A 255,051-nucleotide genomic window follows, 5' to 3' on the forward strand; every position below is an offset into this window, starting at 1 on the left:
ACACTGCAGTGGCTGTAAAAAAGCTGGATAGCTTTGAAAGAAAGTCCTGCCTTTGGTCTTTCTTCTTCTTTTTATAATAATAATAATAATACATTTAATTTAGAGGCGCCTTTCAAGACACCCAAGGTCACCTTACAGAGCATATAGTCATCATACATTTTTTAAGAAATAAATAAAACAAAAACAAGACAAAACAAAACAAAAAAACAATCAAAACAGTGATCAGTTAGACGTTGTGTGCGAGTTTGAACAGGTGAGTTTTGAGTTGTGGCTTGAAGGTTGTAATGGTGTCTGATTGTTTTATGTCTGGGGGGAGGGAGTTCCAGAGTCTGGGTGCTGAACAGCTGAATGACCGGGCACCCATTGTAGTGAGTCGTGATGTGGGGATACATAGTAGTCCAGCTGAGGTTGAGCGGAGGGAGCGGGAGGGAGTGTATTCTTGGAGGAGGTCGCAGAGATAACTGGGGGCTAGGTTGTGGAGAGCTTTGTAGGTGAGGAGTAGGGTTTTGTATTGGATACGGTAGTGTACTGGGAGCCAGTGAAGTTGAATGAGGACAGGGGTGATGTGGTCAGATGATTTGGTGCGGGTGATGATCCGGGCGGCTGAGTTCTGAATGATCTGCAGTCTGTTGATGAGTTTGGTGGGGAGTCCGGTGAGGAGGGCGTTGCAGTAGTCTATGCGTGATGTGACAAATGAGTGAACTAGGATTTCAGTGCTGGATTGGGTCAGTGATGGGCGGAGTCTGGCGATGTTGCGGAGGTGGAAGAATGCAGTCCGGGTGATGTTGTGAATATGGGGTGCGAATGAGTGGGTGTTGTCCAGGATGACGCCGAGGCTCTTGACTTTGGAGGAGAAGGGTACTGGGAATCCATCGATAATTATGAGTGGAGCTGGGGTGTGCTGTGATTTAGTGAGGGTGGATTTGGATCCGATGAGCAGGGCCTCGGTCTTGTTTCCATTGAGTTTCAGGAAGTTCCTGCTCAACCAGCTCCGGATCTCTTCCAGGCACGTGATGAGGGAGGTGGGGGGGATGGCAGCGGTGGGTTTGGTGGAGATGTAGACCTGTGTGTCGTCAGCGTAGCAGTGAAAATGGACCCCATGGTGACGGAGGAGTGTGCCGAGCGGGAGGAGGTAAGTGGTGAAGAGGAGTGGTCCCAAGACTGACCCCTGGGGGACACCCAGTGAGACACCTGAACACCCAGACTTGTGGTTGCTTAGTTGAACAAATTGTTGACGGCCGGTGAGGTAGGATGTAAACCAGGAGAGTGCAGCACCAGTGATCCCAATACCAGCTAGGCGCTCCAGGAGCAGAGGGTGGGAGATGGTGTCGAATGCTGCGCTGAGATCGAGGAGGATGAGAATGGTGAGTAATCCAGAGTCGGCTGCAAGGAGGAGGTTTTGGTGATTTTGACTAGGGCTGTTTCAGTGCTGTGTTTTGGACGGAAGCCAGATTGGAACGGTTCGTGGAGATTGTTAATATCGAGGTGGGACTGTAGTTGTGCGGCAACCACCCTTTCAAGTGTTTTGGAGATGAAAGGGAGATTGGAGATGGGCCGGTAATGGTTAAGGTCAGATGGGTCAGCACCAGGTTTTTTCAGGATGGGAGTGATGGCAGCCAGCTTGAGAGTGAGGGGTACAGTACCAGTAGTGAGGGAGGAGTTAATTATGTTGGTGATCATGGGGGAGATGGACGGAAGACATGCTTTGACAAGGGAGGTGGGAAGAGGATCGAGCTGACAGGTGGTGGTTTTGGCTTTGCGGATGAGTTCTGAAACAGTCTGTTCTGTTACTAGGGTGAAGTCAGAGAGGGAGTTGATGAGAGGTTGGCCAGAGGTGATCATCCAGGGTGGGTCATCAGAGGGGGTGCGAGATGAGGCCAGTTGTTGGTGAATGGTGTTGATTTTAGAGCTGAAGAAGTCAAGGAACGCATGTGACCCGCTTTCGTACGATCGCTCTCCCTCTTCAGTTTGCTTACCAGCCGAGACTAGGTGTGGAGGACGCCATCATCTTCCTGCTCCACCGTGCCTGCGCCCACCTGGACAGTCCGGGAAGCACTGTGAGAATCCTGTTCTTGGACTTCTCCAGTGTGTTCAACACCATCCGGCCTGCTCTGCTGGGGAGTAAACTGACGGCGATGCAGGTGGACCCTCCCCTGGTTTCCTGGATTAAGGACTATTTGACAGGTCGACTGCAGTATGTCAGACTGCAGGACGGTGTGTCTGATACTGTGGTCAGCAGCACTGGGGCTCCTCAGGGAACTGTTCTTTCCCCCTTTCTGTTCTCCCTGTACACCTCAGACTTTCAGTTCCTCTCTTTCAGTCCTGCCACCTGCAGAAGTTTGCGGACGACTCTGCAATTGTTGGCTGTGTTAGTGAGGGGAATGAGGAGGAGTACAGGAGCGTTGTGGACTCCTTTATCGAGTGGTGTGCAACTAACCATCTGCTTATCAACCCCACCAAGAGCTGGTGGTGGATTTCCGCAGGAGGAAATCTGCCCCTACACCCATCTCCATCAACGGTGTGACTATGGATGTTGTCCAGGATTACAAATACCTTGGAGTATTACTGGATAACAAACTGGACTGGGCCAAGAACACCGAGGCTGTTTACAAGAAAGGCCAGAGTCTACTCTATTTCTTGAGGAAGCTCCGGTCATTCAAAGTATGTAACATCATGCTGAGGATGTTCTACCAGTCGATGATAGCCAGTGCCATCTTTTTTGCAGTTGTGTGCGGGGGCAGCAGATACCAAGAAGATCAGTAGGATCATCAGGAAGGCTGGCTCCATCCTGGGGGTCCAGCTGGACTCTTTGGTGGTGGTGTCTGAGAGGAGGATGCTGTGTATACTGCACAATATCCTGGTCAACAATGCTCACCCTCTCCACCAGGTGCTGACCTCGAGCAGAAGCACCTTCAGCAACAGACTCATCCTCCCCCGGTGTAACACAGAATGCCAGAGGAAGTATTTTCTTCCTGTGGCCATCAGACTGTTTAATGCATCTACCTCCGGCTGCAGAAAAGGACCGTGGAGACACTATGCCCTGAGACCAATGTCACTTTATTTATTTATTTTTACCCAATTTATTTATTAATATATTTATTTATTTTTACCAAATTTTCAATTAATCACTTTAGTTAATTTATGCTGCCAACAATTGCTGCTATAATATTTATCACTTTACCACTTTTACCACTAATACCACTTTTATCCAATCGCTCCTTTTCACTTATTTAGTTTGTACTTATTTTATTTCCATCTATTTTATCTATTTTGACTCTAACCCTGTATTACTTTCCCACCTTTGTATTGTAACTGTTGCACAGTAATTTCCCTCGGGATGAATAAAGCACCTTGAATCTTGAATCTTGAAAACAGCACCGCTTTTTCTTCTGACCTCCGATGAACACAGGCACCAACGCTAGCATAGTGCAACCTGCCGGTGTGCTACCAATTTCTGCTCCGTTGTCAGTTCTATTTCATGTAGGCTACGCCGTCTAGGCTTCACCTTATGGGTTTGACCCATAAGGTGAAAAAATGTAACTATGCACCAATCAACGTCCAACGGTACCGTGCATAAGGGGGCGCAAACCGCCGCCCATCCTCCCTTTTCTTTCAGCAATTTGTTCTGATCAACGGAAAACTAAGATATGACTTCCAACCTTAAGATGGTGGCAGCGGCGTGGGCGAGGCCACGGACCAACAGCCCTTTTCAGGGCCACTGGAGAGCGCTCCTATAAGAGCTGGGGGGCCCTTTTCAGGGCCTCAGTGCGCCTCCTGTTCCGCTTCCCTGGGGCCGGGTGACGTGTTTCAGGTGCCTCGGCGCTGAACACGCCGCGGCTGCCTTGGTTGCTCCTCTTCAGGCACCTCTTTTTCTCCCCGTCGGTGGACCTCGCTGAGGCCATCGACATCTTCAGGGCCAGAGTTCCGGACGCCCAGGACGCCGACGACGAGCACTTCGAGGTTGACGACGTCGCCTCCTTGGACGACGTCTTTGCTGGTTCTGCGTCCGAGTTCTCCCGCTCAGGGGCTTCCACCGAAGCCACTGTTGTCCCGAGGGAAAAACCACGCCGGATGGCCGATCTCTTCGGCGAGATCATGGGTGAGGCGGCGGCCATCAAGGGCATCCCTATGCAAACCCCGCCTCTCACCCCCATGTCGTATGACATGCAGGGCGAGTGTTTTCGCACCCTGCCTTCCTCCCGGCGGGCTACCTAGTGCCCCCTGTTCCCACCGGTTCAGCACCTTTTCACCGATGCGGGTGGGGACCCCTCTACTCTGAAGGCCCCGGTGAGGGCCTTCACTGACTTCACCAACGTGGAAGGGTGGGCTGATACTCAGCCCATGCCTGGAGCATTCCCTAGCAGCGCTTCTCTGTCTGGGCGCCGGATGGCGTTCTAACGAGAAGCCGCTGCCCCCCGACCGCCTCCAGAAGCAGATTACCGGCCTGACGGACAGGGTGTTCGTCTGTGCCTTGCAATCTACATCGCCCTGCTCTCCTCTGCCCTGGTCACCTTGTCGGCTGGCAGGGAGGCTTACGGCCCGGAGGACGCCGCGAGATGGCTGACGGTTTCCCGCTTCTCCAGCGACATCCTTCAGCTATGCCAGCCGATAGCCCTTTTCGGCCGGCCGGCATATGGTGTGGGCCACCATGATCCAGAGGGCCATATGGGTCTCTGACAATGCGGTTCCGGAACGAGAGCGGGCCAGCCTCGTCCAGGGCCCATTAGCTCCGGATGGACTTATTGGGCCCCGGTTCTCGGAGGTGCTCGCTCACCAGCATTCCGTCTGTGAGCATCATTCCCGGTTCAGGGCGATTCTCACGGGCTCCTCCCACCAGCAGGCCGGGAGGAAGCGGGGTCCAGGCTGGTTCCAGAGCTCCAGGGGGCCGCCTCCACCTCCAACCCCGATGCCGCAGCAGCAGGCGCAGCCGCAGCAGCAACAGCAGCTGCCGCCGCAGCCGGGGAGAGCAGCACCGCAGGGCAAGAACATCCGCAAACCTGCTCCCTCTTTTTCTTATCCCAATAAAGAAAAGAAAGACCGTTCGACCGAACGGCAGTACATACTCCCTAAAGAGCGATATTCCTTTAGATTCCCTCTTTCTCCCCCTCAGCCAGATGGCTGTAGAGTGGCGGCCGGACGGCGTTTTTACATAACCTCTGGTTCACTTGCTACCAAGAAGCGGCGTCCCTTTGAGCCCACGCGGCGTCCCCGTGGGCGGACTGGAGGCTCATTACACGAGCCCGAGGATACGGACGCTTGTACTAGTTTCCTAGTTTCCCACATTTTCCCCTCTACCTCCCTTCTACAGTCTGTGGAAGGTGAGAAAACGGGTCTGCGCGCTGTGGTTACAGCCAGCGGACAACGCGCGGTCATGAGTGCTACGGCTAGACGGCTCGTTGCCTGTTCAGCGGACACGAGCGCGGAGTCTAGACAGCTCGCTGTTTGTACAACTAGCTCAGTAACGTCTACCACGCTCGCTGAGCTTCCTCCCTTTCATGGGATGCCCCCCTTGGTCCATACACTGTGTGGAGGCGGTTGGGGCCGAGGAATACGGGTTATTCCTGGACAGCGTTCCTCAGCTGTCAGCTCGCCCTCTCTCCGACCGCTATGCGTGTTGGCTAGAGCGGTGCGTCCTACCATCGTGGTTTGACAACAAGTATCGTGGATTTTAACCGAGATATAAAACACTTAGACTTATTTAAGAGAGAGTAAAAGAAATCGAGGGGTCCGGAGCAAGTATTGACAAAAACCTTTATCGTGAAGAAAAACAACAACGATAACAGCCGAATGGGTCTGCAGAATCACTGCAGGACCATGGATCTCAGCTTCTTCTTATCCACACACATACAACAGTTTCTTTGTTGAGGTTTCCGCCCACATCAATCCTGAGTTCGTCTAACCACATTTTCAACTAAATAATTTAGGACACCAGTCTGAGGTCAGCACGCATTAACCCCGTAGCTTCCTGCTCATATCATGGGTTCCACCATCTGTTCTGACCCCAGACTCACAGGCACCGTGTGTCTTCTACCATTAAGATATACAGGCCTTATAATAATCATAGTTTGCCATAGAATATAATCATTCATTTCTACCACACAAGTTGAGATGGGGTCATCCCATACAGTTCAAGCGCCGTCCCCCACCCTTTATGGGGTTGGTGGAGACCAGGCTACGGGATCCAGCGGCAAGTGTTGAAGATTTATCGAGATATAAAACACTTAGACTAATTCAAGAGAGAGAGAGTCAAATAAATCGAGGGGTCCGGAGCAAGAATTGACAAAAGACTTTATCGTGAAGAAAAACAACAACGACAACAGCCTGAGTAGATCTATAGAGTCACTGCTCGAACATCGATTCCAGCTTCTCTTTATACACACATACATACAAGAATTCCTTTGTCCCAATGGAGGTTTCCGCCCACATCAATCTTCATCTTAGCAAATTTTCAACAAAGTGATTTTGGACACCAGTCTGAGGCCAGCATGCATTAACCCCGTAGCCAAAATGACCCAAGGCTGAAGGCTGAGGCCAACATGGCTTAACCCTGTAGCTTCCTGCTCATATCTGTGTCCCAACATCTGTTCTGACCCCAGGCTCTGCAGGTATCATGTGTCTTCCACCATTAAGATATAAGACCTAATAATAATCATGGTTTACCATAGAATATACTCATTAATTTCTACCACACGCCGACAGGATGGTGTCTCGCCGAGGAGGCGAAAGCATCGCAGTCATGGTGGCTGAGGCTAGGCCAGCGGTTCCCAAACTATTTTTCATAAGCACCCCCTTCTACGTCCCAACCGGGTTGGCGCACCCCCAATCCCCACTTCAAAAAGAATGAAAAAAAAACGCATCAAAGCTTTGTTTTATTGCCATATAAAAACTCATGTTTAATCATGCGCAAATATCCATAACACGCATGACAATAACAACATAAACAAAGTTTCAATATAATGCAGCAATAGGCCTATTAAATGACCGTGCAGCTAGCATCATCATCATCATAACACAACGGTTATGGAAATGAAAACGACAGTATATTCAATTAAATTGCAATGAAGTTACAAACGATCCACAACATTAAAGAGAATAGGCTCCGAAACAGATAATCTGTATCGCCGATCCAAGTGAAGCCCAGACCCAGATAATTGTCATCATATTTCCTTCTTTTTTTCCCTGTCTGGTGTTCACCCTCATGATCTCTTTTTTGCCATCTCCTTCCCTACTCTTCAGTTTCCTCCGGCGCATCGTCTGACTTCCGCTCATTTTCTTTCTCTATTCTCTCCGTCTCTGTTCCCTGCAAATCCTCACTCTCTCTTGGTCCCTCTCCTCCTTCGTGACCAACAACTTTATCACAGTATGTCCCACTTGACAGTTTCCCTGATTTCAGCCAGTGAAGCATATTTATATATAATACATAAGGAATGAATGAAACGAGTTGGCGCGCATATAGCCTAGCCTGCAGTGCAGGCAGGCTTTTTGATTTAAAATAAAAGGGATTACAAAGGATATGTTTACTGTTCATGTTTTTTTATTGCATGGAAAAATCCCACTTAATAAACAGCACTGTAATTGTGTAATATTACACCAGACCGCCATTACTTTTTTCATCTCACGGGCCCCCTGGTGGCAGCTCGAGTACCCCTGGGGGTGCGAGTACCACACTTTGGGAATCCCTGGTCTAGGCAAAAAAGAGCGGGGAGCTCTTCTCCCAGTTGATGGCAAAACCCAGGAAGGAGAGATGGTTTATCACCAACATGGTGTCCCTTCTCGCGGTCGCCTCTGAGTTGCTCAGAATAAGCAGGTCGTCTAGGTAGAAGAGAATCCTCTTTCCCTGACGCCTGAGCGGTTCCAACGCCGTCTCCACACACTTCGAGAAGGTGCGCGGAGCCAGGGAGTAGCCGAACGGCAGACACTGGTACTTGTACGCCATCCCCATAAAGGCAAAGCGGAGAAACTTCCTGTCCGCCTGCCAAACAGGGAGGTGGAAGTAAGCATCCTTGAGATCCAGGGATGTGAACCAATCGCCCTCTCTCACACACCGGAATAATGCTCCGACAGTGAGCATTCTGAAACCAGGAAGTAGCGGGAATAAAACCCTGGGTGAGACTCGTGGGGGGGAACGACAGTGATGGCCCCCTTCACCAAAAGACGGGCCACCTCTGCTGCCAGAGCCGTGCTCGCAGCCGGGTCCCGTAGCGTGGTCTCCACCAACCCCAAAAAGGGTGGGGGACGATGCTTGAACTGTATGGGATGGCCCCATCTCAATGTCTTGTCCAACCACGATGGTAGAACACACCGCTCTTGCCAACACGCATAGCGGTCGGAGAGAGAGCGAGCAAAACAGCTAAGGAAGACCGTCCAGGAGTAACCTGTATTCCTCTGCCCCTACCACCTCCACACTGTGTTTTAACCAAGGGGGGCTTCCCATGAAAGGGAGGAGGCTCAGCGAGCATGGAGACGTACCAGAACCAGCCGCTGTAAAAACAACGAGCTGTCTAGACGTCGCGCTCGTGCCCGTTGAACAGGGAGCGAGCCGTCCGGTCGCCGCACCTGTGTACGTGCGCTGTCCGCAGGCTGTAGCCACAGCGCGCGGACCCGTCTCCTCACCTTCCACAAACTGTTGAAGGGAGGTAGAGGGGATAATGTGGGGAACCAGGAGACCGGTACAAGTGGTCTTAACCACGGGCTCTGGTCCGTCCACGAGGCTCCAAGGGACGCCGCTACTTAGAAGCAGGTGAACCAGAGGCCATGTGAACACGCCGTCCGACCGCCACCCTACAGCCACCGGGCTGAGGGGGGGAAAGAGGCAACATGGAGGAACGCACCACAAGCGTAGGACGCAGGTGGCCTAAGGAATATCGCTCTTAAATACCATGTACTGCCGTTCGGACGGTCTTTAATTGGGAGAAAAAGTGGGAGCAAGCTTCCGGAACTTCCCGGTCCGTGGCGCTGCTCTTCCCGTCTGCGGCGGCGGCGGCTGCGGCTGCTGCTGCTGCGGCACCGGGGCTGGAGTTGGAGGCGGCCCCTTAGAACGCTGGGACCGGCCTGGACCCCGCTTCCTCCCGGCCTGCTGGTGGGAGGAGCCCGTGAGAAACGCCCCGAACCGGGGACGATTCTCACGGACAGACTGCTGGTGCGCGAGCACCTCGGAGAACCGGGAACCAAATAGGCCATCCGGCGCTAGAGGAGAGCAGGGCGAGGTTGTTGACCGCCGCCGCGGATTGAGAGGCACAAACAAACACTCTGTCCGTTAGGCCGACAATCTGCCTCTGGAGGCGGTCGGGGGGCAGCGGCTTTTCGTTAGGGCGCCATCCGGCGCCCGGACAGAGAAGCGCTGCCAGGGGAGGCTCCAGGCGAGGCTCCCCCCTCGCCTGAGTATCGGCCCACCCCTCCACGTTGGTAAAATCCATGTAGGATTTCACCGGGGCCTTCAGGGTCCCCACCGGCAGCAGTAAACAGGTGCTGCACAGGCGGGAACAGGGGGCACTGGGTAACCCGCCGGGAAGAAGATGGGGTGCGAAAGCACTCGCCCTGCATATCGTCAGATACGGTGGCGAGAGGCGGGGCCGGCATGGGAATCCCCTTGATGGCCGCCGCCTCACCCATGATCTCCCCGAAGAGATCGGCCATCCGGCACGGTTTCTCGTGTTGGACGAAGGTGGCGGTTGTAATCCAGGAGCGGGAAAAACCGGACGCCGAGTCACCGAATGATGCCGTCGTCGTCGTCCAGATCAGGGCCGGCCCAGAACAGGTCGATGGCGTCAGCGAGGTCCACCACAGGAGAAAAGAAGAGATGCCTGGAGAGGATCCCCTCTTCAGGCAGCTCCCGGCAGGCAACACAGGAGACGGGGGCCACCATAGCAGCTGCGGCATGGTCGGCGCCGAGGCACCGAAAGCACGCCAAGTGCCTGTCACCCGGTGCCAGGGAGGCAGGACAGGAGGCGCATAGGGGTCCTGAAAAGGACCTAGCTCCAGGAGCGCTCTCATGTGGCCCTGAAAAGGGCCATTTGTCCGAGGCCTCGCCCGAGCCGCTGCCACCGGCTTGGGAGATCCGTGTCGAAGTCATTGTATTCTCGATTTTCGCTGATAAGCACAAGTGCTGAAAGAAAAGGGAGGATGAGCGACGGTATACACTGCGTTATATAGACACGATACCGTGGGAAATGTGGGCGGTGCCCACGCTGATTGGTGCATAGTTTGAAATTTTCAGCAAGCACGCGCACGGGACAAGCCCATAAGAAATGAAATAGAACGGAGTGTTACTCCAACGCAATTGCAGCCTCCGCCTGCGTTTCTGTAAGCCTGCAACATATACACGGTACCGTGGGGAGAAGGTCCCTGAAATAAGCCAGCTTAATACCAAAAAAATAAGCATCATCTAAAGTTGAACATGACAATAATACAATATTAACGGCACTATTATAATGGATAAGTTTGGTTAAATAAGTGTAGCCTACCTCATCCTGGTTGTAGGAGTGCAGCAGAGTGGACTGTCAGAGGCTAAGACCCGCCTTCCCTTCATACAGAGGGAGCGCTGAGCGCCTCTGTATAAAGGGAAGGCGGGTCTTAGCCTCTGACATGAAATAGAACGGAGTGTTACTCCAACGCAATTGCAGACTCCGCCTGCGTTTCTGTAAGCCTGCAACATATACACGGTACCGTGGGAAATGTGGGCGGTGCCCATGTTGATTGGTGCATAGTTGACATTTTTCAGTGCGCGCAAACGTTTGTTAAATGAGAAATATGGTCTGGGTCACATTGAAACAGTAACAGTTGTATAACAGTAATTATACAAACATTATACCAACATTGCAACAGGCAAGTTTATTCAAACATCTCACTAACAAGAACACAATAAGAACAGTAACTAATAGTAAATAATAAAAAAAGGAGAAATGATTTAACAACACTGAACATACTGTAGCGGGCCAGTGGGTGTGGGGTTTCCACGCTACCAAGTTGAGTAGACAAATGACACAACACACAGAGCAGTTCCAAGCACAGAATGGTTTATTTACCTTGTAAATGCAAACCAGGGTGGGAAAGGGTCATCCACCTCTTATATGCTAAAGTTCCAATGTCCGTCCAACCCCTTCCACCTATCTCTCTCCCTTAAGGCGTACCACTCTGCCAGGCGATCACACAGATCCTGCCTGTCCTCACCTAGCCCTAGCTCCTCTTCCAACTCCAACTTCCCCACATGTCTGTTGGCTAGCCCTCTTAAGCCCCAGCTACCCTGCTTAATGATCCCCAGGCTCGCCTCGTTAACGTGAGGAAGTCCATATATGGCTTGGGGGTGGAGCCAGCAGGTTGCCGGACCTACCGCTCCCCTCACTCCTCCCTGGCGTCTGCCACACACCCTCCACCTCAGCTCCGACCGAGAGGGAGGGGCGGTCCAGCTCCCTAGAGCAACCCCCATGGACAGGGCCTCTGAAATCCCCTGTACTGGGTCATCTCCGGCTGCGGGGTCGTCTCCCGCTGCGGCGGCGGTGTCTCCCGCTGCGGCGGCGGTGTCTCTTCTTGCGGCGGCGTCTCTCGCGGCGGCGGCTGCGTCTCTCGCGGCGGCGGCGGCTGCGTCTCTCACGGCGGCGGCTGCTGCGTCTCTCGCGGCGCCTGCGGCTGCGTCTCTCACGGCGGCTGCGTCTCTCGCGGCGGCTGCGTCTCTCGCGGCGGCTGCGTCTCTCACGGCGGCGGCTGCTGCGTCTCTCGCGGCGCCTGCGGCTGCGTCTCTCGCGGCGGCTGCGTCTCTCGCGGCGGCTGCGTCTCTCGCGGCGGCTGCGTCTCTCGCGGCGGCTGCGGCTCTCGCGGCGGCTGCGTCTCTCGCGGCGGCTGCGTCTCTTGCGGCGGCTGCGGCTACGTCTTTTGCGGCAGCGGCGACTGCGTCTCTTAAGGCCGCTGCATGCTTCAGCGTTGGTGTTACGTTGTTGCGCAAAATTTACTCAAAGCAATTCATGCTCCCTTTTACGTTGCGCGTGTTGCGCGTGTTGCCAAGCAATTCACCGCCAGAACAGTAGGTGGAGTAATATGTGGAGTAAAGTTTTTCGTTGAAGACGACCTCGAGAATGACGTCTTTGTCTGTGGGAGTCGTTGGTTTGTTTATGTGCCAGATCGTGTTCTCCCCATACACAGTGAATGATGGCAACAGACAGGGGAACAGGGGTGATGAAGTTGTTGATCATTGGGGTTGTATAAATGTGCATATCTCTCTACATTTTAAAACGACATAATGTGTTGGCAGCAAAGTTAACTTCACTTCACGTTAATGCTTTTGTATATGAGCCTGCCGGGTTCCATTCTATCAAACCACCCACCCTCCTTCCTCCTACGGCAGCGTTTCTCAAATTGAACCATGAAAAGGAGATTTTCCTGGTATTGGTCGAAGACGACCTAAGTCAAGCCTATATGGTGTATTTGTGTGTGGGCGTCGTCGTCGGCTGTATATAAACCGCCTCCCAGTCATGTTCTACACATTCAGTGAACTATGGCAGAGCGGTCAATCCTATCCCAAGGACAGTTGAGGGCGTTGGAGGTGCTACTCATTGAGGAGCAGCTTCTTATCTTGAGGCACCAGCAGAAGAGAAGACGGAGGCGGAGGTGGTCTGTACGGCCACTAAATCAACCAAGACCAATGACGGGCGAATATCGTATTCTTGTCCAACCTATGAGGGCTATCGATGAAGAGCACCATTTTAAGTACTTTCGTATGTCGGCTTGCCGATTCGATGAGCTGCTTCGTCGTGTGCAGCCGCACATACAACATCAGGGCACACACAGCGCGCCAATCGATGTCGCCCAGAGACTGGCTGTGGCGATACGAATTTTAGCCTCGGGTGGAACACAACAGGCTGTAGCTGACAGCTATAAACTGGGATCCAGCACAGTGTCCCTCATTCTATCCGAGGTCTGCCAGGCTTTGTGGAAAGCGCTGCAGCCAGACTACCTGCCCGTTCCTTCGACCAACCAGTGGGCATCCATAGCAGCGGATTTTTGGAAACTATGGAACTTCCCGAACTGCGTTGGGAGCCTCGACGGCAAACACGTGAATGTCAAGGCACCACCTCATGCCGGGAGTGATTATTTTAACTATAAGGGTAATCACTCCTTCGTGCTGATGGCAATTTGCGATGCCAGATATCGCTTTACAATGGTGGACATCGGAGCCTATGGACGGGAAAGCGACGGCGGCGTTTTCAAAGAGAGCAGTTTTGGCAAAATGCTGTTCGAGCACAAGTTGAACCTGCCTCCATCAGCTTTCCTTCCCGGGACCACGACCAAAGCCCCACACTTTATTGTCGCTGATGCTGCTTTCCCCTTGCATAACAACATCCAGCGTCCATATCCAGGTATGTCGCAAATCATAATAATGAATTGCATAGCACGTTGCATACATATTTGGCAAAGCTTTGTATCTGGTCTGTGATTGTGGTGCACGATGTTTCGTTATGTTCTATTCAGTAACACTATCCTTGTTGTATTATCAGGGCATTTAAGCGGAGAGCAGCGCATTTTTAACTACAGACTCTCCAGAGCCAGGAGGGTCATAGAAAATGCGTTTGGAATCCTGGCTGCACGGTGGAGGATTCTCGGGAGGTCACTTGAGTTCCATCCAGAGAAGGCTGTGGATGTGGTGAAGGCATGCGTTGTCCTTCACAACTACCTGGTCGACACCGATGAGGCTAACGACCCTGTCAGCCGCTACATTCCTCCCAATTTCATTGATGCACCCGCAGGAGGCTCCCAACAGCCTGGTGAGTGGCGCAGAGTGGTGGGTGGTGACTCCAATCTCCAAGCAATCCATCCATCACAGATGACTAGGAGCCGTGCCACCAGAGCTGCTGCAGGTGTGCGAGATGCATTGGCAGGGTTCTTTATGGGACCAGGAGCGGTGTCATGGCAGAATGACATAGTGACCCGTGGCACACTTGGCCCCCAGATGACCTAGAAGTGTTGATCCGTTCATTTTATTTTTTTCTAAATTCTGTTTTTTCCGTTTTAATTTTCATTAATTCCGTTTTTACAGTGTGGTGTATTTATGCAATAAACTGTTTCATTACTTATTTGCCATTTTATTTATACAAGTGTAAAATAAGAGTGCAAAGTACAAGAACAGTAAGTACAAAATATGAATAATAAAAATACAATGAGCAAAATCCAAACAAGAGAACAAAAGTATAAGAACAGTGCTGTACAAAATTCACAACTATAAATAATAAAATAAACATGCAAAATCCAAACAATAGAAGAGAACAAAAGTATCAGAAGAGTGCAGAACAAAACAAACCAATTATGAATAAAACAAATATTTACATAGTGCTTAGGGGCATTCTCTTAAGTTTTCTACGCCCTGTGCCGAAATCAAACATTGCAAAATCCTCATCATTAAAGGGTGCCTACTCTCCTGTAATGCAGTCCTCGCCAGGTCCCCCACAACCTGGCCAAATCTCGCATACTCATCAGGGGCAACCATGCTCTCAAGTGACAGCACAGTCTGCCTCCGCTCCTCCAAATCTGCCACCCTTTCACTCATGAAGTCATCCAGCTGCCCCCTTCTTTTCCTCTTCCTTCCTGTGTGGGAAGGAGGAGATGGTGACATCATGGAGGCTGAAGGGGTGGATGGGCTGAATGCTGGCAAATTGGGCCGGGGAAGAGCTGTTGCCTCAAAGAAGGCCTCTGGCGAGGATGGCTCAAGGGAGGCTTCCGATGAGGACGAGGTGGATGGCTGGAGGGAGGCTGCCTGTGATGAGATGGATGGCTGGAGGAAGGCTGCCTGTGATGAGATGGATGGCTGGAGGAACGCTGCCTGTGATGAGGTGGATGGCTGGAGGAAGGCTGCCTGTGATGAGATGGATGGCTGGAGGAAGGCTGCCTGTGATGAGATGGATGGCTGGAGGAAGGCTGCCTGTGATGAGATGGATGGCTGGAAGTTTGCAGGTGACGAGGTGGATGGCGATGACGCATTGCTGGCAGTTGAGGGCTGTTCATAATAATAGATAATAGGGCTGTTCATGATAATAAAGGAAAGTATTAGTTGTATAAAGTATTGTATATACCCACACAGGAAGGAAGAGGAAAAGAAGGGGGCAGCTGGATGACTTCATGAGTGAAAGGGTGGCAGATTTGGAGGAGCGGAGGCAGACTGTGCTGTCACTTGAGAGCATGGTTGCCCCTGATGAGTATGCAAGATTTGGCCAGGTTGTGGGGGACCTGGCGAGGACTGCATTACAGGAGAGTAGGCACCCTTTAATGACGAGGATTTTGCAATGTTTGATTTCGGCACAGGGCGTAGAAAACTTAAGAGAATGCCCCTAAGCACTATGTAAATATTTGTTTTATTCATAATTGGTTTGTGTTTTGTTCTGCACTCTTCTGATACTTTCATTGTATAAAGTATTATACAATGGTAAAAGGACATAGCTACACAGTAAAAATACTACATTCATACCATTAACACTGTGGGCACTTTGAGAACAGACAGTTGCTCTGTGCCCATGAATTTAGAGTCTATGACCTGACTAACGTTTGCTTTCAACATTTGCAATATGTTGAAAGCATACTCCCAGCTGAACTATCCCACCCTGATTACACTGCTAGCATACTAGCACGGCTGTCAAAACAACAAGACCTTCATATATACCTTGTCGTAGTTTGAGCAGGTCGCCCGATGTTTTATGTGCACCCCCAACCACGACAGCGATATAAACCAGGGAGAAACCCCCTTTCCCCCAGCATCGCCACTGCTGCTTTGCATCGCCTTCTTCTCTCGGACATATTTGTCCCGTATGATTTTCCACTTGTTGACACACACTCCGACCGGCATGCCCATGTTGGATGCCATCTCATCCCACGAATTCGAGCACTTCTGTGTGTCTTTGTAGCCCACCAGCGATGGGTTGTACAAGTGCTTGTATTGACGCACTGCCTCGCTCAAGAGCTCTTGCTGTCGATTCATCTTGATGTCGGAAATGGAAAATCGTCCTTGCCTTCTGGCTTTTAAAAATGGCGGTATGAAAACAGGAAATGTGATACTCCAGACAGGAAGTAGTAACCAGACCAGCAGACCAATCACAGCCTTGCAGGCTGCGCGGCTCGCGTAAAAGCTTACGTAAAAAATGACGCAAGTCTAGAAAAATGGCCCGACGCACGCAAGACGTGAGAAGTCGCGCAAGGGGTGCGCAAGGGCGCGCAAGGGCCTCTTGCGCTTGCGCTTACGTATCTGAGCATAAATCGGCCTTTACGGCGGCGGCGGCTGCGTCTGCGTCTCTTGCCATGGCGAGACAAACCTGCTGGGGCCCAGGACAGGGCACTGCCGCACCTGCAGCCTTGCCGACCTGACCGGCTGTCAGCACGCCGAGCAGCTCCCGGCTACTGGCTAGCTGTGCCCTGTTCGCCTCCAACAGTTTTTTCAACAGTGCTTCCATGGTTTCCCTGTGTGTTGGTCTATCTATTCAACTTGGGATCAGGTTACAAGCACGCATTCTCCACCATGTGTAGCGGGCCAGTGGGTGTGGGGTTTCCACGCTACCAAGTTGAGTAGACAAATGACACAACACACAGAGCAGTTCCAAGCACAGAATGGTTTATTTACCTTGTAAATGCAAACCAGGGTGGGAAAGGGTCATCCACCTCTTATATGCTAAAGTTCCAATGTCCGTCCAACCCCTTCCACCTATCTCTCTCCCTTAAGGCGTACCACTCTGCCAGGCGATCACACAGATCCTGCCTGTCCTCACCTAGCCCTAGCTCCTCTTCCAACTCCAACTTCCCCACATGTCTGTTGGCTAGCCCTCTTAAGCCCCAGCTACCCTGCTTAATGATCCCCAGGCTCGCCTCGTTAACGTGAGGAAGTCCATATATGGCTTGGGGGTGGAGCCAGCAGGTTGCCGGACCTACCGCTCCCCTCACTCCTCCCTGGCGTCTGCCACAATACTGAACAGAGGCAGGGAAAAAGGACAGAGGAAGAAGACTTGTCTGTTGTCACAGCATCAAGGTCCAACTGTAGAGATCAAGAAAGGAAGAGGCATGAGGAGGAGTACAACAGAACACTGCTCTCTAGGAGATTGTTTACTGATGTAAACTAAGTTGATGCAGTCTTAAAATTATGATTCTAATCCAGGTTTCTATTTCAGGAGAAAGAAATGGCTCATAATCGTTACTATAAAAAAAGTTTTATCATCGCCACTAGTGAGGATTAAAAAAAACACTCTGTAAGTAACATACATATGTAAAACATTCGCACATTTCTTTTTTTTACATTAGCTCACTAAAAGCAAAAAAAAAGCCTTACCTCCAACAGCTGGTGTTATCGTTGCGGGAAATGCGGAAGCGCCGAAGTGCTTCAGAAACTGCCGTAAAGCAGTACCTCTGACAGTATGACAATGTGTGACGTCATTGCATGTTTTTAACGCCTTTTTAGAACAGATACGTGACCTTAAAAAATGCAATATTCAGCTGAGTTTATTATCTTAGCCCCTCCTTTTGAACTTTCAAATTACTTGACAAAAAATTACATCTTGAGAAAAGTGGATTCCGAGGATAAAACCCCATAGGCTCTCATTACTGCAACCAGTCCAGAAAACCGGAACTAACCAGCGAGTGCCCATTCTCCTCATATTAGACAATCTCTGGTGAAGCCCTCAGGTCTACTCTGCATGTATTAACTGTGGCTAAACATCAACTGCACTGAAGTCATCATATCTTAATAAGTTCTCATTTTCAAATGATTATGAATACTATTATTGTTATTTGAAGCCGTGTCAGTCTTGACTGTGGGTGGTGTGGTCCTCTGTGTCTGCTAGTGTCTAAAATACAGTAATATCTTTGTCGACATTATCAAACGGAAGAACTTCGATTTTGAGGAGCACAGGGCAACGAAGCACATTAGCCAATAAGAGGACCGAAAACGAAATGAGTGGTAAATTTGTTTTGTTAAAGAGGACCTATTATGCTTTTTCGACTTTTATGACCTATAAACGTTGTTATAATGATATAGAATGATATAATGTCATGTTTAACCATATTAAAGTGTCAAATAATGACGTACATGCATTTTGACGTATTCCCTGCTGACTGTCTGGGGTGGCTGTGCAGAGCATAGATATATATATTATAATATAATATAAATAATATAATAATATAATATAATGCAAATAATGTAATATAATATAATATATATATCTATGGTGCAGAGCGCTAAACACCGATTCACTTGTTCACATTTCTGGGAAATCATCTACGTAGAGGTACTCCTGCCACGCCTCCATATGCCTGGTCAAATCTGCCTGCGTGTGGAGCTCGACTGCCCTTCGCAGGTCTTCCGGAAGCTAACCAATCACAACGGAGTGGGGTTGGCAGGAGGGGGTTGAGGGGGCGGAAAAGGACGAAACCGAGCGTTGACAGAGAATGCTGAAAGCACCCAGATGAGAGGAGTTTCCCCAAAATCGACATCGTTTTTTGTGCTGTGATTAGTGTGAGGTTGCACTATAGGAGTCATTAATAAGAAATTAAGACCAGAAAAGTAGTAAAATAGGGTCCCTTTAAGTTTGAACCAAAAAACGAATAAACGAGCTGAACTATTGATTTTAACGTACCTTGCTCCTCTAGAATCAACATCAGAGTTCATGTTGATTCAATGCTTTAATGTTGACAACGGAATGTTGATGTAACAAAGTTTCAATGACTGTTTGCTATCTGGGTATTGGCCTGTATTTAGGACTTACTTATTCACATTAGGAGGAGCATTTCTAAGTTTCGTTTCTGAGTCGGTTCTGAGTTTCGTTTTTGAGTAGGTTCTGTTTTATCAGTAAACGGGAAGCGCTCAGCGCTCCCTCTGTATAAAGGGAAGGCGGGTCTTAGCCTCTGACAGTCTACTCTGCTGCACTCCTACAACCAGGATGAGGTAGGCTACACTTATTTAACCAAACTTATCCATTATAATAGTGCCGTTAATATTGTATTATTGTCATGTTCAACTTTAGATGATGCTTCTTTTTTTGGCATTAAGCTGGCTTATTTCAGGGACCTTCTCGTCAAAGGATGCCTGCTACTTCGACGTTCTAGACTGGGCGTAGTCCTAGAATAAAATATCGATTAGAACAGTGCCCTGTACCACGAAGCACGCTTAGAGGGTTAGCGAGGTATGTTGAGCTCCAAGCCTGGGTTAGTTGTACCACGAAAGTCGATCTATTTTAGCGTCGCTGTATCACCATGGTGACTTATGCTCGCAACCAAACCTGGTCGGGAGCTATGGCGACACATTAGTGCCATAATTCACTAATGTGATAAAAGATGCATTCGGGCGTATTATATTATTCCACACGCGTAGATATTAACTGCGAGCGCGCAAATGATCTCTGCGCGCGCGCAAATGACCTCTGTGCGCGCAAAACAGCCTCTCGCGCGCGCAAATTACCTCAGCGTGCGCAAAACAGCCTCTCGCGCGTAACAGCCTCTCGCGAAAGATGTTTTTACTCTCGCTCGAATTTAATTTTGGCACTATGGGGGAGGGAACCAAGGCAGGGCGGGCTTTCCTATGATTGGCCGTTTCTGAAGCGCGATATTTGATTGACAGCCCTCCTCAGCCTTCCTCTCATTCAATTCTGAATTGTACAGTAAATGGCTGAAACGATAGTTACGTATTGTAACTCTAGATTCTATGAGTATATAGGCACAGCCCCGGCTATTGCCATTGGGTTATCCCTAGGCGTGAGCCGTAGCACTGAAAAATGTGTAATCCCCGACCACCAATAGCGTGGGCCTCAATTACGTCCGCGTGCGGCGTGCCTCAACGACGTCCGCATTTCGCAGATATAGTCGGGCGCCGGCGGACGTTCTGCTCCCAATAAACAGCTTTTCTTCAGCTATTTAAAGGACAATGAGGCCGACACTTAAAAGGTTGCGCCTATACTCATAGAATCTGGAGTTACAATACGTAACTATCGTTTCAGCCATTTACTGAACAATTCAGAATTGAATGAGAGGAGGGCTGAGGAGGGCTGTCAATCAAATATCGCGCTTCAGAAACTGCCAATCATAGGAAAGCCCGCCTTGCCTTGATTCCCTCCCCCATAGTGCCAAAATTAAATTTGAGCGAGCGTAAAAACATCTTTTTCGCGAGAGGCTGTTACGCGCGAGAGGCTGTTTTGCGCACGCAGAGGTAATTTGCGCGCGCGGAGAGATCATTTGCGCGCTCGCAGTTAATATCTACGCGTGTGGAATAATATAATACGCCCGAATGCATCTTTTATCACATCAGTGAATTATGGCACTAATGTGTCGCCATAGGGAGCAGTTCTTCGGCTTAGTCTAGCCGGAGATCGGCTACTTAAATCGGCGTGCGCAGCTTCCTAGCCCCTCCTCTGACAATGGCGTCACCATTTGTGGGTGTTCCCGTGGACCCCGGCGCACTTCTCGTACAGGCGTCTCTCCGGAGACCGAGGTTTTACGGGACAGAACTCGATCCCTTGGCATTGTCTGATGATATTCAGATTTCAGACTTTATTGTCATTGTGCAAACAACGAAATTGGGGTTCTTCATGAGAGATACAGATTCTCATCAGAGGGTGTTCGTTATTTGATCGTCCTTGTTGGACCTTATGTAGACAATGGTTACTGTTGCGCATTGTGTCTCCGTGACAGAGTGCTAGAGTGGAGGTAGCGCGTCAGTTTTGAATTTCTGCGCGGGGGGTTCGACTCCCAAGTGACGCGAATTTATGTGAAGCTTAAAAAGTCCCAATTCTCATGCATATGGAATGCTTATGGAATTATATTATTGTGCTTATTTAGAACTTGAACCCATATTTTCAAGGCCGTGCTGGCACCACACCTATGGGGGTAAAATGCATGATGATAGACCGGTGTAAGTACCATATTGGCTCGGCTACCAGATCGACTCGGGGTCCGTCGTCTGCTGATTACGTTACACAATATCATTGGCTGTACGCTTGAATGGGCGTAGGCTACATTGTGATTGGCTGCTAAGGGACAGTTGTGATTGGCTGTTTTCAAATCAGGCTGAAAATGTGCCCAATCTGGCAACACGGACGGCTTATCTTAACAGCCAAGATGATTCCGAGGGATGTTTTGTTTTTAGAAGAAAACTATCCATACAGATAGGTTGGGAATGGTCTATGTTCAAAATGAAAGATCATTACAGGCTCTTTAATTTAAGCCATAAAAGACCTTATTGCTGTAGATAGCGTATTGTTTGACGTAATCAGCAGACGACGGACCCCGAGCCGATCTGGTAGCCGAGCCAATATGGCACTTACACCGGCGAATTTGAACCCCGGTCGCTGGCGTTCGGGTCTTATAGGCCTACTAATCCACAACGCTACAGCCGCTACGTTTTAGCGGTTGAAAACATGCGATACATTTCTTACATAGGGTGTATTTAAAGTGAATTCCCTAAATGGGAATAAGGCAGGATGGACGTTGCTTATGCATTTTTAAATCATCATCATTCTATTTGGATTAATGGCGAACAATTCTGCATTTGGCATAGTTATTTTATAGACAATATGCAGAATCTTTTCACTTATACGCATATAGACTGCTTGATCTATCGTAAAGGTGAGAAAAATGACGCAAAAAACGCCCCTTTCACGTGAACGCGCACTGAACCTATAGTCGGAAAACCTGGTTCAACTAATTGAATCTAAAGTGAGCTTCGTGGTACTGTCACACTAAATTTGTGCCGGCTGCCAAATTTGTACCGGGCGCGTCATCCATACGTAATCCATTCCAAACCTGCCTGTCAGCAGATGATCGCGTCGTCCGTTACCGGGCAGGTTTAAAAAAACATTCGCGCTCATGTTGCCAAATACGAAATAACATAATACAGTTAACGGATCGCTAGATAATGTAATGTTTTGTTGGGTTCCTTAATAAACACACGATGTATCTTGGAACAGACATCAACATGCAGCGCGCCAATCCAACTGCGCATGCTCCGTGTGACGGTCTAATAACTGATGTTGATATCAGTAGGCCTACAGATAACACTTGTTTTTACTTTATATTTGTATTGTATTTAATTGTTTAATCAAATTTAGCAAGTAAACTGAGTGTTTAAAGCAGGTCAAGGATGAAAAAGCACAATACAGATAACGGATCGCTAGATAGAAGGTTCGCGAATGTTCACGTCATTCGACGCGATCGTCCGTTGCCAGGCAACGGACGAAGCGATCATCTGTTGCCAGGCAGATTTGGAGTGGATTACGTATGGATGACGTGCCCGGTACAAATTTGGCAGCCGGTACAAATTTAGTGTGACAGTACCATTTAACTCTGATTGCGAGTTGCGGCTTTGTCGAGCCAGGTTTTCCCAAGAAAGCCTGGGTATGTTCAGCGAGCTTCGTGGTATAGGGCACAGGTCTACTACCTGGACCCTAATACATCATAACCATAAATATGTTTATGTGTGAGTGTGCGTGGGTGCGTGTGTTCGCGTGCGTGGTTGGGTGCATGTGTGTGCGTGCCTTTGTATTGAATAATTATTTTGAGTAAAACTGATTATAATCAGCCATCATTTTAATTCTGAAGGCAAAATGAGGACACAATAAAGCAGAATCGGGCACTAAGCAGTTAACTTGTAACATCCATTAACCCATGAGGAGTTGGTCACATGAGGTGTCGGATTCCGACGCTCCTATTTGCTCGTGTTGGAGTCACCTGTCCCTAGGTGTTCCCGCCAAGATCGCTACCTATTGGTTGATTGACCTCATCAACCATAACACTGGCTGTCTCTTTATTCTGTTCCTTTTGACAGGAATCTCGACAGGAACCATGAGTTTTAAGAGGCCCATGGAAACTCGGTAAGTTGGATCTGATATCTCTTTTAAAATATGTAAGTGGCCTGAAAACGCAATGCATATACAATACAATTACAGTACACATCATGTATTGCTGTGGTGGTGCTTAAGGGGGAGTGATGAATGATCATATACACGAAGAGTTTTCAGGAAATTTATCTGGGCATGAGAATGTTTGAAAACTAAATGGACTACATTTTAGTATAAATACAATAATCACACAACTATGTAATGTGGAAACCCCCTCGTCGTCGGCTGGGATTTCTCATTGAGATGCTCACACAGGGTTGCGGTGCAACGATTTATTTCGTCCCGCTCAAGAAAAACGGAAAAAGGAATAGAACTTAGGTTCTTCCACAATGGGGAATAAGGGTGCAGGGGCCGCCTGGTCAGGTCCGTTCTCGGGGTCGGCAGGGAATCCGCTCCCGACGCCTCCGGCTCACTCCTGTAGGGAAACGTTTGTGGTTAGACTCACAGCCGGCATTCGTTAGCTACAACGTCTTTCTCCGACCCGTTCCCCCGGTGTCCCCAATGCCCGTGATTGCCCGTGTCCGCTTGATGAGCGATCCAGCGCAGCTGCGCTGAACGGTAGGTATCTCCCGTGGACTACCTGCCCACGGAGAGGGCGCTGTTCAGGGTGCTGGGGCGGCTTGTCCATGGCAGACGGCGTGAGGTTGCCACAGTAAGCTGTAATCATTAAAATCTGATATGATTAGAAGAACATAATTTACATACATACTTGAAATGAAAACACAATGAATAGGTTGCAACTCTACCTATAGGTCGCAACTCTACCTTAAATTCATTGATTCTAAACATTATTACCCATGATCGATGAATACACACAACCTACAAACCCATCCTGAGAATTCAGTTTTGTGCAACCAGCTATCAAAGTCTGAAGGCTGGTTAATTTGTCATTTGTCGTCAGATCCGCCACCTCCAGTTATTCAGTGGAGTAGTGCAAGGATAGGTTTCTTTAGATTACAAGTAGCCTACTATGCCCATCACTTACTCCTGTGTGTTTACTTTAGTACAGACTACATTCTGATACTTGAGTACAGGCAACATTCTGATTCTGCTCTCTGCACCACCTCATACACCACCTCTACATAACCTCATACACCACCTCGTACACCACCTCATGCATGACCTCTACACCACCTCGTACACCACCTCTACATGACCTCATACACCACCTCTTCACCAACTAATACATGACCTCACACCACTTCATACATGACCTCATGCACCAACTCTACACAACCTCATACACCGCCTCATACACAGCCTCATACACCACCTCATACATGACATACACCACCTCCAAATACCACCTCATAACCAACTAATACATGACCTCACACCACCCCATACATGACCTCATACACCACCTCATATATTACCTCAAACACAACCTCATACACCACCTCATACACCACTTCATACATGACCTAATACACCACCTCATACACGACCTCTACACAACCTCGTCACCACCTCATACATGACATCATACACCACCTAAAAAAAAAAACTGGTACACCACCTCATGCTCCACCTCATGCACCACCTCATACATGACCTCATACACCAACTCATACACCACCTCAAAAAAAACACCTCGTACACCACCTCATGCTCCACCACATACACCACCTCATACACCAACGGCATGCTCTGAAATAATATTTTAAGTAAACTTGGGTAACGTTAAATACTTTTCTAAAGATGGATGAAGGATTGGGTGGCGTGTCAATGGATGGTTTGACCTGAATTTTGACTTGCTTGACCATGGGAAGGGCCTCGACTGGACTTGGATTGGCAGTGACTTGAGACTTGCTTGTGACTTCAAATGTGTGCCTTACTCCCAGCTCTGAACCCTACACATAAATATGTACCACTTCAATTGACAACATTCATAAACAAGCAATTTCTGGAGGAATTTCTTTATAAAGCGCACGTCTGTTTTATACTTGCACGTGCGCTTTACTAAAGTGCACCTCCCTTGGGTAACGTTGGGTAAGCGCACACGCTTTAAGTAAGTGTCGTGGCAATTTCTCTATCAGATATTGCGTCTAAGACAGATGAGATATTTAGATGCAAAAAGCACACAATACTTGCAGGCAATTGCTGGTCATATATGTTTGTAATAAAAGTACGAACAAAGATACATCACAACATGCATAAACAAACAACATAACAGGCATACAATATAATAATCTGAGGCCTCAGATGGGAGTTCGCCCTGCGTGTTACTTCATACTCTAAAGGTACGCTCGGGAGAAGTCCACCGATTGTTCCGAGTCGTGAGTTCTTATTCACTTGGGTTGGGTTCTGGAGGGGGTGTGTCCCCCAATAAACCAAAAGCCTTTGTTTACCAGATGGTAATCTTTACAATTGAAGCTCCCCTGGATGCCATTCAAGGGGGTGGCGGCCGTGCCATGTAACCCTTTTGCTTACTCAACGCTAGCCAGGGGGTCGAGGAACAGGCCCATACATCAAAGGATTGCATGGAAACAGATTACATCACACGAAAGGAGAGGAAGAGGCAGGCAATAAAATGCATCACACGACCCTCGAAGGTTCACACTTTAGATGACCCACAAGGAGAGTAGAAGGCAGGCAATATATGCATCACACAAAATAGTAACAAAACTTAAGTTCATAGATAGACCAAAAACGTAACAACATGTAGATTTTCCATCACAATCACCCCTTTGATTATTTATGATCACAAAATCATGTAACCCTTATGATTAAAATGATCACTTAATCACAACATGCATATGTTCACAATCTACTAGAGCTGGGAAAACTGGTCGACTTAAAAAATTTGTCGACATGAATAATTTGCGTCGACGCGTCGCCTCCCCCCCCCCCCCCCCCCCCCCACACACACACTCTCACTCCAGTCGTGGCGGTAAATATGCACAAGAACGCTAGTCGCCAATCGTTTAAATTCATAACAATGGCGGCGGCAAGCAGTAGCGGGAGCCCAGTATGAAAAGCCAAGAAGGCCACAATCCGGCCCTAGAATGGCGCGGTAAAAGTGCAAAACCGCACGGAATCCGTATGGATTCCGTGGAATCCGTATGGAATCCATACGGATTCCGTGCGATTTGGCAAGATTATTAGTCAGCCCCGTTTACACGAGGACGCTTGCGGGTAAAAACGACAAAATATTTTATCGGAAGTGCCTTTCGTTTAGACGGTGACGGCGTTTTTGGGGCATGAAAATGCATAAATATGAAACCACCCTCCAGAGTGGAAAAGTTGAAAACCCTCCGCCGTAGCGTTTCCGTGTACACTGCCAAGACGCAAAACACTGCTCAGATCTGCTCACGTCGCGTACGCGTTTACGTCACATACATGTGCCAGTACAAAGAAATAAACAAACATGTCAGATTATTTCCATGCGTCGGACCTTCAAGATGCTCTGGCAGCTCTAACTAGTGTACAGGAGCCTTTCCACGAAATGTACAGGATATGTACAGATAGTGTTACTGAACAGAGAAGGATCTTTTTGGTATTTGCGGCACGGATAAGAGAAGAAGGAAGATTCTACGCATGTGCTCAGACATGGCGGTGTTGTGTGATGTATCACAGCACCACCTAGCCGCCTGGCATGCATACCCAATCGAATTCCACACACTTTTGCGTCACCGTATGCACGCAGATTTCCTCCCGAAAACGCTTGTCTAAACGCGCAATAAAAAGTGAAGACGCAACGCCACTTTTGCGTCTTCTGTTCAGACCGTCATCGTGTAAACGTAGCCTCACTCCGACTATTAGTTATTCACTCCGGCTATTAGGTATGCAGAACGAGCCCCTCCCTCTTCTTTGCTTGACCACTAAGTTTGAAGGCTGTCTAACCAATCAGTGAAGAGAAATACCAGACTAAAGTAACGCATTGTCGAGACTAGAGCTGCAGTGCCTCCATGCTTCGCCGTAACATAAAGCTGTGTTGACTTTACTAGTTTCACTACAATGTAATGACCACCACTAGCTAGTGGAAAATACATTTGTGTCTAGTACAGGGATATATTTGTATATGTTTAGGCTATATATTGAGATGGCAGTGTGCGAAATACCCGTCAATATTCGGGGATGCCCTCATCCCCAGATTGTTCTCGATATGCAGTAGGCAGCTAGGCCATAACATTACAATATTTCATAGATGCAAGCAAGCCAAGACAATCAATCTATATCTATAGTCTACATGACAACACACACACACACACGCACGCACACACAAACACACACCCTTTAAACACACTGGTAAAGCAATAGGAGCATTGGCTAAAGTTGTTGGGATGCACGTTATTTTATAACAGGGAGGGGCAAAGTTGTGCATTACAATGCAAACACGACAATAATTGGCAACGTTCTTGCGCACTCAGAAGAACATGAACTGAATAAATGCCAGGTATATAGCATATCGGAGACGGGCACACAATCAGTGCATTTGCAAATGAGAGCCTGCAGTATAACCGATCTTGTGACATTATTTAACCATCCATCTAGAGCTAATACGATCAGACAGATACATCATTGATCACATATAAGCCCACAACAAGCCCAACATCACCACGGCAGGTGCGCTCTCTCTCGCACATTCACACAATCACTCCAACTTCTCCAACTCCAAGGCAAAGCTGTTTCACTAAGACCACAAACAACCACAACTAACCAGCCTACATATCCACAACAATCAGTTCTATACAATGCGTCTATCTTCTGTTTGGCGCACATGGCTAATTTGCATACTTGCACAGGACTGTCGGCTCCGCTTGTCAAAAAAATAGAACGTATTTGTGAATAAATGCTTTGAATTCTGAATAATGGACTTGGTGAGCTTATAGGCTATTAAGTGACCTTTAGTGAGATGGCCTAAAACGGAATACAAATGAATTATTCTAGGACATGGGCTTTCAGGATCAATTCAGAGGTTCAACTGTTCGGGATTCATTTTGCTTAGCCAGTGAAAGTGATCAGCTGTAGATTCCACACACTGTCAAAAATACTTCACTACAAGTAGGCTATAAGTCCTCCAAATAATTCAGCAGAATTGCATTAGCGGGTGCTTCCTCCTTGTTGTGAAGTCTGGATAGAGGTTGAATGATGGAGCGCCGTTCTGGGCGTTTTCGTCATACGGTGGAGGGGAAGGAGGATTCGCACGCGGTCCGCCGGTGCAGTCTAGGTCCGGGTATACATCTCGATCCTGGCCCTCTCTTTCCAAACAATAAAAGGCACACCAACATAAATTAAAAAAATATTTTCCTTCTCTGACTCCAACAACCGTTTAAGCTAAAACTCCCCATCTCAGGAAAGCCCAGTTTATACCAATATTTTAAACTCTCCAGAGCCGCTTCACCATGTTTCTCCCGATCTATTATCAATTTTTAGATCCATACACACTATTAGTTACTATTATCTAATATCACCCTAACCTCCTTGTTACTACACATAGGCCTATATACATAGGCTATATTTTTTAATGAATGCCTATTATTATTATTTATATGACACCAACCGCGCTTCAACGGGTTTCCCTTTACCGTCCCCGACAGACCCTAGCTGCCCTTTCTGTTACATATATAACATATATTGACGGAACCGGAGCTTTACCGTATGTTCCTATAACAGAGTTACCTTGAACGAGGCCTATCGTTCAGATATAAGTTTACGTTTACTGAAACATCTATGTACCGTTCCTGTAACGGATTTCATTTTGAAGCTTTAAACAGTAGCCTATTGTGATCTCACCTGCTCGAATTCTTTGGCAATTTCAGATTTTGCGTCTAAGACAGATGAGATATTTAGATGCAAAAAGCACACAATACTTGCAGGCAATTGCTGGTCATATATATTTGTAATAAAAGTACGAACAAAGATACATCACAACATGCATAAACAAACAACATAACAGGCATACAATATAATAATCTGAGGCCTCAGATGGGAGGCCTCAGATTATAGGCCTACTCTAAAGGTAGGCCTACGCTCGGGAGAAGTCCACCGATTGTTCCGAGTCGTGAGTTCTTATTCACTTGGGTTGGGTTCTGGAGGGGGTGTGTCCCCCAATAAACCAAAAGCCTTTGTTTACCAGATGGTAATCATTACAATTGAAGCTCCCCTGGATGCCATTCAAGGGGGTGGCGGCCGTGCCATGTAACCCTTTTGCTTACTCAACGCTAGCCAGGGGGTCAAGGAACAGGCCCATACATCAAAGGATTGCATGGAAACAGATTACATCACACGAAAGGAGAGGAAGAGGCAGGCAATAAAATGCATCACACGACCCTCGAAGGTTCACACTTTAGATGACCCACAAGGAGAGTAGAAGGCAGTCAATATATGCATCACACAAAATAGTAACAAAACGTAAATTCATAGATTGACCAAAAACGTAACAACATGTAGATTTTCCATCACATAAGTCGCACGAACGCTTTAAGTAAGTCGCACGCACGCTTTACTAAGTCGCACTCGCGTTTTAAGTAAGTCGCATGCACGTGCGCGTAAGTAAGTCGCACGTGCACTTTAGTAAGATGCACTACCGCTTTAGTAAGTTACACGGACATTTAAGTAGATCACACGCATGTGTTAAGTAAGTTGTGCTTGTGCTTTAGTAAGTCGCACGCACGATTTTAGCAGTGTTTGGGTTACTCAAAAAAAAGTTTTTCTTTTACTAGTTAGGCTACTTCTTTAAATTGTAATGACATTACTTTACTAGTTACGGCATTTGAAAAGTAACTTCACTACTTATTACTTTACTTTCCCGATTCTTAATTTACTGTAAATACATAGACAAAAATATCCCTGTCTGCACAAAGAAATATGCCTCCCTGTAAAATCCACAAACAACAGGATAAAGGAGTCTATGGTTAGGTCAATCAGTAGCAACACACACGTTTCAAAACACAGGCTTTGGGAAAGATGAGAACAAAAATTAAGCGGTCAATGAAAAATGTTAAAATAAAGGTCAGTTCATCCCATAAAAACAGAAATGCACTCAAGCGACGGTGACACATGCTGTTACTTTATGTGATAGTCCAAAGGCCGAATGAACCTGGGCCCCGTTTCCCGAAAGCATCGTTAGCCTAAGTGGATCGCAGAGTGGGTCGTACGAGCATCGTACAGTTTTCGGACCTTTTCCCGAAAGCATCGTTGGTAACGAACGTCTTGAAAACGCTCGTAGCTAACGAGTGCTCCAGGGTACTCGTAGGACGCTAAGAGCGTCGTTAGCCTACTATAGAGTGAACTCATTATTGCATGCGGGTGTCTTCATTCATAAAAAATGAATAGCCTACATTCGGGAGTATGCAATAATACAAATTATTCTAAAGAGGTCAGAGACTCCGTGCACAGCCCCGCCTTCCCCAGTGAACCAAGAAACCCCGCGCCGTGACGAACGGAGGATTTGACACAGGTAACTTGAGATAAGAAGGTGAAATCGCCGGGCGTGCCAAGCTGCGAGCGAACCGGCTCGGCAGTGTAGAAAGACCTATAGCCAGGGTTCGGGTTAGGTGGAAGCCAGTGGGAGCTGAGCTCCCATAGAGAGAAGTCTGGCTCCCATGAAAGCAGTAAACTCAAATATATGTGGGGGTCTCGGAAAATACAGCAGCATATTATTGTAATTACCAATAAAGCTATTTTCCCTTCCACATGCAGAGTTATATTGACGTTAAGTGGGATAATAGAACGCCGGTCATTATCGGGAAAATAGCCCCAGACAGGGTGAACCGGACACCGATTCGAAACGGAGGTGCTTCGTTAATTTATTATTTATTTTCGATAATGAGCGGCTACTTGCCAAACGAAAAAATAACTTCACAAGGTGTTTTTTTTTTTACAATTTATTTGTTTCCAACTTACCATACGTAGTGTTGATCAGCAGAGAAATAGTTAGCCAAAGACGTTGACGTCGCTTAGCAACCGAAGAAGCTGGCGTTGTTGTGAAGGGCACATGCAAGTGAACGGAGCGTTCCACGGCATTGAGAAGAGCCGTGTCATAATAGCCACCACTTATACCACGGTCTGCGGGAATACTCGATTCTGATTGGATGCAGGGTGTGCATTAACTCCTGATATACGGACACCTGGACAAGTAGTTCCGCCAAATTGTCTGTTTACCGTTCTCAATTAATGCGCTAGCTGGCGTATCGTCTCTAAAATTAGTAACCATAGCAATGGGAAACAAAACAAAGCTGAGCGGACTATAATACCTCCCGCTACCTCCCGTTCTAAAGTCGTAGCTATGGTCCATCCTAATTACTGGAGGAGTGAACAACGTTTCCGTTGCATGAGAACACAACGGGCGTGTAATGGTGGTTCCGGGTATTAGTCAGACCCTCAGGCGTAACCAGGGAAACAAAGTTATGTTTTGTGGAAAACTTTATATTTGGATTGTAAAACGCATGAAAATATAAATTAATGGTCTTAATTTGGTCACAGTTGGTAAGTGACCGTGGTATAAGCGGGATAATGCCCTTCGAGGTGTCCATTATCAGGAATTAATGGACTTCGCGCCTCCACATCGTCCATTAATTCCTGATAATGGACACCTCGTCGGGCATTATCCCTTACATATTTACGTCCTATATCAGATAAAGTCGGCTCTCTTGCTGCGCAAAATATATTTTTAAAAAATCAGCACATTAAGGTAAATGTAGTTGTCACACAAGCTATTTTGGATTTTTGTAATATGGAATTATTTCAGGGGGGGAAATGCCGTGAATAAATGTATGCACAGTGCGTTCAGGATTAGGACTGATATATATGTCGGCCTAGGCTTAATCAATTGTGTTTTAATATCTTTAGCATTCATATTATTGCAATCTATTCTTTTCGTAGGCTACTCTGCGATTGGCCTTGATGGGGAGATATTTTAACCCTTTTTAACCCCATTTTCCTCCGACATTCCTGCGTCTCCCCCTGCGTCAGGGATGGGCAACTGGCGGCCCGCGGGCCGCATGCGGCCCGCATCCTCACTCAGTGCGGCCCGCATCCTCACTCAGTCAGGCCCGCACATAATAAAAAAAAAAAGAAGAATAATTGATCGAGTTACAGAAAACTCGGTCAAGAAAGATGAGAAGAATTCATAGAATTCGAAGGCAAACCCATGCGTCTAGTTTGCTTAGTAGCGATATCAGTCATTAAAGATATCCACTTAAGTCGCCACTACAACTGCTTGTTGGGTTTGAGTTCATTGAGTTGTTGCACTTAATGTTGGGCCACTGTTTTTCAGTATTTTGACTTCATTGAATGATGATGTATGTGAGCCCTTTGCACTGATAAAAATACTGACCATTCATGTGGCTGTTTGAGCATGGAAAACATGAAATTAATGTATGTTGGCAGTGGCGTGCACAGGTAGACCCAAGGTGGTGCTATAGCACCTGCCCTTTGCCCCCTGGCCCAATGAACTGCCCTTTTGAAAAAAAATAAAAAATCAGAAAGTTCGTTTTTTTTATTTTTTTTTTACAGTATGTGTCTGTATGAGGCCCATGCCGACATTATCATCTATGAATTGTCGACAATTCTAAACGTGTGATAATAATGCCCCAATAAATATGACCCGCCCCCCACACTCCCCTGCCCTGCCCAACCAGCAAGGTAACACATAAATGAATTGAGTCTAGAGTGTATTGTTTGCCCCCTAAGCCTCAGTTGCCAAGCTATAACTTGCATTTATGTGTCACTGTTGTGAAGTAGCCTCTCTCATGCAGCTCCACACAGCTGAGCATAAATTAGCCGACTGACCGGCTTAACAAGCTAGCCCAAATCAATAATAGATATGACGTGATGACCACCACACAACAAATGTCGGTAGAGTTTGTCATTGGTACAGCATGTGAATCAGTATGCTGAATATTTAGTGTTGTGTAGGTTTACATTAGGCTACATACTTGCTGTCATTGGTTTGCTAAATGACTAACAGGCTATTCCCAATAGCCTGCAGGAAAAGTAGCCTTGTGCCTTGTTGTAATGTAACCAAGCAGTCTTATTCATATGGTTGGTCCCTTTTCATTTACCAATTGCAGTATAATGCCTAGAAAGGAGAGGTTAAAAGAGGAAAAAGAAAGGGAGCTACAGCAGGCAGCCCATGGGAGCGGCTCTCTGCTCTCCTGGATGAAAGCATCCACCAGCAGCAAGGAGGAAGATGAAGATGAAAGACCAGAGTCATGTCATCTGGTCAGGGCCTTTTAAAGCTCAGATTTCAATGTTGAACTGTTCCTCCTATTTTATTGAAATATCTTAAAAGCTGTTATTTAAAAGCTTAAAAGCTTTTATTTTAACTACGCAAGGTGGGTTGGTGGTACTAAATCAGTCATGAGGCTATATCATTTAATTATATAATTTAGTCCCAACCATAAGTTATTTCTATGTTACAAGACTTGCAGTAATCTTGTATTTACCTTAATAGGATATTATTAAAACAATTATTATTTTATTCTAGGCAGCTACAGCAGGGAAGCAGCTCAGTTCTGTCCTGCAATAGGGCCAGCCTGGCCAGGGCATCTACCAGCTTGGAAGATGAGGGAGATGAATCCCCAGGATATATAGATAAAGCAGAGTCCAGTGCAGCAACAGGTTCAGAAACAGAAACAGTGCTCTCTGATTACCAAGATGAGGGAGAACAAGAAAGGTATGTTGAAGCAGCTGTATGTGAAAGTGATGACACAATTAAAAAGATAGCTGTTATGCAATATCCAACAGATGCTTCACATGTTGACACATTTCATATCAAGTGCAATGACAGCTACATTTCAATGTGCTGCAGTGTAGGCCCATCTCAACCAGCTGTGCCTTTCCCAAAAAATGCTGAGGGGCGGTCATTCCAGAAACAATGGTTTCTGGGAACGTGTGGCTGGAATACTCTCCCACTACTAATTCAATCCACTGTTTTAGTTGTCGGCTTTTCCTTTTTGAAGAGAAGTATAAAAACAGAACAGAGTGGACAATTGATGGCATAAGAAAGTCGAATGCTGCTCTTGAAAAAAACAAGCAGCACTCCATCACAGAGATGCACATGACAAGCATGGTTAGATGGACCAACGTCCCTCGTCAGGGACAAGCATTCCGAGGTCATGATGAAGGCCAGTCCAGTAGCAACCGAACCGTGGAAACTTCCTTGAACTGGTGGATGTGTTTTCCCGGTATGACAGTGCACTGAATATATATGGAAAAAGTTGCCAAAGTTAAAGTAATGTCAGAAAAACATGGACGCCACCCAGATAACTATTGTCGCGGTAGCATTTGAAGAATACCAGGTGCTCCGAAATAAGTAGGCTATAGGCCATAGGCAGAGATACGGACGCAGTAGGGTATTGCAGTCATACGAGTGCTTGAAATTGTCATTTAAAAAAACCAAAGTGGTCCAAACACAATGAAAAAAGTTCATACTTCAAGTCACACTCGGCGCAGTCATCTTGAATTCTGTCTCGAAATCCTTGCTCGGCCTCCTCTGAGTTCATCCGAGCAAGCAAGTTCGCCGTCCGAGGAAAAGGGGCATGTTCATGCGTGCCGCTAGGCAACGTCCTCGTACCTCCGAGACGGATGGATAATAAAACGCACCATAAGAAAGTTTGTTTCTAGTCAGGGATAGGCTACGTTTTGTTTTTTGTTTTGGCCCAAGGATCACCCTGAAGACAGGCGCTTGAGTTTCGCAATAAACACCCTTAACTTGGACTACATGACTTCTACTGTTTTTGACATGGTACTATGTTACTCCCCTTACGGGACGTAACACCGCACAAAGTGCCCTTATTTTTCACTGAGCACCTGCCCCCCAAAATATCTGTGCACGCCACTGTATGTTGGTTCAATTAACATACCGTACATAGGTTATGATTCTGGATGATTTTGTAGGTAGTGGCCATCCCCAAAATGCACCAGAATACAGGAAATCATGTCTACGAAATTCAAAATTGTGTAGCTTCTCTCAGCTCACGTTTAGTTGAAGTGTGGCCCTCCGATGGTTATGATGCAGGCAAGAGCAGACTTCTCAAGTTAAAAACTAATGCTGTCTATCCAGTGCACTGTCATTCCTAAGTAACTTTTGTTGTTGGCGGACCAAATGTCTGCGTGATGGACACATGATCCAGGGACTCTAAAGTTTTTTTGAGCCTCGATTCCCTTTCGGATGTTGGCTTGCGAGTCGCGAGTATTTTTCTAAATCTTGGCGATTCAATGGTCGACATGGAAACCTTGTCTTATACAATGAACCCTGCAACCAGCCTGTTAATGTCTTTCTGTGTTACCTGCTTCTGCGCTCCAACACTTGGACTCTCCTTCGCACAAGCAGCTACGTCACTCAAATCGATCGCTATGGCAACGTGCCGAGGCAAGCAGGCGAAGCACACACAAAGGCAGCACGCATGCACCCACCACAGATCAGGGGTCTCATTTATAACCGTTGCGTACGCACAAAATGGGGCTGAAATTGGCGTACGTGACTTTCCACGCCAAGGTTGTAATCTATAAAAACCAACTTGACGGGAAAATGTGCGCAGCCCTAAGCAAACTCTGACCCATGCGTACGCATGGTTTGGAGGAAAAGGAGAATTGGCGACACAGACGGTGTGGTGGTGAACTGAAGTCAGACCGAAGAATTGCAGAGTGAGAAGAACGATTATGTTTTATCATCGCCCTTCATAAATTTAATTTCAACCCGTATCATGCATTAAATCCTAATCAGAATAATTTAAATCCACTGCGTTATTTCTCAGTTATAACTCCAGAAACATCTCCTTAGTATAGAAATAAAAAAAAAATCTCTATATTTAATCCCGTCACTCCATACTGTCCACTGACGGCGCGACTGCATGGAATAAAGCATCTGTCCAACATGTGTCAATAGCATAATATTTTTATGTGACACTGTAAACACATAATCAAATGTCAAGTAAATCCCAAGTGTGAAAAACCAAGCCACACTCCTCATCACAATCGTTGTCCGTTACTCTTGATGCTTTTCATGACAAATCAGGCATTAAAAAGGGGTTATGTTCATGAACATTTTACGTGGGTGAAACAAACTGATTATCCAAGGTGTTCTCGGTCAGTCTTATTACCGTAACCCTATAAATACAGAGGTGAGCGCCGTGGTAATGCTGCACCATATGGCACTTCTGGCGGACCATGCAAATGGCAGGATTCGGAGGGAGAGGGTATTTAGGGACCATAACAATTTATTGGTAGGCTACATAAAAATATGTAACTCTATGTCAGACCACTTCTTTTTTAATTCTGGGACTGTGCGCTCCGTGCTACTGACAGAGTTCACTGCTACAGCAACATGTTGCCACTCACTCTGCTTTTTGTTGTTGGCGATCCCAATCCCGTGACCGCCGAACAAAACTACCTTTCGGGCCTCCATCTAACCCACAAGTGTCTCCACTTCAACCTCCGTGAAATTTCACTTTTTTGATTTTCTCAGTACTTCTGCCATTGTTTCCGACAAGACATAATACTTGCATCTGAGTCTGTTTTATATGCAGATTGAATTCATGAGGTCATTTGCATTGACCATTTATGGTTAAAAAGGGGCGTGTACAGGGCGGAACGTGAAGTTGATTCAGCTGCGCACACTTGTAGGCACTCTGTGGTTTATAAAGCAAAGATTGCGTACGCACCATACGCAGGGTTTTATAAATCAGAATATTTTTTGGCGCACGCAAAACTTGGCTTCTGGGCGTACGCACATTTTTAGTAAAGATCCCATGCACAGTTTTATAAATGAGACCCCAGAACTTTACACACAGGCAAACACGGCTTGGGTAAAGCATGAAAGCGCGTTACTATAATCTATTAAAGTAGTGTAGTTACCGATATTTTTAGTGCAATGCATTACTTTACTTGGTTACCCAAAAAAGTAATATCGTTACTGTGATCCGTAACTTTGTAACTCGTTACCCCCAACACTGGATTTTAGTAAATCGTCACACGGGTTACCTGTTGCTTCGATTTTAATGTATAATTCCTTAATATAAATTCTTCAGCTTAATTATTATTTAAAATCTATTTAGTTTTCATGTCACATGAAGTTTGTGATTTTTGTTGCAGAAAGTCCTTTGGGGCAACAGCACCACCATTCATTGACTACCTGAAAGATATTCTGAGAAGATATCCAGATGGTGGACAAATTCTGAAGGTAAGTGCGAATTTATTGTATTGTTTCAGTTGTATTTACGGAAGACTGATATCCATCTTTCCAGAAGGGGAGCTTGCTGGTTAGCATTCGTATTTATTATCAGCTAGCTGTCTGGTCGTCTACACTGAGGGTAACCTGTCAGTTCTATGAACAGCTGGTTCTGTCTGGTCGTCTACACTGAGGAGGTTAACCTGTCTGTTCCATGATCAGCTGCTTCTGTCTGGTCATCTACACTGAGGAGGGTAAACTGTCAGTTCTAAAGACTCATTCACCAAGAAATAGGAATCAAGATTTATTTCAGATGATAACATAAGAGAGAATGTCTTTGCATGATAAGTCTTTGGCGTAAGCCCCGTCACGGATCGAGGACGTGTGGACTCTGCATAACTTGCCAGGACTAGCAGGGGCGGAGCCTTCCCCTGGACAGGTAGACTGGGACAGACCTGTTGGTGGTGGGGTGGGAGGGCAAATACCTAAGCAGCAAAGAAGGTGTGTTAGGGTACACTCACACTAGGCCATCTGCCCGTTGCCGTTGGCCGTTTTCACACCTAACCGTGCTCAACTGGCCCCATTGTTCTCTGGCCTGAACTCACACTAGGCCATCTGGCCGTGGCCGTTGGCCGTCGCAACTGTGGCCTGGCCACGGTAGGCTCTTGTACATACGTCATCACGTCGTAACACGTCATCACCAAGCGTCTGCTGCATGGACCATAATAAAGTCTGCCGCCAGTCAGAGTTTTAACAACAATGGACAACAACACAGAGAACACAGTTCGCACTTTGCTGAGTCTGTTGCTTATTTGGAGCCCAAATGCCCAAATGGCTAACAGAGACTCGACTTCTCTATGGGACCAACGTGAAACAACAGTTGAACCGCTTGACGCCATGTTTACCGTTTAATGGGAAAGAAGGCTCATCGCCTTTATTATGTCCATGGTCGTCGTATGGACTATACGTCATCCAGCTCAGGTTGCGTAGCCGTGCGTGAGCCCTGAAGATAGTACCAAATTATATTTTATTGTCTTCAACTCTGGTTGTGTTGTTACTAACCATGCAAACTCCCCTTTTCGAAGCGCAATGATGAATATGGATTTAATCCACTCCTCTGACTTTGAGTAAGACAGGCAAACGCTAATTTATCGATATCTCGGTGTGTCTCTTTAAGCAGCAGAGGTCAGAGGGCTCCTGACAACAGCTTGATAACAAATAACTGAATAACCCAACAACATCTTAATTTGTATTATTCCTGTCCCCAATGTTTACACAGGAGCTGATCCAAAATGCTGATGATGCCGGAGCCACAAGAGTTGTTTTCATCCATGATAAGAGGAATTATGGTCACGAGAGTATTTTGACTGATGAATTTGGAAAATATCAAGGTATGTATTATTTTCCGAAAAAAATATTTGGTCAACTATTTATCCATTATACATTCCCAAGAAAATGGTTTAATTAGGGGGCCATGTGTTTTTATTATAATCCCGCCACTCTCTCATAACCACTCAGTCGCCTACCACAAGGTAGAGCGCAGTGTTTCATTTATTCCTAAAACAATTTTAATGTATGAGACAAATATGAGAATATGAAGAATGAGATGAATAAGAAAAATAAATCATTGAACAGTTATCTACCAATTGTACTGTTGCCATGTAATCATAATAATATATGAACATATTAGATAGACTTAACAAGGGTTGTAGTAGGACATCTGTTCCCAACAAGTAGTGTGGTCTGAAGCCTAGGCCCTACGCTCACTTTCATTTGCTAAACCGTGCACTGGATACACACCAACATTACGCACTTCCCTATTCCCCTCTGCATGTTTGGCCATTTTGTTCAGGTTTACCTCTCTACTCTGTATTTGAGGAGCAAATAAACTGAATAAGTTAAAGTTCTAGCACAAAACTATATTGTTACGTTTGCTTGAGCAATTTGACTTTGGCTTGGCGGAAATTCTGGAGCTTTTATGGTGGTGTACCGTATACGGCACATACCTCGTGTCACGTGCACTGGTGCAAAGAAGGTCCGAATGTACACTGATTGAAAAATGATGGCGCTATAGAGCGCAGTGTGGTTCCAGAATTAAAAATCATTAATTTTCTCCATAGAGGTTTTGATTAAAAGCCATAATGTCGTTACCATCCTTAGTGCTTTTTAGTTATTTTGGTAGCATAAAAGCAGAACACATAATGTTGAAAGAATAGGTAACTGGAATATGAGACTGAATTCACGTATGTTAAAAACGAGTAACGTTATCAGACCGTGATTGCAGTCAGGAATGAACGAATGTGCCATGTAGATGACAGCGCCATACAATATTTGACACACTATACACACACACATAATATATATCCCACAACTTGTATTAACAATATAAAAACAATATAATAATGACAAGGGTTATAAGATGCAAAAATGCGCTAAACTTTTGGGTTGTAATAACCATTGTGAAAATGTTCGCAATTGTTTATGGGATTAGTAGTTCCTTCACACTTTCACAAAAATAATGTACACAGTCTTGTACCTTTGCCTTTTCTTCTGTTTTTCAAGTAATTTTTTCCCCGAATATAATGTTTTATGTCACGACTACCTTGATTAAAGGTTTAAAAATCTTTATATAACGATTTTGCAAAGGTCAATTGAGAAAATCAATAGGAATTTACTTCTAGAACCAAAGCTGTTCAAATAAGGGGTCACTGTTGCAATCTATAGTAATTGTCTCAAACTGAATGCATATCTCATGACGTGAAAGTTTGAAGCCATATGTGTCTCCTTGTGATGAACAAATTCAGTTTTGTGAAAATCTTCCGTAGGGATCCTAGGTTTTTATGACGTTTGTACAAAATCCTCTCATCCACACCATCTACAGACCAATATCTACCATCCCACTATGAGGGAAGTACCAGTCTGTACCATAAAAAACAATGCCACTAGGAGCCAATGAAAAAAACAATGGGTGTGGGTTAAAAACAATGTACATAAACCCTTACATCAAAATTCATCCAGATTGGACAACAGGAGGCACTATAGCAGGGGTGCCCAAATTCTTCCCATAAGTAGACTAAAATTGAATCTGGGGGGAGGGTCATGAGACAAAATGTTAATTTTGCGGTACTTTAAGTTAAATATGGGTATGTATAGCATGCGTGTGCAAAATAAACATTATCACAAATCTTGAGCTTCACATTTATGCCAAATATTTACTGAACATCTATCTGGCTTCATTAAATTATAAAAATAATTGAAGTACTATGAAATATTCTAAGATTACCAGGCCTTGGGCATATATCCTCAAATACAAAGACATCTAGTGCAATAGGCAAAGTAACATGGGACAAAACCCTAACCCCATTAATCATACAGAGCAGAGCATACTCCAAGGTGACACATTGGATGCGTAGGCCTACACATTCAGCCTGAAGTAGGCCTATTAGTTGGAGACATGAAGCCTGTCCTTGGTTTAGAGCCCATGCCATTAAAATCACATTTTTCCTATTGTTTGTTAAATAACATAGGTCTGAATAAGTTTGTGAGCTGTGGTAAGTTTGAAATCTATGCAGTTTGTCTGCTGAATGCAATAGGCAATGAAAGGAAAAAGGCAGAAGAAATGAGCCGATCTGGATAAGGTGACACTGTGACGTAGCGTTGTCAAATTATTATTCATGGCCCTGCCCACTTGGTTGGTTCGTAACCACCCACAAGAATTCTGAAGGAGTCGTGATTGAGCTAGTGCTAAATGCTAATACGTGTACGGTAGTTGCTTAGTTCGTAGTAACAGGCTAGTTACAGTATTTTGAATGCAATGGCAGAACGACATCGAACTACATGAACTGCGACATGCTGCCTGCCGCAGGTTGCCGCGAGGCACCACCGCCGCGAAGCACCACCGCCCGGCAGCGGGCAGCCGGGCGGTGGTGCCTCGCGCCGGCAGCAGGCAGCAGGCAGCGCAGGGTTCTGTCTACTACAGATTGATGTGGAAGTGGAAGAACCAGAGAAGTCGGAGAACCCGACGAAGTCCTTTGTGATTCATTATGTCGTCTGGACGTGCACACAGCTTTTGGCCGTGATAATATGTATTATTTGATATAGATATCTATGTATTATATGATATTATTTAGATATAGAGCTCCAGGACTGTAACGCAAGTGTTGTACACTTCCTTGTTATTTGGATAACCGTTCTGCTGTTGGTGTGATGGCGCATAACACGTCGGACTCTCATCTATGGTATTTCTACAACTAGACCCGTAGTGGGGGTTATCTCAGCCATGGTTGAGAATGAATTGGGGGAAAGGAACTTTGGCTTTGACTCCCTGAAGTCATGAACCACGACATGGAGGAGAAAGGGATTGTTGACCGCGGTCGTCTCCCGCCGGAGCCTCGCTGCCGATGGACCACCGCCTCGGCTTCAGGATGCGGTGATTAGCGCTGACCGCTGCCGAGGCGGCGGGAAGCAGGGCTCAAGCGGAATACATTCGCGGCCAACAATCCCTTTCTCCTCCATGTCGTGGTTCATGTAGCCTACTTCAGGGAGTCAAAGCCAAAGTTCCTTTCCCCCAATTCATTCTCAACTATGGCTGAGATAACCCCCACTACGAGTCTCGTTGTAGAAATACCAGAGACGAGAGTCCTACGTGTTATGCGCCATCACACCAACAACAGCAGAACGGTTATCCAAATAACAAGGAAGTGTACAACACTTGCGTTACAGTCCTGGAGCTCTGCTCTATATCTAAATAATATCATATAATACATAGATATCTATATCAAATAATACATATTATCACGGCCAAAAGCTGTGTGCGCGTCCAGACGATATAATGAATCACAAAGGACTTCGTCGGGTTCTCCGACGTCTCTGGTTCTTCCACTTCCACATCAATCTGAAGTAGACGCGGTCGTTTGAGATTCATAATAACCTATCGTCTGGAGGCTCACACAGCTTTTGGCCGTGATAATATATATTATATATTATATGATATAGATATCTATGTATAATATGGGTTTCTAAGAGCCATTGCGATACATCCACCGTAAACAGAGCGCATGGTACTGTCAGTGGCTACAAGCTGCTCAGGGCCACACCCCCACCCCCCTCCTTGACCTGCCTTGACACGCCCACCGTATACAGAGCTCATGGTAGTGGCTACAAGCTGCTCAGGGCCACACCCCCACCCCCCTCCTTGACCTGCCTTGACACGCCCACCGAAACAGCGCGTTTGGGGGAAGCTCAATGTGCGACTGTTTCGGAGTGACTGTAACTCTGCAACACGGCTGAATTTCGGGGACGTCTTTGAATACTGTGTTTGTGGCCCACTAATACCTATATTAAAGCATCATAAAATAGAATGGCATGGGATCTTTAAAATCCTCTCAATATCAGGCTCAAGCTGACTAACTGACAATTTTAGAATGTCAGTTAAATTAGTGTCAGATAGAACCCAAAAAAAGTAATAAAAATACCGTGGGCCAAATATAATTGGTCGTGGGTCAAGTTTGGCCCGCGGGCCCCAAACTGGGCCGCCATACAATATAACAATCGACCTGAAATGCACATTTTTAACAATATCTGCTTACCCATTTGACGGTCATGAAACTTTGAACGCATCTCATCAGACCTAAGCTGAGGCTGTCCCTCCTTTATTAACCCATGACAGCCTTGGCCCTTTCTTGAATTCATGCTTGTCTACGCATATCAAACTCGTGCATGTTGCAGGAAATGTGCAACAGCGCCCCCTGGTATCACACATTTTCGGTGGGTTGCATCTAGGATCGGTTACCCTTCCTTTGGTCCCCTGATGGTAACCCTGAATTTCATACATTGAATTTTGCAGCTGAATTTGGCATGTTGAATTTGGGGTAGTTGAAAATATTTAAGTTGAACTTTATTCATAGAATTTTGCATCTTAAATTAGCACATTCAATTTTTTAACGTTGAATATTTAGTTAAATTCAGAAGAAAATAATCAGATACGTTATTTCAATGCAGAAATATTCAGTGCTATAAATTCAATGGCTTTAATTCATTGGCGAAAAACCCAGGTACGTTATTTCAATGCAGAAAGATTCTGTGCTTAAAATTCAATTGCTTTTTATTCTCTAAATCCGATGAGACAGATTTACTTCCATACAGAGAGAACTTTAGGGCAGTTTTCTGTAACGGCTTGTCTACATTGAAGCTACTTCTTGCAGTCTGTCTCTTCAGAGAAACTACAGGAAACTAGAAATGCATTTACTGCAGAAAATGCGGTGAGTGCTGTAGTACAAAGTGAGGTTGAAAACATGTTTGAATAAAGCCACATAGAATAAGACATAAAGAAACATTAAATGGCATAAATCAAGTGAAGGGAGTAAACAATGTAAACATGCACACCATTTACATTTTTTTAAATTGTTGGAAACAAATAAAGTGACAGCTGAATGAAAAGCAAAAAGCTTGCTAAAAATGCAGAAATGTAAAAGGAATTTCAGAAGAATCTGAAAGGACAGATGTATTGCCCTGCGCTGCTGAAAAATCTGAAAGGTAAAATGCTGAAGTAGAGGTAGTAGTAAGACTGAATAATAGAGTGGGAGAAGGCCGATAAAACAGCGGAAGAAGAGTGAGAAGGACAGCGGGAGAAGAGTGAGAAAGACAGCGGGAGAAGAGTGAGAAAGACAGCGGGAAAAGAGTGATTAATACAGCGGGAGAACAGTGAGAAAGACAGCGGGAGAACAGTGAGAAATACAGCAAGGCAGAAAAGAGACAGACAGAGTGAGTCGGAGACAGAAAAATAACTCCACATGGTGCTCTCTAGGAGGAGAAAAGTGGACAGCGAAAACAGAGCCTTCAACCCAGAATGGACAGACTCATTCATGTTCATTCTTTCCACTGGAAACACAAATTCAGTCTGTCTCATATGCTCAGAGACAGTGGCACTCATAAAAAGTGCCAACGTGAAACGCAACTATGAGACAAAGCACAACGTTTTTCACCAAACATACCCACTCAAGTCTGAACTGCGGTACCAGAAAATAAGCAGTCTCAGAGCCCAATATGAACAATCCACCCGAATCCTGACCCATTCATTCACTCCCAACAACGTGCTAATGAATGTTCCCATCATAAGGTACCATGTGTAGGCCTAGCTGTAGATGAGTCCACTGATGTTAATTTATGTAAGGTTCTTCAACCAAGAAAATAAAGAGTGTGTTAGGTGTAACTCCCCTTAAGACCAGTACAAGAGGAGAGGACATCTCCCTGGCCATTAAGGAGATGCTAGTCGCACGGAGCTGCTAGTCTGCTGGAGCTGCCGCCTAGCTTCGGCGCCAGTTCAGCTCCCGGAGTACACTGCGGCGCACATAGCTTTTGGCCATGATATTAGATAGATTATATAAATACCCGTATATAATATTAGTATTTTGTTATATTATATATTATATAGATATAGAGCCCCTCGAGTCAGCAAACGGCAACAATCCCTTCTCCTCCATGCTGTGGTTCAGTCTGACAGCTCATTGGTCAATGGGCAGCAGCTAATTTGCATCAATGCTACAGACACCAGAAACAGCGTATTCTGAAGGGACTGAAACAGAGGGGAATGGTGGTAGACGATATTTTTTTTCCTAAAAGCTATTTCCAGCAAGTAGCTTCAAAAACATGTTTTCTAGAACTCAAATACTATTTTTGTTGGGAAAACACAATAATATGTTTCCTTTAATGAACTTAATTTGAAGCTATAGGGCAAGGACAATACAGCTTGTGAACTGATGAAAGCTGTCCGCTCCTTTCAGAGGAAACTTGAGGTGTTCAGGGAAGACCTGCAGGGATTTTGTGCACACTTCCCAGCACTGCAGGAACAGGTTCAGGGACAGAGAGATGTGTCTTCTTTTGGTGACTTTGTCGATAAGCTGATTCTTAACTTCTCCAAACGTTTTGACAGCTTCCACTTTGGGCAGCAGCTCACCTTGTTCATTCAGAACCAATTTCTAATCACATATGTCAGTGGGTTCTCAAAGGAAGTCACACAGCACTTCAAATGGGCTAATGCTGGGCCTCTCCAGATGCAACTGATTGATCTCCAAGCAGATGTGGCGCTGAAAGAGCTGTTTGGAATAACCGACCCCGCCACTTTCTGGCTCAAAATGGTCTCTGAGACAGCTTTCCCAGGTCTGAGGAAAGTAGCCCTGTACACATTGACCATGTTTGGCTCCACATACGGCTGCGAGGCAGCTTTCTCTGCAATGAACATAATTAAAAGTAAATATCGATCCAGGCTCACCAATGAGCACCTGCACTTGTGCATGCGAATGGCCCTGACATCATTCCAGCCTAGATTTAAACTCCTGCCAGGACAAGCTGGAGCTCAGTTCTCTTACCGAACAACAGAAAGTGGGGGAGTTGGATAAAAGAGGGAAAGAAAGAGAACCTAAAACTGTTAAGATGCATTGAGATATCTGTTTTTGAAAATTGGTTGAGACTGTTAAAACATTCACAAAGAAAAAGGGGAAACTCAAGCTGCAGCTATACTTTATTTTAAAATGAAGTATGTATTTTATCTTTATTTTAAGATTATTATTTAAATGCAGCCCTTCTTTTCCTTGAAGAGATTAGTTTCGGTTGAGTCAGTTGAACCTCCTTAAATAATACATATCTTCAGTATTATCTGTCTAATTGTATAAAACTGACAGTAAATATTGTCAAACTGTTTTTGAATTGTTCTTCCTATATTGATCTGACAGTCGTTGATTACATGCAGACGTTGATACAACTACTAGGCTACTCCAATATATATCACACTAAATCATAACGCAAGTTAGACATTATGATGTTCCGGACCTTTGCTTGAGGACATTTTCTCTAACTGGACCTATTTGAATTTTAGTTTAATACCCCTGATAGTGGTACTAGCTGCACAAATGATATGACTTATGAAAGGTATGGTATTGATTGATGTTTGTAGAAAGAATTATAATAATCTTTGTTTTTTTTTAACCAGCCAAAATTGTATGTACTTGCCTAATGCAAATTTTTCCAGCCTAACGTTATTAAATTCAATTGAGCGAGAAAAACTGCCCAATCTGGTAACACTGCCTGTACGTCCTCGAGCTCTAACATCAGTGTAAATCAATGAGACCAACTGAAAACAAGCCGACATGGAACTTAAACTGATTTTGAAAAAAGTATAAAGGTAATCGAAATTCTGTTTTCAGATTGTTGAAGATACAAGTGTGTTGTAAATGTAGAATATCTTAAAAAGTATAAACAATTTTAAAGGTCCCATGGTATGAAAATCTCACTTTATGTGGATTTCTAACATTACTATGACTTCCGCTAGCCTGCCTCTCGTCCCCAAGTGGCTAAAACTTGCGTTCGGCGTAAAACGAGCACTAGGTATCCTGCTCGCCTTTGAAAAAAAGGAAGCTCAGGCGCGCTGATTTGGAATGTGGCCCCATATGTCGTCATAAGGTGCCAAGTTACCTCCCCTTTCTCTGCCTTACCCGCCCAGAGAATTTGGCCCGCCAATGAGACAATGAGCTATGACCACGCGTGCGCAACATGTGTGCGTGCGTGTGTGTGTACACACACTGTACCACAAGTGTCGTACACTTCTTTGTTATTTGGATAACTGTTCTGATGTTGGTGTTTTGGCGCATAACAAGTCGGACTCTCGTCTCTGGTATTTCCACAACGAGACTCGTAGTGGGGGTTATTTCAGCCATGGTTGAGAAGGAATTGGGGGAAAGAAACTTTGGCATGACTCCCTGAAGAACATGAACCACGACATGGAGGAGAAAAGGATTGTTGCCCGCGATTGTCTCCCGCTTGAGCCCCGCTTCCTGCTGCCCGCTGCCGAGGGACCACCACCTCGGCGCTGGTGGTGCCTAAGCGCTGGTGGTGCCTAAGCGCTGGTGGTGCCTAAGCGCTACCCGCTGCCCACTGCCGACGCGGTGGTTCCTCTTCATCGAGGCTCCGGCGGGAAACAATTGCGGGCAACAATCCCTTTCTCCTCCATGTTGTGGTTCAGTCTAATTCAGATTGATGTGGATGTGGAAGAACCAGAGACGTCGGAGAACGACGCAGTCATTTGAGATTCATAATATCGTCTGGAGGCGCACACAACTTTTGGCTATGATAATTTATATTATATAGTGCTGTCAAGTGATTAAAATATTAAATCGCATTGATGTCATAGTTAACTCACGATTAATCGCAAATATTTTTTCTATGCTAAATATCCCCAGATTTCTTTGTCCCATTAATTTTTCTAATTTTAATGCTCTTATCAACATAGAGAAGTGCATCGGCTTGCCTTGTGCAAATGTTCTTTTATTGATAACAACATTGGCATATACTGATCAAAAGCCTATAGTGCAATTAAACGATGAACATACAAACATACTGCCTTGAACATAGCAGTCAGGCTACTGCTTCTTTGTTTTAAAAAAATGCACGCCGTTAAAATCGGTTTGCGTTAACGCCGCGAATAACGCGTTTAACTGACAGCACTGTTATTATATGATATAGATATCTATGTATGTTATGATATTATTTAGATATAGAGCTCAAGGACTCCCGCCGGAGCACCCGGAGTGTTCTTGAATATTTATAGAACACGGCCAAAGGCTGTGTGCGCCTCTCCATTGCGATACACCCACTGTAAACAGAGCGCATGGTACCGTGGCCGCAAGCTGCTCAGGGCCACACCCCCACCCTCCTCATTGACCCGCCTCTCTCCTCCTCATTTGCCTTAAAGCTACAGCCACCGAAATGGCGTGTTTGGGGAAAGCTCAATGTGCGACTGGTTCGTAGTGGCTGTAGTACTGCAACACGGCTGAATTTCGGGAACATCTTCAAATACTGTGTTAGGGGCCAACTATCTATATTAAACCATCCATATATAAGCATGCCATGGGACCTTTAAAAATCTGAAAAGAAGCGTTGATTCTTTTTTTTTTTTAACTGAAGCAAACGTTGATAGATAAGCAACGTTTGCTTCAGTCCACTTGGTAGGCTGGTAGACTGATCTATCCAGCAAAAATCTAGGTGGACATGCCCACTAGTGATGTCAGAAGACGCAGATTTTCAAAGCGGCTTAGTAAGATGACAGAAGGTTGAATTTCGACAGTGGCTCTATTACTTGAAGTGACCTCTAGCAGTTGTATTGCTGAATTCCCCAAATGAGGGCTGCATGCCTGACAACATTTAATGCTGTTCGCAGCTGTATTTATAATTATTATTATTATTAGGCTGCAATGCACAAAGTGTGAGGCACCCTATTTTAATTGTTCATGTTTTTTATGTATTATTCTTCAGCGTTTTCCTATCCAGCCATAACTGTCCGATAGCATTTTATGAAACCGGACCATAATGGTAGAGGGTGATTAATGATGCTCCCTCTGTTTTGCTAAATGGTCGCACCAATAGACTGAAACTGAAAACTTCAAAACAAGCAACTCTCCCTTTCCCCGAGAGCCATGAACTTTGCGTACATGTGTGTGTGTATCTTTATGTTATTATGATGAGAGCTATATAATGGATCATTGCTTTATTCATTTAATTATTTTGTCGTTTAGGTCCTGCTCTCTTTGCCTTCAACGATGCAAGGTTCACTTCAGAGGACTGGCAAGGTATTCAAGCTACAGGAAGAAGCGTCAAGCGAAAGGACCCAAACAAAGTTGGGCGCTTTGGGATCGGCTTCAACTCTGTGTACCACATCACAGGTACAACGAATCAAATGTGCTAAATTTGCCCCACAACTTCTGCAGGGTCAGCAGTGTTTTCTATGCATTCTACAGTATATTCTATTTCTATATAAACTATTTAATTTCCTTTCATTCTCAGATGTGCCATGGATCTTAAGCTCAGACCATCTAGCCGTGCTCGATCCCCATGAAAAACTCTTTGGACAAGGACATGGGGGCTACCAGTGGTCTTTAGCCGATAATAAAGACCAGGAAACTTTGAAGACTATCGAGGATCAATTCAGGCCATTTCAAAACATTGTCGAATATCTATTACAAAAGAAGTGGAAGGAGGTCCTCGAAGACCAGCACTTTAATGGGACACTTTTCAGATTTCCTTTACGCAATGAGATATCGAAAATCTCAGATACTTTGTATAATTCTGACAAAGTTGCCCAGCTTTTTGACAGCTTCATTGCAGATGCAGAGATATGTCCTTTGTTTTTAAAAAGTGTGCAATCCGTGTCTTTAATTCACATCACGGCAGACAGCTGTGTCAATGTCATGCTCGAGGTGACTAGCTCATGTTCTGAAGGAGCAGTTTTGGAGTCAAGTGATGGATCAATCATCAAGAGCTCAACACACTTTAAAGACATAACTGTCACATCAGAAGACCGTGAAGAAACCAAAAATTGGCTCTTGACTACTTGTTGTATGAAAGAGGGCAATGTGCAGAAATTGGATTCACTGGCAGAGAAGCTGAGTTTTCTACCACAAGTTGACTTGGCGTTTCCATGTGGTCAGAATAAAGACAGTGGTGACAGTAGATTGAGTTGCTTTCTCCCACTTCCTAACAATGAATCCAACAAGACTGGACTTCCAGTGTATGTAAACGCATGCTTCGGCCTCACAGACAATCGAAGACATATCAAGTGGCAAGAAGAAGATCAGAAACACGACGAGGGTGCCATGTGGAATGAATTGCTGGTCAAAAAGGTGCTTCCACAAGCATATCTCATGATCCTTAAAGATGCCATTGAATTATCCAAAATCTCTGAGCTCCCTCTCTCCTCTGTGTATGGTCTTTGGCCAGACTTAACACACCTTGAGCATAAAGAAAAATGGCATTCAGTTGCCCAGAATGTTTTACAATGCTTATTTAGGGAGAATATTGCTGTGCTCTCTCTTGCTGCAGATGAAAAAAGATTTGTCTGTCCTTCAGAAGCTGTGCTGCCCTGCGATTCTTCAACAAGCCCTAAAGTATCAGCTGCCATTCAGAACGTTTTGATTTCTTGTGGAGTTAACCTTGTGAAAATCCCAGAATGGGTCGATAGAGCGATCGAGAGGGCATACCCACATCCTGAATCCCTGAAACGAGTCACTCCAACTTTTCTCCGGACTATTGTCCACAAAGCAGATTTGCAGAATGTAACAAAAGAGGACAAGGTATCTCTTTTAGAATATGTTTTAAGCGATGGAACATACGAAGAACTCCAGGGCCTTCCACTGCTTCCTCTCAGTGATGGTACTTTCAGATCCTTTACGAACAAAGAGGAAGACGTCGCTTTCATCGATAGCCAAGACTTTCCAAGGTAAAATACCCGTTTTGCTTGATAAGGAATCTATAACCTTCCCCTGTGTCTGTAATAACTATGGTTTGATTATTTGTAGAAATAGCACATAGTAAATAGCAGTTAGCACAATTCTAACAGCATTCTTCCCGAAGTGTTTATTAATAACTTAAATTAAATCATTAACCCCTTTCACACTTGCAGCCACATGCTGGTAATTAACGGCAGCTGAGCATTACATTGGACATTCATTCTTTTCAAATTGCAGTGATTCCGGGGCAATGGTAACAAGTTATTTCCGGGAAATTACAACAGAGGTTTATAACTGCTGTTTGAATGATAGCATTCCGCTGAAAAGAGAGATGTGTCTTATGCGAACGCAGACACTGCTATCTTTTACCAGTAATCCTTATCCGTTAATGTAACATATCTATGTGTGAAAAGGGCTAGTGTGCTGTTGGAAGCTGTCATCTATACTCTTAGATGGTTCACATGAAAGCCAACTCATTCCTCGACAGGTCCCTGCTGCCTGGTTGCAAACACTTGTTCATCCCTCAGGACCTGAGCACCACCTGCCAATCACACCTGAAAATGCTGGCCACAAGAGGTAGGCATGTTGTTTTGTGTATCATGTATTTACATTAACACCCAATTTGCATGCATTTAATGCTGTTTTCCAATGGTCTATTTTCCAGATATATTCAACATCATCAACATTGATGCAGACAAGGTCACTGACCTGGCAAAGAGGTATTTGCCTACGGATTGGAAACAGGGAATGGAGCATGTTACCTGGGAAATTGCAAACTGCGGGCATCCGCCAGCCGGATGGCTTCAAGAGTTCTGGAAATTCCTTAACACTCATTTCAGAGAGTTAAGTGGTTTCACTGGAATGCCTTTAATATCCATTGAGTCCCAAGTGGACCCCACGCAGCCCATGTTACTGGCAAGAATACAACAGAACACAACCCTAATTTTTCAGAGAAGCAAACAGAATAGCTTGCCACAGCAGATTGCTGAATGGGTGAGAAAGGTTGGCGGCACTGTTGTGAGAGGAGGAGAGTGGCTTAAACATGAAGACATAAACTCTTATGTGCTGCCCCCTTCTCCACGGAGTGTCCTTCAGGTCTTCGTGAACACAGATTCTGATCATCTCATCAAAGTAATTCACTCAGTTTCTCATGATGACAGAGAGGAACTTAAGAACTATATCTGTCGCCTGGATTCTCTCTCAGCCAGAGAGCAAGATGTTCTCTCAAAGTTACCTTTGTTCCAGACCATGAAGGGATCATGTGTTGATTCTCAATCAAAGGAGGCTGTGATTTTGGGTTCCCGGTTAACGATCCCGACAGAACTCACTATGCCTGACCACGTGATACAGTGTGTCACTGAGGCCGACCGCAGACTCCTACAACTACTCAGGATTGATATCCTTGATACACCTCAAGCAGCTAGTCTACTGATTAATTGTGTTCAGTGTGATGCTTTTGGAAAGGATGCTACAGAGAAAACAATGACATGGATTTTAGAGCATGGTGGTAACCTGTTCTCTCAAAATAAAGCCTTAAAAGCCAAATGTAAGGAGCTGAACTTCATTCAACTCAACGGAAGCTGGAAAAAGGCATCACAATTATTTGATCCTAGAATTGAAACCTTCAAGGATCTTTTTCCTTTGGACTTCTTCCCACCAGCCGTGTACACACAAACAGCACAAATGCTTCAGAGTTTAACAGAACTTGGATTGCTAAATAAGGAAGCAGATATCACTACTTTGCATTTGTTGGATGCTGTCAAACAGATTGAGAATTTGCAACTTAACTCTTACAAGAAGGCTGTCAAAAGGGCTGAGGTCATTCTTTGCCTGCTCAATAGCAATGATGTGCTGTCCAAATTCTCTGAACCACAGCTCAAAAGCCTGTTGATGATGAAATGGGTGCCATGTGTTGAACCAGGACAACAAAACAAGGAGAGACTTGGTTTCTTCTGTCCACATGAAATTGGACATACAAAGTATGAGGACATTGTTGGGCATGTAATGCCCCTGAAAAAAGAGTTTAGTGAGAAGGTACGCAATGAACTCGGCATCACACACTTGCCCCCACCTCTTAAAGTGTTGGAAAACATGTCAGTGATGTCATCAATTGCACATACACTAATCGATACAGATCCAGATGTGGATTTCAACAGGAAGCTGCATAGTACTTACAAGTATATGCAAGGTCACATTTATGAGTTTGCAGAAATTGTGACCAAGGACACAAAGTGGTTATGGGCACACAACAAGTTTGTTTCTCCTGTGGATCTAGTTCTTGACTACCCTCCAAATCTAGATCTAAGTTCTTACATTGGGAAAATTCCAAAAGAATTTCTTCCTTACCAGATGTTGCTCATCCATTTTGGATTAAGACAGTGCCTTTCAAGAGAAGAAATAGTTGGCATTCTTAATCAGATCAAAGACTCCATTGAAGAAAGGCACATACCAGTTGGGAGTCCTGGTGAGCTAAAAATGGCGGTGGATATACTCAACTGGATGCGGAGAGAGAAGAGAGTTGTTGAAGAAGACATCCCTGTTCCAGTCATTACCAATGATGAACATTTTACCTTAAAGCCACTGTCAACAACGGTCTTCTGTGACATCAGCAGAGATGGTTTGGAGGCACTCAATAATCATCAGGAAGAATTCTATGTCATTCATGCAGAGATACCAAGAGCCACTGCTGAGTGGCTGAAGATCCCACTGCTCAGCACACGGATACTTAGCCCTGAGATGATAGGAATACAACAGTGTGGACAGTCGGAACCAATAACAATGCGGATTAAAAACATTCTGAATGAATATGACGAGGAACATGACATCTTTAAAGAGCTGATTCAAAATGCTGAGGATGCTAGAGCAAAGGCATGTAGGTTCATGGTCGATTTCAGGGTGCACAAAGAACCACCAGAAAGTCTTATTGACCCTGGAATGAATGCTTGCCAGGGGCCCTGTCTTTGGTCATATAATGATGAGCAATTCACAGAGGATGATTGGACCAATATCGTCAGAGTAGGATCTGCCTCAAAAGAAAACATGGTTGATAAAATTGGAAAGTTTGGCCTCGGGTTCAATACAGTGTATCATGTGACGGACTGTCCCTCCATCCTTAGTGGCAGTCATCTCCTAATGCTGGATCCAAATGTTACACACCTGAAGAAGCACATAAAGGAAAAAACTAATCCTGGAATTAAGCTGGACCTAACCCACTGTGATCTCTTCAAGTGGTTTCCAGGGCAGTTCAAATCGTATGAAAAAATCTTTGATTGCCATTTTAGCAGAATCAGCACTTATAAACCCTACCAAGGTACTCTCATCAAACTACCCTTCCGAACACAAGAAGAGGCTTTCAAGTCAGAAATAAGCACTAAAGTGTATGACAGGGTCAATATTGTTGGTTTCCAAAATAATTTCATGAGCAATTCACAAATGTACCTGCTCTTTCTAAAAAACATAAATACAGTTTCTCTACAAAATATCACAAGCAATGCCTCAACTCCTCCACAAGATGATCAAATTCAGACTAAATTTAATGTTTCAAAGACCATTGTGAGGAGCATGAAGATACCAGACCAAACGTTAAAAGAGCAAATTGAAGGAGTTGAAAGCCTGGTCAGTGAAAATAAAAAATGCTACGAATTAACTGACTGTCACACAGCCCAAATTGTCCAAATTGAACAACAAGAAAGTGGATCAGTCAAGTTCTGGCTCCTATACAATTGCTTTGGAACACAACAGTGCCTCAAAATGATTCATGAGAAAAACAAGGAAGCCAAGTTCACTCTGCCTGTTGGTGGAATTGCTGTGCCTCTCGACAAAAATCCCAATTCAGAGAAATGGATGCCATCAAAAAAAGAACTAATTGGTCAAGCCTTTTGCTTCCTCCCTCTCTCCATTCGAACAGGTCTTCCAGTGAATCTGAATGGGTCATTTGCAGTGACTTCGAATCGGAAGGCTCTATGGGCAAGTGGAGTGAAAAATGACTGGAACAAGGCTCTCCTTCAGGACCCTGCAAAATCAGCATATATCACTGTGCTCTCCGTGTTGAAGAACATGTCTCAAGACAAAGACTTGGAAGGCTACTGTTACTTCATCTATTGGCCTGATAGGGAAAAAGTGACAAAACCATTTCAACCGTTGGTGGATGCTTTTTACTCTGCTGTCGTCCATCAAAATGCACCAGAGATCTTCAGTGATGGCGAGCACTGGTGTTGCTTCAACAAGGCCATCTTTTTACATGAAAGCATTGAAGAGAACAAGGAAATTGGTGGACTTGCAATGAGAGTAGCGCAAAGCCATGTGAAAGCACCCAACCATGTGGTTCCTCTTCCAATTTGGCTGAGAAACAGCTTCAAACAGGCTGGCTTCCAAAAAGATATAGAGAGCAGAACATGGAACTGGGAGACATTTTATGAAGAAGCTGTGTTTAGGAATCTAGCTACCATGGATGCTGAAAATAGGAATGCTCTTGTGCTGCATGCCATTGACCTCGACTTGACTGAAATTGATGACCTTCTGATGCACCATCCATGCATTCCTACAAAGGGTGGACAACTTCAATGCACCAAGAAAGTTGTTTATCCTACTGGAAAAGTCGCCTGTCTTTTTCGACAGACAGAAGGACGCTTGCTTGACGGAACCAAAATTGACTTTAGTGCCCCTAGAAGAGTGCAACGCTTGTTGGAACTTGGAATGTTGAGTGACTATATCCCATTGGAAGAGATTGCACGAAAAGTTGGTAGCTTCAATTATGTTTGGAAAGAAGACAAAAACAAAGCATGTGTACAATTGAAATGTATTATGGAACAGTTGAGGGGTCATCTGCCTGACAAGGACTCGCTCTACTGGGAATCAATCAGGAATACTGCATTTCTTCCAGCCTTTTCTCCAGAGTCGGGAAGGGTCACACTTCAGAAGCCCATTGATGTTTTTCATGAAAAATACCACCACCTTGTGAACATGACAGAGCATGTGCTTGATCACACCAACTTGGAAACATACAAAGTTGATCCAGTCTTAAACATTTTAAGAGTTCGTCAGAGTCCACCACTTGAGACAGTGCTACAACAGCTGGAAAGCACTAGTTTCAAAAACCAGAGCTCCAACGAAACAAGGCTTCACGAGATAGTCAGTAAATGCTATACATTTCTCGATCAGTGGCTCAAGCAGCATGGAGATACCCCACTCATTTCAGAAAGGGCACATTCCTTTCCGTTCATTCTTGTTGGCTGCAAGTTTGTACATGCACAATGTGTGGCAGAAAATGAGGACTTTGAGGCAAAGCCATACCTTCATGTACTTCCATTGGTCTTTGCTGGTTTCAAGAGCCTCTGGGAGAGTGTTGGCGTTCAAAAGAAATTCACAAGAGGTCAGTATCTCACTGTTATCGAGGGATTACATGCCTCACATGGACAGAAGCCCCTTTCCAAGCCCGATCTCAATATCTGCCTCACAGTATTGAGGGGTTTGTATGAGAAGAAAGAAGAAATAAAAGACTGTCTCATCCCCAATGAGCATGGGGTTCTGCAACCTGCAGCAGAGTTATCCTTCAATGACAGTCCCTGGATGCCGCTAAATTTGGGGGTGACACTGTGCCATGAGGACTTTAGTCGAGTGATGGCACGCCATTTTGGAATCAAGACAACCAAACATCAAACTCTGGAAAATTCCTTTGTTGCAAACATGTCACCATTTGACTTTGAGTTTGAGCAGCGAGAGGAACTGACAGTGAGAATAAAAAACATTATTGAGGCCTATCCATCCAAGAAAGATATCCTGAAAGAGCTAATTCAAAATGCTGATGATGCAGAAGCCACAGAAATCCACCTGGTCTGGGACAAAAGACAGCACGGAACAGAAAAAACCTTTGGAAAGAAGTGGAACCATCTGCAGGGCCCTGCATTGTGTGTCTACAACAACAAGGTGTTCTCTGATGCAGATCTGAAAGGCATCCAGCAGCTGGGAGAAGGTGGCAAACACAACACTCCAGGCAAAACAGGAAAATATGGAATTGGATTTAACTCTGTGTATAACATAACGGATTGCCCTTCTATCTTAACTGGAGATAAAATACTCTGCATTTCTGATCCAAATCAAACATACATTGAACAAACATCAGGGAAAACTGCTGGCTGTGGGTACAAGCTTGATTCAGTTTTTAAAGAGACATACCTTGATGTCTACAAGTCATTTCTGCCCAAGGAATTTACTCTTGAGGAAGGAACGATGTTCAGATTACCGCTGCGAATTGGTAAAATGGCAAACAACTCTAAAATCTCAGCCCAGGGTATCACTGCCCACGACATTGAAGATTTGTTCTCGGCCCTTCTTGATGACCCAGAGGGTTTGATTCTCTTCTCAAAAAATATTCAGAAAATACAACTCCATAAAATTGAAGACTCTGGAAAACTAGAAAATGTCTTCCAGGTTGAAAAAAGCATACAAGACCAAAGCTGCAAGGAAAAAACTCATTTTCAAATGAAACTGCAAAATGCCTTGAAATCGGACGGTTCTGTTACACCATACCAGGCAATTTACAGAATACGGATTTCAACGTCCTCCAACAGCAAAAGTGAATGGGTAATTGCAGATCAGTTTGGATCACTTAGAGGTGACACTGGTAGACGGTTCGACAAGCTGCCTCAAGCATCAGTTGCTGCATGTGTGGACTACAAGCCTTACAAAGAGGCGAATTTCAAAGGTGGAACCTTTTGTACCCTTCCTCTACCTGTTCAAACTGGCCTTCCAGTCCATGTGAATGGGAACTTTGAGGTAGACTCATCCAGGAGGGACATATGGAAAGAGGATGGCAAAAGTTTGAAAGTAGATTGGAATGGAGTATTGAAAATCGATGTCATAGCTCCCCTGTACGCAGACCTGCTTCATAACATCTGCCGAACCCTTCCAGATAGGAACATGTGTTCCACAAGTCGAGACAGTCATCGTCTCCACAATTATCTTCGTTTTTTCCCATTTGTTTCACAAGATATTGCTCCGGACTGGCAAGAAATGATACATGAAGTTTACAGAACAATTTGCAACAAGGCTCTTGATGTCATTCCAGTGTCGAAGAGCACAGTAAGAATCACTTCATTTAGGTCATTTAAGGAGTACTCTTTTGAGTGGTGTAATGTCAAAGAGGCAGAACAAACTGATGCACCTCATTTGTCCCTAGAGGAAGCCACAGAATCCATCAACCCCATGTTAGAGAGGCTTGGAATGAAATTGGTTCCTTTTTCTAGCGATATGGCAAACATTTGGGAAAGTTTAAAAGCTGCTGGGGTGAAAGTTAGGTCTGTAAGCCCTTCAACTGTGAACGATTTTCTTCGAGAAAAGCCACTCAATGATCCTACCAAAACCACGAAGGGTTTACCATTGCCAATCGAACAAACACTAATTCAAGATGGAAAAACATACGCCAAACTGTTGAGTTTCTGCTTGAAAGACAAGGGCTTGAATGTTAAGAACAAACCTTGTTTAATTAGTGGACTCCCTCTTCTTCTAACAAATGACCAAGTTTTGAGGGTGTTTGATTCCAGCGATCCTAAACTAATCACCAGACATCGTTCTTTGTTTTGCGGATATGAAAAGGATTTTGTTGATTATCGGACCATTGAAATGCACATTCAAGTTCTACAACCCAAATATGTTAAAAAGTTAACAATTCCTCATGCAGAGAAGTATCTGAAAGCTATACTTCCCCGTCTCCTCAAAGACTGTGAGGTTGATCCACTTTTTGGTCTCCATGTACCAAACGCAGTAATACAGAAGTGGTTGATAAGTGCTTGGCAGTTTTTCACAAGTGAAATATCCGAATGTATGACATTTAGTACAGTTCGGGAGCTTTTTGATGGCTGTCAAATGGTGCCAGTTGTGTGCCCAAGGTCAAATAACAAACCCTTCTTGCAAACAATGATGAGCATGCCAAGTGTGATTCAATTTAGCTTGAATGAGGGCATACCAAGCATCCTGTTTAAACTCGGATGCATGAGGCTTGACACTGCACTCTTCTTAAGGCTTGGATCAAAAGTACCAACACAGCTAGACACTGAATTATTGAATACAAGGGATCCAAGTGCTGTGTTGGACTTGGTTGCCAAACTAAATCCTTCCGAGTTTTGCAACCTTTCTAATTACGAGCTAAATGAGCTACAGAGGTTTCTACAGTCTGGACTATTGAATTCAAAGGACAAGAGTCAGTATCAGAGAAAAGTCAAATCTTTGCCAATCTTTGAAACACTAGACGGAAAGCGAGTCAGGATTGATGGACCTGAAAAGGTATTCATTGTCAAAAGCTTTCCAGACTTGTTCAATCTGAAAGAGAGCAGCAGCACTTTTCTCAAACAAAGTTTAGTAAATGAGCAACTCTCTGAACAATTCCAGATCCCAATCCTTTCTCATCTTCAGTATTTTGTTATGTTCATCCTGCCTGTCATGCATGCACTCACAGAGGAACAGATTCTTCGCTCCATCAAAATGTTGTTGTTACTGCAAATCGATTCGGAGTATCCTAAACATGAAGCAAACATCATCTCCTCAATGAAGGAAGTGAAGCTGATCCGCAGCATCCAAGGAAATTCAGAGATGGCATCATTCTACTTTGATGACCATGTGAAGTTGTACACCATAATGTTGCCTCAAGGGAAATTTGTGCCTCAGAGATTTTGGAAGGCAATTTGTGTCACATCATCCATGGAAATGCAAGCAAGAGAATTGGTTAAGAAACTGGGAATGAGGCATTTTGTATCAAACAATGAAATCATTGCTTTTGCATACCAAATCGAATCTGAGTCTAAAGGGAACTGTGAACTGGCAGTCTTAGAACTAAAATCATCAAAACTTCTGAGTGTTGCAATGAAAAAGGCAGGAAATGACAAGGCACAAAAAATTGACAAAGAACTTATGAAGTCCTTGGCTGACATCAAATTCATTTTACCAGTGCAAATAAGAAAAGATCTATGCACCTTTCAACGTCCAGCTGCAGTTGAGAGAACTGTAGCTCTCAGGGGGTCATTGATTGGAAATAATCATCAGCATTTGATTTGGACTTCTATGCCAATCATAGATATGCCACATTGCAACCCAAATGACAAAGAAATTATAGAAATGGCTGGAGCCTTTGAAGAACCACCCATGCTGTCTGTCACTACAAACATGGCGAACGTCTGCCAGGTACCTTGTCAGTCTGATGATCTCAATCAAATCAGGGCTGTTGTTTTCAGGCATTCATATGCCTATTTACAAAACACCACATTTCCAGTTAATAGATTTACTGGCCTGCCTGTTGTGTTAGTTGAAAATGACACACAACTTGTAAAAGCTGAAGAGACTTCTCTTGGACTGCCCAACGACTTGGACTTCAGGCCCTACTTGTACAAAATCCAGCCAAAGGATGCAATGTATGCAGAGTTCTTTAAGAGAATTGGTGTGACTGAGGTACCAACAGTAGAGCAGTATTGTCAAACTCTCACAGCGGTTTTCCACGATTCCTGTGAAAAACAAACACCAAACTCAAATCAAAAGAACACCATCAGGCGAGCTGTTGAGCAGATATTCCTCCTACTTAAGGGACAGGAAAAAGGATCCCCCCTTACATTTTCGGAGATGTTGTACCTCCCGTCAAAAGAAGGGAAACTATACCCCTCAAATAAACTCTACTTTAATGACACAGTATTTCAGGCAAGCAGGTTGGAGAAAGCATTGGAAAATAAGTTGCCGCTACTTGAGAGCCTTAGGATATGCCATTTGGGGGACGATATGTATCAGCATCGTCAACTGGTACAAATGTTGCCAGAAAATCTTCAGCCCAAAATGCTCTCTCAGTGTACCGAGGAGCGTTTGGGAAAATCAAACATGCACATTTGTCAGTACGGGAAAAGCTGTGAATTCAGTGGATGGTTTGAGAAACATCTGTCATCTATAGCCTTCCGACATGGACTTATCTGTCTCCTGAGAGAACAGTCAAAAGGCAAAATCACACAAGAAGATGCTGGCAACATGTGTGAGCAGACTTTTGGCTGTATTCAAATCATCTGCTGCAGGAGCCTTGAAACCGAGCTGTGTTTGGATCAACAGCCACTGAACGATACAGTGGCGGAGGCTGAAGTCTACGTCAAAAAAGGACAACAAGGATGCACCTTTTATTTGAAACACAACGATGACATGGCTCCAAAAGTGATGAATGAAATAAACTTGACAATGACAAAAGAGATAAACGCTCTATTAGGGAACAAACTTGCCTCCAATCATCTACCTGTCCTTGGGGTTCTTTTGATGTGTGACAGCCTGCAGGAGGTCCAGCAAAAGCTGGCAAAGCACGGAATTCATGACAGCGCAGAAGCGGACCACTCTGCTCTCTACCCAGCAGAACCTGGGAGTGTTATCCCAGATGAATGGCTCGACTGCCTTGATATGAACATGCTCAATAATTTTGAAGAAGGCGAACATGTTGGCTATTTGAGCAATGACATCTACATTTATGCAGTTATTGTCAAGCAAATGCCTGGAGCCACGGGCGCACAACTGTCACGCAGGTATGAAATCCAAACCAACAACAAAGAGTTCATCGAAGTGAGTTCGCTTGAGCTCTATCAGTTCATACGAGAAAAGAAGCCCAAATTGAAAAAGATGAGCATTAAATCAGGAGCATCCTGCATGGTACTGGAGCTACATGAAGGATCAGAGTGGAATGGAAAAGGGGAGTTCTCTGAGGAAACATCCTCACCTGGCAGGACGTTGCCAGCATCTTTTGATGAAGCCAAAAGGGAAATTGACAAATGTTTGGAAGAAATCTGGACCCTTTCCAAGGAGGAGAAACATGCAGCCATAAAAAGACTGTACCTCAGATGGCACCCCGACAAAAACCCAGAGTGCATTGAGATTTCCACTGAGGCATTTAAATACCTGATGAACAGAATTGATGAACTGACAAACGGTAAAACTGCAGATTCCTCAAAGCCTAAATGGAACGGAAACTTCAGGGATTTCTATGGAAATTGGAATCAGGAGGCCAGGCGGCACAGGAATGGCCGGCAGCGATTTTATCAACAGTATCGCTCTTATAGTTACAACTTCTGGACACATCAAGAAAACGTCCCAAGGCCAAACCGAGCAGAGGCCCAGCGTTGGCTGCAGCAGGCACGCTGGGATTTGGCGGCAGCTGAGAATGACATTGGCAGTGGGAGCACAGAATGGTGTTTGTTCAAGGTTCACCAAATCATGGAAAAGGCTCTCATCGCTGCAGAGTACAAAAAAAATGGGAAACGTTCTGCTAACTGCACCATCTCCATTATGGCGGCACGAGTTGCTTGCTTCGATCCTCGATTAAGGGAGCTGACTCAAATAGTTGACAGTGTAAAGTTGCTTGGAGTGGATGCAAAGAAAACTCAATACCCTGACAATGCTTCCCCTATCATTCCTCACGAACAGTTCAAGGAAACGGACGAGCGGCCAGCTGTGGATATGGCTTCAGAGCTTCTGTGCATGATAGAGGCTTATGTTCATTAAGAATTTGTGATTAAATGCTGTTTTTGTCTTATTTTTTTTAATGGTTGGTTTTCCAGAGCCATATAAAAAAAAACATATTTTGTTTTATTTCCATAAACAAAATGTGGAAATAAATCCTGAGAGTGGGATCAGATATCTTTTTTACATTTGAGATTTTTTTTATATATAGGTATCATTTAATTAGGATAATTTTATAATTATATGCATCGCTGTATGAGTGTTATGGTCATGTGAACACACTTTTCACTCTTTATTATTGAACAAACCTGTCAACAAACTTAATGATTCCTTAATGACCACTGAAATAATGTACTGCTTTGCAGTTTTTGTTTCCATATACACTTCTATTATTTTACTGTTAATGTAAAAATTGTTATTTTTGATGCATTTTTTGATTTTATTAAATCCTTTGAGGATAAATGAATTGCTCTATATACACATTGAAATGGAGGCATTACCTTTTAAAACTTCCTCGATATGTGAAATATACCAATCGTCTTTCTATAAATGTTACTGAATAATAAAGGGAAACAAACAAAGGATTCTCATCACATTGTGTATTTGAGCATTCTTTCTTCAACAGTACATTGGAGTAGAAATACTAGAAAATACGAATATAAATATGTTTCAAAAAGAGGAATTAGCTAATATCTTGAGGCTCAGGTTCCTAACATCAAGTCAGTAAACACAAATGAAACACAAAACATTCAACTTGTATAAGTAAAGTTTTCTTTTAATAAGAAATTATGGTATGAAAAATAATGACAACCAACCACACGCCAGACAATTGCATCTTCTCATGGTCCAATGAGGAGTAAGTCCTCTCGGAGCAGAAGCATCCCAGAGTCTGCATGGAATCTTCTTTATTTGACTGAAGCCATAGGACACAGCCTGAAGGTCATTCAGTAGAAAAACACTCCAACCATGTCTGCAGTTCAGGTGAGCGGGCAGTTCATGGTTCACTAGATCCAGTCTTTGTTATGAACCTACCAGGAGTGTCCGTCGATAGTCTCTTAATAACTTACACAAATCCTGTACATACTTACAGCAGGCCTGAAGCCTGTCTTCAAAGTGGATTTAAAATAAAAAATAAAAGTTATCTTACATATTTCATATTCATTAGATATTATGAAGGGGGAGGGGGGGGGGGTCTGGTGCAGCCTATCACAAATCGGACTCATAAAGCACATGCAAATCAAGAACAGAACAAAATCAAACTTTGTTGGCAACATCCAGAATGACTGATGACTGCGGAGAGTTGAGACATCCACACAACATATCTGTGACAAACCAAGTGGGACGAGGTTAACGACAAGAAGAAATAAACAGTGTTGTACACAATGATCCCTATGTATAAATATATATCTTCTATAAACATCCTTATATAATGGATTATGGTATTGAATGCATTGCTGTGATCTTGCAACTTCCATATTGGTTGTATTGCATTTTATTTGATCAAATCATGGGACTATAGGAAAGAATATAAAGCAAAATCGATAAACTCATCCGCAGCAGAGGGTTTTCATTTTCAAAAAAGTGTGTTGTGTTACGAGAACAATCTGCGGCACTTTTAACATGAAGAAATTCACGAGATATATCAACTCATCTATCATGAGAAACCCAGATCCTTTAACATTAAGAAACAGGATTGATGATTGACAAACATGATGATCAACATTAGATAAACACATGAGGACAATTTAGTCAAACCTTATTGGGAACCAAATATCGTAGCGTTTCAATTAGCGTGTAGCCTTTCGCTTGATAGTCTGTAATAAAATCTTACTTTAAGAAAACACCCATTCTTCCACATGAATTATCACTGACTCCAGACAGAACGAGTTTTTCATAACATTGGGAACCAAATAGATTTCAGAAAAAACACAGATGAGAGTCAAACAGATTTAGGTTCAAGGGGCCCGACGACAAAACTGATGGCAGAACACAGCCGTTCTAAACCACAGAGCAGACATGGTGTGGTGTGAACGGCTCTGAGAGCTACTCAATGCTTCCCCTGACCATGGGAGTTCTGCAGCACAAACACATCCCAGCTGAACCCCAACCAAAAGCTGCTCCCAGTCCTTTAGAGGAGTTTGGGCCTGTGATGTTCAGCCTTCTGACCTTTCCCTCCCCCGTCTGATGACCCGCAGCCCTCCTAACCTCGTCCTCCTGCAACGCTGGACTTCCTGAAGGGCACAGGCCTCTACCGGTGGCGCCACACTGCCCCAACGCCTCACATGTTGTAGGCCACATAGATGGGGTCCAGCTGGTCGGCCAGGAAGCCGTCCCTGAGGTGCATGCGCTGCTTCTCCCCACGTGAGTTGATGGGGATGACGCCGGGGTCCACAACCACCACCACGCCCACAATCAGGTAGTGCTCCTCCAGCACCACGTTGGTGACCAGGGCCACCAGGTCCAAGGCCTCCTGCTCAGAGCCCTCCAGCTCCACCACCACCACCAGCAGGTTGGTCCAGGTGAACACCGCGCTTGAGAGATGGATACATACATTATGATTAAACTCACCTTGCCAAAAGGCATATTCACACCTCCACCCTTCTACTGATAGTAAACCAGTTCATACAAGCTACTTCCACTCCCCCCTGAAGTGGATCTCCCTCCCTGGGAGGGTTCCAGAGCATGGGCGGTCCTCACCACTCAGCGATGCTCTTGTGGGCCCTGATAACGGAGGTCTCGATGTCGATGGGGTGGTACCGCATCCCCCTCAGTTCCAGCGTCTCGTCCAGGGAGCCCACCACATAGAGGGCATCGTGGCGCTCTACAGCAGACAGGGGGACAGACAGGCGGCGAGACAGACAGGCCGACAGACAGGCAGACAGATGGAGAGACCGACAGACAGACAGAAAGGAAGGAAGGACAGACAGATTGAGAGACAGATCGGCAGACAAACAGGAGGACAGACAGACAAAGAGGCATACAAACATATAGACAGACAGTCAGGCAGCCGTACAGATAGATAGACAGACAAAGCATGATTGAATTATGAAAATAATAATAGTAAGTTCAGCAAAACAAAACCCGATATTAGTTATAGTAGATTCCAGCGGCTGTCAGATACCAGAGGAGGAAACACACCTCCTCCTGAAGCCTCTCTACAGCGCTAGTGTTCAGAGTGGACACACACCTCCTCCTGAAGCCTCTCTACAGCGCTAGTGTTCAGATTGGACACACACCTCCTCCTGAAGCCTCTCTACAGCGCTAGTGTTCAGAGTGGACACACACCTCCTCCTGAAGCCTCTCATCAGCCTCTCTACAGCCGCTAATGCTCAGAGTGGACCACACACCTCCGCTGGCGTCGGTCAGCTCTGTGCGACGCAGGAACCCCAGGTAGCCCGTCCTGGCCCAGTTGGTGACTGTGTCTCCAAAGCAGAGTCTGGTGTTGAAGTGGTCCGTGTGCAGCGCCTCCTCTCCGTACACGGTGTAGTACCCCGTTGCATTGTGGGGGCTGCTCACCCAAATCTGACAAACGAAAAACACACACCCAGGCTGCTTCAGGGCTTACTCAGGGACAGACCCTTATCTCAGATGACCTGGGCCATCTGAGATAGCCCAGGCCCAGGTCTTACTTAACATAGTACTGATTTGCTATACTTTAAAGACAGAAAATAACATACAGGGGCATCTCAATAAATTAGAATGTTGTGGAGAATGTACTTAATTTAAATTATTCAATTTTAAAAGGGTAAAGTCATATATTATATAGATTCATTACACCCAACCTGAAATATTTCAAGCCTTTATTTGTATTAATCTTGATGATTATGGCTTACAGCTCAGTATCTCATAATATTAAAATATTGGGTGAAGTTCAATATTGTAGACTCAATTTGTCACATTAATCTGCTAATTACCTAAAAATACCTGAAAAGGATCAGTAGGCTTCACAATCATATGGAAGACTGCTGACTTGAAAGTTGTGCAGAAGACAATCATTGACAGCCTCCACAAGGAGGCTGTGCATCCAAGCATATTCATAGAAAGTTGAGTGGAATTGGCATCTTGGCACCTGCCCACATTTCCCCAAGTACCAATTCCTGGTTTATTGTCCAAAGGATTACTGTGCTTGATTGGCCAGCAAACTTGCCTATTCTGAACCCCATAGAAAATGTATGGGGTATTATCAACAGGAAGATGAGACACGAGACCCAACAATGCAGACGAGCTGAAGGCCGCTATCGAAGCAACCTGGGCTTCCATAGCACCTCAGAAGGGCCAAAGGCTGATCGACTCAATGCCACTGATGCAGTAATTCATGCAAAAGGAGCCTCAACCAAGTACTGAGTGCATATACAAGAACATACTTTCATATCTGTTTTTCTTATGTCTTATTTAATATTCTAATTTTCTGAGATACAGAATTTTGGGTTTTCTTGAGCTGTAAGCCATAATCAAAGAATACAAATAAAGGCTCTACAAATTTCACTGTTTGTGGAATGAATCAATATAATACATGAGATTCACTTTTTAAAAGGAATTATTTGAATGAATTAACTTTTCCACAATATTCTAATTAATTGAGATGCACCTGTAGTTTAGTAATTTTTAGCAGAGAAATCAAAGTATGTGAGGCTGGACTGACCTCTCCAAGGTGGGAGTCCCCGAGGGGCCCCTTGGTCTCTGTGTTGGCCACGATCACCTTAACGCCAGGCAGGATCTGAGGACCACATGAAGGGGGGGCCCAGTTAGTGGAGCCACCGTTTTATAGAGTTGGTTGTTAAGTGACATTTCCTGGTATGAAAAGGTGTGTGTATGAGGTGGTGTGACCACGCATGTACCTTCCCAGACTCCATCAGTGGAAGGCTGTGAGGTGACCCCCTCTCTACCAGACGGACCCTGCAGGTCATGCAGAGAAACGTCCAATCAGAACTAAAACACTCCTCACCCATTCCATATCATAACGGACTGCTGATATCAATACTAAACATATGGAAACAGAAACATGAATCCTGATTTGGTTTGAAAGCCACCGAGGTAGGATATATACTGTATGGATATATGTTGTTATACATTATTCTGCTGTTATACGATATTTGTTCTGAAAGTCGATGATCACCACAGAGATCTCCATGGAGACGAGGTGCCCTACCTGTCGTGCCGGAGGGCCCTCATGTCCACGTAGACCGTGGTGGGGTCCGGTCCTGCCGTGCCCTGGAGGTCAGACAGGGGTCAGACAGGGGACAGTCAGGAGTCAGACAGGGGTCAGACAGGGAACAGTCAGGGTTCAGACAGGGGACATTCAGGGGTCAGACAGGGGACAGAGACCAGAGTGAGACCAGGATCCACCTCAAGGATAATGTCACGTGTGTGTGTGTGTGTGTGTGTGTGTGTGTGTGTGTGTGTGTGTGTGTGTGTGTGTGTGTGTGTGTGTGTGTGTGTGTGTGTGTGTGAGTGTGCGCGTGTGCGTGTGTGTGTATGGTGCTGGTGGTGGTGGTGGTGGGGGGGGGGATCTGGAAGCCAAAGCCACAAAACTAAAGTAGCAAGCGAGTATTGGAAGCAACGGGAATGACATGGATGGATTTGTGTTGGATTGTTGAAGCTAGAGAAGGTTGTCATGCTGCTGTCACACCTGAGGGTACGCTAGAGCAGAGCCAGTACAGACCTCCTTCAAAGACCAGGTTGACACTAATAGGAAAACTAACAAAACAATTGATTGAATGATTGTCATGATCTGGGATCAAGCAGTCCGACTAATGGATAGCAGAACTTCTGGGGGGATACGGCACAGAGCATGGGCCATAAACCAGGAGAGGCAAGGGCCGGAGTTCCTGGTAGCTATGAGAGGAAGAAGCTCTCTGTAGGGGATCTTAATGAGTGTGTTCTACAGTGGTACTTCTACAAGCTGTTGATCTGAAATCCTTAACCTGTTTGTTACAGTTTACCGCTGCTGCCTGAGTTTCTGGTCGTCACTCACGCTCTTGAAGGGCCAGGCCACCAACAGCATGATTGATCGAAAACAAATACGAAGCGAAAGAAAGTAGATCAAGAACCAAGATCTGAGCTGGTCGGCCTTCTTCTGACCTTACATTAATATGTCCAGTCTGATGACTACGGTGAGCATGAAGCACTGTTCGATGCTCTGAGGCTCTGTGGAACATAGTTCTCTTCTCAACGACTAATAACAACCAATCATGTGATGTCAAACCAAGCACATGTCTGGGTTATGTGACACATGGAATAACCCGGACGTCAAGCTTAGTGAAACTACATGGGTTATAGCAGATCACTCATTCACTAAACATTACTGGTGCAGCATGTGACTTTGACATTCTGAGGTTCAGCCACACTTGTTATTGTCAAAGTTAAGGACAATAGAAAATAAGATAGTTAGGGGGACAAACAAGAGGCATCCTTGAAACGTCCAAATTTTTTGTTGACGCCATCATCAACAAACAACGACAGCAACTGCTCCAACACAGAGGCAGCCCGACGCAGCAACAGAAGCCATAGCAGCATTAGCACGCAGCTGCCCCACTGGCAGTTGCAGCCCCACTAGCAGGGGGCAGATACGCTTAGGGATGGGAATCGAGAACCGGTTCTTGTTCAGAAACGGTGCCGAGTAAACCGATTCCTTGGAATCATTAGCAAGCCTGCTTAGAGGGGACCTATTATGCTTTTCGACATTTATGACCTATAAACGTTGTTATAATGATTGATAGTCATGTTTAACCATACACAAAAAACGATGTCGATTTTAGGGAAACTCTTCCTCTCATCTGGGCGCTTTCAGCCTTCTGTCAACGCTCCGTTTCGTCCTTCTCCTCCCCCTCGCCCCCCTCCTGCCAAACCAACTCCGTTGTGATTGGTTACCTTCCTTGGAGCGCGCGCGCGGGCAGATTTGACCAGGCAAAGGGGGGTGTGGCAGGAGTACGTCTACGTAGATGTTTCCCGGAAATGTGAACAAGTGAATCGCAATCGAGGTCCCGAGCGTTTAGCGCTCTGCACAGCCATGGGCGTAGCGGACGCGGGGTACACGGGGGACATGTCCCCCGCACTTCCCGTATCTGTGCCCTCTGTCCCCCGCACTTTTTAAAGCCATTACAACCATTCAATTCATTTTACACGTGGAAACACGTTTTTCCGAGCCGCTTTTGAACGCACCATGAGCAGGTGGCGCCAGGCGGCAAACACCGCTGTCGTGTTGTGATTTAATCACAGAGACGTTGATTCAGATCTGTTTCAAGCATGTTCAGCAAACCAGCAGCCGAACATACCGAACACGGTTTGTTTTTTCGAAGTTGAGTAATGCTGTTGCATGTTGTTTAACTAAATGATGACCAACTAACTAAATGATGGTTGCAGATGTCAATATATCAAGTTAAGCTAGTTAACAATTGTTAACTGTTACCTATGTTAAATTGCTTGCTTGGTGCAGAGGTGATAGTAACTAGTTACATTTACATTTACAGTTACATTTACTTGAGTAACTTATTGGATAAATTGTACTCTTAAGAGTTGTTTTACTGCAAAATACTTTTTTATTATATTATTCTAAAGTAACAATACTCCTACTTGGCTACTCAACCACCTAGGAATAAACCCACTCCTCGCATTTCTGCACATAACTTGTGCTCACGGTTGTTTTGCACATATTTTTTAATCTTCATACAATAGAAAGAGCAGGGTCAGGGAGGAGACCAGAGTCCAGCAGCAGCAGGAATGAACAGGGAGTCTTCACAGCAGTTGAGGAGAAACTATCGATAGGATAAAAGTGACTTTGCGATTAATTTCCACAGCTACGTCACCATACTAAACTTAATACTATTTATAAGTTTTGCTTTGAACATTTATTATCTATATCAGGGATGGGCAACTTTCATGATAAAGAGGGCCACATTTTTCATCATAACCATCGGAGGGCCACACGACTGCACACTTCAACTAAACGTGAGCTGAGAGAAGCTACACAATTTTGAATTTTGTAGATATGATTTCCTGTATTCTGGTGCATTTTGGGGATGGCCACTACCTAAAAAATCATCCAGAATCATAACCTATGTACGGTATGTTAATTGAACCAACATACATTCATTTCATGTTTTCCATGCTAAAACAGCCACATGAATGGTCAGTATTTTTATCAGTGCAAAGGGCTCACATACATCATCATTCAATGAAGTAAAAAAACGGAAAAACAGTGGCCCAACATTAAGTGCAACAACTCAATGAACTCAAACCCAACAAGCAGTTGTAGTAGTTGTAGTGGCGACTTAAGTGAATATCTTTAATAACTGATATCGCTTCTAAGCAAACTAGACGCATGGGTTTGCCTTCGAATTCTATGAATTCTTCTCATCTTTCTTGACCGAGTTTTCTGTAACTCGATCAATTATTATTATTCTTTTTTTTTTATTATGTGCGGGCCTGACTGAGTGAGGATACGGGCCGCACTGAGTGAGGTGGGCCGCCAGTTGCCCATCCCTGATCTATATCATTGCAGGAGAAATTATAAGTGGCTAAGGAAATGTCTATAGGATAAGAGTGACTCTAAGATTAGTTTAGTTTATATTCAAAGAGACTTTTTGTTTATTATTTATTTGCTGATATTATTTGACTACTGCACTATTTCTGTTTTAAAGGAAGCAGGTATAGGTCATACCATTTGTCTTAGTCTTGATAAATTTTGCACATCTGTGTTGTACTAATTGACGACGGCAAATGTAAAATAGCTACATCTTCAATATGTTTATTGTCGTCACTTTCACTTGTCACTTCTTGCCATTCAATTAAATGATGTGGCTTATTACCCTGTCACTTCCATTCCATTTTGGCGCTGATAATTTGAAACAGGAATGGCGTTTTCCAGAACTTTTCGTGTTCAGTGTTGGCACATTTGGCACTTATTATCTGGTTACTTTACCTGTAGATGCTCGAGGGTCATTCTGTGTCAACTCAACCAGAGTTTGGCAGCTTTAGATTTTAACTTTAGATTTTGATAGTAGCCTACATCATCTTAAAGAACTAAAGTCGGTCCCCTGGTGCTGTGCTGTTTGTGGTTATGTAGCCACTATGGAAGTGCAACTGAATGCGAGAGGATGATAAATCACTCAATAGACCTCTGAACAATTTGTCCCCCTCACTTCTGAAAAGATGGCTACGCCCCGCACAGCCACCCCAGACTGTCAGCAGGGAATACGTCGAAATGCATGTACGTCATTATTTGACACTTTAGTATGGTTAAACATGACTATCAATCATTATAACAACGTTTATAGGTTATAAAAATCGAAAAAGCATAATAGGTCAGCTTTAACAATTCCGCTTATCGGTTCCGGTCGCGGCAAATGCGTCATGACGTCACACATGGCGCCGCCGAGGAAGAAGCGCATTGTGCGTTCACACCAAACGCGACGGGGCGACAAGATCCCATACAAAGTGAATATAGAGACGGGTATCGAGCGAATTTTTCGCGAGAGAAAACCGGCGACAGTTTTTGTCGTGATGACAGCCAATCAGCGTTCAACAGCGTGACAACTGAGTGACATGTGTAACATAACAGCCAATCAGCGTTCAACCGACAAACTCAGTGCAGTGCAGTCCGGGGTGAACTGCAGCATGGAGGAGATAGTGATTGTTGCAGTTTGCGACTCCCGGAGCTCTATATATAATAGTATATGATATAATATAATTGTATGTATAATATCACGGCCAACAGCTCTGTGCGCCTCCGGATGGCCGTAGCGTGGGGGGCTCTCATAGGGATTGGGCTTCTCGGGGTTTGTTTACCGGCGTTGTTATGGTTTGCGGTCTTGTGTGTTCGAACGGTTTATTAGGTAGGCCCATCTAATTAATCTCTGTCTAATCAACACTTCATTTTGTTTATGTCAGTTGAATTTTGTTACAAGTTGAATGCAAATGAGCACTGTTAGCATTGCAAAAGGCACAAGCTCTTTACTGTGTTTTTAGTTTTATGGCACATAATGATGGCATTTTTGCTTAAAAAGCCAAACATATATTTCTTTGTCTAGCAGGGTTGTTAAAGGTATTAAAAGGTAGTAAATGAAATTAGCCCAAATTAAGGCCTTTTAAAAGTATTAAAAAGTAATAAACGTCATCTGACGAGGTATTACATTTCCAACAAGGCCTATGAGTTTTCCAGGCATATCTCTTAAAATTTCTAAAACTTGCGTGGATTAATTTTTATGTTGCGATTAGGACCTGGGAGATATCAATGATGTCACGTGGTGCGTGCGCTGAAACAAACTGGCTGGCTTGTTCAGACCAAAGATTTGCGTCGCAACTCCTTGCAACTCCTTTTGACGAGAAGGGCTGCGACGTTCTAAAACTGGGCAGTTCACACTGCTGCAACGGGCAGAGACGTCAGGTGGTTTATTATGTTGCCAGTTTCCTGCCATAATTCAAACCTGAAAAAAAAAGTTTCAAAGGCTTGTAAGTCTGGGTTTTAAAACTCAACACCTGGTAAAAAAGGTTTTGCAACACTGAAAAAAGAGATTATAACCTGAAAAAAATTCAAACAAAAATTCAAACATCTGTAAACATGATTTTGTGTTCTATTTTATCTTCTTCATCATTTTCACCAACACATTTACAAAGTATTTATTTTTTCGCAAACATGTTTTCAAAGTTCAAACAATATCACCAGCGCATTTGCAGAGTTTCAAATCTGGCACTGTTCTAACAGTGTATTTCATTGTTTCCCGGTTTTGAAACCTTGTAAATGGGATTCTGCAAACAGGTGTTCATACATTGAGAAATAAGTTTTGAACGGTTGAATATTTATTTTTAGAAACTTGTAAAGGTGTACATTTACGCCATTGCAATGTATTTTTTCTGAACTGACTTTTCGGCACTGACTTTTCAGAGATTTGACCACACAGGCGCAAGCTTTGAGTCACGTGAATATTGGCAGTGTTCTGTCGCGCATTCGTTTTGAAACTCCTGACACTCAAAGTCAGAAGAAAAAAAAAACGTTCCTGGGGGCGGGACCATTTAGCTCTAAACCTATTGGTTGCTCTCGGCTGACGTACATTCCAATCACATGTGCCGTTCACCGGGCTGTGCGTGATTGACAGTGCTCTGCCGATGACAAGAATGTGATTGGAATGTACGTCAGTACATTCCAAGGGGTCAGACAACTATCATACCGTCGCAGTCCACCGCCCAGACTCCCCCATCCGCCAACGACCGCATGGGGATAAGGGAGGGACGAAGGATGTACATGTGCCGTTCACCGGGCTGTGCATGATTGACAGTGCTCTGCCGATGACAAGAATGTGATTGGAATGTACGTCAGCTGAGAGCAACCAATAGGTTTAGAGCTAAATGGTCCCGCCCCCAGGAACGTTTTTTTTTTCTTCAGACTTTGACTGTCAGGAGTTTCAAAACAAATGCGCGACAGAACACTGCCAATATTCACGTGACTCAAAGCTTGCCCCTGTGTGGTCAAATCTCTGAAAAGTCAGTGCTGAAAAGTCAGTTCTGAAAAAATACATTGCAATGGCGTAAACGTACACCTTTACAAGTTTTTAAAAATAAATATTCAACCTTTCAAAACGTATTTCTCAATGTATGAACACCTGTTTAGAGAATCCCATTTACAAGGTTTCAAAACCGGGAAACAATGAAATACACTGTTAGAACAGTGCCAGATTTGAAACTCTGCAAATGCGCTGGTGAAATTGTTTGAACTTTGAAAACATGTTTGTGAAAAAAAAATACTTTGAAAATGTGTTGGTGAAAATGATGAAGAAGATAAAATCTAACACAAAATCATGTTTACAGATGTTTGAATTTTTGTTTGAATTTCTTTCAGGATATAATCTCCTTTTTCAGTGTTGCAAAACCTTTTTTACAAGGTGTTGAGTTTTCAAACCCAGACTTACAAGCCTTTGAAACTTATTTTTTCAGGTTTGAATTATGGCAGGAAACTGGCTCCATAGTTTATATCCACTTCGCGAGTTTGCTTCTGTTAGTTCAAAGTAATTTGAAAGAATGGGGAAATGCAAATTTTCGGACCTCTGGCTGGAGGAATCGATCTTTAAGAATGAGCGCAAAAAGAACATTTGTTTGACCGGTTGCCACGGTTATCTCCGTGTGGTTAATTTGCAGTTGCGGTGTTAATTAGCAATGTTGTCAGCTTACTGTTACATTAAACTGTAATCAGAAAACGCGGTTATATGCTATAGACCATATAGTATCTGTGGTATAAAGGCTGGGACGAATTTCGAATTATAAATGTAACGTTAGCTCTCTAGCTCAGCTGACTAAAATACCTCCCAGGTCGTAGCTAAGGTCCGTCCTATTTATGTGAAGATGTTTATATTTGGATTGTAAAACGCATGAAAATATAAATGAATGATCTTAATTCCTTTTCTTTGGCAAGTGACCGGTATAAGCGGGATAATGCCCTTAGAGGTGTCAAAAACCTGTTTGATCAATCGTAATTAAAGGGGACTACTTTTTGAGGGAGATTAACTCAAACAGAGTATACATTTAATAAGCATGCAATACGAATAAGAAAAAGCATGATCAGTGAAGTATTTGAATTGTTTTATTATGTTGGCAAGCAAGAAGTAGAATAAATGGGATAATCAGTCTTATTAATACGGTTGGAAGTGCAATTTCTGTGGAAGAACAGCTCAATCAGAATAAAAAATTATATTATAGGCCTATACGGCTCAATCGGAATACAATTCTCTGATCGGAACAGAATTCCATGCGGAATAGAAGAAGTGGTGTAGTCCGCTATAGTCGACATGTATATTCCGATTGGTTTGGGGTGGCTTCGGCTACTTTTTAACTTGGAGAGATGGTAAAAGCAGCTGCTGTATTTCGCAATAGGTCAGTCGGTACTTTTATGCATACCGAACTTGACCACTGTCAAGGAAAGTGGATTTTTTGCCTGATTCACGTCTTACTTCTCACTCTGTAAGTCTGGTAACTTATCAACCCCAGCGTGTCCAGTTTCTAAGCGAAGTCGACGTCTTTGGTGGACTATTTCTCTGCTGTTTTGGCAAGGAGCCGTGTAATAATGTATAGAACGTCGCCGGTCATTATCGAAAAGAAGACCCTTCAGGGCGAAGCAAGACACCTTCGCTTCGCATCGCGGTCCGGTTCGCCCTGTCTGGGCTTATTTACCCGATAATGACCGGCGTTCTGTACTATAACATTATCCCTTACATATCATATAAGTCCAGACCAACACAACGGTTGTGTGCGAGAGATATACGAATGTAAGCTTACCACTTTTGTAAATGCCATAGGCCTATATACAGTACATTCTGATTGCAAGATATGAATAGATCTATTCCGATTAGAAATCGAATCGGATCTGAAGTGTCCATGTTAACCCGGCTAGTGTTGTGTGTACCACAGTACTACTTGGTACTATTTCATGCAAAACCTTAACACTGTGATAACAATATTAACGAGGTAATTATAACTTAACTTCAACACTTGACACAAAAACTCTCTCTCTCTGACACTCTCTGTCTATGTCTACTTTGTGACATATTGATTAAAAACTAGGGACCAAGTCCCGTTGTGACATTAATCCAACTCCAATGGATTAATGGATCAACTCCAATGGTCTCTCTCTTGAAGTCATGCTGGTATTAAAGGTCCCATGACATGCTATTTTATGTATTCTTTAATATAGGTATTAGTGGGCAACTAACCCAGTATTCAAAGACGTTCCCTAAATTCAGCCGTGGTGCAGAGTTACAGCCACTCTGAGCAAGTCGCACATTGAGCTTCCCCCAAATGCGCTGTTTCGGTGGGCGTGTCAAGGAGGAGGGTGGGGGTGTGGCCCTGAGCAGCTTGCAGCCACCATGCGCTCTGTTTACAGTGGATGTATCGCAATGGCGAGGCGCACACAGCCTTTAGCCGTGTTCTGTAAATATTCTAGAACACACGGGAGTCCTGGAGCTCTATATCTAAATATTATCATATAGCCTACACAGATATCTATATCATATAATATATATTATCACGGCCAAAAGCTGTGTGAGCCGATATTATGAATCTCAAACGGCCGCGTTGGGTTCTCCGACGTTCCTGGTTCTTCAACGTCCACATCAATGTGAATACACACACTGTAACGCAAGTGTTTCTTGTCGGTTCTTTGACGTGTCTTGTATTTCCACAACGAGACTGTCGTGGGGGTTATCTGAGCCATGGTTGAGAAGGAATTGGGGGAAAGGAACTTTGGTTTGACTCGATGAAGTACATGAACTGCGACATGCCGCCGGTTGCCGCGAGGCACCATCGCCCGGCAGCGGGCAGCCGGCAGCAGGCAGCGCGCGGTTCAGTCGACTTCAGGTTGATGTGAAAGTGGAAGAACCAGAGACGTCGCAGAACCCGACAAAGTCGTTTGTGATTCATAATATCGTCTGGAGGCGCACACAATATGTTATATGATATAGATATCTATGTATTATATGATATTATTTAGATATAGAGCTCCAGGACTGTAACGCAAGTGTTGTACACTTCCTTGTTATTTGGATAACCGTTCTGCTGTTGGTGTGATGGCGCATAACACGTCGGACTCTCGTATCTGGTATTTCTACAACGAGACTCGTATTGGGGGTTATCTCAGCCAAGGTTGAGAATGAATTGGGGGGAAGGAACTTTGGCTTTGACTCCCTCAAGAACATGAACCACGACATGGAGGAGAAAGGGATTGTTGGCGGCGAATGTCTCCCGCTTGAGCCCCGCTGAGGGACCACCGCCGGAGGCGGAGGTGCATAAGCGCTGCCCGGCAAAGATCCCTTTCTCCTCCTTGTCGTGGTTCATGTTCTTGAGGGAGTCTAAGCCAAAGTTCCTTCCCCCCAATTCATTCTCAACCTTGGCTGAGATAACCCCCAATACGAGTCTCGTTGTAGAAATACCAGAGACGAGAGTCCGACGTGTTATGCGCCATCACACCAACAGCAGAACGGTTATCCAAATAACAAGGAAGTGTACAACACTTGCGGTACAGTCCTGGAGCTCTATATCTAAATAATATCATATAATACATAGATATCTATATCATATAACATATTGTGTGCGCCTCCAGACGATATTATGAATCACAAACGACTTTGTCGGGTTCTGCGACGTCTCTGGTTCTTCCACTTTCACATCAACCTGCAGTCGACTGAACCGCGCGCTGCCTGCTGCCGGCTGCCCGCTGCCGGGCGATGGTGCCTCGCGGCAACCGGCGGCATGTCGCAGTTCATGTACTTCAGCGAGTCAAACCAAAGTTGCTTTCCCCCAATTCCTTCTCAACCATGGCTCAGATAACCCCCACGACAGTCTCGTTGTGGAAATACAAGACACGTCAAAGAACCGACAAGAAACACTTGCGTTACAGTGTGTGTATTCACACACACACATGTGGCGCTCGCACGGTCGAGTCTCATTGGCGGGCCAACGTCTCTGGGCGGGCCAGGCAGAGTAAGGGGAGGAGCTGAGATTCCTGATGACGTCATGAGCACAGACATTCCAAATCAGCGCGCTTGAGCCTCCGTTTTTTCAAAGGCGAGCAGAACAGCTAGTGCTAGTTTTACACCAAACGCAATTTTTAGCCACTGGGGGACCATAGGCAGGCTAGGGGAACTCATATTTATGTTAGAAAACCTCCCAAAGTGAGATTTTCATGTCATGGGACCTTTAAAAAATATGGTGAAGGTACTAAAAATGATATTAAAAGGTAGTAAATTCAACTCAAGAATTTCTGTATAAAACCTGTCTAGACCAATTGATTTGAAAATGTACAATTTCCTAATACTAGACGCACTTCTGATCAGATATTAAAGAGATTTAATACAAACAAACACATTTGTACTTATTTTCTCACCCAATGAGAATCGATAAGAGAATCGATAAGGAATCGGATCAATAAGCAGAATCGGAATCGTGAAATTCTTATCAATTCCCATTCCTAGATACGCCAGCAGTTGCAGCCAAGCTAACAGCCAGTAACCCGGCTAGCGGTCAGCGGCCCAGCTAGCAGGGGGCAGCCCAGCTAACATTCAGTAGCCCCGCTAACAGTCAGTAGCCTGTCTAGCAGCCAGTAGCCCAGCTAGCAGTCATTAGCCCAGCTAGCAGTCAGTAGTCCAGCTAGCAGCCAGTAGCCCAGCTAGCAGCCAGTAGCCCAGCTAGCAGCCAGTAGCCAAGCTAGCAGCCAGTAGCCAAGCTAGCAGCGAGTAGCCAGTAGCTCATCTAGCATCCAGTAGCCCAGCTAGCAGCAAGTAGCCAGTAGCTCATCTAGCAGGCAGTAGCCCAGCTAGCAGTCATTAGCCCAGCTAGCAGTCAGTAGCCCAGCTAGCAGCCAGTAGCCCAGCTAGCAGCCAGTAGCCAAGCAAGCTGCCAGTAGCCAAGCTAGCAGCGAGTAGCCAGTAGCTCATCTAGCAGGCAGTAGCCCAGCTAGCAGCGAGTAGCCAGTAGCCCAGCTAGCAGCCAGTAGCCCAGCTAGCAGCCAGTGGCCCAGCTAGCAGCTTGTAGCCCCGCTAGCAGCTAGCAGCCAGTAGCCCAGCTAGCAGAAAGGAGCCCATTTAGCAGCGAGTAGCCAGTAGCCCATCTAGCAGTCAGTAGCCCAGCTAGCAGTCATTAGCCAAGCTAGCAGTCCGTAGCCCAGCTAGCAGTGTGTAGCCCAGCTAGCAGCCAGTAGCTCAGCTAACAATCAGTAGCTAAGCTAGCAGTCAGTAGCCCAGCTAGCAGCGAGTAGCCCAGCTAGCAGCGAGTAGCCCAGCTAGCAGCTGCAGCCCCATTGGCCCTCGGTACCTGCTCAGCTAGTTTCCCCAGCCGGTTGGGCTGCCCAGGGGGACACAGGTACAGGAAGAGACCAGAGATATACACGTGGACACACACACATGCAAAAGTACATTCACACACACACCACATTTATACACGCACACACAGATATACACATACAGATATACACAATACACATAAATGCATTCAGACACGCACATTCATCATGGAAATGATTAGAGTTGGGCCGTGACAAATTAGAAACAAAAGTAGGATCACAAAAGGAGAAAGAAATCACAGAAAAAGAGAGAAGATATATACAGTCAGACCATGGGAGTGAAAAAAACCAAACCACAGGACAGAAAACCATCAAGAGAGAACGGGCTGCAGGACATGGACTCTCATTACCAATACTCTTAATCAATCACCGACCTCACTCTTGCCCACTCCTCCTCCTCGATAACCTCACCCCTCTTCCTCCCTCCTCCACCTCCTTCCCTTCTGCCTGTCCGCCTGTCCCTCTTTCTGCTCCTCCACCTACTTGTTGCCCCTAATTCCTTTCTTTCTACCTCCATCTCCCCCTCCTCTCGCTAAAACCCTCTCCTCTCCCCACCAACCTCACCCCTCCCCACCACTGTCTCCTCTCCCCCTCCCCCCCCCCACCAGCCTCTCCTCGCCCTCCTCTCCCCACCATCCTCCCCTCTCCCCCTCCTCCCCACTCCCCCTCTACTCTCCTCTCATCTCCCCCTGCTCCCCCTTCCCCCCCTCACCTGCAGGCAGACGGCCACGTTGACACGGCACCCAAAGGTGGTGCTGACGGCTCTGGTGGAGAGCCCCAAGTCCTTGAAGATCTTAGAGAAGGTCTGGGTGAGGGAGATGCGCGGCCTCTCCTCCGCCACCACCATGCACGTCCGCACGCAGGATAGGTTGACGTTCCTCAGCTGGAACACACAAGACATGGGGGATGGCTCAGAGTAGGAGGGGCTGGGTACAATGAGGGTCTGCAGGCCGGCTGGACGTGATGGTGTGGACGTAGCGCGGCTGTGGACCACTCTGCTGACTCATATATGCATATATATTTATAGATGCATATATATGTAGATATATAAATAGATAGATATCTATATCTTCTATCTCTCTATATATATATAGAGAGAGAGATGAAAAATAACCCAATATATATATATATATATATCTCGACAGGTTGTTGCTGATTGTCCGTCTTGAAGAGGACCGCAGCAGTGTGTGTGAGGTACTGACCCTCAGGGCCTCGGTCTGCGAGCCCAGCCCCTTGGTACACATCTCCATGACAGAGTAGGAGCAGAAGGTCACGCGGACCTTGTACTGGCTGACGGCAGACAGCCACAGAGACGCGTTGGTCTCCAGCTCCAGAGGGGGCACCAGGATGGACTGGTGGCCTGAATACACACTGGAGAAACACACAATACAGTTAGAAAGTAGAACACACAAACACACACACATACAATACAGTTAGCATGCAGAACACACACACACACACACACACACACACACACACACACACACACACACACACACACACACACACACACACACACACACACACACACACACAATACAGTTAGCATGCAGAACACACACACACACACACACACACACACACACACGTGTCATCAAATACAAACACAATTAACAAGTGAGATGACACAATGAACCCAGTGAAGACTGCAGTGCTAGCTATTACCTGCAGAGGCACCAGAGAGCAAAGCCCAGGCCACAGTAGGGGTCCAGACAGATGGCGATCTGCCTGGAGGGGTAGAGCTCACACTGGAGCTTGATGGAGCGACACAAGGCACTGGTGGCAGCATGGGACATCTGGAACAGCAGTTAACCATCGTGAATTGGTCATTGTTATGATTAGGTATAGCTTTAGTGTGCTCATGGTTAGGGTCCGTACTGACATCACACAGAGGGGTGGGTGTTGAGGTGCTCATTAGCGGTAAATAGCAACAGCTGAGGCGGCAGGTGAGCCAGGAAGTGAGACTCTGGGTTGAGAGTCTCTGGAGGTGGCCCTCTGCAGGTGAGACTCTGATGCTACGTTTACACGATGACGGTCTGAACAGAAGACGCAAAAGTGGCGTCGCGTCTCGACTTTTTATTCCGCGCTTAGACAAGCGTTTTCGGGAGGAAATCTGCGTGCATACGGTGATGCAAAAGTGTGTGGAATTCGACGTGAGCAGATCTGAGCAGTGTTTTGCGTCTTGGTATTGTAGACGGAAACGCTACGGCGGAGCGTATTCAACTTTTCTACTCTGGAGGGTGGTTTCAGATTTATGCGTTTTCATGCCCCAAAAAAAGCTGTCACCATCTAAACGAAAGGCACTTCAGATAAAATATTTTGTAGTTTTTACCCGCAAGCGTCCTCGTGTAAACGGGGCCTGAGTTTGTGGGATTAACACAGTCACCTGGATACAAGGTGCCGGTGCGGCGCGTCACGGAGAGAGCTGTTCGTCTACGGTGGCTGTGGACCTGCGGTGAGTACCTAGCACCTAACTCCCTAGATAGGTAAGAGTGCACTCACCCAGAGAAGGTTTAGGAACATATCTCAAGTTCAACGCACCACGTAGGGACATACAGTACATTAGGTTACGGGCTGACTACCCGGATAAATAGTGAGTGCGGTAGGTCTGGCGCGTAACAGTCATGTCCATAGATCTTGTGTTAGTTTTCACGAATTTTCACTGGACCACAAAATCACTGGACAAAAGAAATGGGTCCCGGTTGCAAAAATGTACAGCATGCAAAATAAGGCATGTACACCAAGTTTCAGAATTTCCTTTTCAATCTGGGCGGCCACGGATACTCTACGAACACCTAATCAGTCAGTTTGCTGAAATAAAATGCTGAGAATTCACGACATATCATGGGTTACCATGTTCAGCGCTGCACGCCCGGCCCCAAAGTCCTGTACTTTAGAAAGTACTGACCCCTGAGGAGGGCCTTTTTTGGGGGTCAAATCATTTCTCATGTCTCGGAACTTAATGTACACCCTGGTCCCTGCGGTGGAGCTCCTCCAGAGGGCCCTAGCTCCTGGGGAAAGCACTGCGGTGGAATGTGGCTTTACAGCGACGACAGACAGAGGTCATCAATGAGCAGGGAGGGCAGCTCGCTCAAAGATGCCTTTCGTAGACTCAGGATACACAGGATCAAACCCAGAACCCGTTCCACTGGTAGTCAAACAATGTAGCGAACAGTGACTCTTAAATCTTGTCTGACCCCCATTTCCCACAACGAAAAAAGCAGACCAGCAGCTTAAAGAGGACCTATTATACTACTTTTCTGTTCTTAATTTCTTATTAATGACTCCTATAGCGCAACCTGACACGAATCACAGCACAAAAAACAATGTAGATTTTCGGGAAACTCTTCCTCTCAGCTGGGCGCTTTCAGCATTCTCTGTCAACGCTCGGTGTCGTCCTTCTCCGCCCCCTCGCCCCCCTCCTGCCAACCCAACTCCGTTGTGATTGGTTACCTTCCTTGAAGCGCGCGTGCGGGCAGATTTGACCAGGCATATGGGGGCGTGGCAGGAGTGCCTCTACGTAGATGATTTCCCGGAAATGTGAACAAGTGAATCGCAAACGTTGTCTCGAGTGTTTAGCGCTCTGCACAGCCACCCCAGACTGTCAGCAGGGAATGCGTCGAAATGCATGTACGTCATTATTTGACACTTTAGCATGGTTAAACATGACCATCAATCATTCTAACAACGTTTATAGGTCATAAAAGTCGAAAAAGCATAATAGGTCCCCTTTTACTTAATGTGTCCTCTCTGGACACATACTGCCAGGGATACCTGTGACACTTCCAGCTCTGAAACAACATGAATAACTAGTCCAGCCTGAGCAATGTAACAAGCAAACAGCACGGAGAGAGTGAGAGTTGTCACCAAGACTAAAAACAGCTTCTCTTAAGCAAGATGAAAATCCTCCTGACAAATAATCACATCATCACAAGCTGTGTGTGCACTTCAGTAGAATATATAGACCAGTGTTTCCCCCAGCACTGTGTTGTTAAGGCGGCCCCCTTATCAACAATAGGGCCCCGCCTTGACTACCAATGTATATAAAATAAATAAAAAAAATTATCAAAAAAAAAAATATATATATATTTTTTTATTATTATTATTTTTTTTTAATTATTATGCATTAACAAAGTAGAAAACTCTCGTAGGGAAAGAAAACATACTTCCATCAGGTGTAAAAATAAAGATCAATAATGCATCGTGTTCACAACAATGGTCGTGACAAGCTTTTTAAATTGAATTTAACCAGGGAGACCCCCCCCCCCTTGACCACCTTGACTAAGACATTTACTGGGGGAAACACTGTAGACATATATATATAGGCAGAGGCCCGGGGCGCAAAACTTATGACGGCAGACGCATCAAACACTGAAAGTAAAGCTTTTGCTCCTTGCTGATTCCGTCTTCCACGGGTTTTGCAATGGTTGGTGGAGTTGAAATGCCTTTCAAAAGTTTTGGTTTTCTTAACCAATTTAAGGTCTTTGGGTCTTCCTGTAAATAACTCCCCAAGTTTGTCTGACAAAGGGGCTTCTTTCATTTAACCCTTAACATCCAAACACTAATTGATTAGGCAGGTTAAAGGGTCTATTTCCTTTGAAACATTTTTGTTTAGATTTTCATAAACATAATAAAATAAAAATAAAATAATTATAATTACTTGGGGCCTAGAGGGCCCTCTCTGAAGTCCAAGAGAGCCCTATCTGAGGGCCCTATAGGCCCCAACGGTTCCCCTCTGGTCAAACACCGTTGCCCTACGCTACATCCCCCCCCACACTAGCCGGGACCATTCTGCCCCGTGAGAGGAGAGCCGGTCGCTGCGGGTACCTTGACTCCTGCTAGGATGCCCGTGGTGGAGACGCTGAAGTCCAGGTAGGCCAGCATCTCCGGGGTGGGGGGCTTGTAGAGCTGGGGGGTCCTCTTCCTGGGAAGGTCGTCTGGAGGTCACCATGGAGGGAGACCGTCAGGATGCATTGTAGGCGTGGAGATGAGTTGCTCTTTAGTGTGTGTGTGTGTGTGTGTGTGTGTGTGTGTGTGTGTGTGTGTGTGTGTGTGTGTGTGGTTGTGTGTGTGTATGTGTGTGTGTGTTTTACCTGTGTCCAGGACCATAGGCCAGCTTTTAACGTCTACGGCGGCAGCAGCCTCTTTGGATTTGAGCAGCTTCATTATTGCTTGAGTCGTCAGGATACACACTGACTTACTGACCTGTTACACACAAGCACACACACACACACACACACACACACACACACACACACACATGCACACACACACAAAGATAAATCACATGATCATCTCAAACCCAGTGGTTCCAGAGAATATAAAATCCAGTGGTTCCAGTGAATATTAAACCCAGTGGTTCCAGTGAATACTAAACCCACTGGTTCCAGTGAATATTATTCCCTGTGGTTCCAGTGAATATTGCAGACCATTGTGCAGAGTGGGATGGGATGAGAGGTGCGCAGTGCTGCAGTGAGGAGCTCTATCCAGAGCCTTACCTCTACGATCATCTTGACGGTGGGCAGGGTGGTTGCCAGGTTCTGGGGGTGGGGGGGTCTCACGGTGACCGGGACGCAGCCAGCATACAGGCAGCCGTAGAAGGTGGCGATCAGGTCGATCCCTGAACACAGTGACAAAAAGCACTATTGAGAGCCGTGGGTGGATCCTCACTCATGAGTCAGAAGAACCGGGCCTTGCACTCCAGATACCATTAACTTGGATCCCCATTAGACAAAGAAAATACCAAAATTTCTGTGATTGGCCGGCGACACCCCTCAACACATTCGGTCAGTCTGACGGCAGACTGACCGAGAGAAGCAAAGACGGTCTTTCTACAACATGCTAACATAAAGGCTGAGAGGATATACATTCAACTCATCAGATATGGCAACAGCAGAGGAGGAGATGGAGAAAGGAGGAGGAAGGCTGAGGAGGAGGAGGTGGGGAAAGGTGGAGGAGACTAAAGGAAGAGGAGGAGACCAACAACAGAGAAGGCGACGAACAGCAGAGGAGGAGGAGACGAACAATAGAGAAGAAGGAGACGAACAACAGAGGAGGAGGAGACGAACAACAGAGGTGGAGGAGACGAACAACAGAGGTGGAGGAGACGAACAACAGAGGAGGAGACGAACAACAGAGGAGGAGACGAACAACAGAGGAGGAGGAGACGAACAACAGAGGAGGAGGAGACGAACAACAGAGGAGGAGGAGACGAACAACAGAGGAGAAGGAGATGAGCAACAGAGGAGAATGAGACGAACAACAGAGGAGGAGGAGACGAACGGCAGAGGAGGAGGTGGAAAAAATAGGAGGAAGGCTGAGGAGGAGGAGAAGAACGGCAGAGGAGAAGGTGGAAGAAGAAGTAGAGGATTTTGAGGAGGAGGAGGAGGCAGCGGAGGCGGTGGCAGGAGAAATGGAGGAGGTGGAAGGAGAAGTGGAGGAGGTGGAAGGAGAAGGGAGAAAGGGGTGGAGGTTGGTCCTACGTTACCTGGCGGGTACACCAGAGCAACATGATCACCGGCGTTCAGGCGACCTTTCTCCGTGAGTGCCACGGCAACCCTCTCGGCTCTCTTGTGGAGCTGTAGACACGAGGCGGAGTTGACCACCGCGCCCTGGTTGACAAACACAGTACGGTCACACTGGAGCACACGTCTACACACTACATCGCATCCTGGACAACATGGGGACATGGAGGGATCCAATATAAGCAATGACAACTCATTTAAGACCCCTGCATTAACTCAGGAGTTGGGATTAAACAACACAAATTACTACATTTTACTTAATAATGAAGTCATAAATAATGTACCTCACTGGTAATTACCTTATAACTAAGAATCTGTCACTTTAACTTAAATTAACTTATAAATGGTTGAATAAAGACTAATTAATAACTAATAAATAGAGCAAACTATTAATAACTTATCACTTATATTGGACTAATTACTTCTGATTTAGTACACCTATCAAACATTTACCAACAGCCATTGTCTCTTTTTTGGATACTTCAGTAAAAGTCTAAAGGTCTCTTTCGGAGCTGGTCGTGCTGATGAAGCAACACTCTGGGCTCCTTCAGATAAGAGCCATTAGTCATCAACAGCAGGGGGGAAGTACCTTGGCGTTGAGCACCAGGAAGAGAGGGTGGTCAGGGGTGGCCTGAGCTCTCCACTGGAGCACGTCCTGCATGTACAGGAACTGTGGAGCAGAGACAGAGCAGGAGCGGTCAGACTTGGATGAGGTGGGCATGTGGAGCTGTCTCTGACCCCACGACCGGCTCATGAAGGATGCAGTGGAGCGAGGGCATGAGAGAAGGAGCTGAACTGGTGGGAGAGTCAATAAGCGTAGAAGCATTCCATGGAGCTGAATCTACAGTCCGTATGTATGGCCGGATAAATGTGTTCACACATTAAGGGACATATTGCTGATGAGGCTCGAGCGAACAAGACGTCATGCTTCAAGTATGCAAGGGAAGTTAAATGTCGACATTGTACAATGTACAAAACCGTTTTGAGTGCAGTTACGACACTGGTGTGTGTGTGTGAGCTGATCTCATGAGCACAGACACAGAGGTGAACAGAAGGTTCAAAGATAAGAGTCTTCCTACTTAATTAGTTCAGGCAAAAATGGACAAGTAACATTTAGACAGCACCCTTGCTAAGACGCATCCCCATGATCGCTGACTCAGAATGGATTGGTTTAGTTTGAACGCCTTACGTGTTGATAGTATGACTCTCTCTCTCTCTCACCTGTCTCTGCGGAGGTGCTGGTGAAATGGAGATGCTTTCTATCTTACGTGTTCAGTGAGATGCACAAGACTCTCTCTCAACTCACTCTGTGGAGGTGGAATGGAGATGCTATCTACCTTAAGTGTTCAGTGAGATGCAAGAGACTCTCTCACCTGTCTCTGTGGAGGTGCAATGGAGATGCTATCTACCTTACGTGTTCAGTGAGATGCAAGAGACTCTCTTACCTGATTCTGTGGAGGTGGAATGGAGCTGCTATCTACCTTACGTGCCTGGTCATTGTCCTCCAGCTGGGACAGGTCTCTCCCGCAGGCCTGGGCGATCCTCTTCCCAGCAACTAGGTTTCCCACTATCATGGAAGCTGGACCGACCTCTGTGCCCCGCCCCGAGACCAACGGCACCAGTCAGTGTCACGTTATCCTCATCACACTCATCACTGTTCATTATTATCATTTGCATGGTCCTCATGACCGTCCACCTACCGGCTTGTTTCTGCCGGGGCTTGGGCAGGTTAGTGACGCAGGTGTGGGGGCACATGAGCACGTTGCAGGGGTGCAGGCAGCCCTCCAGGAAGCGCTGCTTGGTCTCCGAGATGTGGATGCCCCCCAGTGGGGCCTTGGGCAGCGTGTTGGCGGGGACCAGCGCCAGACAGTACACTCCCACCTGGTGGATGCTGTCGATGGCCTGCAGTGACATCACACAACTACGTTGCACAATCAGGACTTACAGGTTTTTGTATACATGTATATACACTTCCGTTCAAAAGGGGTCACACAGACGATTTCATGTTTTCCATGAAAACTCACACAGGTTTTCTAATCATCAATTAGCCTTTAAACACGATGAGCTCAACAATGTACCATTAGAACATAGGAGTGATAGTTGTAAAAATGGGCCTCGGTACACATATGGAGATATTCCATTAAAAAATCTGCTGTTTCCAGCGAGAATAGCAATTTACCACCTTAACAATGTCTAGTTTGTATTTCTGATTAATTTAATATTCACTCTTAAAAAATAAGGACATTTCTAAGTGACCCCAAACTTTTGAACGGTAGTTTATATTGTTATCATTTAATTATCGCATTTTAAATGATGTAATATGCATGTTGTATATAGCATTTAAGACAATATATATACCATGTTGAATAGTGCACGAATATGACGTGCCATGTCGTCTTGAGACTGACATTTATCAAGCAGAGTTGTGTGGGGTGAGGCTGTGAATTTTTTTTGTGTATTAAAGATCAGTATGCAGCGATGAACTTGATGTGTGTATTAAAGAGCATGTTGTGTGTATTAAAAAGCATGTTGTGTATATTAAAGAGCATGTGTGCATTAAAGAGCATGTTGTATGTATTAAAGAGCATGTTATGGTATTAATGTGTATTGAGGTCCATGTTGTGTGTATTCAAGTGTATTAAGGACCATGTTGTGTGTATTAAAGTGTATTAAGGACCATGTTGTGTGTATTAAAGAGCTAGTTGTGTGTATTAAGGACCATGACGTGTGTATTAAAATATAAGGACAATGTTGTGTGTATTTAATTGTATTAAGGACTGTGTTGTGTGTATTAAAGTGCATTGAGGACCATGTTGTGTGCATTAAAGTGTACCAAAGACTGTGTTGTGTGTATTAAAGCATATTAAGGACCATGTTGTGTGTACTAAAGTGTATTAAAGACCATGTTGTGCGTGGTATAGATAAAGAGGGGTATGGCCACCTGCAGCACGCGGCTCATCCACTGGAAGCTGTCCTCCTCGGAGGCGTCAGGCCGCTGCTCCGCCACCACCACGATCCTCTCATCGTGGAGCACGGCCACGGAAAACACCGCTATCCTGGGGACAGGACAGCGTGAGGACCATGGTCCCCAAGGTGCTGCTCATTAAGTTATGGAATTATTTCTCTCTTACTTCTGCATACATTTAAATCTGTTTGTCGGTTTTAGCTTCTATGTTTTATTGTTTTCCATTTCCTTATTCTAGTTTCTATCTAGTTTCGGTTGAGGCATCAAACCAACTAAGGTTCAGGGGTCAGGAGGCAGGGACACCATGGTCAGGCTAGAGACCAGAGGCAGAAAGGGTTGTACTTTGGCCCCTCTACATCTTTTGAGTAAAGAAGTAAAGGGTGTTGATGTTTCCTCACCTCCCCCTGTAGACAAACTTCATGGGCTCCACGGCCAGCGCCGTGGCAACCACGTCATCTGCATTGTGTCTCCGCCCGCTGACCACCATGAGGCCGTCCATCTTCCCCACCACGAACACCAGGCTGTCCTGTAACCAGGGCACAATGTTCACCCTCCAGAGCCCAGGCAGGAGGCCCATGTGATGTCATGAGCCACGTTTAGTGACTGGATGTTTCTGTCCATCTTAAGAAAATCAAATTCATATTCAGTGACATGATCCTGGTTACTTAATCCTCCCCATGGACACCGCCACCACCATAATAATGACATGTTAACCTTCGTCCTCCTCATCATCACAATACTCTCCATCATCATCATAAAGAGACAGTACTGACCGGACCCACGAAGCCCAGTAGCGATGTGCGTGTGAATGGCCGGTCGCTCACTGGGATCCCAGACAGCTTTACTGGGATGGTCTGGAACCACAACACACACCATGAGAAGCGCGCACACACACACACACACACACACACACACACACACACACACACACACACACACACACACACACACACACAGACACACACACACACACACACACACACACACACACACACACACACACACACACACACACACACACACAAACGCACCATGAGCGCACACACAGACACACGCACACACACACACACACACCTCACACACACACACCTCAAAGACGTTCTTGGTCCTGCCCGGCAGGCCGTAGTAGGCGGTGCCGGTGCTGGCCGAGCTCACGCAGATCTCCCCCACCTCGTCCGTATGGCACAGGTACGGCGTGCCCTCAACCCGCACCACACACACCAGGGCTGGGGGCGCACGGGGAGGACATCAGCAGCACTCAGACAAATGGGAGATTTACAACATGGAGCCACATCTTCCTCAACTAAATACATGTTTATTGGTAGGGCTCAGCCCGCAAGCACAAGTAGTGGCACTAACAGGGGAAAGGGGCAAAATAAATAAATATATATATATTTTTTTATAATTTAGCACTTAATTTAAATTTTTAATTTTATGTATTTGCACGATTATATCAAACGATTAATTTACCTGCGGGCATCACCTGACCCACGTCCTGGACGGTCAGCACCGACAGCTTCTCCTCCGTGTCGACGCGGATCACGCTGTGGCTCAGCCCACCCATGGAGAGCACCGCCTTCCCCGGGGGGGGCACCCCCGACTCTGGGGGTCTGGGGCCGACAAGAACCAGGAATGAGAAGATGTCTAGATTCACGATTTAACTTGGGACGGATCGATACAGGTTTCCAATGAAAGACACATAGTTGTTGTCATAATAATAATAATATAATAATTCATTGAATTTATGTAGCGCTTTTTTTTTTGAAACTCAAAGCGCTTACAGTGAAGGGGGGGGACCTCACTAACCACCACCAGTGTGTAGCACCCACTTGGGTGTTGCACGGCGGCCAATCAGTGCCAGAACGCTCACCACACACCAGCTTGAGGTGGAGACTGAGGGAATTAATGAATCAGCCAATTATACAGGAGGATGATTAGGGGGCCAGATTGAATGAGCCTCGTTGCGCAGTTTTGTCCAGGACACCGGGGAATCCCCTAATCTTTGCGATAAGTGCCCTGGGATCTTTTATGATCTCAGTGAATCAGGACCTCAGTTTTACGTCTCCTCCGAAGGACGGCACCTTACCACAGCACAGTGTAACCGTCAATGCACTGGGGAATCGGGGATTGATGTTTTTGGCCAGAGGGAACTGTGCCACCTACTGGCCACCACCCGACACCACTTCCAGCAGTAACTCAGTGTTCCCAGAGTTGGTCTCCCATCCAGTACTAACCAAGCCCACACCTACTTAGCTTCAGAGATTCAGCTAAGGCAGGGTCTCCATTGGTCTGGCTGCTGGTTGTTTTGTGGGTGTGTGTGCCTGTGTGCGCATATGAGTGTGTGCATCCCATGTCATATATAGCTCCTCCATTTGAGACTGCGGTTTTCACAGACGTGGTTTACCATTTATTACCAAGAACCAACAACATATTTCTCATATTCAACAGGTTTTGTGATGGCCCAGATTAAGGCCGGTCGGGGTGCAGTAAGAGCGGCCCACCTGCGGATGGCGACGGTCATGGCTTCTGAAGAGCTGGCACAAGGACAGATGACCTCAGGACGCAGACCGCGAGCCTGGAACACGTTGAGGAAGGCATCGCAGGAGGAGATCGACCCTGGTTACACACACACACACAGACACAAGCACACACACACACGCACAACCCACACACACACACACACACACACACACACACACACACACACACACACACACACACACACACACAGGATAAGTGAGTCACACCCAACGAAGGTATTGAAATCCGTTCCAAACCAAGTGGATGGGTCGTTAGGCGATGAATTGTGGATGTAGATCTGTTTCAAGTGTTCCTGTGGAGACACCCAGCGTGTCTGCCTGGTACTCATGAGAGCCTGGCGTCCCAGCCCAGCATGAAATGGAAGGGATAGCGTGGGAGAGGGGGGACTCACAGGGGTTGGCTCCGTCCGCTACGATCAGCATGCGCAGGGAGCTCAGGCTGAGGTCCCTCTGGTCCCTCTGGGCCAGCAGGGACCAGTGCATGTCCCGGGACTTCACCACCGCCACCCGGGCTGCACACACACACACACACACACACACACACACACACACACACACACACACACACACACACACACACACACACACACACACACACACACACACACACAAACACACACACACACACACACACATTTCCATAAATGACAAATATATATATTCTTTAAAGTTTAGATGTAGCCTAATTTGAATATTAAAAATGATTAACCAAAGCATAATTTGGTTGCAACAGACTTTAGCCAAACTCTAAACACTCACTTTTTTCCGCGCATGCTGACATGTTGACATTTTAATCGTTACATTTTTATTTTATTAATTTATTTTATAATCGATTTTCTTTTTAAAAAAAACAATTATTGAACATATATTCAGATTACGATTAAAAATCGATTAATCGCCCAGCTCTAACCAGACGCCACCATAACCCACAAGAACCCACGAGACCAAACCAGAACCCACCAGATCACACCATAAAACATTAGGGATGGGAATCGAGAACCGGTTCTTGTTCAGAACCGGTGCCGAGTCAACCGATTCCTTGGAATCATTAGCAAGCCTGCTTAATGATTCCGCTTATCGGTTCCGGTCGCGGCAAATGCGTCATGACGTCACACACGCTGCTTTTGTTTTGGTTCAGAACGCAGCAAACACGGCGCCGCCGAGGAAGAAGCGCATTGTGCGTTCACACCAAACGCGACGGGGCGACAAGATCCCATACAAAGTGAACGTAGAGACGCGTATCGGGCGAATTTTTCGCGAGAGAAAACGATAGTTATGTTATTATAACTCTAGTTATATGATTGTAGTCCAGTCAAAACGACTTAAGTCACCAGAGTACATCAAGACTCAAAAACAATATCCCTCGACCGAAAATAACTATTAATGTTCTTCGGGAGGAACGCAGGATTAGGTCTGAGCAACGCGAAAGAGCTGTCCTCGTTTAGCAACAAGCAACTCAGGCTGACAGACAGAGCGGTTAGCTCACTCGCCCGCTTGGCAGAAACCAAGGCCAACAAGAGCGCCATCTTAAATGACAGGGCATCCAAAGGGGCCTGAGAAAGAGGCTCAAAAGGATCCCTGGACAATCCGCGCAACACGGTGGGGAGATCCCAGCGTGGTGTAAGCACGCGTGAAACAGGCCTGACCCGTCTAGCCCCACGCAAGAATCTCTTGACCAGTGGATGGCTGAAGATCGGTCCACCATCACAGCCTGCATGGCCAGCCGAAACGGCTGCCGCATAGACCTTGATAGTGGAGAAGGCCAAACCTTTTTCCAATAAGTTTTGCAGAAACGAAAGCACGCTTCCCACCTCGCATTGAGATGGGACAGCGTGGTTCCTCTCACACCAATGAGAGAAGGCGCACCACTTCGCCGCATAGAGGGAAGAAGTAGAAGGCGCACGAGCACTCTGAATAGTGTTGATAACCGTCTCAGGCAAACCTTTGCCCTGCAGGATCAACCTCTCAGGAGCCAAACCAACAGCCGTCCCGAGACATCGGGCGACAGGATGGCGTCGCGCCGAGGAGGCGAAAGCATCGCAGTCATGGTGGCTGAGTCTAGGCAAAGCCCCAAGTAGACTGTCTGCCGGCTGGGGAGCGGGGAGCTCTTCTCCCAGTTGATGGCAAAACCCAGGAAGGAGAGATGGTTTATCACAAACATGGTGTCCCTTCTCGCGGTCTCTTCTGAGTTGCTCAGAATAAGCAGGTCGTCTAGGTATAAGAGAATCCTCTTTCCCTGACGCCTGAGCGGTTCCAACGCCGTCTCCACACACTTCGAGAAGGTGCGCGGAGCCAGGGAATAGCCGAACGGCAGACACTGGTACTCGTACGCCATCCCCATAAAGGCAAAGCGGAAAAACTTCCTGTGCGCCTGCCGAACAGGGACGTGGAAGTAAGCATCCTTGAGATCCAGGGATGTGAACCAATCGCCCTCTCTCACACACCGGAACAACGCTCCGACAGTGAGCATTCTGGACTTCCTCATGGCAACGAATCTGTTGAACACGCGAAGATCCAGAATAGGTCTCTTTTCCCCTGACTTCTTGGAAACCAGGAAGTAGCGGGAATAAAACCCTAGATGAGACTCGTGGGGGGGAACGACAGTGATGGCCCCCTTTACCAAGAGACGTGCCACCTCTGCTGCCAGAGCCGTGCTCGCAGCCGGGTCCCGTAGCGTGGTCTCCACCAACCCCATAAAGGGTGGGGGACGACGCTTGAACTGTATGGGATGGCCCCATCTCAACGTGGTGTCCAACCCCGATGGCAGAACGCACCGCTCTTGCCAACACGCATAGCGGATGGAGAGAGGGCGAGCCGACAGCTGAGGAAGACCGTCCAGGAATAACCCGCATTCCTCTGCCCCTACCGCCTCCACACTGCGTCTGAACCAAGGGGGGCTTCCCATGAAAGGGAGGAGGCTCAGCGAGCGTAGGAGACGTACCAGAACCAGCAAAAACAAAAACTGTAAAAACAACGAGCTGTCTAGACGTCGCGCTCATGCCCGCTGAACAGGGAGCGAGCCGTCCGGCCGCCGCACCTGTGCGCATGCGCTGTCCGCAGGCTGTAGCCACAGCGCGCGGACCCGTCTCCTCACCTCCAGCAAACTGTTGAAGGGAGGTAGAGGGGATAATGTGGGGAACCAGGAGACCGGTACAAGCGGCCGTATCCACGGGCTCGTGCAACGAGTCTCTGATCCGTCCACGAGGCTCCAAGAGACGCCGCTTCTTAGAAGCAGGTGAACCAGAGGCCATGTGAACACGCCGTCCGACCACCATCCTACAGCCACCGGGCTGAGAGGGGGAAAGAGGCAACATGGAGGAACGCACCACAAGCGTAGGACGCAGGTGGGCTGAGGAATATCGCTCTTTAGGTACCATGTACTGCCGTTCGGCCGAACGGTCTTTACTTTTTTCTTTAATAGGGAAAGAAAAAGTAGGAGCAAGCTTCCAGAACTTCCCGGTCCGTGGCGCTGCTCTCCCCGTCTGCGGCGGCTGCTGCTGCTGCTGCACTGGGGCTGGAGTCTGAGGCGGCCCCCTGGAACGCTGAGACCGGCCTGGACCCCGCTTCCTCACAGCCTGCTGGCGGGAGGTGCCCGTGAGAATCGCCCCGAACCGGGAACGATTCTCACGGACTGACTGCTGGTGCGCGAGAACCGGGAACCAAATAGGCCATCCGGCGCTAGTGGACCCTGGACGAGGCTGGCTCGCTCTTGTTCCGGCACCGCAGTGTGGGAGAGCCATATGACCCTTTGAATCATGGTAGCCCACGCCATATGCCGGCCGGCCGAAACAGCTATCGGCTGGCATAGCTGGAGGATGGTGCTGGAAAAGCGGGAAACCGCCAGCCATCTCGCGGCTTCCTCTGGGCCGTAGGCCTCCCTGTCAGCCGACAAGGAGACCATGGCAGAGGAGAGCAGGGCGATGTTGTTGACCGCCGCCGCGGATTGAGAGGCACAAACGAACACCCTGTCCGTTAGGCCGACAATCTGCTTCTGGAGGCGGTCGGGGGGCAGCGGCTTTTCGGACAGAGAAGCGCTGCCAGGGGAGGCTCCAGGCGAAGGATCCCCCTCGCCTGAGTATCGGCCCACCCCTCCACGTTGGTGAATCTGTGTAGGATCTTACCGGAGCCTTCAGGGTCGAAGGGTTCCCACCTGCAGCAGTAAACAAGTGCTGCACAGGCGGGAACAAGGGGCACTGGGTAACCCGCCGGGAAGAAGATGGGGTGCGAAAGCACTCGCCCTGCATATCGTCAGATACGGGGGCGGGAGGCGGGGCCGGCATGGGAATCCCTTTGATGGCCACCGCCTCACCCATGATCTCCCGGAAGAGATCGGTTATCCGGCGCGGGCCCTCGTGTTGTACGACGGTGGCGGTTGTAACCCGAGAGCGGGAAAAACCGGACGCCGAGTCGCCGAAGACGTCGTCCATGGAGGCGTCGATGATGCCATCGTCGTCGTCAGGGCCGGCCCTGAACAGGTCGATGGCGTCGGCCAGTTCCACCGCAGGGGAAAAGAAGAGATGCCTGGAGAGGATCCCCTCTTCAGGCAGCTCCCGGCAGGCGACACAGGAGACGGGGGCCGCCATGGCAGCCGCGGCGTGGTCGGCGCCGAGTTACCGAAAGCACGCCAAGTCACCCGGTGCCAGGGAGGCGGGACAGGAGGCGCATAGGAGTCCTGAAAAGGACCTAGCTCCAGGAGCGCTCTCAGGTGGCCCTGAAAAGGGCCGTTTGTCCACGGCCTCGCCCGAGCCGCTGCCACCGGCTTGGGAGATCCGTGTTGAAGTTTTCATCTTCTTAATAGTAGTTCTCAATTTCTCGCTGATAAGCACAAGTGCTGAAAGAAAAGGGAGGATGAGCGACGGTATACACCGCATTATATAGACACGATACCGTGGGGAAATGTTGACGCTGATAGGTGCATAGTTTGAATTTTCAGCGCGCACGGGACAAGCCCATAAGGCGTGGGGAGCTCTCATAGGGAATGGGCTTCTCGGGGTTTGTTTACCGGCGTTGCTATGGTTTCCGGTCTTGTGTGTTCCAACGGTTTAATAGGTAGGCCCATCTAATAAATCTCTGTCTAATCAACACTTCATTTGGTTTATGTCAGTTGAATTTTGTTACAAGTTGAATGCAAATGATCACTGTTAACATTGCAAAAGGCACAAGCTCTTACTTGACTCTTTTCAGTCTGTGTTTTTAGTTTTATGGCACATAATGATGGCATTTGGGCTTAAAAAGCCAAACGTATATTATTTTGTCTAGACCAATTGATTTGAAAATATACAATTTCCTAATACTTGACGCACTTCTGATCAGATATTCAAGAGATTTAATACAAACAAACACATTTGTCCTTATTTTTTCACCCAATGAGAATCGATAAGAGAATCGATAAGGAATCGGATCGATAAGCAGAATCGGAATCGGAATCGGAATCGTGAAATTCTTATCAATTCCCATCCCTATAAAACACCCCACCAGAACCCACCAGACCCCAGCCAACCCCACCCCAACAGAACCCACCCGACCCCGGCAGACAGGCCTTACCCTTGTAGGTGTGCACCTTCTGGATCCAGGAGAGTGGATTGACCTTCATCAAGGAGTAGGGGATGCTGATCACGTGCATTCGGTTCATAACACTCTGCCAATCCACAACAAACAAACAAAGGTAAACCAACACACATAAACAAACAAACGTAAACCAACGCACGTAAACAAAACAAACAAACGTAAACCAACACACATAAACCAACGCACGTAAACAAACAAACAAACGTAAACCATCGTACGTAAACAAACACACTGGAGGATGTGTTCCCCGATCGCAACACGCCTCACATATTCATTCCCACATGATCACAGCCTCTGGAATACGCTCCCCTCTGGATTAATGAGCCAACTGTCAGCATTCACACTCATGAGCTCCCTCATCTACAGACAGCCTGGGATTTTACACCTTTAATTGTTGATATTTTATGTATTTATACATATATAGCCTATATATTTTCTTTCTGTATTTTTTGCTACTGGGATATGGGCAGCTTATTTTATTTCTCGATTCCATTTCATGAGTATGGGGTTGACACTAAGGTTTCAAAAGCACTTGCCAATCGGGCAAGTACAGGGGTGTTCCACGTACGGAGGTTTAACAAACACTGAGTTAACGCTGAACTCTAGGTTGATTGACCCTGTGCCGACCAACCCAGAGTTTTCGGTTCCACAGCAGCGGTTATGCATTAGTTCAATCAACTCGGGGTTGGTTAACACAGGGTTGTGCGCGTGATGTATGGATCATGGAAACCCTGATCGATATGGCGAAACGGGCCGCTTATTTCAATGAAATGGAACTCCAGGTTCTCCTGGAGAGCTATGACGAGGAGAAGGACACTATCACAAGAAAAGGGAACGCTAAAACCTCTGGAACCCGGAGAACCAAAGTCTGGCAGCGGATCGCTGACCGTGTAAATGCGTTAGTTACACGTCAAAAGCATGATCCTTAATATTTGAGCCATGAATATATAAATATCCCAGTTAACCATTCTTAAAGATCCTACCACATAACCCCTTTCTTCTAAAACAATATGTATTCCGATTGCTTCCAAGCGGTCAGAGGATCAAGTATAAAAATTAAGTATAAAAAACATACAAACTGGTAAGCTTTTCCCACCATCGTATTGGTATATGGTGGAGGAGCTGTTAATAAACATAAATTCAGGGCGCCCTGGCATGGAGGGGGTACCTGGAGGTACCTACCACCTCAGAGAGTCATGGGCAATACCCCACACTGGTTGAATGTAGGTTTTTGTGTTTTCTTGTATTTTAGATTTTTTTTGCCTTCGAAGTAACACATGCAAACCGTGTGCTTGCCACAAAGCATACTATTCCAAATGTTTCTTTTTTTGGTAACTGGGTAGAAAACCTAAAAGTGACAATTCATCAACTTCACAGATCAAGATGGATCAGTGCTTGTAATGAAGCCGCCGGCTACGATCGAACATTCTCCAGTGGATGCAAGTCCGTTGGGACTATTTTATACTTTATGTTGTAAATGCCTCTCGGCATAGTACTCAGACAATATTGCTCTTTGTATGATAGGAGGTCGATACAAATCTTGGATGGGTCATCTGAAACGACTGTGATGTGCTCAGCATCTCCAGCATTATAGCATAGATAAAACTACCATTTGAAAAAAACGGAGGGCTACGCAAATAGTCTGGAGTGAACTGAGGCCAGGTCCTCGATTGGTAGTGTTGGCTATGTAAGGCTATTTAAATATATTAAAGATTTGCGCGAGAATCTATATCTCTCCACTCCAGCAAAAAGTCATCCAATATGCCAAGATGTCGAGCCGTGGTCTTATCAATCGCTCCCGGTGGATTGCACGTATAATTTGCGCTCTGATATCAGCAGTTCTCTCATCAAAAGGGCATGCCATTGTGAACACATGAAATCTGCGGTGAACGCCGGTTGAAATACCCAAAACCGGGTTATGTTTCAAACTTAACCTGCGCAAAACCTGGTCCGACCAGGTTTGATTCAGAGCATATGTTGCTATAGCAACTAACATACCGTGATCCTTTTGGAACGGAAAACCTAGGGTTACAGCAAACCCTGGGCTAACTTACCCGGTTATGTGATAAAACCGGCTTTGTGGAACACCCCACTGGTCAGGTTCAACTTGCCCGAATGTAATGTTCACTTGCCCAAATTATAATCAGAATCGTGAACGGGCCTCTTTTTGCCAGGCACCCGGCCTGGTTTTGGGGGGGCTCAGAAAATCATCCTAGCTCAGACTGAAGCTGAATGTTAGCTTCCACACATGTTGTGTTTAAAAAATAACAAACTTTTTTGTTTACTTATTTATCGAGCGGTCACATCGTGCCATGAAGTGATTCCAGTCCACCGTTGCAACCTATAGACCTGCATGATTTTATGCAAATGTACATAACTAAATGTCAGAGGTAGTAGCAAAGATATGTCTTTTTTAACTTTCAAGTTTCTTGTAGCTCTAACTGAATAATCACAATCGCGTTTCTAGTAGTGTTGTCAGTCACGATACTGGATTTTCTAACTTTGACACTATACCTGGAAAACTATCGATATTCTATACTATTTTCGATATCAGGGGAAAAGTTTTTTTCAGGAAAGAACATACCCAAAGTAAATAGAGTATATCTCCACAACTGCAAAGGCGATAATGTCATCTTTGTGCCAAAAGAAAGATTGTTGTACAAGTGAAATATTCAATGAGGATAATACTTGGTTAAAGACAGAGCATTCTCACGCACAGCACCCCGACTCTGGAATTCCCTCCCCCAATCTGTTCGCCACTCTCCCTCACTCACAACATTCAAGTCCCGCCTCAAAACTTACCTCTTCACCCAAGCCTATGATCTTCCCTATCCCTAGCCACCATTACCCAACTGCCTACACTTCTACCCCCTGTTACATCTCAATAACTCTGTTTTTTTTTATTTCTGCCTGTGCTGTGTATGCTTGTGTTGTCCCCCTTGTCTGTAATACCCCCCCCACTTCTTTGCCTGTAAATGTACATGTGTCCTGCTTGTACTGTCCCCCTGTCTGTAGTACCCCCCCCCCCCCCCCCCCCCTCTATGACTTTGTAATCTGCGACTTTGGGTACCTGAAAAGCGCATTATATAATGAAGATATTATTATTATTATTATTAAAGTGAATAAAGCCATGGAACACAGCATAAGTGGAAGATAACATTTCCACCTGAAATAATTATCAGTTGGTCGTAAAAAATAAATATATGGCCACTAGATTGCGCTGAAGAATATGTTTTCTGATTGAAGGCAATTAACCTATTTCCTAAGAAACCTTCTCTTATTCATTGATTGAAAACACCATGTTTAGTTGCAAAATTTGGCCCAGACACTGGATAATCTGTTTATGGTGGTTTTATTTGATCAGAATCAACTTTGTGGACAAAAATCACACAGTTAATACTTGTGTGACTTGCTCCTAAAATAAATGGGGACGTTTCTTCTTAAGTTGTTGCTTGCAAGTTTTAGTCAAAGAATGATATGGTTTGGACTGTTGGAATAAGTGGAGGCCCAGCTTTCATGTAATATATACGTAGTTTGTGAGGGTCCAATTTCGTGAAAAAGATTGCTATTGCTGCTGTGCATGTGCACAGTTATGAAACCCAAAACCGTGTTCTTGCATATGACTTTCCTTGATAATTTGCCTCAATCAAAAGTACTTCCAAACTGCACTCCTCCATCACTACTCCATTTTCCTTCTACCTAAACCGTTTGCGGAGGTGCTGCACTTGAGATGCTAGCTGTGTTGGCTAACCTTTAGCTAACACCTTCGAAACACTGCCAGAGACCACACTGCGATTGAGTGACAGAGGGCCGGGCTATATTCGCACTGAAGCGATGCGTGTCTGTGTTAACTCGCTTTCCGAGAGAAGAGAAGACAGCGCACTGATCAATTGCAAATACTTCTATTTTGTGTGATTTTGCGGAACAAAAGGTTGTTCTATTTCATGTAGGCTACGCCGTCTAGGCTTCGCCTTATGGGCTTGTCCCGTCCCTGAAAATTCAAACTATGCACCTATCAGCGTTTCCCCACAGTATCGTGTCTATATAACGCGGTGTATACCGTCGCTCATCCTCCCTTTTCTTTCAGCACTTGTGCTTATCAGCGAGAAATTGAGAACTACTATTTAGAAGATGAAAACTTCAACACGGATCTCCCAAGCCGGTGGCAGCGGCTCGGGCGAGGCCGTGGACAAACGGCCCTTTTCAGGGCCACCTGAGAGCGCTCCTGGAGCTAGGTCCTTTTTCAGGACTCCTATGCGCCTCCTGTCCCGCCTCCCTGGCACCGGGTGACGGGCACTTGGCGTGCTTTCGGCGCCTTGGCGCCGACCACGCCGCGGCTGCTATGGCGGCCCCCGTCTCCTGTGTCGCCTGCCGGGAGCTGCCTGAAGAGGGGATCCTCTCCAGGCATCTCTTCTTTTCCCCTGCGGTGGAACTGGCTGATGCCATCGACCTGTTCAGGGCCAGCCCTGACGACGACGATGGCATCATCGACGCCTCCATGGACGACATCTTCGGCGAGTCGGCGTCCGGTTTTTCCCGCTCTCGGGTTACAACCGCCACCGTCGTACAACACGAGGGCCCGCGCCGGATGACCGATCTCTTCCGGGAGGTCATGGGTGAGGCGGCGGCCATCAAAGGGATTCCCATGCCGGCCCCGCCTCCCGCCCCCGTATCTGACGATATGCAGGGCGAGTGCTTTCGCACCCCATCTTCTTCCCGGCGGGTTACCCAGTGCCCCTTGTTCCCGCCTGTGCAACACTTGTTTACTGCTGCAGGTGGGGACCCTTCGACCCAGAAGGCTCCGGTAAGATCCTACACGGATTTCACCAACGTGGAGGGGTGGGCAGATACTCAGGCGAGGGGGATCCCTCGCCTGGAGCCTCCGCTGGCAGCGCTTCTCTGTTCGGGCGCCGGATGGCGCCCTAACGAAAAGCCGCTGCCACCCGACCGCCTCCAGAAGCAGATTGTCGGCCTAACGGACAGGGTGTTCGTTTGTGCCTCTCAATCCGCGGCGGCGGTCAACAACATCGCCCTGCTCTCCTCTGCCATGGTCTCCTTGTCGGCTGACAGGGAGGCCTACGGCCCGGAGGAAGCCGCGGGATGGCTGGCGGTTTCCCGCTTTTCCAGCGCCATCCTCCAGCTATGCCAGCCGATAGCCGTTTCGGCCGGCCGGCATATGACGTGGGCTACCATGATTCAAAGGGTCATATGGCTCTCCCACACTGCGGTGCCGGAACGAGAGCGAGCCAGCCTCGTCCAGGGTCCACTAGCGCCGGATGGCCTATTTGGTCCCCGGTTCTCCGAGGTGCTCGCGCACCAGAGTCAGGGCTCCTCCCGCCAGCAGGCCGGGAGGAAGCGGGGTCCAGGCCGGTCCCAGTGTTCCATGGGGCCGCCTCCGACTCCAGCCCCGGTGCAGCAGCAGCAGCAGCCGCCGCAGACGGGGATAGCAGCGCTACGGACTGGGAAGTTCCGGAAGCTTGCTCCTACTTTTTCTTTCCCTATTAAAGAAAAAAGTAATGACCGTTCGGCCGAACGGCAGCACATGGTACCTAAAGAGCGATATTCCTCAGGCCACCTGCGTCCTACGCCTGTGGTGCGTTCCTCCATGTTGCCTCTTTCCCCCTCTCAGCCCGGTGGCTGTAGGGTGGCAGTCGGACGGCGTGTTCACATGGCCTCTGGTTCACCTGCTTCTAAGAAGCGGCGTCCCTTGGAGCCTCGTGGACCGATCAGAGACTCGTTGCACGAGCCCGTGGATACGGCCGCTTGTACCGGTTCCTGGTTCCCCACATTATCCCCTCTACCTCCCTTCAACAGTTTGTGGGATTTCCTGGGTTTTGCCATCAACTGGGAGAAGAGCTCCCCGCTCCCCAGACGGCAGACAGTCTACTTGGGGCTTTGCCTAGACTCAGCCACCATGACTGCGATGCTTTCGCCTCCTCGGCGAGACGCCATCCTGTCGGCGCTCTCCCGCTTTCGCGTTCGCAGAAACGTGACCGCGCTGTCCACCATGCTCCTGTTAGGGCTGATGGCTGCTGCCCACCCCGTGGTCCCCCTGGGTCTGCTTTTTATGCGCAGACTCCAGCGTTGGTTTGCTCGCCAACGGTTGGACCCCAGGCGACACAAGCTCAGGGTGCTCTTCGTTCCCCGTTCGGTGTCCCCAGACCTGGAATATTGGAAAAGACCCTCCGCCCTTCTCAGGGGTGTTCCCCTGGGCAGGGTGGCGTCCTACGTAGTGGTCTTCACGGACGCCTTGTTGATGGGTTGGGGAGGAACGTGCCTCTCTCACTCGGTCGGAGACGAGTGGTGCACGCCCCCTACAGCACACATAAATGTGTTGGAGCTTGACGCTGTGAGGAAAGTGCTGTTGCATTTCTTTCACCTGGTGCGCGGCCGCCACGTTCTGATCAGGACAGACAGCGTGTCGGCGGCGGCGTACATCAACAGACAGGGGGGAGTCCGCTCCCCTGCTCTCCACCGAAAGGCGGTTGAGCTCTGGCTTTGGGCTCATCAGTATCTCCTCAGTCTGAGAGCCCTGCATATCACGGGCGCCCAGAACTTTGGGGCGGACCTCATGTCTCGAGGCGGTCCCCGCCGAGACGAGTGGCGGTTACATCCCGACATTGTCAGACTGATCTGCCAGAGGTTCGGGACAGCGCAGGTGGACCTCTTCGCGTCCAGGGAGGACACGCACTGCAGGTGGTGGTTCTCCCTCAGCCCTCGGGATCTTCCCCTGTTGGGGGTAGATGCATTGACACACACACCTTGGCCGCGGGCTCTCTTGTATGCGTTTCCCCCGCTCCAGCTGATCCTTCCTCTTCTGGAACGTGTCAGACAGGAGAGACTGTCCCTGATATTAGTGACCCCGGAGAACCGTTCAGCTCTGTGGTTTCCAGAGCTAGCCGCGCTCTTGTGGTCGGCGCCGTGGCCAGTACCGTTCAGGCCGGATGCGCTTTCACAGGCCCACGGGACGGTGCACCACCCGCCCGATGTCTCGGGACGGCTGTTGGTTTGGCTCCTGAGAGGTTGATCCTGCAGGGCAAAGGTTTGCCTGAGACGGTTATCAACACTATTCAGAGTGCTCGTGCGCCTTCTACTTCTTCCCTCTATGCGGCGAAGTGGTGCGCCTTCTCTAATTGGTGTGAGGGGAACCACGTTGTCCCATCTCAATGCGAGGTGGGAAGCGTGCTTTCGTTTCTGCAAAACTTATTGGAAAAAGGTTTGGCCTTCTCCACTATCAAGTTCTATGCGGCAGCCGTTTCGGCTGGCCATGCAGGCTGTGATGGTGGACCGATCTTCAGCCATCCACTGGTCAAGAGATTCTTGCGTGGGGCTAGACGGGTTAGGCCTGTTTCACGCGTGCTTACACCACGCTGGGATCGTCCAACCGTGTTGCGCGGATTGTCCAGGGATCCTTTCGAGCCTCTTTCTCAGGCCCCTTTGGATGCCCTGTCATTTAAGACGGCGCTCTTGTTGGCCTTGGTTTCTGCCAAGCGGGCCGGTGAGCTAACCGCTCTGTCTGTCAGCCCGAGTTGCTTGTTGCTGAACGAGGACAGCTCCTTCGCATTGCTCAGACCTAATCCTGCGTTCCTCCCGAAGAACATTAATAGTTATTTTCGGTCGAGGGATATTGTGCTTAAGGCTTTTCACCCCCCGCCTCATTCTAGTGAGGCGGAGGCGGAGTTGCATCACCTGTGCCCGGTTCGGGCGTTGGCTATGTACGTGAATCGCTCGGCCGCGTTCCGCTCCACATAACAGTTGTTTGTGTGTTATAGCGATGCTAGCAGGGGCCGCGCTCTCTCTAAGCAGCGGTTTTCTTGCTGGGTATGTGAGGGTGTTTGCTTAGCCTACTCTTGGCAGGGCTTGGAGCCACCGTTGGGCGTTAAAGCTCACTCCACACGGAGCCTGGCCGCTTCAACGGCTCTACTCAAGGGCGTTTCGGTGGAAGACATCTGCGCGGCTGTGTCTTGCTGGTCTTCCCCCGGCCCCTTTGTCCGTTTTTACATGTTAGACATGTCCAGGGGCTCACTCAACCTCTTTTACGGCTTAAGAATATAGACATGTTCTTTAAAGCGGCGTGGTTGGATTTCCTCTCGCCGGCTGGCGAGTTGGACTTCATTACCAGTCTTACTCTCCCACCTTTTTTCAAATGAAAAACAGGCTAGGGGGGTTTTCTATTGGCTCGCCAATTGTCAGGTGGTTTTGTTTGCCAGTGTGGTACTCCCGCCGTTTTCTTCAAATAAGAAACGGCCGAGAGAGTCCCATTATTGGAGAGCCGGATTCCGTAGCTCCGCCCCCGGTGGTAGCGGACCTAATGGAAACCGTGTTGCTCTGGTTTTTCTTTTCCTTTTCATGGGTTCCATGAAGCACGGATTAGAGCCGGAGTCTTTACAGACTCACTTTTTTCTCCCTTGATCATTGCCTTGCTTGATCTAGGAGGAATTCGTTTTTTATTAAGCTGTTGTGTTTTACAATTCCTTGGCTTTTTTGAGTCTTAATGTGCTCTGGTGACTTCGGTCGTTTTGACTGGGGTCCAGCAGGAGTACATTGATCGGGCTCCGCTCGCAGCTTCACCTTAGCCCATAAGGCGAAGCCTAGACGGCGTAGCCTACATGAAATAGAACGATAGTTATGTTATTATAACTTTAGTTCTATAATTGTAGGCATAGCCGTCTAGTTTCCCACCTGCTGTACCCTCCAAATGCTGAAAGAAAAGCGTGGAGGATGAGTGACGGTGTACACCGCGTTATATAGACACGATACCATGGGGAAATGTGGGCGGTGCCCACGCTGATAGGTGCATAGTTTGAATTTTCACGGGACAAGCCCATAAGGCGAAGCCTAGACGGCTACGCCTACAATCATAGAACTAGAGTTATAATAATATAACTATCGTTCTGCAGTTTCTAAAAACATTTGAATAAATAGCCTTTATATTAACATCCACCCAAAATCCACTTGCCCGTTCGGGCAACCAGAAAAAATCTCAACTTGCCCAAAAATGTTTTTTAATTTGCCCCGGGCAAGCGGGCAACCGTTAGTGTCATTGGCTGTATTGTATTTCAAGTCACATATTTTTCTCTTAACTGTTTTTTTATCTTGTGAAGCACTTTCTATGATAAGTGCTATATTAATATGGTTTATTATTAGGGGTCCAAGCCAACAGGTTGGATCCCTATTGTTTTTGTAGCGATTATTATTTTTATTCTAACCCCCGTAAAAGTGCGACCACAGCCCATACCGTAAATGCTGCACACACGCCAATTGCATGACCAATCAGATCCAGATCTGTTCGGACTAAGCAGACGACAAAATCTAGACCTGCCGGTCCCTAGGTGGCGCTATACCAAGGAATACGCGTTTGGGGCTATAACTCCCACACCGAACCTCCCACAGTCCAAAACGTTATACACACAGATTCACTGGAGTCTGCTGCATCTTTTGGCATAGACCAACTGCTTTTTCCCTACTCCTCCCACATTTCTTGACCAATCGACACCAAACTTTGCACACAACATCATCAGACGCACACGCAAAGAAATTACAAAAAACACTTTTTTGATCCAACCTTCGAAAATGAAACGGTAGCGTTTTGAATATTTGTATATTAGCTATGTTACACTTGGAAAATCTAAAATCCCCAAAAACCCAAAATTACAAATCGGATCGAGTCCAATTTCGCAATTAGGGGGCGCAATAAACGAGGAAATTGTACATCTTCTAATTGGCCAAAGGAATGTTCTGAAAACGCGTTTGGGGATATAACTCCCACACCGAACCTCCCACAATCAAAACCTTTATATCCACAGGTTCACAGTAGAGTTTTGGACACATGCTTCGCGTTGTGCCGGCGAAATGCACATTTCTTGGACCCCTGCATAACTGCTTGCAGTTCTAGTTATTATTATTATTATTAACTAGCTTGTGACTGACGCTGCTCCGCCTCACGACTGTTCACAGCATCAGATCAAACCAGGAAGTCCAGTAAGGCACATAATAGCTGTAGTCATTTACAACAGTTACTTCTGTAAGTAGATGTGTATGTATATATTTGATGTACATATATAATTATACGTGCATATTTTCTTTGCGTTTATACTTCCACAGATCAACGCGTTAACATTAGTTTCTCCCCAGTTGACAAGAATTACAGTTTCATCACTCATAAGTCTCCCAGGTAAACTACAGTCCCTGAAGGGAGAGCTTCCATCTCCCGTCTAACAGTAGTATCAGCTCCAGCTCCCTGCCGCTGCGAGGCCCAGACGGCTGTCAGGACAGGGGGCAGAGGACCACTCACCGTGAGGACCCCGTGCCACAGCCCCGCCTCCCTCTTGAAGTCCAGCACGTTGGTGATGGTCTCCGCTGAAACACAATGGGGAAACCGCCTGTTAGAAACAACATTAAACAACTTCACCAGAACTGGAATGCTTCATGCTGTAGCTTATACGGCCTTATGTACGCATTACTGTGAAGGTATGTTGTACACTCATCCTTTTAGCCTCCGTTTCACCTGATATGCTGATTTCACTCCTCTTTACTGCCTTACAGACATGGATGCAACAGAATATTATAAAACTCAACTGCAATCAATCTGAAATCTGTATCATCGGCCCAACGCCCTCAGTCGCTCCACCCAGACCCCCTCACTCAACATCGATGGCTCCATGGTCACCCCCCATTCCCGCACCCGCTGAAACATCACTATGATCCCTATATACATATAGGAATATATCTATCTATATATATATATATATATCTATAGGAATGTATCTATAGGAATATATATATCTCTCTATTGGAATATATATACATATTGTTGTATCTAGATATTAGGGATGCACCGAAATGAAAATTCTTGGCCGAAACCGAATATACTGAAACAGTTGGCCAAAAGCCAAAACCGAAAACCGAATGTGGCTTTTGCTGTTTTTCATTCATTTTGTTTTAATTTTTCACCATTGCATACATCAAACAATTAAATGTGTAAGGGATAATGCCCGACGAGGTGTCCATTATCAGGAATTAATGGACGACTGTCCGCGAAGTCCATTCCGTTTATACCACGGTCACTTGCCAAAGAAAATTAATTAAGACCATTCATTAATGCGTTTTACAATCCAAATATAAAGTTTTTCACAAGCCATAACTTTGTTTCCCTGGTAACACCTGAGGGTTTGACTAATACCTGGAACAACCATTACCCTCCTGTAAGGTTCTTATGCAACGGAAACGTTGTTCACTCTTCAGTAATTAGGATGGACCTTAGCTACAACTTGGCAACGGGAGGTATTCTAGTGTGCTCAGCTATGAGCCCGAGAGCTAACGTTATGCATTGTACATATTTATAATTCGAAATTCGTTCACCGCGCCATAAGTTTCAATGGGAATCGCGACGGTCTATACTTCCAACATAAAGTCTACATATTTATAATTTGAAATTCGTCCCAGCCTTTATACCACAGATACTCTAGGGCAGGGCTATTCAACCTCCTTAACAAGTGGGACGAAAAGGAAAACCACTGGGGGTTCATGGGCCACACAGAGTAAAACTATGTGAATGAATCGCTACAAATAAATCTTACTTAAAGTAGTGTTAACTTATATATACTACATGGAATAAACTTGTCAGACGCATTCCTTCCTTCTTCACTTTTAATCAAATCATTATAAAAGATTTTGTTCTCACATATTTTGGACACGTATTTAGAATTCAACAATGTTGTTTGAATCATCACAAAACAGAACTACTGTACAGGTGAGACATTTTGAGTCACTGAGTCAGTGAGAAAGATTGCACCGACTGGTTTGCCTAGTTTGGCTCATCCTGAGACACTCCCTTGTTCTGATGGCATTCATATGAGAAAAGCTAGACTCACACGTATCGGTTGAGCCAAACATTGTCAGAATAAGTGATGCCAGTTCCTGGTTGTGGGGTACTGATACTGGCTAGTATCACCGCCTACACACGGAAACCTGATTTGCATGCAACTATTTTTCTCCTTTATTTTATTTATTTTTTGCATGCAACCTCTTGCGGGCCAGAAAAAAATTAAGAGGGGCCGCATTTGGCCCACGGGCCGCTAGTTGAATAATAATAATAATAATACATTTAATTTAGAGGCGCCTTTCAAGAATAGGCCTGCTCTAGGGTCTATAGCATATAACCGCGATGTCTGATTACAGTTTAATGCATTTTTCACAATTTACCAGCTCTCGTTTTGAAGGCTGAACAGACAATTTGACTGGAACTACTTAGCAAGTGTCCGTTGGCCTGCAAGTAAGGTGAAGTAGTTCACCCTGCAGCCAATCAGAATCGAGTATTCCCCCAGACCGTGGTATAAATACATATATCTATAGGAATAAATCTATATATCAATCTATATATATATGAATATATATATATATCGATATCTATATCTATATAGATATATATCTATATAGATAAGTTGCAACATGAATACACTGACTGTATGTGTATGTGATCTGAGTTACAGAGAGGAGCTGACCTTCAGCGTAGCCGCAGGCCTGGGTCAGGCTTTGGCAGTGGGCCAGCATGGCCGCGTGGGTCACGGTGATGCCCATGGTGCTGCCCTCCTTGCTGGTCTTGTACTGGAGAGAGACGACCAGAGCAGGGAGAAGACATGAGCCCTCAGAGAGAGGTCATGATCAACACATGAGCTTCATCCACGCTCCAGGAGGGGGCGAGTTTGTGGAGTCTTAAAGAACTTCATTTAGGGAGATAAACCGACAACAAAACTAGACTGGACAGCTCCAGAAAATGACTATATTAATGGTAACGTTTTTGTTCAGATCTGAAGTAATCCCCTTTCACATATCACAGATATTGTAACACGGCTGCTAAGCTGGACTCTTTCTGTCCCCAGTTATATTTTTCTGACACTCCTTCCTACACCCTTCAGAGCGCACCCACCTCGATGTAGGCAATGTAGTTGCTGGCCTCCTGGATGGGGGGGTACCAGTCCTTGGGGGGCTTCACAACGTGCTTGCTGTCTGTCACAAACCACAGCAACCGGGGCCAACCTGTAACCATGACAACACCGCACCCCTCAGTACCTCCACAGCACCCCTGCCTCAAGACACACACTGCATCCAACCACCAGGCCATGTCCCTGTTAGGGCCTTTGGCCAACCACTCTGCCCGGAGCCCCGCCCTGAGGTGCGGAGAAAGGAGGGGTCGGAGAATTACTCCGCGACAGGACAGACTCCCACCAGGAAATAGAGGGGACAGACTCATCGTAAACAGTGTACTTGCGGTGCACTACGAATGAATTACATATTCCTTTTCCTTTGAGAACCTAATAAGGAACAGGAAGAAGTGCATTCTGGGATACTTAGGTCAAAAGAGCATAACCACCCAGTGGTGAGTTGGAACCACTACACTGCAGGGAGCAACTCAGTGTGGGGCGGCAGGGAGGACGGAGGGCACGGAAACAGTGCTATACATAAAACACCTATTTCCCATAGTTCTTTCTAAAGTGCACTGTATTCAATCACATTGTATTTGTACAGTCCTAAATCCCAGTAAGTCTCAAAGGGCTTCACAGGCAATGTTTAATGACTCCCCCTAACCCTAGCCCCCCAAAGGACAAGAACCAACATCCCTTCATGGAGAGACATAATGGTAGCAAAACAAGCAAGTCTGTGTGTGGTGCAGAGGGCCTCCAGTCAGTCGTGTGCCGGAGGGGCCTCCAGTCAGTCGTGTGCTGGAGGGGCCTCCAGTCAGTCTGTGGGGCAGAGGGCCTCCAGTCAGTCTGTGGGGCAGAGGGCCTCCAGTCAGTCGTGTGCTGGACAGGGCTGGGTACCTTTGAAGGCAGCCACCTCCCCGGTCTGGGATTTGGGCAGGCCCTTCTGGCAGGCGTCCGTGGTCAGCGCCAGCGTCACACCACAGCTTCCCAGCAGGAAGCCCACCTGCTGGCTGCCCGCGTCCTGGAGGGGAGGACGAGACGGAGAGCATTAGGCCGGTTGTGGGCAGAGCTGCCCCCTGGGACCAACGTCCCCCATGGTCATGAGGACACACAATACAGGGAGGAGGTGGGAGAGACCCAAGGTTTGGAGATAGTGAGAGACGTGACGAGGTAGGTCTAGAGCAGGGGTTGGCAACCCGCGGCCCGCATGCAGCCCTTTGGCAAAAAAAAAATTAATAACAATAACAAAAAAATGCATTTCCTGCAGAAAATGCGGTGAGTGCTGTAGTGCAAAGTGAGGTTGAAAATATGCTTTAATAAAGACACATAGTTTAAGAAGTAAAGAAATGTTAAATGGCTTAAATCAAGTGATGGGATTTGAACAAAATGTCAATAGTCTAAATGGAGTAAACAATGTAAACATGCACACCATTTAAGAAAAAGTAAATGGTTGGATACAAATAAAGTGACAGCTGAATGAAAAAAATGTAAAATAAATTGAACTCAAGAATCCGAAAGGTCAAATGTATTGCCCTGCACTGCTGAAAAATTGAAAGGTCAAATTTATTGCAGTGCACAGTGCACCTGGAAGCTGAAAGCTGAAGCTGAAATTTACTGACGCTGAATTACATTACCTGAAGAAGCAAAGTGCTGAAATACATTGCAACAAAAGCTGGAAGCTAAATTGTAATGCTGTCAAAGTTGGAAGATAGTAGTAGTAGTGGTACTAGCTGTAGTATTAGTAGTAGTCGCTGAACTAGTAGTAGTAGCTGAAGTAAAAGTGGTAATAACTGCACAAACGATATGCCTCCTGAAAGGTATAGTATTGATTGATGTTTATAGAAACAATTATAATAATCTTTTGCTAAACCAGCCGAAATTGCATGTACTCGCCTAATGCTCATATAAAGTTGCACTCGCCTAATGCTCAAGTAATGCAATTGGGCGGGAAAAACCGCCCATTCTGGCAATGCTACCTGAACGTCGTAAAAAGTCGTCCAATTGAGCAAGAAAAACTGCCCAATCTGGCAACACTGCCTGCACTCGTGCTCTAAACTCCGTATAAATCAATATGACCAACTGAAAACAAGCCGACATGGAACTTAAACTGTGATTTGGAAGAAGTATAAAGGTAATCTAAATTTTGTTTTCAGAGTATTGAAGATACAAGTGTGTTGATTTGTTAAACCTTTGAACCAGGCACGGCTCCAGGATTCCAGTTGTGGATGGGCCAGACCAATTGTGGGGGGTACTTAAAGGTCCCATGACATGCTATTTTATGTATTCTTTAATATAGGTATTAGTGGGCAACTAACACAGTATTCAAAGACGTTCCCGAAATTCAGCCGTGGTGCAGAGCTACAGCCACTCCGAGCCAGTCGCACATTGAGCTTCCCCCAAATGCGCTGTTTTGGTGTCTGTAGCCATAATGCAAATGAGGAGGACCCAGGCGGGTCAAGGAGGAGGGTGGGGGTGTGGCCCTGAGCAGCTTGCAGACACGGTACCATGCGCTCTGTTTACATTGGATGTATCGCAATGGCGAGGCGCACACAGCCATTAGGAGTGTTCTGTAAATATTCTAGAACACACGGGAGCCCTTGAGCTCTATATCTAAATATTATCATATAGCCTACATAGATATCTATATCATATAATATATATTATCACGGCCAAAAGCTGTGTGAGCCGATATTATGAATCTCAAACGACCGCGTTGGGTTCTCCGATGTTCCTGGTTCTTCCACGTCCACATCAATGTGAAGTAGACTGAACCGCGACAAGGAGGAGAAAGGGATTGTTGCCGGGCAGCGCCTAGGCACCTCCGCCTCCGGCGGTGGTCCCTCAGCAGCGGGAAGCGGGGCTCAAGCGGGAGACTTTCGCCGCCAACAATCCCTTTCTCCTCCATGTCGTGGTTCATGTTCTTGAGGGAGTCAAAGCCAAAGTTCCTTCCCCCCAATTCAATCTCAACAAAGGCTGAGATAACCCCCACTACGAATCTCGTTGTAGAAATACCAGAGACGAGAGTCCGACGTGTTATGCGCCATAACACCAAAAGCACGGTTATCCAAATAACAAGGAAGTGTACAACACTTGTGTTACAGTCCTGGAGCTCTATATCTAAATAATATCATATAATACATAGATATCTATATCATATATAATACATATTATCACGGCCAAAAGCTGTGTGCGCCTCCAGACGATATTATGAATCACAAACGACTTTGTCGGGTTCTGTGACGTCTCTGGTTCTTCCACTTTCACATCAATCTGAAGTAGACTGAACCGCGTGCTGCCTGCTGCTGGCTGCCCGCTGCCGGGCGGTGGTGCTTCGCGGCGATGGTGCCTCGCGGCAACCGGCGGCATGTCGCAGTTCATGTACTTCCGCGAGTCAAAGCCAAAGTTCCTTTCCCCCAATTCCTTCTCAACCATGGCTCAGATAACCCCCACTACAGTCTCGTTGTGGAAATACAAGAGACGTCAAGAACCGACAAGAAACACTTGCGTTACAGTGTGTGTATTCACACACACACACATGTGGCGCTCGCACGGTCGTGTCTCATTGGCGGGCCAACGTCTCTGGGCGGGCCAGGCAGAGTAAGGGGAGGAGCTTAGATGCTTTGTGACGACATACCTAAAGACATTCCAAATCAGTGGCTTGAGCCTCTGTTTTTTCAAAGGCGAGCAGAACAGCTAGTGCTAGTTTTACACCAAACGCAAGTGGACAGCCACTGGGGAACATAGGCAGGCTAGGGGAACTCATATTTATGTTAGAAAACCTCATAAAGTGAGATTTTCATGTCATGGGACCAGGGCTCTACACAAACTTTTTTAAAAAAGTTAAAAAATTTAGGAGCACAGAAAAAAAAAAATGGGGGCACAATAGGTTTTTGTTTAGAACATTTATTAGCATGCAGAAATTGCACACACCAACAGCAACAACTTACTAAAGCAAAATTAAGACAAATAAATAGACAAGATTACATTTATGCTATGCAAAACAGCACCAATTTCGGCTTCGAACTTACCAGGGTTATTGGGCTGGGTGCGATTTATATAGAAATCGGGACAGCGAGAATGCCTAGTGGACTCGATGTGTTTCACCACAGCATCGCGTTTCAGATTAGGGTTCCCCGTTATAAACAGAGAGGAGCTTGCCATTGCCAATGGGGCTTCCTTACAAAATGTACAGAACATTTTCATGTTCTTAGCATCATAAACTAGCCACCCGAAATCCTTCAACCAGTCGGGGGTTGAATTTGGAGATTTTATCGACTACAGTAACAGCATTAACTTTCTCCAGGCAGTCTATTCATAATATTGTAATGACCACGGAAGAGGCAGTGAATGAAGTATTGATTAGACAGCGATTTAGATACCTAATAAACCGTGGAACACACAAGACTGGTAACCATAGCAACGTAGGTAAACAAACCCTGCTAAACCCTCCCGTAGCGCCTCCCGCGCTACGGCCAGCCGGAGGCGCACAGAGCTTTTGGCCGTGAAATTATGTATACAATACAATCATATTATACTATTCTATATAGAGCTCGGGGAGTCGCAAACGGCAACAATCACTTTCTCCTCCATTCTGCGGTTCACCCCGGACTGCACTGCAGGGAACGGTTGGCCGGTTGAAAACTGATTGGCTGTTACGTTACGCACGTCACTCAGTGGCCACGCTGTTGAACGCTGATTGGCTGTCATCACGCGAATGTCGCGGCAAAGTTTAAATATTTCAACTCGAGCAAAAGTGGCGTGCTGCAAATCCACCTGAAATCCACGTGAACGCGCTCGCCCGTGCCGGGCAAAAGTGTCGCGCTGCAAATGGAATCGTTGCTTTGTATGGAATCGTTTCATCCCTTCGCGTTTGGTGTGAACGCACAGTATAGTGCGCTGTGGAGAAGTAACTCGCACGCGTGCTCCTGTTTTGTTTTTCTCGTTTGCACGCCGAAATATTCGCTCGCAAATGCGAGTGAAATGGGCGCACTGTAGAGCCCTGCATGGGACCTTTACATCAAAAACGTTATAAAATCCCTGTTTAACCTAATACAAATGACTGACTAATATACTGTTATATTATCTGTGCATATAGAGATCTCCAGTATCTCCAGTAAGAACTGCTCATATTGCTGCGTTATTGTCTCTGTTGTAGAGACAACACAGGAACACCTCTACCCAAGCCCCCCCCCCCCCCCTGAACATTGCTGTTTTGTTGTTTTCTTAATGAGTAGTATCTTATTTTCCCAACTGCGGAGCGTCCAATCAAATTTACATCAATAAGAAACCGCCAGTGTGTGTAGTATGGAAAGCCAAGAAGGCCACTAACCGGCCCTAGAATGGCCCGGTAAAGGTGCTAAACCGCACGGAAACCGTACGGAATCCGTGCGGTTTGGCAGGAATTCCGTACGGATTCCGTACAGGTCTGTACGGTTTTTGATTCACTCCGGATATTAGGTATGCAGAGCCCCTCCCTCTATTTCCCTAACTTTGAAGGCTGTCTAACCAATCAGTGAAGAGAAATACCAAACTAAAGTAACGCGTTGTCGAGAGCTGCAGTGCCTCCATGTTTCGCCGTAACATAAAGCTGTGTTGTCTTTACTAGTTTCACTACAATGTAATGACCACCACTAGCTAGTGGAAAATACATTTGTGTCTAGTACAGTGATATATTTGTATATGTTAGGCTATATAGTGTTGCGTTTTTTCTTGAAGAAATAGTCCAATCCTTGGTCGCATTTAACTCACTTTATTTGTTAAAGTAGGCATATTTCGGAATGGTAACTATGAAGCATAAGGGAGGGAATTGTATCTAACGCGTGAGAGAGAAATACCATGAGCTACTTCAAGCCCTGTGCTTAAAACACGTAACAATATTGAGATGGCAGTGTGCGAAATACCCGTCAATATTCGGGGATGTCCTCATCCCCAGATTGTTCTCGATATGCAGTAGCCAGCTAGGCCATAACATAACAATATTTCATGGATGCAAGCAAGCCAAGACAATCAATCTATATCTGTAGCCTACATGACAACACACACACACACAAACACACACGTGCACACACTTTAAACACACTGGTGGTGCAACACCGCGGTGAATTTAGTTTTAGGTTTGATATTCGACGGATATTCAGTCCAGTTCCAGCCGCGACTTCACAGAGATTTGCCCGACAATAGCAGCAGGAGAACGGTTAGCGCACCTCGCAGAGCCTCGCGGTGAATCACTGGAAACTGATTTAGGGACCGTCAATAAATTACTTCACGTAAATATATCAATACAAAATACTTGCAGTATTTTCAATAGCTTCCATGCCATGTGACCCAGTGACTTCAAACCAGTATCCAATTGTAGAACTAAACCCTGAGAATAGGACACACCACTTTTTATGGTATTTTAGTGCTTCCTCTATTTTATATTAATATTAATATGCAGGAATTATCATATTTCTTTCAATAGCTTCCATGCCATGTGACCCAGTGACTCCAAACCAGGATCCAATTGTAGAAATAAACCCTAAGAATAAGACACACCACTTTGTATTGTATTTTAGTGCTTTCTCTATTTTATATGAATATTAATATGCAGGAATTATCATATTTATTTCAATAGCTTCCATGCCATGTGACCCAGTGACTCCAAACCAGTATCCAATTGTAGAACTAAACCCTCAGAATAGGACACACCACTTTGTATTGTATTTTAGTGCTTTCTCTATTTTATATGAATATTAATGTGCAGGAATTATCCTATTTCTTTCAATAGCTTCCATGCCATGTGACCCAGTGACTCCAAACCAGTATCCAATTGTAGAACTAAACCCTAAGAATAGGACACACCACTTTTTATGGTATTTTAGTGCTTCCTCTATTTTATATGAATATTAATATGCAGGAATTAGGGCTGGGTGATATATCGAATATATGCGATGTATCGCAAGATGTTCTCCAGGGGATGTATAAAATGCCCCTGTCGCGAACATCGAATACAAATAGGAACGCAATGTTACTTTTTACTTTTTTGTGTGTTCACGCGACGGGGCGACAAGATCCCATACAAAGTGAATGTAGAGATGCGTATCGGGCGAATTTTTCGCGAGAGAAAACCGGCGAAAAGTTTGATTTGTCGCACCACACTTTCGCCGTGCACAGGCGAGCACGTTCACACGGATTTGTGGCGCGACAAATTCGACTCGAGTTGAAATATTTCAACTTTGACGCGAATTTCGCGTGATGACAGCCAATCAGCGTTCAACAGCGTGGCCACTGAGTGACATGTGTAACGTAACAGCCAATCAGCATTCAACCGTCAAACTCGGTGCAGTGCAGTCCGGGGTGAACTGCAGCATTGAGGAGAAATTGATTGTTGCCGTTTGAGACTCCCGGAGCTCTATATATAATATACAATATAATTGTTTACATAATATCACGGCTAAAAGCTCTGTGCGCCTCCGGATGGCCATAGCATGGGGAGCTCATAGGGATTGGGCTTCTCAGGGTTTGTTTACCGGCGTTGCTGTCGTTTCCGGTCTTGTGTGTTCCAACGGTTTATTAGGTAGGCCCATCTAATAAATCTCTGTCTAATCAATACTTCATTCACTGCCTCTTCCGCGGTCATTACAATATTATGAATAGACGTCGGGTCCTCCGACGTCTTTCCCTCTTCCACAAAAGGTAAAGACATGCAATGGTGGTTATCTTGTTGTGGCGCAACAAATTCGACAAAACTTTTTGATAATTATGATTTTGATTTGACAGATTATGATTTGTGGCGCGACGAAACTTCGGCGACAACGCAAACGTGCGACAAATGTCGCGTTTGGTGTGAACGCACATTGTTCCCTTCTCTCGCTCTTTCCTGTTAGTGGAGCAGATTAGTAAAAAAATCGTTCACTTTGGTATACAAGCATGAAATTTAGCACAGATACTCTCTAAGGGCCACTATTTTGGAAAAAGGCGTTGGCCACTCAAAAATTCAATATGGCGGCCATTTTTCAAGATGGCCGCCATTGCTATTCAATGCTTATTATATCAATTATTCAAACAGTGATCCAAGCATAATATTTGATAAAAATACTATCTAAAGGACATGTTAATGGAAAAAAAAATGCTTGTCCCAGTGAAATTCAAGATGGCCGCCATTTATAAGATGGCCACCGTTCCTGTCGAATATTAATTATTTAAATTGTTCAAATGGTGATTCAAGCATACAATTAGGCAGAAATACTCTTCAAGGAACACTCTTTTGGAAAAAGGTATGTGCCACTCAAAATTTCAGGATGGCAACCATTTTCAAGATGGCCACCATTTCTGTCAAATAGTCGTAATGTCTGCTTTGTCTGCCTCCTCTCCTTTGACATGTCCGGCCTGGTTAAACTTGCCAGGGATATAATCCCTAAAATACAATACAAAGTGGTGTGTCCTATTCTTAGGGTTTACTATTACAATTGGATACTGGTTTGGAGTCACTGGGTCACATGGCATGGAAGCTATTGAAAGAAATATGATAATTCCTGCATATTAATATTCATATAAAATAGAGAAAGCACTAAAATACCATAAAAAGTGGTGTGTCTTATTCTTAGGGTTTAGTTCTACAAATGGATACTGGTTTGGAGTCACTGGGTCACATGGCATGAAAACTATTGAAAGAAATATGATAATTCCTGCTTATTAATATTCATATAAAATAGAAAAAGCGCTAAAATACAATACAAAGTGGTGTGTCTTATTCTTAGGGTTTACCATTACAATTGGATACTGGTTTGGAGTCACTGGGTCACATGGCATGGAAGCTATTGAAACAAATATGATAATTCCTGCTTATTAATATTCATATAAAATAGAGAAAGCACTAAAATACCATAAAAAGTGGTGTGTCCTATTCTCAGGGTTTAGTTCTACAATTGGATACTGGTTTGGAGTCACTGGGTCACATGGCATGGAAGCTATTGAAAGTAATATGATCATTCCTGCATATTAATATTCATATAAAATAGAGAAAGCACTAAAATACCATAACAAGTGGTGTGTCTTATTCTTAGGGTTTAATAATACAATTAGATACTGGTTTGGAGTCACTGGGTCACATGGCATGGAAGCTATTGAAAAAACTGCAAGTATTTTGTGTTGATATATTTACGTGAAGTAATTTATTGACTGTCCCTAAATCAGTTTCCAGCGATTCACCGCGAGGCTCTGCGAGGTGTGCTAACCATTCTCCTGCAGCTATTGCCGGGCAAATCTCCGTGAAGTCGCGGCTGGAACTGGACTGAATATCCGTTGAATATCCAACCTAAAACTAACTTCACCGCGGTTAAAGCAACACTGACATAGGAGCCTGCATTGGCTTAAGTTGTTGGGATGCACGTCATTTTATAACAGGGAGAGGGAGAGTTGTGCATTACAATGCAAACACGACAATAATTGGCACCATTCTTGCGCACTCAGAAGAACATGAATTGAATTAAATGCCAGGTATATCGGAGACGGGCACACAATCAGTGCACTTGCAAATGAGAGCCTGCAGTATGACCGATCTTGTGACATTATTTAACCATCCATCTACCGCTAATACGATCAGACAGATACATCATTGATCACATATTTGCCACAACAAGCCAAACATCACCACAGCAGATGCGCTCTCTCTCGCACATTCACACAATCACTCCAACTTCTCCAACTCCAAGGCAAGGCTGTTTCACTAAGACCACAAACAACGACAACTAACCAGCCTACATATCCAACAATGCACAACAATCAGTTCTATACATTGCGTCTATCTACTGTTTGGCGCACATGGCTAATTTGCATACTTGCACAGGACTGTCGGCTCCGCTTGGCAAAAAAATAGAACGTATTTGTGAATAAATGCTTTGAATTCTGAATTCTGGACATGGTGAGCTTTAATAGGCTACATTTAAGTGACCATTAGAGATGGCCTAAAACGGAACACAAATGAATTATTCTAGGACATATACTTTCAGGATCAATTATTCAGAGGTTCAACTGTTCGGGATTAATTTTTCTTAGCCATTGAAAGTAATCAGCTGTAGATTCCACACTGTTAAAAATACTTCGCTACAAGTAGCCTATAAGTCCTCCAAATAATTCAGCAGAATTGCATTACTGCCATAAGCATATAGGCAGCAGTAGTCATTATGCGCTAAAATAGTCCCTGCACTCGCCTCGCACCACTCCCTCAGTTTACTAGCCCTGACAAAAACCTGGATTAGACCTGAGTATACGGCCACGCCCTCAGCTCTAGCGATAAACCATGCTTTTACGCACACCAGACGTCCATCTGGCAGAGGAGGCGGGACAGGCTGCTTAGTAGCGAATGACTGGAGCTTCATTCAACTTGCACCAGAAAAATCGTTTGCCTCCTTTGAATTTCATGCCATCATGTTACTGAAACCTTTCAAAATGTATGTCCTCGTGTTATACCGCCTGCCTGGTCACTGTGGCCAATTCCCGACGAATTAGACATTCTTCTATCCTCCCTGCCCATGAACAACTCCCCCTTCTTAATTTTAGGTGATTTTAATATTCACATGGGGAATTCTCTCTCAGCCCATACAATATCATTACTCACCTCTTTTAATCTAACCCGCATTCAGAACCGTGCCACTCATATAGCTGGTAAGGAGCTGGATCTCATCTTTATGCGCAACTGCATAATCAACAACGGTACTGTAACTCCACTCCACCTATCTGACCCCTTTTTCATCAACCTCACTGTGCGGCTTCTGGACTGTCCCGATAACCCACCCCCCCTAGTCTCCTCCTACCATAATCTGAAAAACCTCACCAGCAAACAGTTTTGAAATATGGTATTATCCTCCCTACCTTCCACTGACACATTCTCCTCACTTCACCCCTTCACGGCTACCGACACCCTATACTCCACCTTGTCAGTCTGCCTAAACAGTGCCTGCCCACTAACAAGTAGACCCAGCTCTAAACCCCGCCATCCCTGGCTCACAAACACCATCTGTGAAGCACGGAAGGCACTTAGGTCAGCGGAAAGGAGATGGCACAAATCACATTCCATGGACGATCTGAGACGATTCCACGAACTACTCACTAATTTCACTGACCAAATCACATGCTAAAATTATGTTTTATAAACAGAAAATTGACAATGCCAAAGACAGCCGCCAACTGTTCTCCACCTTCAAATCCCTTCTTCACCCGTACCTCTTCCACCCACCACCTCCCTGGTTGCGGATGACTTTGCATCCTTCTTCTTAAAAAAAGTTGCAAACATCAGCGTGCAATTCACCCCTAAGACGCCAGTCGAGATAACAAATCCACCTGGGGAGGTCCAAATGGAGTCTTTTGCCCCAATTAGTGAGGAAGAACTTCATACAATTATAAAAAAATGTCGACCAACCACTTCTCTTTCAGTCCATCACAACCTCAATTCTGCCAGAGGTTACGCACATCATCAACTCATCACTTAAGACAGGTACAGTGCCACTGCTACTTAAACAAGCCATAGTCACTCCCCTGCTCAAGAAAAACACACTCAACCCATCTGAACCAAATAACTACAGACCAATTTAAATTCTTCCATTTCTTTCCAAAGTCCTTGAGAGAATTGTGCAAACCCAACTGAACACCTTCCTAACCAATAACAACCTCCTAGATCCCCTGCAATCCGGTTTCAAACATGGTTACTCCACAGAAACTGCAGTCCTATCCGTGTCAGAGTCACTCAATCTAGCCAAAGCATCGGCCCAGTCATCTGATTTAATTTTATTAGACCCGTCTACAGCATTTGACACAGTGCACCATGCCACACTGCTATCCATACTGACAGGAATAGGACTCTCAGGAGATGCCATCCATTGGTTCAAATCGTACCTGGAAGGGCGATCTTTTAGTGTGTCCTGGCAAGGGCAGCTATCCAAACCTCACAAGCTGTCAACTGGCGTTCCCCAGGGTTCAGTCCTCGGCCCCCTTCTGTTCTCCATCTATACCACCTCTCTCCCATGGCTTCTCTTATCACTGCTACGCAGACGAAACTCAACTCTATCTGTCCTTTTCCCAAGAAGACCCCTCAATTTCGGCTATGATCTCTGCTTGCCTGCGGAACATCTCTATCTGGATGAAAGACCACCACTTGCAGCTTAACCTAGCAAAAACTGAACTGCTAGTGTTCCCTGCTAAACAGAGCATCTCCCACCATATCAATGTTCAGTTGGATTCACTCTCCCTGTCACCAACCAAAACTGCCCGAAACTTGGGCGTAATAATAGACAATGGCCTCACCTTCACTGAACATATTGCTACAGTCACCAAATCCTGCAGATTCACACTATACAACATCAGGAAGATCAGACCCTATCTCTCCCAGTACTCAGCCCAACTTCTCGTTCAGACCATGGTCTTGTCAAAACTCGACTACTGCAACTCCGTACTGACTGGCCTCCCAGCATGTACCATCAAACCTCTCCAGATGATACAGAACGCAGCAGCCCACCTCATCTTTTCACAACCAAAGAGGGCACATGTAACACCTCTCCTGGTCTCTCTGCACTGGCTCCCCATCGAAGTCAGGATTAAATTAAAATCCTTGACCCTGGCCTACAGGGTTCTCGCAGGGTCCGCGCCATCCTATCTCAGTGAGCTTATACAGCTCAACACCCCTGCAAGACCTCTGCGCTTCTGCCCTTCTTCTATCAGTTTGCGCTATGTTGGCACTTACTGTCATGATGTGTTTTTTTTATATGTTGCATGTCGCCTTGGACGAAGGCGTCTGCCAAATGCCGCTAAGTAAGTAAGTAAGTAAGTAAGTGTAAGAGAATGGGCGGACGGCTCCGCCATCCTTCCATTGACTTCCATTGTAAAAAAAAATATTTTAAAAGTAGAACATCTATCTATTTTTAAAATCTGAAAAGAAGTGCACGATTCCATGAACATTTTAAAATTAGAATGGAGTCTCTAGTCGAAAAATTGAGGAAGGAGATAGGTCCCAAAATTTGTTGAGAATAATAAAGAAGAAAGGATAAAACTTAAGAAGAACTAGAACTGCAAGCAGTTATGCAGGGGTCCAGAAATGTGCATTTTGCCGGCACAACGCGAAGCATGTATTCAAAACGCTACCGTGAACCTGTGGATATAAAGGTTTTGACTGTGAGAGGTTCGGTGTGGGAGTTATATCCCCAAACGCGTTTTCAGAACATTCCTTTGGCCAGTTAGGAGATGAACAATTCCCTTGTTTATGGCGGCCCCTAAAGGCGAAATATTGGAGAAGATATACAATTTCCTCGTTTATTGCGCCCCCTAATGGCGAAATGTTCCTATTTTTTTATCGAACGACATTAAGGTTAACACCAACATGTGTGTAAAATTTGGACTCGATCCGATGTCTACTTTTGGATTTTTTTGGATTTTTGATCTTCCACGTCTAATTTAGCTAATAAACCAATATTCAAAACGCTACCGTTTCGTCGTCGAAGGTCGGATCAAAAAAGTATTCGAATTATTTTTTTTGTGTGCGTCTGAAGACGTCGTGTGCAAAGTTTGGTGATTGGTCAAGAAATGTGGGAGGAGTAGCGAAAATACAGTTTAGCGGTTTTCGCGTTTTTGCGAAAAAAAAACGCAAATGGGCGTGGCCTATGCCAAAAGATGCAGCAGACTCCAGTGAATCTGTGTGTCTAACGTTTTGGACTGTGGGAGGTTCGGTGTGGGAGTTATAGCCCCAAACGCGTATTCCTTGGTATAGCGCCACCTAGTGACCGGCGTGTCTGGATTTGGCAACTGAGTAGCGGTGCCGGACCTGGATCTAGTCATGCAATTGGCGTGTCCGCACCATTTACGGTTTGGGCTGTGGTACCACTTCTAGGAGGAGGTAGTATAAAAATAATAATAATCGCTACAAAAACAATAGGGATCCAACCTGTTGGCTTGGACCCCTAACAATAGTTGAGCACTGCATTAGGGCTGGGCGATATATTGAATATATGCGATGTACCGCGTGATGTTCTCCAGGCGATGTATAAAATGCCCCTGTCGCGAACATCGAATACAAATTGGCACGTAATATGTTTCTTTTTGCCGCCGCCGGCATACTCGTTGTGTTCCCTTCTCTCGCTCTTTCCTGTGGCTCTCTGCCTCACAGACTCATATGCATTAAACACACTCACTCCCCCCGCGAGATTCTAGGATTCTACGCGCGTATGTGACGGTCGCGTGTGTGACGTCACACACGCGACCGGTGAGTGAGAACAGCGACCGGTCACTCATCTCCTACCATTGAGTGAGAACAGCGAGAGAGAGAGAAAAGATGATGGAAACTGAGGATTTGGTTTAAAAAAATAATAGTACAGGATCCGTCTTCTGGCAGTGGTTTGGCTACCGAAAGGAAGATGTGGAACAAAAAACGGTGTTATGTAAAATATGCCGCAAAACCATTGCCACGAGATCAAGCAGCACCACAAATTTATTTCACCATTTGAAATGCCACCCGCTGCAAAACGAAGAATGCCAAAAACAGCGCATGGCCCAATCTCCATCCACATCAACACACAAACAACCAGCCCAGAAGCAAATGACTTTGGCTGCGTTCTTTTCCAAAGCAGTCCCGTATGAAAAAAAAAGTCAGAAATGGAAAGAAATTACTGCCGCTGTCACACACTACATAGCCAAAGATATGGCCCCAATAAGTGTCGTTGAAAAGCCTGGTTTCAAAAACCTCGTTAAGACGCTTGACCCTAAATATGAGTTGCCTGGTCGCAAGTTTTTTGCCGAAAAAGCTCTACCAGAGATATACATATCAGAGAGAGAGAAGCTGGCCCACACGCTCACAGACATGACTTTTTACGCGTCGACCACCGATTTGTGGTCGAGCAGGACATGTGATCCTTATTTAAGTTTCAGAGTACACTACATTGCCAACTGGGAGTTGAAGAGCGCGTGCCTTCAAACAAGCTTTTTCCCGGAAGATCATACCGGCAAGATATTGGCACACGGCTTGGAGGAAGTACTGGCAGCATGGAATTTACAACAAGCCCGTCAAGTCAGCATCACCACAGATAACGGGGCCAACATCGTTAAAGCTTGTAACCTGATTGGTTGGACAAGACTGCAGTGTTTTGGCCACCGGCTGCACCTGTCAATTGGTGAGTACTGGTATCCACCTAGTGGTAGTAAAGTCATCATTTATTTTTGATTTTTTTTTATCAGCAATGTTAAAATTGACTAGCCTACTGTTAATTACAACTTTAAGAGAGCTTCAAATAGTTTTATGGATTAAAAAATGAATAAAAAAATTAATGTGATTTATGCATATTCATGTGTATATTGAAAGAAAACTATTTGAAGTTAGAGTTCATTTTAAAATCTAAATGATTTCTGTATAAAATATACAAAAGATGAAAAGATAATTATAAATTATGTTTGAAAAAATTAATTTGGTTTTGCTGAAGAATTATGGATTTCTTTACAAATATTATAACATTAAAATGTTTGTTTGATTTTAATCTCAGAGAGAAGTATGAAAGACCCCCGGATAGACCGTGCTGTCAGCCTATGCAAAAAGGTGGTGAGCAGCTTCTCTTTTAGCTGGAAAAGAAGGAGAGACCTGGCCAAAGCTCAGCAAGAGCTGAACATTCCTGAACACCAGCTGATCAGCGAGTCTCCTACCAGGTGGGGATCCAGACAAAAAATTATAGAGAGGTTGCTGGAGCAGGAGCGTGCCGTTTCCAAAATCTTGGGCTCCGACAAAAAAACAAGGCATCTTGTTCTTCATTGGCAAGACCTGGAAGTCCTTGAATCCGTTAATAGGGCTCTAAAACCCCTAGTCGAATTCACCGATACCTTATCAGTTGAAGACTATGTCACAGTGTCCTACGTCAAGCCTGTGCTCCATCTCTTTGAGTCCAGCATCTTGGCTGTTCAGGAGGATGACACTCCACTGACAAAGTCAATCAAAGTCTCCATCCTGGACAATCTGAAGGAGAAATTTGCTGACCCTGAAACAAACAAGTTGCTGGACATGGCTTCTCTCATGGATCCCAGGTTCAAAACGACATACATTGCAGAGGAAAAGATCGAGGACATCAAGCTCAGAGCCATGGCTGAGATGGAGAAAATGCTGTCTGATCAGGGTGCAGCTGAGGCCACTGTTTCACAGCCTCAAGAAGAGCCACCAAAGAGAGAATCTCAGAAGTTTTTTCAAAAAAGCTACGCCGTGCTCTGCCTCTGCCAAACCATCACAGAGAGGCCAGATACACAGAGATGTCCACCTACCTGCAGTCTGCCGCTGCTGAGAGTGAGTCCCTCCCCTGCAGTGGTGGAAGAAACATGAAGACATGTTCCCAAACCTTAAAAATCTGGCCATTAAGTATCTATGTGTGCCTGCCACCAGTTCCCCTTCGTAAAGGGTATTCAGTACCAGTGGGAACATTGTCACATGCCAGCGGGCATCTCTCAAGCCTGAAACTGTGGATAGGCTTGTGTTTTTGGCACAGAACCTGTAGCTCATTTCATATGTTGCCACACACCTGTGACATGATTGTTCTTGTCCTGTAAGTGTTTGTTTTACAGTGACATTTCTGACCTTAGCTTCTTTTCTTCACATATTATTTGACAATTCTTTGGATTTAATGTTGTAATGAACAATGCAAACAAGATGCACTTTAATTTAGTTAATTATTATTACTATTTATTTGTCAGGGGTTGCTCAATGCATTTTTTTGTTGGCTTTGAGCTCTCTTTGTGTTAACCAGTCATAAAAAACATGATGGAAAAAAGGTGCACTTTGATTTAATTTTGTATTATGATCATTATTTCTTGTCAGTGTTTTGAATGGACATTTGTTTGGCTTTGAGCTCTGTTTTTGCTCAAAAATAATTAACGGTTTGTATAAATGCTGTGTTGGAAAATCTAACTTGCTGTGATTTTCCTTTCCTTATGTGCAAGTTCTAAATTCTTCCAATAGAAAGCACTAATGAGTTAAAACAATATGTTGTTTCATGTAATCTACATGCAGACTTATGTTTCAGGAATACTCAAATTATTATAACATGTAGTAACATTATGCCAGACATGGTTGAATCGAGCATTTCTGATGTGCTCTAGAGGTGATTCAAAATATATCGAGATATATATCGTGTATCGAGATATAGTAAAAAAATATTGAGATATTCATTTTGGCCCATATCGCCCAGCCCTATGCATCCCTCACCTAATAATAATAATACTTCTACATATTTATTTTTTTTCTGAACTCGAAATTAATATTTATGGGATTAATTTACTATGATTGTTGTAGCCTTTGAGCTGGTAGCTTAATAACATCGCCTAGCTATGGATCCAAAGAAGAGTAAGATATAAAAGCTGAAAACAACATCATACAGCCCTGATATTCAGAAGCTCTGCACCGAAATTCAGAAACAAAAATCCCATTAAACTGGATGAGTGTGTTTGATTTCTCATTATAGCAAGTTGTAATTTTTCGTAGAAAGCACCCTGAGCATATATTCTCTTTTGCTCATGCAGGTCCCAAGTGTTGCTTGGAATCAATGCAACAGGACTACTTCGCACTGAACTGGAGAGTCAAAATCCAATTGTTTTCTATGATGCAATGATATTAATTTCATTTGCACAAACATGGACTGAAACTGCAGAGCTAGGCCGACTCAGTTTCAACTAAAAAAACTGTTAATGGATTTTTCCTGCTTTCCTCCCTCATGTCTTGCTAGATATAACGTCCAAAAAAAAGGTTGCTTGTTATGTAGCCTATGTTTTATTAAAAATGCATAAACTCTAATTGCCTATACAGGCTATTTAATTGCTAAAGTAGCTAAATAGCCTATCACAAAAAATATATATGCGGTCCCAGACAGCTATCCACACCACATTTCTAAACAAAAATGTCCCTTTACAAAGAAAAGGTTGCCGTCCCCTGATCTAGAGAGACAGACAGGGAGACAGACAGACAGACAGAACATCTGACAGACCGACTCGCCAACAGACAGACAGCTGTTATATATATAACTAGATCTGCTTTGCCCTCACACACACACACAACACGCATGTGATTAAGTGTGTAAATCAGCCTCGTCGTGATATTCCAAACTGAAACATTAAAACTAAAGGCTCAAAAGTGAGAGAAAGAGGAGGAGGAAGAGAGGGATGGAGAAAAATATCTCTATAATATAGACCTTAAAATATAGACCCAAGCTTTTCGAAAGCATCAGGCCTCTGATAAGAATAATTGCCAGACATCATACAACTCTGTACAGCTATGAATCTCATTAAGGACAGAATAACACATTAATATCTCCAGGCCGTGCTAGTGAGGAGGGCCAAGGCACTTCAGGTTGTTTGGACAAAAGAAGAGTTTTTTTCTTGTGTTTTTTTTTCTGAAGGGAACTTTGTCTCCTCTTTAGTGCAGGAACATGAAGAGGAAAAAGTAAGATATAATAAGAGTATCATTATGTATTTGTTTTAGTATGACTGAATTATGAGTAATACTAAGTATTAGTGTCACTAATTTGTTAGTATTACTAAGTGTAAGCATTGCCGAAGTGAAAAGCTATTGAGAGCCCTGTTCTGATCTGAATCCATCATGCAGTGACTTCATACTCCACTAGGGTTCACTGTTTCTCTGCTCAAGTTCAGTTCATCAGATCCAGATGAATTTCCCAAACATTCCTAGTACTGTATATGAGACTTGAGCAGATGCTGAAGAACAGAGAGAGCCATGGGGGATGAGATGCATTACCTTCCGAGTGAGAGGCACCTCGATGGGCACAGGCACAAGCTGGGCCAGCAGACAGCCGTAGAACGCCACCATGAACATCACCGGGTCGCTGTTCGGGAACACCAGCGCCACCTGCAGAGAGCATGCTGTTAGCCCAGCTAGCCACAACGTCCACACACAAACACACACACAGCCCACCTACAGGCTAAAACACACACACACACACACACACACACACACACACACACACACACACACACACACACACACACACACACACACACACACACACACCTACTCGGCCAAACACACACACACACACTCACACACACACACCCACCCACCCACCCACACACGCACAACAAAACACACACATAGACACACCCCAATGTCTACAATCATTGAGTTGATTATTACGGTCTGTTAGTCAGACATTCTGCAGGTCAAATTCCCTCAGCGGTCAGTGTTCTTCCACGATCGCCTAATTTCCCATTAATGTCTCATTGGTGTGTCGCAATTTGTCGAGCCCCAGACTCATTTATTTAGCTTCTTTATCATCCTTATTTCCAAACGTGTCTGAGTGTGTGAGTGTCCTAGAGTGTGTGTGTGAGTTCGAGTTCCAGTGCGAGTGTGTGAGTGTGTGTGTGTGTGGGCCTGTGTGTAACAGCATTGACTCAATGCCAAGGTGGAGCTGACGAGTGGGGTCTCATTGGGATCTAGGAGGGGGGGCAGGGGGTTCTCTAGGGGGGGGGGGGGGGTTCTCCACCGGGGGGTCAGGGGGTTCTCTAGGAGGGGAGGTTTCTCTAGAAGGGGGTCTCAGTGGGCTCTCTGGAGGGGGGTCAGGGGGTTCTCTGTATTTAAAAATGTATTTCAGGGGAAACAGTTATTTGGTGATTTTCCATCATTCGAATACCTTAGTGCTGTATTGAAATGCTCCCCCAAAGTTCTCCTATTAATTATTTACAGGCAACCCACATATTCTCTAATTTTTTCTATGACTTCAGAGAATTATTGTCTAACATCTCCACAGAATTTGACTGTCTAGTTATAACTGTCTAGTTATCAATTTTCATACTGATGATTTGAATGACAAGTGTGCAAAAAAAACTTTTACCATTTTGGACACATTTGAACTGTCTCAACATGTGAAAGAGGCTACTCATTGTAAGGGGCACACTCTAGACCTGGTTATCACAAAGGTCCTCAATGTTTCTGATCTCTCTGTGACTGATCCTTCCTTATCTGACCACCTTTGTGTTTTCTTTAACATATCGTTTATTCCCGACATACAGACAAAATCAAATACTGTCAAAAGACGGTATATCAATGAAGATTCTAATGTACTTTTTAAAAAGGCCATCTCCTTGCTACCACCTCTCAACCCATGTTCTGCTGATGATCTTGTAGAAAACTTTAATTAGAACATTTTGAAAGTCATAGATGTCATTGCACCTTATAAGGTTAAAACGATTTCTGGAAAGCAAAAGGCACCCTGGAGAAAAGCTGCTTCTGTAACAGCACAGAAAAAAGAATGCAAGAAGGTTGAACGCATCTGGCGTAAAACAAAACTTCATATTCACCATGATATCTATAAAGAGAGCCTCCGTGCCTACAATTTAGACAAAAAAGAGAAACATTTTTCTCCAATATCATTAAAACCAACACTAATAATGCAAAAACTTTATTTGCATCTGTTGACAGACTGACCAACCCCCCAAAACAAATTCCACCTGATCTCCATTCCACGCAGAAATGCAATGAGTTTGCAGCTTTTTATACTGATAAAATTGAAGGCATCAGACGCGCCATCAATATCTCCACTTCAAACAAAAATGTTGGACTACCACCCTGTTCAGGCAAAAGTAACGTGGCAAGGATGGCATGCTTTAATGTTATAGACTCTCAAAATCTTGTGGAAACTGTGACACAACTAAAGCCATCCACCTGTTGCCTTGATACTTTACCTACCAACCTCTTTAAGAATGTTTTCGACTGCCTAGCAGTAGAGATATTGCAGATAGTTAACAACTCTCTCCAGTCAGGCAATTTCCCAAAAGCTTTGAAAACTGCAGTTATTAAACCCCTTTTAAAAAAGCGGAGCCTAGATGCCTCTATTATTAACAACTACAGACCAATATCAAATCTACCCTTCATAAGTAAAATCATTGAGAAAGTTGTCCTCCAGCAACTTAATCACTTCCTGGCATACATAAGCCTACATAAGCTTTCTAGACCACTAAGATCCTCTGAGACCGATCTGTTAATTATCCCCAGAGTAAACACGAAACATGGGAAAGCAGGATTTAGTTACTATGCAACAAATAGCTTGAATAAACTCCCAGAGGATTTAAGACTTGCCCCAGCTCTGAGCACCTTTAAAACAAGACTGAAGACTTTTATGTTTGCTTTAGCTTTCTGCTAAATCTTAAATACATTGCACTTTCTAAAAAGCTTTTTTAACATGGCCTTTATTTTCTATTTTAATACTAAAATGCCTTTTTAACTTTCTATTTTACCCATTTCTTTGCATATGTTTCCTTTTACTTATCTATTATTTCATTTTATTGTATGACAATGTTTATATGTGAAGCACTTGGAGTCTGCCTTGTGTATGAAAAGTGCTATATAAATAAAGTTGCCTTGCCTTGCCTTCTCTAGGAGGGGGGGGGGTCTCGGGGGGTTCTCTAGGAGGGGGTCAGAGGGTTCTCTAGGAGGGGGGGGGGGGTCTCGGGGGGTTCTCTAGGAGGGGGTCAGAGGGTTCTCTAGAAGGGGGGGTTCTCTAGGGGGGGGGTCTCCGGGGGTTCTCTACGGGGGGGACTCACTCTGTCCCCAGGCAGCAGCAGCGGCTCATTCCTGCTGCTCAGCTTGTTCAGCAGGCTGTAGGCCAGCTTCTGACTGCGGCTCCACAGTTTACCTGCAGGAGAAACAGACGTTACCACTCCTCTGGGGTCCGGCGTCCTCCCAGGCTGCGCCAGAGCCTGGTAACCAGGAACTCAAAGAGGCAGACTTCACCTTGTTTCCTGTTTGTTATGGCCGTGTTCTACGAGAGGCTCGTTTGTGTGGCAAGACGCAGCTCTCAGAAGAGCATCTTTTCTCCAGTGCCTACAGTGCCCAGTGCTAGACAGTGTGTAAACCTTTACAGACACCCTGTCTGAGAGCCCTGGTTTCAGGACAGCATGAGGAGCTGGTTCGCCTACGAATCTGACCCCTATGAATACAGGGTCAGATTGAGCACAACAAAGTGAAAAGCCCTGTTCACTTCGATTACGCTTGTCTCATTATTAACCTATAGTCAACACTTTGAAACACCCAAACAACACTTATCTGTAATCCAATTCCCTCTACCTGAGTTGAAGTTTCAACCAGGCAAGGCTAGGGAGTTGTGTTGATACAGCCCCTCAAACAGGCCCCTCAGCCCAATCGAGCAAAAGGCAATTATTGAAAAAAGGGATGTGAAAAAGAAATGACCACAAAAGGTCAAACAATAAATCTGCCAGTGTGGAAGAAGATATTGATGTTTTGAGGCATTTCGTTAAAAACAGACAAACTCCAATCCACCATTGAGGTTTGAAATGAGCAGAACACAAGGAAAGTACTGAGACCTTAGACTGGTCGGCCTACAGAAGGGCCAGCTCCTACCGTAGGCCTGTAGGCCCAGCCCCTACCGCAGGGCCCAGCTCCTACCGTAAGCCTGTAGGCCCAGCTCCTACCGTAGGGCCGAGCTCCTACCATAGGGCCCAGCTCCTACCGTAGGGCCCAGCTCCTACCTTAGGCCCAGCTCCTACCGTAAGCCTGTAGGCCCAGCTCCTACCGTAGGGCCCAGCTCCTACCTTAGGGCCCAGCTCCTACCGTAGGGCCCAGCTCCTACCGTAGGGCCCAGCTCCTACCTTAGGCCCAGCTCCTACTGAAGGGCCATTTCCTAGCGTAGAGCCAGCTCCGATATGTGGGCCCAGCTCCTACCATAAGGAGTGAGTTGGGTCCAGGCCTACTATAGGGTCCAGTGAGGTCCACTAGAGTCCAGGTCTTACTATAGGTGAGATTGTATGGTCCAGTAGGGTCCAGTAGAGTCCAGGTCTTACCGTAGGTGAGTTTGTATGGTCCAGTAGGGTCCACGTCTTACCGTAGGTGAGATTGTATGGTCCAGTAGGGTCCAGTGGAGTCCAGGTCTTACCGTAGGTGAGTTTGTATGGTCCAGTAGGGTCCAGTAGAGTCCAGGTCTTACCGTAGGTGAGATTGTATGGTCCAGTAGGGTCCAGTAGAGTCCAGGTCTTACCGTAGGTGAGATTGTATGGTCCAGTAGGGTCCAGTAGAGTCCAGGTCTTACCGTAGGTGAGTTTGTATGGTCCAGTAGGGTCCAGTAGAGTCCAGGTCTTACCGTAGGTGAGTTTGTATGGTCCAGTAGGGTCCAGTAGGGTCCAGTAGGGTCCAGTAGGGTCCAGGTCTTACCGTAGGTGAGTGTGTAGACGGCCTTGCCCGAGTTGTCCAGTGCGGTCAAACAGGGGCTCTTGGGCTGGGTGGTCCCCCAGCGCTGGAGGGCTGCCAGCAGGGAGGGAGGCCGGTGGCCCCCCCCCCCCTCCAGAGGCTCACCCTCCAGGGGCCCCATCTGCTGGCCCTCGGGCTTGGGCTGGTGAGGGTCAGGCTGTTGGACTGGGAGGACCAGAGTTTAGATATTTAGTATTGTTGTTATCAGGAGATAATAATAATACAGTTACTTTAGTAGCTTTTAAAACGTGTGTTTACAAAGTCAACCATAAATAGACAGTTCCAAGGGGTTGTGTTCAGCAGAGGTCTGTTAAACTGCCTGTTTGTTCTAGATGAGGTCGCCGCTGTGTGTGTGTGTTCTGATTTGACGTCTCCTTGTGTTGAAACAGAAACAGATGAGACAGTGATTTTGCGGTATAGGTTTATAAAGAACTCCCTTCCCTTCCCTCTTCTTCCATCTTGTCCTGAGCCATTCTGACTCAGGGGAACCAGAAGTTCGCTTCCACTTCTACTCTGTAACCTTCTACTGATCGATCTCGATCTCAACCTCTATCTCCCTCTTTCCCTCTCTCTCTATATCAGGGGTGTCAAACTCATTTTAGCTCAGGGGCCACATGGAGGATAATCTATTCCCAAGTGGGCCGGACCGGTAAAAATATGGCATAATTATGTAAAATTAAACATGCTGTGAGCACACCAAACACAGGTTTCCCATTTACTTCTGTGAATAAAAAGGACGATGACCATTTTTCTTGGAAAACTCTGCACTCTGTGTCCACTTTTCGTCTTTTTGACAGAGACATTTTGGGGCAATGAGAGTGCCAAAGCGCATAATGTTGAAAGTATAAGGCAGAACGACAAGGTAGCTCCGGGCTAGCTGCACTACCTGTTTATACCTCCTCCCTGCTCAGCCCCGGTATAAAGTTTGCTTGCTTAACATAATTGCTATTGCGACTTCTAGTGGACACAATAAGAAGTTTCCTTCATTGAAAAATAGCAGATCATTTTACGTTACATTCCAAAGCGACTTCCTGTTACACACAATTGTCCAGTAGTTCAATGTACAAGAAATTAATCAGTGCCAGTCAATGCAATCCATGTAATGCTAGGAAGGATTTTTATAAAAAAAAATATATTTTTTTTTATATATATATATTTTTTTACAATACTGTACTTCACAAAATCATCTCGCGGGCCGGATTAAACCCGTTCGCGGGCCTGATCCGGCCCGCGGGCCGTACGTTTGACACCCCTGCTCTATATATTTCTCTTTATCCCTTTCCAATCCCTAACTATCTCCAGCCCGCCCCCCCCCCTCTGTGTGGGCCAGACACACACATGCTTCACAGAGAAGCTCATCTCCAGATCCACCTCCAGATGCATACACACACAAACACACACCTTCGGATCCGCACACAAGCACACACACACTCCTTCAGATCCACACACACACACACACACACACACACACACACACACACACACACACACACACACACACACACACACACACGCACACACACACACACACACACCTCCCTGCTACTGCAGGACAAAATGGCTTAATGGAGCGCGAATGTGCCCGCTGTTCCTGTGTGTTCTAGTGTGTAAGTGTGTTTGTGTGTGTTGGTGTGTCCTGTCGCCCCCTCCACCACACCACACCGAATGGTTCTAGCACTGCCAAGGCCAACAAAAGCCACAAAAATAAACTCCATGAACACGTTGATCCGAAACCACAAGCAAGGTCCGCCTCTTCAAGCTCATCAACCAATAAAAAGTCTATGTTCCTTACGAACAAACACTCAATATAGATACCCAACCAAAGCCTGGACGGACAATAATTGAGATAAAAAGTGATCCCCAAGCTCAAACTGAATGCACACTGTTTAATAAACGTGGGATAAGATATAAACATGGACTCATGCCCTAAAAGGGATGAATGATCTCCACAAACTGTCTAGTAGGAGTGGCTAGGTAACAGGTTAGACTCTGAGGATCATACGATCCACGCTGTGAAAGGCAGTGAAGTTCCAGGGTTTTTTTCTCCCATGTTGAATTCATGCTGCATGTATTGGTAACTGACCAATGAGGGGAGATGATGCAGATGGGGAGGAGCCTCTTACCATCCAGAAGCTCTTCGAAGTCGTCCAGGAAGAACTCCCTGAGGGGGGGTCGCTTGGGCCGCTTCAGGGTGTTGAGGAGCTGCTGGATCTTAGAGGAGACGCGGCTGTTGACCGGGACCCCTGCAGGAGGGGGGGGGGGGGGGGAGAGAGGGGGAAGAGGTGGAGAGAGGGAGGGAGGGGACATGCAGGAGGACAAGAAGACAAAAGGAGATAAAGATAAAGACATTAGATAGCAGCAGGGAGAGGGTGGGGGGGAGAGCATCAGGGAGAGGGTGGGGGAGAAAGCATCAGGGAGAGGGTGGGGGAGATAGCAGCAGGGGAGGGGGGGGTTGCAGCAGGGAGAGGGTGGGGGAGAAAGCATCAGGGAGAGGGTGGGGGAGATAGCAGCAGGGGAGGGGGGGGGTTGCAGCAGGGAGAGGGTGGGGGAGACATCAACAGGGGGGAGGGTGGGGGAGATAGCAGCAGGAGGAGGGTGGGGGAGACAGGGAGGATGGATGGCGAGACAGAGTTAAGGATAGGGAGCAGGCAGGAGCAGAGGAAGGAGGGTATACAGAGGACAGACACACAGACGAAAAGGTCAGCACGGTACCAGCTCAGCTGTCCGTCACAAAGCAGCACAATGACTCATACGGTCGTGTGGAGGTCAGAGGTCAAGGCCTGTCGCTGAGCAGCACTCTCCCTTCTAGTCACCAGGCGTGACTAGAAGGGAGAGTGGAACAAGGCGTGACCTGGGCAGCAGGAGCGCTCAGGGACAGAGGAGAGCAGGCTGCTGCCTAGCAACAGCACTGCTCCCTCCCTCTGGACCGCCCTGCAAGGGATGCACCTGTTTCTCAGCAGGAGTGGGGGGCTGCTGCTGTACTTTCTGCAGCGAGCCCCCCAGGCCAGACAGGGACCGGGGGACGGGGGGAACGCAGCCGACACACAAACCAGCAGTAAGGAGCTGGCTGACGCATCTTGGTTCAAACCCAGAACCTCTTCACGTGGATATTCAAATCAAATCAAAACACATGATGCGAGATGCAGACAGGTTTCATGTCAACGTTTCTCCCTGAAGGCACACGCCTTCTGTCCGGCCTAATGCTCCCCAAGACCCATCCTGACAGGACACATCCTCGCCTCGAACCGGACATGACACAAGAAACCCCAAGGATCGCCAGAACAGATGACATGACGAGTCCGAATGGGCTGCCTCAGCAGGGGACGGGGACAGAGAGAGTTACAACACAAGACTGAGAGAGAGAGAGAGAGAGAGAGAGAGAGAGAGAGAGAGAGAGAGAGAGAGAGAGAGAGAGAGAGAGAGAGAAGAGAGGAGAAGAGAGAGGAGAGAGAGAGAGAGAGAGAGAGAGAGAGACAGACAGAGCGAGACAAAGAGAGCGAGACAGAGAGAGAGAGAGACAGAGAGACAGAGAGAGAGAGAGAGGGTGAGAGTCACAGTGACAGCGAGAGAGCCAGAACGTAAGAGATTGAAGGAGCGAGGATAGGGGAGGGAGATATGGAGAGGGGAGATGAGAGAAGCAGAAGAGCCATTAAGTCACACTTTCCCTCCATGTGGGACTGTCTATTTGTGGACTGAAGCTCTCCATCCTTTGGACATTTGTTTCCACTAAATGAGCTCATGGCTAATTTAATGTGTGCGTGTGTGTCCTTGTGTGTGCGTGTATGTGCTTGTGTCTGTGCTTGCCCATGTGTTTGTGTGTGTGCGTGCACGTGCGTGTGGTGTCTCAGACGTTCCAGACAGCCAGAACCAGACTATGGTCCCAGCTGCAGGCTGCTGTGTTGTGGTGTTCGGACTAAGAACCCCTCCCTATCCTCCAGTCGCCGCTGAGAAGGGGCGTCTGGAGGCCAGGTCAGCCCCTCTGGATCTGCTACAAAGCCCCAGACACAGGGGACCTACACTGCGGCACTCTGGGCCATCGACACGCAGAGGGGTACCGCGGGAGAGATTTAACTCCCATCTCTGCTCCACAATGTGGCTCAACAGCCCCACCTAGGGCCCCACACTAGATGACACGCAGAACCACACAAATCTAACTCTTGACCTGTGGTCCACTTTGTGAACAGGCTACAGGACGGCTCCACTGATGTGTGGGCATCTCTAGCCAGATCAGCGGCCTGCGTGGGTGCTGCTAACACAATATTCATATTATGTCCACTGAATTTACACAAAAAAAGATTTCCTTGTATACCTTCGACTAAGACTATCGATGCAGTTCCCATCTCAGACTGAATGGTGCCTACAGGACCTCTGGTATTTCTCACGGAGAATTTCATACATCTCCTTTAGTTCAGTGCTCAGTGCTCTCAGGGAAATGCTTCACACAGAGAGTCGCTACAGGGCGCTAGAAAAGGATTCCATCAGGAAGGAGTCGCAGCATCAATACACAACGGCCAAACCCTGTCAAACAGCTGGGGCGCACTAGACAACATTCTGGTCGCTTTGGACACAAACACGCAGACAGAAGCATGAACAAACGCGACACACACACACCAACGAGCAAACACACGCTAAGGAATCAGAGATGGTAGAAACACAGAATTACACAAACGCGCACACACACACACACCGAACACACATACAAACCGAACACACACACACACGCACACCAAACACACAAACACCACTCACACACACACACACACACACACACACACACACACACACACACACACACACACACACACACACACACACACACACACACACACCGAACTCTCAAACACACACATGCTTTGACAGGTCCTCCTCCTCTGTGTTGTGTGTTTATGATGGGATGTGTTTGGAGGAATACAATAAAATCAATTGCATAACGTTTGTTTGTTCAAATAGCTCCTGGAATGTTATTCAGAGGCAAGGGGATAAGACATGACTAAGAGTCGAAGCTGGGTGACATAAAGTGTCTTTCCAAATCCCACGGTGTTGAAGTGCTTCGGGGCTGAGGTGAAGCCACCCCTCTGATGGGTCAGGATACAGCCAGTGGATACATGACCACACCGAAATGGATCCAGCCACAGCCCTGATATAGTTTTAAGAGACTGGCAGCATAAGAACACATCAGGAACGGCCAAACCAACGGCTTTGATTGGACCCAAGAGGCTTTCTAAATAGAAGGAGCCTTTGTAGCATGCTGAGCTCTGTGCTGTGGCCTAGATAACTTCTGTTGGAGGATGGCTGGTTGATACCGGACACAGAAAATGGAATGCAACCAGGGATACACTCAGGTAGAACATCACATCACCAGAGGAGGGTGAATTTAAACTAAAAATAAAACACCAGTACAAACTCACTGTTGTTAAGGATATCAACATTCGGTGAGAGACAGATCGCCACGGAGTCATCACCATTCAGATGTTAAACAAAAAACCCTTTTCACAGAGCTATCATCCCAGTGTAGACACAGTGTCACTCATAATATTAGATTTGGGTCTGCTGCTGTTGTGTACCGGGGGAGGACAGCAGACCTATTCCCACTAGTCTACTGCCAGCCCCGGGGCACACGGAGCAGACCCTTGATGAATGCTATAAGCCACACCTGTGTTCATTCTACAATCAGGGTAATGTCGACAAGGGCTCCATAAATCTAGACCCGTAGGAGTAGCCCTCGCACTCTAGCACAATGTCTACCATAACCAAACAGGAGGAGGAACACAGTGTTTGTGTGAGGAGATAAACTCACCATCTGCCGTTTCCATGACACCAGCGTGGTGGTGATGTCCCTGGGGAGCGGCCCTCATGGAGCCCCCCTGGGAGCGCTCCGACAGCCCTGTCACGTCGGGGGGGACCCAGTGGTTATCTGGGGGTTTGGTGGCAGTGTCGGGGGAAGGTTGGGGGAACAAAGGTCAAACGCCTGATGTTGTTGGTCGGTTCAGTCATATCAGGTCTGTGAGCAGAAGAGAGCTCAGATCGCCCTTTTCTCTCTACCTGTGTGGTATGGTCGTGTTGCAGCTAACAGCAAACACAAACTCGGCCGGCACTAGCAAACGTTTCCTGGGGGGTAGACAAACTAAAACAGCCGAGTCCCCCCCAGTCCGCTGTGTGTACTCGAGGGCGGCCTAGGAGTCAATGGGCCTGGGAGTTCATTGCATTACTTTATACTGTAGTATAAAGTCCGCCGGGGCAGAGTGAGAGGTGCCGTATGCGTGGAGTGTGTGTTGGTATGGAATCCAGCCGTCCCTTCTGGACCGCTCGCCCTCCAGAAGGGACGGCACGGGGCCTCCTGATAGGTCAACACTCAAGAGACCGCCTGCTAGAGTACACACACACACACACACGCACACACACAAACACACAAACACACACACAGGAGCACATACGTGCACGGCCAGAGATGACGATACACACACACACACACACAGAGAGCAATGATGGAACAACAACACACACACACACACACACACACACACACACACACACACACACACACACACACACACACACACACACACACACACACACACACACACACACACACACACACACACACACGCTACTGAAGGCAGTTGAATCCAGTGAAACCCTTCAGGCTGTCTGGGACATGTTGAGCGAGGAGCATCGGTGACGAGACCTCACTAAACGCGGCTAAACAAAGCCATCAGACATGCAATTGTCTGATTAGAATTGAAACGCTGAAGCACTCTTTTCCTTTGTCTGGCCGAGTGTGGCAGCCTCCGCCAGGCCCAGAGAGAGATAAGACGCTGATTGGCAGACACAGGCACACACTCTCTCACACAGAGACACACACACACACACAAAGACCCACACATTTTCTCACACAGACACACACATTCTTACAAACTCACACAAACACAAACTCTCAAAAAGAAACACACACACACACACAAAAACACACACACACACGCACACAAACACACGCTGCAGATACATTGCTCTAAAAAGTGCTTAAGTCTGCACTCTAAACCTTAGAAAAACTAGCAGAGTGAAAGCTCCTATCTGGCTGCTTCTGCTGCACTCATCCCAGACAGTATAGTCTGGATTTGTCAGGTCTTGCCCAGAGCTCTGAGGGAGTCTATTAGGTCTCCAGTCCCACACGGCAAACCACAGAGGGACTGGTCCGGTCTCAGCGGGAGGTCAAAGGTCAGAGGGTGCCTGGCTCCGCCCACCAACGTACTTCCGCTCAATTTTCATTTCACTTCAGTACTACGTCTGGGTTTGAGGTATACTCGCGGGTTTTCTCCGGCAAAATTCTGCCGGTCCAATCACCGAACAGAGGGAGTGGCTGAGAACAATGACGTTGAGGGCGTGCGCTAGTTTGAGTTGTAGTCAAACATTAGCGATTGGTTATGGCAGATCCAGAGTGGCACTGGGCAGATCCAATAGTTTGAAACTCCAACAGACACCCGCCTTCAATGAAGTTAACGTTTGTCAATGGAGAGAGGCCAGACTCTCTGTGCAAATTAAATGAAGTACGAGAGTCTGGTAGGACCAGAATACCAGAATGCCACATTTAAGTAAAATACGGCGGCTTCATCAGTTGCACCTCATCTTGATTTAGCAGCTGGTAATTATTATGAACCTCCTTCACCCATTCAACAAGGCCTAAAGTCAGACCACAGCAGTCCAGTAACGATATTCTACTTGCTCGCCGCTGCCCATTCACCGAGGCTATATCAGTGTTTAATCCATGATCTATTCAGTAGCACACCGTCTCCCTTTAATTCTCACACAGTAGCATATGGATCCCGCCTTTTATGATGTGGTCAATGTGAATGTGATGTACGTTATCTTGGCCTTTATCTGTTCTTCTTGATGTTCATTGTGGCTGTTTCACGAATAGGCGATATTCCTTTAGCTAATAAATCTATTCCCACGATTAATGAAGAACGTTTTGTTCAAATGAATGCCATCTTGTTTTACTAGGCTACGGGCAAATACTTAAGACAGATAATTTGGTAATAAGCTTGATCTGTATGAGACTGGGGTGTATTTAACGGTCTGTGGATGAGAATAGTACTGGGGTGTATGTAACGGTCACTGGATGAGACTAGTACTGGCGTGTGTGTAACGGTCACTGGATGAGGCTAGTACTGGCGTGTGTGTAACGGTCTCTGGATGAGACTAGTACTGGCGTGCGTGTAACGGTCTCTGGATGAGACTAGTACTGGGGTGTGTGTAACGGACTCTGGATGAGACTATTACTGGGGTGTATGAGACTAGTACTGGGGTGTATGTAACGGTCTAAGGGGTCTGGATCAGACGAGTACTGGGTTGTATGTAACAGTCTCTGTATGAAACAAGTACTGGGGTGTATTTAACGGTCTGCGGGTCTGGATGCCAGTAGCCTAGTGGAACAAATTAAATCAATACAGACGATTGTGGAAGAGAAGAGAGCATTTTGTTCCCATGAATGCAGTCTCTGCATTCATGGGAACAAAATCCACAATCGTCTGTATTGATTTCAATTGTTGAATTAATAAATATTGTCTATTGGCTAAACCCATACTGAACATCAAGGAGAATAGATGTTGGCCGACAATATCAAACATTTGATACAGATTGAACACGGCCGTAAAAGATGGAGAAATGGATCTCACTTTCTGACAACTGAAGGGAGACAGAACATGGTGAAAGTGTAGTAAATGCTTCGCCTATCGTGGTGATCAGAGTATAGTGAAGGCTTAACCTATCATGGTGAAGGTGTAGTAAATGCTTAGCCTACTGCTTGTCTCTGATAGAACACGGGTTAACCATCCCATAAATGATGGTTATGGTGAATTGATCGCGAAGAAGTTAACAATCCTGAATGGACTGCTTTGGTCTCACGTTGGATATCAGTGATAAGGTGAAAAGGTGCAGAACTACTGGTTGTAAGATCAAGGGGAGGAGCTAATTTTACCAACGAAGACACTGCATTTCACCCTCTTATAAAAAAAGAGTTAAATAGTGCGTAAAAAAACGTTACAAAGCTGGCTCTTTCAATGTGGCATTTTGAGATCCCAAATGCTAAACTTTACGTCACTTTGAATCAACAGACGTCCACAATGAGGTGTAGATGTGTCCCTTTTGGCCTTCTATCACACTAACAGAAACCACGTTAAGAAATGAACACACTGATCGCCTCCCTTTGTCACAGATCAAATCAAACACACTAAAGAGTTGGCAGTCTGTATGGGACAACCCGGGACAATTGGTCTGTGTGTTCGTACGCATTCGTTACCATGGAGACTCAAGTACTGTGCTGCATGTGTGTCTGGATCCTGGGTGCGTGTGTCCTGTGGGGTCACTGACCTAGCTGGGTGTGGGCCATGAGGTCGGCCAGGGCGTTGGCGTTGAGCACGTGCCCGCCGCCACTGCTGTGGTTGGCGGTGACGGAGGTGTTGTTGGAGGTGACGGCGGTGTTGTTGGTGGTGTTGTTGGCGGTGAGGGCGGTGTTGTTGGCGGGGATGGTGGAGGTGTTGCCGGTGGTGTTGCTGTTGGCCCCCCGTCCCCCGGGGTGGGATGAGGTGGAGGAGGCGGAGGATGAGGTGGTGGAGGAGGAGCCCTGGATGACGCGGTTGAACCAGTGCTCCGCCCCGGGGTGGGCGAGGCCCGGGAACGGGGCGGTGGCCGTGGTCAGGCGGCCCTGTCGCCGTAGCGACCCCTCGTCCTCCGAAGCCGATGATGTGTCTGTGTTAAGGTGGAGAGAGAGGGGGGACCGTGTCACTAACAGCACACACACACACACACACACACACACACACACACACACACACACACACACACACACACACACACACACACACACACACACACACACACACACACGCAGTTTACAGGCAATGCTGTCCCATACCATGGCTATGTGGTTGAACATTAAAGGACAGTACAGGTCTGGGGATCAAACCATCATAACCATCTCTCCCAGCTGCACTGGTACATCCATCACCAGTATGACTTGTCTAAATCATTGGTTCTGCTCAGAGCATTTTGCCTTAACAAGCCTCGGATGTAAATAACAAGAGTAAAGCACTTGGGTCTTTGAGGTGAGGCCTTTAAGTACTTGGTGGTGAAGTCATATTGTCCACACAGTCAGAAGTGACAGGTTCACATTGACTCCTAAAGACCAGAGTGCTGTATCGCTCTTGGTGTTTGTATTCTTGGCAGCTCACCCTAAATGCTTTTCAGCAGAATCAGAACCAGGAAGTCATGTTGACTGGGGGTTCTGGTAACGGATGTTTGAGTGAAGCCAGGAGGGAGGGGTACGACGGTTTGATCATTCAGACCTGGAGGGTCTTTAAGATAAGACAGCACTTTAAACATTGCAGATGGGAGATCGGGGATGCATGACAAGCATGTAACCCAGCGGTCTTACATGTTTGGGATGGAAACCACAGCAATGCTTTGTTGTGATTTCTTTATGGAGCTTATATACACACAGGAGCGTTACATATAAGTAGGAAGCAGAGGGGGAGGATGGAGGCGTGGTGTTGGTTTGAAAGGAGGGTGGTCTGATGTCCCCAGCATGGCTCGGTTGGTCTGGTGCATTCACACCAGGGAAAGGGAAGGTGTGTACTGATGAAAGTACTGGACTGAACGTGTGAGTGGCGAGTCAGGGATCAGTCAGGCCTTACTGTCAGCCCTAGGCTCTGGATCCCAGAAACATGTCTACACCGAGGATAAGACATAAGGTTCATGTGATTGTGTATCTAGTTCATCTTCACTGCCTCCTGTATGGGACAATAGTGAAAAAAAAGCTATTATGGAATGCGATTGAATTCCCAGTGACAGGTCATTAAGCAGCAGGTTGAGGTCAGACACCTAGGCACGCCTACAGGTAGACTGCGTAGACATTGGGAATGGAACCAGGAACAACACCCGCGCCACAGCACCATTAGCTTCAATAATGAGCGAGCACAAGTAAACAGACTAGACATCAGTGGTCTGTATCAATAATGAGCCAGCACAGGTACATAGACTCTAAACATCATTGGTTTGTATCAATAATGACCCAGCACAGGTAAATAGACTAGACATCAGTGGTCTGTATCAATAATGAAGCAGCACAGGTAAATAGACTCTAGACATCAGTGGTCTGTATCAATAATGAAGCAGCACAGGTAAATAGACTCTAGACATCAGTGGTCTGTATCAATAATGAGCCAGCACAGGTAAATAGACTCTAGACATCAGTGGTCTGTATCAATAATGAAGCAGCACAGGTAAATAGACTAGACATCAGTGGTCTGTATCAATAATGAAGCAGCACAGGTAAATAGACTCTAGACATCAGTGGTCTGTATCAATAATGAAGCAGCACAGGTAAATAGACTCTAGACATCAGTGCTCTGTATCAATAATGAGCGAGCACAAGTAAACAGACTAGACATCAGTGGTCTGTATCAATAATGAGCCAGCACAGGTACATAGACTCTAAACATCATTGGTTTGTATCAATAATGACCCAGCACAGGTAAATAGACTAGACATCAGTGGTCTGTATCAATAATGAAGCAGCACAGGTAAATAGACTCTAGACATCAGTGGTCTGTATCAATAATGAAGCAGCACAGGTAAATAGACTCTAGACATCAGTGCTCTGTATCAATAATGAGCCAGCACAGGTAAATAGACTCTAGACATGAGTGGTCTGTATCAATAATGAGCCAGCACAGGTAAATAGACTCTAGACATCAGTGGTCTGTATCAATAATGAGCCAGCACAGGTAAATAGACTCTAGACATCAGTGGTCTGTATCAATAATGAGCCAGCACAGGTAAATAGACTCTAGACATCAGTGCTCTGTATCAATAATGAGCCAGCACAGGTAAATAGACTCTAGAACAGGGATGGGCAAATGGCCCCTGTCGCTCAGTGCGGCCCGCAGATAACTTAAAATGTAATTGAAAGTTTATTAAAAAAAAAAAAATGATGGTGTGTTTTTACAGAAACCTCGATCAAGAAAACCATACCTTTCCGTCAAGATGAGAACCAGAATATCTGTTTATAGAATTCAAAGCCAAACCCATGTGTCTAGTTTGCTTAAAAAACTATATCAGAAAGATTTAAACTTGGGTCGCCACTACAACTACTATAACTGCAATGAATATGATGCAGTTTTAAGTTGTTGCACTTAAAGTTGGGCAACTGTTTTTCAGTTTTGTGCCATCCTTGAATGATGACGTATGTGAGCCCTTTGCACTGAAAAAAATACAAATCACTCATGTGGCATGTTTGGCATGTTTAAAACAAACTTTTTGTATTTGTCGTTTAACAAGAGTAAAGACATTTAGAAAATGCATTTGAGCATGGAAAATATGAATTGAATGCATGTTGGTTCAATTAACAAAGAGACATATATATACACAAATATGTTGTTCTTATTTAGAATTATTTTGTAGCTTGTCTCATATCCGATTATTTGAAGTGCGCGGTCATATGGCCAGCACAGGTGAATAGTTGTCTGACATTGTTGGTTTACATCAATCTTTTCCATTATGGATTGTGATTGTGAAACACACCCTGGATATTCAATCTCCCGCAGCAGCAGAAACTAACTTTAGTCTGTTTTCACCTTAGATTCTAGGCAGGGGCATCAATTAAAAAAGGAATGCATTCAACCTTATCTGCAAGGCGCCAACAATCGGCTGTGGCTCCTCACAGAATGATTGATTTTGTAAATGCCTTATCTGAGGAGAGCCCAAATCAAGGGATGAAGTGAGAAAGAAAACACTGCAGGAAAGAATAGAGGTGAACATCACCACTCATCAACCACATCCCACTGAATAAACCAGCTCTCAGTGTTCATTCTGCTAAACAAAACTGACCAGAGTGAACACCCTTTCATGGAGTCAGATGTGAGGGACCCGATGGCCAGGGGGCTGTTCTGCCTTTCTGAAGGGGCCATAGCCTTCATTTAGATGGATGAGCCACGGGTTGGTGAAACGTCTAAACTCTGAATTAAACCATCTTGTTGTGGTTTTTGGTGGACTATGAAGGGCAAATTCATTAGAAATAAGGTTGTGGGAGAGCATCAATGTGTTGACAGCTGACCTCTGTGAATGTCTGTGTGTGTGTGTGTGTGTGTGTGTGTGTGTGTGTGTGTGTGTGTGTGTGTGTGTGTGTGTGTGTGTGTGTGTGTGTGTGTGTGTGTGTGTGTGTGTGTGTGTGTCTGTGTGTTTGTGATGAACCTGAATGAATGTGATGAACCTGTACATTCTAATTCCATTTGCCTTTTAAATCGGATACATGACACAGAATCAATACGTTTATTCAAAAGCTCGAGACGGCAATCCAAAGGAGATTAGACTCCAGTTCCACACAAAATGCACCTCCATGCTTAGCATACACTATTAGTTTGTGGTCACTTGTTTACTGCTTCTTTTGCACATTGCAACCACTTTGGATCGGAAAAAAGAAGGGAAGAAACAATATAGAAACAGGATCAAATAACAGACCAACCACAGGCAGAACTGCGCTGTTTTGCTGAATATGAGATAAACTAGATACAAGAGTTCTTGCAAAGAATTGATATAACCTTGAAACCAACAAGCAAAGCAAACAACCACAACATACATGTCCTCCATATCAGGGCAACGTGTCAGCCCTAGCTCTCTGCCCTGCCCTAGCTCTCTGCCGTGCTAGCTCTCTGCCCCCGCGCTCGCTCTCTGCCGTGCTATGTCTCTGCCGTGCTATGTCTCTGCCCCCGCGCTAGCTCTCTGCCCCCGCCCTAGCTCTCTGCTAGGGCCCTAGCTCTCTGCCGCGCTCGCTAGCTCCCAGTGCTAGCTCTCTGCCCCCGCAAGGCTTTCCACGCAGGCGCTAGCTCTCTGTCGCGGCGCTAGCTCTCTGCCCCAGCGCTAGCTCCCAGTGTTAGCTGTCTACCCCGGCATTAGCTCTCTGCCCCTGCTCACCACATAGCAACGAGGGATCGTTCTGACACAATGCTTGCCCTCAGGCAGCCTTGGAAACACGCGTAGGAGGATGACAGCACCCACTAGAAAATGGCCCAAAAGGCTGACGTCTTTGATATGACAGGTCAGGAATGTGATGAGACCTCCCACAGGGCATTGGGGAGTAGGCTGGGAACCCGGTGGGAGATCCCCAGACAGACAGACAGACAGACACATTGATCTACTGGAATGCCATATCCTGGACAGACACAAAGGGCTCCAGACTTCCTCCTACCACACGCTGGGACGCATGGAAGAGCACACGGCCTGCGTGTGCATTTTTATCTATGTGTGTGTGTGTGCCATGTGCATGGCATGCACATGCGTTTGCGTCCACATGTGTGTTTGTGCGTGGTCACTCTTCGTGTGAAAGCACGTGACACAATGGAACCAGCCCACAGTCATTTTACTCACTTAACATTTGCTGTCACTTTCTATAATGTGTTTTAATCAACATGTTTTGGAAGCCAGACAGAATAAATATAATTGAATGGGCCTTCGGTTGGTCTTGTTCCACCACAGAGGGGAGGGCTCTCACCTGGGGGGGTGCATGCCTCGACGGAGGACTGAACTAGCACCGAGCGTCTCTTGGAGGGCATGGGCATCTTCCTCTCTTTGTACTTGGCCAAGGCCGCTTGGACGGCTTCTGTGTGCAGGTCTACCAGGAGGAGCAGGAGGAGAGAAAGGAAGAAGGAAACGTTAGAGAAGACATCTGGTGCTTATCACACAGAATAATCACAGTGAAACAGTAGAGCCGATGTCAAAACATAAAACCCTTTTGATGATCAGGCGGTCTTTCAGTTATCACTCACCGCACATCGAAGGTTTCATTTGAAATGATTGCTGGTGATGAAATGATTATTAGTTATAGTTGTACGAGGACTGATCGTGTTGTAGAGCCAGACTCATCCTATATCGAAGCACTCAGATCAGGACAGCGTTGCGTGTGTAGTGCTGTTCCCTGATAAACTACTCAGATCAGGACCACGTTGTGGTGTGTAGTGCTGTTCCCTTATAAACTACTCATATCAGGACAACATTGTTGTGTGTAGTGCTGTTCCTGCTGTTCCCCTGATAAACTACTCAGATCAGGACAACGTTGTGGACTGTAGTGCGGTTCCTTCTGTTCCCTGATAAACTACTCAGATCAGGACAACATTGTGCTGTGAAGTGCTGTTCCTTCTGTTCCCTTATAAACTACTCAGATCAGGACTACGTTGTGCTGTGTAGTGCTGTTCCCTGATAAACTACTCAGATCAGGACAATGTTGTGGTGTGTAGTGCTGTTTCCTGATAAACTACTCCAATCAGGACAACGTTGTGATGTGTAGTGCTGTTTCCTGATAAACTACTCAGATCAGGACAAAGTTGTGGTGTGTAGGGGTGTTCCTGCTGTTCCCTGATAAGCTACTCAGATCAGGACCACGTTGCGTTGTGTAGTCCTGTTCCTTGATAAACTACTCAGATCAGGACCAAGTTGTGGTGTGTAGTGCTGTTCCTTCTGTTCCCTGATAAACTACTCAGATCAGGACCACATAGTGGTGTGTAGTGCTGTTCTATGATAAACTACTCAGATCAGGACAACGTTGTGGTATGTATTGCTGTTCCAAGATAAACTACTCAGATCAGGACAACATTTAGCTGTGAAGTGCTGTTCCTTTTGTTTCCTTATGAACTACTCAGATCAGGACAACGTTGTGGTATGTATTGCTGTTCCAAGATAAACTACTCAGATCAGGACAACGATGTGGTGTGTAGTGCTGTTCCTGCTGTTCCCTGATAACCTACTCAGATCAGGACAACGTTGTGGTGTGTAGTGCTGTTCCCTGATAAACTACTCAGATCAGGACAACGCTGTGGTGTGTATTGCTGTTCCATGATAAACTACTCAGATCAGGACAACGTTGTGGTGTGTTGTGCTGTTCCTACCTGACCTGAAGCGCTCATCCCTGGCATTGGTGGCCCGGGACTTGGGGTTTTTGTTTCCAGGGAGGGGGGCCTGCGCAGAGACCTGGATCCGGTGGTCCCGCTGCAGGGAAGGGTCTACACCTGCACACAAACCAGGGCCACAAACCAGGAAGACAGCAGGACCGTCAGCATTGGGCCTGGATAGACTAGTTAGTCATTTATCAGATTATTTAGCCATTTATCTGCTTAGTAATTATCAGACTATTGAGTCGTTTATCAAACATTTTAGCCATGAATCTGATTATTTAGTATCCCACGATCTAACCATTAATCAGATCATTATGTAATTTTTCTGACTGCTAGCCATTCATCAACTATTTGATCATGTATCAGACTATTATTTAGTCATAAATCAGACGATTCAGCCCCTATCAGATGATTCAGCAATCATCAGACGATTCAGCCATTATCAGACGATTCAGACATCATCAAACAATTCAGACATTATCAGACAATTCAGCCCCTTTTCTGAGGAGTCAGACATTTTCAGATGATTCAGCCCTTTATCAGACACTATTGTCCAAAGGGAAACCCCCAAACTGAGGTTGAAACCCAGAACCTTCGGGCTTGGGGCCCAACACCCTCCCCACTGCTGGACCATCTGCCCTGAGCCAGGGGAATAAGAATAGGAAGATTTCTTGCTGCTATAGCTAAACATGGCTCAAAAATCACAAGCACAAACAAATTACAATCCGTACATAGTCAGCCAAGTAATAACAGTATTCAGGGAAAATAGAAATCCATCTAAAGCAGCAGGAGCTCTGTAACAAGGTAATCTGTAACAAGATGTAGAGTAGTAGGAGCTCTGTAACGAGATGTAGAGCAGTAGCTCTGTAACGAGATGTAGAGTAGCAGGAGCTCTGTAACGAGATGTAGAGCAGTAGCTCTGTAACGAGATGTAGAGCAGTAGCTCTGTAACGAGATGTAGAGCAGTAGGAGCTCTGTAACAAGATGTAGAGCAGTAGGAGCTCTGTAACGAGATGTAGAGTAGCAGGAGCTCTGTAACGAGATGTAGAGCAGTAGCTCTGTAACGAGATGTAGAGCAGTAGGAGCTCTGTAACTAGATGTAGAGCAGTAGGAGCTCTGTAACGAGATGTAGAGCAGTAGGAGCTCTGTAACAAGGAGCTCTGTAACGAGATGTAGAGCAGTAGCTCTGTAACGAGATGTAGAGTAGCAGGAGCTCTGTAACGAGATGTCGAGCAGTCAGAGCTCTGTAGCGAGATGTGGAGCAGTTGGAGCTCTGTAACGAGATGAAGAGCAATTGGAGCCCTGCAAGCACGCCGAGTCTGTCAGCAAGCCGCTGAATATTTAAATGTTCTGCAACACTCCTTGTCAGTCTGTCTGTGATATAAAGTCTCTAGCCTCGTCCGACGTGTGTACCCGTAATATCAGGGAATCCGTTGAACTGGCTCCCCAGATGGAACACCAGGAGCGACAGACCCGGGGAACGAGGCCTCGCTCACCCGCAGTGCAGAAGGAGTTCCTAGCCATTAAGTTGCTGGTCGACACCCTACTAGTGCTACAATGGTGTCTAGATGTTCATAGCTGTGGACATCCTGAGAACACGGCTGTTACAGGACACACGTATTAAACTAAAGAGACCAGAGTTAAAAGGTTTGTTGCTGGCATATCAGAGATCTCCTCCATATCATAGATCTCCTCCAGTGTGTGTGGTGATGGGAGGTTCAACCTGGGGGCATCCATTCTCAAAGCACCACCAGTGGGCAGCAGCACCCATCCCAGATTGTCATCAGTCCCTCTCGCCATCGATCACACACACCCCACCACACGGGGCCCTGCGAGGCGTCCTCCTCATCCGTCATTCAACCCTGTTTCGACCACGCCCACTTCAGTGGCCGCCACATGTAGGACACCAACGCGGGCACGGCCCCTCTTTGTCTCACTTTAAAGCCCTTCAAGTTCAAGGGGGGGGCTGGGGGGGACAGAGGCTGAAGGCTCAGAGGCTGCGGGCCCAGAGGCTGGAGGGCCCAGAGGCTGGAGGGCCCAGAGGATGGAGGCTGAAGGCCCAGAGGCTGGAGGCCCAGAGGCTGAGGGCCAAGAGACTGAGGGCCCAGAGGCTGTGGGCCCTTCGAGTTCAAGGGGATCCAGAGGTCGGGGGCCAAGAGGCTTGGGCCCAGAGGCCGGGGGCCCAGAGGCTGGGCCCTGGGGGACAGGAGGCCGGGGGCCCAGAGGCTGGGCCCTGGGGGCCAGGAGGCCGGGGGCCCAGAGGTTGGTGATCCTCTCCTGTCAGATCATTGCACTTCCATGGAAGGTTCGACAGGGAAATTAAGTCTCTAGCTGGGTACCAATGTGTGCGCTCCCTTCCTGACAAGAAACTGGCAGTACCACGGAATCTGCTACAATCACTTCTAGTGCAATGCTTTAATGTCTATGCTATGTTTATGCTTAACTGCGTTCAGATGTCTTTCATATCTTATTTTCAATGTGAGCAGGACTCTAGGGGCAACGCAAACCATCTTCAAAGCTATGTTGCAGGGCAAGCATTAAAGAAATTGCAATGGACATGAATCAACACAGACACAATGAGAATTCAGGGCCACATTCTACGGCTCTTCATTTAGAAAGAGTCGTTCATAGGTCATCTTGGAGTCGGAGATCGCTTTGCCAACGCATTACTGCTCAGATGGAGCTGGCTGAGAGGCTGCTTTGGGTTGTTCTCTCTGTCCCATCTTCTGAACTTTCACCCCTGAACCAGACAGTGGTTGAGCTCAGCGAACGCGGTCTCAGAGGCTCTGCCAACAGTGTGGGTCATTTGAGGGCACAGGCAGCAACCCAAGGACACGCCAGCCTGCCAGATAGCCTGCCATTAACTATCCAGCCAGCCAGTCAGGCAGCCATACAGTCAGTTATTCAACAAGTCAGCTGGTCAGTCAAAGAGTCAGTCAACAAGCCAGTCTGATCATACAGTAGCAGCTTAGAGAGGATCAGTGAGCTCCACTCCGTCAGCAACTCTCAGACACACCAGCACAATCAGCAATGCTCAGCAGCAGCCAACACTATAGATTACATCTGCTATAAACCAGGACGAAATGCAGATGCATCTGCACACAAGCGCACGCACACACACGCAAACACAGGATTTTTATTACAAATTGATAAACAAACACATACCTTATCCAGATGTGTGCATGTTATCTAATTTAAAAACACGTGTGTTTAATAAATGCAAACATCCAGAGTACTAGTTATCAAAATCGTAAAAGATCCACGTACATGCAGCCTCCCACACACACACACACACACACACACACACACACACACACACACACACACACACACACACACACACACACACACACACACACACACACACACACACACACACACACACACACTTCTAGGCACGGACAGAGCGATAGCTTTTCCCAGCCCCCAGAGAACGCTGGTCTATCAAATCAGCCAGGCTACCGGGTCTGGTTGCCGGGGAGAAGTCACTTCACAGAAAAGTTGAAAGCAAGCCAATCAGAATCAATACTCTGTCCCAACAAAGACGGCTATTGGCTGGGAGGGAGCCCTCATGAGTCAGCAGCACCTGTCTGACAGAGCCCTGCTCAAAGAACGGCTGACATAATCAGAGCATTTCCGTTAAGAGCCGCTTGACCAATGATGTGTGTTAACAGCTTCAGTTGCATAATCAGAGATTATCTCATTTGAACAATATCGCACAAAGTACTGAAATGGACCAAAAGTCGAGGTCGATAAAAGTAATGGATAAAATGTTGCAATGGATTTTTTTATTATGCATTATACTTAAACAACAACTAGTTAGGGAATACTTTTGCAAAACAAACCAATTCTAAAAATTCAAAAGCAGAGAAAAGCGGATCAAGCAGATAGATCCCATTATTCATGTTCAGTGAACACAGGAATAACTATAAATAAAAAAAATTGAAAATGTTTTTGATAAGATAGGTCTTCCAGTTTGAGGAGGAGAAGGAACAGATCTGGAGAGACCATCCTCTGTTGAAGAACTGGTCTGGAGAGACCATTCTCTGTTGAAGAACTGGTCTGAAGAGACCATTCTCTTTCGAAGAACTCAGGGATGCAAACACATGTATGACAAAAAAAGAGAGCTACCCGAAGTCGGAAAAATGTGACGGCATGATATCCTATTATCATGAGAAGGCCTATGCTATATGCTATATGCCTAGAAAGATAAAAACTATATTAGTTACTTAGTTAAAGTGACTTTTTAAACTAAGTTAATTTATTTTCACACACACACAAACACACACCTCTGCATTGGGTTTCGGAGAAGCTGTGCAACACTTTATGTAGTTATTGTTGTTGTCCCTTTCCTCCGATGAATGTCTGCCTTACAGTGTGCATACAGGGCATGTACACCCCTGCTGGCATAATTAATTTCTTTAATGCAGAGTGTGCACTTAGCACATCATTTTTTCTAAATTTTTTGGAAAAAATCAGTCAGTGGAAAGTTATGCTTCACTGAATTCACCTCAGTCGTGACTTCTAATTTTAGCCCTGACCACTTCCAACTGCACTTGCACCCTGCGTCCTGCTGCACAATAAGTGCATCCTTCTCCGATATTTCCCACCACTATCCTCGGGTCGGGCCGGGCCTTTGATCGAGCGTTTTTATTTTTATCATTGGTTTATTGGCCTAATCTGAGGAGAAATCTATGCCATATACAGAAATATTATAGGCCTTTATTACACAGGTCTTCTCAATGCCGCGGAACGCTCCGTTCATTTTGGTAGTAGTCCGGTGACTTGTTAACCCCAGCGTCTTCCGTTGCTAAGCGACGTCACCGTCTTTGCGGACAATTTATAATTATTGCTCTGCAGTCAGTTGCACCAGCAGAACGTAAAGCCGATCATAAGTTTGGGTGTAAAGTCCGCCTTAACCCTACGCTCGACGTAGCTAGTGTCAAACTAAAGGTGTTCTAAATTTTGGTTGCACCACCATAACTTAAGTTGTAACGTTACTAGTAGTGCATAAATTGTACCAGTGTCGCTTTTAATGACGTTTAGGTAATTTCAAGCCAATCATTGACAGCTAACAATGTAAACAGAAAATACTGGCAAGTTTCCACCTTATCCGAGTGAAGACGCGTTAGCACCCAAATGAGAGGGCAAACAAAACAGTTTCAGTCATTTATTCTCTAAAATATGCTTGGACGGTATAGGCGTGAGGTTAAGCTATTTGATGGCGGATTTTATAATAAATAAATAAATATAATATTCCGCCGGGCAAAACCGAAATCGGGCATATAATTCGACATCATCATAATAAAGAAATGGATCGATACGGTCACGGACTATCTGTTCCCGGCGCAAACCGCGTTGAAACTCCTCTTCCCATTGCTCAAAACTAATAGCCATCTTTACCCTGCGTGTTGAAATCTTTTTACGTTTTTTTCTTTTAACGGTTCTTTATCGTTAGTATGGAACTTACACCAGCTAGAGGGGAGGTGTAAAAGATAAGTTATAACTTAGTGTTACGTTGAAACTATCTGCTTGGTGCAACTGCTATTTTTTTAGTAGAGTGTAAAGTCGAACGTTTGGGTGATTTACGTTCAACGTAGCCTAAGTGGGACCTTACGTTCTGCTGGTGCAACCAGCTGCAGCTGATCAACACTACGAATGCTGGTAACGAATAAATTGTAAAAAGGCGCACCATGTGAAGTTATTTTTTTAGTTTTGGCAAGTAGCCGTGTAATAAGCGGGATCATGTAGGCCTATAGAACGTCGCTGGTCATTATAGAAATAAACCCCTTCAGGGCGAAGCAAGACGCCTTCGCTGCGCGTCGGTGTACTGTTCGCCCTGTCGGGGCTTATTTTCCCGATAAGGACCGGCGTTCTATACATTATCCCTTACATATATATTTAGCAGAGTAGGCCTAGTAACAAATGTGTACAAAGTAACATATGTGTTAAAATTAAAACTGGTCTGGAGCGACCATCCTCTGGAGAGACCGTCCTCTATAGCATTGTATGTAGAAGAACTGATCTGGAGAGCTGATCACAAGATGGGGCTGCGGTCTTCTCTTTCTATAGCTGTACCAATCAGAACTTTTGCTGCTGCATGCGTGTTGGAACTACCATTGGTGTACTACTACTAACCATAGGGTGTCACTATACGCAGAGTCGCAGACGATGTGCTTTTGTATTTGTCCGATCTCTTACTGTACCACAAGTGCTTGACATACTCAATGTCTTGGCAAAATATCTGGATTTAAAGTTAACTTACAAAGAACCTAAAGCCTGTGAACCCAGCAGCACTACATATTATATTCACATAATTTCCCTTCAATGTAACTATATAACAATTTAAGTACCCAGGAATCTGAATTAAATTCTCTCTTTCTTTCCGAACTATTTAGATTATAAGAAAGCTTGAACGCTGGACTTACAACGATCTAGAGAACACACCAAACAAAATTGTTCCACAGATCGCCAAGATGGAGGGTAAGCAAAATAAATAAATTTACTTTCATCTTTGTCCCGACCTATTTTTCAAAGCCTACTGCTATACTCTTTTAGATTCCGTCCTAGAACTCAATCCCTCCATGAAAAATGGTTATTGGCAAAATAAACTTCCTTAACTCACATAACCTAGAACCTTTGACCATACTATATAATGGTAGGAAGATTTGGATATGCAACTTACTAACACAGTCTGACAAAACGCCATAGACAGAATACGTTCATATTGAGTCTCTTTAAGTCTATGGGTGTTAAAGTCAATAAAAATGGCTTTAGTAAGTTCAACAATATTACTAGAAACACCCAGAGAACCTCCTCCTGGCGTCGTATTATTTGGTGGTCTCCATGGAACCTCCACACCGCCTGGCATGATAACAACAGAATTGGATTTGGAACCCTTTTTGCCAGGTCGCTTAAACTACTAAAGTGGTTCCAGGACATGGCAAACTATGAAATAATGAAATATCAAAGCCTCTTATAAATTAAAGTATATTTTATATAGGTGCCAGCAAACCTACACTATCCTCTCCTCAGCCTCTGATTCAGGACCACTTAAAACAGACAGCTACATATGAGAGAGAGAGAGAGAGAGAGAGAAAGAGAAAGAGAGAGAGAGAGAGAGAGAGAGAGAGAGAGAGAGAGAGAGAGAGAGAGAGAGAGAGAGAGAGAGAGAGAGAGAGCATCAGACAGACAGACGGACGGTGAGAGAGCAGCAGAGAGATGGTCTACTCAAGCCAAAGACCAGGTCCACTAATAGATCCCAATGGAAACACCAGTGCACTAAGGGTCCTGGTTTCCACTGAGGCTGAGCCCGCCGAGAAACCAAGCCAAACCCCATGTCTCCCATGGGTCCAGGAGGCATCATGGATCAGAGAAGACACACACACTCCTCTCTCTGGACTCACCACAAACCCACTTCGTCTGAGTCTTACACCGAGCGAGGCCAGCCATGGTGAGCGACAGAGCAGAGTTAGAATATCTTAACCAGATGGTGGGATACACCGAGCCTGGAATTCATGGCACACGCAGCACGGCATACTCATTAATGTTTTCATCTGCAGCATCTACACTCAATACATAACAGGATCAATAACATATCACTACAGCATTGATCAAAGGTCAGTGAGCACACGAGTATGTAATAAACTCCTTCCTTCTAATCAAATGCCACTTATGATGATTCATCAGTTTAACAGCTAGGTTTTATGGGGCTGGAGGGAGACATTCGACTGGGCTCGGCCCATCATCGACTCATTGCCCCACATGTACAATTACGGCCCTGCAGTCTAAATGAGCCAGCAAAGCTGTGACACACGGTCCGGTTAAAACAGATGAACTGTTGAGATGAATGTCAGAAAGACCCCATCCCAGGCTCACATCTTGCTCTCGCAATGAAGCAATATGTGACATAAAGCATCTAGCATTTCACATGAATCTTCCATTTCAATAGTTTTATTATAGTTATAGTTTGATCTTTTAATCCTAAACCCTTACACAAGCCTGAAATCCTCCATGGGAGTCAGCCTGAGTTTCGCTCCCACAAGGACATGCTAAAGGCAATGCGAGCCGGTTGCTAATGCTAAGCTATATACAGCAGCAGAATGCCCTCCAGAGGCACTGGAGGAGAAGTTTGGCACATGAATGGCCGACAATGGTCTTACCTTGTATCTGTGGGATGTACGGCGCCAGCAGCTTCCCCCTCTTCTTCTCATAGCCTTTCTGAGTTATGTCCCCTGAACACACACACAGAGAGAGAGAGAGAGAGAGAGAGAGAGAGAGAGAGAGAGAGAGAGAGAGAGAGAGAGAGAGAGAGAGAGAGAGAGAGAGAGAGAGAGAGAAGGAGAGAGGGGGGAGAGAGACACAGAAGAGTGACTGAGTGAGAGAGTGGAGGATGACTCATTAGCTGTGCGGCTGTGTCGTTTTGAGTGTGTGTGTACGTGCGTGTGTACATATGTGTGTGTCTGTGCACGTGCTCCACCTCACACTGCCAATCCATATGCACTGGCACCGCAGGGTACCACTAGAACAGGGTAGTGCATATCACATGACAAGCTACTGACCACCTGGCTTACAATACTGAGCAAGCACAAACACACTCTCACACACACACACACAAACACACAGAGACACACACACACACAAACAGACACACACACACACACACACTGCAAAGAAAGAAAATGTGGTGAATCTCCTGCTCCATAGTTTAACGATAAAATCAGCTGGAGGAGGGGAACATTTAAAAGCTTGCTAGTCTCTGGCGAATGGAGGCTTCTCCAGGACACCACAGGCCGAGACAGTGCTGACTGCTCCTTCATAAGGCCAGGCTTCGGACCACAGAGTGAAGAGGCCGTCGGTGGGACCAGGTCTAGAAGTGTCGACACCTCACCTCAAATAACTGCTTTAATTTGGCTTAAGATTGACACATCGTCCTATATGGGGCATATCTGAAGAATTCAAATAATTGAAGACTCAAACACAAATAGATTATTTGACCATCAACTTCTATGTTGACAGACAGACATAAAGTCAGGGACACCAACATGCACGTGCGCAAACATACACGCAATTACAGGCATACACACACGTATACACATCACAGACACACACTCCACCCCCACCAGACACACACACAAACACGCACACGAACATGCAAACAAACATACACGCACTTCGGTAAAGGGGTTATTTAAGAAGTGCAATACAATGATCCATGTTGCAGTTAAAGGCAGGTTGAACTTGAAATGCATCCTCTCTGTTGCTGGCAGCTTGCTTGTGTTTGAACAGAGAAGGTGGCCTGTCAGGGGTCGCCTGGGGAAGAGCTGTTTGAGTGGCGGCTCCTCCTTGAAAGCCTCCCTTTGTCTCTTGCTCCTCTCTGCCGGGCTGCTGTTTATCCTGTGTCTTAGAAAGCCTGGGTCTTCAGAAAGTCTCCAAACTTATGGATGTGCCGACCAGGGCTTGTGTGAGTGTGAGGGAGCGGCAGTGTGGTGACTGGTCTGTGGCCAGTCAGCACCGCTGGGTGGATCAACCTCTTGCTTCCTTCCCGACTTGTATTTAACTACATGACGTACTGATGAATGCTATCATGATGAACAGGACCACACTGTGTTGATTTGCAACCTTTACAGACGATTTGCTGAGAATGCTGGTGTCCAGACAGGCAGGATAATAAGCTTGTCTCTCCCCCTGAAAGGCTTCCTCGTGCTGTCTGAGTTTTGGTTGGCTGTAAGCCAATCATGCGCTTACAAACCCCGCCTCCAGCAACATGAGCAGTCGTAACTATATGAGTGAAAGAGATTGAATGGCGTAAAGTCAAAAGACAAAGTCAGAAGACTTGACTGGACTTAATTACCTGACTGAGAGGATTCTGGATAATTGAGTGTCGGGTTGTTGCACTTCCAGCCAGACGGTTCAACTGGGTTCAACCCCAATGTTTGCAGTTCACCTTGCGGCTACAAGCCTTATCCTCTCCCTGAACTAAACCTACACTTAAGCTTCTGTGGATCAAATACTATGTTCCATGTCCATATTGTTAACAAAGCTAGATAGAACTAGAACTAGAAAAATAATGCAACCTTTAAACCCCAAGATAGCCACAAAAGAGGAAAGCCACTGGAAGTGGAGGGACTCAAAGGTCACGTTGGACTGTATTTTGGGTTAAGTGTAATTAAAATGTAATGACAACACTCTCCATTTACTGTGGGAGTGGGAAGCTAATTGATGTGCAATACATAAACAGAGCCAATCATGTCTGTATGTGTCTGTGTGTGTCTCTGTCTTTTTCTCTGCCTGTGTCTCTGTCTTTGAATGTGTCTGTGTGTCTGTCTGTCTGTGTCTGTCACTTTGTATGTGTGTAATTGTGTCCGTGCCTAGGGGTGGTCAATAAGTATGTTTGGAACCAACTGGAGCTAATTGATTGGGTAGGATCTCATGGGACCGTGCTCGTCGCCCAGCTTGTGAATGCACCCTAGCATGTAACGCACTAGCATGAGACCTATATTCTGCTCCTTTCACTCCTGTTCCTGTCGCTCCACACCTGTAGTGATGCTGGCAGCACAAACATACCATTACACTGTGATTTGATTTCTCCTGTGTACATTCCATAACCCCAAAAATAAATAAATAAATAAATAAATAAATATATATATATATATATATATATATATATATATATATATATATATATATATATATATATATATATATATATATATATATATATATATATATTATATATATATATATATATATATATATATATATATATATATATATATATATATATATATATATATTATATATATATAATATATATATATATATTATATATATATATATGTATTGTATCCTCTATTGCTAGGAACCACGGATATATAGACAGTGCTCCACCCTGGCAGGATGTTACAACGAGACAGCATTTTAGAAGCCGCTCCTAGACGTTAACCATAGCAAACATCCCACTGGAACACAACGGCTGAACTATCTCACTACAGGACAACAAGGTGTGTGCTGCTGGTCACATCGCTGGTGCACAGCGTGTGTGTGTGTGTGAGCATGTGCGTGTGTGCGTGGCAGGTGACGCTGTTCACAATCCTGTCTCTGAGTCATGGCTGTGAAATATGCAGTGTTGTCAGGTGTGAGTCGTCCCGACCACGTCCCGCTAACACAATGCAGCACTGTACACACAAGGCTCAGCATGCTGGGGCAACAAACAAAATCAGGAGGGAGGAGGAGGGGGAGAGAGACAGAGACAGAGAGATTGAGAGGGATGGACAGAAAGACTAGTTACCATATCCTGCCGGTATTCTCACGAGATTCTCATCAGACTTCAGCCAAATAATCTGGTAGCAGACAGGCTGAATCAGGGTGAATGGGGTGTTTCACTATTTCACGTTGCCCTAGTAAAAAAATCATCACCATGCAGACTGTACTGCAGCAATACATCGATAATCTCCCCTTCTGAATTTTTTTCTCTTACAAATTGCATATCTCTTCCCCCACCCAGAAGTTGTGCTACTGAATGCTGGACTGCTGGATCTGACATTAAAGTGTCGATAAAACAGCACATATAGAATTTTTTCAGTGTTTTTAGAGTAAGTAATAATATAAATAGTCTATGCCTGTTCCACGCGTTCACTGTTTGTGGTTGGCGAGCGAGAGAGAACCTGCGTGAGGTCTGGTCCGGTCTTCAGGAGCTCTCCTGAAATGCCATCCTCTTCCTCCAATCAGGCTTCCTCTTCCTCCTCTCTCTGCACTTCCACTAATTCCCCGCTCACCCCAGACCTACCCGTCAAAACACACAACCTTCCCCTGGGATTTGACCCTCCTCCTGGATGTGTGTGTGTTGCGCCTGTGTGTGTGTGTGTGTGTGTGTGTGTGTGTGTGTGTGTGTGTGTGTGTGTGTGTGTGTGTGTGTGTGTGTGTGTGTGTGTGTGTGTGTGTGTGTGTGTGTGTGCGTGTGTGTGTGTGTGTGTCTGCACTTGTGTGTAGAGATGCGCGGATGGGCTATTATTTCATCCGCAACCGCATCACAAAACGCTTGATCCGCCCGCCATCCATCCGCAACAAATTTTTTGACCAATTTTCAAAACCGCACCCGCCCGCCATCCGCCTGTTGTTTTTAGGTATATGCGCTGCTGACGCGAGGCTAGAAAGTTCTTGCCTGTTCTTGAAAGGAGACTGATCCAATGCCGCAAAGATATTTAAAGGATAAAGTCCCTAGTATGAAAGCCTATTGGCTATGTTGTAGCCTATCCCCAGAATATTATCAGTGAAGTGACGTCTGTCTCCGATCGATGCACAGGGAGAAACTTTAAAATAGCCAAGCACATCGGCAAACCTGACCTTACCATAGGCTAGTAGGCCTACACTTTTTTATCATTGTAATAAAACGCAATTTGGTACACCATTTTAATATGGTAATATAGCCTACTGTGTTGTTTTTTTTGCAAAATGAAAGATAGCCTTTTAAGGAAACTCCGACTCGAACCTATTAATTCCGAAATTTCACCGCATTGAAGGCTATATAGGCTACTGTAACAAGCCCAACACTTGCCGGCCTGCCTTGCAAATCAAAGTTTTCCGACTATTTTTCTTACCTTATTTCTTAGGTGTTGATGTTACTGAGCTAGAAGTTTAACTTGTTCTGCACATCTCGCGCTGCCAATGCCTGATGTCACTTCTGAGTCAAATCACTCCATCATCTCTTTGAAATTCCATATTCCACGATTGGTAGGCTACAATGGCTGTTTTAAAATATAACTTATACGAAACAAAATAACACAGGCAGTTTCATCTACGAGACGTTAAAGCTTCTTCCAATACTGACAGCTGTCTCATAACTTGCAGGTTTGTGGAGACGCGACATGGGACGGATCGTCACTTAATTTAAACTTTTTTGCTTCCGTTAGAGAGTGTGTGTGTGAGTGTGTGTGTGTGTGTGTGTGTGTGTGTGTGTGTGTGTGTGTGTGTGTGTGTGTGTGTGTGTGTGTGTGTGTGTGTGTGTGTGTGTGTGTGTGTGTGTGTGTGTGTGTGTGTGTGATAGAGACAGAGGCCAATTTACTGCCTGATGAGAATTGGATTATTTCAAAATGTGCTTGGAAGTAGGTAACGACATTTAACAATGTGTATATATTTTTGAATTTCGTTGGTTAAACCGCCAACCGCCCGAATTTAATTAAAATATTATTTTTTGTCACGTCACCCGCCCGATCCGCGGTTGCGGTTGCAACCGCCATCCGCGCATCTCTAGTGTGTGCATAGAGCCATTGAGAGAAGGTGTGGCGGTCAAAATAAAAATACATTTTTTTTCTATTTCTTATAATCAACCAAGTGATGCAAACGCGTTGCGTGCCAAGAACCGAAGCCACAGGGCTTATTTCCGGGATGGAACGGTCCTGAACAATCGCTGCTGAATAAATCTCCTTTCAGGGCTTTTATTGTTATTTCACAAGGAAGAGATAGAGAGGGACCAATGGAGCTGAAGAGAGAGAGAGAAACAAACGAACAGAGATTGAGAGAGAAAGAGAGAGAGGGAGAGGGAGAGACAAGCAAACAGAAAGAGAAAGGAAGAGAAAGAGAGAGAGGGAGATATCCAGATTTATGCTTTGAAGCCATATCAGCTAAGGGACAGCCTTCTTCAACCTGAAAACGTTGAAACGCTATGCAGGATGCAGTGACGATTGGTGTATGCTACATTCCAAGCAGGTGTGACTATTGTGACACCCTCTTCACTAGCCTCTCAGAAACGTGGACAAGAAGACTTCAGTTAGTTCAGTACTCTTCCATTCTCTCTCAAATTATTCCGAGAGAGAAGAAAGAATAAAGACGAAACACTAAAGTTTTGTTTGATTTATTGAAACAACTCTGATTCCATAAGATTGGCCGAGCCCGTAGAATCCTCATCATGAGCCAAATGTTGCCATATACCGCAATACACGGCCCGTGAGCCGCAGAAACCCTGGGCTGAAAAGTTTGGCAGCGCTGGCTTATGGTTCAAGGATAGCAGATGTAGTCAACTGTCATGTTCTCAAAGCTGTACAACAACACAGGAGGTCCACATTGCACCAGATTGGTGTATTTAGTTCCTTCCACTGCAGCTTAAAACCTCAGCCGAGTCCCTAATGTGTGTTTGTGTTCCCCACACACACAGACACACACATACACACACACACAGTCCGTTGGGCTAACCAGGCTGCTAGGTACAAGGGTAGCTCTAGAACTTCATCTAATTATCATCTTGCACCAGAGAAATAAGTCTCCCCCCCAGACAAAAACACACACTGCCTGGATTAGGGTGTCAGAGCTAGCTAAGCTACAGCGCCAAGCCTCCTATCTCCTTCTGCACTCTCTCTCTCTTAATACGCGCGCGCACACACACACACACACACACACACACACACACACACACACACACACACACACACACACACACACACACACACACACTCATCGGCCTAAAGGCAAACCATTTGAATAAAAAGCTGCATAATTAGGCTTCATACAAAGATGCATAGGCAGTACTGATTGTATGTTATGATAATGCTGTTGCTGTAGAACATAGGACCACCCCCAGGGCAGGGGAATTGGGGTAAAGACTTGCTTGCTAGCTGATGAACTACACTGCAAACAAGCTGTACACTTCATGTATTTATAAGGAGCTTTAGGGTGCCCTCACACTAGGCCATCTGGCCGTGGCAGTGGCCGTTTTCACACCTAACCGTGCTCAAATCTGCCAGTGTGAGTGTGGCCAGTCAGTCTGGCCAGGCCAGGCCAATTTGGCCACTTGGGAGAGGTGTGCTGCTACGGTACGGGCCGCTACGGTACCGATGCTAATGAGCCGACACGCGCACACGCACGGCTATGCAACCTGAGCTGGATGACGTATAGTCCATGCGACGACCACGGACATAATAAAGGCGACGAGCCTTCTTTCCCATTAAACGGTAAACATATATCCAAATAAGCAACAGACTCAGCAAAGTGCGAACTGTGTTCTCTGTGTTGTTGTCCATTGTTGTTAGAACTCTGACTGGCGGCAGACTTTATTATGGTCTTATGGTCCATGCAACGGACGCTTGGTGATGACGTGTTACTTACGACGTGATGACGTATGTACAAGAGCCTACCATGGCCAGGCCACAGTTGCGACGGCCAACGGCCACGGCCAGATGACCTAGTGTGAGTGCACCCTTAATTAGGTTAGAGGTGATCCACAACGAGGTGGAGGACCCTTCAGAGTAGATCATTCTGCTAATTCCATCATAGAAATATAAGGCTGTTGATTCATAATTGATTCCATCCAAAACCTGAAAACAGACACAATCCGAAGGGTAAAATATGTGGTCTGACTCCATCTCTAAAGAGACACCCGCTAACTATTTAGTCCGTTTCCCCCCAGGACGTCACCTAAATACAGTCAACCATGTCAATCAGAGACCAGGGTCTGAATAATGCCTGAACGCCAGTTAACATGAAACGCAGCGACAAAAGTGGGCCCACATCAAAAGAAATTTCAAGGAGAATGACATCGTAGTCATAGTGGACCCAACACCAACAGCTCCAAGGAACTCCTGGCCCATGGGTTGGGTGATGAAGACCTCGTTGTTTCGAGGTGTGACTTCGATTTTCTGAAGTTACTTCGTTACTTCAGAAAATTGAGAAGATCTTACTAATGTCATGCCAACACAAACCTTTTCTAGAAGTGAGATTTCCCAATCTGAATAAATATGTCAGATGTATACACATTTCAAATCATATTAATCTTATTATCGTTGAGAGCGATGGTGAAACTATCCGCACAGTTATACTATGAATATGTTACAGCCCTGCGGTGAGCTAAAGTTAATCCACACCCGGTTGTTGTTAAACGATACTCGATCCTCATTGGCTGAATGCCAACGAGTATTCATCCAGGGCCATGAAACCAAAATAATGGACAGAGGAGTCATTCTCCATAAAGAGGAGGCCAAGGACTAAGGGAAAATTACTCCACATCCGGAGTCATTAAACAACCTTAATAGCGTGATTTATTATCAGCATGGTGCTTAATCTGTGTTCAGCCACGCCAGGTGATTAAGGTGACTATGGGATGATGGTGAAAAGTGTCCAGTGTAAAACTGCTATATCGCTGAGCTGCGGTCATGTTGAAGATGTACTGATCCAGGAAGTCTCCTAGTCTAGCCACACATAATGGAAGTACTGATTGAGCAAGTCAAACTGTGTGTGCATTTGTGTGCGTCTGTGTGTGCATTTGTGGGCGTCTGTGTGCGTGCGTCTGTGTGTGCATGCGGGAGGAGGTGGGGGGCTTGTCTGAGATCCCATTCATCTGTTCTGGCCCACACTGAATGACATTAATCCACATGAAGTAGCATTGAGATGACACACAGTTCCCGCCCTAACCCTTACCCCCCGGAAAGGCGGGAAGGCAGTGAGTGACAGCAGAGAGGGTCTGACTGAGGAAGACTGGGAGGTCGAGAAAGGGACAGCTTGGGCTTGGGAGTGGGCTGGCTCTGAAAAGAGTCCGCCGTTAGGGGGGCAGGGAAGATGGGGTCGAGGGGTGGGGTTAGTGCTCAGAGGTGGAAACGCAGGAAGGGGCGAGTAAAGTATAGCAAGGCAGGGGAGGACTAAAGGAGGATGTGATGAAAAGGTAATGTAGAGAGACAGAGACACACACACACACCTGGTATCCTTCCGTCTCCATCCATCAGCAGTTCCAATCAGACGGTGGCATCACTTTTAATTAAGTGGTGGAAACGAATTAGGACTCTGAACCAAACCTCCACACTACTACGCTAATATCTAACCCCACCCTCAAGCGAAACACACACACACACACACACACACACACACACACACACACACACACACACACACACACACCTTGGGCTCAATGAAGCTGGGGAAGGAGGCTATAGAGACAGTTTGAATAATCTGAGAGCAGGCGTTGCAGGGGAGTTCCTGCAGCTGTGCACTGATGAATGTGTGTGTGTGTGTGTGTGTGTGTGTGTGTGTGTGTGTGTGTGTGTGTGTGTGTGTGTGTGTGTGTGTGTGTCTCTGTCTCTGTCTGTGTCTGTGTGTGTGTGTGTGTGTGTGTGTGTGTGTGTGTGTGTGTGTGTGTGTGTGTGTGTGTGTGTGTGTGTGTGTGTGTGTGTGTGTTGGACCTTTCACACCGCCGCAAAATCTGAGCCGGTTCCGGGCCAGTTCGGAGCTAGGGCCAGTGTTTTGGTTTCACACCGCCAAAGAACCGGCTCCGGCCTCTAAAAACCGATTCAACTCCAGCCCCACTTTTGAGCTGGGCTAGAACTAGAAGCGCTTTTACGCCGGGGGCAGGGGGCGGGGTTATCCGTACCTTCATAAACAGGAAGACCAACGAAGACCGGCATTTTTAAAACACTGAAGTAAACAATGGATTGAATGGTTCGTTCTTTGAATATTCCGATTTAAAACAGAGTCGTTTTTTGTTTTTTTCTGATTTGGTTTTGAATCGGAAAAAGGGCAAAAGGAATAAGCAAATAATCGGCATTTTATTTGTGTTTGTGTGTTTTGTGTGTTGGTTTTTTAAACCCGAAACAGAAAAACAAAAATAGATACATTTATAGTTATAGGCTACACCAGAAGGCAGAACGCAGCGAAGAAAAAAGAGCCAACCACCTAAACCAGCAATAGACTGTCTAATTATATTTAGCCTTAGTTATGGCCGCACTTGAACCTTATGGTGATTTTATTCGTGAACTATTTGACACTGGAAAGACACACGACGCGATCAGTAGCGCTCTAAAGCAATCTGGTGCCCCGAAGTGCTCCTTTATGACGGTGAGACCAAAGATTCACGTTATGACAGTTCAGACCAAAGATTCACCTTGCAACGGCTTGCAACGAGACGGTTTTAGAACGTCGCAGGGGCGGTGTAAACGGGTCGTTGAAAGGAGTCGCAAGGAGTTGCAAGGAGTCGCCAGAGATTGAACATGTCAAATCGCAAGGTCCAGTTTTAGAACGCGACGATTTAACTATTTCTCTTCAGCCAATCACAGCACAGAACAACTTGTACGTCACGGTACTAGTACTTACTCCGTCCCGGTACCGTACTGTCCACTCCAGCATAGAAATATCCGATTGAAATATCCGATATCCGGAGAATGAAAAAACACAGTAACTCTAGCCTACTCTCAAGCAAACTAAAAATAAAAATAATTGCCAACCTAACTAATCGCAAACATAACTAATCTACCTAACCTACGCAAATAATGCTGTTGCGGCTCTCAGCTGTGCCAGAGCGTTCACAGTTGCTAGGGAAACCACCTAGCGTCGCAGCGCGTTGCAGCCAGTGTGAACGGCTCAGTTTTAGAACGTCGCAGCCCGTCTCGTCGCAAGGAGTTGCGAGTTGCAAGCCGTTGCAAGGCGAATCCTTGGTCTGAACTGGGCTTAAGTCGCCGGCTCCCACGGAAAACAATAAAGCTGGCCATTGTAGAATGTGAGAGACTCGATGGAACGTTTGAAACGTCTTTATATGTATTTTCTTTAAAGGCCCACTATGCAACTATTTTAGCCAAAATTACATTAATTATGCTGGTTGAGAGTTATTCTGATGGTTCTGCAACCATTTCTGGGTCGTTTGGTGGGTGTGTCATTGCCCCATGTCACCTCTCCAAGGAAAAAGCGCACATGCAACTTGCTCTGTTCGGACCGACACAATCCGGATGTGACGCAGCGGAAGTATCCAATCGCGCCTCGAAAATGTAGTCAGATTGTAGTTTCGAAAATGCTTTACGGCACAGACACACACCCAAACATGGCACCGGCTAGATATAATCAGCCAGTTGCGAGGCAATTGTTGCATTCATCATGGATCAATCGACTGATAAGGGACCCAAGAGGCGACTGTCGGTGGAACAAAAGAAGAATGGACCAGAAAAGAGATCAGACACGAGTGAAAGGGGAACTATGCAACTTTTTTGGCTTGATTTACCTTAATATAACAGGCTAAGAGATGGTTCTATTATACATTTTTGTTCGATTGTTCGTTGTTTCGACTCCCCCTTGCGCATCTTGGCGGAGAAAAGGAATATGTTTCTGCCGGCGACCCGCCGCCCACTCTCGAAGGAGTCTCGGGTCTCGCGAAGTAACGAATTGCTTTACGGCACAGACCCCCAAACACGGAACCGGCTCGATATAAACACAAGTAACTAAGGGATTGTTACATTCATCATAGATCAGCCGACTAAAAAGAGACAGAGAAGCCCAATGTCGGAGGAACATAAGAAGAGAAAAGGGAGACTGACCGACACAGAGGCCAGACACGAGTAAACGTTGGGCGAGCTTTTCAGGAATAGCGTGAACTGAAAGAAAAAGAAGACTGCAAATCAGACGCCGACTTGGCCGTGTTGCTTTTGAAATTGAAAGTACCCTTGGGTGAACTTTGTCTTCGTGGTATTCTTGATATTGATAGTCTCTGTACAAATGTGTTTGCTCAACCATTTTGTTGTGAGCCCTGTAAAAATAGTTTTCTCGACCGTTTTGTTGTGAGCCCTGTATGTTTCTAGCTTGCTTGGTTGCAACCATATAAACACCTTTGTTTCCATGGGTGTTTTGCTGTTCGTCTGTCTCGTCCCGCAGATACAAACTGAATCCCCGAATCCAGGTTCTTGTTTATTTAGATTATTATGTTGCCCAACACTCTTACACTGATTGTTCTGTTCAACCTAAGATAAAACAATTATAATCTAGGATATAAATTCTCCCCGTCAACTATAAAAAAGGATGGATTTATGTTTATTGCAATACAAATACACCATTTTAAAAATGTATAACCTTGCCTACACTTTATGAACATCTACTTCGGACATCGCTCCACGCATTCGCCGGCTTCTTTGAAAACAAATGCACATGGCTCGCGTAGAAGTGCATGGGGAAGGGTCGTCAACGAGTTGTTACGACAGTGTTGTAAAATATCTACTACGAAGCTGTAGGGTGCTGTGTAGATAAATGTGCGTGCCAAAACCAAGAAAACAGCAAAGAAATGCCAGAAGTTGCATAGTGGGCCTTTAAATCCGCGTGCCCTTTTCCCGGCATTCATTGCGTTTTTATCTAAATATCACACTAACAAAACAAGCAACTGGATTATTCAGTTTTCCCGTTTTGATATAAAAAACTGAAAAATACGGTTTATTTGTATATTCCTTTTGCCCTTTTCGGCTTCAAAACCAAATCAGAAAAACCCCAAAACTACTCTGTTAATTGTTTTTTCTGATTTTGTTTTAAATCGGAATATTCAAAGAACGAACCATACACGGATTGAATCGAAGACGAAATTGTTGTTGTGTTTGAAACTGGCACGAGGGTTCTTCTTCTTATTGTACAGTTCCGGCAGGGCGGGAGGGTTGCTGGGAAAGCGGAGACGTTTGCAGTGACGTTGCTCACGCCGGCTCCATGGCTGGCTCTGGCCGGTGTGAAACCAACTGGTTCTTAACTGGGATAAGGTTGGAACCTGTTTGGAACTGGCCCGAGCACCAGCCCGGAACTGGCTCTTGGTTCTTTTTGGTGTGAAAGCCCTGTGTGTGCGTGCGTGTGCGTGTGTGCATGTGTGCGTGTGTGTGTGTGAATTATTTTCTACCATATTTAGTAATTACATTTCCTTTAGACGCACACACACACACACACACACACACACACACACACACACACACACACACACACACACACACACACACACACACACACACACATGCAAGTGTATTGGTTATGATGTAAAACATGTTCAGTGTGAGTATTTCCCTAGCATTTGCCCCTAAAAATAGATATGGGCTAACAATTAAAATTATTTATGAGCACAGTGTGCAAGTAAAATTTCCCCCCAGACTTAATCATTCAAAAAACACAACTCACAAATCCCACAAGCGGTATGCACCAATCACAGTGAGTTTTCTTTGATGGATTTCTGCTAGCAGAGAGTTTAGGCAGTGAGATTTCCTGGGTGTTGAATGTAGATTTAGATCAATTAATTGCAGAGTTGCAAACATTCTCTCTCTCTTATGTAATAAATAGTTTGTTAATGAACTCTGTTCCGCTAACATGTTTCTCTCTGCTCTCTGTACTGTATTGAAGACAGCATGCGGCCCTGATAATCAAACAGGACGCGGGTCGCCTGTCTGTCTGTCTGTCTGTCTGTCTGTCTGTCTGTCTGTCTGTCTGTCTGTCTGTCTGTCTGTCTGTCTGTCTGTCTGTCTGTCTGTCTGTCTGTCTGTCTGTCTGTGTGTGCGTGGCTGTGTAAGTCAGAGAGACAGGCTTGACCAATGAGGAGGTCTGGGCATGAAGCACCCATGAGACACATGTGATCTGTTCACAACCAACAGCTTCAGCACTGTGCTAGCTTTTTATTTTACATAAAACAACAGACTTTACATGCCTAGATGACAGCAGTTCAACAATAAACAGCATAGCTATAAGGGTGTTCTAGACCCTCTGTGATGGCTAGACCCTCGGTGATGACTAGACCCTCCGTGATGAGGCCTCTGGCCTCTTGGGCAGCCTGAAGACACTGGTAACTAGGCCAGACTGAATGGACTCTTTACTCAACTCTTGTTCAAGGGCATGAAAACAGGTCTTTGCACATGGTTAAGACACAAACCCAAGGACCGCTGGATCGATGGTTCAGCTGATCCTCACCAAACTCCGCCGTGCAGAGTATTAGAAAACAATTTGAAAAACTAACGATTTGACCACCTGTGAGTCGGGATAGACCTGTTCATATTATTATTTTTACAAAAAAACAACTCCATTGCATTTGATAAGAGGCATTTGAAAAGCAGGCTGTCTCTCTACGGCCCCATACAATCAAATTGGGTTTACAATGGCGACATTTCCAGTATTCCAGTATTATTCATGTACGCATTTAACAAGCATAACGTCTGTCGGAAGGAAGCTGAAAGTGCTGCAACCTCCCATCAGTCCTCCTCATGAAGGAGACAGCAGAGGTCCTCCTCATGAAGGAGACAGCAGAGGTCCTCCTCATGCAGGAGACAGCAGAGGTCCTCCTCATGTAGGAGACAGCAGAGGTCCTCCTCATGCAGGAGACAGCAGAGGTCCTCCTCATGAAGGAGACAGCAGAGGTGCTCCTCATGAAGGAGTCGAGAGAGAACCTGCGTTACGTCTGGTCCGGTCTTCAGGAGCTCTCCTGAAATGCCATCCTCTTCCTCCAATCAGGCTTCCTCTTCCTCCTCTCTCTGCACTTCCACTAATTCCCCGCTCACCCAAGACCTACCCGTCAAAACACACAACCTTCCCCTGGGATTTGACCCTCCTGGATGTGTGTGTGATTCAGTGGAGGCTTCTCCATTGAGGAGAGGGAGGAAGATCCTCACTAACATTTTTGAGAATAAAACATGTAGATTGCCCAGACTACTGTAATGAATTAATGCCCTTAAATATGACTACTTTAATGCCTTTGAATATATAATGTTCGTTTCCCTGGATAAAGGGACATTAGCACCCCCTATCGCCTTTTGACAATTACTTCAGGGAGGAAGGTCCTCCCTCAGCCTCCGTTGACTCCCATTAATTTCCCCAAAAGTACTGGCGGCCGGTGAATAACATGGGTTTCAATGGGAGAGAGGAGGAAAGTCCTCCTCTGAGTGGGTGTGACCTGACAGGCGTTTGATTCGCGCAAAAATCTAGTCGCGTTGTGCTATGAACCAATCAGCAGGATCCCTGGCTGGTGAGCAGTGTTGCCAGATTGGGCAGATATCCCACCCAATTGGGCTACTTTTAACCCCTTTAGGCTGGGCGGGATCATTGGGCGGGAAATTTAACCAATCTGGCAACGCTGTCGATAACAAACAAACCCACTCTGCCTGCATTGCCGCTCAGTTAGAGACGCAAAGCAGGTGAAATCATCTGAAGGATAACGAGATTCTAACATTTGCGAATAAAGTGTACAATGGAAACATTGGAAACAGAGGACATTGTTCATGTTTAATTACACAAAGCATTCCATTCATTGAGTTACAGTGCTTATGGCGCGTTTCCACTGCAGGGTTTGGAACGGATCGGATTGCAAAGGTGCGGATCGGGTCGCGTTTCCACTGCCAAAAGTGGGCGTGACCCGGACTTTGCCGTACCCGTTCCGGCCTCGTTCTCGGGACTCCTCCCTTGGGGAACCGAAAACGAGACGAGACGCCTGAAAGGGTCCCGGGAAATTCTAGCTACACACCCCCTCCGTTGATTGGTCGACAGAATCATCACTTCCAGGTGACGCGGGGATAAAAACAAACAAACAGTAGCCTCGAGGTATTATTCTTTACAATTAACATGTCGCGTAAAACGCTTGCTTGGGCGAACAAGGAGGTGGAGACTTCGTCTGCATTCTTGGGGAGGAAGACGTTGTTTACGATGTTTACGTAGCTGCCGCGGCGATCGACATCCGGCCTACCACAAAGGGTACTGTCGGCAGTGGAAACGCAACCTCGGAACTGAGCTGGGCTATATCGCCCCCTCCCTACCGCACCTTTGCGATCCGATCCGTTCCGCACCCTGCAGTGGAAACGCGGCATAAGTTAGCGACCAAAGAAAAAGGTAGACCACCATCGAGATCACCAAAAGTAATGGCAACGTCAGTGTTGTGGATGCTACATGGTTTGCTAGGTACTCATGGCTTACTGGTAGCATTACTAGCAATCGACTGTAATCCTGGCTCTGTTTGCTAATGAATAATGGCAAATCTCCAACGTGGGCTGTTCATGGTTTCCCTGATGTGAAAAATCTTGATAGGGCAACCAAACGCCACCACTAGTGTCAAGTTCACGTTGGTGCTGCTATGCAAATTTCCTTGCTAGGCACCATGCCTATAGATCAGGTTGAATATAGAATAATGTTCTCGTTCTTTTACTAGTTTGTTACTCTGACCGTTCTGTTTGATATTGTGGAAATGGTGTCGAATGGGTGAATGATTCAGCGCATGATGCATTTTAAATGGCATCACTTTTGGTCAGTCTTTTCTTAAAACAATTGTGACTGAAAATAAACATAGCTAATTTACAACCAATAACTTCAGTCATTGAGGGCAAAAATAGGCCCAGATTTTTTTATTTACTTTTACAAATCAATAGTAGGCCTGATTTGACTAATGGGCTTTGCATCCTTTCCTTCTGCACTTGTGGTCCATTTCAAAGACATGCTGCCCACCAGCTTTCAAATTACAGTGATGCCACTGGTGGCTTTGTATCAAATTTATTCACATAACTATACCGCCCTACTATTTTGTAGTTCACCAAAACACCCTGAAACAACTTGAGTCTCACATTCTCATGCCACCATACACCAACAGTGCAAGCAGGCCAATGGCAACCAAGCGCGCAGTCCTTCCTCCCTCACTTTAAAAACTACCAGCCGCCACTGGTGTGATTGTATGTGTTGCGCCTGTGTGTGTATGTGTTGCGCCTGTGTGTGTGTGTGTGTGTGTGTGTGTAAAAAGCAGGTGCACATGCAAAACAAAATACAAAGAGCAGCTGAGCATTGTGTCTCCAATTAGTTTTCATGTTGGAGGTTTGTGTCAAATAGACTATTATGTCCAAATGCGCGCACACACACACACACACACACACACACACACACACACACACACACACACACACACACACACACACACACACACACACACACACACACACACACACACACACCCCTCGCCAGGTGCTGGTGCTGATTCTCTGGACCTACTCCCTCTTCCACCATCTGTTACACTTTCTATGTCCCAGTCTGGATCATCTATCTCTCACAGCCAGTCTCTCCCCTAACAAGTCATCAGCACATGGCACGGCTCCTCCTACTGCTAACATGCTCCCTTCATATTTCACTCGGTTTCCATTACTGTTACATCATGTGCGTGTACATGTGTGGGCGCCTGTATTTGCGTGTGTGTGTGTGCACGTGTGTATGTGTGTGTGTGTGTGTGTGTACCTATATGTGCGTGTATGTGCGTGTGCGTGCATATGTGCGCTTGTTCATGCATAACTGGGTAGCATGTTGTTGATCTTGTCCCCCAGGTGACTGCGGCAGCACAGAGGCAGTTAACCACACATGTGTATGGCCTGCATGTGCGCGTGGGCGTATGTGGCCTGTATGTGCGTGTGTATGTGCGCATGAGTCCTTGCACATGTGTGTGCAGGTGCGTGTGTGTGCATGTGCGTGCATATGTGCGCTTGTTCATGCATAACTGGGTAGCATGTTGTTGATCTTGTCCCCCAGGTGACTGCGGCAGCACAGAGGCAGTTAACCACACAAAGTGATCAGACACTGAGCTCTGCCTGAAGCCTTTCATCTTTAACAGAACTGAGGGGCCCACAGCACCCAGCCATCAGCTCACTGAGGGGCCCACAGCACCCTGCCATCAGCTCATTGAGGGGCCCACAGCACCCTGCCATCAGCTCACTGAGGGGCCCACAGCACCCTGCCATCAGCTCACTGAGGGGCCCACAGCACCCAGCCATCAGCTCACTGAGGGGCCCACAGCACCCTGCCATCAGCTCACTGAGGGGCCCACAGCACCCTGCCATCAGCTCACTGAGGGGCCCACAGCACCCAGCCATCAGCTCACTGAGGGGCCAACACCATAGAACTGTAGATGAGAGTTAAACCAACAGCATGATAGGACTGTAGATAAGATTTAAACCAACACCATAGGACTGTAGATGAGTTAAACCAACACCATTCGACTGTAGATTAGATTTAAACCAACACCATAGGACTGTAGATTAGATTTAAACCAACACCATAGGACTGTATTCTAGATGAGTTAAAACAACACCATAGGACTGTATGAGAGTTGAGAGTTAAGTCAACACCATAGGACTGTATGCTAGATGAGAGTTAAACCGTGATAATTCTCAGGCGCTATTCACTGTAGGTACAATCACAGCGCTGTTCAGATGTGGCCTGTAATTGTCAGCTGTATCACACAAGAAATAGAGGGATGAGTGTGTGTGTGTGTGTGTGTGTGTGTGTGTGTGTGTGTGTGTGTGTGTGTGTGTGTGTGTGTGTGTGTGTGTGTGTGTGTGTGTGTGTGTGTGTGTGTGTGTGTGTTTGACCAGTATACAGCAGCTCATGTGTTCTACATGTTAGTGATGACTTCATTGGTCAGTGGCAAAGGAGCCACTACTCGTTACGGCAGTTAAGGCACTTAACACGCACACACATCCTGAGGTATCTCCAGACCAGCTCTCTCTTCAGTCCGGCAGGATCAATCAGTCTGTCAGCTTTATCTCAGCAGGCGATAGCCATCAGGCCCTGCTCTCATGGGCCTCACTGAGACCGTCCCTCTCTATACTCCAGCATCTGTCCATTAGAGGGCACCAGAGCTGCAGGCTTCCCTCTGCACCATACCCCTTCTCTGCCTCCCGCCCCTACTCCCTCCTCCCCCTTCCTCCCGCCCACCCTCCCTCACTCCCTTCCGCTACGCATGCCTTGGGTTGATACGAGCTCTCTCTTAATGAGCCATTAGAGGAACGGAAACGTATTTCCGAATGAAGGTCACCCTTTTGTGAACCGTGTTCTGGTTGAGAAAAAAAATCTGATCCAGTGAAAGGTGTAATCCACCTGTTCAAACATTCAATGGAGCAGTATTTTTAGAACATGTAGCACTATCCACAATGAAGAGTCATTTCAAATGAAATCTATAGGTTTCATAGACCCCGTGACTCCCGCCAGTTTACGGGCGCTAGCACCAGCTTACACACTGCAGCTAGCATGGCGCTATCATACAGACTGCAGCTAGCACGGTACTGGCTAACCTAGTTCAGCTAGCTTACCCGGTGCGGCAGGCCTACCCGGTGCGGCAGGCCTACCCGGTACGGCAGGCCTACCCGGTGCGGCAGGCTTACCCGGTGCGGCAGGCTTACCCGGTGCGGCTAGCTTACACGGTGCGGCTAGCTTACACGGTGCGGCTAGCTTACATGATGCGGTAAATCTATGCAGGTGGGCCTTGTTCTTGGCACTAGTTGGCATGTTCAGTTGTTAAACAGCTTGCCTGCCAGTTGTGTGGTGGAGGAACAGAATGTATTTGTAACCGAGTTGTGTATGATTATCTGGATAAGCTGACAATGCTGAGTAGTAGTGGTAGCCAGTAACCAGACCTAACTATTTCACTAGTGTACAGGGAACTAGGTTAACTGTAGCCACAAGCAACACTTCCACATTTATACTGCTGAGAACGCAGATTGAGGCCAATGCAGGAATAAGGAGGACAGGAGGGAGGTGGAGTGGTGTGCTAGGTAGAAAATAGGACAGAGACAGAGAGGAACATGAAAGACTGGACAGAAAGATAGAGGGTGAGAGAGAGATGGAGAGAGAAGGAGTGAGAGGGGGGGGAGAAGTAGAAAGAGGGAAATAGGAAAGAGGGAGATGTGGAGAAAGAGAGCGAGATATGAGAGTAAGAGAGATATGGAGAGAGAGAGTGAGGTAGGAGAGAGAGAGAGATGAGCGGTTAAAGTGTTTTTAGTCTAAGCTGTGACCTCTCATGAGGGTAAAGGTCATTCCTCTGCAGGCCATGCTGGTAGATTCAGTACAGCTGTGAGGCTCAAGGGTTACATGTGAATCATGGATTGCATGCATGCGTCACTAAAGAAGAATGTGCGTGTGACATACGTCATTTGTGAAATGTGAGAGACGTGAGTGGCTGTGTGTAAGCATGTGAGTGTGTGCGAAAGAGACAACGTAGGTCAAATCTTGAGCTTGGTGATATGGGGGAGGGGGGGTACCATGTTAAATAAATCAGCTGCAGGAAACACGGTCATGACAAGGTGCATGGTTCAATAGCCGATCAATACCCAGCCACTGACTGAACCGGCACTGAGGAAGGCCCTCAAACACACAGAGTCACTAGAGGGTCCCCTCTGCTGTGGGGGGTCCCCTCTCTGCTGTTCGGGGTCCCACTGAGCCTGCAGGTCGTCCATGGTGGACAGAGTGCCAGGACTATAATACCGGTCTGTGTCAGTGTGGAGGAGCCCTGGAGCTTGGCCCGGAGAGAGGTGATCCAGCAGGCTTCTCCCCAGTGGAGCCCGACCACATCTCTGGCCTCTAACAACCGGCTTCCACGAATCTTTCACAGAAAGCACAGAGCACTGCTAAATATAGTGTGGGATGGTTAAAAAGTACTAGGAATCTGTCTCTGTGGATACACAGACGCAGACAGACACACAAACACACACACACACACTCACTCCAAGTATCCAAGTATGATTCAATGACCTTTACTTTTGAATTCCCCATTCATCATCCTCATCATCATCATCATCCACAGCCTCCCCCACTGAGATAACCCTAGTGTGTGTGTGGGTGCGCAATATCAGCAACAGGGAAGTTATACTGGTCATAGTATAAGTGCAACTATAGCAGACATTACCGCAGAAAGATAAAGATAAGACACACACACACACACACACACACACACACACACACACACACACACACACACACACACACACACACACAGCTGACCTGGGAGACGGGAAAGGGATAGAGGGAGATGGGGGAAGAGAGGCCTGTACTTTGAAGCGAGGAGGCCTGTTTAGAAAAGCCTCCCAAGGGTCAGAGCGGGGGGGGGGAGGGAGTGATAGTGGGAGACTGGAGAGGGGCACCCGTGGAACTTTCTCTCCTCTCCCTCACACTCTCCCATGTGTGGTGCATCCTGTCCAAACTGCTAGAGACAAGAACACAGTGGAAACACAGGGAGAACCCATTACCCCAATAGGAGAGTCCTGGTCTCCTCTGAGGTCTTCAGCTCCCCTCCGTCTCTCTGTCACAGTCTGTCTACCCGTGTGCCGGGGCAGGGCTCCTGGCAAGAGGGTTGACTTGCTCCTTCTCAGCCACCTCAGAGCCAAGACGTCAACAGCCAGACGGTACCTGACGTAGACTAACGTAGCCGGGCCCATGAAGGGTTTTCCATGGTGACGGTAGTGCTGGCGCTCCCCAGGGGGCATGTGCAGAGATGGACTGGGTGACTTTGTTATTGGCGGAACATTTGAAATGAACACACTCTCACACCCCCTTAAAAAACAGAAAATCATAACCAGAGCGCTATCTCCTGGCCGGAGCTTTATTTACCATGCGCCCGGCTTCTGTCCGACCACGAAACAACAGCTAATAACACAATCACAGAGGGTCTGTCTCCATGTTTAACAGAGGATGTTAGCTGAGCTCTGTGCTGCCAGATAAACGACTTACACATGCTTGCGGTGTTGGTGGTCAGGGGGGAGCAGTGTTAAAAACAGACAGCCTAATGGTAAAATGACAAGAACAGGAAAACATGTGGAACAAGAGCAGTGGTGGTTGGCCGGGTGGAGTGCTTCGACGCGTGCGCATGCAAGTCGTGCATGTGTGTGTGTGTGGAGTAGGACTGAAAGGCCTGTAGCAGGTCGGTCTGTTACAGTGAAGGAGGGCAGTGCAGAGCGTTATCAATCCTTTTCACTCCCAGTGCCTCTCACAGTTGGCAGTCACTTCCTGCCCCATTGTTATGGACTGGTGGCCCTACGTACAGGAAGTGTGTTCTTTGTTTCCTGTTTCCTTCCGACAGGAACCCAGTGGATCTACCGTACGTGTTTGTGTGTATGTGTAAGAGAGCAACAACAAACACTAGTTTTTGCACACACAGACACACACACAAACACACACACACACTTGTAATATTGAACTGCTGCTTAACCAACAGACATTGATGACATTTAAAAAGTGTGACACTTTTTAAATGCAACACCTGTTCAAGCCTGAATTTATCAGTTTTCTGCCCGACCAAGGCGCTGAATAAATCCCAGATGGCCGGAGCCTGTCAGTACATACGTCATGTCACCCCTCTATTCAGAGCAGTATATTGACTCACTCTCTCCCCAGTGCCCTGGGAAGCAGCAGGCAGCCTAATGGAGCGGGCCTCGATGACTCCATCCAGAGGAGACCCATAAAACACCCGCTCCCCCCTGACAGCCAGCCCAGGGTGTTGTCTTGGTCTGGGGGATGTGGGGCACAGTAGCTACTCTGTTATTTACGGTCCCAACAGTGCACTGAGACCCCACGGTTCTTAGCCTCTGTCAGGAAGAGGCTCCATCCCTGCACAATGAGGTCCCTCCTAGATTAATAAATAGTAAATGTGGGCCTTTTGGCCGAACATCTACTTTATACATGGTGGTATGTCCATACAAGTACAACAATTTGTGATAAGACATGTAGTAAAGTGAGGTCAGAGCCAACTGAGTTCCTTCAAAATGAGCCGGTTTGAGGGTAAGAGATGGTAGAACGATGGAAAGAAAGAAAAAAGAAGGCAATACCAACGCAAACTAGCTTCACCGGATGGACAGGTTGGATGAGGGAGTGACGGGAGAGAGATATATATTTAAAAATATATATATATAAATATATAAATATGAAAGAGAGTCAGAGTGAGTGACTGAGTGAGTGAGAGAACCAGACAGGCAGACAAAGAGACCAATCAGACGGACCTTTGTCTTAATAGGCTTGTAAAGCGAGGCTGAATGTGAGCCTGTTTGTTAGTGTGTGCGAGTGTGCAGGGGGTGAGCGCATGCGTGTCAGTTCGTGTGTTTTTGTGTAGTCAGAGAACTGAAGCATATGACACACACATGGAAGTGGAGAGGGAAGGTGGGGAGTGAGAAAACTGATCCGACGAGGGACTGACTGAAATAGGTGAGTGAGTGAGTGAGTGAGAGATATCAACTGCATGTGTAAGGAATTTTTTGTGATCCATCATATCTCCATCAGGTCCATGCGAAGAGGACACAGCCAGAACTTCCCCATCATTGCTAGATGAAATGCTGCTCCTGGACACCCACACGTCAATCACCCCCTTGCTCCCCAACACTACCTGTCTTCATTTCTGTAAACTTCCATCTGTGGTACTATAACTGACCAAGCCACCACAAACAACACCACCACCACCAGCAGCAGCAGGGTTATTCTTTTTGTATGCAACGATCAACCCGTCAGCACAAGTGTCTGTATACATGTGTGTGTGTCTGTGTATGTATACGTGTGTGTTTGTATACGTGTGTTTGTGAGAAGCAACGCTTGTGGGAAAGTGTTTGTGTATACACTGACAAACGGTCGGTCTGGCTTTGTTTCATAATGTTTGTGTGCGGGTGCGTGCATGTGTGTATGTGCATGCATGTGTGTATGTGCATGCATGTGCGTGGATCTGTGTGTGTATATCTGCGTGCGTGCGTATCTGTATCTGTGTATCTGCGTGTGCTTGCGTAAGGGCTTATCTGTGTGTGTGTGTGTGTGTGTGTGTGTGTGTGTGTGTGTGTGTGTGTGTGTGTGTGTGTGTGTGTGTGTGTGTGTGAGGAAGTGCAGGATGTATGTAGCAGTAGATTAAGCAACAGTGCAGCCAGCTGGAGCTCGGAGCGGCTGATTGGCTGCTCCCTGCCGGCGGCCCCTTCCTGGTTTAATGGAGTGTGATAACGACCGCCACCAATCAGAGGCAGAGGTCATGAGATGCTCGGGGTCAGGACCTGAGCGGGGGACGCGTGTGTGCATCTTTCATCACATTTCTTTGTGCACAAACAAAGGCACAGCAGGTGCCTAACTCAATGCTTCACAAAAAGACTGAGCCTGTCTGCAGACAGACAGACTGACCATCACCGTTCCTCTATCTTCATCAGAGTCAAATGAATTGGAACAACTTGATCATTAAAAAGAAAAACAATCAATATCTCACCAACAATACTTGCCACCGGTCGCTACAAAATAAATTGCCCACTGGTTCTCACACACACACACTCACACGATTAGAAAATAACTGGTTGGATATATGTGTCGATGTACAGCGAAGACTGGCTGTATTTACAGTGTACAGCAACACAGAGATAGAGCAACGTAGGAGCAGAGCAGGTCCAGGGCCCTCAAGGCCATGAAGACCAGCTGTTGTGTGCGTTTGCTTTACCAGCGGGCAAACTGCCAACCTTGTGTATCAGTTTGTGATAGGCGACCACGGCGAGTCATGTGCAGCATGCCTGATGAGACGTTCTGCTGATGTCCCAGAAGAATGGTAGAGGACCTGTCTTCAGAATACTGGCAATTCAATCTAGTCAAAATGTGATTAACCATTGGTTATCACATGTGGTAGGACATAGGACTAGAAGGGAGTCATGATCCACTGGGTAGACCGGTAGACTGATCCAGATGCATCTGGATGGACAGGCCCACTTGGCAAAAGTCACAGGGCGGGGCAGACTATAAAGGGCTTTTAATTGTTGATCACACAGCACACCTGGTGGTGCACAGGGGCCTTTAAACCAGGCCCCCATAAGGAAACGCTGGTCGGCCCGGCAGGGTCTCTCAACACGGGACCCCCACACAGAGGTCCTCCAGGCAGAGGTCCTCCAGGCAGAGGTCCTCCAGGCAGAGGTCCCCCACGCAGAGGTCCTCCAGACAGAGATCCTCCAGAACACCGACAGACTGAGGTCTAATCCTTCCCTCAATTTTACACTTGAGTCCCCATCCAGTGTGTACACTAATCCCACTGTCTCATCCGCACTGACTCGTTCGTTCGTGCGTGCGTGCGCGCGCGCGCGGGTGCGTTCATTTAGCAGTTAATCCCATCACCAAAACACACACACTCACACAAACACACACACACACACACACACACACACACTGTAGAAAGGTTTGCGCAGATAACTGCAGTGGGTTTGTGCTAGGCCTGCGGGCCTCAATCAGAGCATTTGCATGGAGGGATGGATTCACACACACTCACACACACACACACACACCACCAGCAGTAGAGTCATGCCCAAGCCATCTGCTCTCCAATCAATATCTCGCACTCACACAAACAGTCTCTCTCTCTCTCCCTCTCTCTGACACTAATGGCATTCTGACCCTCCACCTCTGTCCAACACACACACGAGCACACTGACACTGGGTTATATGATTTGAACCCCCAATAATAAATTGTGGACACACACACTCTAAAGATATACAATGCCTTAATCCCAAATCCTAATCCATAAAGCAGATTTTATGATGATATACAACAGACATATAATAAAGTGAGCTCAAAGCTGATATTCTACAGGCATAATAAACCCTATATTGTGTAGAGCGCCTGACCTCTATGAAGGCCCTGGGTTGTTGTCCCCCAGACGGTATTAATGGCCGGGCTCAGTAACCCTGGGCCTGCTATTTTGCTAATTGCCCTGGTGAGTACTGCGCCATTATGCATGCAGGCAACCGGATAGTTACATGACCCACGTGCTCAACGACCCCCTGGAAAGTCACTGGTAGCTCACTGTTAACTCATTGTTATACCACTGGCAGCTCATTGTTATCTCACTGGCAGCTCACTGTTATCTCACTGTCAGCTCACTGGCCGCTCACTGTTAAAAGGTTCAAAGGTTTTTTATTCGCCATTTGTGCATAAACCAGACAGTTCATACACATTGGAATTCTTGTGCAGGGCTTCCCAAGTCGAGTACAGTATTAATACAAAGAGATCGAGAGAAAGAGAGATCGAGAGATCGAGAGATCGAGAGAGAGAGAGAGAGAGGCACAATAAATAGTAATAATAAAAAATATATAAAGTTTTAAAAATTGAGATAAGGACAAATTTAAATTTAAATAGTAGTTTAGGTAAAGTACAATTCTATACTACATCAGTGCGGTTAGTTTTATTACTTATTTTTTTGATAACAAATGGAAATCAGACAGATCAGGTTGTCTGGCTTCCCTTTTAGAAGATACACTTGGCCACTATTCGGTCTGGAGGTTCAGTTTGCTGGCGATGCAAGTGTAGCAGTAGCAGAGAACTGCAGGGGAAATGATGGTATGGCTGCTGAAGTGAGCGTCAAATATTCCAAGTTTTCCGAACAGGATTTGGAAATAATCCTGCAGTCCGTGCACCAGGAGTGTTTGACGTAGATGACCGTTCCACCTCCCCGGGTTTTACCGCTATCCCTAGCGCTCCGGTCCCCCCTGAAGACCGTATATCCGTCCAGTGTCACAGCCTCGTCAGGTGACTTTTCCCCAGCCATGTCTCGCAGAAACACAACAAGGTGCAATCCCGGAAGTCCTTCTGCGTGGATATCCTTCCTCCCTATGCTGGCCAAACGCCCGAGCCTTCGCTCAACGTACTCGGGTCAAACAGGCCAGAATTACTGCGTTCTCTCCGTATCAGTAAGTTCGCCCGGTCGTATGTGATGTTTAGGGACAGTTTGATTGCCATAGTCGGCACTAAAAAGGTCAGAGAATTTATTTTAAAATCATGTTGCTAACCTATAAATCCCTACATGGTTTAGGCCCAAAATATTTAACTGATATGCTTCCACTACATCAGCCTTCTAGACCACTAAGATCCTCTGAGACCAATCTGTTAATTATCCCCAGAGTAAACACAAAACATGGGAAAGCAGGATTTAGTTACTATGCAACAAATAGCTGGAATAAACTCCCAGAGGATTTAAGACTTGCCCCAACTCTGAGCACCTTTAAAACAAGACTGAAGACTTTTATGTTTGCTATAGCTTTCTGCTAAAATCTTAAATACATTGCACTTTCTAAAAAGTTTTTTTAACTTTGCCTTTATTCTCTATTTTAATACTAAAATGCCTTTTTCTATTTTACCCATTTCTTTGCATATGTTTTTCTTTTACTTATCTATTATTTTATTTTATTGTATGACAATGTTTATATGTGAAGCACTTTGAGTCTGCCTTGTGTATGCAAAGTGCTATATCAATAAAGTTGCCTTGCCTTGCCTAAAAAGCGAGAAAAACATAAAAGACGCAACTTGACTATGGGGAGCTCCGCAACGTCGCACACAGAGGAGCGCCATCACCATGGAGACCAATGTTAGCTCATTGTTATCTCACTGGCAGCTCACTGTTATCTCACTGCCAGCCTACTGTTATCTCACTGTAATCTTACTGCCAGCCCAGTGTTATCTCACTGTTATCTCACTACCAGCCTACTGTTATCTCACTGTAATCTTACTGCCAGCCCAATGTTAGCTCACCGTTAGCTCACTGTTATCTTACTCTTATCTCACTGTTATGTCACTGGCAGATAACTGGCATCTCACTTCTATCTCACTGGCAGCTCACCTCCAGCTACCTCCAGCTCACATACTTTTCCTCTGACCGTCTTTTTGGGGTCTGTGACTCCAGTCTCCACGTACAGTCGGAGGTCCAAACAGAAAACAATGGCCCCATCACTGGTCAGTGTGTGCCTGCCGGTGGTCATGGCTGGTACAGATGTACTTTGTGATGTGTGTGCATATCAAACCTTAGTTATGGTGTTTAACCCTGCAGTCTACCTCCAAGCTCCCTTGAGCAAGGTTTTTCTGTACATCTAAAAATGGTAATCCAGCACAGCAACGGAAGGAGAGGCTGATGGACATCATTTTCCTATCCCCTGGTTACTAAAGACAATGGTATCTGATGAAGAACCTGGTATCTGATGAAGAACCTGGCATCTGATGAAGAACCTGGCATCTGATGGAGAACCTGCTATCTGATGAAGAACCTAGTAACTGATGAAGAACCTGGTACCTGATGAACCTAGTATCTGATGAGGAACCTGGTTTCTGATGAAGAACCTGCTATCTGATGAAGAAATTGGTCTCTGAAGAAGTAACTTGTATCTGAAAAAGAACCTGGCTTCTGATGAAGAAACTGGTGTCTGAAGAAGTACCTGGTATCTGAAGAAGTACCTGGTATCTGATGAAGAACCTGGTATCTTATGAAGAACCTGGTATCTGATGAAGAACCTGGTGTCTGAAGTTCTTCTGAAGAAACATCGGGCAAATATCTACTGATGCTCACTTGTTTTGTTACCACAATGGTTGGAGAGGTTTTTGAGAAGCAAATGTAAAATAAACGATGATGTGTAACCTTTTTCCTGGGAGCCTCATGTTTTGTGTTATTATGAACCTCTCCCCCATCGCTCCCTCTGGCTCCTCCCGCCATTACTCATGCTGCTTTATGGCTGCTGGGCTCTTCATGGGTTTGCTCAGTGTGTTGTCATTGTACATAACTGAAACCAGCGGAAGCTAAAACACTATCAGCTGGTAGAGATGGCATGAGGTCTCTGCTAGCTGGGTAACAGGTTGGGAGATAGACTTAGTGTTTAAAAACGTTCCCAGTAAAGCACTTGTCTGCATTCAGCTGGGCTGTCTGGACCCAGCCCTTATAAGGCCCAGATCATAGGAGGTCGATCCTTAATACGGTCTGGTCTACTGGAGGTACCCGACCAGGGGAACTGGGAGAAAGAGGAGAGAGACACCAAGGGAGAGACACCAAGGGAGAGAGAAACCGGGGGAGAGAGACACCGGGGGAGAAAGGAAAAACGTGTACAAGAAGAAGTACAAGAAGGGTGACAAGTGGGGAGGTAAGTGGAGGGGGCGGGGGTCATTGATGGATGACAAGGTGTGGGGGAGAAGGGGGAAAAACTACTGACAGATATGGAGGGGAGAGATAAAGAGAAATAGACGCTAACAAGTCACGGCCAACGGAGAAGGAAGAATGTGCTAAGTTATGTGTTGCCTGAGAACACTGCAGAGGGGGTGTGTGTGCGTGTGCGTGTGCGTGTGCGTGTGTGTGTGTGTTTAAGAAGCTGGCCGTTTGCCTGGCCTAAGGAAGGAAATCCGGGGCCTTTACAGACGCAGGGACACATACAAAGCCCAGCACCTGGAAACAAAAAAATGCACACAAACATGACACATTCTGTCTCTCCATTCTGGATGTATAGAACTTCTTTTAAACACACAAAAGAGTGTCTGGTATCATAAGACATGACTGACTGGTCACGTGCACGCGCACACGCACACACACTTACACAATTAGCTCAAGGCAACAACCCTACTACTCTGACCATGTTTGGTATCAGAAACAAGATGACAGCAGTTACTATGAACAAAGCATACAGAAAAAAAGTGGGAATTTCGAGAGAGGCTACATCAGTGGATAGCTTCGCAAGGCGGTCGTCTGGTTGCCATGACGTGTGTCTTGTTTGGCTAGGCTAAAGGAGATGCTAGCAGAGGTCAGAGTTAAGGTGAGATTACATCAGTGTTCAGCAGCCCTAGTTTGCGTCTCTTCCTTTCCTTTTCTCCTTCCACCCTCTTTGTGCCTGGTTCCTTTCTCCCAACAATGGAGAAATGATAGGCCTAAAGCCCAAGACCACTTCCCTGTCTCCTTCCTCACTGAAGGTTAGGGGGTTTTATGAAATTTAATAGCCTAACTTTCAATAGATGGGGAAAACATGAACGTCTTAACATGAACGTCGCAATAACGAGGCATAGTGTTACGAGTAGCATATGTGTGTGCGAGAGATTGGCAGGGTGCGCCATGATTATTTAAAGATGCAATTGCATGAGTTCTCCAGTAGGGCGCGCTCAACATGATTCCAGTAACAGGAAATTGCACGTGAGCACCTCGTTTCGAGGGGGTCACCATGAACCGTAACACTGGCCGTTTCTCAATTCGCGTACTTGTGCGTGCTCGTGGACTCGTGAAATGTCATCAGTCGTTGCCCGAGCACTGTTCCAATTTGAAGCACGCATCAAGCGAGTACTGTCGTAAAACCCGGAAGTGTTCTTGATGCGTGCTCGGTCTCGCCGTTTCACCGAGCATGCATCGGAGGTGGCTCGTGTGTACTTGCAACCCCTATAAATCCCAGGATGCATTTTGCACTCGCAGCAGTACGATGGCGGACAATATGGAGAAGACGCACAACTGTAGCTTAAGTTACTGTTAACTTATATATATATTTATATAAATATATAATATAATGATAATAATAATAATATAAGATAATATATAAATGTATATAGATAAAGTCGTGCGTGTATAGCTCATACACATGACAGGACACGCATATCTTTTCAATTTTTATTCATTCAGAATATTTACATACTATTTGAAAATGAAAGAGGCTGGGATTTTGTTTAATATCATTTGTTTATATTGTTCAGTAGTATATGCCTAAATGAGGCCGTAGCACAGTTAACGGACGAGCAGAGGTGGTGACGTCATCGAGTCCGCTGCTGTTCCAATTGCAGGTACGTACTCGCGTGCTCGCAAGTCTGTGCTTGAAGTACGGACTTGCCAAGTACGTGCTTGCAAGTCATCGAGTCCGTAGTACGCATGCTAGGAATTGAGAAACGGCTACTGGAAAGACGTTAGAGAGGTACGGCCGTTTCTCAATTTGCGTACTTGTGCGTGCTCGTGTGCTCGTGGACTCGTGAAACGTCATCAGTCGTTGCCCGAGCACTGTTCCAATTTGAAGCACGCATCAAACGAGTACTGTCGTAAAACCCGGAAGTGTTCTTGATGCGTGCTCGATCTCGCCGTTTCACTGAGCATGCATCGTATGGAGTCAGTTTCCTGCCATAATTCAAACCTGAAAAATAAAGTTTCAAAGGCTTGTAAGTCTGGGTTTGAAAACTCAACACCTTGTAAAAAAGGTTTTGCAACACTGAAAAAAGAGATTATAACCTGAAAAAAAATACAACTAAAATTCAAACATCTGTAAACATGATTTTGTGTTCTATTCTATCTTCTTCATCATTTTCACCAACACATTTTCAAAGTTCAAACAATTTCACCCGCGCATTTGCAGAGTTTCAAATCTGGCGCTGTTCTAACAGTGTATTTCATTGTTGCCCGATTTTGAAACCTTGTAAATGGGATTCTGCAAACAGGTGTTCATACATTGAGAAATACGTTTTGAAAGGTTGAATATATAGTTTTAAAAACTTGTAAAGGTGTACGTTTACGACATTGCAACGTATTTTTTCAGAACTGACTTTTCAGCACTGACTTTTCAGAGATTTGACCACACAGGCGCAAGCTTTGAGTCACGTGAATGGCAGTGTTCTGACGCCACTCGTTTTGAAACTCCTGACAGTCGAATCTGAAAAAAAAAAAAACGTTCCTGGGGGCGGGACCATTTAGCTCTAAACCTATTGGTTGCTCTCGGCTGACGTACATTCCAATCACATGTGCCGTTCACCGGGCTGTGCGTGATTGGCAGTGCTCTGCCGATGACACGAATAACAAGCGACTTTCGCGGTTGATAGTCTCATCTCCATAGGACGCGACTAGCAAGGACGCGTCCTAGCAAGGCTGCAGCCTTCACTTTGGGAAACAGCCATGGTTCCAGAAAATGGAAATCAAAACAACCGCGAAAGTCGCTTGTTATTCGTGTCATCGGCAGAGCACTGTCAATCACGCACAGACCGGTGAACGGCACATGTGATTTGAATGTACGTCAGCCAAGAGCAACCAATAGGTTTAGAGCTAAATGGTCCCGCCCCCAGGAACGTTTTTTTTTTTTCAGATTCGACTGTCAGGAGTTTCAAAACAGGTGGCGTCAGAACACTGCCAATATTCACGTGACTCAAAGCTTGCGCCTGTGTGGTCAAATCTCTGAAAAGTCAGTGCTGAAAAGTCAGTTCTGAAAAAATACGTTGCAATGTCGTAAACGTACACCTTTACAAGTTTTTAAAACTAAATATTCAACCTTTCAAAACGTATTTCTCAATGTATGAACACCAGAATCCCATTTACAAGGTTTCAAAACCGGGCAACAATGAAATACACTTTTAGAACAGTGCCAGATTTGAAACTCTGCAAATGCGCTGGTGAAATTGTTTGAACTTTGAAAATGTGTTGGTGAAAATGATGAAGAAGATATAATAGAACACAAAATCATGTTTACAGATGTTTGAATTTTAGTTTTATTTTTTTTCAGGTTATAATCTCTTTTTTCCGTGTTGCAAAACCTTTTTTACAAGGTGTTGAGTTTTCAAACCCAGACTTACAAGCCTTTGAAACTTTTTTTTTCAGGTTTGAATTATGGCAGGAAACTGACTCCATAGAGGTGGCTCGTGTGTACTTGCAACCGCTATAAATCCCAGGATGCATTTCGCACTCGCAGCAGTACGATGGTGGACAATATGGAGAAGACGCACAACTGTAGCTTAAGTTACTCTTAACTTATATACATATTTATATAATATATAATATAATAATATAAGATAATATATAAATATATATATATATAAAGTCGTGTGTGTATAGCTTATACACATGACAGGACATGCATATCTTTTAAATTTTTATTCATGCAGAATATTTACATACTATTTGAAAATGAAAGAGGCTGGGATTTTGTTTCACATCATTTGTTTATATTGTTCAGTAGTATATGCCTAAATGAGGCCGTAGCACAGTTAACGGACGAGCAGAGGTGGTGACGTCATCGTACGGACTTGCGAAGTACGTACTTGCAAGTCATCGAGTCCGTAGTACGCGTGCTAGGAATTGAGAAACGGCCGTATTAAGCACAACATAGAATCTCCCGGATCTGATCATTGAAAATACAGGAAACTACCGTGAATTATATTGTTCACTTGAATCTCCGGTTGTTTTTTTTTGTTTGATCGAAGGAAGATTGCATCTACGATGGCGAGCTTTGCCCAATAGAACTGTGGATGGTTTGGATACGGCGTAGCCAGCCGTGAACACCACCATGGAAGACCCTTGTGAAGATCCATTCATAACAGATAAGGCATAGAAATAGATACACACTAACCTACCCTGGTAGTAGTAAGAGAAACACACATATCCGGATATCCCCCCCCTTGAACTCGACATTCCTCGACCGAACAACTCCTTTTCCAAGGAGTACTGTAGCTGGGGAATCCAGCTACCAAGGACTTATTCTTTTGATTTTGTTGTTTGTTTGTTATTTTCACAAGCTTTATTTTGTACCAAATGTAAATGTTTTATGATGAAAGGCATTAAAATAGCTCATCTATTCAACCAACACCAACTCCCTTCGTGAGTCATCAGTGTTTAACTTCTTTAAGGACCTAGAGTGATGCTAGCATCCTATCTGCCCCTTCCGGCTAAGACCACGGGTGCTACATATATATATATATATATATATATATATATATATATATATATATATATATATATATATATATATATATATATATATACATATATATATATACATACACATATATTCATATATATATACACATATATATACATACACATATATTCATATATATATACACATATATATACATACACATACATATATATACATATATATACACATATACATATATATACATATATATATATATATATACACACATATATATATATATATAATAAATTAAATGTATATAGCGCTTAATATGTAGATATACATATACACATATATATATATATATATACATATACATATATATATACACATATATATATATTAGAGCTGGCAGTTAAACGCGTTATTAACGGCGTTAACGCAAACCAATTTTAACGGCGTTAAAAATTTTATCACGCGATTGACGCAATTATTTGATTTAAAAAAAAAAAGATTTTTTTTTTTTTCTTTGGCTCAAAACAAAGAAGCAGTAGCCTGACTGCTATGTTCAAATGACATTTGTTCAAAGCAGTCGTTTAATTGCACTATAGGCTCTTTTTTTGTATCGTCCTGTTTTGATCAGTATATGCCAATGTTGTTATCAATAAAAAATCATTTGCACAAGGCAAGCTGATGCACTTCACCATGTTGATAAGAGAATTAAAATGAGAAGAATTATGGACAAAAAAATCAAGGGATATTTAGCATAGAATAAAATAAGTTGCGATTAATCGTGAGTTAACTATGACATTAATGCGATTAATCACGATTAAATATTTGAATCGCTTGACAGCTCTAATATATATACATACGTACACAGACAAATACAACAAAGCCAACTTGACTGGCAGCTGGGCATGTGCTTGTTTGCGGTTCGATTTTATTCAATGACTCAGCAAGAGCTGTCCTGGCTCAAAACAACCACACACACACACACAGACATACAGACACACACACACAGACACACACACACACACACCTGACCATAACCTATCTTACCTGAAAATAACTTAACCTAGCCTGAAGCTAACCTATCTTACCTGACCATAACCTAACCTAGCCTAGCCTGAAGCTAGCCTATCTTACCTGACCATAACCTAACCTAGCCTGTAGCTAACCTATCTTACCTGACCAGAACCTAACCTAGCCTGAAGCTAACCTATCCTACCTGACCATAACCTAACCTAACCCACGATGGCTACTCTGAAGTGACTGATACTGACACCTGTAGTTATCCTTGATATAAATTGCTTTGGATTAAAGATTAAAACATAGAAGTCAAACAGCCCATTATTGATGGCTGATGTAACCTCACTGTCACAACACAACGGACACACAGGAGCTGAGGAGACCAGTTTTCGTCTCCGGCCTATTCTCTGCGGAAAGCTGCATTGTATCATGCGTCTACTAGGGGTTCTCTCTGAATCTGAACAACTCGGGTCCCTCCTATCAGCTGTCACTCATTTAGGGGGGGGTACGTGTTCTAATGGTTAAGGAGTTGGACTAGTATCGGAGGGTGGCTGGTTCGAATCCCGACCGGTAGGCAAAAAAAAGGACAGGGGGAGTAGTTGTGCAGCACTCTCCTACATCCTCATTCACGGATGAGGTGCCCTTGAGCAAGGCACCTGAAACCCCCACCTATTTCCCGGGCGCTGCACTGCGGCTGCCCACTGCTCCGGGTGGGCTGGTGTGCCCCCATGTGGTCACCGGCTCCCGGATGGATTAAAAGCAGAAAGACACTTTCCCCGAAATAGGGACAATGAAGGATAACTTAACTCTCCCTAACTCCCTCTCTCAGCGTGTTAGTTGTTACTGACTGGGAGATATTTGAAGGTCAGCCTACAGTCACATAAAAGGTCACCCCCTTCACACACACACACACTTTGGACAGATGTCTGAATACATGATGGGAAACATGGGCCATAGAGAGCGAGAGACTTGATATTGAAGCTGAGGAGAGTCCCCCCTACGGGTCCACTGATAACACTGTTTGAGTGCTTTCTTAGGAAAGTCAATCAGCACCGTGTATGCACGAGGCAGGTCAGCATGTGTCTCCTCTTCCTCCCTGAGTCCTACTCCACAGGCTCCTGTGCTCAGCCTGGTCGGCACATTCTGATGACATCCACCCGGCCGCAGATAATCAGAAGGGACCTGCTACATACCCCAGGACAATGTGGACACACACACACTGACTGTGTGTGTGGGACCGCCCTATTCCCCCTCAGCAGGCCCACTTCCCAGGGCCTGGAGCGAGAGGATGAGAGAGTGAAAGCGTGTGACTAGCTGAATGCGTTGCTGACCCGTGACCACACATTGCAGTCAGACGCCAACACATTGTGTGCATTCCAACCCGCCCTGAAATCACAATGCATTACATGGCTGCTTAGACTGCGCACACACACACACACACACACACACACACACACACACACACACACACACAGCTGTGCAAATACACACAGCTGCACGCACACACACACACATTACAAACCCACACACATGGGATACCAGGGCTAACAGTCAGGGTTGGGCAGGAAGAATAACCAGTGGCAGCATCGGCGTGCACATTCTCTGAGGCAGTCTGTCACACCCCGTCTCCCCACCCTGCCCCCCAGAAGCCTCGAGGGGACTAGAGGGACAGTGGCCTTCCTCATCATCATCCTCCTCCTCATGAGGAGGCTGTGCAGGGAAGACCTGACGGCTGTTATTGGACCGTGTCCATGTCTGTTTTTACATCCTCATTACCATCCTCCATTGGGGTCTTAGTTTTGTATAGCAACCATTGCTTTTTACACGTCGATTGAACACCTGAGCATAGTACACCTATATTGTCAACCACATTCAGTCGGAGTTGCTGGAATCCCGATAGAAACAGACTCCTGGTGTCTCTATTGGCCAATATAATACTTGATTATATTCAAATGGTTCGGTTCTTAAAGGGTAATTCCGGTGTAAAATGGATTTGGGATATGTTTTGTATGATAACGAGTTGAAACGTTCGTTTTGGAGCACAAAGAACGCATCTAGACGCTTTCTTCAGTTGGCTGTTTTTAGCCGATTCTAGCAAAACGCAATAAACTTGGAACGATGGGGGCACTGGTTATGGTAAAAACTAAATCGCGATTTTAAACCACTTAAAAGGCTAAAAATAACCCAACACTTCTTTGGTAGTATAATAAGGGTCTTAACATATAAAACGAGGCATTGAGAACAGATTGTTTATTAAAAAGGACATTTTATAGACACAATACCATCAGTAGATCACCCGTCGACTCCATTTTGTTTTTAAGACTCGATGTAACCAAAGATGCAAATTACTACCAAAGAAGTGTCGGCTACTTTAAGCCTTTTCAGTGGTTAAAAATAGCGATTTCGTTTTTACCATAACCAGTACCCCCATCGTTCCAAGTTTATAGTGTTTTGATAGAATAGGCTAAAAACAGCCAACTGAAGAAAGCATCTATGTGCGGTTTTTGTGCTCCAAAACGAACCTTTCAACTCGTTATCATACAAAACATATCCCAAATCCATTTTACACCGGAATTACCCTTTAAACCTAAAATGGCAGCATTGTGATTCCCTTTTTTTTTTTTTTTATAAAGTTCCTCATTCACGGTGCGTTTGGACATCCACGTCTACAGTCATCGTGACATCTCTCTACTCACCACTGTATCCACATTGTTCAAAAACATCTCAGTCAGTCAGTCAGTCAGTCAGTCAGTCAGTCAGTCAGTCAGTCAGTCAGTCAGTCAGTCAGTCAGTCTCGTTCTCTCGCTCTCTCGCTCTCTCGCTCTCTCTCTCTCTCTCTCTATACTAACGACGAATGATAAGACACTGGGTGTGTCCTTGTGTGCATTGGAGCGTTCTTTAACACATCCTTGATTTGGGGATTAGTTTTTGAGGTCGTTCCTCAGTATGATAAGTAAAAGCAGAATATTTCCGAAGAAGCTGGATTTCAAAACGTAACTGTTGCAATACAACTGCACACTGTTATGTTAAGGCCACCTGCATTCCATACAGCAGTGAAACAAATACATTTATAGCGCCAAAGGCTGTTGAGATTAAGCTAATGATCCATACATATAACAGAGAGCAGTAATCACAGGTCTATGCATGTAGTTCCCCACCACGGATGCAGTTAGAGGACACTGTGTTGAGAACGTAAACAGGATGTTATCTCCACCATTTTGTACCTCATGTACAGTGACCATAACGTTCAAAGAGGCCTGCTTGTGATTGGTTTCACTCATTTATTTGTGGGCTTGAGTTTTCACAGATCAATGTTGTATGTGAACATCCCACTCTGCTCCTTCATTTTCTATTATTTATTGACAAGGGATTAAGTGGGAACGATAAACGCATTAGATGAAAAAGGAGCAGTGGTCGAACAAGGATCACAAGTAGAGCAAGATGAAGAGAGAAAGCGATAGTCGGAGGGAGGGAGGGAGGGACGGAGACTGTGAGGGAGGGAGGGAGAAGCTGAGGGGGGAGGGAGGAGGTGAGGGAGGGAGGGAGGCGGTGAGGGAGGGGGGGAGACATTGAGTGAGGGAGGGAGGGAGACGGTGAGGGAGGGAAGGAGGCAGTGAGGGAGGAAGGGAGGCAGTGAGGGAGGGAGGGAGGGCGGGAGGCAGTGAGGGAGGAAGGGAGGGAGGGAGACGGTGAGGGAGGGAGGGAGGGAGGGAGGCAGTGAGGGAGGGAGGTGGTGAGGGAGGGAGGGAGGGAGGGAGGAAGGCGGTGAGGGAGGGAGGGGGGCGGTGAGGGCAGGTGACTGAGGGGCTGCTCCATAGGCGAGCAGGGATGAGTCACGGAGAGGCTGCTTGGTAACAACAATGCAACGGCAGCAGGAATGCTGGGACGACTCGAGGCATTCCCCTCACCACGAGGTAGAGGGGCTCTGAATAGACATTCTCTGTCTCTCCGTCTCTCTAGGCCATCACCACAGACAGATCTGATTGGCTGAGCAGCTGGAGGTCCCTCTCTATATACGATGAGTCATGAGACAAGCTTCTGACCGAACCCAACACTGTTTGTTATCATATTTGGTTGGGTTATGATTTGGTGAAACACGGCGGTATCGTGATATGACATCATTCCCATTACAACCCCTCCTCTACCCCCCATCACTTTTGCTCTTCCTCTTTGTTTTCATCATTCTCTCCGGCATTCTCTGTGGTGTTCTTTCTCTTGATGTTGCGTGCCGCAGCGCTGCGTAGAGCAGTAGTCTCTCTCTCTCCCTCTTCCACCCTGATAGATTCCATTCTGAGGTGAGCCAAGGTGAGCCCCACACTCACATCTGAGAGGGAGGGAGAGACAGACAGAAACTAGGATGGGGAAATAGCATCTGAACAAGAGGGAGACCGAACCTTAACATCCCCCAGCCATCGTTAGGTTGCTCTTTTCTTATTATTCTCAATGAAATATTAAGGACAAAAAATACAAAAGACAAAAATAAAACAAACTAACAAGACAAGATATTGGCTCCATCTTAAAAATGTATATGATGCAGACAGAGAGACAGAGACAGCACCAGAAAGAGAGACAAAGCCAGAGAGAGAGAGAGAAACAGAGCCAGAGAGATAGACAGAGACAGAGACAGAGACAGAGAGACAGAGAGAGAGAGAGAGAGAGAGAGAGAGAGAGAGAGAGAGAGAGAGAGAGAGAGAGAGAGAGAGACAGAGAGAGACAGAGACAGAGAGAGAAAGTGACAAGACACAAATACAGACAGAGAGAGAGGGAGAGACACACACAGAGAGACAGAGACAGAGACAGAGACAGATACATGGAGAGAACAACCAGGCGGTTCCCCTGGTTATTTTATTTTTCCTCAAAGCTTTCCCAGAACTTCAGAAGCGCTCACATTCCACGCCCACGCCCCACACTGGAGGCTGGAGCTCAGCTTGCATGGGGAGCGGTGAGCCAGAGGGTCCGGCTCTCTCCCTCTCTCTCCCGCTCTCTCCCTCCCTCTGTCTGTCTCTTCGCCCCCTTTCCATCTTTGTTTCTCCGTCTCAGAACCAGAGAAGAAACTTAAGGGAGGTCCTCAGAAACACTTACACAACTTAAGGGAGGTCAGTCTGACACACACACACACACACACACACACACACACACACACACACACACACACACACACACACACACACACACACACACACACACACACACACACACACACACACACACACCTCTGTGTAACCATTGCATTGTGATTGAGCACCATATACACACATTGCTCTGGACAGATAATTTAATATGGGGTAATTTAACAGGCGCCTTAATCCAAAGCATGAGAGAATGATAGTGCATGGCGAGCTGCTCTGTTACAAAAGCCTATAGTACGGCTATAGTGTCCATGCCAAAACGACTATGTAAGCCTCTTTTAAAGGTTGGGTAGGTGATTTGCGAAACGCCAGCAGATTTTGAAAATACACAACTCAAATGGTCCTACCCCCTCTCCTTCAACGCTGACTCTGACTCCACCCATTCCAAGTACCTGGACGCGCAATCATGCACGAGCGCGAACAGAGATGCGCGAGAGCGAGCCAGGCTAGCGTAGGTTTTCGTTTAACAACATGGCACTACATTCAGCTGTAAGTTGCACCCAGTACCGCGGGAAGTAGGAGTGCTGGGGGTGCTGCAACACCCCCTGTCCGAGGCCCTGTCTTATCACAGAAAACGATCATTTCTAAAAACTCCGGCCAAAGTGGAGATTTCTGAAAACGCCGGTTATGTGTTGTCGTGTCAACGGGGAGAAACGGGATTTTAGGTTCTGAAGCGTCACATTATGCACCAGGAAATGCTTAACGTCATGTGAGCGCCCGCTGTACCGTATTGGTCCGAATATAAACACAAACCCCATTGTAAGACGACCTATATTTGGAAAAAAGATTTGAAGACCAGATCCGTTTTTTATGAATAAATAAATTGTATTAATTGAAATAATATACGAAAATAAAAAGGCATCGAATAAAACACTGCATTGCCACTAAACAGTAGTGCAAATAGGCCGTACTGATGTGTACACCAAAGACTATTCCTGACACTCCTCTGCCCCGCTGTGTTCGCTCTGGCTGTGGTCGCTCCGAACTGTTTCGGCCCGTGGCAAAGCGAGTCATCCTCGCTGCTGTCCAAGGCATTTTGAGACGCAGCATTTATTTAATGCTCATATGACCTAGTGCTGAAAAAAGGTTCTTGTTCTGTGAGCAGCTGGATGTGAACGATCGATTTTCAACTGTCCGCGCATGCACTGGTGTAATTGAGCTGCGCTGCTATACATCTTTTTTTATCAATGTAACGAGTTGCGAGTCTAGTGCAGGCTGAGTTTTTTTTTCCCAGCACCCCCTGCTGAGAATACGTTCTCGCTGCAATGGTTGGACCAGATGTTATAAACATTAAACGGTCACATAAATCATTACTATTTTTAGAAAATGTATGTTTGTTTCATATAATTGTATTGGAAGTCCTGGTTTTCACTAGGGTTGCCGCGGTGTGGACATTTTCACACCGAGTAATACACTCGTAATACACCGGTATTACCGAGTATAAACGGTATAAACTTTGAAACTAGGTCAACCGCCACACAAGCATCGGTTTTTAGACCCTTCTCGTCCTTCAGTTGCCGCCAACGTTCGAAAGCAGCGCCTAGGATTATTCTTGATTTCAGTTTTTCTCTTTCAGCGTTTTTATTATCAATTACTCTCTGAAAAAGAGTTTTCCTTCTCTTTGCTGGTGGTGGTGGGGATGGTGGCGTCTTGTCTGCCATGGAAATTGTCTTCTACTGCTAGGTCCAAATGTGGATTAACTAGTTCCAGTAGCTACCGCAGGATAACAACAAACAGGAGCTTGCTCTGGGTCACGAGCTCTGTTTAACTAATGCTAAAAGCACTTTAAAGAGTCTAGTCAGATTATGTAAAGAGAGGCTGTAGGCTCTGGGAAACAGCAGGGGCCTCACCATACCATATGAGGGTTTGGAATGCTGCTACATGGATCGCAAATATGGAAATAATTCAATTATGTCAATATATTATATTATGATGTTTTTGTGCCATTTTATTCGGTGTGGGGATTTAACAAAACTTCTGGTGGAATTCTACAAAATTGGGGAATAAATTGGATACTGAATATATATCCAGAAATCCAAAGATGGAGGGAAAGCTGGCCTCAAAGGTTGGACACTGTGAGGCTGATCGAACAACCAAAGAGGACTCGTCCTGGCTCAACACTGGGAGAGCAGTCATCTCTGAGCGCCCCCCCAGCCCCCCCTGAGACCCACCCGGGTGCTTGGGGACGGAGGATCATGCCCCGAATAGGGAGAGTAAGAGAGCACAACACTGAGGAGATAAATAATACAGAAAGAGTAAGAGACCGTAAAAACACTGCATGTTTTTGCACTTAGACATACAAAACACACACACGCACACACACACAAACAAACACACACAGCCAGGGGGTTAACCCATCATCCAACTCTACAAACATGCTTAGACACGAGGGAAGAGCAAGGATATTTAACAATTATTCCCCTACTGTTTTAGTATATTCTACAACTGAACACTCCAAAAATAAACAAGATAACACTTTCTGCCGGGATTATTTTTTCTTATTAGCGGTTTATTTGTTTTTAATAGTGTGACGAGACAACCGTCACGCAATATCCCGAGTTTGAGATCTAAATCATGGGATATTGCCCAATATCCCGAGATAGCGAACCAATGAAATTGCGCCATTTTAGGAGGTTCACGTGTAGCATATACTAAATATATCCTCATCATCAGATGAGGATATATTACAAGCAAACGAGGGCCCCGGCAGACAGGGGCCAGCCCAGCAGTCGGATTTATCTCCTCCACCTGCTCGATCTCTTCCCTCAAGGGGAAAGTGCAAATCGATGTCGTTGTCCAGCAGTCCATCCCCTCCTCCTCCTCCTCCTCCTCCTCCTCCTCCTCCTCTACCCCTGAATGAGAGGTGATGATGCGGCGGTCTCCCAGCTCAGGTCAGATGGGGGTGTGGGGGAGTTGGCTGCTGCGTTCCCAGGAGAGAGCCTGTTAACGGCACGTCTCTGGAGGGGTCTTCACTGAGGACGCTGATGCCAGGGTAAGAGGCTCCGATAGGATGCCTTTCACAGACCAAGCCCTCGTCTTGCAAAGCCCTAAACATCCCCCTCCCTAAACCTACCCTTACCCTACCTCTGTAGGGGGTCATGGGGAACCCTAACCCCTTACTCTATATCACATCATGGGGACTGTGTTCTTCGATAGCTCTTCTTCTTCTGCCATGTGCACCATGTCAGTCCAGGGTTAGTGAAAGCCACTGCAAGCATTTGTATTTTTTTTTAATTTGTATGTTTCATTCATGACCGATTCAGAGACAGTCACACTGGGAGGTATGGGGGAGAGAGAGAGGCCATTCAGCCAATGACCAATCTTCAATGACTGGAATCAAACCTGGGTCGCCGCCGTAAAGACTGACTTTATGGTACTACCCACTGAGCGCTCTACAACACCTTTATTTATTACTTCCACCACCGCCAGCTTCTTTTCTTTTGCTGTTCTCTTTTCTTCCCGTCTCATTCCAAACAGAGACCTAACCGTTGAGAATGTTCTCTTCCTAACCCCTGTGGATTATTTGCCTTGGCAGCCGGCCAACAACAGGCTTGTCTGCATTTCGTAAACGCTGCTGTTTTCTAATCCCGTTAGTGAACAAGGAGGCGGGCCCTCCCCACCCCTACCTCATCCACATGGGACCCACGGCGGGCAGGTGGAAACAGACGGGTGGTGAGGCCTTGGGGAACACCATCAGCCTGTGGTGGGGGTGGAGGCGGGCCGCACCCAGGCTGTCCCAGTGGAGCAGGAGATCCAATGTGAACCCAAACAAAAGGCCACATGTTTCCTCCTCCACCATTCCTCCCTGAGTCTCCACCCTGCCTATTCTCCTCCCTGCCTCTCCTGCCTGCTTCTCCCGTCGCGTCTCCTGCCTGCGTCTCCCCCCTGCGTCTCCTCCCTGCGTCTCCTGCCTGCGTCTCCCCCCTGCGTCTCCCCCCTGCCTCCCTGTTGCTGACACCCTGGACCCTGGGCTGTGAATGGAGCTCTCTTCATGGGTTGGACCTAAAGGTTGGCCTCCTGAGCACCGACTCCTGCACCTGGCTGAGCGGATAGTCAGGGGGAGACTCAACAACCAGCCTGTATGAGTTTGCAAGGAAATCGGTCACCCACTAGACTTGGCTCACCATCTACTGCAGATGTAGGAGGCAGAGACACCCTTCTGTTTAACCCGTCATTAAGGGGTGGGAGGGGCCAGGCAACAGCTCATGAAAGACCGTCAGGTAGGTGGGAGGCGGGCATTGGGGTTTGAACCAACAACCTTTTTCACTATTATTCACTAGGATCAGTTTGTGGTGAAAATTGTTTGCTATAAAGTGGAATCCAAATGGCCGTCTGTATGACAGGGCTGCTCTGCTGCAGGGGTATAGGGCTGTCCACCTTCCACCACGCCGCCACTGGTCAGTGCAGGCCCCAGTGGGCCCCCCCACTGCAGCATACAGAGGGAATAACACTGTTGAATAAGGCGCTTCCCTACACTACATTAATAATTAAAGGGTTTCAGTGTGGGAATGAGAGAGCTCAAATATGTTTCTTTCCACTATTTCTGTAAGTGAGCTGGAGCCAACAGGATCTCCAGGGCTTTAGGAGGTGACGGCGTGTGTTTAGTAGGCGGACAACAACGGACAACAACGAGAGGGCTCCATTCCCTTCACCCGATGGTGTCGAGAGTGACAAGTGTGGGGGGGGCGTTACCCTGGGTTACAGGAGGACTGGGAGTTACATGGATCCATCACACCCTATCGCACAGCGCCAATTAAGACTTTGAGCTGTGGCAGGCGGACTTAGAAGGGGCGGCCTTTGCACTCTGGTGTGCGCGCGTGTGTGTGTATGCATGTCAGCAGGGACGCGACACTGATCCCCGTTGGCAGAGCCCGTCGCCAGCTGGGTGCCACTTGTTGTTGGGGGGGGGGCACAGCCGCACCTCACTGCCAATGACGGAGAGGTGCCCACACACACACACTTTTTACAGTGTCCTGTACACACTACAAAGTTAGGGGTGTAACGATACACGTATTTGTACCGAACCTTCACGGTACTGGCACTTCGGGATGGTTACAGAGGTGGACCGCGGTGCGTAAATTTGGCATACAGCGTTAATATGGCGAATGTAAAGGCTTTTTTTGCGATGCCGGATTTCCCCCAGACTGTTTAGCCAAAGTATACTACTCCGTCTCCGTAATCCGACTCCTTGACTACGGAGACCCCTCAGCAGCTCTCCGTTGGGATGTCGGACACGAAATGCAATTCGCCGCCCCCAACCGATCTTATATGTTGACTACAAACCATGTAAACAGTGTTGTAAATAAACTTCCAAAGCTTTTCAAATCTTATTTGGTGTCTTATTGGTCCTTGGTGTAAAAGTAAACAATGAACAAAGTAATTAAGGTGCAAGTCAAACCGGAGAAGTGATTCCGGAAATGATTTTGTTAGAAGACTGTGCTCGCTCAGACCTTTCGCTTATGATGCTACAATGCAAGAAAACGAGAGTATTTCTGCATCCGGCACGTTATGCACTAGGGCAGCTGTTCTCAAAGTGTGGGGCGCGCCCCACTGATGGGGAATAGAGACGTGACAGGTGGGGCGCGAAGAAATTTCACTAGCTGCGTTTACATAGAAATTTCAATTCCGATTAGATTTCTAATCGGAATAGATAGATTCCTATCATATAATCTGAATGTATGGCATTTAAAAAAGTGGTAAGCGGACGTTCGTATGTCTCTCGAGCACAACAGTTATGTTGGTCTGGGCTTAAATGATATATGTAAGGGATAATGTTGTACAGAACGATGGTCTTTATCGTGAAAATAAGCCGCGACAGGGCGAACCGGACCCCGACGCGAAGCTGAGGTGTCTTGCTTCGCCCTGTAGGGTATTACTTTCGATAATGACCGGCGTCGTTCAATACATTATCCCGCTTAATACACAGCTCCCTGCCAAAACGAAACAATATCTTCACACGGTGTGTCGTTTTACAAGTACCATTTGTAGTGTTGATCAGCACAGACGTTGACGTCTCTGAAGTTCGGTGGGCATAAAAGTACAGACGGACCAATTGCAAACTACTGCAGCTGCTGATGCCGTCTCTCTAATAAAATGTAGCCGCACCCACCCCAAACTAATCGGGAAGTGTATACATGTCGATTATAGCAGACTACACCACCTCTCCGATTGAGGCGTATATATATTCATTTTTTATTTAGATTGAGCTGTTCTCAATCGGATCAGAAGTGTCCAATGTTAACGCGGCTACTGAAAACTCCATATTTCTTATTGCAGGAGCGAAAGCTTGACAGACATAGCAACAGTAACTAGGGGGGCGGGGCTTAGCAAAGGGTAAATTGTATAACGTCATGACACAGCTGCATTATTATTTTCTCTATTTTTTTAACTTGATGCAAGTTATGACACAGCTGCAGTTTTATTTTCTCTATTGTTGAACTTGCTGTTATTGGATGTTATCGAGTTAGAATTTAGATACAACATGATGTTACTTAATGTTACTTCAATAAATTTGAAAATGTTAAGCTTGGCGTATTTCATTCGCATTGTGTTGGGGCAATGGGGGCAGGTGATGCTTGAAAATTCCCCTTGTCCAAAGCGGGGGATGACAGAAAAAGTTTGAGAACCACTGCACTAGGGCGTAGCTTGAGACCGCCATGATGCGGAAGCAAACCCCTCCTTGATGTTGCCCTGCGCCATTGAGCAGTTTGCATAGGAATGAATGGGCGGCTACTATGTTTTAGTCCGCTGTCCTTTCTTTAATAGGTCCATGGTCTCCGACAGGCTCTCCGGCTTCGGAGAGGGCTCTCCATGTTTAAGTACAGCACTTTAACATGTACATGCCTTTGAAAAGGCACCATCCAGGGGTTACTATCAACGTTGCTGTGAAAAATAAACGAGCTGTGCAAACCCAGCTAACGACACTATTTCAACAATCCCTCTCTGGGAATTCAGAAATGCAAATGCCATAACCAAGTCTATTGGTGTTTTCATTGCTGCTGATCTACGGCCATTCTCCGTTGTTGACAAACAAGCGTTTTTTTTAAATATTCCCCTCAACTATGAACCGTACCGTCCTGTACCGTACCGTGACTTTTGTGTATCGTTACACCCCTAGAGGAAATGTGTGCAGGGGGCTGGCGGTGTAAAGGGTGGAGAGAGAGGGATCCAAGGCATGTGGAGGAGGGAAGGCGAGTCATGCTGCGGCGACTCCAACTGTCACCACGGGTCGGTGTGAGGGCACGCCATTTGACCACAGCCATCACTCCGCCCGTACGACAGTCCTAAGACCTCTGCCCGGTACGCTGTCAGCAGACATCATGACGTGTGTGTGTGTGTGTATATGTGTGTGTGTGATATTGGATTAGCAAAGACCTGGGCTGCGTCGCTGTCGGCAGACATCATGACTGTGTGTGTGTGTGTGTGTGTGTGTGTGTGTGTGTGTGTGTGTGTGTGTGTGTGTGTGTGTGTGTGTGTGTGTGTGTGTGTGTGTGTGTCCTGGGCCGCGTCGATGTCGTGGACCGCCCCCTAGCACTGGGATTGTGACCTTGTGAGGCAGAACCATCCTGTGTGTGTAGAAGAGACCATCACGTCACAGACACGTTGGAGGTTCATGGGGACGGGCCCGGCCATGAAGCCACATACGTCCACTACTAGACTATGAATCATTGGCTACATATCAGAGACCCCTCTCAACACTGACTTGAACTCCGGCTGCTCGATTATGGAAAAAATCATAATCCCGATTATTTTGGTCAATATTGAAATCACGATTATTCAAACGATTATTTTTGAGTTTGAAAATAGATGTATTTATTCAGCATGTCTCTCCCAAAAACACCTTCTAAACCAGACCTTAAAAAAATACAAATGGTCAAATCTAAAATAATGTACACATGTATCCAGCTGTTCTTCTGCCCTTTCTATAAAACGTTTAATAAAAAAATAAAAAAATAAAATAGAAAACTCGATTATATTAGTTTTGCGATCGTTTGATGCTAAAATCAAAATCAAATTTTCTTTAATCGCCCAGCCCTAACTTGAACCCATGTCAAGTCCACACTTGGGGGGGGGGGGGGGGGGGCTCGGTGGCTCACACCACAACAAACACGTGTTCCAGGGGGCTAACGGCTTCTCAACAGGCCTATTGTCCTCAGACTGACCCATCATACGACCTCTGCAGGAGGATCACCTGGCTCGCTTAACATATTAACATTAACGCAATCACAAAAAACACGGACGCCTTCTGCTTACACTTCTTACTTATTCATTCTTGATTAAAATTTGGGTTATAAAATCACCATGCAGCAAACTGGGACCATCCCGTCTCCAACCATACTTCAAAAACAGGAGTTCATGGACAGCCTAATGTGATTTTGCAGGAGTGCATGGGCAATAATACAATATAATAAAAATAAGGGGGCAGGGGGGTACCCATGCAGTACTGTGTGGTCGCCACTTTCCGTCAGGCTGGTTATTCCAATTTGACAATTCAACAACTCTCAAGAACCGTTATTAAAAATAAATACACACACACACACTCACACACTCACACACACACACACACACACACACACACAGGTAAATGTGTGTGGTTTCCACCAGATGGTGATGGCTGTTAAGTGCTGACTTACTGCCTCCTAATTGTAGCGCTACCCCCAGTGATGCCTCATTAAAAGCCTAGTCTGGACTCTCTATGCAGATTGTTTAAAGAATGATTTTCATATGATCTGGGCTTGTGTGGATCAGGTCGCCATAGTTTGTCGGTTCTTCCCTCAGGAGCTGCACACATTCTCTCCCTCTTAGTATATCTGTTTCTGTCCGTGCTCCTTTCTCTTCCTCTCTCTTCGTCCAGGCGTCAGAAAAGCATGCATGGTAGACATCATCCCCGGAGATGGAAACAGTGGCTAACCTCAGGCCATCTGCTCCCTCAGATCAGAGGAAAGGTCTACCGGTATTCAGGTCAGGCCTGCCAAGCTAGTTTAGATTTTAGTGTCTGAAACTGAGAGAAATGCCTTGGGTTCAAAACTATAACAGAACCATGTACTGTTCATACCTATTCCTTCACCTCATGTCCTGGTGGGGAACAGTAAGGATAGCATGTCTTTGTTGGGAAGGGGAGAGGAGTACTTCACCTTGTTCTCCATAGACCTACGTCTTTGAGTGTTTCTGTGTGATCCTCCCCTCGCGTGGTGGTGGGGGGTGGGGGCTGGGAGCGTCTCCCTGGTGGAGCGGTGGCTTGGTTGGGGTACATTCCAGACATTTCCCCCTGGTCGGTTTTCCAGTGGTTAAACGTGCAACACTGCTCCTTCTGCTGCACACAGCAGCACCTGAAGTGGAGCTCCAGACTCTAGGGGTGCACTCACACTAGGCCATCTGGCCGTGGCCGTGGCCGTTTTCACACCTAACCGTGCTCAAATCTGCCAGTGTGAGTGTGGCCAGTCTGGCCAGGCCAGGCCAATTTGGCCACTTGGGAGAGGTGTGCTGCTACGGTACGGGCCGCTACGGTACAGATGCTAATGAGCCGACACGCGCACACGCACGACTATGCAACCTGAGCTGGATGACGTATAGTCCATGCGACGACCACGGACATAATAAAGGCAACGAGCCTTCTTTCCCATTAAACGGTAAACATATATCCAAATAAGCAACACACTCAGCAAAGTGTGAACTGTGTTCTCTGTGTTGTTGTCCACTGTTGTTGGAACTCTGACTGGCAGCAGACTTTATTATGGTCCATGCAGCGGACGCTTGGTGATGACGTGTTACTTACGACGTGATGACGTATGTACAAGAGCCTACCGTGGCCAGGCCACAGTTGCGACGGCAAACGGCCACGGCCGGATGGCCTAGTGTGAGTGCAGGCCAGAGAACAATGGGGCCATTTGAGCACGGTTAGGTGTGAAAACGGCCAACGGCCACGGCCAGATGGCCTAGTGTGAGTGCACCCTAGGAGTCGGTCCTATGGAGACAACAGGTTGAACTAGAAAATGCATATCCTGCAGAATATGCGGTGAGTGCTGTAGTACAAAGTAAGGTTGAAAATGATTTTTAATAAAGCCACATAGATTAAGACATAAAGAAACGTCAAATGGCTTAAATCAAGTGAAGGGATTTGAACAAAAGTTCAAAAGTCTAAATGGAGTAAACAATGTAAACATGCACACCATTTAAGAAAATGTAAAAACATGAAAACAGCTAAAACGAAGCCGGAATGATCTAAAACTGCGATTCTGAAGAAAACATAAATGATATCGAAATTCCGTTTAGATATTATTGAAGATACAAGTGTGTAGATTTGTTGAATGGTTTGAACGAAGATAAACGGTTGAAAATTGATTTAGTTACGTCTTAAACAGTTGAAGTAGCAACTGCTCCGCCGTCCTCCCATTGACTCCCATGTTAAAATAAAGATAGCATTTTAATAGTAGAATATCTTAAAAAAATATAAAATGTATAAAAAATCTGAGAAGAAACGCGCGATTCCAAGCTATTCTGAATATTACAAAATTTGAATGGAGTCTATAGGTCCCAAAATTTGTAGAGAATTAGTAAGAAAGAAAGAAAGAAAGAAAGAAAGAAAGAAAGAAAGAAAGAAAGAAAGAAACTGAAGAACAATAGTTGAGCGCTGCATGCAGCAGTCACCTAACAAGGAGTATAGCCGTCTGGGGCCTACACTGATGTTTCACAGTCTTGTTTGGAGAGACCTGCCAACCAGTTTTCAGGTGATATTTGGACGTCCCATTAATATATTTTTCAGAGAATCCGTAGGTTGGTTCTTTGCACCGTCTGCCTTAAATGAGACAACAGGTGTGGTTTGTCATTCCTCAGCTGACCAATGGCTGCCAGAGACATAAACTAATGGGGATCAACTGGGCAGCACAACTATTTATTGGCAGGGAATTTAATTCACCAACACCAACACATGCTTTCAGCTTTGTGAATGAATGGAATAGAGCACAGCCCTGGGATTACCAATCTCCTTGATTTAAAGAACCTCTAGTGAGGACTCAGTACTCATGAGGAACAGTACAGCTTTTTATTATGTTTTCTGCCAAAAAGGCAACTGATGTGTACTAGGGGTGTGCCAAATAATCGTCATGACGATGCATCGCGATTCTAATTTTCACGATCTACTGCATCGATTGATGACGCCAAGAATCGATTATTAATTTAAAAAAATGAATAATTAAAAAAAAAAAAAAAAGAAATCTTTTTTTTTTTTTTATAGATAGTTTTATAAAGCCTATTCACTTTTTGTGGCATCAGTTTGTCCTCTTATGTTTGTGAAATTATATTGTTGTTATAATGGCAGCTACTTCCAAAAGGGGAAATGTTTGAATGTTTTCATTTCATTGGTTTAAAGGACCACTGAGGCCATGTAAACGGCACTGATTATCCTTATTTTGTTATTTTAAGTTTTATAGATCCTTAGCACTTCTTGTCAGTGTGTCCAGTAATCGTCGTTTCAATAAATACAGCTATGTATGAATTGAGTTGCTTTGAGTTATCAATTGAACACACTATCCAGATCATACACAGCCAGTCAGCCACTGGTAATGGCTTAATTTTTTTTTAACAGTGTTCAGTGAAAATTCGCAATGCATCGCAATGCATCGCAATAATTCAAGTATCGCGATGCATCGTGATAGAATCGCATCGTGGCATGTGAATCGTGATACGAATCGAATCGTGACTTCTTTGGCAATACCCACCCCTAATGTGTACTGCATCCAATGAGGAAATATCAATACCGGGTATAGACCTGCAAGGGACGTGCATTCAATCAAGACTGCAGCCAAGTTATATTGTTAGTGAGAAATATGAATGGATGTTATACTTGAACTCGCCAAAAAAGTTTCTCGGCGAGCGTAAGGGCACTTTAAACAGCCTGGCAACACTACAATGACTTCTGGAGCCACCTGTGTGGCGCAAGTGTTGACATACATCAATGACCAAAGGGAATCATAATGCCCTACTTCTGGAATAGCCCACTCTGAATCTAACTTCTGCTACATTTCAGCAGTAACATGCCAAGTCATTCACAGGGATGGACACACAAAGGTGGTAGTGGCCGAATTGGGCCGATGTAAGGATGCTGGGGGATAGAGAGAGGCGACAGCGAGAAGGTGCAGTTGTATTGGGGGAGATTCAGTCTCCTCATTGAAGTGGGCCAGTCGGCATTTTTTTCGAGCAGCACCTTCCCCCGGCGTGGAGCAGGGCCCTACCCTGGGGAGAAAACAGTGGCCCGGCCCGGCCAGGCACGGGGCCACTGGCTGCAAACCAGGCTCAGCGGGATCCTTTAGCCCGTAAGGTCCTTTTACATCAAGGAGGACAAAAGAGAGTCTAGGATTGTCCTGTCATAAGGGTGTTGCTCTACCAGTCTAAAAGGTTCTGGGTTCGAGCTCCATGGTGTCTACAGTCTACATGTCAAATAAAACACTTTTGGATGAAAGCGTCTGCTGAATGAATGTCAACATGGATTTCATGGAGCGACAGAAAGGGGGTATGTGTACTTCTATGCTGGATAAATGTTTAAAAGCCAACACTAGAGGAAAGAGCCTTCAGAGTCCAGTGATCATGGGGCCCTGGCCCACTGAGGTGTGTGGTGCACTGGTGGTAGGGCTGCAGGATATATCGGCTATGTACGATATATCGATATAATTTCCAAGGGGATACAAGATTTGACAATATCGTTTATATCGATATATGCGTTAAAATGGTCAGTTTCGCCTCAAGCGTCTGTGTTTGCCTTGGGAGACTGTGAGCGCGACCGCGACCCCTCCCATTCTGTCGTTCCGAACGTGCCGTGTGCAAAGACGCGTCTTTCCCGCCCCCGCCACCCCCTCACAACAAATCAAGCATGGAGGATCCCGATAAAAAAAACGAGACAGCGGAGCGAGACGACATTGTTTCTAAAAGGAGAAACAACGGCTCCATCATATGGAAATGGTTTTGTTTTAAAAAGAAAGATGAGCAGCAGCTGCAGGTCATCTGTAGGGAATGCAACAAAACAGTTGCATCCAAAAGTGGAAGCACGACCAATCTTTTCCACCATTTGCAGCAGCGGCACAAAGTGCAATACGAGGAATGTGTGAAACTCCGTGACTGTGCTGCTGCTGCTGCATCACCGACCGCGAAAGCATCTTCTGCGGCTGCCCCAAAACAATGTCTATTGCAAGAATCCTTCACTCGTGGTGAGCCATATGACAAGAAAACCGCAAAGTGGCGTGAGATCACTAAAGCGGTAGCCTACCACATTGCAAAAGACATGGTCCCGGTCGCAACGGTCGCCCAGGATGATTTCAAAAAGTTGCTCCGAACAATGGACCCAAGGTACAATTTGCCAATTCGAAACTATTTCTCTGAAGAAGTGCTGCCAGAGATGTACACCACTCTCAGGCAAAAGCTGACAGCCCGGCTCGCAACAGTAAAATATTTTGCGGTCAATACCGACATGTGGTCCAGTAGGACCTGTGAGCCGTATATGTCATTGACAGTTCATTTTATCGAGGACTGGAGAATGGAGTCGGCGTGCCTCCAAACCAGATACTTTCTTCAAGATCACACCGGAGAGCACATCGCTGAAGCCCTGCAGGATGCCCTCTGAAGCTGGAAGCTGGAGGAAAAGCGGCTGGTGGCCATAACCACCGACAACGGGAGCAACGTTGTTAAAGCGGCCCAACTGCTAAAATGGCTGAGGATGCAATGCTTTGGTCCCCGACTTCATTTGGCCATTGGTGAGTACAATGGCAAAGTAATAGTTACAGGGAAGAGAAAATGTGTGCATGCTTTAAAACGGTTGTTTGCCATAACAACTTTTTCACACAGTTAAATGGTGTTTGAATTTGACATAAAATCTAAATCACACACCTCCCTCTTAAACACAGGTGATCTTCCTTTTTTAGATAATAAAAATCAAAGAAGAATTAAAAAATATATATTTTAAATGTTTTCTTTTAAAGAACATGAACACACATGAACTGAAAAAGTGAATACAAAAACAAAATAAAATAACACGGCGTACTCTACTTAACAGGTTTCTAAGACATTGTTTAAATTAAAAGGTTAAATGAAAAAGTCAATGATTTAAAATATTTAACAATTTTATTTCAGGACATGGCATGGATGATCACCGCATCATAAGGTGCATTGCGCTGTGCAAGAAAATGGTCAGCAGCTTTTCCTATAGCTGGAAACGGAGGAGAGAATTGGCTGAGGTGCAGATTCAGCTGGGTCTACCGACTCACCAGCTCATCACAGAGTCAGCCACACGTTGGGGATCGAGACAGCAGATGATCAGCAGGGTCCTGGAGCAAGAGGCAGCCCTCTCCAAAGTCCTGTTTGCTGACAAGAAGTCGAGACATCTTGTCCTTAACTGGCAGGACGTAGAGGTCCTGCAGGCAGTTCAGAAAGTCCTGAAGCCCCTTCATGACTTCACAGACGCTCTCTCCGGTGAAGAGTATGTCACCCTCTCCTACGTCAGGCCTGTGCTACACCTCTTCAACTCAAGTCTCCTAATACGGGAAGATGATGATAGTGAGCTGTGTAGGTCGATCAAGACCAGAATCTTGGATTACCTTAATGCCAAGTATGCTGACCCAAACACAAGTGACCTTTTGGATATGGCATCACTTGCGGATCCACGTTTCAGGGTCCAATACATCCCAGGTGAAAGAGTTGAGGCACTGAAACACAGAGCTGTGTTGGAGGTGGAGGCCTTGCAGGCTGATTTGGGCGGCGGTAAGCCGGACCCGGCTGGCCCTGTGCCAGAGGAACCAGGAATGCCACCACCATCCACAAAGAAGAAGTCACTGGCCAGCTTCTTCAAGCAGAGCACAGCCACCAACACCAGGCTGACACAGAGGGAGGCGATTGAAAGTGAGCTTACAAGCTACTTACAGTCAGCCATCATCGACCACGACACAGATCCTCTCCAATGGTGGAAGATGCATGCCGATATTTTTCCAGCACTGAGCCTCATGGCAAAAAAGTACCTTTGCGCACCAGCAACCAGTTCCCCTTCTGAAAGGGTTTTCAGTTGCAGCGGCAACAGGAGAAGAAAAATCTTAACCCTTTTCATTCAATTAAAACTATTTAATATATATGTTATTTCACACAATGTTAGATGTTGGCACCACATAATTTGTCAAAGAGATTGAAAGATTTTATTTATTTTGTTAAGAAGCATAAAAACTGTTCTCTTCATGTGTTCATGCGTTCATTCAATGTACCTTTTTTGCACTTGGCACATGTGCCAGCCAGAGTTCCATGTTCCATTCTGGTGAAAATGACTATACAAAATCACATGTTGATATATGTTGCAGTCATACTGATCTGTGTTTTATTAAAAGTGCTTGCAACGTCTCACATGTGGCTTTTGACTTAAAAAAAAAACATCTAACCCACTCTATAGAAAATATTGAGATATATATCGTATATCGCCATTCAGCCAAAAAATATCGGGATATCATATTTTGCCCATATCGTGCAGCCCTAACTGGTGGCACTGCAGTAGTAGAGGAACAAGTCCAAGTCCACCTGGTCCCAGGTGGACTTGGATCAGTGAACTTCCTGGTCACACACAGAATCAGTCATGTGACTTTGGAAAAAAAAGGCAAAGCAAGATCATCGCTGAAGACGTATCGAAATGCATCGAAATGAAAATTCTTGGCCGAAACCAAAAACCGAAAATGAGGAAACCAAGGCCGAAAACCGAAACCATTTTTGCTAGTTAAAGCACAATGAAATGGTTAATTCATTTTGAAATTGTTAATTTGAAATAATATTTAGGTATTTTTGTCATCTGCACGCATTATTGAATCGATATCGAAGCAATTGGATCAATATCGAATCGAATCATGACCTGAAGACTCAAGCCAAGAAAGTAACAACGAGAACAGCTTATTTGACGGATGATTGGCTCTATAAGAAATTAGCTTTGACAAAACATCCATCCTGAAATATGTATGGCAGACAAAGACAAAGGGGACACTGCTATCATAACGAATCACACATCCCCTCTCTACAGCACCTGAAGAGATGCTCTACCCCTCCAAACTCAAGGTTACCTAGGAGACGCCCATCCAACCAGCTGTTCGTTCCTCATTACGGTCACAAACAGGCAGCACACTACACATGAGGGCAGCAAACACATCACTCCCTTTCCCCCCCGTTTCACTCACAAACCTGTCGGCAATGATCCACAGGGACAGAGCCATACTTAATCAAACAAGCACTCCACGCCATTGATTGATCGAAGCCTCCTCAATAAAACAGCAGAACATCCCTGTAGTAACACCAGGAATGAGCACTGCAGCATTCATTCATGGTGTGTGTGTGTGTGTGTGTGTGTGTGTGTGTGTGTGTGTGTGTGTGTGTGTGTGTGTGTGTGTGTGTGTGTGTGTGTGTGTGTGTGTGTGTGTGTGTGTGTGTGCATATATATAAAATGCATTGCAGCATTTAATAAAAAAAATATATTAATAAGACTACTATCTCAATCCGACAAGGGGTCCCTGGGCTAAGCGGTGGTCAACCTGGCCTAGGGCACTGTTTCGATCGAAATGGAAATAAAAACAATCACTGACAACTAGGGGTGTGACACTCAGCTCACGAGACGAGACGAGACACGATATTCGGTTCACGAGAACGAGACGAGACGAGATTTTTAGAAAACTACAATGACAAAATATATGACTGGACCAACAGACTTTTATTTAACCCAGTTGCACATGCATTTTGAAATGTTTTGGACGTACTCTTTACATGCATGAAATTGAAACTAAAACTAAAATTTATAAAAGTTGAAGTAAAATAAATTAAATTAAATAATTCTCCATTTTTTCAAGTGCAAACAATATTATGTGCAAAACCAAATGAAGGTTCTACTCCGTCAATACAGAGTGCAAATAGTGCAAACAGAGTCTGACCAAGTATGTCACTGACAACTTGGTATTGTCCGTCTTATCACTGTACTGCCATTCATCATTTCCGCCGGGTACCCAAAATGCTGCCAAACAAATGAGTTAAAAGTGGCGGGGGCATCTTCGATGGTAATACGGGTATTTTCCGACGTCATTCTGGACGTAGCAAAAGCGCATTACTGCCCCTACAGGCCACAAATAGAAGTTTGGATAGCTCACAAATCTCGCGAGATTTTTAACCCGACGGGTAATATCGTCGTGTTTAATTCAGAGCCCTGCCAGCAAGCGGGTGATTCTGTTGGCTCCAGCACACTTATATAAGCAGTGGAAAGAAACATAGTTGAGAGATCTCATTCCCACACTGAAACCCTTTAATTATTAATTTGGTCCTATAGGGAGGTGGTTGAGGTCTACTATAAAGAATGCTGCTTAGTCCCCAGGGCAGAGAGCAGGAGGACGGGATGTTTGAAATGGCCCCGAATACGGACTAAAAAGTTGGGCTCCATATATCCACAAGCAAATACAAATAGCTCAGTGGTTTGGTGTGCAATGTGATGCATAAGAACAGCAGTCAGAGTAGAACACACACACACACACACACACACACACACACACACACACACACACACACACACACACACACACACACACACACACACACACACACACACACACACACACACACACACACACGACAAAAATCTGAAGCCCAATCTGCTCTTAGGCACACCCTTAAAATATTTATAACCCTTAGTCTTATACCACAGCAGGGATAAAACATCACTAGCTTGGTAATTTACAGTCTGCACTCCAGCCATGGCCATCAGCCTCGGCGGTCCTGTTGAACAGAGCTCCCTGTCCAACACGCCTTACTGTAAGGACCCTATTACAAGGCAACTTGATGGTCATAGTCCATTCCCCCTGATGACCCAAGCAGCCTGAATCCCTAAATCCTCCAGCCCTCATTATGGGCGGCTGAGTGTGCTAAAACAACACCCCTCCTTGATCCCGCTGCTCGTCCCATTCACCCTTAAGCTGAACAATGTGCGACATTACCCATGGGTAAGCTGCTGGGGGAGGGGGTGGACGTTCCTCTCCTCAGAGGCTGTGGTCGGTCAGCCACCCCCACAGTGACTCAGGCCTTATGATCCTTCTGGAGCGAGGGCTATTCACCACCACGGAGCCCAGGACTTCCTGTAGCGCTGTGAAGCCACCCACACATCCACAAGGAGGGGTTTATTTAGTGTTAGACAGAGACGACTAACGATGTGTACACTAGAGATCTGGGCCTGGTTGCCCGAAACCTTCTTAAAGCCTTCTTAACGCTAAATCATTCGTAACCTCTACTTCAAGTTCTACCTTAACATCTCGCGTCCCGAAACATTCTTTGCTACGAATCTCTTACGTACGTCGTTCGTTGGTAAGAATGGTCTGAAGCGCTCATAGAACCTTCTTAGCTCTACCATAGTGATGGTTCAGCTTTTGACACTAGTCGCCGCCACTGTACCTTTAGAAATCCCTGCCACATTGGCAGTGTTGTGTTTCACCAATGGGTTTAAGTCAATCATGAAGAAAATAATTGCTGGAAACACACAAGCACAAAATAAAAAGATAGACATCCAGGATAGCAGTGTTACGAGAGTAGCGTATGTGTGTGTGCGAGAATTGCAGTGCGTGTGTGAGTGACGTCAGCAAGTGAGTGTACGAGCGAGGAGAGAGGAGCGGTAGAGTGTCTAGTGTCAAGAATCGGTGGCCGCTTCATTCCGACCTATAAGCAGCAGAGCCACTGCCGGTCAAAGGTGTAACAGCAAAGGTGTAACAGCAGGATAGACCCGCCCGGATCTATCCTGCTGAAACGGCATGTTTGAATTTAGTTAACACCTGACAAACACACAGCAGCAGGGTGGTGCGCAAAACCTGCACACAGACCCCCCCCCCCCTAATGAGTGTTACGTATTGGCACGTTTCCACTGCAGGGTGCGGTACGGTTCGCAAAGGTGCGGTACGGATTGCGTTTCCACTGCCAAAAGTGGGTGTGACCCGGACTGAGCCGTACTCGTTTTGCCCTCGTCTTCAGTACTCCTCCGTTGGGGTACTGAGACGCCTGAAAGGGTGCCAGAGAATTCGAGCTACACACCCCCTCCATTGATTGGTCGACAGAATCGTCACTTCCGGGCGACGTGGGTATAAAAACAAACAAACAGTAGCCTCCAGTAGCTTGCATTCGGAAGTTGATTAACTGCCATATGAAAAGCATAAAGGCCAGGAACTGTTGCTGGACGACTTCCATGGTAGCTCTTGGTTTAATGTGTCGCGTTCAACTTTTCCATTGTTTATTGAGCAGGCTACACTGTGTCGCGCTGCTATGATGTCACGATGTTTACATAGCTGCCGCGGCGATCGACATCCAGCCTACCATAAAGGGTACTGTCGGCGGTGGAAACACGACCTCGGAACGGAGCTGGGCTATACCGCCCCCTCCCTACCGGACTGAGGTGAACCGAACCATACCGCACCCTGCAGGAAATGCAGCATAAGCAGACTCCTAAGAGACCTTTTATAGAGGTAAACAACTTTGATAAGTTTAAACGTAGGAGCCTTCGTAGCGCGCTAAGAGAAAACGTTATCGGGAAACCGGGCCCAGAAGGCGTGTAAATCCTCTGCTAATGGAAGAATGTTGGAGACTGAACGAGCCGGTGCTATGGTCTATATTACCATCGGCATCGCTCAGTTCTAAGATTCAACACTATTCTTAATGGTTTGACGTCGGAAGTGCTGTGTTTGACTTGGCAGTCGCAGCCGGCTGCATTCCATTGATCAGCGTATCCTCAGGGTTCACTCACTACCACAGTAGGACTGGCATGCCACTGTGCAAATATTAACTAACTCTCTTAGGGCATGCACGTCAGCTGTGCACATAAATGCGCTCAAAGAACGTAACGCTCTGCTAAAACATAAGCACATTAGAAATACCCGCCAAAGAAATTGGCTCACACAGACAATACCATGATTACATTGGGTTAGGCAAAAAAAGGATATGATCAACAGAAAACATGTAGTCAGAAAGGATTTCACACAAAACAAAGGACTTCACTGAATTCGGTGAAGCAGAAGTGTTGTGTTTGAAGATCCAGTGCATTCTTCCCTAAACCCAAGAAACTCAACGCTTTTTGAATGGGAATGGAGAGGTTGGTCGCTAGGCGTTCTCCTGAGGTGCACTGGATCAGGTGCAACCAGAGACTGCAGAAGGTGCAGCCAATGCTGGCAGGATCTAAGCCCAGGGGAAGAAGTGTATCTCACGTTCCCCAATGCATGCAAATACCAACACTGTAACAGTAAATGTACCTTACAAGGTGAACATGTAGCAGGATGCTACTGATCTCATTTCCTTTTCACTTTAAGGTCAGTTTCACCCAATTAGATTCTTCTTTATCAAAGAGTGGGAGTTATCAATGTTTGGTCACACTAACAGTGTGTCATAACCCGGCTCCTAGGCTATAGCAAATACGGCATAGGACAAAAGATGGCAATAAACTAATGAATTTATTATATTAACTTAAGACAACTGAAGTTATAAATACAAATGTGAAGTGTGTCAGTCAGTAACATCAGTAATGTAAATGTGGATGTGTGAACAATATGAGGTGTAAATGTTGTATTGTGAAAACAAAGCAGAAACAAAACAAAGAGAATGTGCTGCTGCTGCTGGCGGGGATGCAGCCGAATGCCAGAGAGAGACCATAGCAGAGTTCAGTGTTTCCCACAGACCAAGGACCAATGTGCGGGGGTGGGTGGGGGGGTTGGGGCAGGCGGGCGGCACGGCACGGCGACGCGGCGGCGTCAGCGCACGAGTTTAGTTTTTACCAGAACTTTTGATTCTGTGACATTCAAGGAATGAATTGCAACAGACAACTAAAGCTGGAGGTTTTTATTTCAAGTACAAATTATCTCAAGACCTACCTGAACCAATATTTAACTTTTTTAGGAAAAATAAAATAAATAGTAACAATATACTACTAGGTACAACAAGGCAACTAACTAAAATAATGAATGCAATGCACATATTGTCAGGGAGGGCAGCCGACTGAGGTCTAAGGACTTGGAAGGCTCCTAGGATGTCCAGCTCCTGGAACCTCCTTTGTTAGTTCTGTCTCCAGGCCAGTAAAGTAGGGTTGGATGACCTACAATGAACAGATCAGCACATTTTCTGTACCAGGAACAGAAGGATCGAAATTACTTTCTCTACTCTTATTTTTTTAAAGTTAAAATCTACACTAATCTGTTTCCACCTCACCTGTTGTTTCAGCAACATTTTGTCTGCTGTCCTCCTGGTCTATATTAATCAGTATCTCTCCTGAACAGCCCGGCCCCTGAGAAGCACTGGGTTGTTCAGCACTGTTTGATGCCTAGGAACATTCAAAATAAATTTATTATATATTATTTAATAAACATTTACTAGCCACAGCTATTTGACTGTTCAACTTGATTTCAGACTAAGCTAAAAACTACTGCTGCTCCGCGTCGTCTGGACGAGGCCTTTTTTGGTGCAGAAAAAACTTTTCAATACTCATCTGGATTAAAGCAACAAACATTCAGAGTCAGAATAAAATAATATTAAGAATAGAATTTAATAAATGTGCTTTTTGATATGGGCACCGTATAGGCCTATCTAAACTATAACCGTATTTCATCTTAATCGCAGTGTTAGCTGCGTTACCAACGACGTTGTCTATGATGACGGGTGCGGGATGTTCAATATCAATAACGTTGAGTTCATAAAGCTAATATTACCTTTTCTGAGTTAACAAAAAATGTGGGCAGGTGTGTTAGACCACAGTATATCATACTAACCTTTGGTAAACTGCAAATGTCGCAGACCGTCTTCTCTGTGCCAAATATATTTTTCAATTGACCTCAAGCATTGCGCGTGGACAGGAGGAGCGGGCGAATCAGCCGTCAGTGAGTGTGCATGTAACTCCGCGTTTACATGCAGACACATCTGATCCGCATAGATGTGGAAGAAAAGCTCAATCGGAATAGAAAAGTATCATATATATACGCCTCAATCGGTTCGGAATAGAATTCTATGCGGAATAGAAGAGGTGGTGTAGTCCGCTATAAACACTTATTCCGATTAGTTTGGGGTTTAACTTAGAGCAGCTGCAGTAGTTCGCAATTGGTCCACTCCGTCTGTACTTTAATGCACACCGAACTTTACCGCTGCCAAGGAAATTGGATTTATTGCCTGATTCACGTCTTTGTTATTATCACTCCGTAGTAGTTACAGTAGTACGGTAACTTATCAACCCCAGCGTGTCCGGTTGCTAAGCGACAGGTGACATCGGTGGGTTCATGTGTTAGCGTATCGTCGCTCTCGCTCCGTGTGTGTGTGTGTACGAGAATGACAGGGAGAATGAGTGCTATGCGGAGATTAATGGACGGAACGATTTTTAGATTTCCAAAACCGCGTTATAAAAAAATAAATAATAATAATAATATTAATTAATAAAAAAAAAAAGGGCGTGTCCCTGTGAACCTGAGAGCTGTGTTGTCGGGAGCCTTGTGCTCCTGGTAGGGTCTCTCATGGCAGAGTGGTCTCAGGTGAGGGGCCAGACTAAGAATGGTTCAAAAAACTCCAATGAAGAACGAAAAAAGAGGAGATGTGACCCGGCCCGGAGGAAGCCCGGGGCCCCCGTCTGGAGCCAGGCCCAGACGGAGGGCTCGATGGCGAGCGCCTGGTGGCCGGGTTTGCCACGGAGCCCGGTCGGGCACAGCCCGAACAAACTACGTGGCACCCCCCCTCTCTTCATCCCATGGGCCCACCACCTGTGGGAAGACCCGTTGGGGTCGGGTGCGCAGCCACATGGGTGGCAGCGAAGGTCAGGGGTCTCGACGGACCAGACCCGGGCGGCAGAAGCTGGCTCTGGGGACGTGGAACGTCACCTCGCTGTGGGGAAAGGAACCGGAGCTTGTGAGGGAGGTGGAGCGCTATCAGTTAGATCTGGTGGGGCTTACCTCCACGCACAGTCTCAGCTCTGGTACCGTACTCCTGGATAAGGGTTGGACTCTATTCTTCTCCGGAGTTGCCGAGGGCGTGAGGCGCCGGGCGGGTGTGGGGATACTCATAAATCCCCGGCTGAGCGCCGCGGTGTTGGAGTTTACCCCGGTAGACGAGAGGGTCGCCTCCCTGCGCCTAAGGGTTGTAGGGGGGAAAACTCTGACTGTTGTTTGTGCATATGCACCAAACAGCAGCTCAGAGTACTCGGCCTTCTTGGAGACCCTGAATGGAGTCCTGTATGGGGCTCCAGTAGGGGACTCCGTAGTTCTGCTGGGAGACTTCAACGCCCACGTGGGTAACGATGGAGACACCTGGAGAGGCGTGGTGGGGAGGAACGGCCTCCCTGATCTAAACCCGAGCGGTCGTTTGTTATTGGACTTCTGTGCTAGTCATGGATTATCCATAACAAACACCATGTTCGAACATAAGGGTGCTCATAAGTTACCTGGTACCAGAGTACCCTAGGCCGAAGATCGATGATCGATTTCGTGATCGTGTCATCTGATCTGAGGCCGCATGTTTTGGACACTCGGGTAAAGAGAGGGGCGGAACTGTCAACCGACCACCATCTGGTTGTGAGTTGGATCAGGGAATGGGGGAAATTTCCGGATAGACCTGGTAAGCCCAAACGAGTAGTGCGGGTGAACTGGGAACGTCTGGAGGAGGCCCCCGTCCTAGGTATCTTCAACTCACACCTCCGGCGGAGCTTTTCTGGCATTCCTGTGGAGGTTGGGGGCATTGAGCCGGAGTGGGCGGTGTTCAAAGCCTCCATTGCTGAAGCTGCGGTGGCTAGCTGTGGCCTCAGGGTCTTAGGCTCCTCAAGGGGCGGTAACCCTCGGACACCGTGGTGGACACCGGTGGTCAGGGAAGCCGTCCGACTGAAGAAGGAGGCCTTCCGGGATATGATATCCTGGAGGACTCCTGACTCGGTTGCAGGGTACCGACAGGCTCGAAGGGCTGCAGCGGCTGCCGTGTCGGAGGCTAAGCAGCGGGTGTGGGAGAAGTTCGGAGAGGCCATGGAGAAGGACTTTCGGTCGGCACCAAAGTGTTTCTGGAAGACTATCCGGCACCTCAGGAGGGGGAAACGGGGAACCATCCAAGCTGTGTACAGTAAGGATGGGACTCTGTTGACCTCAACTGAGGAGGTCGTCGGACGTTGGAAGGAACACTTTGAGGAACTCCTGAATCCGAATAACACGCCCTCTATGTTGGAGGCAGAGCTCGAGGTTGATGGTGTTTCGTCGTCAATTTCCCTGGTGGAGGTCACTGAGGTAGTCAAACATCTCCGCAGTGGCAAAGCCCCAGGGATTGATGAGATCCAGCCAGAAATGCTAAAGGCTCTGGGTGTTGAGGGGCTGTCATGGTTGACACGCCTATTCAACATTGCGTGGGAGTCGGGTACAGTGCCAAAGGAGTGGCAAACCGGGGTGGTGGTTCCCCTGTTCAAAAAGGGGGACCAGAGAGTGTGTGCCAATTACCGGGGTATCACACTTCTCAGCCTCCCTGGTAAAGTCTACTCCAAGGTGCTGGAAAGGAGGGTTCGGCCGATCGTCGAACCTCAGATTGAAGAGGAACAATGCGGTTTTCGCCCCGGACGTGGAACTACGGACCAGCTCTTCACTCTCGCAAGGATCCTGGAGGGGGCCTGGGAGTATGCCCATCCGGTCTACATGTGTTTTGTGGATCTGGAGAAGGCGTATGACCGGGTCCCCCGGGAGAAACTGTGGGAGGTGCTGCGGGAGTATGGGGTAAGGGGGTCTATCCTCAGGGCCATCCAATCTTTGTACTCCCAAAGCGAGAGCTGTGTTCGTGTTCTCGGCAGCCAGTCAGTTTCGTTCTCAGTGGGTGCTGGTCTCCGCCAGGGCTGCGCCTTGTCACCAATCCTGTTTGTGATATACATGGACAGGATATCGAGGCGTAGTCGTGGTGGGGAGGGGTTGCAGTTCGGTGGTCTGAGGATCTCGTCACTGCTTTTTGCAGATGACGTGGTCCTCATTGGATCATCGGCCTGTGACCTTCAGCACTCACTGGATCGGCTGGCGGCCGAGTGTGAAGCGGCTGGGATGAGGATCAGCACCGCTAAATCTGAGGCCATGACTCTTAGCAGGAAACCGGTGGATTGCTTACTCCGGGTAGGAAATGAGTCCTTAGCCCAGGTGAAGGAGTTCAAGTACCTCGGGGTCTTGTTCGCGAGTGAGGGTACTATGGAGCGTGAGATTGGCCGGAGAATCGGAGCAGCGGGGGCGGTATTGCGTTCGCTTTACCGCACCGTTGTAACGAAAAGAGAGCTGAGCCGCAAGGCAAAGCTCTCGATCTACCGGTCGATCTTCGTTCCTATTCTCACCTATGGTCATGAGGGCTGGGTGATGACCGAAAGGACGAGATCGCGGGTACAAGCGGCCGAGATGAGTTTTCTCAGAAGGGTGGCTGGCGTCTCCCTTAGGGATAGGGTGAGAAGCTCAGCCATCCGTGAGGAACTCGGATTAGAGCCGCTGCTCCTTTACTTAGAAAGGAGTCAGCTGAGGTGGTTCGGGCATCTGGTAAGGATGCCCACTGGGCGCCTTCCTTGGGAGGTGTTTCAGGCACGTCCAGTGGGGAGGAGACCTCGGGGAAGACCCAGGACTAGGTGGAGAGATTATATCTCAACACTGGCCTGGGAACGCCTCGGGATCCCCCCGTCAGAGCTGGTCAATGTGGCCCGGGAAAGGGAAGTCTGGGGCCCCTTGCTTGAGCTGCTCCCCCCGCGACCCGACCCCGGATAAGCGGATGACGATGATGAGGAGAAAAAAAAAAAGAAGACAGAATCAATTCGTGGCGCTCGATGTTGATTCTGTGGCGCCGCGCCACACAATGGTCTATGTATGGGAAACACTGGAGTTGAGTCTGGGTTTTTATACTTTAAGGAGCGCCTTAACCAGGTGCTCCCAATCCACTCTGATGATGGTTACTTCAAGGTCATAGGAAAAACAATAACTGGTCAACCACATCAACACTAGACAGGGACCGTCACACCCCCCCCCCCTTAAAAGTCGGTGATCCAAATGGATCACCGGCATACCACCATCACACAGGTACAAAATAACAAAAAAGATATATATATATATTGTGGCAACCCGGCCCCAACCCTCATGCCAGGCGGCCAGAGGGAGAGGTGGTGGATGGCGTATACCGCCGATATCCACCAGCCGGAGCCAAAGAGCAGCCCTTGCGTAACCTCAATCAATGGAGGACACCTGCGGCAGAAGATCAGGTACCCTTTAAAAGGCCATTTGTTGTTCTCCCAGGGGGGAAGACCGGGAGTCCATGCGGAGCCAGGCACCTCCAGGACCCGCTACGGACAGGAGGATCATTGGATTTAAGGACTTTCCCCAGCGGCCACGAGAGGACCTGCATGCCAGGACGATGCGCGCCGACACGGCATGCATCACCGGGACGGCATCACCGACGGGATTGACCTCCCACTCTAGGGACGAGACCGGCCGGAGAGACAATTCCCCTGGACACCACCGTGGTTCACGGAGTCACGCGTATGATTTTTGGTTCTCCCGCATTGGGCACCGACCCCGCGGGTTTTTTCCCCATTATTTAATGAATAAACGCCCTACCTGGCTTTGAACGGGTCTTGGCGTGTGTTGATTTCGGCTCGAGAGAGACATTCCTGGGGCCAGGTCGCCACAATATATATTCAACAAAATAGCAAGACACATGACCTTTATGCTGGATTCTTCAACTGTAACCTCCCCCCCCCCCCCATCCTCAGCAACCCTGGTACCTGAGAAGCAAATTAAGAAGATAGGTGCAGCAAGAACAGATGAATAACAGTACAAGAGGCCATATCAACTTGGAAATTCACACCAATGACTGTTCACTGCAGAGAAGCAAGAGACAGTGCATCTGCAATGACATTCTCTGTTCCCTTTATATGTCTAATGTCCAGGTCATATGCCTGGAGGAACAGTGACCAGCGCATTAGCCTTTGGTTTGGACATCTGAATGAATGCAAAAATGCCAGCGGATTGTGGTCCGTGTAAACCACTGTCGGCCCTCCCGCTCCTACATAGTCATCAAAATGTTGCAAAGCCATGATCAACTTATCGCCATACCAACCAACTCATCGCCATACCAACCAACCAACTCTTTACCATACCGACCAACTCTTTACCATACCGACCAACTCTTTACCATACCGACCAACTCATCTCCATACCGACCAACTCGTAGGAAAAATTGGATCCCTGATCATTTTGAAGCATGAGGGCAGAGTCCGCATCAAGCCAATCCGTAGCCTTAGCTACGCATTGAAATAGCAAGAAAAAAGTGTCTTGGTCTTTTTCATTAAATCGTGGCAACAAACGCAAGTTATTAATGTCAAACCAATCAGAAGACCTGGGCAGCTGCCTGCTCACAGCCTCGCTGGACAATAGGCCATCCCTCACCAGAGACAAACGATATCCCTCCAAATCTATTTTTGCTTTTGCTGATATCTGACGGATTCTCTCCACTCCAAGATATTTTTTAACGTTTTAAGTTCTTGTTTCATTCTTTCATGGTCCAACTGCAACATCAGAATCTCTTTGTTGCTCAAAAGTTAACCAATGAGTCAGAAAAGACACAGCAGGAGGATTTGGAGAAAAATTCACCTTAGCCTCAGACATTATTCCATCTTCAATTAACTTAACTTTTATGGCCGCTTTAACGTTCCCTTTGAGATGTTTGTCACCTTCGACCTCCACTGAATAATGTGCAGCAACCTTGAGCAACTGCTCTTTTGTGCATTTATCCAGGGATTCCTGAGATGGGTCGGCAATAAATGCTTCGACTTGAGACATTACAAAATATGTAGTACAATAAACAAGGCCAACACCAAACTTTTATGCACGCCAAAGGACCAGATAGCCACAACGCCGTTCACTCGTGCGCACCAGAGGAATAAACCTCTTAAGATTGGAGTTTCCCCGCTATCTATACCCAACCCGCTAACTAATCTCCCCCCTAGTCTTCATGTGGTTAGTTGTGGTGGGTATTTAGGCACTGTTGACCACTGTATCAGGAAGTCGACTAGCAAGCTAGCAACCCTCCCGAAACCACGGACATGCTCCCGAGCAACGCTTCTCCCACGTTCACCACAACACTACACACCAGCTCAACGAACCCAAAGGGGAACGTCGCTACAGCCTACTAGGGAAAACTCCTCACCATTTTACCAGACTGCGCACAAGCAACCTGCAAATGTTATCCAGATCAGCTGATAGCAGCACAAAACAACGGGCAGGCAAACAAATACTCAAATGTCCAAATTCAGGTAAGAAACACTATACAATCTTTCTGAAATAGTCTACTTACCCAACAAAGCTATCATCCAACGCGTCCTTTCCTCTACGCTCTCCCACAAAAGCAAACAAAACGTTTACAGGCTTGCACCTGCACAGGTAAACCGGAGAACAAAGGATCCATACCAGAGCACACCAATAGCACTACCACTATTGTAGCTCTAAACAAACACCCTACCGCCTGGTGTAATACTGTAACAAAATACCAAATTTACAACTACATTTACAAATAATCGCGCAAAAACGGGAACAAACACGCCCGGACGAGCCCCCAATTTGTCATAACCCGGCTCCTAGGCTATAGCAAATACGGCATAGGACAAAAGATGGCAATAAACTAATGAATTTATTATATTAACTTAAGACAACTGAAGTCATAAATACATATGTGATGCGTGTCAGTCAGTAAAATCTGTAATATAAATGTGGATGTGTGAACAACATGAGGTGTAAATGTTGTATTGTGAAAACAAAGCAGAAACAAAACAAAGAGAATGTGCTGCTGCTGCTGGCGGGGATGCAGCCGAATGCCAGAGAGAGACCAGAGCAGAGTCTGGGTTTTTATACTTTAAGGAGCGCCTGAACCAGGTGCTCCCAATCCACTCTGATGATGGTACCTTCAAGGACATAGGAAAAACAATAACTGGTCAACCACATCAACACTAGACAGGAACCGTCACAAGAGCCTCTGGTTGGAACATCAGCTCAAAAGTTGTTCAGGGGTTGACATTAAGGTTTTAAAAGCACTTGCCCATCGGGCAAGTGCTTTTGGTCAGGTCAGGTTCAACTTGCCCGAATGCGATGTTCACTTGCCCAAATTATAATCAGAATCTTGAACAGGCCTCTTTTTGCCAGGCACGCGGCCTGGTTTTGGGGGGGCTCAGAAAAATCATCCTAGCTCAGACTGAAGCTGAATGTTAGCTTCCACACATGTTGTGTTTAAAAAATAACAAACTTCCCTTTGTTTACTTATTTACCGAGCGGTCACATCGTGCCATGAAGTGATTTCATTCCACCGTTGCAACCTATTAAAGCTAACGCCAAGTTATATGTAGACCTGCATGATTTCATGCAAATGTACTTAACTAAATGTCAGAGGTAGTAGCAAAGATATGTCTTTTTTAACTTTCACGTTTCTTTCTCTAACTGAATAATCACAATCGTGGTTCTAGTAGTGTTGTCAGCCACGATACTAGATTTTCTAACTTTTTACACTATAACTGGAAAAATATCGATATTCTATACCATTTTCGATATCAGGGGAAAAGTTTTTTTCAGGAAAGAACATACCCAAAGTAAATAGAGTATATCTCCACAACTGCAAGGGCGATAATGTCATCTTTGTGCCAAAAGAAAGATTGTTGTGCAAGTGAAATATTCAATGGGGATGATACTTGGTTAAAGTGAATAAAGCCATGGAACACAGCATAAGTGGAAGATAACATTTCCACCTGAAATAATTATCAGTTGGTCGTTATCATTTGGGAGCGATGTCTTACTCTGAGACACAAATAAAGGTAGATATCTTACAATTTTGACACTTTGACACACAAATAAACATATGGCCACTAGATTGCGCTGAAGAATGTTTTCTGATTGAAGGCAATTTACCTATTTCCTAAGAAACCTTCTCTTATTCATTGATTGGAAATACCATGTTTAGTTGCAAAATTTGGCCCAGACACTGGGTTATCTGTTTATGGTGGTTTTATTCGACCAGAATCAACTTTGTGGACAAAAATCACAAAGGTAATACTTCATTTTTGGTTGTTAAAAGAAAAGGGGACGTTTCTTCTTAAGTTGTTATTTGCGAGTTTTAGTCACAGAATGATATGGTTTGGACTGTTGGAATAAGTGGAGGCTCAGCTTTCATGTAATATATAGTTTGTGAGGGTCCAATTTCGTGAAAAAGATCGCTATTGCTGTGCATGTGCACAGTTATGAAACCCAAAACCGTGTTCTTGCATATGACTTTCCTTGGTAATTTGCCTCAATCCTAAGTACTTCCAAACTGCACTCCTCCATCACTACTCCATTTTCCTTCTACCTAAACCGTTCGCGGAGGCGCTGCACTTGCGATGCTAGCTTTGTTGGCTAACCTTCAGCCAACACCTTCGAATCACGGCCAGAGAACACACTGCGAGTGACAGAAGGCAGGGCTATATTCGCACTGAAGCGAAGCGTGTCTGTTAACTCGCTTTCCGAGAGAAGAGAAGACGGCGCGCTGATCAATTGCAAATACTTATATTTTGTGTTATTTTGCAGCAAACAAGGTTGTTCTGCAGTTTCTAAAAACATTTGAATAAATAGCCTTTATATTAACATCCACCCAAAATCCACTTGCCCGTTCGGGCAACCAGAAATCAATCTCAACTTGCCCAAATATGACTTTTGGTTGCCCCGGGCAAGCGGGCAACCGTTAATGTCGAGGCCTGTTGTTCCCTTGCTAACAAACACAATGCAACCATAGCAATTATGGTGTGGCTCCTTGGAGTCATGGCTTGTATACTTTGACCTCTTCAGGGCAGCTCGGGCCTATTTTCTAGTGTCACTAAAACATAAAAACATGCCTAAGCAAACAGTAACAGGGGACAACACCTATAGTTAAACACAGATCATTGACCGCAACCAGCAATGTTTCTCCAGCTAATGTTTACCCAATGGGAGCAGGCTAAACAAACGCAGCGACCAACCAGACTCTGGTATTGTCCCAACTAACACCCCCGCCGGCTAGGGCTGGGCGATAAACCGATTTGATCGATTAATTCGAGTGTGTAGCTCACGTCGACTTGTTCAAATTAAAATCGGTTTTCTTTTCAACATCCGCAAACGCTTCCCTCTCAGCTCCCGTAGTTTGGAATGGGCTCAGCCCTCCCCCCGCACAGAGCGCGCATTTACCAAAGTGATACACAAACATGGCAGCGAGTTTGACAAGTTGTATACCACAATTTATTCATATATGTATAATCTATTTTGAGGTAAACATAATTCATTTGAAATATATCTGTGTGGTTTAATAATTCGTCGATCTGTTGGTAATTCGTCGATCTTTTGGTAATGCCTCGGGGCTCCAGTAGGGGGATCGCACTCCTCTTCCTGATTCAATACAGACGAGTGAAGGAAAGAGCTGCGTGCGTGTGTGTTTTTCCTCATTCTTCTCCCGTTACTATTCCCTTTCTTAAGGTCATTATTACCGTTTGCAAAACACTGTATATTTATGACCAGTGTTGAAAGTTTGAATGTTATGTTGCAACGGTTCACGGGTTTCCCGTGATCCGTACGGATCAACCATCACGGTTCGGGACGCAAGTGATCCGCGGATCGGCTGATTAAAAAAAAAAAGTTGTGCGTTGACGTGATCAGCGCATGTTTAGAGGACAATTCCGGTATTAACAACATCATCAAGTATCGTAGCGAAATACAGTTTCTGTTGTGTTTTATTTGGCGTTCCGGAAATCCCATTGAAACGTAAACCGGAACCGGAACCGGACGTCTTTAGGTTTGGTTGTAGTCTTTTCGCGTATCAACAGTAGGGCTAGAACCGAGCGAAAAGACTACAACCAACCCCCCTTGCAATGAGCATGAGTCTCCCAACCGAAATCAATGGATTTACAAAATGCCAAATAAAACACCACAGAAACAGTATTTCCCTACCAAACTAAAAAAAAGAAGATAAGGATGTCTGCATTGCCTTGGGAGCAGTGGCGTGCACAGGTAGACCCAAGGTAGTGCTATAGCACCTGCCCTTTGCCCCCTGACCCAATCAAGTGCCCTTTTGAAAAAAATAAAATAATCAGATTTATTTTTATTTATTTTTTTTTTAACAGTGTATGTGGCCCATGCCGACATTATCATCGATAAAGGCTCGACAATTAAAAACGTGTGATAATAATGGCCCAATATATATGCCCCCCCCCCCCCCCCCCCCCCCCCCTCCTCCTCGCACACAACTCTCTTCCTTTGTCAACGTGAACGCGCAGAGCGGGCACAAACGGAGGCGCGTTGCAGCTGTAGTTCACAGCTGCTGCCCACACACACCTACTCCCCTGCCCTGCCCAACCGGCGATGTAACACATAAATGAATTGAGTCTAGAGTGTATTGTTTGCCCCCTAAGCCTCCTTTCTGGATACTGTGACTGAGGAGCTGAAGTCCCACTGCTAGAATCATTCAGTCCTTTCACCCCTTCACGGTACATGCCAACTGGGTAAGCACACCAAACGCAGAAGCCAAGGAAGCCGTTCACATCCTGATTTCTATGGAGAAGACGAGGACCAGCTGAAGACAGAACTAAAAAAGTGTTCCACTCCAGCTTTCCTGCAAAAGACCTCAAAGAAATCTTTGCCATACTGAGGGAAAACAGTGGCCGGCTCATCTTTCCTGCCTTTGTGAAGATGATAAAAATCTATGAAACATTGCCAGTGACAACTGCTTCTGTGGAGAGATAATTTTCAAAGCTGAAAATTATCAAAACTAAACTAAGAAGTCTGTGTGGAGAAGAACGGCTCTCTGACCTTCTCCTGCTTGCTATAGAAAAATATATCAAGATCAATCATAGTGAGGCCATCAACATCAAGACATGGCACTGAGGAGGAAGTGACTTCGAAATGACACTTTAACGTGCCCTTATTTTTCCCTGAGCACCTGCCCCCCAAAATGTCTGTGCACGCCACTGCTTGGGAGAGTGTAGACTCTAAACTCCCCAGACAATGCAGACATCCTGAATTGTAAATCCAGGGTTAGGGATTATTTACTATCCTATCCATGTTAAAAAGAAGAAGGAATAATGCCTCAAATTGCACATTTTTTAAATATTGACCATGCTTAAAGGATGCAGGATTATTACCTGATTTTTCACTTTATTTTGTTTTTACACAGTTAAAAGATTTTATCTAAAGTCACATTTGTCTTGTCATCTTTATTGTTGTTGTTGATCCGAAAATGATCCGACCCGTGACTCAAAAACCGTGACCCGATCTGAACCGTGAGCTTTGTGATCCGTTGCACCCCTATTTGGCACTTTATCAGAAGTCTTATCATTAGAAATATTTTATGTTTACAGAAATATTTTATTTTATATTTTATATATTTTACATTTTATCTTATGTTACAGGTTAAACTGTTTACAATGGCAGAGCCTGCCATAATGCTTTTTTATGTAAATCGATTTAAATCGGAAATCTGATTTTTTATTAAAAAAATCGGGGATTTTTATTTTAGGCCATATCGCCCAGCCCTACCGCCGGCCCAAAAGGACTTGGTCATCAGAGGGGTTCTGAGAGCAAACAGGAGGAATGAGAGGAGGAGAGTGATTGTATGAGTTTCTGCCTCTCCCTCCCTTGATGGGAACCTTCCATCTTGCTCTCTATAACAAACTTCCCCCCCTCGACCACTCAACGCTGTCCAGGGCAGCTGAGGCGCCGCTTGTTGCTGCCTCCAGTATCTCTGTGAGGCTCTGTGGGTTCTGGGCAGCATACCGCACTGGAAGACCCTGGGGAGACTGCTTAGAGAGTATGTCCGACGTCTCTGGTTCTTCCACTTCCACATCAATCTGAAGCGGTGGTGCCTTGCGGCATTGGGCGGCAGGCAGCAGGGCTCCGGCGGGAGACAATTGCAGGCAACAATCCGTTTCTCCTCCATGTCGCAGTTCATGTACTTCAGGGAGTCAAAGCCAAAGTTCCTTTCCCACAATTCCTTCTCAACCATGGCTGAGATAACCCCAACTACAGTTTTGTTGTGGGAATACCAGAGACGTCAATGTTATGCGCCATAACGCCAACTGCAGAACGGTTATCCAAATAACAAAGAGTTTACAACACTTGAGTTACAGTTACACACACAATCCCAAAGTGAGCTCTGAGGACTAAGGACTAATGACTAGGCCTGTCGCGATATGCAATAAATCAATTAATTGCACGATAAATTAAAATGAGCGATAATTTTTTGCCGGCCGCAATAATTTCCATTCGCACTCTTTTTTTTAAATCATTGCTTTATTGGCCTAATCTGAGAAGAAATCTATGCCATAAACAGAAATATTATAGGCCTTTATTACACGGGTCTTCTCAATGCCGTGGAACGCTCCGTTCACTTGCATAGATAGTCCGGTAACTTGTCAACCCCAGCGTCTTCGTTTGCTAAGCAACGTCAGCGTCTTTGAAGGACTATTTCTCTGCTGATCAACACTACGAATGCTGCTAACGAATAAATTGTAAAAAGACACACCATGTGAAGTTATTTTTTCGTCTTGGCAAGTAGCATTGTAATAAGCGGGATGATGTAGTATAGAACGTCGCCGGTCATTATCTAAAATAAGCCCCTTCAGGGTGCAGCAAGACACCTCCGCTGCGCGTCGGTCGCATTTTCCCGATAGTGACCGGCGTTCAGAACTTCTATGCATTATATATATTTATATATATTATATATATTTAGCAGGGTAGACCTAAGTTACAAATGTCGGGTTGAAATCGGGCTCCGGCTCATAATTACAGGGCACAACGAGTAAACCCCCTCGTCAAGTGTCAGTAGCCGCGTTGACATGGACACATCTGTTCCGCATAGATTTCTATGGGGAACAGAAAATGATCATGTGTACGCCTCATTCGGAATACAATTATCTGTTCGGCATAGATTCTATGCCGAATAGAAGAGGTGGTGCAGTCCGTTTTAATCGCCATGTATGCACTTATTCCGAATAGATTGGTGTTTAACTTAGAGCAGCCGCAATAGTTCGCAATTGGTCCACTGAGCTCCGTCGGTACTTTTAAGCACACCGAACTTCACCGCTGTCAAGAAAAGTGGATTTATTGCCTGATTCACGTCTTTGTTATCACTCCGTAAAAGTAGTCCGGTAAGCGTGTCCGGTTGCTAAGCGACGGGACATGGGTGTTTATTAATGACGTGTTCGCGTATCGTAGTGTCCGCGCGCGTCCGAGGTAACTGTAAATGAGTAGGCTACTAGTAGTACTTTTGCAGGCTGAACGTTAAAATACTTCTTAATTTAGAGAGATGGCAGCTGCAGTAGTTCGCAAATGGACCTTCGAGGATTCCTGGTCACTAAATTCCTGTAAGACCACTCTCTCCCACCAGTCTTGGCTGCAGACTCGCATCCAAATTCCTCTTGTTTGCGGCGGAGCTTAAGGTAAATATAAAGATCTGACGAGAAATTGACGTTGCTGCGCTGTCCTCCTCCTTCTTAATTGAAGGATCAGGCAGAGAAAAGCTCTCTCCTGCTGTGCTTTCATTAAAATCAAATTTAAAATCCCCGATAGTGATAAGACATCCATTATGTCGCTTATCGCAATAATTCCTGGGGCAATTAATCGCCCAAAAAAAATTGGTTATCGTGACAGGCCTACTAATGACTAATTGATCTCAGGTGCTAAATGACTGAGTGCGTGAGGCCACATGGGCTCAGATAGATTGGATTGGGACAGCACTCCACGAGAGCACATGTTACCTTGGCAATGTTTAGTGACAAAGATGCTGCTAACACTTGGCGGTTTGGGAATTCTCTTTTTTTTTTTTTTTTAAATGCAATGAAAACAAAATTTTACTTTCGAATACTACTTCAGTATAGAGGATGTATTGAATTACTTAATTATTGGCCTACACATACTAATCATAAGACAGAGGGGGCTACATTTGGCTGAATTATAAAAGGTAGAATTAGTCATATGAAGGGCTGTTTGGGAGCCAAAAGAGCTGGCTCTTGTTGGTGAGCTGATCCAAATGATCCGGCTCACTAAAAAAAGGCTGAAATTCCCATCTGGTCGCGCATTGACAGTAACGTCACAACTAGGGCTGCAGCTATCGAATATTTAAGTAATCGATTATTCTACCGATTATTCCATCGATTAATCTGATAAAACATACATTGCTTAATTGAAAAGTAATTATAAATAAACATGAGAAAATAACATGTCAATTAATAATGAACAACCAATTTGTTTCCTTTTTTTGAAAAATCTGCATTTTTTATTTAAAAAATGCATGGAGTAGCAAACCATATTTTCTACCAAAAGTACCAATTTAGTTACTTTCCCATTGTTTATTAGTCTGTACTTGTACCATGAGAAATAAAAATGTTGACAGATAAATTAAGTGCATTTATGTGCCATACATTCTTGGGTTTAAGTAAGCATTTACTTCACTTTCAGAACCACAAGTTTTTACCTTTTGCAATTCAGGAACAACATAAGCTTGGAAACTTGGAACAAGCCCATGCATAGTTTCACACATTCTGGCTTTAAAAACAAATCCTGAGATGCAAAGAAAGATAAGTACAATTATTAAGGCTGTTCCTAGTATCAAAAATAAGTTATGCATAAAATAAAAATACGTAATAAAAAACATAAAAACTTTCTTAAATTTGTGCAAATTCACATCTGAAAATTGATATTTCAGACATAACAACAGCCATAACCATCTTCTTCTTTTAACATTTTTTGGCATTTAGGAGGCAAAAACGTGTAGTCTTTAAAGAAGCATGTGATTGCAGTGAAGGAAGGTAAGCATATAGCATATCAACATGCTCAGGGCTGAGGCTTGCCCTCTTCTTTGAGGCGATGTTACCCGCTGCTGAAAAAAGACGCTCTGATGGCGTGGATGTGGCGGGTATACACAGCAGGGACTTTGCCAGCTTTGCCAGTGTTGGATAGTGTGCTGCATTCTTTTTCCACCATGTCAGTGGATTCTCCTTCTTGGACAGGGGATGTTCTCCAAAATACATCAAGACCTGTAGAATATTCAAGACAAAAGACAATTATTTATTACATATTGTAATATTGTTTTAAAAAAGTAATTTCCAGTTTCTGTAGAACATTTATAATTGTGTGTAAAATGCTTGTGGAAATTGTTATTGAAACAAAATGGGAAAAAAATAAATAAAACATGCCTCCTTCTGTACAGCTTCATTGGACTGCTGCTCCTCAACTTGTTCTTCATCATCACTGGTGGTGGAGTCTGAGTCAAGGAATGATGTGGCCCTCTTGGCAGGTGCTTCTGGTGGGGAGTCCTGTGCTGTGGTAGATGCTCCACTTTCAACAGTGTTCAGCTGTGCATGCTGTTTGGCAGCAAGTGCCATGGTTTGTACTGTGCTTTGGACCTTGAAGACTTCATCAGCAGGCAAGAACTTTAGTTTTCGAAACCTTGGATCCAGAGCAGCAGCAAGCAGGGTGATATTTGGAGTGTCAGGTGTAAACTGAGTTAGTCCTTGCAATCTTTCTGTGATCTGGTCTGTCGCTTGAGTCTGGAACAACCTCACAGGTGCAGTCTCAATTTCTGAACTCTGTATGTTCTTCTTAAGTTTGTGCACAAGATGTGGAAGTGCAGAGAGTGTGACATATTGTTGTCCACTCAGGAACACTGTTGCCGATTCAAAGGGCTCAAGGACCTGGTTCAGCTCCTCAATCAGGTTCCACTGTTCAGGCTTGAGATCGAGGTAGTGTTTCCCTCTCTGGGTCACAGCTGGGTCAAAGAGTGTAGCAGTCACCGGCCATCTTTGTTCTTAGGTGCTGTTCCAACGTGTACAGACATCCTGCACCAGCATGTTCTCCTTGGTACCCATTTGCTTCTGCTTAGCCTTCAATTTGGTGAATGCCAGTTCAATCTTCTTAAAGTGTTCAACAAGGGGGTGAGGGTGTGTCCTGCACATCGCACTGAGGCCCATCCATGCCTTTCTTGCAAAATCTTTGCTGCTGCTACAACATTAGAACAGTTGTCATGGACGACAGCCTTGATTTTCTCTGGTGGGATCTCAAATTTAGCAATTACCTCCTCAATCCACACTTCAATATTTGCAGCTGTGTGTCTCTCATCGAGTGGCATTGTTGTCAAGCAATGGGACACCATTTTCCAGTTCTTCCCAAGATAGTGGCATGTCACCCCCATATAAGCCTCTGTTGCAACACTGGTCCAAATATCAGTTGTGAGTGCAACACTGCTTGTCTCTTGCAGGGTTTGCATCACCTTGCATTTGATGCCTTCATACTTCTTCTCCATCTGTGTTGTGAAGAAGGTTCTAGATGGAAGCTCGTATTTTGGATGGAAAGTGGAAATCATTGCTTTAAAGCCACTATCTGCCACCATGCTCAGCGGCCGCATGTCAGCGACAATCATGTTTAAAATGCTGTCCGTCAACTCAGCTGCACGCTCAGGGGTACATGGGGTTTTCAGCATAAATGTGTCAATCCGAGACTGTGATGGATTACTGAAAAAGAAAAAAAAAAAATCAAAATGACTATGGATCAATATGATAATAGAGTAAGTTCATTCACATTAAACTGCTATTTAGATATTGTATCCATCAATCAAGACACACACATCTGCTTCAAAACACCGTATTGTCTACTAGAAGTGACCAGCTATGGTTCAGCTTAAGCTATCGTGTATTTATTTCTTGAACAGCGGTCTTTTTGAAAATAAAAACTTTGTGGTGACGTGACGTTAGTCTTGGGGACATAATTATTAGCCGCCACATTTAATTAACTAGCTATACTTATAACGTTAGTCATAATAAACAACAACTTAGCCTCCATCTGCACTTATGTAGTGTAAACTATAGCAGCATTGATTTTAAAATTACCTTGTCTCAGGTCGGCGGTCTGCCGAGTAGAATGGGTGTTTTCTGTTGAGATGCTGCAGCATGGAAGTCGTGCTGCTGTGGTACGCCAGCTCGGTCTTGCAGTGGACACACACCACGGTCTTCTCATTAATATTCAACGTGAAATGATCCCAAACCTTGGACATTCGCTGTCGCTTTCTCCTGCCCGTTTGGCTCTCCTCACTATTTTCGCTCATGTCTTCCATTTTAGCAAGTGCTGATGTTAGCCCCTAAACAAGTCAAAACATGCCGCGTCTGTCCGTTCTGTGGGTGGCGTATGCGCCGGTTGTGTCACACTAAAAATGGTCCGTGCGGAAAACTGTGAACTCAGCTGTAAAATTAAATAAACGATGACTCGAGGCAAGAAAAATTCATCGATCCTTTTTTGTAATCAAATTATTCGAATCAATCGATGAATCGTTTCAGCTCAAGTCACAACGCTTTGAACTGTTGGTAATTCCCTTAGGTGAAGTCTGGACTAATGCAGACTCACGTAAAGAGCTCGGCAAGTGTGCACTCAAACCCTCACGCCCTTTGGAATTCGACATTGGGACAGCCCTAAAGCCTGAATGATTTTGCGAGAACGCGCAGCAAAGTCAGTGAGTCCGGACATTGGGATTGGGCCTAACACACATGCACATACACACGGCGCTCGCACGGTCATAGCTCATGTTCGGTAGTGCTGCGCGATTGGGTGAAATAGTCATATTACAATATGCGATATAATGAACAAATGGTGTCATGAGTCTACTTGCTTGGTTGTCAAGGAAAATACACACCGATTACTGATCATTTTTTAAATGTTTATTGCTCAACTCAAAACATACAAACTTAAACTAGCATAAAAAAAATACAAAAACTAAAAAAAGGTGTACAGTAGTGTTTTCAAAATAACAATATTTTGCAAAATTTTATAAATAATAAAAATACATATTTTTCAAAATAAAGGCATTTCTGCAGTGAAAACTTGTCAGGTTCTCAATAGTACAACTACCTAAAATAAATAGAATAAATAAGAAACTAGACATTTTTTTGCACATTCTTTTGCGGCAGTCTTTTGCGGTTATAAAATCGCAAAGGCTGATATCACGATTGCGATTAGATTAATCGAAAAGCACTAATTGGTGGGCCATATTCTCTGGGCTGGCAAGGCAGAGAAAGGGGAGGTGGCATCTCCCCTTATGACGACATACAGGGAAAATTCTTGTTTTATACCCAACGAAATTTCTAGCTACTGGGGGAGCATAAGTAGGCTAGGGGAACTCATATTAATGTTAGAAAACCTCAGAAAGTGAAATGGAATCTTTAAGGGAAAATAGGCCCTCCCTCTTGCTCCCTAAGTAATGAACACCCTACCCCTCCACGGGAACGCGCAAATTCTAGGGCTAGGGCTCAAGAGGTAATGGGACGGGGCCTTTACAGGGAGAGTCAGTTTAGGGAGTCAGTGTAGGAAGAATGGGGTTGAGATGCTCGTGGCCAGTGTAGGTTTTTTACATTCCATTTACAAGTGGTCCTTTAGAAGGCAGTTTAGCCAAAAGAGACTGACAAGTGAGTCTGAAAACAACTAAAGCTCCAATACAGGAATAAGTAATAAGAAAAAAAATGCCATTTGTTTTACAAGGGAGTTTCGGAAAATAATTTGCACTTACCATTTAGTTATACTTCTGTCCACAGTGGTTCAGATACATTTCATACTGCAGATAGGCTGCAGATATCAGGGATCTAAACCAGTACCTTTCGCCTGGGAATCGAAAACCAATGCAGCCACACTGTTTGTTTGAAAAGGTGGTTCGCTATGAGCTCAGAAATCCCTTTTTCAGACTGAAAAAATAGGGTTTATGATACGACTGCAAGTTCAAACCCAACATAGGAACAAGCTTTTAACCTCTGTGACTCTGACGAAAGGATCACTTAATCCACCAAAGGTGTGACAGTAGACAGTGAAGTGGAGTGAGGCTGAGGAGACTGGGAAACCAGACAGGAAAACACCATCAAAACACACAAAGTCTATGACAATGCTTCACCAGGAGCTGCAGCCATTGGTGTAAAGCGAAGCAGATTGTATACATTTCTCCTTTGGCCAGGTCTTAGAGGCAACAACGGCAGTACTAGCTATCCAATAACTGCTGCCACTGTACAGAAATACAAACAAAATCAAGTCAAATATAGTGGAAAGTGGAGGACGTGTACCCAACACCCTTTATGGGTCCAATAAATAAACAGTAAACAGTAAACAGGGGATTTAAATCCCTATGAGAAGGGCTCAGTCTCACACACACACACACACACACACACACACACACACACACACACACACACACACACACACACACACACACACACACACACACACACACACACACACACACACACACCTAGAGTGAGAGGGATGTGTGTACGCGCATGAGTAAAGCAAGTGCTGTAATACAACAAACTGCTCTAGAAGGCATCAGTTACAGTATAGACAGTACAATGTAACAGGAAGAGAGGAAGGCTAGCGGCACATGAAGAGTGCTTGTATGGAAGCTCCAACATGACAGGACGTGAAAGAAGGAGAGCAGGAAGAGGAAGCGGGACAGATATAGATTGGTTTTTAGTAGCCACTCCTGGAAACATGCTATTCCACCTGGGCCAGTGGCCATAAAGCCACCAGGGCTAATCAAAGCCTGCACCTTGAGCCAAATCAAGTCCTGACAGTGTATGACATCATGAGGAGAACACCAGACACACAATCCCATGGTGGGTTGTTATAACAATGTGTTAACATGGTCAGAAACAAAGAGCTAGCAAGTTCTATAGCTGTTTTTTACCTTTGAAGATGCATCCAACATTTAAACCAGATCGAATCAGATCTAATATGAAAACCATTATTCAAAGCCATCGCCAGAGAGGCCAACAAGTGCATTAAACAGAAAGCATAACGTTACTGTTCCGAGTTATACAACTAAAACCCAATAGTATTTTGAGTTAATGTGTCCCACATCAACAAATCAAATACCCCACACTGTGAAATAGAAAGGCAACCAAACGTTATATCCACTAAAATACACATTTTATCACTATTCTGGCTAACCAACCATTAAAGGAGAATTGGACTGTAGACATACCTTTAATTAACTAATTGTGTATAACTGAACGAGACAACCAAAAGCAGGCTGTAGTTCTGGGCAGCATGGGTGTGTAAAAATCGGCTGTTGTTCTGGGATGTGTAAAGCAGGCTATAGTTATGGGGAGTGTAAAGCAGGCTGTAGTTCTGGGGTGTGTAAAGCATACACACACACCATAACTACAGCCTGCTTTACACCCGCCAGAACTAAAGCCTGGCCTGCTATACACTGTATAATAGGCTGTAGTTCAAGCTTAGTGTGTAAACAGGCTGTAGTTCTGGGGTGTATAAAGCAGGCTGTAGTTCTGGGGTGTGTAAAGCAGGCTGTAGTTCTGGGGTATGTAAAGCAGTCTGTAGGTCTTGGATGTGTAAAGCAGGCTGTAGGTCTGGGGTGTGTAAAGCAGGCTGTAGGTCTGGGGTGTGTAAAGCAGGCTGTTGTTCTGGGGTGTGCAGTATGGGTGTGTCCCATCAGCTGTTCTGATTCAGACAGGAGAGACGCACAGACCATATGACCACAACACAATGACCCTCTTCTGCTCATGTCAACAATGTCTTACAGTAGCCTAGTATAACCCAATGTCTGAACTTTGGGTGACTGCGCAGCGATTATCCTAAAGGATGCATAGAAACTCCCCCAGAAACCTTCACTATCGTGTGCTGGTCTGGACGTTATCCACTCGCAGTGATATAGTATAGTTATCAACCAGGTCGAATAATATGCAGAAACAGCACGTGTCGGTGACACTGTCAGTTGTTCTATGCATGGTCGGTGGTTACCTTCAGAGAGCTCCAACTCCAGCTCGGCCAGCCGCTCCCGGACCTCGGCCGGGAGTGTCACCGCGGCAGCCGGGAGGGCGACGGCGGCGGCGGCCGGCGGCGGCTCCATCAGCGGACCGCTGGAGGTCCTCTCAGCCATGGCGACCCGAGTTAAAGTCTTCAGCCCTTCAGAGGACCAGATCAGCAAGGATCAGACCCTCTATGCGAGCGTATAGTGTGGTAGTGGAGGTGGTGGTGGTGCTCTGGCTGCAGATGTGTGAGAAAAGACTCCACGGCCACGCGTCATGACACGGCTAGCTCAGAGGCTAGCGCACGGCCCCGTGTTGTGGACGTCCATCGTCCGCTGCGGATCTGCTCTGTCGGCCTCCCTGCCCTGTCGGCCTCCCTGCTCTCAGCCGCCCTCCTGACGGTGGCAAACTCCTCCAGACCGGGGACTTGACTCATTCAACTCCCCGCTGCTCCCTGCGGCGCAGGCGCCGTTGCGTCATAGCAACAGCAGCCGAAACCCTGCGCGTGGACGTCGGCTGTGCTCGTGTGCACGTGAGTGAGAGATAAGAGCAGCAGGGTAGAGGAGAGGTGGTTCTGCCCAGTGGACTCGCCAGTCATAGGTGCAGCCCTGGTATCCCCTCTTGCAATACTGTCTCGCCTCCTGCTGTCGCCAGGGTGCATTGCACACTACTGCCAACTAAGCCAATACTATCTGAAATATTTTCAGTGTTCTTATATCAGTGATATCAATCTAATCCTAGCTCCACACTTCCCTGTATGTTTATGTGCACCTCTCCAGGTCTACCTCCCATATGAAACATTTAAACAGCTTTCAATTTCACAACACTGTGATAACAAATAAATGGTTAGGCATGTTCAGTTAGGCATGTGAATGGCCCAATCCCAAAGTGAGCCCTGAGGACTAGGACTAAGGACTCACGGACTTAACTGATCTCAGGTGAGTGAGGCCACATGGGCTCAGATAGGTATGGGATTGGCACTTCACGAAAGCACATATTACCTTGGCAACGTTTAATGACAAAGATGCTGCTGACACTTGCCGGTTTGGGAATTCTCATTTTTAGTTTTTTTTTTAGTTTTTTTGTAAATGCAATGAAAACAATCGGCTACAGAAATGTATTGATATTAGAAAATATTATTTCTACTTTTGAATACCACTTCAGTATAAAGGATGTATTGAATTAGGTGATTATTGGCCTACAAATAGGCTACTATTCATAAGTCAGAGGGGCCAACATTTGGCTGAATTATAATAATAATGATAATGATAGATTATATTTATATAGCGCTTTTCTCACACTCAAAGCGCTTAAAAATATATTAAAAAATAATATAAAAAAATAAAGCTTATAAAGGTAGAATAAGTCATATGAAGAGCCGTTTTGGAGCCAAAGGAGCTGGCTCTTGTTGGTGCTGATCGAAATGATCCGTTTCACTAAAAAAAGGCCGAAATTCCATCTGGTCGGGCATTGACAATAGCGTTGTCTTGTTGTTTACCTTCCTAATGGGCGTTGTATAGGTGACTGTACAATGACAATAAAGTCTTATCTTATCTTATCTTAATTTCCGGATTTCTATTCATAAGGTTCATCTACCTCACGTTTTCTGGAACGCCGGTGTCACACTAAATTTGTACAGGTGTGGCATAGGGTGTAGGTACCACCAGAGCCCGTCTACGAAGAGCCTGGGCACTTCCTATACGCCCCATTGTACCGATCTTGGTTGTAGGCCTAGTTCCATTTGACATCCACTGGGTGTGATCGCGGGCGAGTCCAGAATGAATGAGAGTCTATGGGGCTAAACGGCTAAATATGTCTCTTTCACCTGCTTGTCGTTGAAATATCTCAAATTTTATTGTAGATTCCGCAAGTTCAATATAGATTATAGTTCAAAAGTCGAATGAATGAGTACTTATGTCCTTTTGATTTCTTACAGTTTGGGCCGTTGTTGGCCGTACACGCTAGCATTCTGCTAATGAATGCTGATTGGTCAGGGACGGACTTGCGACTGATTACGACCAGAGACCCCTCTTGACGGCATCTGAAGCTGAAGCACGATCAGAAACATTCCGTCGAAGTTAATTTTTTGCGTACTGTATTTATATTTTCCTGCAGGCCCTTTATTTTTTATATAGTTATGCATGGTGATAGTACATGGACATAATGGAATTTCTTCCATTTCTTGTGTTCAATGTTCAATGTGTTATATACATGGTAGGTACGGTATGACCACCTTAAATAATACAGTCAATGTCCCGCTCAATATCATTTCATCTGTCATTGTCTATTTTTCGAAAATAAAGATAGTTTAAAAAAGAAATGCCTCGTAAATGTGCAATGATAAACTGCTCTAACAGTGGAAACGGATTGTCCGTCTTTTCGTTTCCCAAGGACAGAAAAGGGTAACGTTCTTGCTTGCTCCTGCATGAATGGTCCTAGGCTACCTGAGGCTGAACGAAAGTTGCGCTGGAGCCCGGGTAAAATCGCGAGTGTCGAGTGTCGAGACTCAAGCACTTAACTTACCTTAACCGATTGTTCCATACAAATTGTTTGTTAACGATTTAACAACTTCAACATCTGCTATTACTGTAGTTCTTTTTTTGTAGAACTAACTTGGGCTAATGACCTTGCACAGAGCTAAAACCATCTACACCACTGGTCATTGATTGCTATGCATTCACTGATCTTTACAGATGGGTTTGTTTTAAGCCATTGAATATAATTGCTCTGCCCTGCAACACATTATAAGCTACGCAGGTTTGTTAAATGAGAAATATGGTCTGGGTCACATTGAAACAGTAACAGTTGTATAACAGTAATTATACAAACATTATACCAACATTGCGACAGGCAAGTTTATTCAAACATCACAATAACAAGAACACAATAAGAACAGTAACTAATAGTAAATAATATTAAAAAAGATAAATGATTTAACAACACTGAACATACAGAACAGAGGCAGGGAAAAAGGACAGAGGAAGAAGACTTGTCCGTTGTCACATCATCAATGTCCAACTGTAGAGATCAAGAAAGGAAGAGGCATGAGGAGTACAACAGAACACTGCTCTCTAAGAAATTGTTTACTGATGTAAACTTAGTTGATGCAGTCTTAAAATTATGATTCTAATCCAGGTTTCTATTTCAGGAGAAAGAAATGGCTCATTTGTAAAAAAAAAAAAAAAAAACACTCTGTAAGTTACATACATAATGTAAAACATTCGCGCATTTCTTTTTTTTTTTAATTAGCTCACTAAAACTGTAAGCAAGAAAAAGCCTTACCTCCAACAGCTGGTATTATCGTTGCGGGAAATGCGGAAGTGCTTCAGAAACTGCCGTAAAGCAGTACCTCTGACAGTATGACAATGTGTGACGTCATCGTATTTTTTTAACACCTTTTTAGAACAGATACGTGACCTTAAAAGGGTTAGGGTTAGGGTTAGGGTTATTCAGCTGAGTTTATTATATTTTTTATCCTCATATTAGACATTCTCTGGTGGTACCAGAGAATGTCTAATATGAGGAGAATGGGCACTCGCTGGTTAGTTACGGTTTTCTGGAATGGTTGCAGTAATAATCTCTGTCCACGCGGGGCGCTCGTAGGCGAGTCCAGAATGAATGGGAGCCTATGGGATTTTATCCTCAGAATCCACTTTTCTCACCATGTAATTTTTTGTCCAGTAATTTGAAAGTTGCGTTCGAAAGAAGGGGATAAGGTAATAAACTCAGCTGAATATTGCATTTTTTAAGGTCACGTATCTGTTCTAAAAAGGCGTTAAAAACATGCGATGACGTCACACATTGTCATACTGTCAGAGGAACTGCTTTACGGCAGTTTCTGAGGACTTCGGCACTTCCCGCAACGATAACACCAGCTGTTGGAGGTAAGGCTTTTTTTTGCTTAATACACTAGTTACAGAGTTTTAGTGAGCTAATGTAAAAAAAAAAGAAATGCGCGAATGTTTTACATATGTATGTTTCTTACAGAGAGTGTATTTTTTAATCCTCACTAGTGCCGATGATAAAGCTTTTTTTTAGTAACGATTATGAGCCATTTCTTTCTCCTGAAATAGAAACCTGGATTAGAATCATAATTTTAAGACTGCATCAATTTAGTTTACATCAGTAAACAATCTCCTAGAGCAGTGGTTCCCAAACTTTTTGTGCCCAAGGCACACCAAAGGACAAATAAAAATGTCAAGGCACACCTATTGTGCAAAATAGCCTTATAACACGTGTTATCACTAATATCATCTGTTTATCTGTTAAGTTTATAATTATTTACTAATGCCAAATAAGATGTGACAAAGACAACTATTCTACTAATGAAATATTTATTAACAAAATACTTCACAAAAATATTTAAACTTTATCAAATTGGGCTTAATCAAACACACCCATTTCAACCAGACAGGTGAGGCAAAGGAAGCAGAAATGCAGCAGAGAACTGTCCATGAGAAAGCTGCATGGTCCTGAATCTGACCCAGAAATTATAACTAACATTTAGAATCAGGCTTTTTTTGTAAATATTCTGCCTACTAACAAATCAGTGGGACACATGTGCCTGTCGGGGCGCACAGATTTTTTTAATCCTTGGTGGCACGGAGGAGAGGGCCACTCGCAAGTCCTGCTCAACAGAGAGCCGTGACCTGGTCTTGTTCTTCATGTAAACAAGAGTGGAGAACGCCAACTCACACAGGTAGGTGGTGGGGAAATGAAGAAGTTGGTCGATAGCGTGGTGGGAGATGGTTGGATATTCTGATGCACAAACCAACCAAAACTGATCGAGTGTGAGCTCACTAAATTTCAGTTTCAGCGTGCGGTCCGCACGGAGCTCTGCGCTCTCCTCTCTCTCCTTCATAGTGAGCTTCTCGGTTGAGGACTCGGACTCCTGGTTGAATGGGTCTCGGTCATTGTCCTCGATGTCCGCCACACGTGGAAAATAGCGCTCAAACCTCTCTTTTAAGGTCTGAAGGTGTTCGGCATATAGCGCGCTCACTGGCTGCCTGTGGCGCAGCTGATGCTTTTCTTTCGGTGGGTTGTCGGACTCGGCAGTCTCTGCACTGGTGGTAAGCACGAGAAAGCGCTCCATTTTCCCTCTTGTTTATGTTTTAATGTTGTGTTGACCTACTGCCTTTGATGTGTCACAGTCTAAATTAAATTCCCACCTGCGCAACTGCGCGAACAGCGAAATGTGGGAGGATTTTTTAAATAGTTTTTAGATGAAGAGTTTGCCTCTGTATTATGGAATGAGTGCATTCAAAGTATATAGTAAATTCAAATAATTATTTTTGTATAGTTGTATACTATATTGCAGTAGGCTATGGTTGTCATAAAATCCCACGGCACACTTGGGCCCTTTCCCATTTCTTTGCTACATAGAAAATTTCAACCCTAGCCCTCGCTGTTGCGCGTTCACGCGCCGTGGAGTCACGTCCCAATACTGTTTAAATGTAGCTTAAGGGGTAGGGGGGAGGGCTAACATCCCCTCAAAATTGAGTTTTTCGATGGGCACCCTCAAAGCGCTTCAGTTCTGACTTGCTCCCACAATACCTTGCGAGAAAACGGAAAATCAAGAAATATCCTAGACAAGATGGAGGACGAAAAGATGCGACAGGATTGGAAAAACACAAAAGTAAGTATTTTCTCTGTAATTAACTAGTAATTATTTTATTAATTATACTCTGCAGCCTGGCCGCGGGCTTCGAAGCCCGGCCGCGGACTCTCGGAAGTCTGTGGCCGATTTTCGCGGAAGATCGCGAAAGTCCACGGCCGACTTGCGCAGGCCGCCCGACCCCGGTTCTCGGCCGGGATGCATGCCCGATCACGGGCTCTGCAGCCCGGCCGTCGACCGAGCTGCAGACCGGGCTGCAGACGGGGCTGCAGACTGGGCTCATACGACCGGGCTGGATATCATGTCGTATGATATCCAGATCTTCCATGTTCTAGTGACTCCAGGTTAAAAATAAGCTTTACTATACTAATATTATATTATATTATATTATATTATATTAGATTAGATTAGATTAGATTAGATTAGATTAGATTAGGCTTTATTGATCCTTTTGGGATGACTCCCTCAAGGAAATTGATTGTCCAGTAGCTTACAGAAAGAAACGCAACACAATATTAAATTATATACAATATAAGATCAACAATACACTCTAAGATAACTATAAAAAGTAAAATAAAAAGTAAACAGTAAACAATAATTATAATATAAGATAAGATAAACAATAAACTCTGAACTAACTAACTATAAAAAGTAAACAAAAAACAGTAAACAATAAACTCTTATGGTGCGGCCACACCAACCGCGTTACTCGCGTTGGACAACGCGAGTAACGCGCCTAACCTGACGCTTGACCAGTGTGTGGTGGTTCAACGCTTCCAACGCGTCAACGCACCAACGCAGCTAGATGAGTCCATGTCCATGCAAGTGAACGGAGCGTTCCCTCTTCGTCATAACTATCAAACCAAACATCCTTCACATTCACTGAGCGAACATTATGAAAGTAAAATGCACATTTCTCGCTAAAAATGTTTCCATAAACGCATTTAATGGCGTAACTATGTTACTATTTCCACCCAGAATAAAGAAAGTTGTCGGCCGTGGCTGCGCTGGAGTCCGAGGTAGGAAACCCAAACGCCGCCGTGTTTGGGTGATAGAGTTTAGATCGGGTTAGATTAAATAATCTCGGATATAAATAACAATAATCGGGTTAAATAACTTCACATGGTGTGTCTGGTGTGTTTCCAGCATTTGCAGTGTTGATCAGCAGAGAAGCAGTCCGCCAAGACGTTGAGGTTGCTTAGCAACCAGAGACTCTGTCCATGCAAGTGAACGGAGCGTTCCCTCTTCGTCATAACTATCAAACCAAACATCCTTCACAGTCACCGAGCGAACATTATGAAAGTGAAATGCACATTTCTCGCTAGAAATGTTTCCATAAACGCATGTAATGGCGTAACTATGTTACTATTTCCACCCAGAATAAAGAAAGATGTCGGCCGTATGCTTCTGTGCAAGCTCACTACTCTCTGCCAGTGACGTCGGGTCAAGCTCCACGCTGATTGGCTACCGCGGCTAAGCGTCACGCGTTGGAGCGTTGAAAGTTCAATTTTCTGAACTCCGGGCGTTGGTGCGTTGGGCGCGTTACTGCGTTTACGTGCGTAATTACGTGCAACTGCCGCGCCTAACGCCCCCAACGCAACGCTTCAACGCGTGTACCGCGCCTAGACCAATGGTTCCCTATGCAAAAATGCCGATTTTCAACGCCCCTAACGCGAGCAACGCGGTTGGTGTGGCCGTACCTTTAGCTAATATAGAAAGTAATATTAGTAATATTATTAGTTATTAATTATTAATAATCTATAAGTAATATATACCTACTCATATATATATTATATTAGTAATATTCTATAAGTATTATTATACTAAGATATGATATTATATTAGTAATATTACATGGTTAATCAATGTATTTTTTGGCAGTACTATATTGTGTACATAGCTATTATATATTGTACATAACATATGGCCATATCAACCAGTTCTGGCATATAATTTCTATTTCCTTCTTATTCGTTTTCTTTCAGGACTTCGTTGAGTCCACTGCCACCAGCCCCCCCACCTCTCCCTCATGCTCCTCCACCCCAGGCACCTCTTCCACCACCCCAGACACCCCTTCCAAGAGGAGAGTGCCAGGGGGCAGGCGAGGCATGAGGAGAGCGAGGCAAAGTCGGCGAAATGGTGGAGAAGATGTGATTCTCCACCATTCTCTCAAAAGCTGAGAGTGTGTGTGTGTGTGTGTGTGTGTGTGTGTGTGTGTGTGTGTGTGTGTGTGTGTGTGTGTGTGTGTGTGTGTGTGTGTGTGTGTGTGTGTGTGTGTATTTTTAGGTGTGTGTTTGTGTGTATTTTTAGATGTGTGGTTCAGTGTTTCTTATTTAAATAAAGGGTTTCTTCTAAAGTGTTCTTGTTCTTAACCGATTATTATCTAAGGGGGCACTCACACTAGGCCTTCTGGCCGTGGCCGTGGCTGTTTTAGCACCTATCCGTGCTCAAATCTGCCAGTGTGAGTGTGGCCAGTCTGGCAGGCCGGGCCAATTACAAAATATAAATACCATTTCAGGTTAAACATATTTACAATGGGTCTTGCTCGTTGCCCGAGACAATGGCAGCCAGTCTGTCTCTTGTAACATTACCAGGGGTCTGGTTATCTGCTAGGGGGCACGGGGAGGCCATGATGACGTCACAGGGTAGGGTTGTCCCGTTTGGTAGGGGATCGGTTAGGGTAGCAATGAGGGGTAGCAATGAGCATGAGCAATGAGGGTTAGGGTTGAGATGTAGGGTTGAGACAGTGAGCAAAGAAACGGGATTGGGCCTTTGGACTTGCCTCACGGCACACCAGTGTGCCGCGGCACACAGTTTGGGAACCACTGTCCTAGAGAGCAGTTGTCTGTTGTACTCCTCCTCATGCCTCTTCCTTTCTTGATCTCTACAGTTGGACCTTGATGCTGTGACAACGGACAAGACTTCTTCCTCTGTCCTTTTTCCCTGCCTCTGTTCAGTATGTTCAGTGTTGTTAAATCATTTCTCTTTTTTTTTAAATTATTTACTATTAGTAACTGTTCTTATTGTGTTCTTGTTAGTGTGATGTTTGAATAAACTTGCCTGTTGCAATGTTGGTATAATGTTTGTATAATTACTGTTATACAATTGTTACTGTTTCGATGTGACCCAGACCATATTTCTCATTTAACAAACCTGTGTAGCTTATAATGTGTTGCGGGGCAGAGCAATTATATTCAATGGCTTAAAACAAAGCCATCTGTAAAGATCAGTGAATGCATAGAAATCAACGACAAGTGGTGCACATGGTTTTCCCTCATTAGCCCAAGTCCTACAAAAAAAATAACGACTGGAATAGCAGATGTTGAAGTTGTTAAATCGTTAACTAACAATTTGTATGGAACAATCGTTTAAGGTAAGTTAAGTGCTTGAGTCTCGACACTTAGAGAATGTCTAGTGCGCAACTTGAATAAGCCATGTGCGATTTTACCCGGGCTCCAGCGCAACTTTCCTTACCAGGTGCAGCCTCAGGTAGCCTAGGACCATTCATACAGGAGCAAGCAAGAACGTTACCTTTTTCTGTCCTTGGGAAACGAAAAGACGGACAATCCGTTTCCACTGTTAGTGCAGTTTATCATTGCACATTTACGAGGCATTTCTTTTTTAAACTATCTTTATTTTCGAAAAATAGACAATGACAGATGAAATTATATTGAGCGGGACATTGACTGTATTATTTAAGGTGGTCATACCGTACCTACCATGTATATAACACATTGAACATTGAACACAAGAAATGGAAGAAATTCCATTATGCCCATGTACTTTCACCATACATAACTATATAAAAAATAAAAGGGCCTGCAGGAAAATATAATACAGTACGCAAAAAATTTACTTCGACGGAATGTTTCTGATCGTGCTTCAGCTTCAGATGCCATCAAGAGGGGTCTCTGGTCGTAATCAGTCGCAAGTCCGTCCCTGACCAATCAGCATTCATTAGCAGAATGCTAGTGTACGGCCAACAACTGTAAACAAACTGTAAGAAATCGAAAGGACATAAGTAGGCCTACTCATTCATTCGACTTTTGAACTATAATCTATATTAAACTTGCGGAATCTACAATAAAATTTGCAATATTTCAATGTCAAGCAGGTGAAAGAGACATATTTAGCCGTCTAGCCCCATAGACTCCCATTCAATCTGGACTCGCCCGCGATCACCCCCAGTGGATGTCTAATGGAACTACAACCAAGATCCGTACAATGGGGCGTATAGGAAGTGCCCAGGCTCTTCGTAGACGGGCTCTGAAGCCGAGCCGATGTGGTACACCGGCGGCGAAAATGTACCTACGTCATGATTACCCAAGAGTTGTCCGTTGCCAGGCAGGTTTCAAAAAACATTCGGCTCCAAATGTTTCCAAAGACGAAATAACATAATACAGATAACGGATCGCTAGATAACACTTGTTTTTACTTTATATTTGTATTGTATTGAATTGTTTAATCGAATTTAGCTAGTAAACTGACTGTTTAAAGTGTATCATAGTCTAGCTAGCTGGTGTTAATTCAATTTCCGCAATTTAATTTAGATAGATAGATAATAGATAGATAGATGGGTAGATAGGTGAGCACGCATTTAGTAACTGTTTTGTTTTTTTCACGTTATCCCCATAACATTTAGCTATTACTGTTTAGAGAAATAGATAAATACATTGATAATATTGTAGTGAGTGTAACATAATTCACCTACAGTATTTTGTTATGTGTTGTTCTTTTCATTGTGTTAGGCATGTCGTTTACTGTCTTGGTGGTTCAGGGATCGTTGTCCCTTTAAGGATTACGAGCATCTCATGACGTCAGAGCCCGATGCGGGATTTGTTTACTTGCAGCACGGTTTGTTTTCCTGTTTCTCTCTTACTAAATAAACGAGTCACACAACTGTGTGCTCAACGTGCGAAATTGTATCTCTCACTTAATGCAAATTCCACACTGGTGACCCCGACTTTAGTCTGCTGGACGTATCCAGGGACACAACACGACCATGACCGCGAACGCCGTTACTCTCAAGCTCCCCGAATTCTGGGAATCGTCGGCGTCGGCATGGTTCGCCCAGACCGAAGCACAGTTCGCGTTGCGGGAGATCACCGCGGATACGACGAGGTACTACTACGTTGTGTCAGCTCCCGGAAATTCAACAGCATCCAGAGTGGTGAGCCTCCTTAAAAATCCTCCGGCAAGGGAGAAGTATGCGGCACTCAAAGCCCACCTGTTAAAGACCTTTGAACTGTCGGACACTGAGAGAGCCAGCAGGCTTTTCTCACTTCAAGGGCTCGGTGACAGCAAACCGTCTGAGCTCATGGACCGTATGCTGGATCTCATGGGTGAGCACGAACCCGATTTTCTTTTTGTTCAGCTTTTCCTGCGTCAGCTGCCTTCCCAAGTGAGGGCGGCTTTAGCCAACATCATGATCACTGACTGTTGGAGGCTGGCTGAAGAAGCTGATACATTTTTCCTGGCGGGTCAAGGGCACTGTGTGGCCGCGTTTTTTCCCGCGCACATCGCTCCTGTGACACTGGAAGACTCGAAGCTCGTCGCTGCCACCACTTCTCGTCGGCAGCAGTCTTCTGACCCCCAGCAGTCTTCAGGCCCGCAGCGGTCTTCAGGCATGTGTTTCTACAATGCGAAGTTTGGACCGAAGGCTCTTAAATGCCTTCCGCCATGCAGTTACGGCGGGTTGGGGTTTGGGTTGGGCCGGCGCTCGGTAGTGGCCACGAGCGTCGGCCGTGCTGGCAGGCTGCTTTTCATCCGTGACAGCATCTCCGGACGGCGGTTCCTGTGCGACACAGGAGCACAGAGGAGCGTCCTGCCTGTTTCCCGTTTGGACATGGTGACCGACGGCCACGGCCCCCCTATGGAAGCTGCTAAAGGTAGCCCCATCCGTACCTATGGAACGAGGTACATTGAGTTGTGTTTCGGAGGCCACCGGTTTGGCTGGGACTTTGTTGCAGCAAAGGTCTCTGTTCCCCTCCTCGGCGCTGATTTTTTCTGTGCGCATGAACTGTTGGTGGAGGTCAAGAACCGCCGTTTGATTGACGCCGTCACGTTTTGTTCATATGCGTGCACGCTCAGCGGGGCTGACTCCATACGAATGTCTAGCATGCTCTCCGCCTCAGATGATTTCCACCGTCTGCTTGCCGGTTTGCCAGCCCTCACTCAGCCTACATTCTCTGCGTCTGCCGAGAAGCATAGTATGGAACACTATCTCGCCACTACTGGTCCAGCCGTCTATGCCCGTGCTCGGCGCCTCAACCCGACCAAGCTTGCCGTTGCAAAGGCTGAGTTTGCAAACATGGAGCCCCCTGGCGCACCTCCGGACACTTTTTGAGCGGCTCAGCCAACATGGGCTAATTGTCAACCCTGCCAAGTGCCAGTTTGGTCTCTCCGTCATCGATTTCCTGGGACACAGAGTCACTAGGGACGGTGCAACCCCTCTCCCATCAAAGTCGGAGGCGGTCGCGCAGTTCCCACGCCCGCTCACTGTCAAGTCCCTGCAGGAGTTCCTCGGCATGGTGAATTTTTACCACCGTTTCATCCCTCGAGCCGCCCAGCTCATGCAAACCTTGCATGAGGCCTTGCAAGGTCAGGCCAAGCACGCTGTGGACTGGACTGAGAGCAGGGACAAGGTTTTTGTTGCCACTAAGGCGGTCCTGGCGAACGCCACCATGCTGGCACATCCTTCTCCCACAGCCTCCATCGCCATTACCTCGGACTTCTCGGACTACGCTGTCGGTGCCGTCTACGAGCAGTGGGTGGGCGGGGCCAGGCAGCCACTTGCCTTCTTCAGCTGTCAGTTGCGTCCCAATGAGCGGAAGTACAGCACTTTCGACCGGGAGCTGCTTGGTCTCTACCTCGCCATCAGACACTTTCGTTCCCTGTTGGAAGGTCGGCACTTCACCGCTTTTGTCAACCACAAGCCGCTGACTTTCGCCATGGCCAAGGTGGCTGAGCCGTGGTCCGCCCGCCAGCAACGTCATCTGTCCTACATTTCCGAGTTCACCACGAATTTACAGCATGTTGCCGGTAAGGACAATCAGGTGGCGGACTGCCTGTCACGGGCTGTGGTAGGAGCAGTCCATCTTGGCTTGGATTACAACCGCATTGCAGCGGACCAGACCACAGACCCAGATGTGCAACTCCTGAGGACCTCGACTGCAGGGCTGGAAATAGAGGATGTGGTTTTTAGCGATGCCGGCACCACGCTCCTGTGTGACGCCTCCACAGGTAGTCCTCGGCCACTTAGCGGCCTGGTGGCCGCTAAGTTTGTTTGGCACGGCCTCAAGAAGGACATTAGGGACTGGGCTAACACCTGTCTGGAGTGCCAGTGGGCCAAAGTGCACCGCCACACTAAAGCCCCATTGGAGTTGTTCCCAGTGCCGGAGAGACGGTTTGACCATGTCAACGTGGATCTGGTCGGCCCTCTGCCCTCCTCTCACGGTTTCACCTACCTGTTGACCATGGTTGGCAGGACCACCTGTTGGCCTGAGGCTGTGCCACTGACGTCACTAGCATCAGTCGAAATGACACGGGCATTTATCAGCACCTGGGTTGCCCGTTTCGGCACTCCTTCCGACATATCCTCCGACCGGGGCGTGCAGTTTACGTCTGAGCTGAGGAGGGCTGTCGCACAAAACCTCAGAGTGAAACTCCACCACACTACCGCATATCACCCACAGGCTAACGGACTCTGTGAGCGATTTCATAGGTCGATGAAGGCTGCTCTTCGTGCCAGCCTCAAAGACAGCAACTGGGTCGACAAGCTCCCGTGGGTACTGCTTGGCATCAGGACTGCACCAAAGGAAGACCTACAGTCCTCCTCCGCAGAGCTTGTTTATGGCCAGCTGCTGCGGGTTCCAGGGGATTTCGTCCCTGGCACCACCGTTCCTTGGTCTGCCACTCTCCAGCGGTCCACGCTACTGGACAATGCAAGGCTTTTCGCACACCTGTCCCCATTTCCCGTCACGGCCTCCCTCAGTCGCACATCCCCGCTGGGCTTCGGACGGCTGCCTACGTTTTCATTCGCCACGACGCCCACAAGGGACCGCTAAGCCCACCCTACGAGGGCCCGTTCCGGGTTTTGGAGACGGACAAACATTTTGTGGTAGACATGGGCGGCAGGCCGGAGCGACTCTCCATTGACCGCCTCAAGCCAGCTCACTTGGACGTGGCCAGGCCCATTGACTTGGCTCAGTCCCCGCGGCGCAGACGACCTCCAGCTCTTCCCCTGCCGGGCCTGGCCCCTGCTCCCCTCCCTCCCTGAACTCCTACACTCCATGCCCCATACCCGTGTCATGGCGGGACGCCTGCCGCAGTCGTGGCTCCTCGACCTCCTGTACGACGCAGCCGTTGTGGCCGGTTAATACGCCCGCCCCCGCGATGACTGTTTTGTTGTTGTCTTCTTCTGATGGTGAATTCTGGGGGGACATGTGTAGTGAGTGTAACATAATTCACCTACAGTATTTTGTTATGTGTTGTTCTTTCCATTGTGTTAGGCATGTCGTTTACTGTCTTGGTGGTTCAGGGATCGCTGTCCCTTTAAGGATTACGAGCGTCTCATGACGTCAGAGCCCGATGCAGGATTTATTTACTTGCAGCACGTTTTGTTTTCCTGTTTCTCTCTTACTAAATAAACGAGTCACACAACTGTGTGCTCAACGTGCAAAATTGTATCTCTCACTTAATGCAATTTCCACAGACGATTATTTCGCCGGGGACGCTTGGGACGAGTTTGATTCAAGTTTCATTTTGTACCCACAACACAACCGGATTTGAATTATTATGGATTATTTTGGACAATGAATGAGGTATTAATACCAATACTCTTGGCTGGGACGATGTCAACATTGGGTATATGGAGCAGAACATAGTGGGTCATATGTCAACGTTTTTTGTATGCAATTTATTCATTAGTAAGCTACATGATATGCCATCTTTCAGAACCTTTCATTACCTACACTAAAGAGAATAAAAGAGCGCATCCTCATTGTTTGATTGTAGTCGTAGGTATTGTTGTTGGGGCTGAGTTACCACTGAAATCAGTGGGTCAGTGGGTGGGATCGGTCGTCAAGATGGCGGCGCAAAGCTACAGTGACGTCACAATTTAAATGTGGGTAATTCCCTTAGGTGAAGTCTGCACTGATTCAGACTCACGGAAAGGGCTTGTTAAGGACGTGTTCACACAGGCAGTTTTTTTTTCAGGTGCGAGTGGATCTTTTACATTATATTCCTATGATACAGACTCTTGTCGAGTCTGAAATACGCACTGAACCGTGCATTATCAAACTGTAGCTCTTGTATCAAACTATGAAATGCACCGTACTCCTGACGTCTCCGGTTTATATCATGCACCCACAAACGGGAAGGTTCGGCGTTGGCATCGAACGCCAAAACAAGGGCTAATTTTCTCATCCTCGACATTGTTACTAGTTGACACTGATTCAAGTAGCGTAGTCAAACCACTTTGATACGGTAACCGATTTGCAACGTATATGTGCTCTAGAACATTGTGCTATAGAATGAATGAGACAAAACCCCCCTGTCAGTTTTTTAGTTCATAAAAAAACGCTCGGGTCAGATGTTTTTTAATATTAAAAAAGTGTGGACTCAAATCCTCACCTCCTTTGGAATTCGACATTGGGACACCCCTAAAGCCATAATAATTTCTCGAGAACGCGCTTACACATTCTATGCGTAGGCCTATATAGCACCTAAATTATGACGTTTTTCTTTTTTTAAGTATTCAAAAGAAAAAAATACATTTTCTTATATCAATAAGTTGCTGCAGCCGATTGTTTTCATTGCATTTAAAAAAATTAAATAAATCCAAAACCAGCAAGTGTCAGCAACACTTTTTTCATTAAACGTTGCTCTCGTAAAGTGCTGTCCCAAACCCATATATACCTATCTGAGCCCATCTGGCCCGCCTCACACACTCTTCAGTTATTTAGCACCTGAATCAATTAAGTGTGTGAGTCCTTAGTCCTTATGGTGCGTTCACATCGCAAAAAATTACGGGGAAAACATTTTCGCGACCTCTGAAAGTTGGCTTGAACGACACCTCATGACGCACTTATGATTCTACTTCTGTTCGGCAACTCGGGCCAGATTTTGATAACAGGGGCTGTTTCCCAATATCAAGGAAGCATGCTCAACGGCCGCCCTTTTAAGGACGCTACGTCATAGAACGCCGGCAAGCACTGTTCCAATGTTGAGGACACTCGAAAGCCGCGCCATTTTTGCGTCCTTTGTTTTTGAGAATTCCGAGATTTTTCAAGGATGCATCGCTGCATCCTAGACGAGCCAAAACTACCCACAATCCTCTGCGTTCACTGGGCGGGTTCTTGAAAATGGCAGAGCAGTACACGTTCAAACGAAGTGAAGTTATATTAGTTTTCAGAAATATTTTGTGCCGTATTGCTTTTTATAGATTCATCATGTTAATGCAAATATTCAAGCCTAAAGACCTGTGCCACTTTTCCAACGTTTTTGCAACTTAATGATACGTTGCTATATTTTGCATGGACGTAGCTGGTGTTAAACACCACTGTCACCAATGTCAATTTACTCGCTCACAAGATTACATTATTTATGTATAGGCTACCTATTTATGTTTGTGTTGAATCGTTTTTTTTAGGGTCAGCCCAGCAAACGGAGGCTTTTGTGCGCCTTAGGGTGGCGCACAAACATTTGTTTACCGGTGGAAGGGATAGTGGCACTATCCAATGTTGTAAAATGAATGCACAACCGATCATTTGCAATGTTTGTAATTTTTAATGAACGTATATAATTGTATTTTATATGATATACTTATGTGTTCAAAGCACTGGTAGATATGAATGAATGAATCTGATCAGTTAAATAATCTATCCAAATAAATACACGTTTATCATCTCTTTCTTTGTCTTTTTCCCCCTGCATAATAGTAATCAACCGTACTGTAAATGTGATGCATGAATTAAGTTCTCAGGCAATTTCACTTAGTTTTATAAAAATTGAATGGATTTTCCTTTTAATAAAGACAATTCGATCAACCACAACAAAGCTTTTGTGACTTCCCCAAAGAAGCTCCATGCGAAGGAGACATGACCGCATTCATAACAGACAAAAGTCAAATAAATATCGATCAGCTTGATTGCTGCCATGTTTTATTCATAAGCGCACATGTGTTTACAAGCGGACACGCAGTATTAAAAAGCGGAAGCGGAAGCGCTTCCACACTACAAAGTCGTTCCCAAAGTCCGACGTTACAAACGCTAGGAAGCACTCGAGCTAGCACTCTAGTCTCATCTCCATAGGACGCGACTAGCAAGGACGCGTCCTAGCAAGGCTGCAGCCTTCACTTTGGGAAACAGCCAGAGTTGCCCAGTTGGTGACGTATGGTTCACTAGTGACGCGCATGAACATCGAC

General features: G+C 45.8%; 3 protein-coding genes across 9 annotated transcripts; 1 reads left to right on the forward strand and 2 right to left on the reverse strand.

The window, feature by feature from the left end:
- Positions 1-14,062: 14,062 nt before the first annotated feature.
- LOC115533686 (uncharacterized) lies at positions 14,063-16,098 on the reverse strand. The gene is made up of 2 exons (XM_030344313.1): positions 15,641-16,098; positions 14,063-14,980 (listed from the first exon to the last, which is right to left on the reverse strand). Exons 1-2 carry the CDS (start codon positions 15,953-15,955, stop codon positions 14,321-14,323), a joined length of 975 nt encoding a protein of 324 aa, XP_030200173.1. The 5' UTR covers positions 15,956-16,098; the 3' UTR covers positions 14,063-14,320.
- A 2,707-nt stretch (positions 16,099-18,805) lies between these two features.
- Positions 18,806-62,296, forward strand: LOC115533144 (sacsin). The gene is made up of 8 exons (XM_030343454.1): positions 18,806-18,901; positions 22,772-22,817; positions 36,888-36,975; positions 38,243-38,354; positions 48,528-48,674; positions 48,796-50,227; positions 50,725-50,813; positions 50,902-62,296. The coding sequence occupies exons 2-8, from the start codon at positions 22,789-22,791 to the stop codon at positions 61,743-61,745; spliced, it is 12,741 nt and encodes a 4,246-aa protein (XP_030199314.1). The 5' UTR covers positions 18,806-18,901; positions 22,772-22,788; the 3' UTR covers positions 61,746-62,296.
- A 155-nt stretch (positions 62,297-62,451) lies between these two features.
- On the reverse strand, positions 62,452-238,561 carry dip2a (disco-interacting protein 2 homolog A). 7 transcript variants are annotated; one of them, XM_030343457.1, is made up of 38 exons: positions 238,005-238,560; positions 156,343-156,414; positions 148,175-148,294; positions 146,785-146,904; positions 141,609-141,986; positions 138,040-138,126; positions 134,366-134,485; positions 132,207-132,407; positions 130,583-130,674; positions 127,782-127,892; positions 109,940-110,063; positions 109,048-109,157; positions 108,623-108,725; positions 106,414-106,478; positions 96,096-96,189; positions 90,944-91,063; positions 90,513-90,627; positions 89,482-89,621; positions 89,101-89,237; positions 88,785-88,865; positions 88,410-88,537; positions 87,988-88,102; positions 86,747-86,948; positions 86,528-86,637; positions 85,636-85,716; positions 85,010-85,133; positions 84,021-84,142; positions 83,616-83,727; positions 83,350-83,459; positions 80,188-80,318; positions 79,725-79,893; positions 79,235-79,405; positions 66,853-66,914; positions 66,542-66,599; positions 66,346-66,420; positions 65,051-65,225; positions 64,401-64,524; positions 62,452-64,234 (listed from the first exon to the last, which is right to left on the reverse strand). In XM_030343457.1, the coding sequence occupies exons 1-38, from the start codon at positions 238,141-238,143 to the stop codon at positions 63,982-63,984; spliced, it is 4,851 nt and encodes a 1,616-aa protein (XP_030199317.1). In that variant the 5' UTR covers positions 238,144-238,560; the 3' UTR covers positions 62,452-63,981. The 7 variants fall into 7 exon arrangements, with proteins under 7 accessions (XP_030199317.1, XP_030199316.1, XP_030199315.1 ...); XM_030343456.1 differs by having other exon boundaries at positions 86,537-86,637; positions 138,040-138,156; XM_030343455.1 differs by having other exon boundaries at positions 138,040-138,156.
- Between the last annotated feature and the right edge of the window lie 16,490 nt (positions 238,562-255,051).

Source organism: Gadus morhua, chromosome 20, assembly GCF_902167405.1.
Source record: "Gadus morhua chromosome 20, gadMor3.0, whole genome shotgun sequence".
In the NCBI taxonomy this organism is placed as follows: Eukaryota; Metazoa; Chordata; class Actinopteri; order Gadiformes; family Gadidae; genus Gadus; species Gadus morhua.

Bases quoted from the DNA above. Each gene is read 5' to 3' on its own strand.
- LOC115533686 (XM_030344313.1), bottom strand. From the start codon at position 15,955: ATGAATCGACAGCAAGAGCTCTTGAGCGAGGCAGTGCGTCAATACAAG. The intron at 14,981-15,640 runs GTATATATGAAG...TATTATGAACAG, and splicing joins CCTGCTCAAACTACGACAAG to CCCTCAACTGCCAGCAATGC.
- LOC115533144 (XM_030343454.1), top strand. From the start codon at position 22,789: ATGAGTTTTAAGAGGCCCATGGAAACTCG. The intron at 22,818-36,887 runs GTAAGTTGGATC...TTTTTGTTGCAG, and splicing joins AAGAGGCCCATGGAAACTCG to AAAGTCCTTTGGGGCAACAG. The intron at 50,814-50,901 runs GTAGGCATGTTG...TCTATTTTCCAG, and splicing joins GAAAATGCTGGCCACAAGAG to ATATATTCAACATCATCAAC.
- dip2a (XM_030343462.1), bottom strand. From the start codon at position 238,143: ATGGCTGAGAGGACCTCCAGCGGTCCGCTGATGGAGCCGCCGCCGGCC. The intron at 156,415-238,004 runs GTAACCACCGAC...GTGTGTGTTCAG, and splicing joins GGAGTTGGAGCTCTCTGAAG to GGGACATAACTCAGAAAGGC. The intron at 66,915-79,234 runs GTGAGGGGGGGA...TCTGACCTCCAG, and splicing joins ACGTGGCCGTCTGCCTGCAG to GGCACGGCAGGACCGGACCC.